Consider the following 236,349-nt stretch of genomic DNA (forward strand, 5'->3'; position numbering starts at 1 on the left):
TCTGTTAAAATATCTTATTATTAAAATCTACCGGATTTATTTCATTCATCACCGGGGGGGGGGGGGGGGGGATCGATGCCGATTCCATTAGATACTCCCGGCCATCCAGGAGGGGATTCAACCCGACTCGCCACTGATGTTAACCCTGGCTGAGAATCGAACTCGCGTGCTCGAACCGGCGAAGGATGCGAGGATGGTGCGATGGGAAACCGCGTGCGTTGCCGCAGTGGGGGAGCGGTGTCACAGCCGCTAGCACACTGTGAAACACCGCCACCCGAGTTCGATTCCCGCTCACGGCCAACACCATTGCCGATTAGCTTGACCAGTCTTGGGGTCGATTCAACCTCAGGTGAGACACCTTGTGCGGTGTGTAAAGATCGCCACTGGGGAGACAAAGGCGGCCGGGCGTGGTGCCGGCCCAACTACACCTTCTCAGTCTGTGCGGCGTGCCGGCCGGAATTCATAGGTCCTCACTCACGGCACTTGCCCCAACAGTCTGTTAAGGCTAGACGGGGGGATTTTTGTTTTTGTATTCACAGCTCACGTGCAGGTGATCCTCACCTGCTTTCACAAGTCACCATTGAGCACCCCCCCCCACACCCTGCAGGCTGTCACTTCGTTTACACGTAAATCCTAACATGGGCTGCGGTGATTGATTTAACACTGCCCTAAATTGTATGGAAAACACTCTAATAAAACGTGACTGCCATTGACCTAATTACAAGCTGCTGCTGCTGCTGCTGCACTTGCTAATAATTACAATGCCGTAATTAGCCTTGCAGTTATAACCCTGCACCGATTGCCCGGCCACCTGTAGCTCCCCGACACAATCGCCCTCTTTGTTTTCAGCATCGCCACTTACGGCTTCTATGACTTCATATCACACCACTCGCCTCTGTGGCCCTACACCACCATTCCCCCATCTCCAATCCAGACTTCATAGCCTCTCTGCCACCATTGGCCCATCTTCAATCCAGACATAATCAGCCTTCCTTCATTCTCTTTGGATCTTTCGGTAAAGTCACGTAGGTATAAAAAAAGCACGACGTTTCGATCGCAACACAAGCAACCATCGTCAGGTGTGACGGTTGCTTGTGTTGCGATCGTGACTTTACCGGAAGAAGCAAAGAGTATGGATTCCCGCAAGTCACGAAAGCTTCAAATCAAGATTACTTTATTCTATAGGTGATCACTTTTTAATCTTCTGCTGCCTTTATTGATCAGCAACTGTCTAATCCTGACTCCGTGCACGGCCCCAGTTTCTTCCCCCAGTTCATATCCAAACTCAAGACTTGGCGATGTTGTCACCCCATGAGGTTAAATCTGATCCCACCGGCAGCACATATAAGGTGTAGGCGCAGCCCTGAAATTGCTCACTCACAGCACTGCTGGTGGAAGGACCTCCACCACACGAAGCTGCTATTTTCGTCCGCTTCATTTCAGTTGAAGGCTATCGGAAAATTGTCTTTAATTCAGTTTGAAATGGCATAATTGTGGGCGCTTTAATTAAAATGTTCGGTTTGCCATTCCACAATTTTGGTGCCACGTGCCCATTGAGTAATTCACGAGTGAGGCTGTAAGCCATCACAACCTCGCTGCTCGTGTCAGTCTCTCTTCTCTATTCAAATAGCGCTTGAGAAGTCATTTAAATGTATGAGAGCTGACTAAATATTATTTCATCAACACAGATATGCATATTCATGTATAATTTGTGCGTGTGTTTACGTATAAGCAAACACACGACATTTATAGCCACAGTATACGCGTGTGTGCAGATATGTTCATGAGTACGTACATGTGTGGGGATGAACACAATGTGTGTCGGTCTACTGTGTTCATACTCGTAAGCACATGACAGGCGCCATGGTAGCGATATGTCAGCTACCTCGTCTGGTATATAGGAGGCGTGGGTTCGATCCCGACCCTGACGCCTGCTGCTGTATATTTGGAGTTTGCATGTTTTTCCCGCGGTCGCGTGGATTTTTCTCCGTGTCCTCCGGTTTTTCACCCCACGTTTAGAAACATGCATTTGGAATATTTTGCGGCTATACATTTCCACGTGATAAGCCACTTCGTTTTTTTGAAAAAAGTGCTAATTGGGCCTTACCTGGTGAAATACAAAATATATAGTTTAGTGTATAGTGTGGGGTTCACACGCTGCCTTACAATCCCAACACCACGACCACCAGCCGCAACAAAACCTGCCACCATTCGGTTCACTCCAGTTGTGGTCGTGAGCTTAATCCCCAGTTGGGGGTCAACACAATCCATCATCAATAGAGGGTTGATAGAACAGTGCCACTTTGTGGGAAGCCAACGGTGAGTGATTGATGTAAGGAGATATTTGTCCTGAGAGATAAATATCGCCGGTGTCATGGGTTAGCACACTGCGATCGAGAGGTTACCGGTTCGATCTCCCAACGTGGCAGTTCAGTTTTCAGTTTCAGTTTCATATTATTTGCTATAGCCCTGTGAGCCATTCGGCTCTTGAATCGGGTGCAACCGCAACAAACAAAAAAACAAAAACATGAACAAGAAAACATCTTAAAGTGACTATGCGCATTTCTTACATTTCTCCACGTGTGACTACCGAGCAGTAGACACAGCTCAGCCAGGGGTAGGCTCCCAAAATAACAAGAGCCGCAATCCACGTGGATACGATCCTTTACTAAATGCCGACACGAAGCAGCAGTCCTTAAAGAGCCATGCGCAGCCTCCGCAGCTGCAGGTTGCCGACCCCTGAGCTCAGCAGCTGCTCGGCAAGTCACGTGTGGGGTGGGGGGTAGAGTGTGGGTACTCCGACTTCTTCCTGGATGTCTGACCACTGTGGAAGAGTAGGCCGAATACCTTCTGAGAGGGGAACTTTTGACGCCCCTCGAGTGGAGGATCTTCCGCCAGCAGTGGCCTGAGCGAGAAATTTCGGGGTTGCACCTTTGCCTTGTTTTGTTCATGGCTTACGCTTGTTTGCCCAGGAAAGCCTCACTGAGTCTCAAGACACTTTGGCAGGAGGGTCCTGCCAGGTTTTCGCAGCATGGGTCGATGTTTCTGCTGGTGTGTGTAATCCCAGTTGAGTAATTTGCTGATTGATTGTTCAGCATTATGATGTTTGCCAAATACAAGTTATAGTTAAACGTTTGTTTTAGCTTTTAGATGAATCTTTAGTCTCAACCACTGGCTAAGGGCTGTCAAAAGAGTTGAGAAATGCCTGAATCTCATTCTATCATGGGGATACATTGACTGTTTAAGATCAACTGTGGCAGATCCCAAACATATTGTTAGTTTAAGTGTTTTTAACCCACCTAAAGTATGCTCAGTAATTAAAGTACTTTTTGAGTTGTTAACCAATACCATCTCAGAACTATGGTGTGATCCATACTGCTTATTTTGAACATGTGAACCAGGTGTGTAAACTTACTTTGAAGTTGAAACGGTAGCAGTTTCTGCGTAAGCCCATGTGACAGATACACAGACCCCAACCGGCTTGAATCACTTTGCAAAAATAACAATTACTTTACCAGGGGTTTTTCTTTAACACCTTTGCATTTAATAACAAATTGTAGTACAGTACAGTGCCACGTCGCATATCTGACTCGCTGGGGGCTAAGGTAAAGACGCACATGGAAATAGGTTGGAAGTGTTAACATCTGCAGACTGACAGTTACACGATGCACAAACACTGCACAGGGTTTCGAGCGGTTAATCGGTGAAAAGTTCTAAATAGATTTTGCGCTTTAAATGAGCATCGAGGCACAGTGCTCGCATCCTGCTACAGTCCTGAACCAGTGGTGGAAATTCCACATTCCTATGGCAGGGATGCGTTTATCCATAGGACAACCACGGTTGAGTTCCCCATAAAGTCATCCTAATTTTATCGACCACAGAGGGATAATGGGCTGAGTCAACCCCCAACCAGGATATGAACTCGCAACCGTTTGATTGCGAGCTTTACCACTGAGCCACCTGGTCAGATTGGTAAGTTCCAGATGATAATAATAATAATACTTCAATACTTGCACCCACTATGGAACAAAACGTCTCAGCGTGCACTCGCGGTTCTTTTGCACCATCGCACCCTACTAAAGCAAAGTGATGGTTCGATATGTGACAAGGTGGAATTTAATTTTGGTGATATATTCTTTAAGAGTCACTTCTCACGAATGAAAACAACTTTGTTTTCCTCCGAAATTCCTCCAGACAGCAAAGCATCGTACTACCATCATCGTCGTCATTATGTCACATCAAGGGTGGACCTGGGAGATGGTGGCGTGTGGCAAAGGTGCGGCCCTGCAATTGCTTGCTCACGCCACTGCTGCCGAGTGCTGGAATGATAGCACCAAATAAAGCAGGGGTGGCTAACCTGTAACAGACCAAGAATCACAAAGTACCCCGTGAGTTCTGCAAATTAGCCAAGTGTATACATACAAGAGTGTATATATATACTGACAGTTTTCGGCACAGCACGGGAGACATTCGCTATTCTTTGCTACTGTGACAGGACGTTGGTGTAAATGTTTACCCTGAGCTCTCATACTCTGATGGGGCATTGTCTTTGAGTTGTGCGCCTTTTGGCGTCATCTGGTCCAACATGGTGTGAGACTAGGCTCTAAGAAAAGCTGTCTCGGGTGTGGACCAATCAATTTCAAGTACAGTGCACACATTATCAGAGTTGTGTTTTTTTTGCATTCCGACCGCAGGTATTGTGGTCAATGCAAACATGACTCTTTGTAAAAAAAAAGTGTCAGTTTTGTTGCCAGATAGAAGGGTAAAAAACCAATTATCAGGACGTTCTACGTTATGACCCTTCGATAGAGCCGCGTGTGGTGGATTACAGAGCTGCATGCGGAGACGCCAGTTGGCCACTTCTGGAATATAAATATCATCATCACCATCCTCATCATCACCATCACCATCCACATCATTCAGTGCGAGATTCACAGCACAGGTCTCATCAGCACGTGACCTCCAGATCACTTTTGCATACCTGTGTGCTATGAGCCAGTGGCGTGATTTCAATAAATATGCGTTGTGTATCTAACTATTGAATCTAGTAATTAAATTATGAATAAGGAAATAACACAAAGCAGAAAAAAATAAGCTAGTAAATACATGAAAATAATCCCATCGCTTTATCTTATTACTTTATTGCATTACTTTCTCGCACCGTATTTTCTCCCATCACTTTATATCATCACTTTATTTCTCTCTCTCTCGATGCAATTATAAAATAGTTGCGTGACACAGTCGTGTAGATGTGATTCGCGGGTAGCCAAAATCGCGGACAGCGAGCTCGCGAATAACGAGGGAGCACTGCAACATTGAATTCAACAGAGCGGGAGCCAGGAGAAGCCAGGCTGGACCGTCGCAACCTTGAGATCTCATGAACCACGGCTTCTGCACTGGGCCACTGAAACGATAACCAAAATGTTTCACCATTTCGCTCAGCTGAGAAGCCTTTTATTCCCTACGATACCTGGCATTTTCTCAGCCATAATACGGTGGCCTTTGCGGAGCGACGGGGGTAAGGAACGACGCAGCGTTTTACTGCTGTAATATTCCTGTGCGTTTGCCCTCTGAAGGCGTGCTTGGGTTGTGATTCCGAGAAGACATTCATGAACGCTACATTTACCCAGCCAGTGGCCTTTGCCTTCCTCAAAGCTGATTTAATATTTTAAAATATATATTATATTAATAATAACCCCATCTCCTCCCCCCCCCACTCCACATATTGTCTTAATGTATTATTCAGATGGTGTGGAGAATTTTTTTTTTCATTATTGAATTTTTAATATGTGGTGAGGTGCGTATGGCGGATGAAGGGAAAGGGCTTCATAAAGCCGCTTGATCCTCTGCGCCGCGTGCGCCCTTGCGCACACACGTGGCGCCGCACGTGTGAAGCAGCAGAAAGCTGCATCGCTCCCGCAACCGAGGGGGCTTCGGTGGTGCCGGGCTGGTGGTGGGGGGGAGCAAAGAACGGGGGCGGGCGGGCGGGCGAAGTGGCAGCATGGGGCGGTATAAGGGAGCATCTGGGGGAGAGAGAGAGAGGGGGGGAGAGGAAACGAGCAGGAACGTCGAGTAGGGGTTGGAGAGGCAGAGACCGCAGCGAGCGCCCCCCCCCCCCCGCGTCATTTGGCCTCCTGCTCTGCCACCGCCATTATTTAATCAAACGCTCCACCGCCTAATTCTCGCTTTCATGCCCGGGAAAATGTCACACGGCCCTGCGATCAATGGGCCCACGCCCCCCCCCCCCATCGGTGCGAGCGCGCAATTGTATTGACTCTCCGCGCGAAGCGCTGCTGCGGGCCCGCTAACATTTTAAACAAACGCACGGTGCAACGGCGTTTTGACACCAATCAAGACAAAGTGTTTCCCTGTAGCTCACACGAGCATTCGATGGTGGTGCTCATCTTCTCTCCCACCCCCCCCCCCATTGGCAAGGGACTCAAATTCCTTTTGTCACGTGACCGGGGCAGCCCGTACGACGATGGCCTCCGTTGAGTTTCCACAAAAGTGTCGATCGTTTGCATTGATCCGCGGAAGGTGAATCCAAAGGTCGCCGGTTCGATTCGATCTCCCGATGCGGCAGTTTGAAATAATTGGGCACGTTGCTTAAATCTCGCAGCCCCACGGCCTCTGCCCCCCCTCCCCCCTCTCCCCCAGCACTATGAATGTTCAAATGTATATTCTTTGGTTCTTTCGGTAAAGTCACGTAGGTAGAAATAAAATCAAATAAATCACGACTTCTTGGTTCTTTCGGTAAAGTCACGTAGAAGGGAAATAATACAATAATAAAACATAATAAAATAATTCTCACGACGTTTCGGCCACAACGCAAGCAGCCGTCCTCAGGTGAAGAACAGGTCTGTCGGAAAGACAGTGTCTAAATGTTTTATTTTTATTATTTTATTATTTCCCTTCTACGTGACTTTACCGAAAGAACCAGGAAGATGAATCCCTGCAGTCACGAAAGCTTTAAATCGAAATATAAATCACGACGTTTAGATCGCAACACAATCAATCTTCATCAGGTGGGAACAACCACAGCAAGGAAACTGCTGAAGTGAAAAAAATGTGGTCGCCACAATTTGTCCATTGACACGTCGTGTGTGATGGGGTAAAGTGTGGGTACCTCTTCCAAGATATCTGGCCAGCATAGAAGAGTAGGCCAAGGTACCCTCTAGAGGAGCTCTCTAGAGTCGTCTCTCTAGGGGCCGTTCATAAATGACGTCACGCACCTATGGGGGGGGGGTCAGACATTTGTGACGATGTGTGACGAGGGAAGGGGGGTCTGAGAAATGTGACGTCACATCAAAATGCGCAACTTTAAATATAGACAACACGTTCTACTTAATTAAATATACTTTTTAATAAATGTTTTCTCCTACAACATCAGAGTGCAGCGCCACATTAAATACGCACTACAATGACACTAGTTTAAAGCGATTTTAAGCATGTTTTATTTTGGGGGGGGCAGAGCTTTGTGACGTCATATTTGAGGGGGGGGTCTGACTTTTTGTGACGCCGTGTGACTAGGGGGAAGGGGGTCAAAGATCGTCCAAAATGGCGTGACGTCATTTATGGACGGCCCCCTAGTGGAGGCCCATCTGCCAGCAGTGGCATAATCAAGCAATTGGAGGGTTCCACCTTCAGCTTTACCCAGTAAACACTTGGGCCTAGTAAACACTTGATCATGATGGACCGAGTCAGCCTACAACTGTGTGTTGAAACTTCCCGTTGGTGGTCAAGCGCTCTGCCCACGATAACAACAACAACAACAACATTTTCTTTGGGTCTATCATGTAAAGTCAAGTAGATGGTTGAAAGAAAATAACCAAATAACTACGACGTTTCGATCACAACACAAGCGATCGTCATCAGGAGGATGAACCATCTACGTGACTTTACCGAAAGACCCAAAGAATATGAATTCTTGCAGTCACGAAAGCTTTATGTCAACAACAACATTCTTTGTCAAAACAACAGATCGACACACTGATTGGCAAGTGTAAATGTAAATACGTTGAGTCGAACAATTCAGACATCACTGGGATTTATTGCAAATGCGTATTCTTTTACGTTTACAAAATTACAGATTTAATTACGTGCACTTAATTTGCTTTAATATTTAAAATGCTGTACAAAGGTTTACTTTTTCCAGTATTTTAGAATGCCGTATTTCATTAACTTTAATTTCCATGCTGATTTTTATTGTTCAATGAACCTCATAACTAAGTTGTTTCACTACATTGCATGCAATAACATTGTTTGCACGTCAATTGCTATGTATTCAGTGTCTATCGGGTAAGACCGGTTACGTCAAGATAGTTTTCCTTCTTGCTCCAAGATTTCCAAGTCTCCCGTACGATAATTTACACGGTGACCACAAGTAGCGATTGCTTTGTTCTATAGTACATTAACATATATACACGTTTTTTTACCTCAATTCAACACATCAGTGCATCAGGAGTGTGTCTATGCCACTGTTCGTTCACTAATTCTCGGAAGGGGGCCACTATCGCCGATAAGACATCATCGGTGTGAGGGCCACCACACATTTGAAACTACTGGGGGTTTGACAGCACGATGATGATGTTGTCACGTGTTGTGTAATGTCGAGGACCGCACTAAAGGCCACCAGGGGTCGTCAGAGGCCCGCGGGCCTTGCAATGAAGAACACTTCTCTATTCTGTCGCTATTTGTGATGAACAGGCCCCATCATTTTAACAAAGTGCTCTTGCCAATACCATCTGGTAATCCAACAACAATAAGAGCTGCTGATGAGACCCAGAAGGTGGAAACCACTGCAGTGTTTGCTGGCGGAAACAAATGCTACTTGATCATACTGGAAAGCCAAACGTCATGATGGGGTAAAAACAGTTTCATTTACGTGTAAAGACAGCAATGGATGTCCCCTTGTGTATTAAACATGAGCTTGTTCACGGGTAGGGTTAATATTAATAATTGAATTAATTGTTTTCCTCCTGTCCTGTTAAAGCATTTTGAGATAATATAAAACAAACTAAAACGTCCAGAGTAAAACGTGCACACAAGAGGCGAAATCTCAAACTCACTCCATCCCACCCCGCACAGAGAGATAGTCACGAACCTTTTTGCTGTACTTTGCTCACTACATTCACCTCCGAGGCAGCGCTATCTCTCGCGGTGCCCCCGAGAAGCTCAGAATTAACCAAACAAGGCAACAGCTGTAATACCAGCAGCCCTTTTAATTATGTACGCTCATCTTTAGATCAGCACGGATTTGCCATTTATTAACCTTCCCTGTAACTATGGCATCGGCGCGCCGTAATAACAAAGGGCCAACGCTGACGCTAATGCCATAATTCCATTAAAATGTTTTTTTGCCGACCGCAATATTGAACAAGGCATGGCTGGGTTGACATCTGTACGGCTTGACTGACATTATGCTATTATCACGGGTCTAAGGTTTTTTTTTTTCAAGAGGGGATTGGTGTGTCCTTCGTAATTAATGCTTTAAAATTGCCCTTGCGATGTTTAAAGGTGTCAGAGAGGCTTCGTCTCACGCTATGCACGTCCGCGAGCACAGAGCCACGGGCAGTGCAGCAATAACGCTTCGAGCGCTCCCCGACCATATGAACCCAGGGTTGGCTCGGCGATTCAGGGCGTGTGGATTGCTGTAGGCTGCCGGATTACCGGGCTGCCGAATAGCCCGAACGGTTCGCGCCCCTGCCAGCTGGCCACTTTGAATGGGGGGTGGGGGGGTGGGGGAGTCAAATATTCATTGCCCATAGTAATGCGGTCCGGTGTTAGCAAAGTGCTCGCAGCAGTCGCTGCTGGTGAGACAAACTGGATTGGTTACCGCCGCTAGACCGGGGTTAACTCGACTGCAACGCTCGCCTCCGAGACGACAGTCTGTGTTCACAGATCTTCTCAATTCTCGAGCACATTGAAGTTACACGATGCTCGCATCCGATGACCGGCTTCAAGTGGAAATGGGGCCCCTTCCGTTTTCCCTACCCCGTGGGTACAAAGCCTCGGGTTTGTTGTCCACGGAATGTCTATACCCCTTCCCACTATCGCTCGTGCTTTGTCACGGTGGTGAGATGTTATCTGCCTTGCCTGGTATACAGGAGGTCGTGGTTTCGATCCCAACCCCTGGCGCTGGTTGTATGTTTGGAGTTTGCATGCTCTCCCCGTCGTCGAGTAGATTTTTCTCCAGGTCCTCCTATTTTTCCCTCCACATTTAAAATAAAAATGCGTTGATAGTATTTGGCTGTTACACTTTTCCACGTGATAAGCCACTTCGTTGAGCTGCCATTTGTGGCCAGGTCGCTTCTGAAAAAGAGCTATATAGCTCAGTGGGTAAAATAAACAAAAAAATGTGTTTAGTTTTTGGACTGAACTCTTGTTCAATAAAAAAACGTATTAGAAAAAAGTGGAAATGATCACTGAGTCTCAGAATCCTGCAACTCTGGAGCGAGCGAACGGCATTGTGGGGGGGCACCTGTTGCCCCAAAGTTCTGCGAAGGCCCAGTGCCACCACGTGCTCAGGGAAACGAGCGAGGAACAATCCAGGTGCGGTTGCACCCGACTCAAGAGCCGCATGGCTCACAGGGCTATACCTAGTAAATGAAACTTGAAACATGCTGGTCCACAAGTGACATCAGTGGCCCAAATAAAAAATATTATTTAAAAAATGTTGCTGCATTTTTGTACGAGGATATCTCTGTCCTACACTGAGAAGTAAATGTTTTATTGTGTAGCTATATTAGTGGTGGTAAAGATGCTGGGCCCAGACTGGAGTGGTACACAACACTAGGAAATATACTCAAGAAGGTACTTTCATACGTTTTAAAATCAGACGTTTATTACCGAAATAAAGCCCATTGAGCTTAGAAGACAATTTTTCAGATTAACTGTCGCTTTTTCAGGTGCGTGAAAACATGTTGTTTATCTGTTAATAGAAACAAACAAATAAATAAACGAACAATCCAGAGAATTCAGGGAAACAATCATAGAAAATCCAGAGAAATGTGGAGAAGAGGTATACTCGCCGGACTTGGCTTCCAGTGATAAAGCAAATTTGCAAGTGATAATGAAGTGATTTGTACTGTGTGAGAATGGGTTGAGGAGCAACCACAAAGCGTTTCTATATATATAACGTTGGTGTTTGTGCTGATGGGCCCCAATGTTTAAATCCATGGCTCCTGCCTATGACATGTGGCAACATAAGAACATTGGTTTAATCGGACACACTCTATTGGCGAAATCCAAAACGAATGCTGTTACAAAGCAATGAGCCATAAACCCATCGGTCGATGGACTAGAGAACATTGATTTTATGTGGAGAGTGGAAGTTTAGTCCGCCTATTTATTTGCCACTCAAGTTCTCTACACTAGTGCATAATGAATACATGTATATTGTATGTTATTAGTTTAGGCTGCTTGCTGGAGTCTTCAAGATACTGCTGTATAGCCCAACATCATTGATTTTCTGGTAAATAATACACACATTTGGTCAGATCATTGCATGGCCAAACTAAAACAAATCTAATTAGGAATCGTAATTTTTGTCTGAGAAAAGCCTAAGTGTTAAATTCAGAAGGAAAACGCCAGTCAAACAGCCAGCCAGACACTCAGGAAGCCGTATACAGCACATAGAACGTTGGTCCAATGGTTCCAACTCACAGGCAAACATTAGCCCAGCGTTGCATGTTTACTGTGTATAACAGCCAGCAACAGGCCCACGACATTATACTTGATGCAAATAGCAAAGTCAGCCATGCCTCCCAGCCATCCATCCAATCGGTGAGCCAGATTTCGAGCCATTCTTCAATGTGCGCACTCATAGCATCCGAGATCGTGACAGTCAGCTTGCTAGGCAGACAGGCGAGAAGGATATGATTTTCTCCATGGGACTCACCATAAAATAATAAGACGCTACTCTTGAATAAATCAAAATAGCATCGGCTACATTCCTTTAGAGACCCCCTTTTAATGCCGTTCCTTTTTATAGCCCTTTGCATTGATACCCAAGGAATTAAAATAATAGTAATGAAATGATGATGACCCAGGATAACATCGCATGGTTTATTTCATTGGCATTATTGTAAAGTTTGGAGAAAAGCATGCTTGGAATTACATTGAGAGACAGAGACGTGAACACATGGATAAGACAACATACACAGATTAATGACATCATCCAAGCTATTATGCAAAGCAATTGGGTTTGGGCTGGACACATTCCTCATAGGAAGGATGGACGATGGTCAAGAATAATAACTGAGTGACAGCCAAGGAATGGAAGGCATCCAAGAGGACATCAATTGAAGAGAAGCAGCAAACCAAATAATTTATCACAGGATCATGAAAGGTGTCAGCAGCTTGCGGAGGCCTTCATCCAGCAGTGGATTAAGCATGTCTGATGATGATTACTATTTTAATGTCAATTTGTGCTCGTGATATATTTGTGCAGGACAGATGTGTTCCCATCGTCTTTCATGTAACTCTTCAATCTTGTATCAATGAAGTGACTCTATATAAAATAATGATTCCTCTTAGTCTCAAAAGCAGTGAATACTCAATGACAACAGCAATTCTAACCTCACCCTGGTAAAAAAACTGACATCCACACAGATGTTTCTTCATAACACAAGACAAACACTGCATTATGAACTGTGGGTTATAAATAATTGCATTTGTGGCCTCACATAGGAGTAAAACCATTCCCAAACTTGATAGCAACAGATGAACACTGCCCTATATTTCTAGCATTTGTAAGTAAACTGCTAATTTGAGAAATGGGAAAAATCCAGAAAATTCAGCAAATCTGGGACGGGGGGCGGGGTGCATACTCAGTAGACCTCACTCCCTGTTACTTTCACTCGCTTCCACACTTAAACACCATTTGTGGCGAAACCTATCAACTGACTAAATATAAATATATAGTCAGCTAATTGGTGTTACGAACATTTGACGTGAGAAGCAAAAACAAATAGAGTTGGAACGCACGAGGCAGACATAACACGAGGCAAAGTCATTGAGCCATCGTTGGACCAGGTACATTGCATTGGCAGCGTCGGCACAGCAATGCGATGCAGTTTAATCAAGATCGGTCATTGTTTTTCTGTGTGAGGCAATGGACTTTTCGATCACTCCTCGCAAAATCCCCCAATACCTCTGGGTGGATATTGAGCTCTTAGCGAGGCCGCATTCCCTGCCGACGGTGAGCGGTCACCGGGCGAGCTGCGTGCAAGGAAGCTTTCTTGTGAGGGTTGCGGAAAAGCCGGAGTAGGAGACTTGCATTCGCGAGGCAAACACTGCCTCGCGTTCTCCGAATTACCTGGAATGCTGCGCGCATGTTCAACAACAACAAATACACGCAGTCACCTGTCGAGCACACAAGCAGAGTGCATACCTGTGACCTACTCTTCCACCACCACCATTAGCTCACATTGTACCCCCACTGTCGTTGTATCTCACAGCCGTTTCAATACAAAAAAATCGTTCCTTCGAAATTCAAGTTAATTTAGTTTAACCGGGCGAGATAGTCTCATTTGCAAGAGTGACCCGGTACAGATACTGCATAGATCTAGGCAGAGACAAGCAGAGAGATACACATGGACAGACACACGGCAACTCGAGGTACAGAGGCACAGAGAGTCGTGTATAGAGAGACACGGAGATAAACAGAGATCGAGGCTCCAAAATAAGTGTGCGTGAATGAAGGCATCACCGATTTTGATTTAAAGCGTTCGTGACTGCAGGGATTCATATTCTTGGTTCTTTCGGTAAAGTCAAGTAGAAGGGAAATAATAAAATAATTCAAAATATTAAACAATTAAATTCTCACGACGTTTCGACTGCAACACAAGCAATCATCATCATCAGTTGTGAAATCCACACAGGTGTGAAATCCACAGCAAGAAAATTTGAAAATGTTTCTTGCTGTGGATTTCACACCTGACGACGATTGCTTGTGTTGCAGTCGAAACGTCGTGATAATTGTATTGTTTTATATTTTTATTATTTTATTATTTCCCTTCTACGTGACTTCACCGAAAGAACCAATAATATACATCACCGATTGTTTCCACTGTAAGCAGGTAAAGGTACAGCCCTGCAATTGTATTGCCCGTGCCTCTGTTGGCCAGAGGAGCATCCAACGGAGGGAGCTCTAGAGAGCCCATCTGGAGGATATTTGGCCTACTCTTCCACACCGGCGAAACATCTTGGAAGAGGTGGAAGTACCCACGCTTGACCCCACCACACACAACCTACCAAAACGACTGGTCTCTTTAATCGTCACGTGTGGTCTAACATTGCCGCATTCATTTCCGCTATGCATCTGCACCTGCTGTTAAGGTAATAAACATTTGGTTTAATAATTTTTGTACCTCTCTTTCACCATACATGTATCCCAGGTCCCCATTGCCTCGTTAATTTGTTTCAGTGGCCTTCTGTCTGGTTGAGAGGTTACCCACTGTGGAACACTGTGTAGAGATCAATACATAACACCAAATCAAGACGGCAGATCGCCACTGCGCTGGCTTATGATCACAAACAAAAGGTAAACACCGCAAACGCTTTAACGCACAGCATTCTGCAATTAGAACCCAAAACATTTAATTAAAGAAAACAATTATATTTCAGCCCATTCGGGCTGTTGGGTTAGCAATTATGGTACCATAGATGCCAATTAAACAACTCCTCTAGTTTGTATTGGATGCAGTTGTAACCCTGTGATGCAGAGCACTTCTATTTCTTTGCACAGCTCAACTTTGGAGATCGACGATGGCGAGATGAGATCTCCCTCACCTGTTATGCAGGAGGTCGTAGGTTCGATCCCGACCCTGATGCCTGTATATTTGGAGTTTGCATGTTCTCCCCGTGGTCGCGTGGATTTTGCTCCAGGTCCACATTTAGAAACACGCGATTCGAGTATTTGGCTGCATTACATTTCCACGTGATAAGCCACTTTGGTTGTGCTATCATTTGTGGCCAGGTGGCTTCTGAAAAAGAACTTCATAGCTCAGTGAGCCCTTACCTGGTAAAAATTAACCCGTAAAAAATAAGTGTTTTACTATTAATCCTTTATATGCGTGGCATCGGTTTTATTTTATTATTCATTTCTGTTTTTCTTGAGTAAGAGTTTCATTTTTATCACATTGGTATTTTAAATTAAATATGAATTTTTTTTTTCCCTAAAAAGTGGAACATTTTGGGAAAACATTTTCACGAAAATAAATTGTCACGCACAACGAGTCTGTGTGCAAAATGTCAGCTCGATTGGATCACGGGAAGTGGGTTAAAAAACGACCTAATGATTTGCACGGTCGTAAGCGCGCAAGCAAGCAAGCAAGTGAAATATAAAGGATTTAAAAAAGAAAAAGTTGTTAAGTTTAGATCCATTACTTCATCTATTTTCTCAACATCTTATACCCAAACGCAATTTGAAAATCTCATCACCTATAGCCAGCCATCGTTACTACACAAGGTGTCTGCTTTGCATCGCAGGCCTCCAGACCACTGCTTAACAAGTGTGACTTTGTAAATGAATGACTTTATTTGTCTATGTTAATGTCACACGTGACGTTCGGGAATGACTTTAAATAAAAATAGCAGGTTTAAAGGGTAGAGTGTATAATCTTCGTCAACGTGTGTGTAATAGACTTGTATCCAGGAGTGGATTGACAAAGAGGATGCGTTTATCTTTTTGGTTCTTTCGGTAAAGTCATGTAGAAGGGAAGTAATAAAATAATAAAAATAAAACATAATAAAATAATTCTCGCGACGTTTCGGCTTTAGACGCTGTCGCCTCGACAGACCTGGTTTTCACCTGAGGACGGCTGCTTGCGTTGTGCCCGAAACGTCGTGAGAATTATTTTATTGTTTTATTTTTTATTATTTTATTACTTCCCTTCTACGTGACTTTACCGAAAGAACCAAGAAGATGAATCCCTGCAGTCACGAAAGCTTTAAATCGAAAGGATGCGTTTACTTTATAGGGTCGAATATAACCACTGTCACGAAAGCCGTGCTTCACTCTGCACCTTTAAAAAAAAACACAATAAAAAACTTTGCTTCATCGAATTTAGTGCAATTACCACATTTTTACGTTGCAGAGTGGATTTTAGTTTTTTGCCGCAGTGACGCGTGACCAGGTTGGGGACATCAACTCCACTACACATCCAAAAGCCCTGGGCTTACTGCACCCTTGGGTGATCACGGAAGATGTGAGCACTGCTGGCTCGGTGCTCTGACACGGGCATTAGCGTTAGCATTAGCACGATTCCCCTGGGCCACAGGCGGCCTCCTTGAGTGTCACAGAATTCATGAATTTATCAATATCGAGCGGTCAATACGGCAATACAATCGCGCCGCGCGCTCTGCGGTCATTTTAGGCCATTGAAAAATCCAGAAGCTACGTGGCCGCGCGCGTTTTTCTGTCGCCTTTCCAAATTCCAGCCAGCCGTAAAAGAAAAGAAGTTCGAGTTTTTAGCACTCAGCGGTGAAATTTGTTTACAGATAATTAGCGAAAAGCCACGGCGGTGCGAACGAGCGTGTCGCGTAGCACCTGCAAGGGAGGGAGCAGTTTTAGCAACGGCTGGAATAAAACCACTGCCGTGTTTTCCTAACTGGGACCCGATGCGTGTGCGTCAAGAAAGACAAAAAGCAACTCCCACTGTCTCTCAGTGGCGCGGTGGGGACATCTAATGGTGACGCAACGTATTGATATTGGAATCACAGCCTCAGGTTATTGTGGGTATAAAGATACAATGTAATACATATAAATCCTTGGTCAAATCTGTAAGCGGAAAGAAAAGAAACACCATTTGCCTCTGTGGTGCCATAGTGCCATCTAGTGAAGACATAATGAAGTCGTATGGATTTGACCAGCAATCATTTATAGTACTGTACTGTATGACGTTAAGCTTTTACAACCCATATTCTTGGTTCTCTCGGTAAAGTCACGTAGAAAGGAAATAATAAAATAATAATAATAAATAAAACAATAACATTCTCACGACGTTTAGATTGCAACACAAGCAATCATCATCAGGTGTGAAAACCACAGCAAGAACATTTTTGAAAAAAGTGGCTGTGGTTTTCACACCTGATGATGATTGCTTGTGTTGCAATCGAAACGTCGTGATAATTTTATTGTTTTATTTTTATTATTTTCCTTCTACGTGACTTTACCGAAAGAACCAATAATATGAATCCCTCACAAAAGCTTTAAATCGAAATTTGACAACCCAGTCAAGAGCTTGGCAAGATGTGGAGTGAATCTCTGAGGATGTTTCTGACGAGTAAGTCGCAGTGGACAGTTGCTCAGTAGACTTTATCATGACCATAAATTACAGAGAAAATAATACATTTGCACTGTAATCTATATCGAATAAATGCACCTTCATTCCGTAACTAAACGTGAAATATTATCTTTAGTCTTTCAGCCTATGGAGTTTCAATAATAATATATCCCAAACAATGTGTTTAAACACGCAAACTATAGACCGGTTTTAAAATCATCTGGATCTCATTAGTCAGTCGTGTTGAACAAACTCTTCTGGATTGAATCTTGACTTAAAGCTTTCGTGACTACAGGGATTCATATTCTTTGGGTCTTTCGGTAATGTCACGTAGATAGGTTCAAAGAAAATAACAAAATAACTACGTTTCGATCGCAACACAAGCGGTCGTCATCTGGATTGCCAAATGTTATTGGCGATCAGTCCAGCTACAACACAAGGCACTGGTCAATGCAAAAGTTTTTCTGGCTGGAAGGACGTCATATAATCATCCATTGTCTATCCACTGCTGAATGAAGGACTCCCCAGGCCTTCACCATCGGTTATGGTCCTGCAATGCCACAATCGAACCCCCGCCTTCAACACGAACTGTTGTCATTGCTCTTAGCATTAGTCATCCTGCCAAGCTCCTATATAGCTACCAATCTATCACCCGTCTTGTCTACCGGCCATCTTCCCTAAACGGCCGTCCATAAATGACGTCACGCACCTAGGGCGGGGGGGTCAGACATTTGTGACGACTCATACTCTTTGTTTTTTTCGGTAAAATCATGGAAGTAAAAAGTCTAATAAAATACCTACGTGACTTTACCGAAAAAACCAAATAGTATGAGTCCTTGCAGTCACGAAAGCTTCAAAACTAGAATTTGTGACGATGTGTGACATGGGGGGGGGGGGGGGGGTTGAGAAATGTGACGTCACATCAAAATGCGCAACTTCAAATAAATATAGAGAACACGTTCTACTTAATTAAATAGACTTTTTAATGTTTTCTCCTACAACATTAGAGTGCAGCGCCACGTTAAATACGCACTACATTGACAATAGTTTAAAGCGATTTGAAGCATATTCTTGGTTCTTTCGGTAAAGTCGCGTAGAAGGGAAATCATTAAATAACAAAAATAAAACAATAACATTCTCACAAAATTCTCGCAAATTGTTTTATTTTTATTATTTTATTATGTCCCTCCTACGTGACTTTACCGAAAGAACCAAGAATATGAACGTTAACAGAGTTGCTTTTTCGCCATGACGTCACGTCCATCGGGGAGGTCGGTGGGGAGAGTGAGGAGCGCTCCTGCGCTACGAACCCGGCCCGCCCGAGTTCGATTCCCGCTCACGGCCAACACCGGTGACGATTATCTGAGCCGGTCGTGGGCCTCCCTTAGGTCGACTCAGCCGCAAGTGAGGTGTGTTAAACATCGCCACTGGGGAGACAAAGGCGGGCCCGGGCGCGGTGCTGGCCTCGTGCGCCGTGCCCGGCCTTCATTAGGTGCTCGCTCGCAAACACCCCTTGCCCCAACAGTCTCCTCGTGAGCGCGGCGGAGCAAATCTGTTGTTGTCATTTGTTCGTCATCCGCCATCGCATTGGATGATGACGTCACTTTTCGGGCCCCTTGCCCCCCCCCCCGCGCGATGACGTCATCGCGTCAATTCCGCCCGCGCGATGATGTCATCGCGCGGGCGGAAGTGACGCGAGGCGACGTCGCCATGGCCGCTCCGCCGATGCCGCCGCCGTCTTCCTAAAAGGAATTCGCGGCCGTCGCTGTCGTCGTTGTTGTTGTCGCCGATCGCGGCCGTCGCCTCCACGAGGAGATTCGGCGCAACGCGGCTCGATGGCGGCTTCCTCCGTGTGAGCGAGACGCGCTGAGGGGATTTGTGTGTGTGGGGAGGGTGGTGGCATCGCCCGAGGTAAACTCGCTCCGGTGCTACGGCTCGATGTGGTGGTTATTGTTGTGGTACAATAACAATCAGTTACGGGAGCTGCAATTTGTTTAGCTTTACCCGCGCAATTGTTACGGAAATGCCCCCCCCTTGTAACGTTTAAGAGACTAAGTCGGCCGTTGTGTGACTCGTGGATGGACTGATCTCGCACATGGGAACGTGGAATGGCCCATTACTTGCTCGGGACCGCCAATTGAGCGGTCAGCTGTGGTGAATCCAGCACTCCGCTTTGAGTAAAGAAATCCTTGTATTTTGAACGCGAATGCATGTGCCAAGCAGGCAGTGACCGGCGTGGTGAAGTATGGTCAAATGAACGGACCAGCACGGAGTGGGGGGGAGGCCTCAGCCAGCTTTGGATTGAGAAGGTTGCAGCATTTACATTACTGAGAATAGGTTTTTCCCCTTTTATCTGGCAACAAAACAGGTGTTAAGTTGTTAAAACACCAAACTGAAACCTGATAATATTTGCATTGTCTTATATTATCAGAGTATGTTTTTTTTTTTGCATTTTGACCACAATTATTGTGGTTAATGCAGACATGATTCCTTGTGGAAGGTTTCAGTTTGGTGTTTTAACAACTTAACACCTGTTTTGTTGCCAGATAAAAGGGAAAAACCCTATTCTCATATCTTGGTACTGGCAAAGAAGGTCCCTTGATTTACATTACTGTCATTAGTAATTTATATTAAACTATATCAAGAGCGATGTTATTGTGACAGTCAAAAGCAAAATGGTCAAAGTGTTTTTGTGTGCGTCAATGAACGAAAGTGCGGCCCTGAATCGGTGTTGGTAATTCCACATTCCTTTGGCCGAGGCCAGTATATCCATAGCCAATCCATTGCTGACTTGCTCACAGGGTGGTAACAATACTTAACGTTGGTGTCAGGATAATTTCTGCACTTTTACACAAATACTGTACTTAAAACAAAATCACTCCTTAAAAATGTATCGGACCAACATCCCAATGGTGGCAATAGTATGATACCAAAACAATGCTAAATAAAAAATTCAGTTTAGTATTATACAAACTAATTTCATAATGTGTCAAATTGTATATATTGTAATGTAACAGCATTGTAGCATGCATGTTAATACTGTTTTGGTGATAATTAATCTTACACATTCCACGCCTTGTTTTAGTCCTCTACACTGTCCATTGCTTGACCTATGCTTGCCATGCTCCAGCGTCAGATTTCGTCCAAAGTCCGCCACTGTGTGAAGGTTTAAAGGTCATGCCGGTTCCTTTATTTGCACTCGGTAAATATAGAAGCATGCCGCAGAGAAAGATAATAAACAGACTAATATTAAATCTCGACTTAAAGGTTTCGTGACTGCAGGAATTCATACTCTTTAGGTCTTTCGGTAAAGTCACGTAGATAGAAAAATAATAAATAAAAATCACGACGTTTCGATCGCAACACAAGCAATCGTCTTCTGGTGACAAAAATACAGCAGGCGGACTGCTGAGGCAGGAAGAAATATATTCACCTGAAGACGATTGCTTGTGTTGCGAAAGAAACGTCGTGATTTTTTATTATTTCTTTATCTACGTGACTTTACCGAAAGACTAATATTACTCAATCAATACAGTGAAAATGCCAATTTTACTGAAGGTCATTGTGCTTCCCCATTATGCCCTTATGATAATAAAAAAAACACAGTTGCACAGTCAATACCCAACTTCCAAGATCTGTTCTTGCAGTCTTCCTCACCATCATCTTTGGATCTTTCGCTTCATCACCGATCTTCTGCAGGTCCCTGTTTGTAGACCTAGTCGTGTGTGAATGAACATTAGCAGGTGAGGACTCATTATGGGAAGAAGTTTAGATTGCAAGGGAGTCCTTGAATAATGTTTAAGTTCCAAAAAGACATTCGTCCATTCAGGATAGGTTTTCCCTACAGGCTGATGAAATAGTCACGTTTACGTGTGTCAAAACTTTTCGACAATGAAGTAAAGTGTGTATTGGCAGCTTACCTACTTTACCACTGGTTGTGTAAGAGCAACTGTGTCATGAATATACAGTGCAGGTCCTTGTCCTATACACACGAGTAACCTTTAGAACCAGGCTATAGAGCCCATTGAGGCAAACGTCCGTTTTTTAACACTTTTATTTCAATTGGAACCTGAGATAATATTTAGTTTACTCGGAAAACCTTCACTGAATGTCAAACTCCTTTTCAGGAGCTTCCTGTTTGTCCGATTTTTTGAGTACTGTATTTCGTATTGTGTTGAAGGAAACCAAAGTATCCAGACAACCCAGTAATGCTCAGTACTGTACACACAAAAAAACTGCTCAGATACTTGTGATAATGACTACCACATGCACCTCATGCACGTACTTCAAGATGGGTGTTGTACACATGTGATGGCTCCTTGTGTGTGTGATCCGCCAACTCCCACCACCGGGTAATTCGATTTCAGGAATTCTCCACCACTGTCATTTCAAAGGACGTCTTAGCACTTTGCATGGTATAGCTCTCAGATGTGTTTTCGAGTTGTATCGCGTGTTGTTTTGCATGGTGCCAGACGTTTCGCTGCACGTGCTGAGAGCCTTTTCAGGAACTAAAACTTTTTCGGACCATGTACTGGGAGCTTCGTCATGCTAAACAACATTTTGGCACAACCCGAAAACAGATCATAACTATTTAGCACAACGGCGAAAACCTACGCAATAACATCTATCTTGCTACTTGAGTGTGATGATATACACCCCTAATGCATTGAATTGGATGTGAAGCCACTGGATCACATCGGAGAGCTAAAATCGAATCCTCATTTTTTATTTAAAGTTTCCCTCCTAAGGTGTTGATCTTTTGCACTTGTTTGCTACCAGTTCTCTACTTTGTACCCTGAATCGCAGTTGGCTGTGCTCGCGTGGGTACAACAGAGCGTTCATCCCGTCGTTGTTGTTGCCTTGTGTCTCATACCTGTCAACCCCTTGTCACAGTGCCCTAGCCCTACCTTATTATGGACCGATTCAGACCTTCTTGGTCACGCCCGTGCCCTTATAAATCTCAGCGTTCATCCTACAAACTCCCATCATGAGGGAGAAACACAAACAAGTAGACGAAAAAAATGTTGCCTGTATTGAAACGGATGTACGCCGTATGGAGCTGAAAACTCAATTTCCCCGTACAAGAATACGGATAAACCGTATGGGTTGACAGGTATAGTGTCTGTACAGTACCTTTGTGTATTTTACTATGCAGTATTTCAGTTTACGTGTCTGCCTGTGCTTCTTTCAGAATTCAATGTTTCAGTATTTTTCACACATCTTGAGTAATAGCGCTTACCAATTAATGTTAAATGTGCCTTAGGATTTTAAGATTATTTTATAGGAATATCATAGTCCATATCCTAATGGTGTCACTTCACTGCATATACCTTGATTCCAGTGTAGTTCAACTGATGCTTTGTGTCTGCTACTGCATGTATGCTTGTCATTAAGACAAACCTCAGAGCTGCATGACTGTAAATACTAATTTAGTAATCCACTAAAGGCCAGAGTTTATTGGCGATTAGCTACTATAATAACTATATACTCATTTATGGATTTTAACACATCTGTTGTGCTTTTAGCTTTATAATTATTAGTTAATAGGATTATCTGACAGTATGAACCTTTGGCTTTCTAAGAATGGTTTATTTTCTGTTTGTACTGTACTGTTTTGCACTTGACTTTTTTGTTATCTTTGCATTCTTCATGTTTTATTTACTCCAAGTGTCCTGTGCTTTTGTCTAAGACATACATTGTCTCGGTCTGTTCATGTCTGTGCTACTGCTGGTTCGTTAAATGAGTTTGCATTTAACTAACTAGTCTGAAGGTTGACATAAATACATAAAGAGGTAATGTGGGAAGTGTGGGTAGTGGTGGTACAGTATTGTATTAGCCACACTGCCATGGGTTACACTCTTGGACATGCACATAAGTGGTCGTTGCGTCTGAACCAGGTGTGGTGTTTCCCTAGGTTGAATCAGCCTAAAAATGAGTGCCCAATGCAGCGTGTGCATTTTGTTGTCATGTGAAAATAATTAAAAGAGCAATATATCACTCCTCTGTCAATCCACTTCTTGATAAAGGTTTCCCCACACCATGTCGGTTATAGGAGTTGTAGTGCGATACTTCACATAGCTAGTCAGTTTGGTTTGGTGGCTAGGGACCGTTTCAAATATCACTTGGCACTTGATGTTAGCCATGGTTGCTGGGTTCATAGTGCAGTGCGCCAACCACTGCCACAGCTTCACCCATAAAACGAGTCAGGCACTTGCTATATAAATAAACAAATACTGTGAAGACAAAGGTGGGGAGGTGTGGTGCTGGTTCCACACTTTGTCCTTGGCAATGCCAGCCTCAACAGGTGCTCCCTAAGTGTCCTTTCCAACAGAAATCATAGTAAACTGGTAAAACAAAATTATCTTCGTGTGTGCACAAATTTTCTCCATTCTTTTCCATTTCAGGTCAATAGAAAATGTTTTGTAGATAGAAGGCTATTCACTTAAGCTCGAAGAATAGCAACTTCCATTTTTTTATCTCAGTTTATTTGCTTGTGCTTTTGAACGCATCAAATATGAACTAGTGTTGTTGTTGAATTATGTATTATGATGACTAAAAGATGCTTTGATATTTTTTATTCTTGACAGATCAAGGAAGAAAAACTGAAGTGAAAAGAAGCAACTGGGTCTTCGAGAAGAAATCACTGAAAGCCTTTTGAAGATTTACAACCACTGACCTTTTCTGACAAGGCCAAACATGGCATCAGGCTTCAGTGGGAAGGTAAAACCCCATGTAGTTTGCTCTTTACTCAGTAGGTGAACAATGCACACTCTATCATCGGTGCTGATTTTTTCACATGGGCAAAGATTTTTGTAAGATGTTAATCTTCAGTGGAAATTTTTATTCAGCTGCAAAGGTACTGCATGACTCGGGTGAGAGTTGATCCTTGCGATATTGGCATCTCTCCCCAATCAAGTTCTGAGGAGCATCACTTGTTAATATGTGTTTAGTACAGAGTACAGGCGGCAGACCTTGTTTAGCGTCACCCCATAGAACGCTGATTTGTAATATCCCTTTTTGTCCTGGAAAACATTTTAACCAAAAATGTATAATCAAAACATATTAAGCGCTTGCGAGCGAGAATACACAGCAGCAGCGCTGGCCGGGGAAACGTACCCGTCCCCAGCATCTGCTCCACCAACGAGAGAGACGTACGCTGTGAGCCAACCATACTCCACCCCACGCGATTCGATTATCGCGATTCGTGGTCACGATTACATTAAAAAATTATATTTTTTCAACGTTATGATGGTGCGTTTAGCCAGGTGAGAACTCACGAGACCAGGATAAGAGTCTCAGGCTCTGCCGAAAAGAAACATCACCATAGAAATGTTCAGGGCGTCCCTAAGACCCAGATTGGGAGCACAACAGCTCCAACCTCGTCTCTCACCGCTGCCTTGTCGGAGTACAGTATAATGTACTCATGAGTAGAGTATACTCATTGATGTTATAAATGAGGATTTGTATTTATTAAATGTTTACCATCCGTATAATTGTTAGCAATCCTGCTGATACCCCAATGAAGCCCTCATATATTGCTCATACGAAAGAAATAACGCTGTCGGGAACGCATTTTCTTAAATATAACGGTATAATGACCCCTTTTTAGCCCTGACAGTTGTTGAGCACAGGCCCAAAGTCTCAACATTACAAATGACCAGCAACAAAAAGCACTGCCTAAGTTGTAATATACAGATTAGAGATGAGACATTTCTTGAATTGAGTAACAGTTTGGGAAACGAGATGATGGAAGAGGATGTCAAAGTTGAGCAGTCCAAGTGAATAGGCTGGAAGAGAAGTGTTATGACCTGCAGTGTGGTGGTGGAACACAGTGGATTAGACAATATTGTCAGTCTGGTAGAATGAGTCTTCAACATGGGTTGTGGAATCGTTGAGTGAAGTTTATGGAAACAGTAACCATCTGTCACAAAATCAGCCAGAATCCATCCAATGTCATCAGCGTCATAATAGACACTGATCAAGATGAAGAGATCCTTACTGTCATTGTCTTTAATGCCACCACATCTCACAATTTCTTCCCTCTGCCATATCTCACAACTGTTGCAAAGTCAAAATCTGATCACCACAGTCTGCTCCTGCATTATCCCACAATCTGTATGTATGTTGAATTTCTTTTGTACCATACGTAGCCTACCATGCTAATCGGAGGTGCCAACTGTGCGAATCTTGACACACGGGCAACGGAACATTGAGGATAGCAGGGGCAAAATGCCCCCAAACTTTATGACAGTTGACATGTACAACATGCAGTGACTACTGAAAAGCATTCATCGAAATAACTTTCATTCACCCTCGTGTGTGTATATACAATATATACTGCCCCCCCCATTTCCTATTTGCCTCATCTGCCAAGAAAAATGTTCCGTACACGAGTGTGGGGACACTGGCGATACCTTGCTTTGAGCATGTTTGCATTTATTCTCACTTGTGACCACCACTGGCGTGCAGAGAGCGGGGGAGGGCGACGAGAGGCGAGGAAGCGCCAATGCCGGGGATAGCGGTGGCCAAGCATCGCGGGTGGGCCCCGGCAAGAAGCAACTGCCGCCCATCCCCCGGCAGCAACCGTCGGCATCGACACCAAAACCCCTCTCCCCGCCGACCGCGCCGGCCAATGCCTCCAATGGAACGCACGCCGCATACGGGCCCTACTTCCTCGAGTACTCTCTCCTCTCAGAATTGTGAGCAGCTGTCGGCCGTGGACTGGAAGCCATCTTTAAAAACGGATGCCGCCACCACCACCAATGCAGTGGGACATTACGTTTATATCAGTGTTGTTGCTTCTGAGTTAATATGGTGGTTAAAATCTGTTCCTCCAAATGTTAAATGCCTCTCAAAACCGAGCTCTGCTCCAGGGCAGCTTGTCACCATTGCAGGTTTTTTTTATCCTCTCCCTGCATATGGTTCCATAGACCAACATGGGCTGGGTTGCAGTTTAAACTAAACTTTTTATTTTAACAGGTAAGGTCCACTGAGCTATATAGCTCTTTTCAGAAGCGACCTGGCTACACATCATAGCGCAACTAAGTGACTTATGTGGATATTTATAGCAGCCAAATACTCAACACACGTTTAAAAATGTGGAGGGAAAAACAAGGAGGATCCTTAAAAGAAATCCATGTGACCACGGGGAGAACATACAAACTCCAAATATACAGGTGTCAGGGTCGGGATTGAACCCACGATCTCCTGTATACCAGGCGAGGTAGTTAACATCTCTCCACCATGGCAACTATGATGTAGCTGGAACTATATAGCTGGGACTGGCGCTCTCCTTGCTTGTGAGTGCAGTATCGAGACTGGGTTAGTGTCGACACTCTTTGGAGTTCTCACTCTGCACACGTGCGGTGCAGGAATGACACATAAACGAGTGAGAGAGAGAGCCGTGTCCACTCGGACACTGATTACATGTTAAAGGTGCACTAATACCTACGGATAGGGGCACCAATGTACTCATAGCTGTGCATATGGAAACACCAATGTTTTCAACTAGTATTTGTTTTAAAAAATGTAAGCCCCGGATTGCTTTTGCCTACTGAGTTTTTATAAGGGTGTGGTGGTATTATTGTGCGCGTATGGATTAACGGGCTGAGATCATCAAATCTCTTGCGCATGACGACCTCGTATAATTAGCCTCTGGTGGGGTCCCAAGATTCCAGCAGCGCTGTGTCATTACTTTGACATGGCGTATTATTAGTCGTCTGTACCACTGAGCCATCTAGAAAAATGATTTTGATCCTTTAATTACAGTTTAACTGGCACGCATAATTTAATTCCGCGTATAATCAACGTGTGGCTAATCAAGGTTCTGCTCTATTTGCGTTTTACTATGCAGTGCTCTTTTGGTCAGACAGAAGCTCCCTGGAGTATATGTGCAGCCATCGTGCAAGTCTGCCCTCAGTAAGTGGTCCTGGAGCATTGAGCACTCACGTGAAATAGGACTGAATAATGTGATAGAAGCATAATTGTTTTCTTACCGCGTTCCAGTTATCATGCCAATGTGGTATCACACTACCTTATAGGCCAAAGTCCACCACCCATGAAGTTGCTTCTACAGAGGCAGCAGCATCCTTGGCAATCCAATCCCGTGCCCCTTTATTTTATTTAGCGATGCCAAGCTATTCAGGCACATCTTGTCCAGGAAGTGTTTGTTTTCAGGTGCTGATTGGTGGCATTCGTGAAATATTTAGAAGCACAAAGTCTACCTTGGTGTCCAGTTTCAGCCCATGGCAGGAGCGCAACAAGGAATACTCGCAGTCAGATTCTGCTACTGAGAAGCACACAGCAGATAGAACACAACAAAACTTGTTTTCAGGGTACAGAGTCTGATTTCAAGTTTAATAAAGCTATTTTTGGATACATTTTATTACCAGAGGCTCTGTGTCTATAATATAAATTGGTTTGCAATAGAGCTGGAATAATAAAAGTAGTCAAGAGCTGACAGGCTCCTTGAATAGACGCAGGTTATATAAGGGAGGAAAGACAATAGAAGAGATGGAGTTTCATTAGCAACGTGTGCAGAGAAATAGAAATGTTCCATCCTGCACACAGCATGGATGAGAAGCCAGCCACCGTATAGACCGCATTTCTAGAAATCAAAAGGCATGCAGTTTAATGACCTTGCTGGTGGTAGAAGTTTGAATATCGCAGCTTGCATCACATGACTGCGCAGTTTGAATATTGTAATGTGCTCACAGTTGACCTCACAAAGAATATACAATTATTCTACATGGTTGCACTTGATTTGACCAAGCAGTCCCAGTGGAATATGCAACAGAGTCGGAGTGAAATATTTAATCTTTTGCACAGCTCTGAGCCACCTGTTAGTGCTAGATAAAATTATCTCCTTGAAGAATAATAAAATAATCTGGGGAAGCCCGCTAGTGCCTCATTCCAGAGCTCTTTCCGTTAAGGTGCCTTCACTGTCTTCCTGTAAGTAGTTTATGGTGATAGCCTTCATCAGTTCTGTAGTTTCAGTGGAGGCGAGATAACTCAGGCAGGCTCTTAACATCTTGGTTCGAACACCAAGCCAGCATCACTAACATTCTGTATTTGAGAATTCGGTTAAGTAAATTGATGGTCTTAGCTTTGATCAACAATGGATGCATACACACATCAATGTGATTTATTTTTATACCTAATTTAGAATTTTCCTCTTCTAAAACATGAAATGTCCCTTTATATTATTATCATTGTTTGCATATCTACAGGGATGTCAAATTGTCTTCAATGAGAGGGGACTTTTAAATTACTTTAGTCGCAATATTTTGCTGTCTTTTCTTGGATTTTCTGTTTGCACATAGTCACTTTAAGATGTTTTCTTGTTCATGTTTTTGTTTGTTGTTGTTGCACCCGATTCAAGAGCCGAATGGCTCACAGGGCTATACCAAATACATGAAACTGAAAACTGAAATAATATTCTGGGGCTATTTTCACTGATATGAAATCTGACGGTTTACTTTGTGGGAACTCAACATGGGTTGTCCTTTAGACAGACTCACTCCCGCCATAAGAATGTATCATTTCCACCACTGAACCAGCGCTTTATACAGTTGAGCGCCTCCCCACGCTATGTTTCAGTGGAAAACCACTTTTTACATTTGATATCATCACCCGTGATCAATCCACTGCTGAATGACGGAAAAAGTAAGTAGCCATGTTGAGGACATGGGGAGGGATGATGGCCGGTAGTCCAGGCTCGTGATGGAGTGGCAGACAAATCGACAAACACACCCGAGAGAGTACGCCTGTCTCAGAGATGAAGCAATGAAGTCAACACGTGTGCAGGTGCTAAATGGGTTGTTGCCTTGTGGGCCCGAGCAGGATGAAAATGGCGACATTTTATGTCGTTAAAGTGTCTTGCCTGTTCTTAACACATTAACTACATGTCTGATCTGTTTTCACTGCAGCCTGGTTTGGTGTAATCTTCATCCGGCAAGGCCTGTACCAAGACGGCGTGTTTAAATTCACCGTCTACATCCCAGACAATTACCCTGATGGAGACTGCCCTGTGAGTCCCCCATCTCAGTATTGGTTCATTAGAGGGAAACCCCATCCTAAGGACAGAAGGGGCAATGTGACACTCACGGGACACTCATTACTCACCACTCACTTGATACTCACACATATCTTGGACTCACCTAGACACTCACCACACACATGACACACACACACCCTTCACCTGACACTCTTTACTCACCGGATACTCAACTTACCTGACATTCCTGGCCCTTGCCACATACTCGCCACTCACGTGATACTACTCACCTGAAACTCGCATGCGCTGGTTAGACACCGCTCAGCAGTCACCACTCATACACCACACTCATCAGACACTCACCTTAAGCTTTAAGTGAATTTTGCATGGCATGCATCTCCCTTCTCTGGTTCCCCGTTTGCTGTAGAAGTTACAATCTTATAATGGGACCAAGTCTCTTGTTGCCACCACCAAGTACTGCACACCTGAATGTATTCAATTATTTATTAAATCATCAATTAAAATCGATTGTTTTTCACTCACTATGCATGCATTGAACCATGTACGTGAGAATAAATAGTTTACAATTTAGTCACAATGAATGTCCATGTTATGTTTAGGCTAAATGAGAATATGAAACTGCAAGTGAGACAGAGAAATGTCAATAAACCATACAAACCAGAGACTCAAATTAAGAAAACAAATATTTTTTTCTTGGATCGAATCGTGACCTGATGACAACCCATTAAATTGTCGTGGGAATGAATCTTGGCATGCCTGCAAATCAGGCGGTACTATTTTCATCGGCGCTAAGGGAGGAATGGACTAAGCCAGTTTGGACTGGGCCTTGAATTCATAATACATTCTAACATGATTCCTGAGTCATATTGACTGCTTAAGCAAAAAGTATGCTTGCTGTTAACTGGGGAAAACTGGTAAATTATTTTTTAAGACCCTAAAGTAATTTCAGTGCAGACTGTAAGGATTTTAAAACTTCTAACCATTTCCAACTGTACACAACAATTTCTGGCTGGATGGAATGGTTGACGGAATGCCCCAATCCATAATTCCAACAGACTTGGTAAAATGAGTACCATTTTGTGGGAGGACAACAGCAGTTGTCAGATATGTAATGATTCACTCGTACACAATTCCATTTGTGTTCAAGATTTGGGTCCATGATTCGATTCGAGGATCTGTATATATATTTTGCTGTTGTGGCTCATGTGGAATCTTTAGCGGATACAATGTTTTCAGGATCCATGTACAATGTTTACGAATTAATCGTAATATTTCCAATTATGCAAAGCTTTATGAACGAATTTTTTTAATCTCGATAAACAATTCGTCATTGGTATGCATAGCGATAGTCCTGTGGATCGAATGTGAGACTGCTCCCTGTCACGGTGGCTCAGGGCTGCCAAAAGTGGTTAGCACCACCCGACTGGCCATATCAGGGCACAGGCACTTTGATGTGAGTGAGGCTTTGCCTCTGTCTACCTGCGCCGCCTTGGTCTCCCTTCTCACCACTCTGATCTCTGTGCTCTAGAGACTGGTGTTCGACTGGCCAGTCTTTCACCCGGTCATTAACGAAACCACCGGGGAGCTGGATGTCAAAAGGGCTTTCAACAAGTGGAGGTATGTATCTACGCACACAACTATGAACTAGAATACCTGTGTGTGTGTGTATCTACGCACACAACTATGAACTAGAATACGTTTTCATATTCTTTGGGTTTTTCGGTAAAGTCACGTAGATGGTAAAAAGAAAATAACAAAAAACTACGACGTTGCGATCACAACACAAGCGATCTAAACGTAGTTTTTTGTTATTTTCTTTTAACCATCTACGTGACTTTACCGAAAGACCCAAAGAATATGAATTCCTGCAGTCACGAAAGCTTTAAGTCAAGATTCAATCCAGAAGAGTTTGTTCAACACGACTGACTAATGAGATCCAGATGATTTTAAAACCGGTCTATAGTTTGCGTGTTTAAGTCAAAATGTGTTTTATTTCATCAGATAAGGCCCACAGAGCTATACAGCTCTTTTTCAGTCGTGACCTGGCCACAAATGATAGCTCAACGAAGTGGTTTATCATGTGGAAATGTATTGCAGCCAAATATCCTAAGCGCACATTTCTAAATGTGGAGGGGAAAACCAGAGGACCCGGAGAAAAATCCACGAGACCACGGGGAGAACATGCAAACTCCAAATATACAGGCGTCAGGGTCGGGGTCGAACCCACGAGCCCCTGCATACCAAGCGAGGGAGTTCCCGCCACCGCAGCACCGATGTGCATGGCGTTCACGGAAGCTGTGCTATTCTCGTTATTCCCAGCCTGCAATGGAGAATCCTTAAAAACACGTTCCTTCGGAGTGGGCAGGTAGGAACTTGGTTGGACAGCGCGGCGTTCAGGTGGGGGGGGCAGTTGGATGAGTGGGCGTGTTGACCCTTCCCCCCCTTCCCCCCCACCCTCCCCGACATCGTCAACCAATCGCGGCGTAGGTCGGTGGTCGGTGGGGAGGGGCATGGGTGGGCGGAATTCCGGATATGCACGACAGACAAATAATCCCTGGTGGGCAGTGTGGAACCTGTTGTTCCTACCTGTATCAAATTTTATTCCTGGCAGGAATGTGGTTGGGTCCCGACCGAGTCTAGCCCGGCGTGGCATCCAGGCAACAAGCGGTGGATAGACTGTGTGTGGGGCCTTGCTGGCCGCGTGGAATCGCTATTGAAACTTATGGCTGATGCCTCTTTCATTCTTTTGGCAATTCTGGTCGATACCATCCAGATGATATTGACCTATGGAGTATTTAAAGTAAACATATTGGGCGTCTATATTTATTTTTAAATCAGCATTGGGGGGGTACTCATCACCACTGATAGCCCTGAGCTAGTCTTGAAAATGACTAATTTCTATTGTATGGACCATTGGTGCTGCATACAACCACCATCCAGTGAGTGGTATTCGTTTTATTTCCGCTAGAGAGGTCGGTTGAGCCCACACCTGACTGGGGTTCAAACTCTCAAACATGTAATTGTGTACCCATCTCAGGCCTACATAAGACCTTGTTTCAGTAGCTTTCTCTCTTTCTCTCTCACCTGAAGACGGTCGCTTGTGTTGCGATCGAAACGTCGTGATCTATTGATTTTCCATCTACGTGACTTTACCGAAAGAACCAAAGAGAATGGATTCTTGCAGTCACGAAAGCTTCAAAGTAAGATGTAATTGTCAATTGAGTTCATCTATTTACCTATAGTGATATGCCTTATGAATATTAGATTAGCGTTGTAAAATAAATATTTATCACTTTTTAAATGTTTATTTTTTATACTTTTGTCATCAAGTATACAATGTTTGCATTCTATTTGCTTAAATGGCTTCCACCTCAGAATACTATTGTCTCTTTTGCCTTCTCTTACAAATGAGATGTTCCGCTCTCACTCGGTATTAAATTAACCAAAATTAGAATATCCATCTGCCTGGACTGTTGGTTTATTCATGCATCAGCTACATTGGAGTGAATAATCACGTTTACTCTGACAGCGGAATTCATTTCTCCTGTGTGCGTTTGTTTATTTCCCTAACCCCTTTACTCTTTAGGCGTAATCAGAACCACATCTGGCAGGTTATGCTGTACGCCAGGCAAGTCTTCTACAAGATTGAGACATCCAACCCACTCAGCACGGAGGCAGCTCTTCTGTGAGTTCCTGCTCTTCCATATCGTCTCAAACAGCCTCGCTGATGTAACCCCTCGCTCCACTCGTTGTGAGCATCGCTCCTCTGCCCTCCATTGTTGTTGGAGGGCGACTGCCTCCAACTGCCCAGTAGCAGCGTCATTCACGAGCCTCCTCCTAGCACCACCCCCGCCCCTACCCACCACCTCCGATTAGCACGGTTGGCTACGTACGGTGTGAAAGAAGTTCACGGTCAGCTTGTACATATCCCGTTGGCTCCCCTTGCTGCTAACACGCTGAGACAAGCCTGTGAAGAGAATTGCACTTATTGCCGAGTGTCTAGTAATGTGAGTCGGCATTGAGGTTGAGCTCTCTGTGTTTAGCAATCCAGATGTCCAGTATGTGTCGTGTATTCGAATATAGGTAATTGATTGCAATTCTCCATCCCAGGTATGAGAAGGACATTCAGCAGTTCCGGAGCAAGGTTATGGATTCGGTGAAACTATGCAACAGTCACATCTTTGACCCTCCCAAGATTGAAGATGCCTATGCAATACGGTATGACCTCCCGCTTGTCCATTGCTGTTATTTAAAGTCACACACGTTAACCATACTAGAGGTTGTTGAGTTAGATCGCGTGGATATAAATGTGTCATTTAACCTGCCACTAAGGGGTCTGTCTCATCAACAAAACATGCCAATTAGTTACTAGTTCAGCACAACCGGTGTGTTGGAGTGTTAACCTTAAACCTCTTTTTTATATTGGTCGCGAAAGCCTTCATGTTCAACACATTAAGTTAAACCCCTTAAAAAGGCAAAACGAACTGCTAACTATTGACAGTTAATGGAGCGTTCCCAGTATTTTTGGATGATTGTTTTTGAGCCCCAATTTTCGTGGCTTTGTTGCACCCTGGTGAAGAATGGGTGATACTATGATTTACTGTGTAAGACTCATGTTGAGCCTTGGACAAACCTCATCTCGCTTCTCAAACATGCAAGGAGTGGTGCTCCAAATCTATTGGTGGTCCTGAGCCATTGGTTTAAATTCGACATTCCTATGGCAGAGATGAGTGTCTCCTTAGAACAACCCCTGTTGACTTCCCACGTCTTCATGTTGTTAACCGTGGAGGGCTGATTGGCTGAGTCAACTAGCGAACACGCAGCCTCTTAACTCCAGTGGCACTCGGCTGGATCGAAAGTTAACCTTCGACACTCACGGGAATTCTATCATTCTCGGGGTTCAGTATAAATGGTGTCATTTGTTACCCCCTCCATTCACCACACCGGATATCACTGTGCTGTGTTTGCTCTGGCAAATTTTAACGACTCTATTTTTAGTTAAATGTGGTGACTTAATTGTTTTTCACTCGTTAAAGTTGGCAGCTTTTACGTTATTCGGATTTAACAACCAAAAATTTGACCACATGGAAGGATGAATAAAATCTAATTTGTGCCTTATTCAATTGTCTCTTTTATTTAGGTATAGACCAGGTGATTTGGATCAAGAAATACACAAAGAAATTGACCAATTGTTCCAAGCAGGACTGTACTGAATAACAGTGATGTGATCCAACAAAGTTTATTTTTCCCGGGAAAATAAAAAATGTTGATAGTAATATCTTGGGAACATTGTACCAAGCACAATTTGTGCAGTGGACAGGTGATAGTGTATTGAATTGACGCTTGTGTGCCACACGTGTGCCAGTTGTACCTGGGGATGCACAAAGTGTGCATTTTATAGAGGCTTCACAAGAAAGTGAAGCCTCTATAAGAAAGTGAAGCTTTTTAAGTCACGGAAATATCCTTGTGGGCTACGTTTAGGCTTGCAGGCCCACGTTCGACACCCTTTGCTCTTGACAAGCTATCTTGTGAAATGTGTGCTGACAAAGGTGTTTTGCCTTGTTCAGGTTTTCTCCATGGAATCCCCAACTGCATGAAGGTGCCAGAGAAAAGATGTTGTCTCCAAAGGTAAGTCCAGCAGCCCTGTCTGTATTCAGAGATGCCGGATTTTAGCTACCGAATGAGGCTTGCGATTGCGGAGAACTCAAGATGAATGAGTAGTAAACAGGTGGTGTTGTAGCAGATTGCTCAACTCTTTGTCGAGGTTCAACTCAGCCCATCATCCCTTCAGAATTGTTTAATGAACAGTACCACTTTGCGGAAAATGAACGGTGGTCGGTCCTTTGAACAGACTTTTAACTACCACAGCACCTCACGGGCTTTCAATCATAAGGCTCAGGGCTGCCAACATTTGTAACCAACACTTATTTGAGCCCAGATAACTTTGCTTTCATTATGAGCCAGCCCGTTAAAAGTGAGCTTTTCTATGTACAATAATCGCTGTTTTAACACGGTAGATGCGTTCCTGAAAAGTGTCATGTTAAGCGAGGAATTACTGTACTAAATCACATTTGCATAAACTGGGGTTTAAATGTGCCACCTTAGATTGTGAGTCAAACAAATATATTAGATTTAAAAATAAAATACAATGAGTGGTTATAACACCTTACATTTCATCGTCTCAACCTGTAGACCCTTAGCAATGAATGCACATTTAGTGATGAAAGTGTCGTGAAGCTGTAATGTAATTGCATGCACGTGGATGTGCTTGTTTTTTTTTCCTTTGTTGAGTAGAAGCCAGAGGAACCGCACTCGAGAAACGCAGGCTTGTCTTGGGTGAAGCCTGGCACGACGCAGCCTTTCAGCAAAGACGAATCGCCCTTCTGAGACGTGGCACTGAGCGGCCTGCGAGAAATTAAAGAACATTGTCAGCATCAGACGGATTGCACTGCACACTTTGCTCTTTTCAAGTATTCTGCCGAGTCTCCACCAATGACAAAGCAAAACGGCACAGTCTTTAGGAATGCACTGCGTGCTCTGCGTGAATGGCTGGGAAACCTCCACTTTGTATCTTTTCTGCCTTTCCGAGGGTCGCATTTGTTTTTACGATGAAATTCAGCCATTCTTGCATCTTGCAACTAAAAGACCTCTTTTGCAAAATGCATTGGCAAAGGAAACAAACAAACAAAGATCTGCCGAGTGTGTTTGCGAACAAACAATAACATTCATTCCGTCTTAAGAAAGGGCGACTGCCCTTTCCTGTGTTGTTGCTTCTTCTTGCAGTGCCTGCGTGCTTTTCTCTGAAGCCACGCGCACCAATGAGAAGCACGGAATCCACCGCTCTGCTCACGCTCGCACAAGAAAACGCGCGCGCAATGTGCTTTTTTTACGCAAGAATCCAAAAGGACACTTCCAAGCGACTAATGTTGCCGGTTGCTGACGTGGCATTCAATGATAGAGCCTGACATCCTTGACACGTGTTCAACACTGACTATCTTAATGTCAGGACTTCTGCGATCGTCGTCCGAAAACATTTTCTGCGGTCAAACATGACTTCACTGCAGTTGACATTGAGAATCATGACTCATTCCATGGAAAGAAAAATATCGAACCGCTTTGCAGCTCATCCTCTTCCCACCAAAAAAACGCAACGGCTTCATTGTGTTCATCATTTTGATTTATATACAGTAAACTTTATTAACCGCTATTCAGTTGCATGTGTGGGACTATTTATTTGAACCGTGGGTATGGGGTATGTGGTAGAGAATTTCGGTTCGTGGTCAGAAGTTTGTGAATTTACATCCTTTGTCAGGAGTGGATGCTGCCTACAATCCCTCCAGGGTTGATAAAATGAGTACAACTCTGTGGGAAGTCAACAGTGGTATTCCCATACAGAGACCAATCCTTTTAACAAAAATGTATTTCCCTTTGTCAATCCACTGCTGGAATGAAGGCATTCTTATGCTGTGTCACTCGTGGGGATTGTTTGACCCTACTTCGTTCATTATGCTGGTCGGTATGGTTTTGAAGAGCGGGGAACTCGAGGACTGGTTCAGATATCATTTTACTCGTGTCGGCTGTGGCCAGGAATTGAAAGCATGTCATTGGTTTCACAGCCAGAACCACTGCACCACCGCTCCCCTGATCCCTATCGTAGGAATGTGAAATCGGCAGGGGTACTGCCAGTGGAGATTAAGCGCTGCCAAGCCCTCGCGTGAGTTTGTCAGGCTTTACTTATGGATATCGGGGAGCTTTCTGAACAAACAATTGAAACCAATATAGACTGTTCGCATCACGTGATTCCTAAACAAAGCTGGGGAGAATCATCAGCAAATGTCAAACGAAATTGCTCGTTGACAACCCGTCCAAGCTTTGGACGTCGCCTCAAAACCCCATGACGCTGGGTGGGACTTAAATCCTAGAGGATGGGAATTGGACAGGTCATTTCATCAGGCGGTAGGTGGTAGTATAATGGACAATGCAAGGAGTTATAAGAATGAGCTAAAGAGGTGTATTGCCTGTGGGTTTCTATAGTTGTGGAAACAAAGTGTTTGCGGCAGGAGTGATGTCCGCTTGACTATATCCTATAAATAAAATTAAAAGTTAATAAAAGTAATAATTCAAATAATAAATCACGACGTTTCGGAGGCAACACAAGTCTCCGTCATCAGGTGGGACCGTCACAGCTAAAATTACTGCATCAAGTGATTACTGTATCAAGTGATAGCTGTGACGGTCCCACCTGATGACGGAGACTTGTGTTGCCTCCGAAACGTCGTGATTTTTTATTTTATTTCCATTATTTTATTAACTTAATTTTATTTTTTACCTACGTCACTTTACCGAAAAAAATCCTAAGAGTATGAATCCTTGCAGTCACGAAAGCTTCAAATCTAGAATCACTTGACTATATGTCAAAGAGCTGGACTCTGAGCATAGAAATTCGAAAATAGGCTACTGGCATTTGAGTCCGTGTGGAGGATCTTTTTGGATTTCATGTAAATGTTTGGTAAGCGATTGGAAGTTCAGAAAAGCATGTGGCTGGGAAGCATTGTAGAGATTTAAAAAAAGGTGGTCACAGGGTTTAGATAACTCGTGCAGGATGGGGAGAAGGGCACATTGCTGAGACAGCCACAGAGTGGCACCCAAACGTATATGACCAAAGGACGGGAGATACCCAAGACCGTGGGATGCTGTAAGAGCAGAACCTTGGAGGTCTGATGTCGTCTCATAACGGGCAGACGGGGGGGGAGGGCATTGGTGACGTTATAAATGGCACTGTACTTGATCTTCATACGATCTTTTGAGCATTACATTATGAGCTCTGACCAGCCTGTAACCTGGTCAGAACTAATGCCCTGGCGTTGATGTAGCTAAAGTTATGAAACGCCTCCTTCCACTTGCCCTGCTCACTTCCCCCGATGCTCCCTCACTCACCCGTGTCGTCTCACGGCCCACTGCTGTGCGGTCAGCTCTGCTTGATTCAACACATTTGCTTGTTCACACAAAGCCCCTCACACCCACCACCTCCTGGCGGATTAAACATTATTTGGTGACACTGCGTTGGTGGTGGTGTACAGATACGATAAAATCTCGACACAGACGTCACAAACACTGCCTTAAAAGGAAAAAAAACATTGTGAAGGTGGGTCATTGTCTGAAATGCCACCGATATATTTTTTTTCCTTTTTAAGGTGTTATTGATGAGGTGTGTCCTAGTTAATTAGTGCTGTCGAGATAAAACTGCAACATCTGGCTCAATGATAAAGATTGCCCAAAGAGAATACGAGCTTTGCTATGCATTGCGAGAGATGTGTACATGACACGGCACTGCTGTTTACCAGCTTTGCGTAGCTAACCGAGCTGGCTAGCTCAACTGCATTTGTGTTAGCCGGGTGGGACCTCAAAAGACGAGAATGATCGAATTTACAGGAGTGACCTGGATCTCTAAAATGACGTATGTATGGAAGGTTACTTAAAACAAAATTCATTAGTCCGATTACAGATTGCTTGAGGTTTTTTCTAAATCACTTGCTGGTATTTTAAATAATCTAACCTGGACTCTTTTTATGGTAATTGGTGCATGGTAAGTGGCAGTCGTGCGATTACACACAAGGGAGTACTACAGGACTACTGGTATAGTCGGTCTTTGGTAATCTAAATACAATCGTGCTTGTAACAAGTTACACATCGTGACTGCACGACCGCGCATCATGATGTTATGTAAGTGTCTACATTTTTGAAATGCAGTGCGTAGTTGTCACTTGGACACATGATGGCTGGTGGCTGGTTCTCTCTGGACTTTGCCTAAGAGGCAGTTTGTATAATTGTCCACACTTCCATGCCATGTGTGTGTCACATCACTGTGCAAATTGCTCTTGCACACCTAAACCAACAGAATAAAATCCAGTGGCCGTTACGCTGTTAAAGGGCATTTAATCGCTGGACTGAAGGTCAACGTTTTATTGCAGTAAAAAGTTTAAACAAGTACAGAAATGCAGTCTGGTATTTGATTGGGACAATTAAATTTAAGCATTTCGATTTTGGGTAACATGTTAACAGTATTATGGCTGGATGCTCTTAAATCTCGTAAACTCAACCACAAATTGGCCTGTGTACCTACAGACTGATTATAGTTTTCAAGGGCTATGGTTTTTTACCTATTTGAATAACTATTAATGCATGCTAACCATACAGTTTCTGTCAAACTCTTTAAATGTCGTCAGCAGAATCACGGGAAAATGTATGCAATTGTTTTGATTTGGCACGATATGACTTTGCTTTGTTCGATTAAGAGAATTATTTACATTTTTGGCATTGCAGCATCAATGTTTTATAAATAGCACAAATATAGTCTTGCCATGCAGCAGGGGAAACTTGCTTCCAGATACAAATGCTGACAATTGCTGCCTGTGAGCTGTTCAGAGCCTCAAACTAGATGAGTCTTCTAAATAGAATGTGTAGCTGCTCACCCGAGCTATAAATGCGCTGATAGTGCATTGTCTTTGTGCTGTTTGCCTTTTGGCGTTCTCTGGTCTAACGCTTAGGCTCTAAAGAAAGATGTCTGGTGTGGACCAATCCGTTTAAAAGACATTGCATATATTATCAGAGCATGTTTTGTTTTGCATGTTCACCACAAGTACCGTGTGTGGTTAATGCAGACTGGATTCCTTGCAAAAAAAATTCTGTTTGGTGTTTTAATATCTGAACATCTGTTTTATTGCCAGAAAGGGGAAAACCTATTCTCATTATATAATGTGTTTTGCAGACACATTTTGCATCGTGCCACAGCAAAGCATCCACCAGCAGCCTAGGCTATTGGAAGCACAGGTTCAAGCATCGAAATCCTACTGCACACGTGTGCTTTATTGGCTGTGTTGTTGATAATACACAGTAATAACACGTATGCTTTTGTGACCAATATCCATAATAGTTTTTTTGGAGGGTTAGATCGCATACACATTTAAGTGTGTCGTTAAACCTGCCACCACCCGACAGTCAATTAGTAAGGTTTGTCACGTAAACAGAGCATGCCAATTCGTTACTAGTACAGCACACCGGTGTGTTGGAGAGCCCAGCCACATTTACAGTCGGAGTAGGACGTTTCGCCAGTAATTATAAATAGCTTCATCAGACGACAGCCAGATGAACAGTAAACATTGTGCTGGAGTGCTGAAATCAAATCAGTCATCTTTTGAACAATGATGACTTCGATATAAATGTAAATACCACCGGTGTACAATTGACCAGAGCACTATTATTAACATGGATGAAATGTGATTTCATCGCTTGCACACGTTGAATTGTGTTCAGATTGCCAATCAGGCTTGACAGCTATTGTGCACTGGGTCTGTGAAATATATGCACAATTTTAGCAAAGTTGTGCAACACCTACGAACAGCGCAACATGTTTGTATTTACACAAGTGATGTCCACTTTGAATTATGTCGATGTGTACTGTAGTTCAACGTGCCTGGCGGCATTACAGCAACAGTATGTAAAACATGTTCACTCGCAGCGTGCGTACATGCCTGGACATGATGCACCACGCTGGAAAATACACGGCGTGTCTGCAGAGAAGTTAACCAGTTTAAAGTACTTGGTTCCATATTTGCCTAGCAAACATGGGTTTTGCTTTGGGTGAATGTTCTTTTAGCACTTAAAAGTCAAAGTGTCTCCGTACTGAAAGGAGTGTTCGGCGGTGTTCATCTCTGCAGTCTTTAGCCAGGGGTGGAATTTTCACATTCATGTGGTAGTAGGGACAGACTGTGACCAAATTTCCCGGAATGCGCCTGTTATCGTCAGGTCTCCAAAGTTTAGCAGGTTTGAGCGTGGACAGTGCTTCGATGGGTGACCGCAATCTCGGGAATTTTTTTTTTTAACGGGAGGCGTCGTGGGCATTAGAGGGCAGTGCTGCCAAATCCATTGTTCTGCACACCCCACATTCACCCACATTGACCAGCATGTGGAAGTGTGACCCAATATCCCTCGTGATCCACAGCGCGTGGTGAAGGCCTCAGCCAGAAGTGGATAAACAAAAACGGGCTGGGCGTGTACATTGTAGAGACCAGTCTCTTTGTCTCATATCCACTGTTCATTGCAACAAAGAGGTGCTGATTTTACCTGTTGAGAAGGGATGATGGGCTGAGTTGAATCCAGAATGACACGTGGACGAGCAAACTTCCAATTGCGAGTTAGGCTTTCTGCCACAGCACCACCAAAAAGTAGGATAGTCCTAAGAGTGCAGATACATCGTTTTAACCATGAGACCTGCTGATATACACAATCCTCTTTCAAGGGAGACCTGGGGAATTACAGTGAGTTGAGGGAGACCCTTCAAGGTTACAATTTCAACAAATGCATTTGAATACTCATCACCAGGTGTTCCAAAAAGAGATGAACAGACATTAATTTGGGCTTGCAAAAAGTCCCCATTCCCTGAATCCGTATTTGAGCCGAATGTTGGGTAATGTTTAGAAAGCTGCATTGTCAATGTTCACATTTACTTTGGATGCTTGACGCTTTTTTTGTTTATCCGGGAGTTAACTACACAACTGCGTTGAGTGCATCATAGCGAAATTTTGTGGAACTTCGAACAGATAAGCGCTAAAGAAACATGTTCCCCCCGTAGTATACTTGTTGGCAAACCATAATGGATGTTAAAGTTGTCAATGTTTTACTTTGGATTTATAAAAACACGAAGTTAAGACACCGCATGTTGCAAACAACTCAGTTGAGATCTTGAAGTACAGCTTTCATTTTGTATTTATTGTCATTGCAAAAGTGTCATTTTCGATGTTTTGCATTTTAACTTTTTTTGAAGACTGCAAAGCGTCTACTACAAGGGCAGCCCACAAATACATACACTCCGCACAGGCGATGTGTTTTGCAGTAAAACATACACGTTCAAACATGTTGGTGCTGCTCAACTCTGCGAGCGGTACTGTGTCTGTGGTAAAAATGCATCATTCTTTTTAATCTGCACAATGTGGTACCTATTTTATAGGCCAGGATGGATGGTGGGCTAAATTGACTCCCGACTGAGATGTGAATCGAGTGCTGAGCCACAGCCCCAGCTCATTGGCATGCCTTTTTCCATGCTGCTAGCAATGCGGCTTCATTTTATAGTCAACTGTTACGTTATGAAACTTTTACAAAGATTAATGTCGGTGTATTGCTCAGGTCACATTACACATTTCCACATTGTCCCAATGATATTAACTAAATATAGGCATCATCCGTTGGCTACGTAATAGGCAGCAGAGCTCAGTGCAGCAAATTCCATCATTGTACTGTCCTTCTATGCATTCACGTCTATACTCCACACCGTCAGCAATTTGCACAGACCAGCGCGGTGAAGTGTTGTCAGATAACTCCCACGACCCACAAGGGATGGGGAGGCCTTCATCCAACAGGGACTTACAACAGACCGTACGTGTAAATCCTAAGTGACCTTAGGAAAGTGAGTGCAAGATGCTGCGCATACTCGTATGGTTCACAGTATTGGAACCTGGGTTCTCAGGGTGAGCCACATTCCCATGTAGAGCTGCCACTGCCCTTGTTCCATATAACAAAGAAGATAAACACGTGTGTGTCTACTCAGGTGCGTGTGCCTAGTGATACAATCAGTAGCTAGGGGTCTGGCTACGTGACTTGGCAGCAACTAAGTAAGATCTGCAAAGTTGCACTTTAAATGCCAATCTTTGAAAGAGGTAAGACTATCTGTAGACTCTGCACTTGTTAGTGATGAGGATGTTTATCTTCAGTTGAATTTTTTTTAAACAAAGGATCTATTTATTTTGTTGACCAAAACTAGTTTTTCTATTTTATACACATGACTGAATCATTCATTTAAAAAAAAATTTGAATTGTCCAAGTTTAAACCAAATACTCGTGGAAGCTGCCTATGCTCCGACGCAGTCCCGCATAACCGTTTGCAACTGAGAATCCAGTGTAGTTATTCACATCCTTATCCCCTCACCTGAACCGCAGATTAGGATGCTTTTAACTTGACGTTTCTGGTAAACGAGGCCTTCAGTTCACCTTGCTTATAAAAACCAAAACTCGGCCAAGTGACGCTCACCAGTCCTCATTCACCACGGAGTGTCATTGTATGTACCTGGGTTGAACTTCAATCTTGATTTGAAGCTTTCGTGACTGCATAAATCCATACTCTTTGGTTCTTTCGGTAAAGTCACGTAGGTAGAAATAAAACTAAATAAATCAAGACGTTCCGAACGCAACACAAGCGCCCGTCTTCAGGTGAAAATCGCGATAGCCGCAGTGTCCGCTGTTGCGTTCGAAACGTCGTGATTTATTGTTTTATTTCTACCTACGTGACTTTACCGAAAAAACCAAAGATAGTGTTGAACTTCTTTCGCACCAGAGGTGCGGGGGAAGGACAACAGACTGAATACAAAAAGCAGTTCTAAAGAAATTAGTTTTTAATCTAGATTTTAAAGTGCATGGCTCCAGTGGCTTCCTAATACCGGAATGAGGAGCATTCCAGACGGTCGCAGAAGCGCATCTGAACGCTCGCCGGTCCTCATTCACCGCACAATCACTGCGATCCATTCAAATTGGTGGTATTGCATTCGGAGCACTCGACGCGCGATCAAGGTCTTGAGTTCAACATCCTCGTTGAATGGTCAACTGCGGCCGTCATCTTTACGGGCTAGATAAAATAAGTACCACAAACTGAGGATGCACCAGCGGTTGTTGTCTTTTATTATTTAGAAATTGGCCGATGCCCTGAGTGGGTGGAATTTTCACCACCTGACTCAGCACCGCCAAAAGTTGCACATTTGCCCCATGCGCATTTGATTTTCAGTTTCAGTTGTGCAACGAATTTAAAATCACATTTACTTAACCAGAAAAACCGTCACCACATCTCAAGACCCTTTTGTTGAGGATGGTCCTACATTGGGGTGTTTAACCAAGTAATGGTCATTTGCACGTGGAAATAAACCAGTTTTTTTTTTTGGGGGGGGGGATACACATAAGGGGATCATACTCAGATTTACTTTTGGATGTTTTGTTTGTACAATATTTTTGCAGTGGACTTTTTTGTGAATAGTCTGAATTACATTATGATTATTGAAGCTACAAGTCACAATGTTAAACATGAGCAGCGTACACATTTATAACAGCTTGCAGTTTAGGGGTTAAAAGCCATTTTACTTAAATGGTGTATGTCAGTGTGCCACACTTTTCAAGTAAGACTTTAAAAAATCCAGCAATAATGTGATGAGTGGTAAATCTCATAAGTAATAAACATACAACTCGTGAGGACTCGAAACATGCTCTTGCTGTTGATCATTTGTCCATCGCATGAAACAACCAAATCCTATCCATCGGTGTCTGTTAATTCCTCAGGAAGCACGATTACAGGACACGAATTGTTAAAAACTCGGTGAACTTTTACAGGGGACAAATTCTAAACTTCAAAGTTTTGATTCATGACAAAATTAGAGCATTGCTGCTATGTCCGGGAGGTGAGATAATGAATGACGTCGATGTGATTATCGGATCCCGTGCTCCCCCTCTGGACATTGGCACTGCTGCTACAACGCTCAAGTCCAGGCCCAAGACATTAAACTAAATACAATTATTTGTATTTTACCAGGTAAGGACCACTGAGCTATATCATAGCTCTTTCAGAAACGGCCTGGCTATCGCAAATAATAGCTCAACGAAGTGGCTTCATGTAATGCGGACATTTGTAGCAGCCAAATATTCTAAACGCATGTTGATTATAATTGTGGAGGGAGAACCCGGAGAAAAATCCACGCGACCACGGGGAGAGAGACATTCAAACTCCAAATATACAGGCGTCAGGGTTGAGATGGAATCCACGACCTCCTGTATACCAGGCGAGGTAGTTAACATCTCGCCAGCGTTGCGCCCTTCTGATATCATGCCTTCTCATCTCTGCCTGTGATTTGATGCAGTGCATTCTCACCTGTACAATATTGCTATCTCATTATCTTATGCCATCACAGTCTCACTTACCTCTTGCCCTTCACTCCCTCTGAATACTGTATAACCTAGAATCCGGTTTGTGAGCTAACGATGTGTGAATTCCCCACCCCCTTTTGGCACAGCAACGTGAGATAACATTTGTTGTGGTAAAGTACAAATTTTAAATTAACTTATTCACTAGAAGCGATCACATTGCACCATTTTTGTGTCATATGCATGTACATTGCGAGGATCTGGTTATAATAGGCTGCTGAATGATATTATTTGCTAAGATGTTTGAACTTAATTTATTGATGTGATGTGCATTATAAGCAGAGGTGTGCAGTAAACTCATAGTACCTGTACCACTTCATGTCATGTGTTTTAAGGCGCCCAACGTAAAACATATGTTGTAACAGATTGGTCAATATTTACTTTTGGGGAATTATTTTGAGTCCCGTTGAGAGCACACGGCAGATGTCAGTAGGACGCGCTGTCCACTGGAACAAGACGTTCCATCTGTTCTCAACACCAACTCATGAATGAGTCATCGCAAACTGCTTGTTCATTATAGATGCAATACACACACACACGCATGGCAGGCCATACTTATGTACGCGTATGTATTCACGCTGTGACTTGATGAAATCTCTCATTATATTACACATGAAAAGTGGGTCGTCATTCTCCATACGAGTATCGAGTGGTGTTTATCTCTATTGTCATGTGCCGGCAGTGATAAGTTCACATCAACCAAATCTCACCGTTGTTCATCACCGTTTACTTCCCACTAACCATCGACATTTCACCCAGTAACTATATATTTTTTCTTCTTGGTTCTTTCGGTAAAGTCACGTAGAAGGGAAATAATAAAATAATAAAAATAAAACATAATAAGATAATTCTCACGTTTCGGCCACAACGCAAGCAGCCGTCCTCAGATGAAGAGGACGGCTGCTTGCGTTGTGGCCGAAACGTCGTGAGAATTATTTTATTATGTTTTATTTTTATTATTTCCCTTCTACGTGACTTTACCGAAAGAACCAAGAAGATAAATCCCTGGAGTCACGAAAGCTTTAAATCGAAATATATATATTTTTTCCATTTATATTCCAAATTTCTTCTCAAGATGTAACAAAATAAATATATATATCCTTGAACTTTCAATTCAACTCTTACAGCGAGCAGTGGACCACCTTGTGTCACAGAACAGCTGCAATGGGTGAGGTTCATGGGAACAATACCCATGGTAGTAGAGAAAGTGGTACAGATGTGACTGACCGCCTGTAAATGACTGAGTGAATCGGTGAATTGATAGGTACTGTTAAGTGAAACCCTACCTCTGAACGATATTACATCACGCGCAACCATGTTATGCCCCGGGTTGGAAAATCGAAAGCCCCAAGTGAGATGCGAAGTCTGCATACTGCACCGATGTATCCTTGCAAAAAGAAGCGCACGCGTGCTTGAAATAAAGAGAGCACCAGCAAGAGGCAGCCATTGTCACTGCACTGTTTACTTGTAAATATTTGTGGCGTACAGCCCCCGACTGTGCACAGTCATTGTCTATACCAGGTGCGAGCCGCGTACAGCTTGGGGGCTGTTTGTGACTGCGGGAAGGACCCACGAGCACCAGGGGCGGATTAACGCAGGGGCTTCTGTGGCAGAGGTCGCAACCGGGTACCCGATACCCGTACCCTACCCGATACCCGGCTACCCGTACCCGGCCGGGTACGGGTACCCGTTTGCGACCCTGGTGCGGCCGGGTACGGGTACGGGTAGGCCGTGAGTCACTGGTGAGTAACTGTTTGTCACTCATTTCCCAACGTCTTGTCTCTTCTCACAATTCAAGTTCCTAGAATCAACCCACCGCGCCTGTAACATGGCTTCATCCCAGAGGTCGCAATCAGGTACCCGATACCCGTACTCCACCCGTACCCAGCCGGGTACCCGTACCCAGCCGGGTACGGGTAGGGTACGGGTAGGGTACGGGTACGGCCGGGTACGGGTACCCGTTTGCGACCCTGGTGCGGCCGGGTATGGGTACGGGTAAGGAATCAAAACCCGTTTGCGACCTCTGTTCTGTGGGCTGCAGCCCATATCACCAGCTTCATGATGGTCGAATGCCAATACTGCAGGCACTGTGATGAATCCCCAAGGGCAATTTGGTAAAGCCGTATAGCGTCACTGTGTTCCTACACATTATTAGCACGGTTGGCTACGTACGGCGTTAGACATACATAGTCATGCCCCGAATTAAAATGGGTTCGTTCGTTTAAAATTTGATTAAGCTTGACAGTTCCCATATTACATTTTGAAACTCGAACTGAAACAAGGTGAATAACAAAAGGCATCGGGCAAAGGGTGTTAGTAAATCAGTCAATGCAAGGAACTGAATAAAGACAAAGAGTGGCCCCCAAAAACTCTTTAACAGCCCCAGGTCGCTTTCAAACTTAATCCGGCCCTGGGTACGAGAACACCCAGGGAGGGAACAACTCGGCGTGACTGTTAGCTGGGAACACAGGCGACCAAGAGAGACATCACGTTCACGAGCATGGCAGCCTGCGGGGAGCTAGGAGATTCCCAATGCGGCTCTCTTGGAAACGTCTGCCCACCCCTGAATATAAAACATTTTGTTTACTTGTCGCTCGGTTTCCAGGTACCCGCTAAACCTTAACGGTGCCTTCTGAATGTGATGACAAACTGTCTGCATTTGCAGCTAGAACTGTGCCTCCCTGCCAAAAGTTGTCTTTTAGGCTTCCAAGCTTGCGTTTTTTCAGCCTAGAAAGCGGTGTTTTGTTACAATTGTAATTACTGTGCAGGAGTGAAGACGAGATTCTTGCTGCAAATGAAGACATTTCACTTCTTTATACTTGGATGTCATTCATATGCACATTTTGAAAGTACCATTTGTTATTGAAATAACCCTCTTACTGAAGGGTTGAAACCCAAAGCGTGCGTGGTTCAATGTGTGTACACGCAGACACGATACAAAAGATCTCCAGCATAGTCTGGCCAGGTAACTGGGGATTAATGCTGTTGGCAAGCACCGATTTCAGTGGACATTACACACACATGGGGTGGAATCCCACCTGATCCACCCAGAACTAGTGTTCACAAAGTGCCTCACTTTAGTCCAAGTCAACACAGGTACAGATATATCCATATATTGTATCCACATGGCCACAAACGCACATCATTCAGCACACAGCATTATAGCCACCCCTTACAGTATTGTGATTAGCACCATTGTCATTTGTTCAAATGTGTGGTCCAACAAGAGAGGTTATATTTTATAAAGTTTGTGATTAGTTTTTTTGTTGCCTAAATTTATTACAGCATGTTTTTTTTTTACATGGCACTTCTACATGTAATGTATATACACGTCATTGTTCCAGTGTTATCTAAGCAAATTTATTTCGTTACATGTAAAGACTACCCACACAATTACAGTAGAAAGAAAACAAGGCCAAATAAATAAAACAACCACTCCTATATATGGGCACATGGGTGCAGTAATATTAATATTTGACATAGTCAAACTTTACTTGATTTAATGACGATGTTCCCACGTGGAAGATTCGTAAAACTTTGGTGGGTCCCTGCACGTTGTTACGGCGCATACGTCATTTTAGTCGGTGCAATCATATATCCTAGTGCCTGGCCTTAAAACAAAAAGAACAATGCGCACTTGTTTAAAGTACATCGAACCGTTGGAATTGTAGCTTTGCGTGGTCATCAATCAACTCGTCACAGATTCAACGCGGTGTCGTAAAGGGTCGCTCCTTTTTTTTTGCCAGCGTCTCATTACATTTTAAATTCCACAGCGTCGACGTAAAGGAGGAGTAGCATCATCTCGGTGGGCGAAGGAGCCACGCACAATGCAGTGCGTGCGTAGTGCAGGAGAATCTGTCCCGCGCCTTTCGTCGACGGACATCCGTGCGCGGCACTGTCAGCGTCCCCAAATCCAAAGTCCATCCCCGGGGAGAAACGAACATAATTAATTCTGCCCCCCCCCCGCCCAAGTCCGCTTCGTTGACGTCTCTTTGTTTCCCTTGCGCTCTCTTTGCCTGGCCGGTCGCCCTTTGCCCCAGCAGTTTCCAGCGTAAGTCCGTCACTGGAGTCACTGGAGTGAAGGTGTTACCCTCTGTTTGACGCTCAGGGCTCGTTCAGAAAGTTGGAGGGAGAGCAGAACGTGCTTGACTTGTTTCGCACTTTTGCGTGTTTTTCCCGCGTTTAAAGTTTGTCATTGAAGTCATGAAATCTTAAAGAAGATTTACAGCTCGGATGAGGTTCCCAGTCGATGCTGAGCTGCCTCTTGAAACAAAGTTGATGAGTGCATTACAGCATTAACCTGTTGCTCGATCACTGGCACTACTATTAGCAATAATAACATTAATAATAGTAATACCATCACAATAAAGTTAATAAAAAAATATTAGCAGAGCCATTGATGTAAAAATTACGAGCATAAAAAAAACATTTCCTTGACTTTTTAAAACCTAAAAAATAACTGTTCCAAGTATGAAAATATTCACACAATTTGAAAAGCACCCCTGTGGGAGCTGCAATAATAATAAAAAATGTTAATATAAATAACATAAATTGTAAAATAAACATAAAACGAGTAATAAAAGTACATTAACATCACAGCAGTGCAAGTATAAATAAAGTCACTAGCTGATGGAATAATCACTTTGAAATGAATAGCAATTATAAATAAAACTAATAATGAACACGGCAAAGCAAAAATAATAGCAAGAGTGAAACAACGCAAGACAAAAAACATTGCCAGCACAAGTGTTTAGGCAATAATATTGAGCGTAGAAATAATGAAGTCTGGCATGGTGGCAGAGGCCTTTCATCCAGCACTGTGGAGGTGGATCTGATAGATGACACAAGGTTTCTGTACATGAGACACCCAGTCTGCTGGGCTGAGAGGTGACCGATACATGGCAGTACAGCAAGTAGGTGGCTGACATAGAGGTACAACTTTTTGAGTCTCTCCACCTGCGTGGCACTTTGGGTGGCAGGTTCGTGCCAAAAAGGTGCCACGTGTATCTCAAAAATAATTGTATTTCACCTGACACCCTAATTCCCTATCACTTGCTGAAATACTTAATCAAGAATTGTCCAAATATCACAATTGGGACCCTGTGAATTGGAATGCTCGCCACGGTGCCACCAAGACCAATATGACTAAAATAGCATGTCTAAATAACAAAGACAGCTGAAAAAAACATAATAAAAGCACAGTTGTGTGGTAAAAGGGATTGTGGCAATCAAGTTAGTGTCTCCCCACAAAAAACGAGTGTTGGATGATGATGGTGATGATCTCCTTTGGGAGCCAGAGGTGTGAATTTCACATTCCCATGGCAATGACACGTTTATCCTTAGAAACCTCACAGCTGGCTTCCCACAAAGTAGTACTATTTTTTTTTGTTATCATCCCTGGAGGGACGATAGTGATGCGGGTGGGCTGAATCGAGAGCCCCGACCAAGCAAGATATGAAGTCGTGATTTGCCGACTGCGAGTTCAGTGCTCTTCCCACAGGGCCGCGTGGTCGGCGAGTTGGGGCGGCACGAAAGCCCGACGTTTAAAACGGAGCAGCGCAGTCCAGCAAGGCAGCCAATAGGGTGCTGTGAACACCCACGGTGAGACGCAAGCAGAGTTAGTGTTACGAGTCGAGGGTTGGGCTAGCGCTAGTTGACTCGTTTGTAGGGATGTAATGATTCGCCCCCTCACCGATGATGAATGTTGGACAATTAGGGTAATATTTTAATTGCCAATTGTTTGTTTTGCCAGCGTGGTACACGGCAGGGTTTCCATGAACCAATCACACACGAGATATGTTAATCGCAAACAGTGAATTGTTATGCTCACGATTCGGTAAACCTATCCTGAAAATAAGATACTTTAATCGACGAATCAATAAATCGTTATATCCCTATTGTGTTTGAGTTCGAAGGAGAGTTAGCATTGTGGCTAGTGTTTGGTTGATTAGTTAGGGTTAGGAATAGCTCTGGAACACGAGTGCCTGGTTGGCTCGAAAGCTCCGACCCCGAACAGTTTTGCCACTCGCTCCAATGGACTAGCGGGGGGGTGCCTTTTCCCCTCCGTTCGCTCTCCACTCCCGCGGCTCACAGCGCGCGCGGTCGGTCAGCATGCTCACGACAGGTCCCTCTCCTCCTTGACTTCCATGCCGTCGTCATGGGGGTCCCCGTGCTGCTCCTCGTCGCCGTAGCCATGGGCGCCGTCCGGGTCGTCGTCGCACAGCTCCGAAGGGTCGTCGCTGAGCGGGAACGAGATGACGCCGTGCTGGTCGATGACGGGGCCCGGCGGCAGCGTGTCGTCCAGGCACACCAGATGCGGCGCCAGGCGGTAGGCCTCGTGCGACGCGGCACGCTCCGACGGCGGGCCCAGCACGCGGTTGGGCTTGGCGCCGTGACGTGACGCCGCGTCCAGCCGCCGACAAAGGTCGGTGAGCGCCGGCGTGCGGAAGCGAGGGGGCCGCGCCACCCACACGCCGGGCTCCACGGCGCTGTCCTCCTCGTCCGACATGAGCTCCTCCGTCACGCCGGCCCACAGCTGCTGGTCCTCCGGTGGGAACAGCTTCACCGTTGACGTGCGGTTTCCGAAGAGCTGTGAGTTCCCCACACAAGCGGCAAAGACAGTGATAGAAATTTAGCGCAAGTGGGGTGATGCTTTAATAAAAGTTAAAAGAAGCCATGTTCTATTCAGTGCTAGACGAAGATCTCCCCAAGCCGTCGCCATCTCTCAGTCTCGTGATACGGCAATCTAGCTCCTGCACATGAGCTCATTTAATCGCCCCATCTTCATGGTGGATGTACTCTCATGTTATCTCCTTTGGCCGCTACTCTGACGTTAGTCTGGACCAATAGTCATCCTGTCTTACGCAAGCCCGCTTGTTTTTCTTCACGGTCAATATGAAGTCTCTAACTTGCAATTTTTTCTGAGGTCCTCTTCCTGCCTAATTCCAAAGATGTACCTCTCCATTCGTCTTTTCACACTTTTCACATTTTGTTCCACACTTAACTGCCAGGTTACCAAACAAAACTAAAACTACTCTGTCGGTATTTTTACGTAACACTTTTTGGTAATGTTGTCGCTTTTTAATTACCACACCCACTGAAGGTGGCTAACTTCATCTGCCACATCACCTGTGAATGGCGTGATGGAAGCATGCACTTGCTAAGAAAAAGAGTCTCTATGGCCGACCCGTTATTACAGTACAGTAATTGTTTAGCCAGGTAAGAACTCACGAGACCAGGATAAGAGTCTCAGGCTTCACCTAAAAGAAACCTCACCACAGAAATTTAGACTGAGGGCATCATTAAGATCGCAGAGGTCCTGGAGCTTCTCTCTGAGAGTGACCCGGATTGGAAGCAGAGCAGCTCATCCAACCTCGTCTCCCACCGCTGCCATGTAGGAGTACAATAGAATACACTCGTGACCATAGTGCATAATACTTACTGATGTTATTCTAATACACTGTTTAAGTTATAAAATGTTCACCATCTGAATTATTGGCTAAATTACCAATCCCCCAATGAAGTCGTCCTATATTGCTCATACGAAAGACATAACGCTGTCAGGAACACATCCCCATATATACAATGTTATAATGACCCCTTTTAACGCTGATTCGATTAGCACTCACTTCCCCAGGAACGCATCTTGAGCGCTAAGCAAGGGGTCTCACTGTGTTAGTATTATTGCCAATGTCTGTTGTCTATGAAGGCCAGCAAAGGATGCAAGGCTGTCGTGCGGCAAGAACCCCCCTGCCTCCAGCATGTGTCTGCTTATCACTGCTGTTGAAGAAAACAAAGAAATAAGATAATGCACAGCACACGCTGCTCCTTTCAGGTCAATGTGACCTGGGGAGGCCAATGCAAGGCACGCACTGTGCATGCTTCAGTTCGCACTGGTGTGCAGACACAGGTCAGCAGGGTTTTTAGCACACTGTGTCAACAACACAGCAACTTGTCCCAACCATGAACAACAAACGTTACAGACATATCTGGCATATTTGACATATTACAAAAAAAACCCTCCTTTTCATCTTGGGCAGACTGGCTGTGTCTATTGCTATGAGCGAAGAACTTTTAAGATCGGCACTTGCACATGGTGGAGTGGTGTGACCAACACCACAAACGCCATCCGCCCTCGGTCTGGAACATGTCGGTGATGACATATCACAGCGGACACTAACGTTGTGATGAGTCATCCTAGCAAAGGATGGCTTTGATTAGGAGAACAATTCCCACGACTGTATTTGTGTGACCTAGAAATGAACCTAGATGGATGGCGATAGCAGCATATCATGCTAACCAGTGAAACACACACACACAAAGTCATACAAGTACATAAAACACAATTAACATTTTGACAGTTCATCCACTACACTTGTTACGTGCCTAGCACTGTACACATTACTGGAATTGCAACACTCGGATTCAGACGCTGGATGTGAGCCAGGATATTTCTTGTTGACACAGTCACCTATTGAGCAGGTGTGCCCTTGTGAAAGTCACAACCGAAAAAAATGTAAGTCCTTCTGAGTCTGAAAGAGAAGTGCACAGATGCCAAGCTGCAACACTTATTAACCTGACACGCAAACACAATGGAGAGTGTATACACACATACAGAGATCCACAGCTTAGTCTTACAGGCTGTTATCAAGCATGAAGAAATAATGGCATGGAAATATTTGACCACGAAGTTGAGTCTTCAACCATGGTAATTTAATCTCCGGACGTTTCAAAAGCCAATCATGCGACCTTGAAATCCTGCCAGTTCCATGCGCCAGTACGCAGGGTTAACTGGTCAGGTGTTCCTGATAATGCCCATGCTGATGTAGTACATGGCCATGAACTGAGTCACCGTAACCATACAACGGTTCAATAACCACAACACCACAGTGGTTATTGCTAGTGTTCCAGTGACCTAACAAGCAATAGGGGGTGCTAACTTATGTTGGTCACGCTTAGCCATTGGTGGAAATGCCACATTCCTATGAAAGGGACCAAATTTAACCCACTTTCCAATGTGGTATCGACTGCAAACTTGGTATACTTATGTCATACTGATGACAATACTATATTCTATCATGAAAAATACTAAATATATATTTTTAAACATTGTTTTATATGTTATGTTTCGGCTTGAGTCTAATTGTCCACGGTCAACTAACTTTGGCTGTAATTACCCACGGTCCCTTACGTTATGTCCCACGCTTTTATTTTTAGTCAGTTACAATAACAGTATATTAAACATATATACTTTTAAGTACATTTCATAAAAGCGTGTTTTTTAAAAAGTTTTTTTTTATATATATTATTCCAGGTCAAATCGCTGTTCACTTCCTACCAAGTTGTGCAGCCTCACCACGTGATGCTCATGTTGGATGAACCAAGGATTGACAATGGATGGCGATGATGAGACCTAATTGAGCCTTACTGGGATTTTAACTGAAACTATATTAGTGGCACTTCTACTCAACCAACAGCTGAGCCATATCCCAGCCATGCACTGTGCTTCGTTGTTTATTAGCCTCAACGTACCCACCAATAGGAAACAATTAACTTTCCGTCACATTCACTGACAAGGCATTATTACTACAAAATCCAAAATAAAGGCAGATGAGCCATACATGCAGCACACATCTGCAATTATTGTATTACCTGTTTGTATTGCAAAGTGCTTTGGATTTAAGCATTCAAGAAATGAAAATCCTCACGCTTTATTATTGTAATGCAGTTTGCAGTGGTTGTCCAACAAAAGGACACTGTATAAACATGAAATATAATTCCGCTATGTACACAACATCTGCGAGCCAAGGCGGGCGCGGAACCCGTCTGCCCCGTTTTCGCGCACACAATGCCTGGGGGCTCTCCTACCCGATATCGCCGGCTTCTCAGCTTCTTCTCCTCCCTTTCCCGCAGGCTCCGGTCCGGGTTTTGGGAGTTGCGGTACTCGCGCCTCTTGGTCAAGAAGTACGACACGCATGCACCTGTCGGATTTCAAGGCACGCAAACGGTTAAATAGGGTTTCTCACGCGTCGATGTGACTGCACCTCGCACACGCGTAGCTGAACGTGGCACCGAAGTCTAACCGATGAAACCGCGCGAGAAATCAAGTGCCCCATTGTGTTACTTTCGGGTTGCTCGTAGTCAATACACCTCGAGTAAGAGGTGCATTTTTAACTCAAACGGCAATCATTTAAGAACAACTCAATTAGGTCGCATATCAGGTGGCAGCTCAATCGCAACTTCACACGTGCCGAATGTTCTCTTCAAATACTTGCCGGTATCTGACTAAAATACCTCTCTTCTCCTCTCATCTCACTCTAGTCCCCTCATGCCCTAAACTCCCACAAGCAAGCCCTCCCCTGTCTTTACACCCAGTCAACCTCCTCTTAATGGGAGATCGCTACTGCTCTGCTGCCCCTCTTGTCTGAAACTCCATCCCCTCAGCTATCTAGAGTTTACATTGCCACTCATATTTAAATCCAGGTGTTGGATTCTCCTCTTTCCCCTCCACTAAGAATTTCCTGCCTTCCTCCATGTTTTCTATGCAGGCCCGGACTGGCCATAGGGCAGTCAGGGCAAACGCCCGTGGGCCGGTTCATTCCGAGGGCCGGTCTGTGTGGGGAAATTGCAAATGTGATCAGAGTAAAGAAAATATGATTTCTAATTTATTTAAACATTTTATTATCTGGAATGTGTACGCTTCATTGCTTATTTACACTCTCAGTTGGCATTACGTCCCCATATTCGGCAGCCCCAAAGATTCTTCCTCACCGGCCCATTTGTTTTTTGGACCCAGTCCCAAATGGGCCAATGAGATCGCACGCCAAAATCACGCTAATACGTCACATCGCAAACCTAGCTACTTCAAGAGCCCGAATTTGCGCTGGTGTGTTTACAAATGCCTGGACCCATTATTAGTCCGAGTCTGTCACTGCTTCTATGGCCATTATTACCAAACAATAACCATTTTCTTCTTTCTGTTTTCTACTTCCATACATGCTCTCTCATTTACCCCTTTCGATAGAGTTTCTGCCGACACATCCGCTATAAATCTAGTTAAACTGTCGAGTCTTGGGATGAGGTTGAATTTAAACTCTTTACTAATTAAAACGGCATACAAACACGTCTCATAACACTGCCAAACAGAACTTAATTTAAATCGCTCGGCTCACGGAAGCCAGAAAAGAGTACTATCAACCATCTCGGCTTTCCAGCTTCAGTAACCGATGTATGCCATCAGTGAACACTACGCCTCACCTTTCAACTCCTTCTCCGTGTAGTGTTGGTCTGCCAGCTCTTCCCGTAGTCTCTCCAGCAAGTACCGCATCACAGTGATGTTCCAGCCAGACTTGAGTCTGCAGCACACAACAGCACACACAACAGCACACGACAGCCTCGATTGCAGTCCTTGCTCGTGTTGCACCAGCAGCAGGGTTTTTATGCAGCGGTCCTGACTAAATATTTCTAACACTCGTGGCTGCAGAGAAATTAAGCAAGAAAAAATAAAAACGTGAAAAATGGAATTTAATTTAAAAAACTAGACGTGTTTTACACTTATTAGTTGTGACACTTGCGAGCTGCATCTGGCTACCCCTAGGACTTAATTGAGAAATTGTGAACGAGATTAGTTGACGAGTTATGGGTGTTCCACTGTAGCAATACGAGGAAACTGGTTACGTGAATGAAACAGGTACATCAGTTGTTGCATCTGAATGCCATGGAGAATGGCTGAATATCTGGTGCATCTTAACTCCTTACTGCTCTTCTTTATAAGGGGAAACTACTCCAATGACACTGCACTCTGTCCGAGAAGAGTGGCTGGTGATTCCGACATAGGCCAAAAGTTTTTAGTAATAATTTAAATTACGGGGAATGCAGTAATGTAAGGTGAACACCGTGCAATAATAAAACCATTCAACGCATGCACACCAGTCAATGTGTGTGTGCCTGCTCACTGTTTAAGCACACATTGTTGACTTTTAAATGCTATTATAACATCTAGCAATGTATGTTTATATCAGATATTTATCCAGCGACACAGGAATTTGTAAGACACTTAATCATGAAAATTATGCTTGGGATTGTATACTAATTCCTTGGTATATAATGTTGTGGACCTAAGACTTAAAATATCTGGCCAAACAGCACCGTTGGTACAGTGTGTCTCTTTTTAAAATAGGTTGCAAGTTTCAATTCCAATTGAAGGTAATCTCAGTCCTTCATACCTTCCAGAGTAAAACAATTGTATTATCACTTTGTGGAACCCCAACTGTGGTCATCCACGAACCCAGCCCCCCCTTACATATGGACGTGCGCGCCTGTAATCCAGCACCCTGGAGGCAAGGATTGATCGAACACACAAGGTTGTCAAACTTTCAAACATGCTGGAATGCAAGGTGGCCTGAAAATGGCAGTAGAGCAATAGAGTTGTGAGCCAAGCTGTGATCGCTGTCCACTCATATACTTGGAAGTTTTCTTCCTCCGGTTTTCCTCCCATACAAAAAAAACTTCCCTTAACGAAATTGTTCACATTAAATGTTGCCTACAACTTTGATAAAGCAACAATGCAATTTGATGCAAGTTTGCGGCTCATAACAGCACATCAATTTTCATAACAATAAAAAGGTGTATAGCTTGCTCGCTTAAGGAATACAGGTGCACATGCAGAACTGCAAAGACTGGTCATCTTAGTGCCACCCCAATGAGCAATGAGTAATCGGGAGGGTCTGTATTTGCATGTGTAAACATACAACTCAAGCCCAGTATTAGTGCTAATCCTTGTCATTATGAGAGTGATTTACTGTGCTCAGCTTCGGGAAGTATCACTATACCTTAAGGAAAATGAATTCCCAAAACCAAATTATTCTTTATCTTGTAGATACAGACCTGGTTGTGTGTCCCATTCTGTCTCGCATGGAATTAACGTTCCGATAATGTATGTATGTTGAACTTCTTTCTCCACCGTACTTAGCCAACTGAGCTAATCGGAGCTAAACACATAAATGAGAAGACTCGATTGTAAATTGACCTTCCAGGCCATGCTATCACCTGGCTCCAGTGGCTAAATGCAGTGACACTTTATGAAAAAGCAAAGCAGTCACGCTCACGTGATGTTATTAGAGTGTTAAGTCAACACTTATGAAAGTCACTTTCGAAACTTTGTTTTACATTACCAAAGCCTTCAACCTCTATAGGTCAGACAGCCTGGAACACACAGGTACTGCTTTTTCGTGGTTGCTTCTTCACGGCATATGAATACACCCCTTTGCAGTCCATTGCTTGATGGAAGATTTCTTCACGCTGTGCGAGTCTTTGGGATTTTACAACCATACTTCACCACGGTGGTCAGTGGGGGTTGGTGAAGGTGGAGAGTCGATGTGGAGAGCGTAGAGGTACTGCACCCACCACATAGCCCAGTGGCCTATAACACCTATTATGCATGGCGGTGACCAATCCAAGCGCTACCCGGGGTCAAGACAAGACACCTTGTGCGCGTACTTCACATACATCTGTACAATGAGACACGCGTAATTTTAGTACTTTTCTGAATTCGTGTATCCTTTTAGTTGCGACCGCTGGTAAAAACTCACCCTTCAGCCCCGTTAAACCTCCGGTCGTTGCCTTGCTGGTTGTGGATCCGATGAACCAGTTTCTGTGGAACAAACATCAGCAGCAGAGGCACTGCGTGAACATTTACCCAACCAGGTAGAAACGAAAGTCAACACAAAAGTCAAAAACGTTCGCGACTCAAGGAAGCGTGCTGTCGATACCGTCTTCGCCCGCCATTCGATGGATCGAAGAAAAACTCTTTAACTTTTGAATTTTATTTCCTATATAAGAGGCACTGAGACCACCACCGTTTCTAGTGTTGGGTCACTTGAAAAAAAAATTATTCCATGATTATTCATTTCAAGATTTAAAAATTATTATGATTACGTGATTAGTTTTAAAACTGCTTACAAGTTAACACATATTAAGTTGATTTAACATGAAAAGAAATAACACGTCTTTATGGTAAACACTGTTAGAACATTCCCACTTTGTGTTTTTTCATCCTGGATCCTATGTCCTCATTATAAAGTCTCAAAATATATCAGTCTGATAGAATGACAGTCAAGCGAGAGTGCACTGCAATATGTTAACACAGCCTTCTAACGTAATCCATGTGCACTGGATGTGCTGCAGTCCTTGTATGAACTCATTGCTAACAAAATCACTTTACCCCTTTGTCTTGCTGTTGAATTTTTTGTTCAAATTGAACAGTGCTATAAAAATGTATCAGGCCACACGAAGTAAAAAAAAAACATTTAGTACGTGCTGCAGAGTGAGTTATAATATGACACTGTTGTGCAGTGATTATTACACTGCACTAACAACCTGCTGACCCGAGTTAAATTCCTGGCCACGGCTAACATCCTGGGCACCGGCTCACCAACCTGCACTGACCAGCATGGTGAAGTAAGATGAAACAACCCGAATAATCGACCGGACTTGGAAAGGCCTTCGTCCAGCGGTGAATTGATGAAGTGCTGTCGCTGTTCGAGGTTTATTTCGTCACTATCAGTACCGGCTACGTAATTGCAGCATGTATGTACACATAAGCCACTTTGTGAAGTGATCATTTGTGGCGAGGTCGTTTATGAAAAATAAGTTAGTACCTCAGTAGGCTTTATCTGGTAAGTAAAATTTACTTAAGTTTTGTGTATATTTTGAAGTGATTTAATTACCTTTCCTATACTTTGCACCCCTATCGTGTTTTTGTATTGTTTGTTGTTGTAACGTTCTGACTCCTTACTGGAAATCTGTGGAAAAAGAGATTTAGAGTTCATCGGATTCCACCAGTATATTCTGATTGTGTTGAACTTCTTTCGCACCGTACGTAGCCAACCACGGCGCGCCCACTGACCGACACGACGAGGTCCCTCTTCCTCCGCCTTGTGTTGTTGCTGTGCAAGCTGCTGCCGCTGCCCCCGCTGCCCCCGCTGCCCCCGCCCCCGCTGCGCCTGTGCGATCCGAACGAGGACGACGACGAGCCCATGTTTCCGCGTGCCCGCACGCGGCGCGACGTCGACGACGACGAAGACGCCGCCGCCGCCGCCGCCACCGCCGCCGCCACCACCGCCGCCGCCACCTGCGGCAGCGGCGCCGGAGTCGAGGCGGCGGTGGGTGCAGACGTGGGCACGGAAGAGCCGGGCACCGCCGCCGCGGCGGCACCGTGGTGGTGCCCGTGGTGGTGCCCGTGGTGGTGATGGTGGCCGTGCGGCGCCGGCGGCGTCATGGCGTGCGATGCGCCCAGCCCCGCCGCCTCGCCGTCCCAGCTCTCGCCGTAGTCGGCGTAGCAGTGGGCGGCGGCGGAAGCGTCGGCCCCCGGCCCACCGTAGCCCTGCGCCGCCTGGTGGAAGTCGGCCATCGAGTCCACCGAGTGGAAGTCCTTCATGAGGTGGGGCTGCTGAGAGGCATCGGCCGCGTGCGAATCCTTGGCCGCGGTGGAGGTCTCCGGCGAGCTCGAGTAGACGCCGCCCGAGTCTGGACACCCGCACGGCGGCAAGCGGCACGTCAACGCGGGCGGCTGTCCCCGTTGCTGCCGCTCGGCTGCTGCCCTCATTGCCTCAAACCACCACCCGCTCGCTGGTGGTTGGCATTTACAACGTATTTATTCTGCTCGTAAGAGGTTTACGTCCTTATCTTGGTCATCTTTCCACGTTTCTCCCTGCCCAGTGTTTTCATTTTCATCAAAAAACATTTTGTAGTCTTTCCCTCATCACATATATTCTCATACCCCTCACTCACTCCTTACAGAATATAATCTCTTAGGCTTAATAAAAAATAATACCTATATTTCTCAAGCTTAAAAATGTGCATGTCTTCTCAATTTGGACAAAATCTTTAAACATGGTGATACCTGACATTTCATTATATTGTAGAATTTACCATTTAGTGAAACTTCAGTTTCGATAGTTACCCAAGGAATTATCCCAATTAAAAGCACTTTACCATTTTACCATCATTTACAGGTCTAAGTGTGCTGATGCCTTTTCTCATATCTCATATTTAATTAAATTGGAATCAATTCACAGATTTTCTTTTGGTAACCCTCTTCGTTCCAAAATAATGAATATCAATCACCTCTCACCTGGTGAAATAAACAACAAACACTCTTTACACTAACCAATTTAACAAGTCTCTCTTCTCAGACAGCTCTTGTATGTTTACATAAAGAATATCAATCACAATAAGTGTACCAAAATATTAAACGAGCTTACAAAAACCAAGAACACCCAGTTCAGCTCGCAAAAAGTATAAATCTTGAACTCTTGGCAGACTAAATAAGGGAAAGACAATTAAAAACTGGTACAAAACTATAATTCTTGGAATGCTATAGTGGAGTAATGGTGACCATGCTGGAGTTGTCATGCAGAGGTTGCCGGTTTGATCTCCCGGCGTAGCAGTTGAGACGACGGTGAAAGCATTTACACCATTGGAACCTCATTTGCCAGTAAAAAAAATTATAATTGGTTTTTTACCCTTCTATCTGGCAACAAAACTGACACCTTTTTTACAAGGAGTCATGTTTGCATAGACCACAATACCTGCAGTCATAACGCCTTTTGGCGTCATCTGGTCCAACCCATGTGAGACGAGGCTCTAAGGAAAGCTGTCTTGGGTGTGGACCAATCAACTTCAAGGACAGTGCACATTATCAGAGTTACGTTTTTTGTTTGCATTATGACTGCAGGTATTGTGGTCTATGCAAACATGACTCCTTGTAAAAAAAGGTGTCAGTTTTGTTGCCAGATAGAAGGGTAAAAAACCAGTTATCACGACGGTGAAAGTTTCTTAACTCCCTGTTGCTGCCTCTGTCCCGCCGGCAGGAGCAGCGGGTGAATCGCAGTCAATCGGCGGGCCGCTTTTGAAAAGATAAAAATATGGGTACGCCCACCAATTCCAAGATATATCTGGCCAGCGTGGATGAGTAGGCCAAGTACTCTCTGGAGAGGCTCTCTCGAGGTCCCCCCCCCCCTCCTTCCTTTCCACCAGCAGTGGCATGAGCAAGCAATTGCAGAGATGCACCTTTGCCTTTTAGAAAACTATTCTCACCACTCATACTATATCTAACGTGAAGTGTGCGTGCTCGTTGTAACATACACCGATTGTGTGCACACTTAAACAGTCTACAGAAATTTATGTTAACAATAGGAAACTAACCAAAGAGTGGTTTATGGAAAAGTCAAGGGCATCTGGAATGCATTGGCTCTGCGCCCTTGGCTGTCGTACTCCCACGACCATCGGCACATGAGAGCGTCAACAATCATGAGTTCACATGTCCAATGCGTTCCCCTCCGAGTCAAGGAACCTGCAGTAAAAGCATGCCAATTCCCTCCCTTTATTGCGTCCATTAATTTGTGCAGAGCAGGACGGCCGACTGCAAGAGGTCTGCCCATAAATTAATTTTTAAAGTCCCGCCACAGTTTATACTGCTCGTGATTATGCATCCGCCATTGTACGTCTGAATTTGTAAATAAGAGAACTGAACCACCATGCTTGAGAGACCGCACTGCGATGATTAATACAATGAGCGGTTAAACAAAAAATTCAGTAAGAAAATGTGTTGACTGGGTATTGTCCAAATTCATTTAACAATAATATAAATAAGAAAAAGATGTTATTCAATGGTTGTTATTCAACCAAGTTGGAAATTATTTTATTGTAAGAACACACTTACATTTTATGGGTGGTTTTTTTCCGTAAAGCGCACTTGTCAAGTTTGTTTAAAGATTTGCTGAGGGTTTCTGCAGTTGTGCTGTTTTTGGGTTATAACACACACAATACGACGCGGAAAGACATCTGAGAGGAATTCAGTGCAATTTACCTGACCAAATAAATAATTTTAATTTTTTTAGTATTATTATATACTGTATGTGTGTGTGATGAGCTGAAAGGCCATTATGGAATTTTCCTTCGAGATTGCATACACGTTTTACATGCTGTAAATATTAATTCACAGTTGATTTGGGGTTTGTGCCACAGCCCGAATCCCAGAAGTGGAAATAATTCATGTAAATTGTTATTTTTTAAATATATATATTTTATAAACTGTCTCTAAGTAACATATGGTTACATGGGTGAGTAAGATAACACTGGTCAACAAAAAAATTCTGGCCTGGACTTTTGCAGCTGTTTCAGACTAATTTCAGGGTGCTGATTCCAAATCTGATCTCAGATTTGCTCTATCACATCTCTTTTCTATGCTATCGGCATACCCCATTTTCATTGATTTCACCCCAAATTAACTCTGTCACTTATGATTGCAAGTTGTTGCAAGTGAGCGACTGCTTTAGTGTTAAAATATGGTGCTGTATTTTTAGGATAGTGTGTTTATAATATCATTTTATGTAGATATCCACAATTATTCAATATTTTTCTTCTGCAGTTTTTATTGAAAATGCAATATTTAATATCTCAAAAACCTGATGTGATAGACAAAAACTGATGCCAGATTTGGAATCAGCACCCCAAAATTACCTTAAAACCCGTTGTAATACCTAATGCCGGAAAAAGTGTGTTGACCAGTGTAATGAATCTGAATGGGCTATCACCTCTGGTTTAAGGACATAAATCAACAAATCAATACCATATAGGAACCTCTACAAGAGCTATCAGCTATGAGATCTTAGAGCTTCTAGAAACCCTTAATCAAGACAGCCACTCTAGTCAGTTTGGGATGTTTCTTCCCACGATTTTTAGAATTCTCAACATGTCTCTGGCTGTTTTGAATTCTTCACATGTCCGCTAAACTACAATATCATTACATAATCATTCGATTGCCTCCATGTTTTGGGTATTTTCACATAACCTTAATAACCATTGAATACGAGTCTCAGTTTGTGACACATTGAGTCTTACAAATCCTAATATGCTGCAGTTTGGATCTTGAATATTTCCATTGAGCTTTAAAAACATAATTACTTCTTAGTTTGATATCACACCATATGACCACACTATTATCAGACACCGCAAGTGTGTGCATGGCATTAGTGCTTAATATCATGAATTATTAAGTGCCAAGTTGTAGCTTCAAAACGTGAATCACGTTTATAAGGGGATATTTAATTTTCACATATTCAAGATGACCGAAGCATGACAATAAACGGGAATCCAGCGAGAGGAATGGCAATGCTAGTGGACGGTAAGAGAAACATAGTACGACTGAAAACATTACTGATGGAACGGATGAGGAGGAGGCATTAAGAGTGGACAGGGAATAACACAGAAACATCAGCAACAGATGGGAAATGATGACAATTGGCAACAGTGGAAAACTTCTGCGGAAAGTTCGGGGACCCAGTGGCGTCCGTAAAGAGGCTGGACATGAGATTAAAGAAGAGAGATGTTTTAATATAAAAAAACTTATGCTAATAATACTCTTATTCGGTGGACTATTAAAGCAGCATCTGCTCTACTCTGATACTGTGTTTATGTTGGTTAGCCATTTAATTGTAGAGACGTTTTTACGATATGTATTCCTAAAATGTATGCTGGCAGTGAATCTTTGCTGAAGACACAAATAACAATTTTATTACATAATTTATGTTGTCAACCACAGCATAAATTACGCTTCTCTGTCACAATTCACTTTTTCCAATAACAATTGGAACACATTCCCTAACCCTAATGTTAAGTCAGAGTCAAGCATCTCTTCACTCCAATGAACTTGGAAGGTTCTCCCAACCTGTGCTGGCAGCCCGAAACAAGTAGATTCATTTCTACATTCCTATTGTGGGGACCAATCTCTCCACAGGACAACCACTGATGATTTCCTACAAAGTTGATCATCTGACCCCTTCAAATGTGAAAAAATATGAACTCACAACTTTCAGATTGTAAATCGAGTGCATTTGCCACAGCAATACCCAACCAGTGTTAGGAGTTGAATAGTAGTAATTGCACGAGTGAAAGTAAAAATAAAGGGGCGAATGCTAGGGCAAGAGTTTGCGCTAAAATTAATGATGGATTCCTTGGCCAAGGCGAATTTCAAAGAAGAGCCATAACAGCTACTCTCTTGCCAAGTCCAGAAGTCAGTAATGCACCTGGGGAATAATAAATAACAGCAGGAGCAGGAAGATGAATTTTTATTCGTTGGGGGGGGTGGTGTTGGGTGCTGCTCCAAGACTCGGGAAAACCGATGAACACTATGAGAGTTATGTGCATCATGGGAGGTTCTGGGGTGATGGAGGATGGCTCGCGTTTGAATAAAACGGGAAGGGCTGGTGGGTAGGCACCGTAGTGAAATGTGGACTGGGGGTTTGAAAGAAGCATTCCAATCTCTGGTCCTGGGGACACACTGCCAGTGTAAGTCACCGTGATAAAGGTGGGGTCATGAAACAACAGATGACATATCTTGACCACAGCACTGAACCGCCCACCGCCAACTAAAATCATGCAACTGTGCAAACAACGTTACATACTCGAATCAGCTTCAATGTTTTAGGTTAAGTACAATGGCCTTTATGTAGCCAGGGAAACTTTAAAAGGATATATTTTTTAAAAACATATATACTTATCCAGGAAAGGCTTGCATTGAAATATTTGGACAATTTATATGAAGCATGTGGAAGGAATCAAAGTACCCAGAGAAAATACACAAATATGAGAATATAACATGAGACCATAAATGGGTCACAAGCCCTATACAGGATATGTATGTCTATCTCTTGGCAACCTCAGAGCTAGCGATTTTGGAGGCTCAGTAAATCATGAAATAGGTGCGATCCACTAACACTGCCTCCAAATCATGTATATATAGTCCATCCATGGCTATTTAGTTTCATAATTCAGGTTCAGAAATGTCCTGCATTTAAATGTTTGGCCAATTCCTTTCTAGTAAGTATTTTGCATTACTTTTTTAAGGAGCAAAGCCATCATTTAAGTCACAAGTGTGAGCTAAATTACATAGCCATCTTTAACACAGCCAACATTGGACTCTGATTGCATTCCTTATTCAATTGTAAGTGATTAAGAACATGGATAAATAACATACTAAGGATGAAAAATTGGTTGTTTGCAAAGCATTTTGGAACAACTCACCATACCTTACAAGCCTAAGAGAGAGTATGTATACACACTGCAGCCCAATTTTGCCACTAGTCTAGAAGTTTGTACGCCATGTTCAATGTCAACCGTATTGTTAACTATGCACATCATACACTTACGTAATCCCTATTTACAGAGTTTGAAATATTGGTGCCGATCTAAAGAATCATGATTATTGACGTATCACTGCCCTGACACTGCCCTGACACTGCCCTCGACCCAGAAATTATTGTATAACCTTTAACAATGTGAACCGATGCTCATGGTTACATATTTTTTGCAGAAAAACCCACTTTTTGTGTTATTTGTGTCGCAGCAGTTAAATCAGTGACTGATTTCAATCATGAAAACTAGACTCAATCACTGGTTGTTTGGTTCCATAGCTGGCTGATCTATGGACAGTATGACTTCATTAAAATATCTGTCACGATATAAATTTTAGTAAAACAGTGAATTGATCGGTTGAACTTTAAAATTATGAAATATTAATACATTTTCATTTCCACTCTTGATAGATTTTCTGATCCAATGGTGAGATTATGAACAATTAATTTATTTACTCAACAGCTAGTGGGACTCATATCAATCAACAGTTCTAGATTTGAAGCTTTCGTGACTGCAAGGATTCATATTCTTAGGTTTTTTCGGTAAAGTCACGTAGGTAAAAAATTTAAATTAATAAAAGTAAAATAAAACAAAATAAAAAAATCACGACGTTTCGGAAGCAACACAAGCCTCCGTCTTCAGCTGTCGTGGCTGTGACGGTTCCACCTGAAGACGGAGGCTTGTGTTGCTTCCAAAACGTCGTGATTTTTTTTTATTTTGTTTTATTTTACTTTTATGAATTTAATTTTTTTTACCTACGTGACTTTACCGAAAAAACCTAAGAATATCAATCAACAGGTGGTATGGGTCAGGTGGTTGGAGGCAGGTGACAATAGCCACGTAGTATCGTTTAGAATTTTGGATATGGAAGGATTAGGTGGTGGAAATCTAGTGTTTGAGGTCATGTAGCTGGGGTTAGGTGACTGTCGTCATGTGGTAAATACCAAGTGGTATGGGTCAGATTATACTGGTAGGAACCTCCTGGTTACACCAGCCCACGGGATTATTGTGTCCGTCCGTCGTGCAGGGAGGGGCTGGGTGGGGAGGGAGGGGCTGGGTGGGGAGGGGAGGGGAGGATAGGGAGGGGCTGCGTGGGGAGGGTGGGGCTAGGTGGGGAGGGGAGGGTGGAGAGGGGCTGGGTGGGGAGGGTGGGGCTGGGTGGGGGGTGGGAGGAGTGGGGCTGGGTGGGGAGGGGCTGGTCACCCCGTGGTGCCCTTATAAAACTCAACGTTTAACTTACTCACGCCGGCTTGTGCCCGCCCTCACAGTCGGGCATATTTGCTGAATACACCACGCCGCCGTTGACCCTGGCCATTGACCGAGCAACCCAACGTTCCTATCAGCTCCCTCCGCAGGAATGTGTTTAATGTTGAGTGACAGGTTCAAGTGGAATGAGCAAGGTCGGTCGAGTCAGGTGATTTAAGTCACGTTGTTGGAATCAGGTAAAATGAATCAAGTGGCACGAGTCATGTGGTTAAGTTGAGCAGGTTTGAATAATGCGATTGGGTAAGGTGATTTAGGTCACATGACTTATCGCATAGAAGTCAGGTGCGTAGGATAGGTGGTATTGGGTCAAGTGACTGCAGTCATGTCGCAAATTCAAGACGTCATGATCAGGAAGATTACATCCAAGTTTTCATATAATTGTGATCAGGTGGCAAGCGCACAATCTTCTATGGTGTCACATCGAAAGCCTGGGGAGGCGGAGAGAGACAGTGCGCCGTACTTGCGTCCCGGTAGTCGGCCCCATTGGAGTACGCATCGTGCGTCGCCGCACCGCCGTACGCCTGCTGCTTGAGTGCGCGCAGCTCCGCCTGCACCGCCTGCAGGGCTCGCGCATTGGCCCGCTGAGCGAGTGCGGCTGCCTCGGCCAGCGACACGGCGCGGTCCACTCGCTGGTAGATGAGGTGAAGCAGGTGCTCGGGGTTCGACGGCAGGACACCCTGGCCTCTCACGGGCACAGGGGCCGAGTGCTGTTGCTGCTGCTGCTGTTGTGCGCCCGCCGACACGTCTGCCACAGACGGGCCCGTCAGCGGCGTGCGGTCGCCCCCGAGAGCCCCGGCGGCAGAGGAGGAAGGCGTCACGGACTGCGTGGCGTTGAACATGGATGTGCCACCTCCACCGGGCGGAGTGAACACAATGGTTGCACTGAAAGACATCGTTTCCTCCTCGCCCTGCCAAGGGGGGCACAGGGTGACGAGGGAAAAGTCACAGAATGTTTGTTATATTTTAATGGGCAACGTATGCATGTCAATTCACGAGGTGTATCCCTTTATTAATGGGCGAATGAGAGCCCTGCACTGCTTGCTCACACCACTGCTGGCAAACGGGCCTCCACTAGGGGGAGCTTTAGAAAGCCTCTCTTGAGGATATTCCACGCCGACCAGGCATATTGTGAGTAGTGGGAGTAACCCACACTGCATCTCACCACCTGATAATTGACTTTAATCTGGTGTTCCTATGTATTTGTGATTCATCAACACGAGCTCAACACGTGCTCACATGGGCCTTAAATGCAAGTGGGCCGTGGTAAAAAAATCCTAAATCACTTTAATCTTACCACATGTTAAAGCATGTTTAAGCAGTGTATCATAACAGTTTACGTACGTGTAAAATTCATGTCACACAGGTAATTTCTAATATACAGGACAATTGTCCTTAAATATCTAAGAAAGCCTCCTTGAGTCTCAAAACACTACATTTGCAGGTGGGTTCTGCATTGGCACGTTTGGCCAATTCAGTTTTTTTTAAGTGCTTGTGGTGTGTACATCGCTAACAGGTGGCATGTTAACATTGGACAATCCACTGGACATCACCGTTCATTCAAACAACGAGTTACTGGCGTGCTCGACACATGAGGGACGCCGTACAACCACATTAGGTCGGGAACACAGATTGTTGTATCGTAATTCTAGATTTGAAGCTTTCATACTCTTAGGTTTTTTCGGTAAAGTCACGTAGGTAAAAAATAAATAAATATTACAAATATTAAATCATATAAATAAAATAAGAAATATATTTGTTTCTATTATTATTTCTATTAATTAATAAAATTTATTTATTATTATCTATTTATAAAATATTTGAAATTATAATTATTTTATTTATATTATTATTTCTATTATTGGTTCTGATTTATTTTCTTATTTATAACATATTAGATATAATAATAGAAATAATAGAAATAAAAAAAATGCTATTATTATTTCATTATTTATTTATTGTTGTGCCGTGCTCATGAATCTCGGGCGGGTTCCTCGCCGATTGATTGACAGGCGAGTTGTCAGTAATCTGATGTCACTTTCGCCTCACGTCCCTCTTAACGCCACATTTTACCTCACAGTTTCAAAAACACAAACCAGCCTATTGCACAAAACGTTTAAGGGAGGGGGTGGGGAAACAACAGCACAAGCAAATGATGCGTAAGTTTTGTTTATCATTATAGGCGAATGTGCATATTTTCTAGAGTCGTGTTTGCGAAGCGCTCCCCCCCCCATGTGCCGCGCCGTCTCCTGAGTTTATTAGAAAGCGCCTTAACTATTAACACTCTTGCAAGTATATAACAAATACGTTTCGCGTACGTGTTCTCGCACAACAATGAATGTAAACGAATGGAAAAAATGAACCGCGTTTTTTTTTTAATATCGCATTACAAAAACGCGTTTTATTTTGTTGAGCCGATGTTGTTTTGAACGTCGCCGCTTACCGTAGCCTCGCCGCGTTGCGCAATCACCGCGAGGGCTTCCTCAAGCCTCGGGCTCTGATTGGTGTAAAAGCGCGGGAAAGTGTCCTCGCCCCCACCAGGTTCAATCAAACACCCCCTCCCCCCGCAAAGCAATGATCGATCCACTGCTGGATATTTAAGACCGAAACAACATGATTTATCCACAAATCAGGCTAACGCCTGATGATGCTCGTTTCAATTATTGGTACTCAAATTGTAGTAAATGTTGTGGATTCGCTCTCCGACACACCGGTGTGCTGTACTGGAATTGGCCACGTTCCGTTTACGTGACAAATCTTAACTACTAATTGACTGTGGCGGGTTTAACAACACTTTTATTTACGCAATCGAACCCAACAAAAAACACCCCCCCCCCCTCCATCTATTAAGGATAAGGTCTCCGCTTGTCGCAATCTCTCGCGCGTGTGGCCTTCAACCTCGGATGGTGGACGGGCTCGCAAACGTGCGTTCGTGCCACCTTTGGGGCCACGTTACAGCACAATATAGCCACTAACAACCAAATTGCGTAATAGTCCAGACGGTTAAATTTCGATTTAAAGCTTTCGTGACTGCAGGGATTCATCTTCTTGGTTCTTTCGGTAAAGTCACGTAGAAGGGAAATAATAAAATACTGAGGACGGCTGCTTGCGTTGTGGCCGAAACGTGAGAATTATTTTATTATGTTTTATTTTTATTATTTTATTATTTCCCTTCTACGTGACTTTACCGAAAGAACCAAGAAGATGAGTCCAGACGATATTCCGAATTTTTCGATTTGAAGCTTTAGTGACTGCAGGGATTCATATTCTTGGTTCTACGTGATTTTACCGAAGGAACCAAGACGATATTCAGAATGTTCCACGTGGCCCTCTGTGTCTCAATACAACCCCCCAAGCATGAATCTCTCCGTGCTGTGAAAGCCGCTTTGTTAAACGGAGTTTATTATTACTCTTAGGTTTTTTCGGTAAAGTCACGTAGGTAAAAAAAAGAATAATAATAAATGAAAATAACTACATTATTCTTTTATTATTTTACCTACGTGAAAGGATACAAATAAAATAATAATAATAAATGAAAATATCTCAATTATGATTTTATTATTGTTATTCTACCTACGTGAAAGAATAATAAATGAAAATACCTACATGATTATATTATTATTTTACCTACGTGAAAGAATAATACAATTATAATACATGAAAATAACTCATTTATTATTTTATTATTATTCCTTTTTTTCCTGTGACTTTACCGAAAGAACCTACGAGTATGAATCCTTGCAGTCACGAAAGCTTCAAATCTAGAAATGAGTTTATTATTATTATTATTGCACACTTTTCTGCTTTTGTTTCGCTTTATCCGCACACGTCAGTCATAAGTAAACCTACACAAAATGCATCGTCTTCTATGTGCGTTAGATCTACATGTTCCCCGGGCTGTGGTGAACATTCGAAGCTTCCTTAACGATACAATCTTAAACAAATGATGCACCTGCAATTACTCTGTAAATGCTTTCCAACAAACGCGTGTCCTGATCAGCTATTGTGTTGCGATCAATGTCCCATTTGCTACATAGCACATCTCGTATAGCAATACAGCTTTACACTCAAATCATGTTCTTTTATCCTGGATCAACCTCGACGTGAACCCACAACTACCATCATCAGACAGGACGCTTTTCAACCCTATTCGGGAAGCGTTAAGAACACCGCGGTTGTGGTTAAGCACGTTGATTGCAAAACGTTTCAAAATGCAGTACAACTTGAAAGTGTACGTTTTTTGTTATATAAACTTAACGAAGCTTCAAAGTCATCTTTGTAGGATAGAACCGGCACATATTGCCTCGGTGTATGGCTGGCGAGATGAAAGCTACTGGTTAATTTTAGACTTAAAACTTTCGTGAGTGGAGGAATTCATATTCTTGGTTCTTTTTGTAAAGCCACGTAAATAGAAAACTGGTTACTGTTTGCGTGAAGATTTTCATTGATTGACGTCTTGAGAACACTTGGAAATATTTAGTTGACGTGAATATCTTGAGCTCAAATGGCATTACGGTTCATCCAGAGGTTGATAAACGAGTTTAAATCAAATCATGCATTTTATCTTCTTGGTTCTTTCGGTAAAGTCACGTAGAAGGGAAATAATAAAATAAAACATAATAATTATTTCCCTTCTACGTGACTTTACCGAAAGAACCAAGAAGATGAATCCCTGCAGTCACGAATGCTTTAAATCAAATCATGCATTTTAGTTTTAACGCCTCTTAACTACACAACTAATCACGCTACGAAAAGTCCCTTGGGGTTGTTATTGATCCTCTTAATCTCTATACCCACTGGATGTGTCCGATTGCAACAGGATTCTAATCAAAAGCGGTTATTGAAGTGATAAAGGCTTCAGAAAAATGTGATTAAATTATAAACCGTGTAGCAAATCCATACCGATTATACCACATTTCCATCACGCTTATAATCGGGACATCTATATGTACACGTCTTTTGACAAATGAACTAAGGATGCAACTTAAAAGCGGTTAAGTTCGCGAGACTCGAAACCCTGAATTCAGACTCCAGACCACGGCTGACATCAGCGGCAAGTGCCGTCTGAATCGCACCTACCAGCGATAAGTATTGCACATAAGCATCGCCCTACATAAACATAGAAGTACTCTTTGGTTCTTTCGGTAAAGACACGTAGGTAAAAAAAAATAATAGAAGTAATAATAGAAATAAAACTTTTATTTCTATTATTTCGAAATAATAATAGAAATAATAATAGAAAAACATATTATTTCTATTATTTCCAAATAATATCTATTTTTTATTATTATATTATTTCTATTTAAAAAATTTTACCTACGTGACTTTACCGAAAAAACCTAAGAGTATGAATCCTTGCAGTCACGAAAGCTCCAAATCTAGAATTACGGTACAACAATCTGTGTTCACGACCTAATGTGGTACTCTTTGGTTCTTTCGGTAAAGTCACGTAGGTATTAAATTAAATCACCACGTTTCGGGCGCATCACCAGCATCCATCATCAAGTGTGGGGACAACCACAGCAACAAACAATTGCCCAAGTTGATATTTTATAACTACGTGAAAAACTAAAGAGTATGGATCCCTGCAGTCACGAACACTTCAAATATACAGAGACATAAGTGGCCTTGCAGTATGCTTAGTCGATTGAGTTGTGCACCGTACGTTGAACTTCTTTCGCACCGTACGTAGATAATCGGCGGTGCGCTAGAGATATTGGGTTACTTTAAAGCAGCACATTATTCAATCATGTATTGCGCTGGACTGTCCACAACTACTTGAACTTCAACCGTGATGATGGGTACAAACTGAGTAATCATTGGAAAGATGTTATTAACCATGTAAAAAATATTTAACTACGCATATTTGTACCATCTTATTTGACAGGTACTATTCTACTTTAGTGATAGGTTTTTACCCTTTCAACTGGTACAAAAACTGACACCTTTATACAAGGCATCATGTTTACAATAACCACAACACAAGCAGTCAAAATGCAAACAAAAAGAAACAACTCTGATAATGTATGCACTGTCCTTGAAGTTGATTGGTCCACACCCGAGACAGCTTTTCTTAGAGCCTAGTCTCCTTACTTTACCGAGTGTTCACATCCCCAGCGTTTAACAGTACTGCTTTCATCTTCTTGGTTCTTTTGGTAAAGTCACGTAGAATGGAAATAATAAAATAATAACATTAAAATTATATTATTGTATTATTTCCATTCTACGTGACTTTACCGAAAGAACCAAGAAGATGAATCCCTGCAGTCACGAAAGCTTTAAATCGAAATTTAGTACTGCTTTCTTTTGTTTATTATCAGCTAACACCGGCCACAACCTCGAGTCGATGTGCACCAATTGTTCTCTTTTAACCCCGTCCCCCCACCGGTCCATTCCCTAGCCACCACATTCAGATAAGCCCCTCCCCCGTCCACTTGTATATAAGAGCTCGTCTCTTAGATTTTTCCTCACTTGATAAGAGTAAATTTAGCTGTGACGGTCCCACCTGAAGACGGAGACTTGTGTTGCCTCCGAAACGTCGTGATTTATTATTTGATTTCTATTATTATTAATATTATTATTTTTACCTACGTGACTTTACCGAAAAAACCTAAGAGTATGAATCATTGCAGTCACCAAAGCTTCAAATCTAGAATTACTTACACAAGTTGTATGGATGGTGATCCCCTATCCCAAGCTCTATCCAGGCTCAACACTGTTTAAGCTTATGAGGTCTGCTGAGATTGAGTACATTGTTGGTGATTTGCTGATTGTTTTATATAAAGACGGGATTACTGACGCATGTAATTATCTGCGCCGCATCGCATTTACAGTATAATTGTACAGTATAATTGTCCACAACAACAACCTCTGTACTTTTACCGAGTCAAATGTCAGGGGATTGAGACCATTTAAATCATTGCGCAATAACCCGACTCGGTACAAATACCGGCCAAGGCTAAATATCAGTGACGAGTGACATAAATTATTATCTTAACCGGTCAGCTTCACCAATCCGCACCATCGTGGTGAAGTTTGGGTCAAACAACCGTGGAAAGGCCTTCACCCACAACGAGTGAATTTGACAAATATAGCTAAATGGGCGAATCATTCTTTGGCGTAACTGCATATGTCCAGGCCCTGAGTGAAGCATATGAAGGCATTATTATAACGTTCCCATAATGTAAAAAGCCTATGTTAATTTCCACTCTCGTATCGCTTGAAGCAGACGCTGCCAATCCGCGTGCATACGGCTCAGCCGTCTCCGTACACTGGACATTAAACGCGTACAGCAGTGGAGGTCGAGGCTGGGGGGGATAGGGCGGGGCTTCCTCAAAAGTAGGCGACGCCCACCAAGGCAATTACCCAATCATAAACTAGACGAGCGTAGCCAGCCCCTCCCCCCGCCGCACCCACCAATCGCAACTAAAAATAAATTAACGAGATGGCCAATCAGGAGCGGACATCCCTCGGGGCGGCTACGCCCCCCCCCACTCCGTCACACCCCCCCGCCTCACACACCCGGCGATCGCAAGAGTTGCATGCCGCGCATGCGCAGTGCGCGTGATCGCCGCCCCTCGTATACAGAGCACTTCGCGGCCGGCGAGGAAATAATAGTAGCGATATAAATAATGAAAGAGCGCGGCAACGCAACATAAATAATGAAATAATGCGGCGAAATACCACCTCGAGCGCACGCACACCAGACCGGGGGGGGGGGGTTGTGTGAGAGACTCGCAGAGAGAGAGAGCGCGCGCGAGAGAGCGAAGGAGAAGAGACGGTCACACAAGCCCCATACATACGCACGTCAGGCCCCGTAGCCCCCCTCCTCTGTCCGCAGCTTGATGTCGCCCCCCCACCATACGAGACGTTTGGGGGGCTTCCCCCCCCCCTTCCGTCGCTCTCGTCTCGGTTTCTCTCTCGTCCGGTGCCGGCGCAGAGGCGAGAACGTGGAGGCCAAAGTAGAGGAGTTGCGTGCACACGAAAGCGAGCGCGCGCGCGAAAATGGCCGAATGCACGCGCGAGGGCAGTGGCTGAGCGCAGTGTACACAGCGCGTGTGAGCTGTTTGGGGGGCCCTAGGGGGGCGTGCGAGTGGGCGAGCTGACGGGCTTGGCTGGCTAGCTGGCGGGAGGGCCCTCCCGCGTGTGCACACGCGTGGGAGGGTTTTGGTGGCTTTTGCTAACCCGGTGTACGAATCGGTGGGTGTTGTTGTGTGGTGGTTGTTTGTGGTTGATAGACTTTGCTGTGTGTGGGGGGGGGGTTGTGTGGTAGGTTGTACAAGAATGGTACACGTTCGGTTGAAATTTGACGTTGGTTTTTGATGATAGATTAGATATTAGCTTGGCCAGCTTAGTTTAAAGTTGGGGTATTTTAGCGAAAATTTTGTTATACATTTTTAAAATAAGTATTCACATTTGCGGTATGTAAAGTCATTTGATTTTTTCAATTAACATTTGTGGTTTAGACTTTTTTCCATTCAACTTTTATTTATAAACAAAAATTATGAATTCTTAATATTATGTTCCTTCCTCGTTTCATCATGAACGCAATCATTTTTAACAATTTAGCGATTTGTTAATGTTCATGATAAACGTATGTTTTAAAATCAGGATTCAAATTATTTATATGTTTGTAAAACCCATCAAACATGTGCTGTATATTTGTGTATTCGTATTCTTCACGCTGTGGATGACGATTACAAATTTTGTAGTGAACGTCAATTGTAAATAACCAAATTTGACATGTACAGCCATATACACAGCGGAGAAGTTTGCTTATAGTGAGATAAACATGAGTGCCCGAGTACACATGAAACGCCAAACTACCTAATTAATAATACATCACTTTAGTTGTGGCTGGGCGTGTGTTGTCGAATTTGAAAGCGAACATAACAGAAAACGAAATCAATTTTTTAAAAAAGTTTCACTGTATTTGCGAGCGACCGTCGTCCGTCCGCGGTACCTTGGGATCCCCCTGTTTGGTGTGCAAACACGACGTATCGCAATGGGGTGATCTCATCCCATCCCATGCACCACTGCACGTGGCTTTGCGTGTGCATTCCACGCACAGTCATTCGCCCCATGCCACTCGCACGCTTACCTGCTGTTTGCGTTGTGCTTTGGTGTATTGGTGGTGGCGTTATTAGTGTGCAATCAGCGACGGTGGTATATTGGTGGTGTATATGTCCATAATATCAGTTCAGCCAAAATGCATAGTTTTGTCCCGTGACCTGTCTTCGAGCTTTCCTCGCTACCCACGTGGCCTCGAAGTGCACCTAGCCTGGCACAAGCGCTGTGGTGACGTCACTGAGTGGCGAAAGGCGGCTATTCTGTGTGTACATACGGGAAGATGGCATGGTTAGAGATTCAATGCTGGTCAGTTTCACAATTTCGACATTTCAGACACTTTAGAAACGTGGATAAATATTCGTACTTGTTGAATCACAAAGCGGCTTTTTACTTGTCACGCAATTACGTGTCAAGCGAGCAGGAATGTAATTAAAATAGAAATATAATTGCCTAATGATGAAATGTCCTTTTACTTGGGTATACCATGCCAACCAATTACCACTGTAATTAATGCCGATTAAAATAATGTGTTCTCACCTTGCTCGATAAGAGTTGGACTTATCAGACCAGTGGTGAATACAAGGAGGGGGGGGGGGCACGGGGCCATCAGCCAACAGTGGATGGGGCATGGCTGATGATGATTATGATTATAAGGTTGAGTATTAAGTAGAACAGCAAACAAAATAAGTGCTGGAAGTGCGAACTGCACTGTAATATGTGGGTAATAAAGGTTTTTGGGTTAGATCGCGTAAGTATAAATGTGTCGTAACCCTCCACCACCCGACACAGCCAATGAGTAAGGGATTTGTCACGTAAACAACACGCGCCAGTTAGTTACCAGTATAGTGTAGTGTACTACTTCAGCCCACCGGTGTGTTGGAGAGTAAATCCACAACATTTACAATTTGAGTACGACGTTTCGCTGGTAATTACATCCAGCATCATCGGGCGATTTGCCAGAATAGTGAAGCCTTCCACGAAGTTCCGGTCTTAAATAGAGCAAGACGAGAGAAATACAAATAATTCTAACCGCTCTCACAGATACAGGCTTAGTGCGGCCTGGAAGCGTTTTCTTAAGTAATTGTAAGATGAGCTCAAGAGAACAGCAGACCCCACATGAGTGGTGCAAACGCGTGTAAGAAGAAGAAGACGTCTTTCAATTACAATCCCTTAACAGAGGAAACACATACTCATTCAATGGATACTAATCTATTATATAATTACAATAACCCGCCTCTGATATCTGCACCTTGATGGGTTCCAGTGGCGGCTCCTGCAAAATCTCTCAGGGGGGGCAAATGTCTGGATGATTGATAAGGATAAGGTCCACCCATGCAATGGATAAATTAACAGCTTAAGCATGTAAAGGCAACTTCACTTTAATATTAATGAAAAATAAAGTGACTCTTACAATACATCTTGTTTGTTTCTATACTCACTATTAAAACAAACCACTCAAGTTTATTTTATTAAAGATTCCACTAGGTGGCGACAAATTATATTGTTGGATGAAACGTGCTTACGTATGAAGACGTAAGCACGTATGATGACGTAAGCACGTTAGGGCGAGCCCTCCCGGAAGCCATAGAGAATGCATTGCAGCGCCCCCGTTCGAAAAAAAACATCCTTGAATATAAGTCTATGGGAACACTCGGGGCGATTCTCAGCTGGAGGGAAATCGCCCAAAAAGAGGCGGTACTCCACAGAACGTAGCATGACGCTGATTGGACTATATCCAGAGGCACAGTGACGGCTAGCGTGACTCTGTGGTTGAATGACATTGGTGGTGCGTCGCCCAATCGCCCTAATGAAGAAACCGCCCCTGATGGGTTCAGTGATGCCGTCGTTTTGCTCTTTTCTAAGAGCGGAAGCAGGTGGCAGATCGCCCGAAGATGCTGGATGTAATTACCAGCGAAACGTCGTACTACTCAAATTGTAAATGTTGTGGATTTACTCTCCAACACACCAGTGGGCTGAAATAGTAAACTAATTGGCGCGTTTTGTTTACGTGATAACTACCTTACTGATTGGCTGTGTCGGGTTGTGGAGGGTTACGACACATTTATACTTACGCGGTCTAACCCAAAAACATATATTATGAATTATATTGGTCGCGAAAGCCTACGTGTTTAACTGAATATGTAGGTCACTGACGATTATGCACCATTAAGTGGCGTAATAATGACAGGAAAACATCGTCAGCGATCGGTGATGTAAAGGAGCGTCTAATTCACAAGCCCATGTTCACATTATAATCCGTTATCCGGTTTTATATACAGGTATTATATACACATTGGCTACCTTAGAATATTCATCGTAAGCATCAGCCGCAATGGGTGTCCAAGGCTAATAGTTGGCCAAAAGCTGTTTTACAGAGCAGTGATGCACTGTCTTGAAATCTTTCCTGTATTCAGATACGATTTAGATTATAATTGTTAAAGAATTGTACATTTCGATTTAAAGCTTTTGTGACTGCAGGGATTCATCTTCTTGGTTCTTTCGGTAAAGTCACGTAGAAGGGAAGTAATAAAAAAATATTTTATTATGTTTTATTTGTATTATTTTATTACTTCCCTTCTACGTGACTTTACCGAAATATCCAAAGAAGATGAATGGTACATTCCTCCGTGTTTATTTTACAAAGCAGACTTGATACGCAAATGGTGTCCGGGAAAAATACTGACTAAAATGTCGAAACCGCAATGCCACGCAACATCGATGTGTGGAGCCGTGGGTGTAACATGGTGGTGCAACGTGCCAGGAAGATGCCCACAAGTTCGAACTTCAACCAAGGCGAACGTTAGTGGCGAGTAACATGGGAACGAGTTGCGGACAACCTCTTCATTAAATTCGCGCCGACCAGCGTGGTGAAGTATGGTAAAAAAAAATACTTCCCAAGACCAACATGGCACTGGGAGGCCTTCATCCAACAATGGTTATAACCGGTTGAGAAAAAAACAGCGAATTTTATTTGCTGTTAATACACATTGTGTTATTTATTTATCATTTTATTAATGGTTCCTAACCACTCATTCCTATTTTTGGACATTCATCGGTGCCATTTCTGAAAAATCTAAATTGTCACCGTACAAGTATTACATTTAAAGTACGTAGTTATATAAATAACATCTTGATTAAAAATTGCTGTATTTATAAGATAAATATATCTGAACATTTCAGTTGACTGGCCTTCTTTGGGAAATACACGTTTCATCTAAATAGCATGCAACCATACTTAACTCTTCTGGTGTGTGCGGGTTGATGAAGTGGGTGGCAGGGCTGGCGAGATCAGTTCGGTCATCACTTGCCACTGATGTTAGATGTGGTGAAGAATCAAACTCAGGTTGTCTAGTTCCGAGTGCAATACACGAGCCCCTAAATCACTGCTCTAATATCACATCTACATGGCATACATTCCCACGGGTTTATAGTTTTCGCATTAAATATTTTCACAACCATTTCACCACCAAAACGACTACTTCATTGGGCTCTGCCTGGGGTCGATTAAATTATGTAGTAAGTCATTAGCGGATAGCCCTTCTCATTGTGAAGTGGAATTCCCACCACGAACATACGACCACCAAACAAAGACAAGCCTTTCCCAACGCTCACTTAAACAGGAATACACTTTGACTTGACCCTCGACTCCATATTCACGATGCAATTAACTCTGGAACGCATCGATGTGTCTCAATTTTTCTCAGGATGGTCCTTTTTTTTTGCTGGTTAATGTTTCGAGGCGAGGTTTTGTAAAAACACGATATGAACCTTATGGCGGGACCCCGGGGTCCCGAATAAACGGAAGTAAAAATCGTAATTAATGTATATTTGGCGACTCCGTCCCACCGCGCACATAAACGCCGCGACCCGCCTGGCGTAGACCATTCTGTTGTCGTGTTGTGTCCAAGCGCAGCAGCGAGGACGAATGCGCAGAAGAGCTGAACAAGCGAATGCACTCCATGCTTGGGTATGGGCAGGATCATAAGTGTTATCTAAAGCTGCTCAAACTCCCTACACGACTTAGGTCCTTTATTTGTCATAACTGTATGCATAATACGGTGAAACTGCTCTCTTCATTATTATTTGTGACCTACCAATGTCTGCAGCCAGGATCAATTGATGACAATCCTATTACCTGCAGATATTTAACAGATGATATGTGTTGCACCGTTAATTCATCCTGTTTGATAATACTTCTCTTGTCCGTATGAATCTGTGCAGATAGTTTGTTTTGCGGTAAAGCCATAGTCCCTACATACCGCTCGTATCAATGCGGATAAGAGGAGCGCGACCCACTACTCTGTAGAGTAACATTGGTAGAAATGTTTGTTACAATATCAACAGCGCATTGAAAAAACGTACACATTTTGTACTGTTTACAAAGTGTGTTCACAAATCCACACTGAGAAACACGATGATTGGCAGAGGGGTGTAAATTATTTTTTCGATAGTGTATTTAAATCAAGGTACTGCAGGTAAGTAGTTTTCAGTTTTAAAGGCATAGTTTAACGAGACAACGCTTGCCACCATCCTTCAAATCCATTGGTGAAAAAGAGCTAAGTTTTTTCTTCTTGGTTCTTTCGGTAAAGTCACGTAGAATGGAAATGATAAAATAATGAAAATTAAACATTAAATCATTCTCACGACGTTTTATTTTTATTACTTTATTATTTCCATTCTACGTGACTTTACCGAAAGAACCAAGAAGATGAATCCCGGCAGTCACGAAAGCTTTAAATCGAAATAAAAGCTACGTTTTTGTTTACATTATAATATAATGTTTATGCGAGATCCAGAGGCTTATGGGACCAACGGGGTCCCACCATAAGGTTCGATTATGTCCGTGGACTCGAGGATTGCTTGCAGTTCGAGTGACACCTGCTGTTCGGTCAGAGTTCCGAGCAAGAGGCCCCCAGTGGGTGAGCTCTGTATGCGTAACTCCAGTCATTCATAACATCATCTCTCCAAGTAAAAAACAAATATGGTATCACTTGGTGGGGGAGTTTACAGTAGTTATGACTACACATATACTATCCCTTGCCACATCCAGTTGAAGGCTTTTGTCGGCAATGGTAAAAAAAACAGTTGCAGTCTCAGCTCCTCCCAATTGCAATTGGAATCTGCACCGCAATACTCGGCAATTATCGCCCCCTACTGTGTAAACTTGGCAAGACCCTTCTGAAAATTGAGTCGAGTCGTCAGTGAGGCTTTCCTGGGTAAACAAGTGCAATAAAAAATATATATTGTGAAAAATATATTGTAAAAAAATACACTCACGACCAGATGTTTATAGGTAAGATGATCACAGGTGATTATGCTTAACATTTTTTACCCCCGTGTATATATATTCTTGGGTCTTTCGGTAAAGTCACGTCGTTTTTTAATTTTCTTTGAACCTATCTACGTGACTTTACCGAAAGACCCAAGAATATGAATTCCTGCAGTCACGAAAGCTTTAAGTCAAGATTTAACCCCCTCGTGTATAATTTCAATAAGGCCATTAGGGGCATTCAACCCCGACGTGTTTACACGTGGTGAAAAAAACGTTCCACCTACTCTTTGTTTTTTTTCGGTAAAGTCAAGTAGGTAAAAAATAAAATAAAACAACTAAATTAAATCACGACGTTTCGGAGGCAACACAAGCTTCCGTCTTCAGGTGGAACCGTTACAGCCAAAGTCGCTGTAGTAAGTCACTTACTGAAGACGGAAGCTTGTGTTGCCCCCGAAACGTCGTGATTTAATTTAGTTTTATTTTATTTTCTACCTACATGACTTTACCGAAAAAACCAAAGAGTATGAATCCTTGCAGTCACGAAAGCTTCAAATCTAGAACGTTCCACCTGTCGCAGTGTTCGGTCTCACGGAGTGAGCGACCGAGCAAAGAGCGACTGGCGCGCATTACGTAGTCGACGCGAGGCTAGATGGGGCGACTCTGCCACATTGGAGCCGACTCCACTGCGAGGTCACAAAATGCAGCCGTGACCCGCGGGGGGAGGGGGGGAAGTCGATCGCTCGAGAGAGGCAATGGAGCGGGTTGGTCAGAGAGGTCATTGTCTCGTCCGTCATGTGACGCCGCTGCACTTGCAACAAATAACACCGACACAACTGATCAGATTTTGATTTAAAGCTTTCGTGACTGCAGGGATTCATATTCTTGGTTCTTTCGGTAAAGTCACGTAGAAGGGAAATAATGAAATAATATAAGTATAAAACAATAAAAATTCTCACGACGTTTCAACTGCAACACAATCAATCATCATCAGGTGTGACATCCACAGCAATAGTTTTTATTTATTTATATTCTTTTATTATTTCCCTTCTACGTGACTTTACCGAAAGAACTAAGAATACAACTAATCGGGTTAGCTGATAACACTGTGGCCTTGAATACACGTGTACATTACAGGACGCAGGTGACGTTTCGAGCAATAACCCTTCTTCATAGCTCATGCACTACATTCGTTGATTTTAAATGATTCTCAAACTCGCGATACTCGGGTAGATACGTGGCTGTGAGAATGATGTGCAAATTATATGGTTACGTCTCGTTTAGGTGAGTCGATTAAGAGAGGTATCATAGACATAAATAACGAGATGAATGCAAGCGAGACGCCAAAAACGTGGATGAGTCAATGCGAAACCGATATGTGCGTGGGTTACATTGGCCGGAATGAATTAAGTAAATGGCACCTTTGACTACATCACGCGGAATGTGCCCAATATCGTCAAATATCAGAAGTTCAGCTCCATTGAGCCTGCATTGTATTTGCATGGCCAACCATCCGTCTGTACAACAGGTGGTAAAGGATGATAGCGGAGGAGGCTACGCTCTCAGGAGCAGAGAGCAGTGCAGAAAAACACATTGTTGTACTCTACTATGCTCTAACCTCTATGCCCTCCGCATTCACTGACTTGCGTGGTTCCACCCAAGTCATGACCGGCACGGCGTGGCGAGGCCCTCTAAACCCTAAACTCGAACCACCAGAGGGAGCTCAGACACTGAGAGTGGCTATTGCCAAGCGCGTGGTGTGGAGAAGCCTCCTGCACAACGCGCACGACCCGCGTGGGATGGGGGCCCACAGAGAGCGGGGAACAGATCGGCACACAGACAATACCTATCTCTCAAATGTCTGTCTCTACACATGCAAATAGAACGCTTAAACAGGGCAGCCACTGGATTCGAACCGTGAACCTCTGCAACAAGCGGCGAACGCTGTCCCCACTGGGCCTGCACCAGGTGTGATGGCCGTGCGCCTGCAATCCAAAGGCATGCAGACAGGGTTGGTGGGTCGCCCAGGGATGGAGCCATCAATTGCGTGAGAGCCCTATTTGCTGGGTAACGAGGGCCCTGCGTGGGATAGTACAACAAACAGGATTCTGATGGAGTTTAAATGAGAAATCCTCATATGTGTGGGTTTGCTGTATTGATTGTTTTTAATTCTTACTCTCAGAAGAAGAAATCGTGAAATGTAAAAGCATAAAGGTAAAGCTCTGCAGTTGCCTGCTCACGATATATACGTCATAGTCCCCAGTATGCTCATGGCACGCTCTTTTGTGCAGCGTCTTGAGATGAGGTGGCATTTAAATGGCATACAAATCCAGATTTATGCACGTTGAAATTTAGATTTAAAACAGTCTGCCTCAGCAGTAGACCATGCTTTCCCTCCTGATGATGGACGCTTGTGTTGCGCCCGAAACGTCGTGATTTATTTTATTTTATACCTACGTGACTTTACCGAAAGAACCAAAGAGTATGGATTCCTGCAGTCACTAAAGCTTCAAATCAAGATTAGATTGAAAATTCAATTCTGTGGAACTGCTTTTTGCGTTTATTTTGTTGTCCCTCCCCCCCCTCGCACATCCGATTAACACGTTTAGCCACGTACGGTGCGAAATAAGTTCAACATACATACTGTCTTGTATTTTGTTGCTTGTGGGGCTTTCTCCTGGTAAAGTACTCAGTTTATCCTAACACGAAAAACAGTTACTCGTGGGATTGGCCAAACATTCCAACTTTCTGGGTAACGTTAAGGACATTATATTATTGTGATTATCCGTTACTCATTTTAATTTTCACAACGTATTTTTTTTCCTGATAAAAGAATAATGAATTCACAATTTGTTCTGAGAATAGCGATTGTAACCATTCAATTAGTGGTTTGCAAGACGGCACGGTGAGTATATGACGTCATCGTTTTCCGACAGCATGTGCGGTATGAGCTTTGTAGACTGTAAAAATTTAAAGGAATAGACCGATTGCAGGCTCGCGTTCAATAAACTGAAAAAAATATCATGCTTAAGCAATCTTAAGTACATTAGAGCACACACAATGTAAACAACAATTGCGAATTTAGAGCCAACAGACATCGCGATAATCATATTATGGGCATGTATATTAGCATGAAACATGATACCATGGCAGCCGAACCGATGAATTTCCACAAAGCGGTACTCATGTGATCCTTGCTGGATGCGTGATTGGCTGCGTTAACACCCGACCGGGGTTTGAACTCAACGTTTCAATTGAGTGGCGTTTACTGCCACAGCGCAACTCGACATTTATAATGTAAACGTTAATAAATAAATAACCACCACTAGAATATTTAAAGATTCATTGTCAGAATTTTGCATTATGTAACAAGTCTAAAACACTACCCGAACAGAATTTTGGTTAAAGTTTTATGGGAAACTTAAAAAATCAGTTTCAGACTGTCAAAAAAATGAATTCACGATTTGATTTTGCTGGGCAAAACAGGCCCTTCACTTATTTTGGTTTTCTCTCTTGCTCATTTATAATGCAGCAGCTTTATTATCACAGTCTCACACAGCCTCAAGGTTTTTTTTTCTGAAGGTTCCTGCCAATGTTATAGTTGGGATGTTTGGCCAATGCCTGTAACCAGGGCCGTCACTCCGTCACTCGGGAGAGGGCCCGAGGAAAATCTTACCGTGCCCCCCCCCCCCCCCACCATCGCTTTCAAACTAAACCGTAGGTATTACATCTGACACCGTGATTTCGAAGCATACCCCCACCCCCGCCCAAGCAAGGGGCCCGGGGCGGTCGCCCCGATCCGCCGTATGCTCGGGACGGCTCTGCCAATTACATATTTTTTTGTGGGGGGGAGCGGTTAGATATGGGAGGAAACTGGAGAACTGGGAAGAAGCCATGCATGATAGGGGAAGAACGTACAACTCCACGGAGAAAGGCGCCCTAATGAGGAATCAAACCCAGGTGCTTCTTGCTGTGGGACACAAGTGTTACCACTGCGCCAGCCTGCCACCCAAACAACAGAGATACCTCGCAGGCTTTGACGGGTGTCGGTTACATGCGAGGTTGCACTGCTACGCACAATTGCAAGCACACTGTGGCAGCTCGCACGCAATAGGGGCGGCACTGAAGAAGACACTTTAGCCGGATGGGAGGCGGGTATTCGCACAATAACAACGTCTATGTGAAGTCTGTGGCCGCCCCTGCAGAAACCCACAGCCTCTCCCTCCACGTGCGGTGGCCTCAACAAAAGAGGCAATCATCACTATCTCCGACCGTCATCGTAATCACCATCGGCCATCAATCATCAATCGTCTGTTGAATGAAGGCCTCCCAGGCCGTCACCAGCTCTCACGATCCTGCGATGCAACCAAACATGCAGCACCTGCACACGAGCTCACTTCATGCCTCCATCTCCCCGGTCGACGTACTCTCAGATGCGTTCCATTCCTCGAATGCAAATGCGTTGTTATTATTCTGGATCTCCAATCGGCAACACATTTATTGTGAACATTTAACATGAAAAAAAGAGTAAAAAAAACAAGCTTTTCTGTGCACACACACACCTTTATTTGCACTCAAAAGTAGAAAATACATTATTTTGACCCCGGAATTAATATAATTTTATGTGCTCAATTAAAGTGGGTGCCTTGCATAAAGAAAATTATACATACCGAAAGGGAGCCACCCATTTTTTATTGAGCACATCAACATTTGATTAATTCCGGGGTCAAAATAATGTATTTTCGACTTTTGAGTGCAAATAAAGGTGTGTGTGTGCATTGAAAATCTTGTTTGTTTATTACCTAATACTATGATAATTGTTTTTTTACCCTTTTATCTGGCAACAAAACTGACACCTTTTTTACAAGGAGTCATGATTGCGTAGACCACAATACCTGCATTCGTAATGCAAACAAAAAACATAACTCTGATAATGTACGCACTATCCTTGAAATTGATTGGTCCACACCCGAGACAGCTTTCCTTAGAAAGCTGTCTCGGGTGTGCCTTTTGGCGTCATCTGGTCCAACACCATGTGAGACTAAGCTCTAAGGAAAGCTGTCTCGGGTGTGGACCAATCAACTTCAAGGACAGTGCGTACATTATCAGAGTTATGTTTTTTGTTTGCATTACGACTGCAGGTATTGTGGTCTATGCAAACATGACTCCTTGTAAAAAAGGTGTCAGTTTTGTTGCCAGATAAAAGGGTAAAAAAACAATTATCATATTTTCTACTGGCAAATGAGGTTCCAATAGTACCTAATACTAGTTTCATCATCATCATCAGCCCTCATTACTTTGATATTGCATTGTCTTTGAGCTGTATGCCTTTTGGCGTCCTCTGGTCGAGCACCAATTGGGTCGAGGCTCAAAAGAAAACCGTCCCTCGGTGTGGACCAATCAGTTTCAAGGACAATGCATATAATATTATCATAGTGTGTTTTTTGTTTGCATTTGACTGCAAGTATTGTGGTTAATGCAGACATGAATCCTTGTAAAAAGGTTTCAGTTTTGTTGCCAGAAAAAAGGGGAAAACCCCTATTATTATAATACTAGTTTGTTGTGTACTTGTTGCGCTCGCACTCAGGAAGGAGGGGGCAGCTACAGCGTCCGCTCCGGCGCCATGACGAGCGGCGATTTGAGCGCGCCCCTTGCATTGGTCATGGGCTGCCCTGCAACAGCCGGCAGCGAATGCACCAGGCGTGTGTCGTCGCAGGTGTGGGCGCGACCATTCGTGATTTTTAAAACAAGTAAACCCGTAAAAGCAAAGTTTTTCACTATAAATCCTTTATATGCGTGGCATCGGGGCGGCTAGAGTCCTCTCGTCCTCTGGCAGCATTAAACAATTGGTAATTAAATATTTAAAAAAAATTCCCTAAACAGTGTCAAATTTTGGACAAAAAATTTCACGAAAATGCATTGTCACGCACAACGAGTCTGTGTGCAAAATGTCAGCTCGATTGGATCACGGAAAGTGGGTTAAAAAAACGACCTAAAGATTTGCACGGTCCTAAGCAAGCAAGCGAACTTAATATAAAGGATTTAAAAAGGTGGGGGTGGGTGGCAGAGGTCGCAACCGGGTACCCAATACCGGTACCCTACCCGATACCCGGCTACCCGTACCCGGCCGGGTACGGATATGGGTAGCCGTTTGCGACCCTGGTGCGGCCGGGTACGGGTAGGCTGTGAGTCACTGGTGAGTAACCGTTTGTCACTCATTTCGGGTACGGTACAGGTACGGGTAGGGAACGGGAACCCGTACCCGGCCGGGTACGGGTACCCATTTGTGACCCTGGTGCGGCCGGGTACGGGTACGGGTAAGGAATCAAAACCCGTTTGCGACCTCTGGTGGGGGGGTAAAATGTACTGTTATTAATTAAATGTACGATTATTTACTACTTAAATGTACGGTGAATAATTATTTACATTTAGCTAAAAATGCGAATAGGACCACAAGGGGCGGGACCTGGACTGGTGTTGTTTTTTTTTATGAAATCTTGAATTGGCATGCGAGGCAGCGAGTCTGTGTCGAAGATTTCAGCTTGTTAGGCTTCGAAGATCCGAAGATATTAAGCGTCATAGATTCCAAAGAATACAAACAGACAACACAGCAAGTTCAATAAAAGTGTGTAATTAAAGTGCGTAAAAATAATCAAAAGTGTGTATTAATAAAGTGTGTCAAAATAACGCAACATACCGGAGCAATGTGAATGCCGCCACGGTGCAATGGTTCTTCGCACTCTGCACTTGCAATCTATAGTTCGCTGATTCAATCTGCCGGCACGGCACTTGAATCAATGGAAGCTCTGCCCGTCCACCCAGCAGTATAAATAGGCACACCACAGTCCATCGCGAGGTTGCATGTGGTGGGGTAAAGTGTGGGCACTCTCATTCCCACCCCTTCAAAGCCATCTGGCAAGCGTAGAAGAGTGGCCCGAAATACTCTCTAGAGGGGCTATCTCGAGCTTAAGCGTACATTTGAACCACATTCTAATTCGACTAAATTGTGTACATAATTAGGGATTTGACATTCGGCCGAATAGTAAAAAGTGCTTTACAGTCACCTGTGACCTAACGTGCGTTTTCATGCGCATCAAGCAAGTGGTCTTGACCTCGATACAACTCGTGCACGCAAAAACAAACTCATTCAATTTGGCATTTCACTAATTTGGCTTGATACAACTCTCAGCTTTGCAGGGGAACAAAATGTGTGACCCTGGTGTAGATACAGAGGCGTCATATTGAAGTGACTTCAGCGGTAGTTCTGTGATGGTATCTTCCATGGCTGTTCTCTGTCAGAAACTGGTATACACTGCAAGTTGCAAAAAAAAAAATCTAATGGAAATTTCCATTTCTCGTGGCACGATGCTGATAACAAAATCGTAATATAACCAGGAAGGACAAATTGCAGTCGTCCCCGTAAACAGAACAAACAATTGGCGATATTCATCTCCCGTGACCAGTGGTGAATATTTCACATTGCCATGGCAAAATCAGGAATCTTCATACAATGGCCGCCGTTGCAGTCCTACAAAGTGGCACAGTTGGATAAATATTGTTCAGTAAACAGTCGATGTGTTTCTGTTCCACAGGAGCATTATTCTGAGTGATAACTTTGAATACCAAATTGATAATCACCGCATTCTTCTTTACGACAGTGTAACAAATGCAGGTTGAACACAATAAATTGCTGTGTTCACGAACAAGTCTGCCACCTCTTATCGGTGCAAAATAAAATCAGCCACAAAAAAACAATTGTAAAACACGTATCCATTTTATTGCACTGGAAATTGTGATTGGCGTATTTAATGTGCCCTCTCCGGCTGGCTCTTGACAGGTGTCACGGCCGTTAATGTATCTGTTTCACGGAATTGAATGTCTCACGTGGAATGCGCCCCTTTGCACGCTAAGGTGGCCCTCCGTCTCAGCGGAGGTTGAGGACAGGAGGAGGGAGTGAAGGCGGTTCGGTATGCCCCCCTCCTAAGACCACAGGAATCCAGAGCGCGAGCGTGTATGCTGGGTTCGAGCCTCGGAGGTGTGCGCTGTCCTTAACAATAGCACTGATTAGGATCACGTTCCCACGCTCGCGTGCGTGTGCATGCGTTGGGGACCTCACCCTAAGGCTTACTAGACAAGCCTCAAGAGATCTGTTCATAAGTCAGCGTCGTGGCGTGTGCACGCGCGTGCAGAATGTGCGTCCATATTTACATCGATGCTTAGGATTGCAATTTTCAGCCCAGTGGTAGCGTTAAGAGATTTCCGTACAAATTCAAAGCAAGAGCTGGCTGGCATTAAAGCGTAGTTGCGTTTTTATAATTAATATTCATCGGGCTTGTTTCGCCACAATATATGAGTGCATCATCTTCTGGGCTTTCGTGATCAATTGACTGAACGGTGGCGAGATGTTGAATGCATTGCCTGGTATACTGGAGGTCGTGGGTTAAATTAGGCCTTGGTAAGGTAAGGTAATTTACCCTTTTTACGGGGTAAAAGGGTAAAGGTAAAGGTGTCGGCATGCCAAGGGGTAAGGTAAAGGGTATGGTAAAGGTAGCTCGGAAGAATTACCCGGTAAGGTAAGGGTAGCGCGAAGTATTACCCGGTAAATACGGTACCTTGTTTACCACTAAAAGCTCCGTGGCGCAGTCCGTGGCCTCCATTTAATGAGTAATATTTTAAAAAACACTTTTTTTTAAACACGCTTTTATGAAATGTACGAGTAATGGCAGAACTCCACGACTCCAAGAAGTGGCCCCGAAGCTTGCCATAATTTGTGGGACCGTGGTGATTTACAGCCAACGTCAGTTGACTGTGGACAATTAGACCCAAGCCGAAACATAACATGTAAAAAAAGAATGTTTAAAAATATATATTTTTATGTTTTGATGATAGAATATAGTGTTGTCATCAGTATGACATAAGTATACCAAGTTTGCAGACGATACCACATTGGAAAGTGGGTTAAAATTGAGTTTCAATATTTGATGACACAACGACAACAACGACAACAACGACAACAACAACAGACAGAGTGAGTTTAAAAAAAGCGTGTAACATTGGAATCATCGAGAGTATTCTATATGATTAAAGCGCTCTACCTAGCATTTACCGTTAAAAACCTTTTTCATGTGTAGTACCCCAGTTATTACCCTGTAATCGGGTAATTTGTATGGGGTAAGGGTACAAGGTAGGGTAAAGGTAGGCTCGTTGCTTTTTACCTTTTACCTTACCTGCTAAAGGGTAAAAGGTAGGGTAGAGTGATTGTATTGTGGTTGTTTGTACATTTTAACTTTTACCTTACCTTGCCGAGGCCTAGGTTCAATCCCGTCCCTGACGCCTGCTGTATATTTGGAGTTTGAATGTCTCTCTCCCTGTGGTCGCGTGGAATATTCTCTGGGTCCTCCCTGTTTTTTTCCCTCAACATTTATAAACATGAGTTTAGAGTATTTGGCTGCAATACATTTCCACCTGATACACCACTTGATTAAGCTAATCATTTGTGGCCAGGTGGTTTCTGTAAAAGCTCAGTGGACCTTACCTGCTAAAATAAAATAACAAGTTTATTTTTTGTTTACTATGTTACAGCAGTTTAATTTAAGCAGAAAAACTCTGCATTGGCTTAAACATTCCGAATCTCACCGGCAGTGTGGCATTTTCATTATATCGGGCAAACTGTGTCAAGTGAAAGACACGTGGCCTAGCGACAGCCGTTCTCTGCCATGATTATTACTGTGGCTGTAAAAACACAACAGTGGACGTCAAAGATCCCCTTATGTCATACGCAACAGGAGACAGTCGTGTGCTGGCGTCAGAGTCCAAATCTGCCAATTATGAAAATGAACTGCAAATTAGACTGTGTATTGCAATCATCGCCCCCTTCTGGCAGACCAATGCTCCAGGTCACTGTTGGAAATTCCATTATCCTGGCCCTCTTTGAATGTAGTCACCTGGTTAAACAAAATCAGCTTGGATTTGAAGTTAAATTTTATCTCATCTCTGAACCAGTGGTGCACTACCATTGGGCCATGACACGAGCCCAATCTCGATGAAAATATTCCCTGAAATCGATATCATTTGCGCAAAATTGCAGATAACATGTTTCGAATCAAGTCCTCTTATTCATGAAAGTACGCAAAACAGACTCTCCTGTTATTCACAATTATCGCTCTGGCGAAGTGGCCAGGGATTCTCAGCTGACGCGAGCAACCCTCTTGAACTGTTTACGTGCAACATCTCGTCTAATGCAAGCTCCTAGTATTTGTACAGCATCTTGAGACGTCACATTGAGAGGGTGGGGGGGGGTGTTATTAAGTACACATTGTATTGTGCTGGATTAATCTATCAGTAAAATTATGGATGGCGGGGATCTGTTATTGCTTCACTCAATTGTGGTTTTCCACTTGGGCTGGGTCTGGTTTCCTGGTTTCTCAAATGTGGAAATTCACAGATAACAGTGCCAATCTGCAGATGGGAAAAAAATAAAGTGTAACTGCTGAACACAGACCCACAACTTCAACGGGCATCAACAAACAGAACTATCAAATGTGTAACAGATAAGCGTTAACACACCTCTTGAGTTGAGCAAGGCTATTATGAGAAGGGTCTTGAAAAGCCAAATGCTATCTTTAAACCATAATCTGACACTGTATATCCAATAAAAACAAAGGTAATTTTGCAAATGGTACAAGAAGCTCTATACACAAGATCACTGCCACGTGTGAATGGAGAGCATGGCGGGAGGGGGGGGAGGAGCCAGATCACAGCCAGCTGTTGCGGAGAAGAGGGCGGGGGGCGCTCTGGCCAATCAAGGAAGCGCTCTGCAGCACTCAACCAATCTGGAACGAGCCACGACCCTCAGTAGGCGTGGCTATGAAAATAGGCGTGGTATATGGGCAGCACTACAGGGGAAGTATGGCGTCGCTAATATGAGCGTGGTCTAAAAATAGCGGAGGGGCGGGGCTTGATGAGGAGTGAGGCGGGGTCTGCGCGGGTAGGTGTGGCGACGAGAGGTCATCTACATAATTGTGGGAGGAGCTTGAGCAGGCGTGGGCGGAGCTTTTATAACGGTGGGTGTGGCTTGTGTGAGCAGAGGTAGTGGGCGGGGGCAAGTGCGGCGTGGTGGGGGGGGCGGTGGGCGTGGCGTGTGAGAATGGGGCGTGGCGGTAAGGGGACGTGTCGGTAAGGGGGCGTGGCCGTTGGGTGAGTGGGCGGGGCGGTGGGAACAGCTGCTGGGACCGCGCGCGCGCTGTCGTGAGTCGCGTGCGAGTTGGCGCGCGCTGCGCAGCTCCGATGTCGACGTGTCGCGTGCACGGCAATAATCAGAGATGAGAGAGCGAGAGAGAAACCTGCAGTTGCTGTGGCTTTTCTTCTAATTAAACACGAGGCGTCTATTACGGCAGCGCTTTTGTGTTGCTGCGCTTTGCAAGTGGTTGTTTGCAGGTCCGATGGGCTTAGCTCTCGGTGAATTACATTAGAAGCAAAGGAGTCAAAACGATTGTTGGAGGGAGTGTATCTGCTACTACTGCCTCTGCTGCTGCTGCTCCACGTGGTGTTGTGTTGGCGTGAATGGCCGCACCTCGGAGCATTAGGAATACGATCTCCGTGAAGCCTGGACACAAGAATCCGGGGAGGGAGGGAGGGTGGGGGTGGAGTGGGTGATCTGCCTTCGTGGAGGAGGTGAGTGAGTAAAGCGAGAGCTTTTAACGGAAAACTGGATGTAAGATACCTGAATAAGTGGTCGATTGTACCCAAGGAGTAATGTCTTTTCATGGGATATTTCCAGGGGTAACCCCTCCCCACTACTACCCCCTCGTGCCCCGTCGCTGCACCCCCCCCCCCATACACTCCCCCGGGAAATATTTTCCGGAGCTCAACCCAGGACAGCTCCGTCTTGAAGTTAAGCCCTCATCACCGTGTGCTGTGTCTAACCTCCACTCTACTCTACGTCGTTGTGCGGTGGGGGGGTGGTGGGCACGTTTGGAAGTCACGCGCGAGTTGTCCATGGTGGTGGGATCTCCGGAGCAAAAACCAATCATCGGCCATGATCATTCCACCTCTGGACGGATGCCTCCCGCGAGGCCCTGGCCGTCACTGACGGTCGCCCTGCGTGTGATGGGGGGGAGGAGGTGGTTTTTTTTAAAACAATTCCATCGCAAAAGCCTCGCTAGCGATCTGATGTCAACGCTCCATCTCCACGCTCGTTCCCTCCCCTATTGCCCATCGTCCCTTCTTCATCTTCCAGCGACTTGTCCTGCCTGCCCAAGCCCATGTGTCCGATCGGTTCGAACGAGGCTCCACGCACAGAGAGATGTGTTTGTATTGTAATGCGGTGTCTTGAGTGCCTTCTAACTGCGACGGATGTCTCGGTCCGGACAGGTTTGCGTGCTATTTAAATGCGGGCCAGCACCACAAGCCAGCGTGGTCACATTTATTTGTTCAGACGCTTACGATGTAGAACCTCTGGATGCGACCCCTATCCCTGCAGCGTGCCAGAATTGACCAGCGTGGTTGATGTATGCGGTCAATTAACCCCCACGAACTGCACCGCGCCTGGCAGTGGATTGTACATAGAGCTACATACAGGGTGACCCACGTAATGATGATACCGCACTGAATTCTAATGGGCCTCCTCTCAACAGGTGATTGAGTACAGGAAAACCCTTGCCCAACGCGGCTTTCTCGAACGCGTGGTTTTTTGGCTATACGCGGTTTAGCCTAAATGGGGGTTTTCCCGGTGCACGGGGAGTGATGTTTCAGCTCTCGAGATGATCATCTCCGCGTCGAAAAGTAGTGACGAGAGAGAGAGAGCGCTGCTGCATCCGTCGTCGGGTGTGTCTGACTGAAATCGACCGGGAGAACGATGTATCATTATTGACCGCGTGCGTCTCTTGTTGTCTTCGTGTGACAATGTAACGCCACACTCACTGCGCACGGCGACGCAACGCAAACGTTCACGCATTGCCGCGGTGTGCGCCTCTTGACTTCTTACTCTCGTCGAGGTCGTCAGTTCAGACAGACGCCTACAAGGCGAATCATCATCGACACGCGCGCAACGGCACAACGAACGCGAATTTTCATATTGCCGCGTGCAGCTAGCCCCAGTGCCGCATTATCCCAGTAGCACAAGCAGCTTTATGTTTAGTAGCTGCACGTGCAGTGGCAACACGTGCAGTAGCTACATGTGCAGTTGCTACACGTGCAGTGGCTACATATGTAAGTAGCTACACGTGCAGTGGCTACACGTGCAGTGGCTACGGGCCCCGCACTTTCAAGGGCCCCGCGCTAAATGCTTTCAAGCTATCAATTCCGGTTCAGTGATTCTGCACTTGCTCGATTGCTATAGTACTATACTGCCTTCAACTTTTACGAACGGCTGGGTGTTTATGGTTAGCGATTTGTCGTATTATCTGGCTGTATAGCAAATGAAAAAATACAATCATTTTACTATGCAAGTAAAAAAATTGTCTTTTAATATATATCTGTTTTTCGGGCACCTTTATAACACACTAGCCAAGGACGGGTATATTTCAGTAAATCTGAAACTTGCAAGCGAAAAGCAGACCGCGACGTGATATTCATTGCATCAATTTGTGTGCAATTTATAAGGGCGCGGTGACATCCCTTGTTCATCATGACGTCCTTTTTACTTCTATGTCTCAACAGCGTTACGGAGATCGCGTGACGTGAGGGTTCTGCCTTTGTAGTGAGGGTTGTGAGTTGACGCTGAGGAGGGGGGAGGAGGCGCCTCGCCCCCCCCCCCATGTGTAGTGACGTCAGCTGCTAATTATTATTAATGGGGGGGGGTGTCCATTTGGAGGACGTCACCTGTTAATGGTTATTAATGAGGGGGGTTCTCAATGCGGAGTTACGTCACCAACTCATGATTATTAATGAGGGAGGCTTGGCGACGTGGAGTAACGTCACGCGCGGGACACACAGACATTCTTGGTTCATTATAGTAGTAAATGCTACAGGCCCCGCACTATCTTAATAAGGCACTGTGTAGTTCTCCAGTCGTGAAACAAAGAGGGTGGGGTGGGTGATTCTTTCGGACTCGGGAACGCAACCCTAATTTCCCCACGAGGCCTGTTATTTGTCCAACGCGGTTTTGCCCAACACGGCATTTTCCAGGAAGCGAACCCTCCGCGTTCGGAGAGGTGTTTGCCTGTGCTGCAGTGCAACAGCGGTGTCTGCGTACCTACAGAGGAGCACGTTCATGAAAAGTAAGAGTAGTTTTAACACATCCCATAAGGCGCACGGCCTACTGGGAGTACGTAATCTTGAGCAACATTGGTTCAAAACAAAACTCCGGACCGGTTTTGACATTCAGTGGCTCATCTGGTGAATTGCCAGATTTGTATAGTCAAGGATCGTCTTCTGTTTGATGTGGGTCCTAGTTAGACACACATCTATGGGCTATATAATTCAGCAAACAATCGGCGTGCTTGTGGTAAATATAACCAACAATAGATCAGCAGACGGTATGCCACCTTCATAAATTATATCTGGACCCAAGGCTGTAATTATAATATATATTTGGGGGGACATATCCCCTCCAATATCCAAATATGCTCAAAATGCCCCCCCCCAATATATTGTTATTAAATGTATTTCTGTTTATATGATTGTGGTTATGGTTGTACTTTATTAATCCCTAATCTCTGCCATTAAATACAATGAAACAAGAAAAGGTAAAAAATAATAAACAGAGCAATGTAATACAATACACTATTAGACATTATTGTTAAAAATAAATAAAAAGTCCATCCTATGTGTTAGTGAATTAAAATATTTTAGGCAGGAAATGGCAGGAAATTCGTTTTCAAATTGAGATTTTTTTTGGGGGGGGGGGGACACCCCAGACCCCCTGGAAGATTTGGTCCCCCCCAATGTTGACTCCATGGCTATGGCCTTGGGTGGATCGGTGGAAGATGTACGAAGGCTTTGGAATATGGTTCTGATTCATCCATGCGTTCTCCATTATCTTTTTGGCCGGGTATCTGTTAGCGTATCGCCATGTGTTATTACACAAATAGACGTAGAGAGTTTTGTGCGTTTGTTGGTGTGACGTTACTTGCCCTGCGTGACCCTGAAAGACTCCGGTGAAATCGGGTTCTGATTGAACCCCAGTAATGCTATAGCAGGGAGCCATTAAATTGACACCTATAATAATTATTATAATTATCGATCCCAACCGTCATACAGGCTGCACGCAACGCGTTTGGGAACATTTTGGTGTTCATATCGTACCACGTGCAGTGCTGATAGACGGGATTCGAATATTATTGTACAGCACGCAGCGGTACACAAACACAGAAGCCATGTAGAGCCATGAACGGACTGTTTCTATGAAGTTCTGTTAGCAAAAACCTATTAAGATCGACACCACGCCGGGCCACCTTTGTCTCCCCCCCCCACCCCGTGCTGATGCTTGTTACACACCGCAACAGGTACTACTCATGTGAGGTCGAGTCGACCTAGGGGAGGCCCAGGACCGGTTCGAATTTTCGTCACCGATGTTGGCCGTGAGTGGGAATCGGAACTCTCATCACGTGGGGGGGAGGGGGGGGTTCCTAGCCGAGTGCGCGCTGACCACTGCGCCACCGCTCCTCGAAGCGGAACATCAACACACACACACGTGCGTGTGCACCCGTGTGTGTGTGCGCGTGTTTACGTTGCTGGTCGCATAACACGATTACAGTTCTGCGTCTGTTTATCCAACAGCGTTTCATTTGTACCATGTCGTACTCATTAGCCTACGGTATTGTGAACTTGCTCGGGGGGCAGGACACGTCGCTCGCGAACGAGGGATGACCGCCGCCAGCGGTCCGGAATAAGGGGTCGTCCATAAATGACGTCACGCACCTAGGGGGGGGGGGTCAGACATTTGTGACGAGGGGTGGGGAGAAATGTGACGTCACATCAAAATGCGCAACTTTAAATAAATATAGACAACACGTTCTATTTAATAAAATATTACTTTTTAATAAATGTTTTCTCCTACAACATCAGAGTGCAGTGCCGCATTAAATACGCACTACAATGACAATAGTTTATAGCGAATTGAAGCATGTTTCATTTTTGGGGGGGGGGGGGGGTGGCAGAGCTTTGTGACGTCATTTGAGGGGGGGTCTGACTTTTTGTGACGCCGTGTGACGACGGGGGGGGGGGGTTCAAAAATCGTCCAAAATCGCGTGACGTCATTTATGGACGGCCCCTAAATGACCGAAACGCGTCCGCTATGGAGCACGTCCCTCGAGGAGATTGAGCCATGGAATCAGCTCGTCGTGCAGGTGCTGGGTGGGGATTATTACATCGCAGGACCCTTGCAGATACCCACGGTTTTTTTGTTTCGGGGGGGGGGGGGCGCGGGCAAGTGGGGGGTCTTCATCTAGCAGTGGATTGACCATGGCCGATGATGATAATAAAGACGGCAAGTTGTGAGGAACAGCGGGTAGAGTGGTGGTGCGGTGGTTCGTGCACTGCGGCGCGCTAAGAACCCGACCGAGTTCGATTCCCAGCCACGGCCCACGTCGGTGGAGAGTGACACCTGAAGAGGCTTCTTGGCCCATACCTCCCTTGACAGAGGGCCGCACTGACCGGCGTGGCGAAGTATGGTCAAATTGAACACAGCGGACCCCACGCAGTGTAATACTCTGATTGATGCTCCTGCTGTTGTGGAGTGACTCATGCAGCCAGCTATGGCTGCAGGGTTTTGGTAGTACATGTTGTTTTTTGCCATTTATTGTGAAAATTCCGTCACAGTTCCTATGATCACTGTTTCATTGCTTTCATGGCTTTATTTTGGTGATTTCGAAAAGTGTATTGGTTTAGCCATGTTTGTTTGTTGTAGTACAGAGTTAGACTGATGGCCTTAATCTAAGTTGTCTTGTGGTTGTTGTTGGTTGTTTGACTTGCATCCCACTGGGATTTTTGCACACAGCGTTGGTGTACGGTGATTTTTTTCTGCAATATTTTGCTGTCTTTTCTTGGATTTTCTGTTTGCACCTAGTCACATAGTCACTTTAAGATGTTTTTTGTTCATGTTTTTGTTTTTTGTTTGTTGCGGTTGCACCCGATTCAAGAGCCGAATGGCTCACAGGGCTACACCTAATAAATGAACTTAAACTTGAAAGGGCGGCTGTCATCCAGCAGTGGATGAGAGGACTACAAAACTATAAACGATTTACAGTGCTGCCAATCGATTCTAGAAAAACGTATGTACAGTGTATAGTATTTATCTCGTGATTTTTTTTTCTCTTTGACCATCTCATTTGTATTGCATAGGGTTCTCATACCTCTGTCAACCCCTTATCTCAGTGCCCTGCCTTATTACAGATCAAGTCAGCCTTATTGGTCACCCCGTGCCCTTGTAAATCTCAACGTTCATCCTACAAAGTACCATAATCACAAGGGAGAAACACAAACACTTCGTAGTGAAACGGCTGTACGCCGTATGGATCTGAAAACTCAATTTTCCTACACAAGAATTACGGGGTAAACCGTATGGGTTGACAGGTATGCTACTATACACTATTATACACTACACTACTATACACTACACTACTATACAATTCAGACCGTATTGGTCACCCTGCGTGCCCTTATAAATCTCAACGTTCATCCCACAACGTCCCATCACAAGGGAGAAACACAAACACACAGACACATTTTATTTGTTTTGCCCGTATTGAAACGGCTGTACGCCGTATGGACCTGAAAACTCAATTTATCTGGACCAAAATGCTGTGTGAACCGTATGGGTTGGCAGGTATGGGTTCATTGTGTCTCATTTTGTAAAAGTTTGGGTCACTCCGTGAGTCTAAATGGCAAAATTGTTATACAGGGTGTTTGAAAAATATGGACCTAATTTCAGAGATATAGCGATTTCAAATCGGGTCCATCTCTTTGAAACACCCTGTACTTCTTTCTCTGTCTCTCTCGCTCTGTGTGCCCCGTGTCCCTACTTAAAGACGTGGGCGATCATGGCTTTGCTTTAGCAATCTCCGGTGACCGCTGCCTTGTTGTGTTGTGGTGCTACGGACCACAACTCTGCAATTCGATGCGCCCAGTTTGCATCCAAATGTTCAAATTCCTTCTTGTACCCTGCCCATTGTCTGCAGTCAAAACACATTCATAGTTACTCTATAGTTTTCTTGGAACGTGTCCAGTCGATTTGACGTTGCCAAACCTCTAATTATTATGTATGGATGTTCTTGTTGTTGTTATGTGCCCTGCTGATATCGATACTAACGCATTTACGTCACTTGTGTCTGTCCCTAAAATGTTTTAACATCTCTCACCAAAAAAAAACCCACACGCACATTTATGTTTCTACAAGTTTCCTTCGAAGGGTCTTTGTAATTGTTATCCTTTACTGTCCGTCATAAATCTACTACTGCGTGAAGGCTTTTCCACACCCGTGTCGGTCATGGGGGTTGTGAGACCATACTTCACCACTTTGGTCAGCGCGGGGTTGAGTGAAGCGTTGCAAGACCGGTTCCGATATCCCTCGACGTACCGCTGACGTTAGCCGTGACCGGTACTCGAACTCATACCACTCACTGCTGGTGTGCGTTTAGGTCATGAAATATGAGTGAAAGTTAAACACGTGACCATTTTGGCGGGGGGGGGATAATTTGTTATATTTTAAAATAAATACTTTAGAGCTTTGGACAGTGTTTGTTTGTGTAATGTGTCATCATAACGCTGTGACAACCCGATAACGCTTTGTGAGTTTGTGCAGTCATGAGCTGCAAGATACAACTCGGGAAATTCTATCAATCAAACCCATTTTGAATGTGGGGGGGGGGGGGCAAACTTGTACGTGTTATGCTCTTAGTGCAAGGACATGCCGCGTTTCTGTTTTTACTTTAACATAATTAACGAAACTATGCGTCTCTCCATGCCACAGTGTTCTCGCAAGGAATATCTGCTGTGTGGAGTATCGGCCTGGGTACTGTATCGTGACTACGGTACCCTATACTGTCATGTTCTGTGTTTACTCCAACGCTGAACGTTGAATCTCTCCAGCAAATAAACTCAAAAGTTTGGCGTGTGAAAAAAAAAACCCACTTCACGATTGCCATCGTCTTGTTATCACGTCGGCGTCATCATCATCATCCTCATCTCTTTACATCTATCTATTCATCTATTCTCCTCCCTATCACCTCGATCTCGCCCTCGTGGTCGTGTGCGTCATCAGCTGGTGTGAGTCCCAGTGCAGGTGGACGCGTGTTTTGTGCAGGTGTGCATACCTGGGACGGATTCATATGAGCTCATGGCTGTCCGATGCACGCACATGCCCACCAATACACACACACATATGCTCACCAATACACACACACATATGCTCACCAATACACACGCACGTTGGTTGGAAATGTTATTAGCGAGTACTTCTGATGTATGTATGTTGAACTTCTGTCGCACCGTACATGGCCAACCATGCTAATCAAATTTCGGCATGGGACACGTGAGGGTGGGTGGGTGGTCAACACCACGCTCGGCTGCCTTTGTCTCCCCAGTGCTGATGTTTACACACCGCACTGGTTGCTCACTTAAGGCTGAGTCGATCTTGTGGTCTAACCACTGTGCAGTCACCACCCCACTTCACACACACCACACATGACACACACACACATGACACACACATACTGCCCATCACACACATGCAAACATACATACGCAATAACATTATGAGACTTTCTTGAATAAATACGTTATCACAGTCGATTATTTTGATTGTAGCAATGAGTGATTCTCGCACTTGATGTTTGGTCTGTTGTATCGCGGCATGGAGCAATCGCCCCACGCTATCGCATGTCCACTCCACCGCCGTTGTGAATGACAACACAATTTTACGTACGAATAATTTGTCAAAAAAAATAAGGTTCAAAATCAGAGTTCAAAGATAGTCACAGCCACCACATCGCTTCCTTCTAATAGATGCAGCAGCTGTGGCAAAAGTGACACGGGACCTTCAATGTCCATTCTAAACATTTTCCAGCTCTGGGTCTGAGATATCAACCTCGGTCACTGCTCCACGGGTGCCACTCCAGCACCTTTCTACTGGGCATCTGTGAAAACATAGCTTCATAGCTCATCGGATTGCTCCAGTGTAAAATACATATTCTGATTCTGACCTTCCTTGGCAACCTGGCTCTTCCATCCTGAGCTAGTGCCCTTTGCAACCCCGCTATACCGAAGATACCCACAGGGCCCGTATGGAGTACAAAAGGAGAAGGAGGAAGAACTATGATCCCTCAGGACCCATCCCAGATCAGACCTATACTTGCAGCCGTTGTGGCAGGATCTGCTTGTCCCGCATAGGCCTCGTCAGCCACCAGCGTGCCTGCAGAAGACGTGGATGTCCTTCCTAGATCTTCGTTCGCGAAGCCAAGCCATGAAACTCTTGCCATGTTCGACTCCGATCCTCCCAAGTCATTGGCTCACGCCGTACTATACGATAATAACATTCACATCAACGTACGTGTGTGCGTGTGTCCGTAGAGCAGCGGCGAGAGGCTCCTTTCTCATTGCTTCATGAAAGTGTTACTCTCTGAACTGGAGAGTACGAACGGATTTGATTCCGACCACAAACCAATGTATTGTTAACGCTGAAGTTCACCCCTTTATGCGTATACTCTTTGTTATTCAACATCGGCCTTTATTTACGCATTTGTTAACAGCGAATTACCCTGTAGGTAGATAAAACGGGTCAAGGTGCAGCCCTGTAATTGCTGGCTCATGGCCACTGCTTGCAGAAGGACCTCTGCTCTACGGAGCTCTAGACAGGCCCTCCGAGAGGTTATTTTGGCCTTACACTACCTCGCTGGCCAAACATCTTGCAAGAGGTTGGAGTACCCACACTTTATACCCCACCACACGCAAACTGCTGACAGCCTAACTGCGGTGGTACCCACTCACTCTGCTGAGTGGAGAAAGAAGCAGGGGGGGGGTAAGAAACGTGCGCGTTGGGATCTGCGGGTGAAATGCGGCTTTCAAAAATTTAAATTGTTGTTTCGACTGCCTCGCCGGGGAGATTTAAACATCGCACCACGGCAGCATCCCTGTGCCAAGTACCTTGATGAAGTTGTGTCCTGTATACAGCATATATCTTACACATCGGTGAGATGTTTAACAGGGGTGTTGCCGGGGCGTGCGTGCTTCCTTATTCAGTATAAAATGCATTTTTACGTGGAGGGAAAAAAAATGGTAAAAAGCTCGGCTAAATGAGGTAAATCTGTGTACGAGGCACATTCGAGAGGAAAACAACGTCGATGGAATGTTCGGTCGGTGCCAACTTGGGCCACCGAGGAGCACTCCAAGGCCCCTGTCTCCCTCACTCGGTGGCTGGTGCGTGGTGGTCTCACCCATGCAGGCACCGTCCAGGCTCAAACCCTGCTTGGCTTGCGAGGTGTGACGAGATCGGGCACACGAGGTGATTTGGTCTACAGGCTGCTTTTGCAGGATGCACCGTGTCAGTTTCTTCAACCTGTGACTGTGTGTGTGTGTGCCTTGCCCATGTCACGTGGCTCTTCAGTGATGGTGAATTAAATGGAATGAGAGAATTCCTTATCCTTTCCTCCCCCCCCCAGAAGAAAACAGAACCATTAACCTTTGGGATGTTTAACAAGGTGCGGCCGCCGAGAAGGATACGGTAAAAAAAAACATCCCTGGCCTCTCGTTCTCGTGCGAGTTGCCCTTTGAGGGAAAGTGCTCGATTGCCCGAGTGGAAGGTCGCGAGTCCATATTCCGGTCGTTTTTGTTGACTCATTCTCGTCATACCTCGATAAAATAAGTACCACTTCAGGGGAAGTCAATAGCGGCTGTCCTCCGGATGAAGTGGCCCCTGACATGGGAACGTGGAGCGGTGCCGCGACGGTTAGCGCGCACCGATGCCAAGTACCCGGCCGCCCGAGTTTGATTTCCCCGCCACAGCTGCGTGGCGAAGTATGGTCAAAACAACCCCCGTGACTGGCACAAACACGAGGAATCCTTCCTTCCAGCAGTGTATTGACAAAGGGTCTGCGTGCGCACTTTTTCACGCGAGCGAGTAATCGACCAGATGAGTACGCGCACAGCGGGCACGTGGGCTCGCGCACACAGTGGCCCGTTATGTTTTGGGGGAATTTTCAGCTGAATAACGGTCGTCATTGTGGCACTCGAGTAGAAAAAAATGTTCCCCAGTGAATTTCCGAAATCACCCGGGAGAAGGAAAACATTTGAATGTGGGCGTTCTTCGCGAAATGGAAAATGGTGTACTCGCCAGCGCTAAGAAGGCAAGGCCTCCTGCCACCAATGGGAGCGTCGGGGTCAAAGGGGACTATTTTAAGACGATCGATGTGGCAGATCTCACCCTCGTCCTCCCGCTTCCCGGGGGCGCAGCGATGGTGACGAATTGGCACATGGTGCGTCACCACCATCACCAACATCACCGATGAAAAATCACCACAATCGCCACCATTAACTACAATATCATTAACACGAACAACATTAGAGACAAAGACAAAGATCCACCGTATAGCCTTAACAGACTGTTTGGGCAAGTGCCATTAGCGAGCACCTATGAAGGCCGGCGTGGCACACAAGGGGGTGGGTGGCCAGCACCACGCCCGACCGCCTTTGTCTCCCCAATGACGATGTTTACACACTGCACCAGGTACTCATTCGAGGCTGAGCCGACCTAGTGGAGGCCCAGGACCGGTTCAGATAATCGTCACTGGTGGTGGCCATGAGCGGGAATCGAACTCGGATCGCTGGGTTCGTAGCGCAGCGCGCTAACCACTACACTACCACCACTCCCCATTCAACATCAAAGACAAAGATCCCACATTTAACTTTAACAGACTGTTGGGGAAACAACATCACCACCCTCATCATCAGCACCACCATCACCAATATCACCACCCTCATCACGAGCACCACTATCACCAACGTCACACGCTCATTACCAGCACCACCATCACCATCGAAATCACAATCACCATTATCATCTCTAATACCACTTGCCACCTTTTCCCACCATCCTCAACATAACCAATGCCACTATCACCACCATCTCATAAAGTAAAGTTGTCAATAATTAGCTGCAATGTTCTCTACACCATTATCGAATTAAATGAGTGCTTTTCCCAAAGTTTTATTCGAGTAATTACGACACGGCATTGATCCGATATCATGATTTAAACTATGTTTTTTTTTCTAACTAATGGCGTGTGCATTACAGGCGTTATAGCGTGTACACTTGTAACGGTTATAAAGACGTGGCAAGCTCTTATTGCGTGTACTGCAGTTGAAAATGTGAAGTATGGTCACAAGGTTTTTTTTTGGTGAAACTGATTTAAAGATTTTTTTTTCGATTTAAAGCTTTCGTGACTGTAGGGATTTATCTTCTTGGTTCTTTCAGTAAAGTCACGTAGAATGGAAATAATTAAATAACAAAAATAAACCAATAAAATAATTCTCACGACGTTTCGGCCACAACGCAAGCAGCCGTCCTCAGGTGAAGAACAGGTCTGTCAGACAGACGCCTGTAATGCACACGCCATTTGTTAGATTATTTCCATTCTACGTGACTTTACCGAAAGAACCAAGAAGATGATTTCAAGATAATCGTGGGGTAAAACGTGTGGGGGGTAACGCTAACCTCAAGGACATCCGGGCAGCATGGAAGAGTAGACCAACAATACCCCCTTGAAAGGGGTTCCCTTGGGCTCCCCTTGAATCGAGGGAGGGCTGTCTCCCAGCAGTGGGGTGCGGAAGCAATTGCAGGACTGCACCTTTAGCTTCTGCATTGTGTGTAAAATCGTGAATACCCTGGGGGAGGCGTCTGCATTGTATTTACACAATCACGCCAACCTTGACTTTGCACAATGGATGTGTATTTTTTTTAAGCTCGCGTGAGTATAGATGGGACAGGCGTTTGCACTCGGATCAGGCGTACATTTTGCAGTGTTTTTTTTTTGTGTTCGACCAGTGTGCCGTGGTCGACTGGTTTTTCTCCAGGGCGAGTCCCGAGTAGTGGCTCGGCTTTTTAGACTGAATTCTTGTTCACGTCGGATCATCATCACGAGCGCTATCGTGGAGCCTCATGCCTGTCACGGATAGAGAGACGAACAGAGACACTGCATAAACACTTTAAACCCGGCGATGGATAAACAAACGGTGACAGGAATTTAAAATCGGATATCAGGAAGAAAGGTCCCCTAAAGAAAAACTCCGTACCGAGAGCCATGCGAATCGCTGAGAATCGCTGAATACTATTTAAATTACCAATACTAACAATACTGCTAATACTGTTCGCGTGCATTTAGGGCAGGCGGTTATATGCATGACTGCCACGTACTTGCGGTTTCCCTAGACCAGAGACAATATTAACTTTGGCCGAACAAATGCAATAGAGGTTTGAGCCCAAGATGAGGAAGAGATCAGGAGACATTGCACTGGCAGATTGCATGCGCAGCAAACCATTCCCCGTGAAACGGCGGCACTTGTGTTTCTTTTTCCTCCCTCCGGTTGAGAGGAGAACATGCGTGTCCCTTTTCAAAGAGGCCTCCACAGTGGCCTGACTGATCCGTACGTCACCGCGTCAAATCACGAGTCCACTGCAAGTAAAGCATGCAGAGTTGGCTTGGGTTTCTGTTGCGATGAAGATTGATGACATTTCCGTTTTCACATTCATCCGTCAAAGCACTTTCAAACTGTGCGTACAGTCCGGTACAGTCTGCTCTAGGTGAGGATTCTACCGCGGCGCGATGGTTCCCGCGCCCGACTCGCGACCCGGAGGTCGCCGGTTGGATTCGATCTCCCGGTGCGGCGGGTGACAAGAGTGCCGGGCGACTTCGATTTAAAGCTTTCGTGACTGCAGGGATTCATCTTCTTGGTTCTTTCGGTAACGTCACGTAGAAGGGAAATAATAAAATATTCGGACGCTGTCTTTCCGACAGCCCTGTTCTTCACCTGAGGACGGCTGCTTGCGTTGTGGCCGAAACGTCGTGAGAATTGTATTTTATTATGTTTTATTTTTATTATTTTATTATTTCCCTTCTACGTGACTTTACCGAAAGAACCAAGAAGATGAGTGCCGGGTGAGTTTATCAAATCCCTGAGCCAGGCTGCCTCTGTTCAGCCAGCAGCGCAAACAGGCGCCGTCACCTGTTATTCAAGTGACAGGTCACGTGTCATGGGGGTCAGGTGAACCTGTCGGATGTAGCGGCACTCTGACCTTACCCCCCCCACCCCCTCCGTGATATCTCTTAAGCGGTGCGTGAGTGAGTGTTACTTCACCAAGTCGCACGGTGTGAACCCAGCCTTAATTGGTATGCTGGCTGCCCGTTTGGCAGGCTGATTAGCTATGTATTCTGTTCACGAGTCGGCTTGCATCTTGGCTGTTGTAACATACATCTCGCTTATTTGGCCTGTGTAAGCTGTCCTTGTTGTTTGCTTGATAATGTGCAGGTTGTCTGACTGGCTGCGTGGCCTTCGTTTTATAACTTTTTTTCTGTAACAGGATAGCTGGGAAAATAAAGCATTTGACTCTGCCAGTTTCCATTGCCTTGAACGTTACTTGGTATTCCTGATATCTTGGCAACAATAGCCAGCCCGAAAGTGCAGCCAACAAGCACCCAGTGAAATGGCGTGATGCTAGACTGAACAACAGCTACCGCTGTCTTCACTGGTCGGCGGGCAGAGGACTGTGTGGCAGGAGCAGCTCGTGCTGTGTGCTGTACGTTGTACACCAGCTGCGGTGGCTCATACCAGTGATCCAATGCATTTGGAGGACAAAGATTGGTGGATAACTTATCGATCGGGTTAATGCCAGTTATTTACCCGGAGAAGCCTCTCTGAGTCTTAATATTTTCTCAGGAGAGTCCTGCTGGGTTGCGCAGGAGGGGTGACGATTGCCACGCGTTTTTCTAAATTCAGTAATTCGCTTTGTGACTTTTTTTAAATTTGGACAATTTGGACTGTGACGTTGGCAGCACACACGCGGCTAATTATCTTTTTGAACAGCATCGCGAGATCCTGAACATCCGCTGCGCAGCAGATGGCGCGTGATGTTTTACGGTTAATACGCCCTGCAGTATTTACCGGGGCGGCCGCAGGGCTTTGAGCCACAAACTTCTACGGCCGCTCTACCGCTCGGCCTGTCGTGAACGTACGCCGTGTTGTAAATGATCCCAAAGGCCAAAAATTCCGATATAACCTCACGTATTAATATCGCTTCATGACATGAGGGCTCGCCACATCGCTTAATCTCCATTTGTGGTCCCGAGCCATTGCGTGGAAATTCCACATTTGTATATGGCTGGAAGCAATCCTGTGGGGACACCCAACACTGACTTGCCACATTGGTGTGCAGATTAATGACTGTGCCTCCCTGCGAGGGCATGTACCATACTCGCTTAATTCGACAAATACCTCAGAATCAATTCCACACGTGTTCCAATTTTTCGCTGTTATACGATCATTCCTTCGTGGTCCGGGGGAAAGTTTTTTGACTCCGGCTCACAGCAGGTGTTTTTATTTTTTTAAACACAGTTGCTGAGCACAGGCCAGCAACTGTGACCCAAAACGTCAAGTGGCCAGCAACACACGGCAGGCAATATCAAAGTTATAAAAGATTTAGAGTCAACACGTTTCTTGAATTGGGCAAGGTTATTACAAGCCCTTGGTAAAAAAAGAGACGGTGGAGGGAGGAGGGAATTCCAAAGTGGAGCAGTGGTGAGTGAGTGAGAAAGTGGGTGAGCGAGTGACTGTTATTGTGACCTGCAGTGTGGTGAGTGGGTGAGCGAATGGGTGAGTAGGTGTGTTCTTGTGACCTGCAGTGTGGTGAGTGGGTGAGCGAATGGGTTAGTGGGTGTGTGGTCTTGTGACCTGCAGTGGGGTGAGCGAATGGGTGAGTGGGTGTGTGTTCTTGTTACCTGCAGTGTGGTGAGTGGGTGAGCGAATGGGTGAGTGGGTCTTTGTTATTGTGACCTGCAGTGTGGTGAGTGGGTGGGCGAATGGGTGAGTGGGAGTGTGTTCTTGTGACTCTGCAGTGTGGTGAGTGGGTGAGCGAATGGGTGAGTGGGTGTGTGTTCTTGTGTCCTGCAGTGTGGTGAGTGGGTGAGCGAATGGATGAGTGGGTGTTTGTTATTGTGACCTGCAGTGTGGTGAGTGGGTGAGCGAATGGGTGAGTGGGTGTGTGTTCTTGTGACCTGCAGTGTGGTGAGTGGGTGAGTGGGTGTGTGTTCTTGTGATCTGCAGTGTGGTGAGTGGGTGAGCGAATGGGTGAGTGGGTGTGTGTTCTTGTGAACTGCAGTGTGTGGAGTGGGTGAGTGAATGGGTGAGTGGGTGTGTGTTCTTGTGACCTGCAGTGTGGTGAGTGGGTGAGTGGGTGTGTGTTCTTGTGACCTGCAGTGTGGTGAGTGGGTGAGCGAATGGGTGAGTGGGTGTGTGTTCTTGTGAACTGCAGTGTGTGGAGTGGGTGAGCGAATGGGTGAGTGGGTGTGTGTCCTTGTAACCTGCAGTGTGATGAGTGGGTGAGCGAATGGGTGAGTGGGTGTGTGTTCTTGTGACCTGCAGTGTGTGGAGTGGGTGAGCGAATGGGTGAGTGGGTGTGTGTCCTTGTAACCTGCAGTGTGATGAGTGGGTGAGCGAATGGGTGAGTGGGTGTGTGTTCTTGTGACCTGCAGTGTGTGGAGTGGGTGAGCGAATGGGTGAGTGGGTGTGTGTTCTTGTGACCTGCAGTGTGTGGAGTGGATGAGCGAATGTGTGAGTGGGTGTTTGTGTGTGTCTGCGATTAGCGCGCCGGCATCATAGTCCAAATTAGACACTGTAGATTGATTTAGATAGATTTGATTTGTTTCGGCAGACAGGGCCCAAAGAGCTGCTGGAATCTTATTTCATGGGCGTCCTGTGATGGTACAGATGTTATACAGCACAGATGTTGGTGACAAAATGGGGGCGCGATACGCACGGCGCCGAGTATCGGTACGCGTGCCTCACACGTCACAGCGAAAGGAAACTGGTCGACAACGCCAACAACAAACAACAACAACAAAACGACTACGCCGTTTTATGAACAACAATAAAAGGAACGAAAAAATGGCATTTCACAAAGGCAAAACACAATCAGTGACCGAGAACCCTAAGTATGATCCAGAAAATTTCCTGAAAACGACTCGATTGGGATTACGCAGAACAGTCTCCTACTTTGAATGCCCTCCTGAAAAGAAAGAGTGCCGAGCATCTGTGAGGCTTTGCTCGGTAAACGGCGTGATTGTACTTAGAACAGTGGTCATATAAGCGTCGTCGTAATGCAATGCTTTCTGAGCGCTGTGGGGGACGGCCTTGAGACAGTGGTGATGTCTCATCGCCTGATTGGGTTTAATTTCCCTGGTCCCCCCCCCACCCTTAACACACACACACGGCCTCTTAAAAAATGCATCCGCCAGATTCGTACGATGAAATTACTGCGCGAATTCAAAAGCGAACTGCTCCGAGGGTTCTTTGATTAATTTGATTCAAACAGCACTCGTGATGAAGGCATAATCAGTTCTGGCTTTACGATGTCGAGGCACATCTCTTTCTCTCAACGGGACAGGGCTATGACCATGCAAGCTCTGCAGCACTTCGCAGACATTAACCGCTGCTTGCTTGAGCCACGGCGACCAACGCGCTGCCATCGCGGGACATATCCGAGCCAGAGCCAGCGTCACCCCCCTACCTGCAAACACCAGTGACTCAAGCTACTCAATTCGGATTACACCCGACGCATGTACGTTGTACGTGTGCATGTTGAACTTCTTTCGCACCGTACGTAGCCGCAACCATGCTAATCGGAGGTGCGGGGAAGGGATCGCAAAGTAATGATGTAAATAAGCAGTCGGTATAATAATTAATATGATATCTCCTTCATAAATCTTGTCTCGTGTGCATCGCGTAGAGAGGATCGCGCTGCGCGTGGCCCGGGAGCATGAGCCGCGAGCAGCAGCAGCAGCCCAAGACCGCGGGCGCCCGGCGCTGCCTGGGAGGAGGAGGAGGAGGGGGGGGGATGGTGCCCCCCTGGCGCGCAGCCTGGGAGCTGCTGAGCTGCGTGACGCGGCTGCGCGACCCGCGGAGGAAACGGGCAGCGGCCGGGGGGGAGCGTGCCGACCGCGCCGTGGCGCCGCGCTTGCCGGAGGTGGCCGCGCCGCTGGAAGCACCTGCCGGTGAGCGGTTTCACGGCGGCTTCTTCGCGGCTTCACGGAGGCTTCCGCGCCGCATTTTGGGGGCAGTAGCTCCCCGGCTGGGCGATGGGATAATTTGCCGCTCGAAGCCGGTGGGGTGGGGGGTGTCTGCGGTTGGAGCGCGGCAGCCGCCCCCCCTCCCCCCCTTCATCTCGCTCGGCTCCTCGTGACGGGCACTCCGATCCAGCAGCGGAGGCCCCTTGGACGTCGCTCGTCACCTTTGCTGCCCCCACAATGCAGTGCTCCGCCGCCCGGCCGTCCGTGCTGTCGACTCCCTGGCCCTGTCTTCCTCTCCTCTCCTGCCTACGACTGAGACTGCCTCTTGTCTGCCTCTTGTCTACGATATGCGTACTATATATATGTGTATATATATATACATATATATCTTTATATGTATCTCACCTTCTGCTTGGCAATGTGCACGTCACGCTGTTTTAGTCCGGCGACTTAAGAGCCACTTGTGTCTAGACGCTGTATAAATCCACATGCTTTGGATGTTGTAACTGTGCCCCCTTCAAAAAGGATCTTAAGGATTAAGATTCCTGCTTTGGAAATTGTTTCACGGAGGCTCAACAATTAAATTAGCCGAGGTGGCTGCAGGACAGGAAAAAGCTAAAAGCTGAGCCCAGGGTTTTAAAAAGGGACCTCCGAGCGCTTTCAGTGGCGTGCAAAGTCACTGGAAGCAATTTGTGCGGTCACAAAACGGATTTCGTTTTGGAGCAGAAAACGTTACATTTCCCACCAAAGTGCTCTGCTTTTGTCCAAGCTCGGATTGAAATAATAAAAAAATCTAAATACTACACATGTAGTATTTCCTGAGACAGAAATAATGGGCATTCTACATTTGCACAGTCTTTCATTTTATTTTCAAACAATGGAACGTGTTTATTCAGCCACACTCAGAGAAAAACATGCAACCCTAAACACCAAGAAAGTCTCATGGTCTAGATGCACCGTGGTTTGCGTGCTGCGCCATGAACGCGCACACCAGAGTTCAATGTCCGACGCTCGTGTCCCCCCCCGCCCCCCCCCCCCCCATCAGACGCCAGCACCGTTGCCGGTGAGGCTGCGCCGTCGGCGTCGGATCGTCCCTCGGGCACCGGTAGCCCCCACGCTCCCCGGCGGGCCTCACGGCCCCAGGGGAAGACGTCCCCCGCAGCGTCGCGCTCTGCCACCCCTCCCAGTGCCGCCGCCGTGGCCGCCGTGGCCGCGGCTCACCCCAGCGCCACCAGCAAGGGCTGCTCGAGCGGTGAGAATAGCTGCTGCTGCTGTTGTTGTGCAAGAGCAGATGCAGGGCTCCATGGTGGTGGCGCCCGTCGTGCCTCACGACTAGAAGCACCTCGTTACGATTCCTGACTCGGGAACCTTCCTGGGTGGAGTTTGTATGTCCTGCACCCTCCCCCCGCCGCCCACCCCGTTCTGCATGGGCCTTCTCTCTGGGTTCTACGGTTACCTCCCATAGTAAGCAAAACAAAACAAAGTAGCCGGTATTGACCCAAATATCCCAAAACTGGAAAATTACTTGATTGGGATGACACGGCTGTAACCTCGTCCCCGATGAAGAAAACGGGGCAGAGTCAGGATCTTTATTTAGAAGCTCCTTTTTCACAGATGTGCGGTATGGGCACGAGGTCAGCAAATTACAGCAACAGAAAACTTTTTCGGGGAGAGCAAAACTCTCACCCCGAAAAATAGCATCGACATCGAGTGAGGTTCTCCCGGGTGAACAGGCGTAATCATTGTAATTGTAATACTAATAATAGTTGCGGGGAATGTTCAATCGGACCGGCTCAATACAAGGACCTCGGTGAGATGCCCCCCAGTGTGATGCCTCCTGGTGCGATGGGAAGGCGCCGCCGTGCATCGTGGGAATCTTTCAGCACGATTTAGCATTTCTTCAACGACTCGTTACATTACGTACAGTTGTTATCGCTCAAGGCTGTGCGCTAATCGCATTTCCTAGAAAAATGTGCTGCAGGGTGCTTCTCAAGCACTGGGTGATAATTTGCGTGCATAATTAAAAAAACCCCACGGTATTGTTTTCAAATGATTTCCCCAACATTACAGTGTTAATTACCAGCGCTGTGGAGTAATGGTTACCATACTGGACTTGCAATCCAGTCGTCACTGGCTCGACTCAAACTCGTGGCGTGGCAGTTGTAACAATACGTTTCTTAAATCCCCCGTGCCACCGCCGTTCATCCAGCAGCATCAATGGGTTCGCCACGTCTGAATGCATGGAAGAGTAGGCCAAGTGCACGCTCGAAGGGCTTCCGAGAGCTCCCTCTTGTGGATGCTATCCTGCCATCAGTGTCGTGAGCAGGCAGTTTCATTGCTGCACCTTTACCTTTTGTTTCAAGATTATTTACCCATAAGAATAGATTTTCCCCTTTTTTTGGCAACAAAACAGGTGTTAAGATGTTAAATCACCAAACTGAAACGTTTTGCAAGGAATCATGTCTGCATTAACCACAGATGCTTGTGAAAATACAAACAAAAAACACACGCTCTGACAGTATATGCATTGTCTTTGAAACTGATTGGTCCACACCAGACAGCTTTCTTTAGAGGACGCCAAAAAGCCTTTTGGCGTCCTCTGGTCTAACACTGTTTGAGATTAGGCTCTAAAAAAAGCTGTCTCCGGTGTGGACCAATCAGTTTCAAAGACAATGCATATACTGTCAGAGCATGTTTTTTTGTTTGTATTTTCACCACAAGTGTATGTGGTTAATGCAGACATGATTCCTTGCAAAAGGTTTCTGTTTGGTGATTTAACATCTTAACACCTGTTTTGTTGCCAGAAAAAAGGGGAAAACCTATTCTTATATTTTGACACTGGCAAAGGAGGTCCCATGATTATTTACCATAACTATATTATTTCTTGCCAGAGATGGGCATCTTTGCTATGAGCTCAGAACAGAGGCATGTTTAATGGTATTTATTATTTTTTGTATTCAGGCATAGATTTAAATTTTACAATATTTATTGTAAAAATAATGTACAGATCTTTGTCAGTCCACAGATGGATGAAGGCCTCCCCATGTTGTATCAGTCATGGGGACTTTTTAACAATACGTCGCGATGCTGGTCAGTGCAGGTTGGATGTGGGGCCCAGTGAAGATTTCACTCGCCACTGATGTTACCTCTGGCCAGAAAACTCAGGTGGCGAGGGTCACAGTGCAGGGTGCTCACTAAATGTGCCACTATTCCCCCGTGAATTACAACTGAACTACGGAGGCAACGTCTTAATAATTTTGCATGGTGGGTAAATACGTGAATTATGGTTGTCATTCACAACCTTTATTTTTTTTAGACATGTTTGGTAATTTTGCATGTGAATATGGGCTCCTTGTAACTCCACTCCGTATTGCAGAACACGCACAGTGCACGAGCTATCCTTTATGCATAATTTAAAGAAAGTAACGTGAAATTTTCATTGTCAAAGAAACCAGGCCGTACTCTTTGGTTTTTTCGGTAAAGTCACGTAGGTTAAAAAGAAAACAAATACATTTAACCACGACGTTTCGGAGGCAACACAAGCCTCCATCTTAAAACATTCTATTACCTATGTAACTTTACCGAGTATGTATCCTTGCAGTCACGAAAGCTTCAAATCTAGAATTAAAACCAGGTCATGCTGGAGGTGCTGTGCCCATTGATCTTCACAAAAACGCAAGCGGACTCATAGTAGTGGGGATAGAGCGTTGCCCCCTCGCGCACCTGGGTTTTTCTCCTGGTGGTCCGCTTTCCTCCCGCACGTATAAACACTCGCCGTTGATTGCCTGAAAGCGAGTCCTACGACTCGATGGGGCTTCGCTGGACGAACGAGAGCGCGCGTTATTTTACCCGCGTCGTCACCAACAACAACGCGGGTGCTTTCCCGCCCCGTCTCCCCCGCCAGCCCCGGAGCGGCAGAGCGACGACCCGTCCGCGCGGCCCTCCGGCCTCTCGCGCCTCCTGGCGAGAGCCCTGCGCGCCCGCCGCGGGGCCCGGCCCGGGGAGCGTCCAGCCGGCGAGGTGCCGGTCGCCGCTCCGTGCCGGCACGCGGCCGCGGGCTGCTCGCACGACGCCGCCTCGCATGCCGAGCGGCGAGCGCACGAGCGGAGCTGCGACTTCCGCCCTGGCGCATGCCCCTGCCCCGGGGCCACGTGCCCGTGGCGAGGCCCCGTCAAGGACGTGAAGGCCCACCTGCAGGCCGCTCACGACACCATCGGCACCCTGCAGGTAGGTCGGGCGGCAGCGGCACTCAGGAGTCTGCGTGCTCGTCTCGTTCCGCGCAAAGTGTGGCTCGTTGTTTATGATGATGATCCTCGGTTCGGGTTGGTGAGACTTCGATTTGGAGCTCTGTCGAAGGGCAATTGACCGAAAAGGATCCTCCTAAAAACTCGCCGTGAGACTCACGCGAGGATGTTGCTGATAGGTGAATAAAAACCGTGACGGCACAACGGCGAGAGTGAGCAGTCGTACGATCGCGGAAAGAATTCCTCGCAGTGTGTTTCCGGGTCGTACCCCCCCCTCCCCCCCCATGCCGTTCGACATATTGTCCGACGTTTCGCTTCACGTCCTGGGAGCTTCTTCGGGGGAGCGAAACGTCGGACATCGTGCCGAACAACATGCGGTATGACCTGAAAACAAAACGGAGAGCCGTGCAGCAACACAACAGCGGAAACCTGCGCAGCGGCGTCAAGGGAGAGCGGGTCCCGGTGTAGTGGAAAATGCTGCCGTGCCTTTCCTTACCACCAGTACGTGCTGTGCTTCCTCAGCGCGGATCTCAGGGGCAGTTAATTGGGAACAGGTGAACATTTGCTGCTCGCTGCCAAGTCACTCGGCTCAATGTAATTTCCTGCGTGCGAGCGGAGAAACGTGTTTTCGCACGGCGGGTGACACATGCCATCAGCAATTGTAGTTGCAGTCTACCGGTGTAGGCATTTGTTAAATAAATGAACAACATCACTTTACGGCCAACAGAGTGAAGGATGTGCCCTGATGTATTTACCGTCTACCGCCACTCGCCTGCGCAAGGAGGGATGTGCGGAGCGTCGCTACCGGATGTTACCGAGGTGGCTGGGTGGATCGGAGAGAGCCAAATAGTCGATTCTAGATTTGAAGCTTTCGTGACTGCAAGGATTCATACTCTTAGTTCTTTCGGTAAAGTCACATAGGTAAAAAATGAAATTAAAATTGATAAAAATAAAACAATAAAATTACGACGTTTCGGAGGCAACACAAGCTTCCGTCTTCAGGTGAAACTGTCACAGCAAAATATCTGTATCAAGTGAAGAGAAGTCCCAAGAGGCACGACCTTATATACTGGCTGGCTTATCTACTTCTGCCATCTACATTACAAAGGCTCAGTTCCAGCAGCAGTACTGACCATCTCACAACTCTTCCTCTCCCGCGGCCCATCTTGGCTTCTCCCCCCTTAACCAGTATATAAGGTCGTGCCTCTTGGGACTTCTCTTCACTTGATACAGATATTTTGCTGTGACAGTTTCACCTGAAGACGGAAGCTTGTGTTGCCTCCGAAACGTCGTGATTTTCTTGTTTTATTTTTATTAATATTAATTTAATTTTTTACCTACGTGACTTTACCGAAAGAGGTCCTGGGTTGGGATCCGGGTTTCAGCCGATTGTGGTTGAACCATTTTCTCAAGCGTAGCAGCGAATCGATGGCCTCAGTGTGCCGACTGCACACACACCGCAATCAAACTATTAGACTGCTTTTATTTTACCAGGTAAGGGCACACTGAGCTATTTTTCAGAAGTGTCCTGGCTATCACAAATGATCGCCCAACGAAGTTGCCTATCGTGGGGAAATTTATAGCAGCCAAATACTTGAAACGCATGTTTCTAAATGTGGAGGAAACCGGAGGACCTGGAGAAAAATCCACGCGACCACGGGGAGAACAGGGTCAGGATCGAACCTACGACCTCCTGTATAACATTCACAAAGCAGGTTGCGAGTTCAAAAATCCTAGTTCAGGCTCGACACAGCCGATTATCCCTTCAAGGTCAATAAATTGAGTCGCACTTTGTGTAAAATTATCAGTGGCTATTCCTGTGAAGAAGAGGCCTTCCCCATCAAGAGAGTGTGGATTTCTGCTGCATTTACGAGTTGAGCGAGCGACACTTTAATCTGAAACATGCAGTCGCCATGTCTCAAAATAGGAGTCTTGTTATTGAGCGTATGTGTGTGTGCATGCGGCTGTGTGTGGGGGAGTGGTGGCGCAGTGGGTAGCGCGTTCCAACCCCGTTCACGGCGGTAGTGTAGCGGTTGGCGCGCTGCGCTACGAACCCGGCGATCCGGGTTCAATTCCTTCTCGCGGCTGTCAATTAGTGGCGATCATCTGAACCGGCCCTGGGAATCCCCGAGGTCGACTCAGCCTTAAATGAGTATCAGGTGTGGTGTGTAAACATTGCCACTTGGGAGACACAGGCGGCCGGGCGTGGTGCTAACCACCTACCCCCTCGTGTTCCTTGTCGGCCTTCATAGGTGCTCACTTAACAGCACTTGCCCCAACAGTCTGTTGAGGCTATACGGAGGATCTTTGTTTTTTCGGTGGAGAGCGGTGGCACAATGGATAGCACATTCGATTTCCGCTCACAGCCCACATCAGTGGTGAATATCTGAACCGGTTCTGGGTTTCCCTTAGGTAGACTCGGCATTAAACGAGTACGTGGTGCGATGCATGTGAACAAAAACGCGACCAGGCGTGGTGCTGGCCACACCACCCCCTCGTGTGCCGTGCCGGCCTTCTTTAGGTGCACGCAAACATAACTTGCCCCAACGGTCTTTAAAGGCTACGTGGGGGACCTTTGTCGTTGTGTGGAACGGTGGCACAGTACTGCACTATGCCATACATCTGGGTTTCATCCACCACCAAGGATAATGTCAGCGGTGTGCTAACATCTGAACGTGCCTTGGGTTATTTCTAGGTCAACTCCGCCTTAAATTCTTGTCTGGTGTGGCGTGTAAATATCAGCAATGGGAAGACAAAGGTGGTTAGGCATGGAGCTGGCCACACTTCCTCATCATGTGCTTGCCAGCTTGAATAGGTGCTCACTAAAACACACACCGACAGTGTACGTATCTATATGGGGGTTCTTTGTATTTTGCGCATGGATATACACGAATAGACCAACTCGAAAGTTACAAACGTTGGGAATGTACAGCGCAGTATCTTGGCAAATGTTCTCTATCGCGCTTGTCTTGAAATTGGGCTCAATTTGTAGCAGAATTGTGCAATCAGGAAAATGTACAATGTGCAGCAATCGTTGCGGAGGATGGCGTGTGTTGCTATTTTGAGGTGATACGAAAATATTCTGTAGAAATCGCGGAGAGCTTCGTACTCCTTGTTACATTCCGCATCATGTGCAGTTAACAACATTCACTCTGGCGCTTGGGACTTAGACCCAATATCGTAACAATTACGGCTACTCCAACCGTAGTGATTTTAAGATCCGGACAATTCTTACGGCCGTCATGAGAGCGGAACGACAGCCACGAGAAGCTACGCGGTCTCACTTTGACGCCTATGCTTGCCCACGTTGCGCACGGGAAACTCCTCTTCACCTGTATCTTCTCGACCAGGGGGAAAACATCATGTTCCTGGCAAGTGGCGTGGACCTGCCTGGCAGCGCCAGCTGGGCGATGATGCAATCCTGCCTGGGGCAGGTGTTCCTCTTGGTGCTGGAGAAGGAGCCGGCGTGGGGAGCGCAAGCCGAGTTGAGGAGCGAACCGGGCAAGGACCCGAGGGCGAAAGCGGACGAACGGCAGCGCGGCCAGGCACGTGACGCCCCGGCCCCCGGGCATCCCCTACGACGGCGGGAAGTGGCCTCTCCGAGGGAACAGGGATTCGTCCGGCCCCAGGGCCGAGGAGCGTCGTCGTGGCAGGAAGCGGCCGCCCCCCCCGGACGCCCGGAAGTCGGTCCCGTCCCACCGCCCGACGGGAGGGACGTCGCCCATCCCGGGGTCCGGCGGGACGGCGGGCGGGACGGCGGGCGGGTCGGCCCAGCTCCCAGACCCTACGGAGCGCCGGCCTCTGGCGACCGGACAGGCACGCCGCCCGCGCCACCCCGCGCGGGGGCCGCTCCGCGCGTCTGCACCGGCGTGTCGCTGGGGCCCGGCGGGTGCGGCCACGCCCCGTGCCAGCAGCACTTCCTGGCCGCCGTGGCGCTGATCGGCAGCCCCGAGCAAGCCGAGGCCTTCAGCTACCGGCTCGAGCTGAAGGCGGAGGGGGCGCGGAGGCAGCGGCTCTGCTGGGAGGCGCCGGTGCGCTCGGTGTGGGACGACAGCGCGTCGCCCGCGCTCGCCAAAGGCGGCGACTGCCTGACCTTCGGCGCCAGCTTGGCGTGCGTGTTCACCGCCGAGCACAGCCTGGCCATCGGCGTCCGAATCACCAAGCGTTGAGCGGGCGATCACCAAGCGTTGAGCGGGCAATCACCAAGCGTTGAGCGGGCAATCACCAAGCGTTGAGCGGGCAATCACCAAGCGTTGAGCGGGCGATCACCAAGCGTTGAGCGGGCAGCGTTGAGCGGGTGTTCACCAAGCGTTGAGCGGGCAATCACCAAGCGTTGAGCGGGCGATCACCAAGCGTTGAGCGGGCAGCGTTGAGCGGGTGTTCACCAAGCATTGAGCGGGCGATCACCAAGCGTTGAGCGGGCGATCACCAAGCGTTGAGCGGGCGATCACCAAGCGTTGAGCGGGCAATCACCAAGCGTTGAGCGGGCAATCACCAAGCGTTGAGCGGGCGATCACCAAGCGTTGAGCGGGCAATCACCAAGCGTTGAGCGGGCAATCACCAAGCGTTGAGCGGGCGATCACCAAGCGTTGAGCGGGCATTCGCCAGCGTCGAGCTCCCGTAACAGCAGCACGGAACTGCCGGACGACGTGGTTGCATCCGCGTAAGCACTTGCGTACAAGCACTGACCGGGAGTTGACTTCTTAACGCTGCCCTCGTCATCAGCCACGACCGATTCACGGCTGGATTAAGGCCGTCACCCTCCCACGATCCTCGGGTGTCATACAACACTCGGCACCCGCGCACGAGCAGATTTTGTTACTCCGTCTCCGCGGTGAACGTCCTCTCGTATGCACAACATTGCCTTGTGTGACAGGATAAAACATAAAACAGACTCATGTTTTTTGGGTTATCACCCCTCTCGAGGGCAGAAGAGGGCACGGACGTTAACTGACCTTTAGCTGGAGATCAAACATTTTGGTGTGGTGCTTCGAAAAGCCAGCAGTGTTTGCAAGGCCTCCACACTGTAGCGTGTGATTTCTAATCGCACGCCAGTCATCTATTCTGTCGTCATCGCACGCCGTCTCTTTTTCTGGTATCATGGAAATTTTACCGACGTGGGTCGCGGGGTTATTTCTATCGGAACGTTAAATCAACGGTCGCATAACAATGATGGGAAGATCTGCTCAATTGTAATGATGGAAAATCCTCACAATTTTTCCCCAGTGTAAGTATTATTTTTTGCATGAATGATTTACATTCCAAATGCGTCCGATGTTTTCCCCCTCGTAAATATTGGAACGCTTTGACCAAATACTTTGTTTAAAGATTTCTCCGTGCTCATGTAAGCGGTGGTGCGAAATGTAAATAATTAAAATGAAGGCCGAACTCACGCAGTGCTCATCGCATGATGCCAGGGGAGGGTTACAATATCAGCTTACGCACAGTGGCAGGCACACATCATCGCCCCGCCGTGAAATATCACGCCTCTGTCCTCTTTAAGACTTCAACAGCGGTGTGGTCATCATCATCAGCAGCAGCTGCTATGGTCTAGCCACTGCTAGACGATCTCCCCATCCCTCACAGCTCGGTGATACCATGTGACCTCGTGCACATGAAATTATCTCATTGCTGCAACTCTCTGCGGTGGCTCTCATCCCGTCCTCACTTGGAATTCATTCTGCCTCCAGTCTTGCCCATCGGCCATCATCCCTTACCGTGTGATGAGTCATGCCCAATCCCAGCTACTTTTAACCAATCGATATGATGTCTGTGATGTGCATCGCTCACCTGACCCATCTGTCTCTCAGTGTAATGCCAACTTTTGTTCAGTGTTCATGGTCAGCGGTCATGCTCCTCACCCTCACCCATGCACTTATTGAAAACTCTCCTCCTACAGGCACATTGGTGGTGTGCCGCTGTTCGTTGCAGAACTTTTGCTGCCAATAGGGGAAGCTTGCAACCAGTCTTGTACGTGTCTCTCAATCGTGAGAAATGAACATTCCACAAGGATCGACGTGATATGTGGATAATTATCTGCGTGACTGAATGTTATTTTTCCAGACAGCAACTTGTCCGCTCCACCCATTACAATGCATGCGGAGTCAATTGCCAGCTCATGATTTATAGTTTACGTGAACAAGGTTGTAATTGTTGACAAAAGGGCGGGCCCGACATGTACTCGATACGACTGCACAGGTAAAGGCGCAGCCCTGCAAGTGCTTTGCGTATGCCACTGCTTGTGGATGGACCTCCACTGGCCAAGTTACCCACACCTTACCCCACCGCACACGACCTGGCGCTCGACTAACCGCGGTGCACCCACGGTTAGTAGCTCGCCAGTCAGTCGAACGGGGGGGGGTGGGGTTAAGAAACATTCACATCGTTTCACAACTGTCGCACCGGGAGGCTGAATTGAACGGGCGACCTCGGGGATTGCACGTTCATCGTGCGAACTGCTACACCGCTGTGGCAGCGTCCGTCCGTACTCGAGCACGGCACGCTATGTGTCACCCGTCCGTTTAACCGCAGCTTCATTGCTTTAACAGCGGCGGCGCGGCTGCTGCTGCTGCTTCTCAGCAGAGCTCACCTTGCAAGTGTTGTTCGAGGACGACGATCGGATTGCTGATAATGGTCTTCGAATCGCATTCGGTGGCATCTGCTGAAGGGGGTGGATAATGTCGTCACCATCGCCTCCCCAGCTCGAAATGCATCGCACACGCACGGCGCTGTGGTGTGAGCCTTACAAGCAGCGTGGCAGTAGTAAAATGGCGAGAACCATTTAATTATTACAGTAAATATTATGGCCAGCCTCAACGAGTAGATGATGTGATTGACAATTATCCAGCCATTATGGTGCATCTCTGTAATATAAATGGATCTCTGCTCCCAGCCGCCTCATCGCCCCCGCACTATAATGAGATTCAAATAATTTGTTGAGTGCTCCATTGAATAATTAGTTTAATTATTGTACGCACTCCCTCTGTTTTGGTATAATTTCTGTTCAATATGCGAACTGTAATAAATGTACTTTTACCTGATCACGTATTTGCATGGTCGTTGCTTATACATTCAACATTGCTCGTTCCTACATGGAAGAATGAAAGCTTCCGCAAGCGAAGATTTTTTTTTATCTTTTCCGTTGACCAGTATTTGCTTAGAAAGATGGAAAGCAAACATGTATTATCTCCTGCAGCCGTTGGTTTTTCCCCCCTACCCATTGCTATGAGACTACCTTGAAATTATTCACCTTCAAATTAATTTAAGGGTCAGTGGAAGGCCAACAAGACTTCTATTTCAGAGGTGGGTCCAAAGGTCGGGGAGCGGTGATTTCCCACCCCCCATTGAGACCCTGAAGATTGGTATTTGTATCGATATACCAGAGAAAATACAACCCATGTATTATTATTAATGTAGGGGGCCCTATTTGTAAAATGTTACATTTTATGACTGCCCCAACCGCCTTGGTGAAGCTTCTGGAACGGCGTCTAATGCTTTATATTATCGTACGGGCATCCTCGATGTGCGAAACAAAATGCGTTCACTGAAAAGTTGTCCATAAAAGCGACGTTCTGAAACACCGTATCTTAGCTCTCCCCCCTTTCTCTCTCTCTCTCAATTCACTTCCATTGCGCGATAGCCGCTGGCGTGTGACGCGGACAGGCCGTGGATGGATTGTCCGCCTGGGCGGTCAGTGTGTGTCGCCTAAATTGCAGCACCTTTTGAAGAGAGTTGCGTTTGAAGATGAAGTTAAATTTCTCACCTGTGGTTTTAAGCGCCATAAGCAAACCACGGCTTCCTTTGATGAGGTGCCGCACACGGAGATTTGCAATGATTGTAATACAAAAAAAGGTCGGAAAACAGCAACGTGTGTTACTTCAACTCAAACGAAGCCATTCATCTGTAATTATAGTAATTATCGGTGATGTATATATACTCGTAGTAAGCCACATTTATTCCACGTGTTAAAAAAACATCAAGGTTCTGAATGACCGTAATCCATATTAACACCTTTTATTATACCTTCAACCAGCCCAGGTGGCACACGTAAAGACAAAGATCCCCTGTACAGCCTAACCAACTGTTGGGGCAAGTGCTGATCTACGTTATAGCGAGGAGTACTTATGAACTCCGGCACAGTGAACAAGAGGGGATAGTGCGGCTAGCACCACGCATTTGTCTCTCCACTGCTGATGTATTTACACACCGCAATAGGTAGATTTGAAGCTTTCGTGACTGCAAGGATTCATACTCTTAAGTTTTTTCGGTAAAGTCACGTAGGTAAAAAAATAATAATAAATGAAAATAACTCAATTAAATCACGACGTTTTGGAGGCAACACTTGATACAGTAAATTTAGCTATGACGATCCCACCTGAAGACGGAGACTTGTGTTGCCTCCGAAACGTCGTGATTTAATTGAGTTATTTTCCTTTTTTGTCCTTTTTTTTCCTACTTGACTTTACCGAAAAAACCTAAGAGTATACCGCAATAGGTAATCATTTCGGGCTTTTATCTCACCGGAACGTTTCTGCAGTAATTCAAAGTGGTTGGAGGGGGTGGTAATGAATGTGTGCTTAGGGCCCCAATGGGCCAACGACACCACTCACATTTCTCGCCTGTTTTTGCAAGAGGTTGTTGCTGCTAGAATCGTGTTTCCTCTTGGAATTCTGAGGCCTGGAGAAATACGACTTCTTATTATGAGTCAGTGACGGATCCACGGGAAGAGAGAGAGGGGAGGAGGGGGGATATGCACCAGAGGAAATATGTTATTATGCTGGTAGGAACTTCCTGGTTACACCAGCCCACAGTGGTTTATTGTGTCCGTCGTGCAGGGAGGGGCTGGGTGGGGAGGGAGGTGGAGAGTGGGGAGGGGCTGGGTGGGGAGGGTGGGGCTGGGTGGGGAGGGGAGGGGCTAGGTGGGGAGGGGCTGGGTGGGGAGGGGAGGGTGGGGAGGGGCTGGGTGGGGAGGGGCTGGGTGGGGAGGGTGGGGAGGGGCTGCGAGGGGAGGGTGGGGAGGGGCTGGGTGGGGAGGGGCTGGTCACCCCGTGGTGCCCTTATAAAACTCAACGTTTCACCTACTCACGCCGGCTTGTGCCCGCCCTCACAGTCGGGCATATTTGCGGAATACACCACGCCGCCGTTGACCCTGGCCATTGACCGAGCAAGACAACGTTCCTACCAGCTCCCTCCGCAAGAATGTGTTTAATGTAGGGACCAATTGAAAATGTAGAAATTTGAGGACACCCAAACCTTCCCCTTGGTAAAGTTGTACCGTATCTAGCTCACTCTGGAAGTATCACGCTGCTGATGGCTGGTTTATCTGCTGCAGGGAATCACGAAACCATGACTCGCGTTGTTAGCGATGATGTTATTTTCACTGTTTGCTGATAATGCACGAGACTCGCCCTGGTCCCCTTGAGTTAAACAACATCTGGTTAAACTAAATAAACTTTTAGATCTACATTATATTTACCAGCAGCATTACTTTATCGCACACCAAATAGGATGTATTTGTTTTGCATTCCTTTTCTGTTGAGACACGTACATAACTGACGCAGATATTTAGTGTGTTTAAATACCCATGAAGTTCCGACTGCAGCGAACCAAGATGTTCTTAACGTTAGAAGAGGGATCATTCGAGAGACGCACATTGTCTGCCCTCTACTGACATGTATGTGCATAGCAACCTGCCGTTCGCGCATATGCAAGGCACGTGGAGAAAACGTATGGCATGATGTGTTCCTAAGTTTGATTTGTTTTAATACAGGTAGGAACAACAGGTTCCACACTGCCCACCAGGGATTATTTGTCTGTCTGTCGTGCATTTGGGGAGGGGAGGGTGGGAGGGTTGGGGCTGGGAGGAAAGGGGAGGGTGGGGAGGGGTTGGGTGGGGAAGGTGGGGAGGGGCTGGGTGGGGAGGGTGGGGAGGGGCTGAGTGGGGAGGGTGGGGAGGGGCTGGGTGGGGAGGGTGGGGCTGGGGGGGGGGCTGGTCACCCCGTGGTGTCCTTATAAAACTCAACGTTTAACCTACACACTACACTATACACGACACGATACACTACACTTATACAGGTAGGAACAACAAGTTCCACACTGCCCACCAGGGATTATTTGTCTGTCTGTCGTGCATATTTGTCTGTCGTGCACGAAGGCGCTGTCCAACCAAGTCCCTACCTGCCCACTCAGAAGGAACGTGTTATATTTAGGTTTCATTTGCAGAAAAAAATTAGTATATCCTAAAATATTGGCAACATATGAATAAATAGGTTTTTAATACGTTTGTTAAAGCTATTGCCGAAAATGAAATGCGTGTAACTGCTACTCAAACGGCAAGAAGACCGTGCGACCTTTATCTGCGTGTTGTCAGTGCCCGCCAGACCCGGACCAATCGATCGCACGCACTATCCAACCAGAGTTGGACATCCTGTCCGGGATGTGAAAGAGCTGCGTCTTCCACAGGCACAATCAGAATCAGCAGTATCATGACATGTGTTTATACTGGAAGAATCCGAAGAGCTATGAAGCTTCTTCTTGGTTCTTTCGGTAAAGTCACGTCGAAGGAAAATAATAAAATAAAACATAATAAAATAATTCTCACGACGTTTCGGCCACAACGCAAGCAGCCGTCTTCAGGTGGAGACATAGTCTGTCTACTTGACAGAGTCTGTCTAGACAGAGTCTGTCTACTTGACAGACCTGTTCTCCACCTGAAGACGGCTGCTTGCGTTGTGGCCGAAACGTCGTGAGAATTATTTTATTATGTTTTATTTGTATTATTTTATTATTTTACTTCTACGTGACTTTACCGAAAGAACCAAGAAGATGAATCCCTGCAGTCACGAAAGCTTGAAATCAAAAGCTATGAAGCTCTTTTTTCACAGATGTCCACTGCTTTTTTTCGCAAGCAGTGGAACATCCACAACATCTTGAGATGCAATATGGTACTGTACTTATATGTTTGGTAATTGAACATGTTTAATTCCTCTGGATTTTATAATTTAATGTTGTCGAGAATTGAGGATACATTAAATTACATTTTTAATAGGTTGCCCATAATTGAGAATATGCTAAATAGGTTTATGAAATATATTCTAAATGAAACATATACTGGACGGTATATATATAGTATATATAAAAATAAAACATAGCAACAGATATCATGCCATACATATAGCTATGATGGTGTTGCATCCTCTAGTGTATATCGAGGCCCTTTGAGTTCCCATCTGTCTCCATGTGTGCCATATCGCAAGCACATCTTGCAAAAGCACAGCACCTCCGATTAGCACCATTGGCTACGTGCGGTGCGAAAGAAGTTCAACATACAGCACTGTACATATCAATAACAAATCAACTCACAACATTCGCGAGCCCCAATTGAATACGGGCTCGGTAACAGCCTGGATTCGAACCCAAAACTCAGTGGTTGGGGTTAGACCTCTCGCTACTGTGAGCCCTGAGCAGAGGTCGCAACCGGGTATCCGATACCCGTACCATACCCGATACCCGGCTACCCGTACCCAGCCGGGTACGGGTACCCGTTTGCGACCCTGGTGCGGCCGGGTACGGGTACGGGTAGGCCGTGAGTCACTGGTGAGTAACTGTTTGTCACTCATTTCCCAACGTCTTGTCTCTTCTCACAATTCAAGTTCCTAGAATCAACCCACCCGCGCCTGCAACATGGCTTCATCCCAGAGGTCGTAATCAGGTACCCGATACCCGTACCCTACCCGTACCCGGCCGGGTACGGGTAGGGTACGGGTACGGCCGGGTACGGGTACCCGTTTGCGACCCTGGTGCGGCCGGGTACGGGTAAGGAATCAAAACCCGTTTGCGACCTCTGGTCCTGAGCCACCCAACCGCCTCAGTCAATTACGCTTCAGAAGCAGTCAGTTTGAGATTACATTTATGTAGGATTTGGCCTGCCGTTGAATGTTAAAATGTATTCGCAAGAGCATGGGAGGAATTGTCCGTTGAAAACTAACAGCCCTAAGTCGTAACTCTGCACATCAAACGGCGCTGTGGGCAATATCCTCAGCTGCTGCCAAAACATCTGCACTCTCTGGGGCTCTTATTTCAAAGCGAAGGTTTTGACGGATTACGGTGAACAAAATGAGCTGCCTCGGACCATCAAATCTGCTGGGATTTGCACAATTTTGTTGTTTTATTCCTCTGCCAGATTGGTTGGCGAGGTTATTACGATCGTGTTACGGTCTCCCTCTCTCTCTCTCTGGCGGTTCAATTGATCTTTCCAGCTCCGTTATGAGCTCTCCGTACTGAGCTATTCACACAAGCTGGTGTGCTTCTCTGCATAAGGAGACTTGCAACTTCATTTGCGTAATCATTCGCAACGTGTTTACATTGATATGAAATGTTTCCTAACAATGATCTCGGTCCCTTTCTTATCATCAGAGCTGAATTTCTCACGGGATGCTTTCCAGGCCGCTGGTAGACTGGAGTTTTGAAATGTTTGACCTAGATTATCTCTTGAGGTGGAGCATCTCATTTACAAGGGTGACCAGCCAGAACCAAAGCGAGGGGAATACTGGATGTTGTGTGCCGGTGTGGACATATTTTATAGGTTGCCTACCAAGCCAGACGGAGCTGAAATCAAGCCCTGCTTATCAGTACTCAACTCTATCAAATGTCGTACTGTAAGCATATGGTATTGTGCTATGCGGCATAGATTACGACTATGATATTGGTGATGTGTTTGGGAAGGTGAGCGACGAGGAAGATGGAGTTGGGATGAGGTTAGGGTGAGGTGCAGTACGGTGTAGTAACTTTGTCAGAATCGGAAATTGGAACCGAGGCTCTTCTAGCTGGGAGGCACAAGTGTTACCACTACGCCACCAGTGGCCTACAGAGACTCATCTCTTGCGCTCCCCGTGGTGGCAGTGCTGCGGTGTCACCACGGCTCATTTACAAAAGGGCACGTGGTGGCAGTGCTGTGGACGATTTGGGCTGAGATCACAGCGTTTATGTTCATTTTCGTTTCTTCGGAAAGCCGATACAGGTCTGGCCACCCGATGCGTGGACGGTAACGCGATCGCGGCTCGCCGCAGACAATCGCGGTTCTGACCCGGCAGGTTGCCCTGGTCAATAAAAAAGGTGTATTAACCATATTCTTAGGTTTTTTCGGTAAAGTCACGTAGGTAAAAACATTAAAAAGTAAAATAAAATAAAAATAAAAATCACGACGTTTCGGAGGCAACACAAGCTTCCGTCTTCAGGTGGTACCGTCACAGCCACGACAGCTGTATCAAGTAAATGAGATATTGCAGGAGTTACCACTGCGTCTATATAAACACGTTAAAGACACCATGACGCCATTCGATACCGGTAGGCCAAACATTACTTCCTTGGGAATTACACGTAGCAACTACGACAGCCTGTGTCTGTGGAACAGCATCTTCGTGATAGCCCGCGCTATAAGAATGGCGTGAGCACCACATGTACTAAATCAATATTATTCAAACATAAGCACTTACAATTATTCCCCCGTGATCTTACATGTGAATGTTTAACTCTGGTCAATAGGTTCCTCAGGTCTCGACTTATAAGGTTGTGCATTCCTGTATTAATCTATTTGTATGTTGAACTTCTTTCGCACCGTACGTAGCCAAACGTGCTAATTGGAGATGTGGGGAGAGGACAACAAACTAAACACAAAATCAGTTTCAAAGAAATGAGTTTTCAATCTATATTTAAAAAGTACATAGCTTCAGTAGCTTCCTAAGATCGAGGAAATGCAGTTAAGTATTGTGATATTATTGAGTGTTGATTAAATTCCCTGGTTGCTAATTACACATACGTTTTATTAAAATGTCGTAATTATATCCTAAACTAATTCGTTATTATCTGTACGTCAGACACCACCTCCCCTCCAATTGCCCGGCTTCGAGAGGTGTTCCTGCACGCGTAGTGGCCGTATTTGATTCGCTCAACGTTCAAAATCCAGACAAACGCCAATGTCCAACAATGACGGCCCTTTTCTCATTAGGAGGCTATTTCTGCTGCCCTCACTCCGTGCGCTCGTTAGTCACGCGACTGTCACTCAGATTACTCAAGCCGGCACGCACGGGCTCGTCATCTCTGAGCGACAACACCAGATGCGACTGAGCAATCACTGGGTGGGGAGGGGGGTCACATTCCGTGAAGTCCAAGTCCACCGGACCAGAAACGAATCTTTTTTTTAGATGGTGATGAAAATTGGATGTGAGACGTGCTCCACTCCAAAAGACGCATCAGCCCAAAACACATCTCCAGAGGTTAGCAATGTGAACCATAGGATTTTTTTTCAGGCGAACAAGAATCCCCACGGGAATGAAAATGGAATTTTTTTTTTAAGTGGCCGAGATGCTATGCGGTGTACAATTATAGATTATAATTGCTACTCTGTCACGCATTGCTCTCGCTATCCAAGATTACTTGGTTCACGAACATCTAAGTTCTGCTGGATGTCGTAATAGGCATCGTGGAATGAAATTCAGTGCCCTGTAATAAGATGTCACCCATTCGACGGTGGCATTTTCAGCTGCCGTGTGACAAACACAGTTTTGCTCTCGGTGTAAAAACACCGTGCCTTCTATAAGGCAGGGGGGGAGGTGTGGCGCAGCGGTTATCACACTGCCCAATGAGCCCGGTCACCTGAGTTTGATTCCCGGCTAGGGAAAAAAACCAAATCACTTGCAATGTGCCCAATGGTGTCAAATCTTGGAGGTTAATCAGGTGTTGAGCCTGGTGAGTGCACGTATGTGTGACAACGATCCACAAATCGGTTTGTCATCGGGCCTCTGTGGCTACGTGATCGGCAACAGAGGGCAGTGCAGCACCATGCAGTGTTGTACCGTATTCATGAACTCCCATACCTTCACCAGTCAGCCATGGGCACATGGTCAACGTCGCATCCAGCAGAGGACTGACGAAGGGCTGGTGCAGCAATTGTTTCCCATGAGCCAAGTAACGTCACGATGACTGACTTTGAAATATCGTTCATTGTACTCATGTTTATGTTAAGATTAGCTTTTCTAGCCAATAATGTACCCAGGAAACATGGAACGTTGGCCCAATGGTTCCAACCACATGCCAACATTCACCCAACGTTGCATGTTCACTGGGTAGAGAAATGGATTCCAGCACAACATCTCAATATCATAGACATGACCCATTAATTAATCTCATTCACTGTGCCTAAAACTCATTTGTTTTTAGAAAAACAAATTAAGGACGTTTAATTATCTGTTAGTTTCTGGACGAGGGCCCGATCTTGTCGCAGATTTGAACCTGGACATCGCTTGGGTAGTCGACCAGCAAACTGTAAAGCAGACGTTGTAAGCTGCACCCGTTGACAGCAGAGGGCAGTACAGCAACAATGATTGGTGTGAAAAGGACGTCATCCAGCAGTGGATTGACAAAGGGCTGCACACGTACGGAGATGTGCAAATACTGTATTTGTTGCGGTCTTGAACAGAATACCATATTTTTAAAGTAAGCATCAATATCTTTATCTGTAAAATGTATTTCCAAAGACCAAACTTTTGTTACTGTAATTAAAGGCATGCACTTATGCATAAAAATGAAACCCATCACAGTTTTTTTATTAGTACTGGACGGAAATGCGTCTAAATCCTCCACACTTAGTGAAACTATTACTCACAACAGTGTAATAGATACAGCTGCAGGCAACGGTAATTGGTTAAAATGGGCAAAATGGGCAGGGCCGTCCCAAGACGGAATGCGGGGCCCGGGCCAAATCCCACTGTGGGTATCCCCGACGCCTGCAAAACGAAGCAGACGTGTTCCATCTGACATCGTGACGTCGAAGCGCGTGCCCCCCCCCCCCCCCGAAGCGCGAAGCCCCCCAAAGCGCGGGGCCCGGGGCGGTCGCCCCAATTCGCCGTAGGTGATCACCATGAGCTATACAGATGTATCAGTCGGTGGGCTACTGCTGCTGCCAGGATTGCGTGGTGGTCAACAAAGGCCGTGTGTTGTACTGCACTTCTATGATCCGTGCCTTTTGCCAACCGGTACGGACCAGCGTGGTTGAAGTGTGGTCCTATGGCTAATCAAATGTCACGCAATCATGGAACACGGTGTGTGCAGCGTGATCCATTTATAGATACCACACTGAATTCTAATGTCAACATATTCGTCAATAGCACTGTGGCCTGGAAAGGGAAAATATAAAATAGGCGACGTCTTGTGCAATGATCCTTCTTCATTGCATATCATGGTTGTCCGGTTTTTGTTGTTGTTTTTGGTTGTGCATCACTGCCAAATAATTAGTTTCATTTGTTATTGACCAGAAAATGTTTAAAAATTATTGTCGTGGGGTATCTATAAATGGATCGCCCTGCGTACCAGTCGACTTACATTTCCATGAAAATTAACACAAGGGGCCGTCCATAAATGACATCTCGCACCTTGGGGGGGGGGGTCAGACATTTGTGACGATGTGTGACGAGGGGGGGAGGTGAGAAATATGACGTCACATCAAAATGCGCAACTTTAAATAAATCTAGAATTGTTATAACAACACAAATTTATATAACAACACTCCTACAACATCAGAGTGCAGCGCCACATTAAACACGCACTACAATGACAATAGTTAAAAGCGATTTGAAGCATATTTTAATTTATATTTGGGGGGGGGCAGAGCTTTGTGACGTCATATTTGAGGGGGGGGTCGGACTTTTTATGACGCCGTGTATCGAGGGGTGGCGAGTCAAAAATCGTCCAAAATCGCGTGACGTCATTTATGGACGGCCCCTTATCAGGAAAACAATGGATAACGAAGACGTTTAAACATTGGTAATAGGTTAGCTACGTATACCCGATTGTTATAATGTAAATATTTTGAAAAAAACAAGAATAGGTTTTACCCTTTCTGGCAATAAAACAAATCTAGAATAAAACAGTTGTTAAGATGTTCAAACATCAAACAGAAACCTTTTGCAAGGAACCATGCCTGCATTAACCACACGTATGTGAACATGCAAACAATCATGCCCTTATAATAATACATGATGCATTGCCCCATGTTGTAGCTGCTCACCCCGAGCTTTAACGGCTCTGATAGGTGCATGGTCTTTGTACTGGTCGCCTTTTGCCATTGTTCTCTACTCTGACACTGGTAGTGAGACTAGCCCTAAAGAAGGCTCTCTGGTGTAGGACAATCAGTTTCAAAGACCATGGATCATATACAAGGTGCTTCAAAAACATGTTAACACTTTTTATGGGACTGTGGTTTTTAATGGGAAAAAAAAAATACACTGTAACCTTCTTGATTTGAAGCTTTCGTGACTGCAGGAATCCATACTCTTTGGTTCTTTCGGTAGAAAAATAATCGATCACGACGTTTCGATCGCAACACACGCAATCGTCATCAGGTGAGACAACAACAACAGCAAGAAAACTGCTGAAGTAGTGTAACATGATAACACATGGAATGTTAACCGCTTCAAAAAGTCAAATAGTCTCCCACTTGTTCGCCATCGTTGTCAACGCGTGCCTGGGATCTTCTCCAGGTGGTCTCCAGAGCTCGGAGGCACAACATTTATTGTGGTTATTATTGCAAATTCTCAGAAGTGTTCACATTTTTTGAAACACCGTGCGTTAACAGATGATGTTTTGTTTGCATGTTCACCACAAGCACCGTGAGTGGTTAATGCAGACTTGGTTCCTTGCAAAAGGTTTCTGTTTGGTGTGTGGACATCTTTAACAACTGTTTTATTGCCAGAAATGGTAAGAACTATTCTTATTTTTTCATACTTTTATACTGGCAAAAAGGTCCCATTTTGTACATAGTTTGTCGAGCAATTCAGCACAGTACATTCTTCAAGAAAAAAATCGCAACACTAATCGCGATACGATATGTTGCGAAAAAAGGACGATACGAATATCGTGGGCATCATATCGTAAGCGCGTGGCTCTATCGTAGTTACCGAAATGGCCAGAGAAGGGTGGGGTAGTGGGGGAGGGGGTAAGGAGGGGGTAGGGTGGTAAGGGGGGAGAGTAGTGGGGGGGGGAGAGTAGTGGGGGGGGAGAGTAGTGGGGGGGGGGAAGAGTAGTGGGGGGGGAAGAGTAGTGGGGGGGGAGAGAGTAGTGTGGGGGGGGAGAGTAGTGTGGGGGGGAGAGTAGTGTGGGGGGGGGAGAGTAGTGGGGGGGAGAGTAGTGGGGGAGGGAGAGTAGTGGGGGGGGAGAGTAGTGTGGGGGGGAGAGTAGTGTGGGGGGGGAAGAGTAGTGTGGGGGGGGAAGAGTAGTGGGGGGGGGGGGGAGAGTAGTGGGGGGGGAGAGTAGTGGGGGGGGGAGAGTAGTGGGGGGGGGAAGAGTAGTGGGGGGGGAAGAGTAGTGGGGGGGGAGAGAGTAGTGTGGGGGGGGAGAGTAGTGTGGGGGGGAGAGTAGTGTGGGGGGGGGAGAGTAGTGGGGGGGGAGAGTAGTGGGGGGGGGAGAGTAGTGGGGGGGGGAGAGTAGTGTGGGGGGGAGAGTAGTGGGGGGGGAGAGTAGTGTGGGGGGGAGAGTAGTGGAGGGGGGGAGAGTAGTGGGGGGGGAAAGTAGTGGGGTGGGGGGGAGAGTAGCGAAGGAAAACCTCTGATCTGGCAACAGCCGCGTGGCGGCCATGTCCCTGGAATCCGCAGTCCGCTTCGGGCCCCACGCGTGGAGGAGGCGGAAGCGCGCGCGGACCCCCATCAAGGTGCGCCCGGCCCAGCCTCCCGCCGCGACTTCTCCCCGCAACGCTCCCCTACAACCACCCCCTCCCCCCCCTCAGAGGCTGTCTTTTAGCCGGCAACAACAGGTGAGTTCATGTCGTCGTCATCCTGAGTCCCGGCGTGGTTGTTTTGTGTGTTGTGCGGTAACGGGTTTTTTTTTTGGGGGGGTGGGGTGCCGATTCACCCCGGCCCGTGTGAGGTGAGTCGAGCCCAGGTGAGATTTCAGGCAAGACCGAGGCTGCCCCCACTCCCCGGAGCGGAGCTAGGCCGCGGCGCAAACCGCTAACAAAGTTGATGGGGTCGAGACGGAGGCGAAGCGAACGGCAGCAGCGGTAGATTTTTGCGCTGCCGTGGGCCATTCGCCTTGGGACAGTGGGTTGAGTTTGAAGGGGGGGCGATGCGTAAGAGCAGCCAGCGGGTGGCGTGAGATTAGTTCGTGGCGGCGTGTGAGAGATGCGGGGTGATGGGTGGGTCGGTGGGTGAGTGAGTGAGGCAAGGGGATTTGCTTTGTTCGCGGTAAGTAAAAGTCCGCCGTGGAATAACGAGATCGTCAACAGCGGCGAGGCTCGAATGCGTGAGAATAATTGGAAGTTTGCGGAACAAGGTGGTTGAGTGAGAGCGCGAGATAGTTGGAGGGGATTTATAACTTCGCTAAGCGACACGCCATCGCACGGGACTGCGTGCGCATTGCATCCCGTGTACACAAATTGGTGTTTGGTGTGTCTGTGACGGAATCTAATTATATTGGCGGAGTGTTTTGTTGTTGCACGGTTCTATGAACATTGCGCTAAATTTCGATTTAAAGCTTTCGTGACTGCAGGGATTCATCTTCTTGGTTCTTTCGGTAAAGTCACGTAGAAGGGAAATAATAAAATAATAAAAATAAAACATAATAAAATAATTCTAACGACGTTTCGGCCACAACGCAAGCAGCCGTCCTCAGGTGAAGAACAGGTCAGTCGGAAAGACAGCGTCTAAATGACGCTGTCAAGGACGGCTGCTTTGCGTTGTGGCCGAAACGTCGTGAGAATTATTTTATTGTTTTATTTTTTTATTACTTTCCTTTTACGTGACTTTACCGAAAGAACCAAGAATATTGCGCTAAATCTTATGAGTGTTCAAGTCTGCTAGCTCCGAGTTGATGGAGAAAGAAACCCCCATCTCCCTCCCCAACATTTTCAAGTTTTGTGATTTTGGTGAAAGCAGCCCTAAAAGTCTGGGTCCAGTAAGTTGAAACGCAGTAAATAATGCGCTGAGTTGAGCCGTGGGCCACACGAGACCCCCGAAGTTTATCGGAGTCTGTCTGAGCTGAGAGTACTCCTGATGGCATGGCATCCCAGGAATCTTAAGCATTGGGCTGAGCCCTGAGCTGCGTTACAGACAAGTACAGTAATGTTTGAGAATGATTCTGGCTAAGGGGTAGAGATATTGCTTTGCATATGACCTTATAATACATTAATTTCGCTTGACCTTGGGTTGTTTGTCAGCTATGGCCACCGAAAGCTTAGACATGTCGAGGCGCTATCCTGGTTAACTTGAGATGTATGTATGGTTAGGCACTGAACCCCACGAACCTTAAAGATAATTGTCATTCTGGCTAAACCTCAGACGTTTTTAATTTGATCGATTATTGGACTAATTATGCCGAGGAATCGCACTAAAACCCGAGATATTTAGATATGGCAGAAATTTTATTTTATAACTACGTTAGTCAACATCGTAACCTAAGTGTGCCTTGGTAAGGTTTTAAGATACTTGGGTCAGTTATGTTGAAACCTACAAATGCTGACTTTGAATGAAGTTGCAATCAAATAAACAAATAGCCCTTGTAGGCAATTCTTAAATGTGTTAAAAGTTATACTCGTTGGTTCTTTCGGTAAAGTCACGTAGGTATAAAAATAAATAGATCTCGATTGTTTCGGGCGCAACACAAGCGTCCGTCATCAGGTGGTATTTGATACCTACGTGACTTTACTGAAATAACCAAAGAGTATGGATTCCTGCAGTCATGAAAGCTTCAAATCAAGAATGTGCTAAAAGTTATTATGGTACATTGATCCCTTAAATCTCACAGAATGCTGAGTTTGGTAGTTGTCAGATTAAACAGGAACGACAGATGATACATTTTCAATTACCATCGTACACAATTTGGTCAGTGTAGATTGTAAATGTTGTACCAATTGAACTTCAGTACTGTCAGGTTGTGTGTATGTAGGAATGTGTGGCATCAGTTTGAGTATTCCTGTGAAGCAAAAGAACCCTACGGGCAGTTAGCAGTGAGTACAATCACTACAGACAGGGTAAGAACAGATTACTTATGCCTTAGAGGTGTTTGGATATTTGCCTAAAACAAGTTGACGTTCCAGTCCATTAATGTGAGGGGCTGCATGCTATCTTAATCCTTTGTGAAATGTAATTTTTTTTTCCTTGTTAAGAACCTCTGAGCCTCTGGCCGTGAAGGCTCTTGCGATGCCATAAGTATTTAATGGCTGCCTTGATGTGATTTTTTTTGAGTCCGCATTCATTAATGCTGATATAGAAAGATGCTTTTGCTGTTGTCCCACGGAGAAATGTCGTAAATTACTTTCTCATTGTCATCAACGGCCATAATCTGTCCACTGCTGGTTGGCCTGCGAACGCTGTTGCCATTCCTCATGCGCTTGCCATGTCGCAAGTGATCTCGTTCATGCACATGAGCCAATCCCATCACTCACATGTCCACGCATGTTGTTGTTGTCTTGGGTGTGTTCTTTCATTTGGCTGCCTTTGCATCACCAGTTTTGTGCAGACGTTCCTCCTTCTACCAAGTCCACTTTCTTATATATTTTTTTTATTAACCGTCGGTACTAAGAGGACGTCCACCTCGGAGATGAAGCGGTAAAATTAGCTCGTGGTGCAGGTGCTGGATGGATTGTTGCATCGCAGGATCATGAGAAATGACAACAGCTTAGATAGGCAGTGGACCAGGATTGATTAAGGTTGATAATGGAATATTCATGAGTTAAATAATTAATAGATACTTAACCGCAGTGGAATTTGTTAATGATTATCTTGTATATGTTCTTTGCTTATTTTTACATTTTTAAATACTTTCAAATATGCATGAGGAATGTGCATAGGTCTTGTCGTGAGATATGCTTTATTTCATAAAGGGGGTTAACGTGATCATACAATGTGTGCAGTTCCTATAGACAGGGTAAGCCCAATAAGTGCCCCATATAGACCCTTTTATTCACAATTACATTTATAACTAGTTTATTTTGGGTGAGGTCGTGTCAGTATAATGTACATGTATATTGATATAGTTAACAATATAGTAAAACATTGACGTAATTATGATGCTTAATATTTGTCGTGAAAGCCTACGAATAAATAAGGACCCTGTAATCTTAAGATCCTAAAAATAACAATGTTTTAGTTGAAAGTGGAAGAATATAATTTTTTTTATGTTTCAGTTGTTGCTTCACTTTAAAGAAACACATGTTTTGCTTATTACACTAGATATTCCATGTGTGTTTATCTCAAATATATAAAATCTTTGCATCGAAACTTACAATTGATTAGTCAGCATATGCAAGCATAAAAGTGGTCTTGCGGCCTCAGCTGCCACACAAAGCATGCTTTTAATTCAGACTGTACAGTATATTAATTACCAGAACTGGTGCAACCATTGCAGAGATGAATGTGATGTATTAAGCCTGAATCAGAATTGACTTTTGCCATTTTATGCATAAACACGAATTTACCCTCATGCGGTGAAGAATAATGTTCGCAAGATGACTTTAGATTTTTTTTAATTCAAAAATTCTCTGAGTCAATCTTGCAATTCTTCTTTGTGTAATTCCCATGTTAAAATCTCATTTCGTGTACGGTCCATGACTGAGCATCTGTGTGAATACAGCAGCACTGTGGGGAGCGGTGGTGTAGCGGTTTGCGCGCTGCGGTACGAACCTGGCGACCCGAGTTTGATTCCCGCTCACGGCCAACACCAGTGAAGGTTATCCGGTCCTGGTCTTCCCCTAGGTCACGTCAGCCTCAAATGAGGACCTGGTGCGGTGTGTAAAACATCCCCACTAGGGAGACAAAGGCGGCCGGGCGTGGTGTTGGCCACACACCTCCTCGTGTGCCGTACCTGCCTTCATAGGTGCTCGCTAACAGATCTTGCCCCAGCAATCCGTTCAGGCTATATGGGGGATCTATGTCGTTGTACAGCACTGTGAAAGGCTATATAGTCTGAAATGCTGCATGGGAATGTTTTTGTTTGTTGCGTATATACTGTTTATAAGTTAGTGAGCGTTCGTTTATTTGGTATTTCCTGTGATATGAGTAGTGGATCCATTGGTAGTCCTGGTATGGTCAGCGATTTGAGTAGTTGTCCCATTAGTCTGTGTGGTATCTCGGGTAGTTGAGGGGTTTCCAATGGTAGTCCCAAAGTTCCAGTGGTACGAGTGGCAGTCCTGGTCCCGGTAAGCCAAATGGTAGTCCCAATGGTCCCGAGTGTTCAAATTGTTATCGCATTGGGTCCCCTGTTGGGCTTAAAGGGTGGCCAGGCTGCGTGCAATAGATTATGTATATCCAATCGTTATACACAGTGAAACTAAGTGTATAGCCTACAATACACATTGGGTAGCCATGTATTTACGTGGCAATTCTCTACCGGTCTGCTTTTATCAACTCCGATAATCAGCGGTATCACCATTCAAACGTATTTGACAGGCGGTGACCAAATATTTATTGGCCATACAATTCAATAAAGATTCACATTGGCCAGCCAGGGCCCCATGGGCTCCCCCTTATTGTTTGAATGCCACAGTTGGCTCTGCCCAGTTATTGTTTATTACTGTCACACTTGTTGACTCAAAAAAGCCTGTCTCACTGAGTTTCATGACTCGTATTCAGGAGGGTCCTGCCAAGTGGTTGTCCTACAGACATATACGCACCCCTCTCATAGAAATGTGGAATTTTCACCACTAGCTCAGGGCATTAAACAGATGCACCACCTCAATGCTCATTTGAGCAGGAAGTCACTTTCCCGTGATGTTTGGCTCGTTAATTAGTACTGTACTCTAAGGATATTTTCGTTTTTGTATGCGGTTATTTTACTAGTCATGCATTGCTCATTACGAAATGTGTTTAGGTCGTGGATGCAATGCTTTGTTTGAAATGTCTACGTTAAAGGTATTGTGTGCCATTGCTTTCGGTGTGCCACTGCATATTTGCTTTAAGAAGGCTTTGTGAGATAGTGCTGTCGCCGAAAAAATGTAAGAAGTCTTCTTATTCTTTCGAATGGCTGATGTAGATACAGAGCAACAACTGCAATTTCGCATTCGGGTGGTCAAGCCGGATAACCGCGTCAGGAGGAGCGGAGTGTATGGCTCTGGAGTCTCCTTCGTATTGTGGAACGGAGCAATGTTGAACGGTCTGTTTTGGATGACCACAGTCCTACACACTGGAGAGTTTTTAATTTTCCATTTGTGCATCAGGTATCCGCATCTGCCATGGTTTGTGCAGTGGATGCAGTTTCAGGTGGACCATGTTTTGGTCTTCCGCGAAGCTCACAGGATTTTTTGCGTTAGGTCTTTCACATTGAGAAGTTAAAAATAATAATAATAACAAACAAGCATGACTAGATTGTAAAAGAAACTGCACCAAAGCCACTACAATTTATGTTAATTACTGGTTTGGTGGCGGGTGAGCGCAGTAAGTGTGCACAAGTGAATCGACACTTCAAGTTCTGTTGATTCTGGTATGGTTCTTCGAACACGACAGCAACACGTACCATCTATAAATACGAGCCTCAAGACATTGGTTATATGTGAAAGTTATGTGCAGACCGTAATGTTAAGTTATGCAGTGTTGTCAAAGGCTACTACTACTGTGTGCTTCTCTACTCAGTTCAGTTTCGGTTTATTTTGAAGTACCCTGTGAGCCAATAAGCTTGTAAATCGTGTTTCATCAACAAAAACAACACCACCGCTTGTCTGACACTCAATAAGTCAAATAATTGAATAATAAACAATAACAGATGAGAGAAATTTAAAAATAGCTAGCAAATCATAATCCCAATAGAAAACAAATATGTAAAAGGAAAAATTAAGTTCAATGTAGATTATCATCGGTAGGTCATTGGCTAGAGCGGTGACGGTGGTCAATGTTGGCTGTGAATTTTTCATTGCGTGCCGGGCTTGGCATTGACCACTTGCTTACAACTGTACGCTGCTTCTCTGACTCGGCAAAGGTTTTCCCGAATATGAAAGCAAGGTGTCAGCATTACTGGAATATGCACTCCATGGTACGTGTTGAAAGGAATGCCTTCGGGGCCATTGTGTGTCGGGCCCGTACGTGTTTGGGAGGTGTTGGCAGGCCATTTCATTGCCGGGCAACAAGTTTAACAACTCTGGGTTTGGGCTGAAACTTGTTTTTAATCGTGAAGCTCAGACTACATTTTCACAAGGGAACTACACACAACCTTTGCCATTTCACACTGTATTGTCTGGTTTAACTTAGCGCCACGAATAAGGAAGTATCATGAAAAACTAATGTCACTCTTTTGGGGGTGAATATACCGTGCTACGCATCGTAGAAACTTCTCTTTATTCACAGCTAGTATATATGTTTATCGTGTTTTCTACAGAAACTCCAAGTTGGTCGAGAAATAGTTGAATTAATTATTTTTGTAAATTAAGGCAAAAGTGACTCTTATTCAAATATAACACTCTTCATGGCATTATGTCCAAGACATTACATTATACTTTTAGTAGTGTTTTGCCTATGTGGCATTTAATATGCTGGGTTTAGTAGCACATTTAGGAGCTGGCAGTATGAGCAATTGAGTTCAGGACCAGTTTGTGTGGATTTTTGAGTTATCCTCTTGTATGCGTGGGTTTTCCCGAGGATCTTTAGTTTTTACCCACTTGCAACATACTGAGGACACTCTTGAAAAGGTCATATGTAGTAATGTTTTCTGATTAAAAACAGAAGTACTATATTGTATATCATAAGAATGACTTAATATTGCTCACTGCTTTCAACATAACCGAAGCAATGTGTCTGTGTTGACCCTTTATTGACATTAACAAATGTCAACTCCCCCCTGAGAAATGAATAATAATGCACGTGCATGGGTACAAAGAAAAACAAAGATCCCCGTTTCGCCTTAACAGACTGTTGGGACAAGTGCTGTTAGCGAGCACCTATGAAGGCCAGAACGGCACACGTGGGGGTGGGTGGCCAACACCACGCCCGACCGCCTTTGTCTCCCTCGTGGCAATGTTTACACATTGCACAAGGTACTTATTTGAGGCTGAGTCGACCTAGGAGAGGCCCAGGACCGGTTCAGATAATCGCCACTGGTGTTGGCCGTGAGCGGGAATCGGAACCCGGGTCGCCAGGTTCGCAGCGCAGCGTGCTAACCGCTACACTAGCGCTCCCATACGCACACTTACACAATGTATGATGAACTTTCGCACCCTATGTAGCCAACCGCGCTCATCGGACGCAAGCACACATATGCAGAAACATGCAGAAAGGCGCATACATTAAACATTAACGCACACGTTTGAAAACAAACCCCACAGTCGTGCACACACCCACAAATATACATGAACATAGACCTCCTACACGATTATACCCATAAACATAAGGAGACATGGTGAGGCATGGCGAGAAATATGTATGGGGAGATAGATATATGGGGAAAGATACACTGAGAGAGAAACCTACTGAGAGTCACAAGAAGAGAGGGTATCTTGGAGACAGACTATGGGGAGAGATATGGGCAGAGAGTGATGTCGACAGTGACATGTGGAGAGGGCAATAGACTTTGGGAGAGAAATATGGAGAGCCATGAGGAAGGACGGCCTGCATATTGAAGGAGGATGTGGAAGCGGTGTGATGTGAAATGAGGTCTCGAAAGGTCAGCATCTCCATGCAATTTAGACAGTCACAAGAGTCATCGGTGCAGGTTCGTGGGCAGTGCAGATTTTTTTTTAACGGAATAAATTCGTCATGGAAAATAATATACCAATAATAATATGCCCCCTCACCCCCTTCCTGGATTGCCAGAAACATTGGCACTTTTTTTTAAGAAACTTATTTAGTGGTTATATGGTGCAACTGTAAACGTTTTGTTGTAAAGAAAGATTGTTCGACCTGTTGAATTCTGCCTACACCTAACACTTTGCAGAATGCATCCACTCTTGCCCAGAAACCAAACAGGATTGCGCTTGGATAGTTATTGGATGCATGCCAGGCTGTTATAGGCATTTTTCGGGGTCGTGCTACATTGTGGCCAGCATGGGGCTTTGCTTGTGCCAGTGGCATTTGATTAATGTCTCATTTATGTAGATTTCCTAACTTATTTACTGCATGGGTTTTATTTTAACGTGCGCTTTTCACTTAAGTAGTTTTCCTTTCACGTATGTCTTCATGCCGAAGCAAAAATTAGAAACGCTCAAGTAACAAAACTATTTTTTTTGGAACCTCTCTGCAGACTTTGAAATAAAACACGCGACGGCGGGGTTGTTCCACATGAAATGAGCACCACCTCTGCCATGACCCTCTGTGAATTTAATTAAATTTGGGAAGGATTTAAGCTGAGGCCGGGGAAATCCTTTCACTCAAAACGACATCTGTTGTGGTCAGTTATTTTGTGTAGTACAACGGCGAATTGAACGAAGGTTAAAACAGACACTTTTCATGAAATAGCCGTAATGTGTTATCCTGCAACAACTGACATAATTCACTTTTAGACAGTTGATCCTGCTGTAATTTATAATCTTTGGTAATTGTACATTAAAATTATATTAGACCGGTGGTTACAAGTTACATGAGACGTAAGGTTTTTACATTGCTTGGGATCAGAACTCAGGTGGCTCGCGTGAGACTGAGACATTGTTGAGATGGACTAATGCAGATAGATGTGGGGGAGATGTGTGTGGGCGACATAAAGGTGAGCTGGTGAGATACAGGTGGTTGGGGAGAGACTCGATGAGAGGTGCAGGTGAAATAAGGCGGTGGTGAGGGTACGTTGAGTTTGCCTCACAATAATTTATAATCCACGGCCGACATAGTACATTATAATAGTAACAAGAGTGCAGTGTGTTGAATTCGGGACAATAGTGTTATTTTTTGTTATTTTGTTTCCTGCTTTATGTAGTTTGTATTTCATGGCTATATATCACACCAGAGTTGAATGCAAAGCAGACATTTGGTGCATCCTAGGTAAGTAGAAGTTATATTCTCTGTATATTTCCTTTAGCCCAGAGTATTACTTAACAGATTTTGAGGATGGCCATTTCTTTAACCATTTTACCATCGGCATGTTCCATTGTAAGGGAGATGTATGTACCTATGTTTAATGTCTTTCTTCGTGGAAATGTGCATCTCGTCTGTGGCGCCTGCGCTTGCCAGACAACTCGTGGTGTACTTTTGAGTACACTTCACTGGGAGCAATGTCGGGATGTAGTTTTTGTATGGCGATGTGTCCCTGAGGAGTACAGTTAGCCTTTCCTGTGCACTTGTCAAAGTACAGCCATGAAAGGGAAGGAAATTATGCTCAGCCAAGAGTGGTTGAATTGCTTCCTTTTCAACCATTTTGACAAATCGTAATTTTTACTTGCCACAATGGCATGTATAGTTGTATTTCAGCGAAGTGGCCTGTGCTACACTAAATAAATACGTATAATTAGCGGTAATTTTAAGGTTTAAATCAGCTCTTGGAGATAAATCTGCATGGGCAGAGATGAAATACTCGGGCCAGTGCAGTGTCTCAGACATAGTAATTGGCCTTCATGCACCTATCATTGAAAATGTCTTGAATGCTCTGCTTATGGTTGCATACCAAGCCTTTCCTTACCATCAGACAAACATTGACAAAATGTGAAGTAATCAGAGGACAGAAAGGACAAACGTTGATGACCACATAATTAACATTCCTGGACTCGGTGTGTCTACGCTAGATCCACAAAGGTTTTGAATTGTAGGAGAAAACGTGAATGTAAAACCAATTTTAGTTTTTTGTTTTTTATTTCTCATTCTGTCTCATGCAGACTCACTTGCCCCATTGTTCTCAACTCAACGTTTGCATATGTTTTCATAATATTAGCATTCATTGTACCGTACATCGTTGCTTTCTGCGTATGAAAAATAAAAATAGGTTTTACCCTTTCTGGCAATTAAACAGGCGTTACATGTTCAAACACCGAAATAGATACCCTTTTGCAAGGAATCAAGTCTGCATTAACCACACGTAATTGTGGTGAACGTGCAAACAAAACATGCTCTGATAATATATGCATTGTCTATTAAACTGATTGGACTACACTAGGGGACAGCTTTCTTTATGACCTAGTCTCACCAGTGTCAGAGCAGAGAACACCAAAAGGCGAATATGACAAAGCCAATGCACGTATTGGAGCGTTTATAGCTTGTGGCGCTATCTGCATTGACAATTTTACAAATGTGTGAGCGGTGGCACATTGGTTAACACACTTCGCCTGTGCGCTCTCCCATCTGAGTTCACTTCCCGGTCACAGCTAACGTCAGTATTGATTGATATTCAACACTTGTTCCTCGCAATAAAAAGGACTTGGGTTCGATTCTGGAATTGGGTGCCTTTCTGCGTGACGTTTGTATGTACGTTCCTCAGTTCTGTGGCTTCCACCCATTGCAAAAATGACACACAATGTTACTGGTATTGGCCAAACATCCCAATGCTGAAAATGACCTAAAAAGACTCATATTGGTATGGCACGTGGCAACATTGCCCCCAACTGCAAAAACTTGGCAGGACCCACCTAATAACGACATGGGACTCAATTTGGCTTTTATGGGTAAACAAGAATAATAATAGCAACAAACAGGGACTCCTCTACTTACGAACGAGTTAGGTTCCAGTGGTCTGTTCATAAGTCGATTTGTTCGTAAGTCCAACTTTACTCCTGTCGAGTACAAACATGTTGTACGGAATGTGCACTAAATACGGGGAATGGCTTTAGAAGTGATATCATCTCCTATAGATATAGATGCCAGTGGTTCTTCATGTTCTGCAGATGTAGATGCCACCACCGTGACGGAAAGTTAGGGGGCTGAGAAGTAATGAGGCATTATTGCATTGGGAAGACAAAGGGGGGGGGGTTGGCGAGGGGCTGGAGCCAGGAGAAAGAAGGGGGCCACCGCGATCGAATCCCCCGCACCACCGACGACTTCTGAAACGTCCTTGCAGTGTAGCAGCGGAGTCCCAGCCGGGTCCGTGACGAAGAAGAACGCGCAGCCTCGGCCCGGCTCACTTGCCTAACTTGCCCAGACAACCATTGGTACCTCATTTGCCAGTAAAAAATATGATAATTGTTTTTTTACCCTGTTATCTGGCAACAAAACTGACACCTCTTTTTTTATTGTCCAGACAAGTCCATGAACGTGGGGGTAGATTAGATTTGTAATTGTGGACTTTTTGTTGCCAAATTTATGCTGGTGGACTGCTTTATTTAAACTCATACGACTGAGATTGAGTGAGTGCACAAATGTATAGTTTATTTTAAAAAAAAGCCTGTCCCCTCTAAGTTTAAATCCCAAATGCACGGGTTGCATTTTTAATTTGCATAAAGACATTTCTGTTCGGGATTCTCAAACTGACCAGTACACTACAACCTTGTGTCGGGGATTGCCTCACAACAATTACATAAAAGAACTCCATCCAAAGTCACTTCAATAGGCCTCTTTGACATGAGGCAGCATGTGCTGTCATGTGCCGCCGAACAGTGTTCCTCACATGGCAATAAAACCAATATACGTAACCCTCGGACCTGGAACCTGGCAAAATAAGGTACAATGCAAATGTAATCCGATTTTCATTTTTTGTACAGTAATTGGTTACCAGGCTGATGCTGTAACCTAACCTACACTTGAGATCCCAACGTAAGCATGTGTGGCTGTCTGGATTCAATGCCAAATTCGTCTGCAATGGTATCAGCTTCCTGAGGCACCCGGTTACCTCTGAAATGCGCGGTTTCTTCATTCGCTTCGCGTCTTCCTCTGTTGCTAACCTTTCTCCCCCCCCCTCCACCCCACTCGTTTCTCTCTTTGCAGTGTGAAAAGGACCATCTGGCTCCAAAAATTGCCTGAGAGCATAAACTTTTTTTGGCGAGACAACCATTCCCTATTTCAGCCAGCTCGTGGAGGGAGAGTAACGGGGAGGGAAAAGAAGGAGGGGGGGGGGAGTTTGCGGGGAAAGAAAAACGAGGGCAGAGTGAGGCGGGACACGCAGACGCAGCTGGCCATTCAAACAAAGCTCGGAATTTTGATGGTGTGTGCGAAGACAAGGAGGGGAGAGAAAGGGCAGTCTCAGCAGACCCATCCTTGGGGGTGCAACAACGCCGAGGCGAGTCGGTGGCTTGGGAGAGAGCGTGGGGAGAGGCCCGGGGAACGATGCCGCCTCCTCAAGACATCGTAAAGGTGGCCATTGAGAGGCCGGGTGCCTTTGCGCAGCTCATCGAGTTGGACCAGGTGAGCGCTCCCTCACTCTCCCTTGTGCAAACCCACGTCTAGCGCACTCGCCACAGTCTTTATCTTGCAGGATGTTCATGGAATCATTATCAATGGTGCGGTTGCGTACGAGCCTGCTGGTGTTTTTCTGAGCGCATATATTGCCCCCCCCACCCCACATGTATACTTTGAAATGTTTTCGTGTTCATGCATGACGATGTTTGCGAGTGTCGGGAGTGAGTACACGTGCGCACGCTTTGGCCAGTATCCCCACCTTCCCCTGTGCGTGCTGAGACCAGTGCACCTGTGTGCAAGCCTTGAGAGAAGTGTAATTTTTGCGTTATACTGAGATTGTGTGGCTGAATAATGTTGGCCTGTGGTTCGTCGTCTGTTGTCGGTTACTGCCAAAGAAAAGGACGGCTGATTGCACATCGACAAATACAGGACTGTTCATTTATTTTTTCCCACAGTAAAACAAATTAAATATGTGGCATCGAATAAAAAGCAGCGATGGGGAAAAATGAACTGCTTATAAAATATTGATAACAGATGAACAAACAGCAATGGAATGGAAACCAAGGGATGGATAAACGTATTGAAGAAACAGCCAAAGGGGATTTGAACGAGTAAAGCCAGGACACATGCAAGCATGAGATGTGAAGTGGTGGTACTGTGGCTAGCACGCTGCGCTATGATGACTTGAGTTTGATTCCTAGCCATGGCTATCGTAAGTAGTGAATTATATATTAGCCGGGCGGTGGTGATGCATGCTCATGGTCCAGCATAGTGGAGGTGAGAATTGGTGGATCACACAAATGTTGTGAACTACCTTTCAATAGACGTAGAAGTGCCATACCCCGGCTTTCCAGGAGAAGACAGTACAACAAAGTGTGGACTCATCTCCATCTGTCTTATCTATAAGGGACTGAGCGATGTCTCACACTCGTAGGTTATTTTCTGGATGCTCTGGTTTCCTTCTGCATGTAAAAACACTCAACAATTGGCTGAAAACAACTTAATATATAGAGGACCACAGAGCTTGGGCATTTGTTGGCACCAGCTCACTGCGTGGCTGCATTTCTCGCTTTGTCTCTGGTTCCTTATCGCATCTCTAAGTCGTTATCTCGTTTGGAGAGCGAGCAAACACTGCAGCACGTTGCAAAGTTACATTTTTTGTTATATTAGAACCAGTCCTGTCCCCCCCCTACTATTCACCAACATGGACTGACCAACGTGGTGAGGTATGGTTAAAATGGTTAAAGAAAACCCACACTCATGTGGCATGGCCTTTATCCAATGGTGGATTGAGATTGGCTGGATTAAAATTTTTATTACACAATGTTCCTATTGGTAATGGATAATTAATTACCAATGACAGCCATAGTTTACTCCTATCTCATCCTATTTACAGAATGGCCTTTGAGGACATTTAGAGAGTGCTAATGGGAAACATTACAGCCCACAAATTGGGTGAAAACCCACCATCTGTGTTGTATAAATGCAGTTGCGTTTGAAACTTTGAAGCATCTGGGTCCATCATGAAACTGACATTTCAGCTGTTGCTTGTTTCCGAAGCACCATTGAAGGATTCGTTCATATCACATTTCATAATTGTCAAATTTGTCATGCTCTCACCCCTGAGCGAAAGTGATGCAGGTCACTGCTTGTCTTGTTGCATGTGCTGTTCCTCTGGGGTATTGTATCAGTCTATACCTTTATATAGATTTGCTGTAGAGAATCGCAAGGAGAGGAAATTATGCAACCACTCACTGTGAAATGTTTCAATGTTGTTGCCAAACAAATGCAATCATTCCCTTGAAAGAAATCATAATAGTAATCAGTGCTTCAGTATGCCTGGTTTCTTGAGATACTCAATAGCCCACATTTCCAGTGATTTCCTTAAATAATTTATATTGATTCACATAAGACACGTGTTTTCACAGGAGTTGAAATTATGGCCTTTTATAAAATTCGAATAGTATTTTTAAAGCGTCTGCATGCAAATGCATCTCGAGATTCTGTTTAAGAGTAGCACATTCAAATTAGGAAGAGAGCTAATGGATGGGTGAGAGGAGCTAATGGACATTGGGGCAATGGAGAGGTAGTCGGTCATCAACGGAGGGGAAAAAGAGGTAGACTTGAGCCAGGCCTTGAAGGAGGTACGCATGGGGGATAGTTTCGTGATGGCAGACGAGAATGAGCAATGTTTAATTGAGTGGCGGATAACTGGGATTTGACAGGGAGGCCTTGGTTGATGGAGTGAATATGGATAGATCTAGATGAGATGGTGGAGGTCAGTGATAGTAATGCCACGTAATGTTGTGCTGGTGATTTTACACCATTATGTAACTCCAACAACAGCTTCTGGTGTTTACTGCTGGTATATGTTCATTTCTTAATTTGTGGTGTTTACTTCTTGCAGAAAAAGCCTCTTTCTGCAGTGATCAAGGACATCTGCTACGGGTAAGCAGTTCTGACATTTAAAAAATGATGTATATTGTGTCGTCATGTTTGATATATATTTGCCTTCTAAAGTAGCTTTGCGGACTTAGTGGAGCACTGCGGAGGTACACTGTTTAGAGGGTGCTCTGTATTCTATGCGAAATGGAAAAGTTTGAACATAGTTTTTTTTGTTAAAAGCTTTTCCAGAATAAGAAATGTCACTTGGTTTAATATGAATTATGTACACTATAAAAACCCCATGCTGGCACAATTGGATAGCTCAGAAGAAGAATTGTATATATACCCACGTCAAAGTTAATGGTTTGGAATTCTGCATTAGCTGGATAACTTGGTATTGAGCGCAGTTACTAATGACCTAACTTGTAGTAGTATGGCATTGTATTATATAACAGGGTTCTTAAGAAATGAAATTGGATTTGTTAATACTGGCAACCCACATTTCCTTTGGACATGTTCGTCCATCTGCCGTTACCAGCCAGCCAACAAAACTTGTCATTTTTTATAGTGCGCTGTCCCTCCCCACCTTTCTCTTGCCTTCAAGCATGCCTGGAAGACAGTGTTGAGGCTCACTGAGGCTTTCCTGGATAAATAAAAGATGATTATTTTAAGTTTGTGTGACAGATCTTAAATTATTTGCCGACAGAAAGGCACTTCCGCTGTGTTGTTGCGTTGGAGTTGAGAGGCATTTTCCACTGTGCTCAATCCCGTCCAATGACGCAACAGCTGGTGCAGGTGGAGACGCGTTCTCCGGGTAAATACGCATGTGGCTGTGGAAAAAAGAACGGTGCGTGTCAGGGATATGTTCTCATTATTCAGATGAATATGGATGATCACTTTTTTTTTTACTTATAGAATGTTTAATACTGTACATCACGTCCGTGCTTTTCGTTATGTTACGTGGCATCGGGTAACATCACTTTTGTTAGCATGAAGACACATAATTATCACGTGATGTAAATGTTCTGAAAATCCACATTTTTTAAGTAACAACCCGTTCTTTGCATCACGTGCATGACTATAAGGGTGCCTGATACAGCATTCTTTCTCTCGTCTAATGCTCCGTTGCAAGGTTGTTATCTGTCACGAGTTATTGCATTGCGATCTTATTATTTCACGCAGATGGAATATAAGCGACTCCGAAAACTACGCTCTGCATTATACAGATGGGAACCAGATGTACATTACTGAACAGGTAATGCCGGTGATCCCGGCCCATGCATTAAATGGAACTCCAGTGGCTCCCTATCGGCCTCTTTGTCCCTGGAGCCACTGTGCGCTGGGTTCTCCTGTCTGACCTTCCGGTCCCTTCTTTCATGGCGAGGGCTGTTTCCTGTAGAAGGCACTGTGGCCAGCTGTTTTCCATTTTGCAGAACAAATATTGAGAAAGTTATTAAATAAATAACCGTTGCCCACATAGCCACTGCGCCACTCCGCAACCCCATATTTTCCTGGTGTTCATAAGTTGTACAAGTAATGCTTGCACTGTATTGGGCTTGTGTAGAGTAGCTTGTACTGTATCCTGTCCTGTGTTACTCTTCAGCAGAGATTAGATATACCTTACAAAGCACTGCTTTGTAAGGTATATCTAAGCAAAATGATAAGGGAATACAATTAAAGTACTTTACTGTTTAATATAGCTTCCATTTATCTCTACTATTCGTGCTAATGCAACTGCAGAACTGAGTAATGAAACAAAGATGGACAGATGAATATGCGGGCAAACTTAAAATAGCAACGAGATGAGGGAGCATTAATGACTTTTTAAAGAAAAGATCAAGAGATCACACAGCGTAGATTGTTTGTGAGATTGTTGTTAATTATGTGTGGCTGGCTGGCTGCGGGATGTGGAGCATGGCAGATTTCAACTCTCTCTTTACATTTCAGTGCATAAAATAACAATCTTTGAAGAGCCACGTTTTCTGGAAGTAATTTATTCTTATTTGTTTGTGATTTGGTGCAGAATCGAAACGAAATAAAGAATGGAGCCATCCTGAAGTTGACAGACTCGGCAGTAAGTTTGATTATTTTGTGAGTAGAATAATTAATCTGAAATTAAGTATGTTGTTTTACTTGGAACATATCTAAGATGTATTTGTTTTACTTGGTTATTATATATTTTTTTCTGTGAACATTTAAAAATGCTTTGATGATTTGTGCGAAGATTTTTGTGCAGTGTAAGGGAAATGTACGTGCAGTTGCGCATGCAAATGTTCCGATAGCTACCAATGGTGCACGTTTATACTATTGGCAGATCGCGCACGGTGGGGTAAAGTGTGGGTACTCCCAACTCTTCAAAGACGTCTGCCTGGAATGGCAGCATAAGCTGAATACCGCTTTAGAATCAGAATATTTATACTGGAGGAATCTGACGAGCTATAAAGCTGTTTTTTGCAGATTTTTTGAGAGTGGCGTGAGCGAGTAATTGCAGGGCTTTACCTCTGTCATTGGTGTGTATTATGCTTTGACCCATGTACAAGCACTTTTTAAATCAAAGACAGCACTGGCTTCTGCCCAGGCTTTTGATTCTTTATTGTCACCACCCAGGCAGCCTCAATGGGATGGTTGGGCTCGTAATCCAGTGAATTCCTTACATTTACTTGTAGAGCTTGCATGTACTGCACTCAGTACATTTACGCAGACCCACACACACAACTCCTTTACAATCTCTTCATGGGCACAGAACCAAATAGACATGTGCTTTCTGTGTTTCTCATACAAATGCATTTCCTGCAGGTGCCATATGCTGTTTGATGTGTCCGCGGCTGTATGTTTGTACCTTAATTGTATGCGTACCTCTAAGCACATGTATTTTATTGTTTTCCTGGTGATTGTCTTTTATGCTACGCGTGCATTTACCTTGTCATTCTTGAGCTCACTTGTGTGCCTACCAACGTGATTAACTTGTGTGTGTGTTGTGTGCGCGCTTGCGTTTGTCGACACTTCCTGCTTAACGTTTCTCGCCAACTTTCGCGGCGCCTACCGGTGCGCTTGTCTTACGGTGTGTTTGTGCTTTCGCCCGTGCAGTCTAAAACCGCTCAGCTGCTGGTGGAACGGATCCGATCAACCCGGCCGGACGACCGACTGGACGCACTTAAGACGTTGGCCCGCCTCTCTGTGGACGTCACCTTTGCCTCTGAGTTCATCAAGCTGGACGGGATCGGACTGTTGACGCGCAGCGTGGAAACTGGCACCACCGAGTACGTCGCGACCCCAAACCCCTCTGTGCTGCTTCGCGGAACCATTTTGGTCGTCTTTGGCAAGCAAAACCGTTCTCAGTCCTGCCAAGGAGGTTTGGTAGTTGTGCCAAGGACCCACGGGTTAGATTTAGTATATAGTTTTGTGGCTTTAACTGCGACTTTTGAACTTGACACGTAGGTCGTCACAGCCAAGGGATAGGCCATGTAATGATCAAATATGTGTCTAAGTTGCCCCGCCATCTGTCCATAGCTGAACAAATTAATTGTATGCACCAATTAGTATTGATTCTGTTCACTAGAAAGTTTAAGAACAATCCTCACAACCAAACTGACTGATGGTTGCTGACTGATTGTTCCTATTAATGTTTTAGTAGGCAGTAGTAAAGCCTAGTTCATTAATCTTGGATGTCCTGTGTTACTATCTTAGCTTAATTTCTGAGAAAATCTGTTCCCAGTAACAATGTCATGTCCTTCTCTTTAAAAAAAGGCCTTGCAGAAACATATAAACAAGGAAGTGGGTGTTGAGACAGGATACTGTGCTTAAAATATAACGTTTGCCTTGATAACAGAGATATATATTTCCGAGTTATCAAGGTCAGGATGTACTTTCAAGCAAAGAACCTTGGTGAAATGAGAGGGTGGAACACCTCCAACACATACAAGTCATGTGTTTCCAGCTTTCCTTCCGATGCATGCGTCTCTCTCGCGTGTACTGACGAGCATTTCTGAGTCTGCAGTCGACGCAAAGGGAAGTGAAAGTAAAGGCCGTATTCCCCATTTTGTTGTTCCTTGTGGTCAGCAGGATCACCCAATTAGTCATTTCCAGGAAACCTTTATCGAGTGTAATTTCTAAATATATAGGCTGTAAAATTTTGACAACTTTCGTGACTGCGGGAATTCATATTCTTTGGTTCTTTCGGTAAAATCACGTAGATAGAATAATAATAATAATAAATAAATAAAGTGAATAGAAATGATAAAAAAAAACTTATGTAGACTGTAGCCTGGTTCTTAATCTGAGTGTACTGGCAGTCTATAATGTAGACTGTAGCCTGGTTATTCTGTTTGGTTAGTGAACTGGCAGTCTATAATGTAGACTGTAGCCTGGTTCTTAACCTGAGTGAGCATACTGGCAGTCTATAATGTCGACTTATTCTTGATATCTTTCGGTAATAAAAAAAACCCACGACGTTTCGATCACAACACAAGCAGTCGTCTTCAGGAGGAAAGAGGGGGAAGGTCACCAAACCGTTTATAAAGGTTTCAAAAATGGGCGTGGCACAAGCCCTGGTGCACATATGCCCCGCCCACTTCGTTGCAACGCCGGAGCGCTTGTGCCACGCCCATTTTTGAAACCTTTTTAAACGGTTGCCTTCGGTGACCTTCCCCCCCTTTCCTCCTGATGACGATCGCTTGTGATCAAAACGTCGTGGGTTTTTTTATTACCGAAAGAACCAAGAATAAGTCGACATTATAGACTGCCAGTATGCTCACTTAGTTTAATAACCGTTGCTACAGGCTACATTATAGACTGCCAATACGCTCACCAAGCTTAAAAACCAGGCTACAGTCTACATTATAGACTGCTAGTACACTCAACGAGGTTAAGAACCAGGCTACAGTCTACATTATAGACTGCCAATACGCTCACCGAGGTTAAGAACCAGGCTACAGTCTACATTATAGACTGCCAATACGCTCACCGAGGTTAAGAACCAGGCTACAGTCTACATTATAGACTGCCAATACGCTCACCGAGGTTAAGAACCAGGCTACAGTCTACATTATAGACTGCCAATACGCTCACCATGCTTAAAAACCAGGCTACAGTCTACATTATAGACTGCCAGTACACTCACTCCGATAAAGAACCAGGCTACAGTCTACATTAGTGTTCTTTTAGTTTTCAAATACATTTTTATTGATTTATTTTTAATAATAATTTTTCTATCTACGTGACTTTACCGAAAGAACCAAATAATATATATATGGGTATATATTTAATTAAATGTCATCACCAAACTTTGTGAACATTTGCACCTAATTCGATTTAAATTTGTGAACAAGGCTGAAGAGCCAATGGGGCTCTGGTAGATTAAAAGTACAATACATGCAATGTGGATTTACAAAGCATCTAAATGTAACGTCATTTCAAGACGCTATACAGAAAGATTTGAAATATTTACTTTAGAGGGAGCAGTCCGTTATAGCCAGAGGGATAAAGGGAGGCCTTGAGCCTGGACTTGTACAAGGGCAGCCCGGACACCTTTCTAACAACAAAAAAACAAGATTCATAATTAACCTCGCCATGTATTCAAAGACAATGGTCTTTCGTCGTATATAGAGAGGTGGACTCTTATGGTTGGAGGTCATACTTTTTTTTATACTTTACTACCATGACATTGTTGAAGACTGTTGACGTTTTACTTTTAAATATTCATATTCTTGGGTTTTTTCGGTAAAGTCACGTAAGTTAAAAATTTAAATTAATAAAAGTAAAATAAAAATAAAATAAAAATCACGACGTTTCGGAGGCAACACAAGCTTCTGTCTTCAGGTGGAACCGTCACAGCACGCTTGCTGTATCAAGTAAATGAGAAATTCCAAGAGATCCGACCTTGTATATATACTGGTTGAGGGAGGAGGAGCCAAAGTTTTACTTTTAAGTTATTTTCATTGACGCATATTGAGTATCATGCACATACTCAAACCGTCAAAGTTGGATGTATAAATTGGTTTAAAGAATATATCCATGCTCCTTGCGAGCCACGTTCGGTGCAGTCTGTACATATACCGCACCTCCGATGAGCACGGTTGGCTACGTACGGTGCGAAAGCAGTTCAACTATACGTACATAGGTCAGTGGATTACCAGGCGATTATTATTGGGGAAAGAATGGTGGTTCTTGCATTAAAAAATGTGTTGATGCTTGTTTCTCACTGCAGTGTTGGGGAGAACCTGGCCTATACCCTGTCTGCATTTGTGGAATTGATGGATCACAGCATTATGTCCTGGGAATCCTTCACCCAGGGACCATTTGTTAAAAAGGTAAGGTATCCTTGGTCAATATTCTGACCACTATAAATATGTTGCGGGTGTTAGAACAACACCGAGTCTTTGGGGTATTTTTTTTAGCAATGAGTAAATACGCCTTTTTGAGAAGGCTTTTGATTGTTAATGCAGTCCTAGTTAATTGTATTTTACACAGTTGTGTTTAAAAAAAATCTATAATTATAAACATTACTTGGACACAAATACTGCTCAAATGTCAAGAGGCCCTTTAGAAATCAATTGATCCAATGTGATGAACAAGACGCATGAGCGCGTTTGCTTTTTCTCCCGTTTATATTTAAATTTTGCTGTCAACATCGTGTCATTTGCATTCAGAGCTAGCAGTGAATGGTGTCTTTTTCACCTTGCGTCTGGCAAGTACCCCAGAAGATGATGTCCGTGATGTAAAAATGTATATCCACACAAGGTTAATTACGACCGTCTTTGTATGCTCCGCAAAAAAGTGTCGCACCGCAATCAACAGACTCCGTTTTTTTAAACCTGATTTTGTTATCGAAATACTAATATACAAATATGTACGTAATGCAAAAAACTGAACGCATTCATGCCTTTAAGGAGTTTATAGTAGTTTATCTTTTCGACCTTGAACCTTTTTCATAGCACATAAAGGAGGGCCATTGCCAAAAGAAGCAATGTTACCCAAAACATTACCTAATAATATACCTTTCCTTTTAAGGCGGTGTTATTGATGAATGCTGTTGAGTTTTTTTTGTTATTAGTGCTTGTGCACTGCTGCCAAAAAAGTATCACCAAATATGTCCATATATATATAACCAGGCTTGCGGTAGGTTGTGGATGGAATCATTTTGAAGTTCTTACCTTCTGGTGGTGCACTGTACGCTTGTGTTGATTCAGCTGTTCGAGGCGCAATGATGCGCCGCGTGTTTGGCTGCGGGAGATTGGTTGGACGTGCGTGGCTGTGTGAAAGAACGCGGGGTGTGCTCAGCTGTCGTATAACGCCACTGTGTTTGTAGGAAAGCGCAGTAGTGGTGCTGCGTTGCTTCGTTCACAAGGAGGAAATCTGTGAGCTTTGCGAGTCTCTCGTGAGGTGTTCTAGTGTGGCTTCGAGAATGATAGACCGTTTGTTCAGCTGCAGATAGACGACGAGTTTTTGGTCCATGGGAAGCAATGTGGAATTCTGTCTTACTATTACATTGTATAACAATAATATCCTTCGAAAGGAATGCCTTAATACCTTTCATAAGTGTGCTGCTCTGCGAATGTTTGAACGATTACTTTTTTAAGAAATGGAACGCCGAGAGAAACCCAACGCATAAGAGCGGGAAACACTCAAACGCTACACAAATTGAGCAGCAGTCTTAACTACTAATCTGCCTATTGCAGTCCCTCTTGTAGCCCAGAGGGTAAGGCGCATCATTCACATTATGGTACCTGCTCAATGGACAAGCCCCTATGTCACTAGCTGTGGTTTACAGGTGTGCACCACAGTGCCCAGCTGGGAACGGCTTTAAGAGGTGACGTGTCTCATTTTAATGGGTGCTCACAAAGGGGTTCACAAATACAGATATAGCGGAGAATTAGACTTACACGGCTGCCCGTGGTGTAACGGTGAGCATGCTGGACTTAAATTCCCGCCTCCATCCCTCCAGCAGTATAGACAAATTAATGCTCTGCTGTCTATCGGTAGGCCGTGTGTGGTGGGTTAAAGTGTGGGTATTCCCATCACTTCCACGATTCACATCACCAGAAATTGGGATCGAAAACAATCCCCGGTCCTTGAGATGTACTCAGTTTCTCTGGCCTCGGCACTCGCCAAAATGTATGCCGTTCAGTCTCATTGCGCTCTCTTGCTTGCAGCACTTGTCCCTGTGGTCTATTAGGCTAAACAGACCCGTGTGTCGTTGCATGCTCTTCGTGATGCCACGCCAGGTGGTGAACTTCGCTACCCGGTCGACAGCGGACGCCACCGTGCTGCAGCGCTCGCTCGCGATCCTGGAGAGCATGATTCAGAGTGGGAACGCGCTGTCCTTGCACGTGGCCTCCGAGATCTCCATCCAGCAGCTGCAGCCACATCTCTCCGTGTGCGTACGCGCCCAAGCATGCACACACCCCCCCCCACCCTCCAATCCCTTCACATCTCGTCTCCTCTACTATGTGAGGCATGGTATCAAGTAATGCATGCGGATAAGCTGGAATTTTTTTTTATGTATGACATTGGTTACGTGTGTGGGTACTCGTCGTTACTTAATTGCTCGAGAAAATTGACGTTGTTCGTGCTGAGCGTGGAGTTCGCAACCCCGCAGAGTCTGGAAGACGCACCGATGCAACCTTAGAGTGATTTCAAGCATCCAAGCATCAATCCTTTCCTCGAACAGGTCCAGACGAATTGCTGGACATAGCATTTCCTCCATGATGTAGTTCGATTAGCTTTTGCAGATAGAGGTAGGGTGAATTGGGTTCTCAGATAGTCAAAACTACACGCGAAAAATGTTCAGGTAAACAATTATTATTAAAACATAGTCATATACTGCTTTCATATGTAACTTAATGCACTATATTTCATCTTTATATGTTTTAGCAACAGTTTAATGGGTACAAATTATATGAGGTCAGAGGTCAGCTCAGCTCAGCGTCTCTCCAGGGACAAAAAAAATCCATTCTGTTTTGTGGAAAGTAACCGGTGGATTTCCTATGGAGAGAATGACTGACTGCCCTCCCCGTGTGCACTGTGGAATGTCCACTGCTGCCAAAAAGAGATTATCACAACACAATACTCCGTTCTCTGTATGGTAAGTCCTCGCTTTAACGCATGTTACAACGCATTTTCGCTCCAACGCTGTTCTTCTGTGGGAGATGACTTTTCGCGCAATGCGGAACGCGCGCCCTTATAACGCGGTTTCTGAGCGGCCCGATCACAATATGAGACATGATAAAGTACGTGGCGGCGTACCCTCATCTCAGTTCTCTGTCCCACAATGGGATGACTGGAGGCTGATCTTAAAGTGCAAATGTGATTCAAATTATCATTGTTTTTTTTTACTTATGCACTGTAATGTATACAGTAATTCTTCGCTTAACACGCCACGTTTTAGGAAGACATGTATTGTGTTACATGAGGAATTACTGCACTTAAATGTAAAGCGTTCATCTGTATGGGTTAACGATTTTACCCATACTAAGCAGCGAGGTGGAGAATGTGGGTAACAAAGTTTAATTGTTTAGCTGTACAGGTCAAAATACAGCTGTCAGTTAATCATCATCACAGGCCATGCTCAATTCATTGTTGATTGCAATCTCTTCTTACATGATCTATTATCTTCTACAATAATTTTATTCATGTTATGATTAAATCATTAAATGATCAAAACCCATTCTAACGCTTAAAATACATGCATACATTTCTGTGCCTGAGTATTTTTTATTATTATATATTTCATGTAATTGGGTTGGGTCAACCTTAAAGCCACCTAATTATTGTATACACTTTCCAGAATTATAATTGTGTTGCATAAAATATCGACCCCGATCTTGACAATGAATGATCACATCACATTGGGGGGTGAATATTTACAGCCAACAGTCACTCCTTCTCTGCTCTGTTCGCACGCCTTTTTACACACTCTCTCCTTTGCAATAACAGTTTATAAGTCTTGTTCATTGGGCATTACGTTGAGTACGTAAATGATAACATCCAAGCACTGTTATTTACTGAACCCTCCTGGGCTGGTATGCTGCAGTGAGTTGGGGTTATAGAGCAGCCTGTAGCAGGTTTGCACCACAGTCTGGTGACCTTATCTTATATTTATATTCTGCCTTTGTCCAATGCGCTTCGCAAGGGTTACGAGTGGTACAATTAGGCTTGGCTAAAAGTGATATGGTGAATAGGGATGGGGTATGGGGAAGGAGGTTAGTGGGTATGGGAATTTCGGGGGTACCTAGGGATGGAGGGACAGATGGGTCAGGGAGAAGAGGTGGGTATCTTGAGAGAGGAGCTGGAACTAGACAGGGAGGGTGCTTGCTTAATGTGGAGGGGAAGTTCGTTCCAGTTCAGGGGGGGGGGGCAAGTAGGGAAACGGAGCAGAAACGGGATTGTGCACAAGGAGAGGGGGGAACCGTTCGGAGTAGTGGGAGAGATTGAGAGTGGAACCGGCGGCAGGGGACATAATTCGAGACAAGGGAAGCGAGGTACGGTGGGGCAAAGCCATAAAGAGACCTGAGACTTGTGTTGGCTGTAGATCACTCGCAGAGAATGCCTCCCTCCTCCCCGCGCGTTGCCACCTCCCCTAAGCTGTCGCTGAGCTCTGTGATTTAATGTGAGAGGGCATAAGCAAACTATGCTGAGCTCGCATGAATTATAAGTTGCCCTGAAGCCAGCGATGGGGAGGTCCGTTATAAATTATGTACGGTAGTTATAAATTGTGCGGTGAAATTCAGAAGTAATGCAAAAGAAGCTCATCAAAACGTTTAATGGTTTTGGGTTTTATTTGTGGATAATGAGTAAGTGTGATGTAGGGTGTATAATCGGAAGGGTTTTTTTTCTCAAAATACAGTGATGCTGTAGTTATTAATACTATCGTTCACAACACTGCATTATGCCTGATAGGATGAATTGTCAGTATTTTTATGATTTTTTTAGGCAGTTGTAAGCCCTTATAGTTAATGTTTGTATTTTCTTGTAATGGAGATCAGTTTATAGAATCGTGGTTGGTCAAGTCTCTATCTGTCTGGGTAATTAATTATTACGAAAAAGACATATCGACTATAATAAACTACAAATATCGATTTTCATGATGTGTGACTTTTGCAGACTATAAAAAGCCATTTGATTCAATGGAAACTAACCACCCAAGCACTCGAAAACTAAGGCCTTGACAAAAATCTATAGAAATGATAAAAACCATTTATGAAGATGGAAAAGCCGCACGAATTGCATAAATAAAGACACAAAATACAAATAGGACGAAGAGTCGAGCGAGGAGATGCGCTCTCACCAAGCCTATTCACAGCAACATAAGGGAGGAATTTTCTAAAAATTGGATTGGAGATATCAAAGCAATAAAGTTCAGCGATAAATGAGAATCCACTTCTGGTTGCTGTTGACGTGAGTCCTCAGGAAATGATTACAGAATTTCACGAATAAAGAAGGCTGCAGAGTAGTGGGTAAAGATAAACATGAGCAAAACATGTGTTTGTGTACACGCAAAATAATTGTTGGAGGGACACAACTGGGAAACACAACAGATTGTACACACATATATATATGTGTCTCTGGGACAATTACAGAAGGACCAGGATCATAATGACGAAATAAAGAGGTGAGATAGAGCAGGATTGGCCACTTTTGGAAAATATTTTTTTAATGAAAGTAAGCGTACTAATGTGCCTAAAGAAGGCAATTTAATGCCAGTGCAATATCAAAACTGTTCCCAAGATAAAAAAAAATATGTTTAATCTCCTGAATGCAGACACTGAATGTGAACTTCACGACAATTTGCTAAATCCGGGGTAATTCAAGCTTGAATGCATTGAAGTGGCTTTCCCATGAAAAAAATTATGCCAACATTGCTACTTTTTATCTTTTTGCAGAATGTAATTTTAGAAATACGTTGATTTCAATATTTCAACATTTTTGGCTTCTCTCTGACACTTTTGTTCAAATCTATTCTCAGTTATTTTGATTAATGTATCCTTTGTGTTCACACAATTTCCTGAGAGTGCTCTAACTCACATACACGCCGTCTTTGCTCATCTTTTGTAACTCTCCTAACATTGCCATTGCTGCCACTTGAGGTTTTATCACACAAAAGTGGTTATTGGTCCTCCCTTGCAGCACTTTATTGAAAACGAAAAGAGGCTGGCTGGCTGGCTGGTTCGGGGAGCTTACTCCGTGTCAGGGCTGAGCCAGTGTACAGCTGATATCCAGGGTTCGAAACCAGGCAGCCATCCACATTAAATATAGCGAGTTGGGACTCTCAGCCTAGATGTCAATGGCTGCACAGCAACGTCATTGCATTCGTTAATTTTTCACTCACTGTTGGTTTGATTGACACGTTTTGGACGCTCGTTGTAAGTTAGAAGTTCTCGGGCGTGGATAGAGAGGCTTATTTTACTAAGTTCAGAAGTAAATATAAACGTTTTCTCTGCTGGCAGTCGAAGCCCTACCTGTGGTCCACCACGCCACCAGCCCCCTCAAAAGCAAAACATTTGTTCATAAGCAAATTTGCGTTCATGGTAAATGTATGTAAAGCTGAAAATACTCACTTTCAGTATGCATACAATTTCAGTTTTTTTGAAGGGTTTGTCTCTTACTGCACTAGTATCGCTATCCCTTGCATGAGTTCCGATTCCCTGTCAAGGCTAACATTGGCAAGTGATATCTGTTGAACCGATCGTGTTTCCCTGCCTTCACTAGCCTGCACTGAACAGCAGGGTGAAGAAAAATCAACCCCCGTGACAGAGACTGCACGGGGAAGTCTTCATCCATCCGTGGATTGACAAAGTAATACATCGTTTTAATAATTATTAAATATTTCAATGTATTTGTGTGTTGCAGGTCTAATCAGGAAATTCAGATATACACAATCGCTGTCATCAATGCCCTCTTCATGAAGGCGACTGCGGACAAGAAAGTGGTAAGTTAAATAAATATGACTTATCAAAGTGTAATTTGTAGGATTATGTTGTGGCAGTAGCCAATAAACACACGTTTGGACGACAGATTGAGCCCAACCTTTCAGGGACGTTCAAGATTGCACCATGTTGTTCACAATAGTTTGCCATTGTGTGCCAGTGACTTGTGTGAAATTAGACTTCTGCTTTGACAGTCGAGCACCCTGAAGAGTAGATAGCCAGCTGATCTTAAGCTTCTGCCCTCTAGCCTCATTGCCACACAAATGCCCTTTTGTGTCAAAAGCCCAAGCTCTTGCCTGCGAGGTGCACTCCAGTGCATGGCCCTGTGCAGAGATGTGCCCCCACGGCCTCCCAAGCCTCCGCATGTCTCTGATATCTGCCGATGAGTAATGCACCGGGCTGCTTTGAAAGCGCGTGGCACAATGCGAAATGTGTGCTGGGCCTCTGCGCAGAGCACAAGGGGCGGTCGTGTTGAGCTGGGCAGATGTTGCACACTCGCTCCCTTTGTTCGATCAAGTCTGTGTCGCGGCGGCTGGCTATGGCCAGTGTTGACATCAAGCCGAACGGGTGGGCGGGCTCTTTTTACATTTCCCTCCCAAGGTAAACTTTTAAGCGCTTGATTGATGTGCAAGTGGCAAGACAATTTTGTGTCAATATTTTGCAAGCGAGAGAGAAGGCCAAATCACTGCACTTTCCAGAGGAAATTGCCTTCCGCCAGCACACGCATCAGGGACTTGAGTTCGGTAATTTTGTGTTGTGAAATAGGCCTGAATAAGCATGAACCTATTCCGTGACTGGCCTCTATTGCCTTCGGTGGCCCTGCATGTGGGGTATCGCACAAGGCGATCTCCGCGCGGATCCTCCCAATCACATTTGCAAGTCACTCAAAATAGAGGCTTGCACCATAAAGTTCAGACAACAAGGAATAGGATTGTAAGCCTCGGTTAATTGCATATGCCTTACTTTTTTATACACTAGATCACCGATTATATCCGGCAGCTTCAAGTGCCGGATTTTTTTCTAAATGCCAGATAATCACATCATTATTAAAAATTGCTTATTTATGCACATTCCTGCAAAACATAAAACTGTATCTGTTGCGTGTATAGTTTTTTTAATGTTGTAAATGTATTTACTGTATGAAATTGGCATTAATAAACATGCAAAGAGACACAAATATATATCCTAGTGTAAGAAGTTACTGTATTTACTGTACCATACTTAGCACTCTAATCTCGAAGACTTATGCGTGGGGTGATGTACGTCGTACTCCGCTCTTGTTTCAACATGATTGAGTTTGACGATCGCCGGACTGGTTACATCCTTTGGAACGGTTTTAGCGGTTTCGCCGGATTGGCCTGGGACTCCTGGATAATGTTGGAAGCAGCCGGATAATTGCGCGCTGGATAATCTATGATCAACTGTATATTTACGTATATTTATGTACATTACAACATTTTCAAGTTTCAACTTCAGTGAACTTATTTTGTTAAATTAGCTTCTTGCTGTCTCTTGTTTGGTTAATACACAAATTACCCCCTGATCCAGAGATTAATTACAAACTTACAAATGAATAAGAGTTATGGTGAGGGTTTAGTTTTTAGTGTTAAAACACGAAACAGCGCTGGGGATCATGTATAACAGATAAGATTAGTTCTTTTACTGCAAATAATGTCATAAAAACGCGTCTTATCAGCAGTTTTTTTCATTTGTAATGTAGTTTCTTGATTTCGACACGATAAGAATAGCTAGAAATCATGTTGTCTATGAGATATTTACACATTTCTGCATATTCGATGCGGCCCAAGGGAAAGAAAGGCATAAAAGTCATACAGGATTACCACCTACAAAATAGCCCTGCACATTAAGCAAACGTATAATAGACTTAACTAACATTTAATGATATTTTTTTCATTTTACCAGTAATCTTGACTTGTGCATAACCAATACATTTGCATTGTCAGTGGTGTAAACTTGAACGCTTTTAATGCCCAATTCCCCATTGGATGTGATCTTTAGTGGTTACGAATGAGGCACGTGAACGGAGAAGTGCACTCATCACTGCAGTGGGAATTGCTCTGTTGAGCGAACCTAGCGGCACGTAGTAGTCCGTCAGCCTAACCTTGGAGGAACACTTCAGCTGTATTGAGGGGCATGTTGTACCCTTGGCACATGGTATAACTGCCCCCCCCCCCCGCACAGAATCTCCAGGAATGCACCGTTGTTTTGAGTGTTCTCCTTGGCTTGCTACACTGAGTGCATTTTGACCAATGGCATCACCATTTGAACCCAGGAGACATGCCGACTGCCTTTCAAAACAAACCACCTCATTGTGCTAGTTTATATTGCTGATGTGTTTGACTTTTTCCCATGCTGGGCATTCCCATGGGAAAAGAAACCTCAGCTTCTTTGGCCCAGCTGCGAAACATGACCAGCAGAGTGGGAGTTATGGGAAATGTCCCAGTGAAGAGGCGGTATGAATTTTTTGACCACTGTTATATGTTCCTCTGCTGCCTTTCCTGTAAGTGGCTCAGAGTTACTACTAATACTTAACTTTCTGTGAATACCGAATAAGTAAAGAAAGGTTGACGTTCATATAAATGTGTTGCAACGATGTTTTTATTTCTACGGCAGTAACAATATCTTTTTTGTTACCACCACACAAACGGTTTTTTTGGAGGATTGGAAGTTTTACCGGGACTGAAAATTCCCTTGAGAAATGTAATCGTATTTATGGTATATTCATCGAAAACCTTATTGATATTGGAAGAGAGTATTTGTTGACTGACCTCATTTTAATAGTTTACCTTGTCTGCCAGCAATACACTCCAGATTTGCTGCCTATGAGTGGAATTGATCAAGAATCGGGCAGCAGCGCATTTGAACTTTTGCGTTTTGTTACGAGTACCAAACCTAAGGAAAATAATTTAAAGATCCAAAGCGGAAATCTATCTCTTTTTTTTTGCTGACAGAAAATATATTGAATAGTGTGTTGGTAAAGTTGGGCTGTGAATATACATGGTGTACAACATTTGCGTGTTTATATGTCCATTTAGTTACATAAATTAGAATCCTGTATTAATTCACTTTTGCAGAGATGCAATTAATTTTCGTGATTCAGTCAAGATTTGATTTAAGGATCCATTCATTTTCATCTCGTTTTTACCATCTCGTTTGTATTGTTCCTGATTTTTTTTCATCAGTTTCGTTCGTGTACATTTGTGTTCTCTTTTATGATAAATGTGAGTTTCACATATGATATGCATAGATGGCAAATAACAATTTCTCTCGCGCACACATCCTGCAGTCTGTAATGCAGTACAGCATATAGACTGGAGGTATGCAGTGCGCATACCAGGCACTGAAATGTGACCAAGCACGTTCGTGCCAGACTCCTCCAGTTATAAGTAAATATTCTGATTCTGGATCCCATGCACTGCGAGCGCATGTAAAGTCAATGCGATGCGCTGGAGAGGTGCCCGCATTGACCCAGGTGGAAACGGCTTTCTCAAGATAGCGGGCCCATTCCGTGCACTTTGGTTGCACACCGGCAGCTTCCTTCTCTGCTCTGGAATGTTGTTATATGTGAGCTGTCACAGCCCAGGCAACGCCGCTCTTGAATAAACGCGAAGACTAATAGGTATTTGTGTCTACAATAAACTGTGAAGTGAGATGGTTTACTTAAAACAGCTGGTCACTATTTACTGAAAGCCGTTAGTGTTAAATAGCCTGACTAATGCGTCTTGGGTAAATCGGCAACTTTATTGCCATCAGGATTTATGCTTGAATTTGCTGTGCAGAGAAAATGATGTGAAGAGAAATATATGAAAATGCTAAATATAAATTGATCTGCACAATAGATGCAAGTGTTTATATCCACCCCTGTTCATTGTAGTGCATGTGAGATAATTGGGCTAATACAAAGCATAGCTGAATATTTTTGCGTCCTGTAAAAACACTTATTTCAAGTAAAATTTTGCTCTAAAACTAGACGGAGGTGTGATTTGGTGTTGGTAAAGCAGAGTGGTAGGTTTCATAGCGGTTTGTGTAGGATTTTTTGTATATTTCTTGGAAACAAGTGAAGTGTCCTTGAATGGACAGATGGTTGGATGCACGGACATATTTCCCAAGGGCCAGTAATTGGTACCTATGGGTTTCTTTAAAAACACGCCAGCCTGAAGTAGGAGCTGCATGAATGCTTGCACCTAGACTCCTAGAGTCACTGTCTGCAGATGGGATGTGAACGATATTCGAGTTAGAGGGGCACTGTGATAGTTTTTAGTGAACAGTGAACATGGATATGTCAGTGTAGTTATAGTTGTGATGTTTAAGGGGCTGAAAGGAAGCTGCCAATGTCTCATCATGAAAATATCATCTTTCATTGACCCGGTAGTTAGAAAAACAATACGGTAAGGATTTTCAAGTGGCAACTTGACGTGGAGACTCGTGTTCACCATGTAACTGGGACATCGTAGAATACTATACCTGGTGAGTTGTGAATTAGGCTATGACACTACCCATGCCTGCGTGTGTGTTATGGGTAGCCTAATGACCACTTGAACTGCCCTGCATGGTCTCGCGAGGATAATTTGTTTAACCAAGGTCTGTAGAGGAAGAGAACACTTGGGGAGATATCCTACAGCGGTTAACCAAATTGGGATTCCCATGAAGTAACAGCGGAATGCAAGCGACCTGTCCTGCTGTTATAATGCAGAAGTTAGCGAAGCTGTACATCCAGCCATATTTACATGGAGCAATGGGCCACCCATGGGGATTCAGCTGTAGTGTTAACTTGGGGTTGGTTAGGGCACAATCCATGACAAGAGAGACCCAGCGTCTACCCCGTGCTAGGAGAGGGGTTGTCTGCAGAATTCCCAGCAGAGCTGATAAGCCGTGGGCATGAGCAAAACTCAGATGTAGTCTCTGCCTCAGACTTAACAAATCCGAGGAAGCACTCCAGAGAGGAAATGCGCAGTCCTCATCCTCGGTCAAATTTGTTATCTTTTTGGAACGTGAGATTGCACAGGGCACCGCAGAGGTCATGGGAAGCACCCCGTAAATGCAGGAAGGGTTTCCTCAGTTTGTTGTCAACATTAGGGATGTGTGCAGTGTTTACCAAGAATTGCATCCATCTGCAATGCATGGGAATCACCCATCCGAGCACTGTTCAGGCCCAAGCTGCTTTAGTTTCCAGGTCTGGTGAGATCGGGAGCATTGCAAATCCAAAGCAAAATGTAATTCCCACTTGCACGTTTGACCGTCGTCACTGTTGCTTTAAAATATTGACGCTAAAGTTCCCGTGCGCCCCGACGTTGTCTCCCTGCTCAAACGTGCGTTGGGTGGTGCTCACTTCCATTGGGAGCTGTGAGCCGGTGGTGAACTTCCACATTCCCCGCACGGGCACCAGTTTCTCCGAAGAGGCAACCTCTGTTTTGACCTCTCACAGAGCGGTGCTTGTGTTTAGGCCCCACGGAGGAGAGGATGATGGGCTTTGCCCAGCTTTGTTGGTTGACTTTGGTGCGAACGCCACGTGTCTATGAATCTGACCAGTTTCACTTTAAAACAACGAGTGCTGCAATCCCACAAAATAGTACGCGTGTTATAATTCCAGAGGGAATAAGATTCAACTAAACCCTCGCTACGATTTAAGGTTTCCACCTTAAAACTGAGCCTACCACCATTTCCGTGAACTGTCGTGGCTTTTAAAGATGCATGCCTTCGTTAAAGTAACCCAAAGTTTGTTTATTGAATTGTAAATGTCACAAATACAATTGTTTTACATTACGCTAAACCACATTGGGTGGGTGATATGAAAGTATTGCATTGTCTTGAACAAATTATGTATGAACCACCAATATGCTCTCATCCCACATGAGTTTGTTGTTGGTAACACCAATGTCTTTTTCATTCGCAGCAAATATTTAATTACTTTCAGAAGACTCTGAGACCCACGATTCTCAATGTAAGTAGACATGTTTAACTCCTGTTTTTATATAAAATCCTGGTTTTGTAATCTTCAAGCCTCGTTGTATGTGAATGTGGGCGTTAAGATGCCGAGCGGCGACCGGCATAACAAGTTCGATTCCCACTCACGGCCAACACCAGTGACGATTATCTGAACTGGTCCTGGGCCTCCCATATGTCTACTCAGCCTTAAATGAGTACCTGGTGGAGTGTGTATGTATGTTGAGCTTCTTTCGCACCGTATGTAGCCAACCGTGCTAATTGGAGGGGCAGGAACATTTCTAAGCATTGCCACTGGGGAGATGAAGGCAGCCAGGTGTGATGTTGGCCATCCACCCCCTCCTGTGCCATGCCGGCTTTCATAGGTTCTCGCTAACTGTGCTTGCCCCAAAAATCTGTTAAGGCTATAAGGGGGATCTTTGTCTTTTTTTGTCTAAGATGCCAAACATCATGTGAGCCGCATCACAACGCTTGTTGACCAATTGTTCTTGGGGAAAAAAAAGCACACTGCCACAGCAGTTTAAGAAGATTGTTGCTCCAAGACACAAATGCAGTCACTTCCTTGTATTTTTGGCAGGAACCTGCGCTGACCTCCCTTTAAAAGTGCCGAGTGGCACGCACGTTGAAAGCATTCTTCTTGGCATGTGCATTAAACTTTCATGAAACGCCCGGTAAGTGCCGCGTGTTGGCTGCGAGCATCGATCACATCGTGTGTTTATGTGCTGAACGCAGACCGTGATCCGCAGCAACCGGTCCATCGGCGCGGATATGGCGCACCAGCTGTACGTGCTGCAGACCCTCTCGCTAAACCTGTTGGAGGATCGCATGATGACCAAGCTGGACCCGCAGGACCAGGTCTCGCCCCGCCAGTCCCCCCCCCCCGCTCCAGCCGACCCACGCGCACCCCCTCGCACACGGCTCCCTGCATCTCCCCCCCCGTTGGCTCTCGACACGCACACTAGCCGCGGTGCTGAACAAGCCAGTCGGAGTCGAGGGCACACGTAAAGCAGAGCTCCGTTCTGTGGCTCCACCTGCAAATTATTTGATGAAAATTTAGTGCAGAGAGCTACTGGTTTTTCGCACCAATGTCCAGCGTCAGTGTTGGCCGTCTGGGTCTAATCAGCAAAATCAGGCTTATTAAACAAATGCTGTTGGATCACCAGATATTATTGGCAAGAGCACTCCACTGGGACTGTAACGCCATCTCGCCCCACATCACCTGATTGGTTGAAGTCACTGGAATTGATTTCTGGTGGATCTGCAGTCTGCTCCAAATCTAGTCGGTGAGGACAGCCTTAGCATAAATCGTCAAATTCATATCGTCTGTGTATTTATTTGCTAGGGATCCACTGAAAGGTATAACTTCATCAAATAGATTTTGAATCTTGCTTTGTTATCTGCTTTGAAAAATACATTTTCTGAAGTAGCACCGTTGGCTACGTACGTTGTGCAAGAAGTTCAACATACATGCATGGGAACATGCAGTTTAATCCTGTGCTTTAAATCAAACTGTGCGATGTACGCATGAATAACTTAAATGTATTGACAAATAATGCATAATCTTATGACTGATGCATGAAGGTTGAACAGTGTGACTTAATAGACTCCCTGTGGAGTCTTTGGGTTCAGCCAAAGCGCCCAAAGGCTCAAGCTTGCCAAGCTGACGATGCAACCGGTCACATTCTGAGAGCAGCGAAAGTTCTTGAGTCCCTAATGCACAGGCGGCGTGTTGATAGCCGCATAGAGCAAAATTGTTCCCCCTTAATTACATGTGGTAATGGTTACCCTTCTTAGGTAATCGCTGAATGTAATACCTCTGTCTATTCAACGTTCCCTTTCCAAAAGCAGTTGAAACTCACGAAGTGTTGGCAGGACTGTAGATGGAACTTGCAGCAATGGGGACCCCTAGTGGCCTTCACTCTATCATGGTGATATACACCACATTGAGACGGGTACATTGAATATACAGCCAGCACTCTTTTATGAAATGACATTGCTTTTCGGTTAAATTGTAGCATTCTTTCACGAAACAAACAGGAATGTGAATGTCCTATTGTATTGAAATATTTTGCTTTAAATAAACCGAGCTCGGTGAATACACACCCATAACAAGATCTTTACGAGCAGGGCAGTACCAAATTACACTAAAGGTCGATTTCAGAGAAGATCTGGGTTACGAAAATAAATTGAAAGCAGGTATCGCACAACGGTGCAACTGCAAAGCACGAAGATATCAATTGCCGTAAATAATTATTGATTTTTTTACTCTTTAAAGTGAAACAATGTTAACACATACTCTTTGGTTCTTTCGGTAAAGTCACTTAGGTATAAAATAAATTGTTGTGATTTAATTTATTTTATTTTATGCCTACGTGACTTTACCGAAAGAACCAAAGAGTATGGATCCCTGCAGTCACGAAAACTTCAAATGTTAAAACAGTTGAACGACGTTACAAACAAGTGAAAGTAAAAAAATTAGTTGTAAAGAAATTATAAAATTTTGGCATTTAGATTGCCCAAACGATGAATCCCATATGAAACCATTGAGAGTTTAGGTTTCTATCAAATACGATAGAGATGCTTGATTGTTCGAACCTCGTGACGCACCACGGGCGAATGTGCATCTCAGAATCTTGTATTAACTCTCGGTACATGACCTAGGAATCTTGTGGAGTGTTGTTAAGTTGTGAGTGTGAATATATATGTGTGTGTGTCTATATATGGTGTAAGTAAACCAGTTTAAGTTGATGGTGATTCCTTAAGAAACACTTTTAAGAATACACCTAGGCCAATGTATGTCTCTCTGTACTGATAGTGGAGGTAGTCAGTTTTAATAAAACGGTAAAAATGAACAATATATACACATATTTTTACTTGGATCTATCATGTGCAAATTACAAAACTGATTACGCTCCAGAAAAGGTAGTTAGTTTTGTCAGTGTCTTGGTTTGCGCAGTTTAAACGGTTACTTGAAAGAAAATGGGCCATTACCTAACTCCATAAGGAGACAACTCATGTTGCTGTTTTGTTTGTCCAGGTGCAACGGGATCTGCTGATGGAGCTGCGTAAGATCGCCTTCGACGGCGATGTGGATCAGACGAACAACAGTGGCTCCATCGACAAGAGGAAGTCCATGTTTACACACGATTACAAGAAGCTGGGCTTCTTGGTAAGTGCCGCTTATAGCCACGAGTCACAAGCCGGCGTTCCTCCGTGCTCGAACGATGTGACTCATGTCTCCCATGATGCGCTGAGCCAGTGGTAGAGATTCTACATGAGCTCGATGACAGCTGTGGGAAAGTAGACATGCTCTCTGTGCAAGCACTTCCTTGTAAACCACCATAATAACTACTCGCACAGTCATTTACGAATCACCACAATAACTACTCGCAGACTCCTTTCCGAACCACCACAATGACTGCTCATAGACTCCTTCATTAAACTTCACATGTAATCCAGAAAGACTCGGATATTAGCCACCACAGTTCGTACAGAAACAAGCTACTTAATAAACCTGCGCACTCTACTCCACAAACCCACTGCATTTTAAAGGACCACAACATTCGCAGCAGGAATCATTATAAATACAATGGGATGGCTTCAGCCTCCACCACTTGTCTGATAATTATCATAAGCTGGCATTGTTAGCATATGAGTTATTTGCATTTGGTAATGGGGAATTAATTGCACATGCCAAAAAAAAAATTATTTGGAATGTGCAATGGGAGTGAGTCTTTTCATCAACTGACTATTGAAGACACTTGTTGTGGTTTATTCAAGTAAAGTAATTTCCCTTGAAATATTAGGGGTGTCCTCGGACTTCCAGTGACATGGGGGTCTTCCGCAGCATGTTTCCCGGCTCCGCATTGTATAATTAATAACGTCATTAACATCCATATTCTCTTTCCAACGTTTTTGTTTATTTTTCATTCATGTTATTAATATTTAAATTCATTGGCCATTAGTTACCTTGAGATACAGCTCATTCTTATTTTGTATTTGTTTTTGCTACTTCCATTTGGACTGTCTCTCTGACCTCGTGCACCATTTGCGACTTCTGAATGTTACATTTTGTCCTTCTGCAATGACGCAAAGCGGTCAGTCTAGTCGACCCGTGCTTCGACGCGGGTGGAGGAGTCGCCGAGCAGAGTTGACGGGAGCTGTCACTGTGGTCGTTAGTAGCCGTAGAAGAGTGATAAGGAGGTGACTGCCCGCCGGCGAGCGAGTGACTGGAGGCAGTCGGTGGCTGCTGGATCGTCAGTCGCCCTCTCACTGCTGCCCTACGTTGAATTATATCTGGTGCAAGGAGGCAGGAACTGTGTGCTCTATCTCCCCACACGGGACAACGATTTTTCCAACCGGGGCGAATGTGTGCGTCGTGTGGAAACGATCACCGGACGCAAATCGTGTTGTTTGCCGCTCTCCTTCCCCTGCAGAACAGTGTGAACCCTGCGCTGGACTTCACAGGCACCCCCCCTGGCATCCTGGCGCTGGACTGCATGCTCTACTTTGCCAAGCAGCACCAGGACTCCTACATCAGAGTGAGTCCAGCTGTGAACATAGCCATTGCTTCGAGGGAGAGGGGGGGGGTGTACTGTTCGTAAGATTGAGCTGCACAGATTGCGGGTATTCTGCATGTTAACTACGCTTTTGAAGAATGTAAATATATTTTGCATCTAAGTCATTGGATACGCCATGTCTTCCATTGTTTTTGCTTTGTGAATTTCTGAGTCTTAGAGACATGCGCCGCTGTTCTGTTATCATTCTTGTTTTTTCTTTTCCGCTGTTATGCAAACCGCGTTTGCCATCGCATCTGCATCACATCTGGAGACTTAAGAAACATCCGCTCAGAACTCTCACTATGAGCAGTATAGCTCATTGTGGCAGAGAATGGCCTAAAAAATTACATCATATGACTACTTCCCCGGACCCATACATTGACTTATTATCCAACAATGGATGTGGCATACCTTTTAAATGTCCTACAAATAGCCTTAGTGTTAGGCACTTGGAAATTTGTTTAATTTTTGTAATCTTAATGATGATATGTGTTTTTTAGAAAGCTTGATGGGTGTCTGACATTCCCTCATTAAATCCCATAACGTGTTCTACAGCACGCATATAAGAATCCGAGCTTAGTGTGTCTGTCGCGACATCGCTGGATGTCGCTGTGTGTGTGGACAGCCTGGCAAAGGCACGCCACACAATAATGTACCGTCAGCACGGGCTGACAGCAACTAGTGGCACCCTGCGCTGGGTGCAATGCCGGCCCTAGAGGATGGGGTGCTGGGGGGATGCTGGCTACAGGAACCGGTTTCCTAGGGGCCATGGCACTGGTTGACCCCGGAGGACACGTGATCGGGGGCGCCTGCCCGGGGACCCCAAAAAGGGGGGCTGGGGGGACAACGTGTCCAGGAGAGACCCTCCTCGATGGTTCAAGAAGGGGGTCGTGGCTCGGGTAGGAGCGAGCCCCGCCACGGGGGATAAAAGCCGGTCTCCCAGTGGGACCAGCTGTTGTTGTGATCCTGAAGAATCTACGTGCTATCCTCCGCCTGAAGACAAGAGCAACACGGGACCTGGACCCAGGCTGGAGTCCGTCCGTCGTAGCTCCTCCCAGTAAAGTTAGCGTAGTTAGCCCGGTGGACCACCACCGTAGGTTAACATCTGGTAAAGGGGCAGTTACCCCTTTGTGTTTATCGTGTTGGTTAAATAAATGTGTTGCCTCTCAACCGTACATCTTAGTGTCCGTTTGAGCCCACTACATATCTATTAAAGCCGTGATGAAGTCGGGTGCATCCTAGCTTGTGCGTTGTTCTTTCTGCGCTTGTGAGAGTCCCTCCATGAACAGGCGTTTGTCCTCGAGGTGGCCAGATGGCTCAGAGGTCAGAGTGCCGAGCTGGCATTGCTGAGATCCCTGGTTTGAATTTAGGCTGCCGCCTGTGAATTCGTGATGTTAGCCAGGTCACCGATGACTGAAAAAAAAAGATTTAAAAAAAATGTTCTGCGTTTAAATTGCCTAAATTGCCGCACTAATAATGAAAAAGATTGCTCTGACTGTCATGTGACGGCCATCACTTTAAGGGTTGGTGGGAAAATGCTGACCCCTATTTGTGTGCAACAGAGGCCACTTGAAGGGATCTCAGCAGTCGCATTGTGATATCTGATTCCTTTTTCTGTTCTTTAACATAACGGGTTTCACAGAACCATCCCATAATATGCCACAGATAGTAAATCATGATAAAGTTGGGGAATAAGATTGAACATCTTCATAGTAGAGAGCATTGGTGTGGTGGCAACGGTGTCTTCGGCAACGTTGAAATCTTGATCTCGAAGATGAAAAGAAAAAGAAAGAAAGAAAAAAGGAAATGTTGCGTTTCTCCCACTGCGAGTGCTCGTGACCGTGCACTCTGTTGAAAACGTCGCCGCGTCTCTGTGCCGTCTGCCCGCGGAGCAGCTGGTGCTGGAAAACAGCTGCCGCGAGGACCGCCACGAGTGCCCGTTTGGCCGCAGCAGCATCGAGCTCACGCGCATCATGTGCGAGATCATGCGCATCCGCGAGCCCCGTGAGTACAGCGCGTCGCGCGTCGCGTACGGAGGTTCGTGCGTCAGTGTAGGAGCGTGCAGTCCTGTCCATGCGAGAGAGCGAGTGGTAATATAATAACCGTGTAGACGCGAGTGCGTTTAACCACCAGACATGGTTAAAACGTTCACATATGCCATCATGACTTTCAGATGTCCCTGTTCCGTACACTAAGTTCCATCGACCAACATTTCATGGCTGGATCATTGATGTGAAGGGCTGAAAAGTACCCTGATGCCAGCCGGCCGACAGTGACCATGATTGCCATTGAAATATATTACTTAGGAATTGGCCATATGATTAAATGGCGAAACTCTATAAAATTCCAATATTTCTGTGCAGGACCCGCCGGGCAGGCTCTGTGTGACCTGGCTTCCACACAGTTCCGCAGTTCTACCACTCCCAATTTCCCACCAAAAGTTGTTTCGGATTCTAAAAATGGCATTGCGCTTCCACTGCAGAAAATAAAAGCATCTCCCATCTGTCTCTACCTCTCAATGTGTGTTCATGCACACTGACCTTCTGATAGTCACTCCATCGATTCCTTCATACTTTCCCGTATGTTTTGTTGTCCAAACGTATATTTTTAAGGCAACGGACATCACAAAACCCATTGCATCTACAGCATTGTAGGATGCTTTTGGCATGAATGACGCTATGCAAAATTAAAGTATTATTCTAATCTTGCTGCATGTAATTGGTTTAAGGTGAATTATTTATGTCATAATATTCATGAATTTAAACTAGGAAAACTTCACGATAACCAGCCGAGGCAGAAATAATTCGTTTTTGTGAGGTCTGGGGCTGTGGTTGTCGCCGTCACAGTTTTGTTCTGCCGTATATCAAATATTCATGATTATTTACTCCTATTTGAGGCAGAGCATTGCAACATTTTTGTGTGGCATCTCCCCGGGTGAACGTAAAGTCTCTTTGGGCTATGGCTATCATTGGTCTATAATTTACCACAACTGCATGAAATATTAAGCTGGCGCTCTGTACAGCTTCCTCGGGCACTTTTTACGTTTAACTAAATTTACAGCCAGAAAATCGAGCACCTCCTCAAATCGCCTTCACTTTTCTGTCACTTGGCACTGACATTTAGATGACTGTGCCTGGAAAGAGCGACTCATGCACATCCCCATATAAAATACTTAACAGAATGTGTCCGCGGTGATTCCTTCTTTCCTTAATTACCGCTTGTGCATTATTTAACAGCAATTCGGTAACCACAGCCTAGATTAACGTGTCACCCCAGTAGTTGGTTTACTGCAAATGCATTTTAAGCTATCTGGAGCCGTTATACTTTAGGCAGCAGCGTTGCTTTGAGCATTCCTCAGGCTTGGCATGCTTAAAGTGGGCTTTCCTATTTAGGATGTGAATTTTGGAGCCTTCACTGCTATCGCTATATAAATCATATAATTATAAGCAGAACATAAATTTGGCCCAGAAGAGCATTTGAACGTGATAAATGTGCATTGCCTGATTGATGGAGAGTGTGTTCGTCCATTAATTGTGTTCTCTTGGGAGCTGGTCGCACAGTGTCTCGGTTCAGAGTGCTGAGCTTGGCACCACTGAAAACCTGGGTTCAAATCCAGGCACATACCCCGAAAGACACTGGGTTCTCAAGTTTGAGAACGTTTGTTCTCTCATCTCTTATTCATTGCCACCTCCTTTCCATTAAAGCTGCCCCAACATTCATCTTAATAATGACTGTTTTTGACAAACCCTTTTTTGATTTATTATTTTCGGAAGAAACAATAATAGTGCTTTATCAACAAACCTGCATTTTTGTTACACAGGTCTCGGCTGAATACAAGAGGTGGAGTCTCAATTGGCTCTCATCATGCCACGCTTAAATAGAATTACACACAAAAACCAGAATGCCAATTTTGTCCAATATTCATCCCTTGAACAGCACCGTGAAGTCCTAGCATTATAAACACCTTCACAGGACTTACAGGCCTAAGTCTGCACACATGCTGGCGTATGTCCATTCAAGTCTACGCTCGATGCAGCTAAGAGATACTTGCCTAACTCTACATGTGCAGCCCTTTTGTCAATCCACTGCTGGATGAGGACCTCCCCATGCCGTGCGAGTCGTGGGGGTATTTGACCATACGTCACCACGCTGATCAGTGGCAGTTGGTGATGGCAGGACCATAGAAGTACGGTACAACGATACGTTTTGCTGCACTACTCTGTTGCCCACAGCATAGCCTCCACAGCACCCTATAACACCTTTTTATGACTGTCAGTTGCCCAACCAAGCATCATCCAGGCTGAACCATGTCTTAGCTTCTGAGATGTTACAAGGATCTAATGCATTCCAGGTAATTTGGTCAAAGACTAGCCCTTGTGTAAATCTACATATGCATCTTGGGGTTGACTCAGCAATTCTTCTGGGGTAGATGAAACAAATTCCTCCTTGTTGGAAGCCAACAGCGATGACCCCGACGAATAGTCTCGCTCCCGACACAGCGATCTGGAATGTCCATCACTGGCTCCAGGGGTGCTCGTTTAAGTGGGAAGTGAATTTTATCGACTCTTAGTTGGCTTTATCACGTCGAGATGTTTTGTGATTTTTGTTGATTTATTGGGCAACAAACTCGGCATAAAAAGAATGGCGATGTGCACTGGCTTTATGAGCATGGTTTCCACGGTGTTCTTATTTGTCCTGCGGGCCTGACATCAAACCAACGACCTGGAGCTACTCAAGGAGCCATTACCATGGACGCTCGAAGGGCACATTTAGCGCCGCACGATATCATAGATGTGGGAGAAACCAGAGTAGCCAGAGAACGCCCACGCGTGCGAGAGAGTGAGCGAGCGAGGGGTGAGCACTCATTCTCTGTACAAATGGAAATTAATCCGCTTGCTGTACTGCCATGTCCTGGCCTCCATAGTGCTAATTACAGGTGCATGTGCCACCTTGCCCAACTCTCGTGACCTCTACTTCACCTGGTGGGTTATGTGCTCCCTGGACGTGGTTCTGATGGGGTTGTTACGGGGTTATGATGTTGTTGTGGTAAAGAGTGGTTGTTTTTTTCCATAGCAGTGTGTGTCTCCCATTGCAGCATCGGAGACGGGCCAGGATTACTACCCCATGTACTTCACACACGACAACGCCTTCCAGGAGCTGTTCTGCGTGTGCGTGCAACTGCTCAACAAGACGTGGAAAGAGATGCGCGCCACCTTCGAAGATTTCGACAAGGTCAGACCGTCGTGCCGACTGCATTCATGCTTTAGTCTCAACTACATGGCCACTTATAAAAGTAGCAAAGCTTACAACACACCACAAATATGTTTGCAGTATCTGCTTCCTTGGGCCACCCTCAAACGCAAAGGGCAGCGCTGCTCGGCGAGAAATCAAACGCTTTGTTTCTTGACGTGTCGTAAAATTACAAACAGCAGCCACTCCATCACGGTGGTCTCTTTCATTGGCCGTCGAACCTTCCCGCGATGCCCTCCCTCCCTCAGCCCACGTGCACATTTTAAGTCACTGTTATTTCTCTAAGTAGCGATTTTTCGGTATGTTTGTGTGTATGTGTAGTAACACCTGACACGGTAGTCTTCAGTAACAGGAGTATTTATTTCTTCCAGCACGAGACACGGTCTTAAAAGATTCCCTTTATTCCAAGCGTCCCGAACTCCCTCGCTTCCCCTTTTTACATCCCTCAAGCCCCTTGACCTGCTTTCCCTCGAGCCAAATCACCTTCTACTTTTCCCAACGGATTCCACCTGTTCACCCTGTCAATCATCCTCCGTTTCCCGCTTTTTCCATTTGCATGTCTCCTCCAATCTCTTCAATTCCCTGCCTATAACCAATCCCCTTTCAGTCTCGTTAAGTACCAATCAGAAGACTTGTTTTACTTCCTAACTCTCCGTGGCATGCATGCCTCATCCATAACGTCGGGTGATTGAATCACTACATATGTGTGCTGAACTTCTTTTGCACCGTGCGTAGCCGACCTTGCTAATCGGAGCTGCGGGCAAAGGACAACAAGTTCTCTGATGCACGTGTTCCCACTTTCTGTCGAGTACTGCAATTCGATGCGTGCGTCCCCGTACGTTTCGTTTTTGCGCTAATTTTCACCTTTTGTTCCATTTTCTTTGTCAATATTCATATTTCCAATCCTTGTGTCCTCTTCCAGGCACAACGGTTTGTTGCTTTTCGTTATAAAATGTAATTTTCCAAAAGCACTACAACCTGCTCTCGCTCACACCCACTGGGAATCGTCAATCACGACAACACACCTTATTGATGAAGTGTTGACCTTTGCAATATTGACATCAATTCAATCAGTAAATGGTGATAATGTGATTGCTTACCAGGGCCTTTCGGTGACAGAAGGGGATTTCCAGGATTTGCAACAAGCACGTGACTCTCGACAAGCTGTCCGTACATGTCTGTAACAATGCAGGGGTGAACATGGATTAATTGCTAATATTCTTAACCAGAAAGAATCATCCACCCATCCTTGTGAAGAAGAAAGTTATTGATGAGTATATACACACGTATCTTTTATTTGTAACCGGAATCATTAAAACTTTTAATACTTTGAGGACAAAAAACTAAAACATTTATGGAAACAGTTTTAAGGCAGTTTGGACGAGTAGGCCAAACTAGCCTGAATTCCGATGCTTCTCAACCGATGTGCCGCGCCACGGTCACAAGTGCGCCGTGGTATTTTCGGAATTCAAGGAAAGGAAAGAAGCTTGCTGTTTGCGAGCCGGGACAGACTGACTCCACTCCAGTGAGTTTAACACGATCTGGCCCCCACCCCGACCCTCTCATCCTCCTTGGTTGCGCGTGTGCCACTTGGGCAAAAAAAGTTGCACCCTGCAAGTTCTTGCACATGCCACTGCTGGCAGAAGGGCCCTCAGCTCTAGAGGGCACTACGAGTTGAGGGTATTTGGCCTACTCTTCCATATGTTTGACGAGGCGGGAGTACCCACACCTTACCCCGCCACACGTGACCTGCCGATTCTCGAACTGTTAATGTACCCATATAATACTGCCTGGTGGAATCAAACCAGTCCGGCATGCAAAACGATTAAAACGCGGCAGCATTCCAAATACAAATAAATTACCAAACAGACAAACGGACAAATAATCCAGAAACGTAGATTTACATTATTTGTTACACGTGTTGCAAATATCACGCAAGCTCAAGACTGTGCCTTGGAATAAAAAAGTTTGAGTGAGCGGCCCTCACTGAAGTTTGTTTTTATAGTGGGGGAGGCCGTTCTGTTAGCAGTGGCGTCACTAAACCATTGCAGGGTTGCACCTTTGACTCGGCATCAGTAAAATTAATGGGATAAACCCTTTTGAAAAAGGCACTCTGAGTTTGATTAGAGATGGAATATAATCTCCATTATTAAATAAAATGGCAATTTAGGATCACGATTCCATTTACAAAGCAATGTTATTTTACAAATTTACCAACCAAAACAGTGCATATCCATCATATAATTAGAACACCAATAATGAAAAAAACAACATTTGTGTGCAGTCTATGACTAAGCCGACGTTTATAAAACACCAAACTTTGGTAAAACTCCAGATAATTGTTTTAAATTCCAGAAGAAAGTTGTCTGCAAATAGCTTCACGAATTACATGCCGGCTCTCTAAGCGTGCACAGCCAATGGGGTATTTCCATTAGCAGTGGAATTCATTTCAATCTTCCCCACAGATTTAAATCCACTGAGAGTTCTTAAAACAATTGCAGGTTATTTTGGGTGGAAGAGTGGCGTTATCGATGCTATTATGCTAGAAAATGGAATTACTGCAAAGCAAGGTTAGTCTTCACGGACGGGTGCCTGAGATTATTGTGTGTGCAGGCTGCCTGATAAGCTCAATAAAGCAGCTCAGTCATGTACAAAATATTCAAAGCAACCTTGACATGACCACCAGACTCCCATCCGTCTATAAATCTCACCTCAGACAGGTCCTGGTTATTAGTGCCTTGGCAGCAGTGTGTGTGTGCACACACACGATCCTTCAGTACTGACAGATAGTTGTGACCTCTAGTGTTCAAAATTGGTTGGCATTTTGAAAGAAAAAAAATCATATTGAAGTCAATTTATGTCGGCCAATAAATTCAGCACATGAGCAGTAAATGCAGTGTCAATGTCGTAAAATATTTCCTCGATTGTGCCCGTGCAGTGAGCAGGCTGCAGAGTTGTGGGTCTCTGCACTTAATTCAAGCCAGCGAACCTAGCTCCACGCAGTTTAATTAAAAAGTTTCCAAAGTTTTCTTTGTCGTTTCCTCTATAACATTTAATCTCGTTTCACGCCTGGATGTTTGGCCATTGATTTAATAGCTGTGATAGTCAGCATATTAATATGGTAATTGCCAGTGTATTATCTGCTATAATTAATTACAAGTTTTGGCAATTTCTCTGTGAAGTCAAAAGTGTCCTCTGGGATCAGTGCCTCCTTAGATGTAGAGGCAAAAGGGCAGACTGGGTACATACGTCTGGGAATACATGTTTAGAATGTCGCCTTTTATTCCAACATCTGTGGAGCGTTTACATGTTCGTTAGCGTTAAGGTCAATTGTCTTCTCGCTCAAATGAGAATTGCGATGATGCTCACCTCTCTTGGTGGCCCCGGTGCGAGTGGTCAAATCCCAGCATTCCCATGGGGAGCTCCAGTCTCTCTCCACGTATCGACCGCTGTTGACTTTCCACAGTAGGGGTACGTGTTTGGTTAACCCTTAAAGGTTGATGTTGAGCTGGTTAATCCCCTAGCCAACCTACTTTTTACCCCCCATCCCCTTAACCTCTTGAGTCCCACACATTTCCAGTCCTGTAGTTGTGAAAAGCACATTGGCAGGCCAGAGGGAAAACGCTAGGCTCTTATGAGTTGCATAGCGTAAAAAGGAAGTATTTAACTTGTATGCCCGTCGTGTTTCTTGGTTTGTACCGCATTAAAACTGCCACCACTTGTGTGTTGCATTCCTAAGAGCGATTCGTGGCCCACTTGGGCCAATTCACGAACCGAGCACGTGGCCTGAGCTCGGATTCTCGGGGGGCAGCCTGCGAGCTGTACGTATGTACGTTAAACTTTCTTCGCACCGAACATGGCCAACCGCGCCAATCGGACGAGAGCTGTACCCATTCTGGGTACCCCCCCATTAACCTTAGCTCCCTGCTTGGGGCCCTACCCCACCTTCAGCCGGGCTGCCATCGGAAACGGTCTTGATGCCACGGGGTCAAACGTGGAATAAATGCGTCCTGTTTGTCTGAAATCAAGACAAGATAGACGGGGTCCTTCTGTGGGAATGTGGAATTGTTAACTGACCAGTGGCACAGGGTTGCCAATGGTGATGAATCCTGCCCAATTGCTCAAATGACCATGGAGACACTGGCCTTTTTTTACTTAAATATAAGCTCCAACTGGTACGTACTGCAGTTGCATGGAGACACCGTTGCTGTTGTCCCGTGCCATGGGTACCGTTTGCACTGTGGCTTTATAGACGCATACCCTGTTGAAAAGGTCGCTGCAAACTTTAATTTCAGTGGTGACGTAGTCTCAGAACACTGCGAGTGCCCTTCTCTTCAACCCGGTGTTTGCCGAAAGAAATCTAAATGTTTGTACTCTGTGGTACATTTTCAGCCAATGGCATCATTGTACATTTCGTTCATTGGTTAATATATTGGAATTGCGCTTTTCTCAATCCACTTGTAAATGCTGTAGTTGTTTATCAGCCATTCCATAGCTGTTTATAATATTTCCATACATTTTCATTCCACTGACAGATAAAGGCCTCCCTCACACTATATTGGTCGTGAATAAACGTTTCTCTCTTTCGTCACACCGGTCGTTGTGTAGGTTGGTGAAGGAGTTCTGGGCCAGAACGGATTCAGCAATCCCTCACTACTAATGTTAGCTATAACTAGGAATCACAATCTGGTCCCCAGGTTCATAGCAGTGTGCTAATCACTCTGCCACTGCTTTGACCCAAGACATTAGCTAAACAGTATGAAATCAAAATGTGTGCAAATATGCTCGCTGGTGACTATGAAATGTCAGGGTTCACCCTCCCACTCGAAGACCCCACCTCCTTTGTAGCGACCGACTCAATCGAAGAAACTGCTTCGCAGCACACACATGGGGCCAACTCTTGGGGTGACTCTGCCTGCACACCTGCATAGCACCGTCGAGCTGTGATTGTCCGAGCTGTATGGACAGGGCCATTGAGAAATTTCGAACGCTGTGCCAACTTGCCAAACACCCGGAATAAATCGGGCAGCCGTGCAGTGGGGAGAGGATCAATCGGCTGCTGCTTGGCCACATCCAACTTGCTCGCATTGCCTTTGCTGATTGGATACGTGGGAAGAGGAGCATTTTGATGAATGGATCAGGATGTCATCATGGCGGACGCTATTTGAAGTCATTGCACCCCACTAACGCTTTCAACCCTCCCCATCGGATCCTGTAGCTGCTGCAGCCAGCCAGCCAATCGCTTACAGAACCGGCCATTAAATGATTCTCTCTTCGTGAGACAGCTCTCCTGTTAGGGAGTCGTAGAGGACACGTTCCGTTTGAGAGAAGACGCGGCTGCTGCGTGTGAATGAATGAGCAGTCGGTCATTGGTTGCACGTGCCGGGGTTGGGGGTGCGGGGGAAGAGCGCCCCGTGGGTCGGGGCGTTGGGCGTCCCCCTTTTAAAGGCTCGCGCAGCTTCACCGTGCCGCCCTGGCGAGACTGCAGCACCTCCACAGGGTGGCCAGTGCAGTGGAGGAATCGCGAAACCGCTTGTTGTTGTCTTTAGTTTTTTGTCCTTACCCCCCCACACCTCTGATTAGCACGGTTGGCTACGTGCGGTGTGAAAGAAGTTCAACATACATACGTGCGTACGTATCTGTGCTTTTGCTTTGCTTTCCCTGGGATGGGAATTGAGAGTGGTGCTGTATTAACTTATTGTAAATCGTTAATTTACACAATATTCGCGATTGCTGCAGCTAAAGAGTGCGTGAACCGGCGGTGTGTACGTATTTATTTACGGGTTTGATATACGTTGCATGAATGCATGGTACCTTGAACGTTTTAGATTTAAGATGTTTGTGTACGTGTTATCACACGTTTGCTAAGAACGTGTCAATCGACATCCTGGACACTCTTGCAAATGAGACGTTCCATCTCACCAATTTTTCCTTGTGAAATGTTTTTTTTAATAAGCGAAATAAAATTAATAATTGTCAACCGGTCAAAATCACACTCGGTAGATTGCTGTCAGGATGGCAATGTCTGTTGTTATTTTCTCTCTGATGCGCATGCTGATGCTTATTGAGTAGAAACATTTGGCGTGCGGCAAAATGTCACGCTTGGAGGCGCACGCTTGCCGGTTTGAGGCCCTTATAACACTTATGTGTGATGGGCTTCTTAAAGACCTGCGTTGACTACCACCTCACCACAATGCCAATTCACGGAAAGACTCGCCTTTTGCGTTACGCCTGCCAGCTCATCTGTTTCTTCTGGCAGTTTCAGAATCTGGCTGTAAACCTCGTGTTGTGTGCGATGCAGATGTATGTATGTTGAACTTCTTTCGCACCGTACGTAGCCAACCTTGCTAATCAGAGGTGCGGATAATATATGGTGTGCGTTTATTTTATTCAGGGGACATTAATATACTTTGATTCCTCGCAATTTTCACAGGATTACAATATTAGCATTTTTTATATACAGCGTGTTTCTTATACATTGTACATCAGGTTATTGAATGTAGTGTTAAGTAGGATTCATTTAATCATAGAAATGGTATAATAACAGTCATTTCTTACAGCTCTTTGTCAATCCACTGCTGGAGGAAGACATCCCCAGGTGGCCCAGTGGTAGAGCAAGCTGTGCTCAATCGGAGCGTTATGAGTTCAAATCCTGCTTGGGAGTGGACTCAGCCCATCATCCCACTGGATAGATAAAATAAGTACCACATTGTGGGAAAGTCAACCGTGATTGTGCAATGGATGTAGATGTGTGGAGTTTCCGCCACTGGCTCAGGGCTGTAACCAGGAGTTGAACACGGCCACCAATGCTCGTTTGAGCAGGAAATCACTCCGACCTTGACTCTTGGCTTGGCACGCAATGAGCGAGACGATAATGTCGCTGTGGCAGAGTGCTCAGCTGACAGTGGAAAGATTCAAAATCAAATACCTGTTGGGGTTCTACTCCAACCCATCATCCCTCCAGGGCCAATAAAATTACTACCACTTAGTGTGAAGACCGCACTGGTTATCCTGTAGAGAAACTGTCCCTTTGGGAATGTCGAATTCCTTCCACTGGCTCAGAGCATCTAACACAGATGAGTATCAACACATATCCTCGTTTGAACGTGGTATACGCGTCGCGTTTCTGTTTGTTTCACTGATGGCTATTACTGTCTTGCTTTGTTTATTATCTAGATAACTATCAACTGGATAGAATTGACATATTTTCTTTGCCGGCATTTGCCATGGCACATTGGACTCAATAAATCCTTTTGATCCCCTGGTCTGTCCTCACATGACACCACCTACGGTAATTGCTTCAACAAAGTACGAGGTGCGTCGTGAATTTTAAACATTCCCTTGTGATCGGTGGCTCCAACAGAGAACGTGGCGTTTGTGTGATACCGCAGGGGTGCACATAGCATCGTTTAATACGTCACGTTTGATTCTGAAACGACCCTAGGGGCCAGCCGTCTAAGTTTAAATCACGTTCTTCTAATGCACACCATACAATCAAGCATGGCAGCAACGCAAAGGTTTTTTAATTTCATGCGTAAAAATGTTTATAAACATAATTTCAACGCCATGACCTCTTCTGTACAATTAAGCACTCATTTTTTAAATATGATAAAGTTTGCAACTTATACCTTTTGCATTCAGTCATGCACTTAAGAGGTGTAATTGTGATGAATACAGTAGTAAACATATGTAAACAATAAAACAATAACAGATATGTCACTTAGACCAACAGATGCCCTCGTGCAAATTGTCAAAGTGCCGCTGTGATCCAGACGTCGCCGGTTCAATATCCTGGCGCTGCGGTCGAAACGATGGCGTCGTTTAACCTCCCATCCCTCTGCACCGAGCAGAATAAATAGTCGATCGGTGGGTCGCGTGTGTTGGGATATTAAGTGTGGTTACTCTCACCTCTGGCGCGGATGGCGGAGTAGGCCATGATACCATCTCGAGCTGCTCTTTAGAACTTCCTCTGGTGGAGGTCCTTCCCCCGTCAGTGGAGTGAGCAAGGCTGGTTGAAGTGCTCCAGTAGTCATCTGTTGACCCATTAAAGTCCCGCTGGTTTAGCAGGTTCCTCCCTTGGGATGTTTCAAGTGGTGTTTTTTCGAGTGAGGTATGAAACCAGAGAGTACACATCTATTTCTCGTGGAGAAATTATAAGGCTCCATCTCTCCACCAACTCTGCCTCCAAATTCTGGGTTGCAGGCACATAGCATCCACAGCAAACTGTGCTTGTTCTATTGTCATTGTATTATATTGTATTGTCATTGTGAACATAATAATTGTCCTTTCATTCCTGTTCCACAACCGTACATAATGAGTTATTTTATACGGTACTGCGTTCTGCGCTGAACAGGGTCCCATCGTGAAGATGGAGTGCCCTTGCCAGTAGCATTTCACGAGCCAGTCGTGTTTTGAAAGCTTGACTCTGCTGACTTAAGACACAAGCTTGACTGTCAATGAGACCCATAACGTCAACACCAGTCCAGCGTTTTTCTTGCCGAAACAAATGCTGCTGAATAACATGACCCAGTCAAATAAATAGGTCGATCGACCGCAATATTTTATAAGGAGGGATGATGGAAAGTGTGATTTATTACCCATAATGCTCCACAACTGCACGTGATAAGGTTGTATACAGTGCATGGGGATGTTCTTTGAGTAGTTTTTATTGGAATCTGCACTCTTGATAGATTGCACAGATTTTATATGGATATTACTGCTTTTTTCCCACGTGTAAAACCCATCGCTGCTTTCCTGGATCAATACATAATATCACTCTTTTATTGTTATGTGCAAAAGCTCTGGTCATTGCCTAAGTTTCAGCTTTTCACTTTTGGTTCATCTTTTAATGTGTATATTGCCTGCTCGTGCGTTTTTAAACATTGTGTGTGGTCTGCCATCACTTCCTAACATTGTGTGTGGTCTGCCATCACTTCCTAATTATGGCAGCTGTAGATGTACTGCATGGGAGTCGCGGTATACATTATCTTCTATTTTTGCGTATGATAGCAGCAGTTTGTGTTGGCGCTAAATATCAATATCGAGGTCTGATAGCCACGAGAGGGCTTCAGGAGGGAGTTTGTGTAGCTTGGCTGTTCCTCGTCCTCTGTTGGAGGAGTGCAGACAACACTGGTTCACTATACTGTCCATAAATTTTGATTTAAAGCTTTCGTGACTGCAGGGATTCATATTCTTGGTTCTTTCGGTAAAGTCACGTAGAAGGGAAATAAAAAAATAATAGAAATATAAAACAATAAAAATTCTCACGACGTTTCGACTGCAACACAAGCAATCATCATCAGGTGTGAAATCCACAGCAAGAAAATAAAAAAAGGGGATTTCACACCTGATGACGATTGCTTGTGTTGCAGTGGAAACGTCGTGAGAATTTTTATTGTTTTATATGTCTATTATTTTATTATTTCCCTTCTACGTGACTTTACTGAAAGAACCAAGAATTTACTGTCCATAGTTTGGGTTGCATGGCCACGATCACACTACTGTTGCTTGTTTTTAATTCTTCATTTATGAAGGAGATGTGCACATCGGCCTGGTGATGTTCTGATGCAGTTGATCATTCCACCCGTGTCTTCGAGGAATATCAAAGCCACGAGGTGCGATGTTTGGGCCTCACATGAGGTGTTTAATCTGGATTCGATCAGACATGATAATGAAGACGACATGTGTGTGTATCATCCCTGTGTAGGTGCTGCAGGTGGTGCGTGAACAGATTGTGCGGTGTCTCCTAAACAAACCCAACTCCATGGACCAGTTTCGCCTTCACCTCCATAACTTGGGCTACGCGGAGATCCTCAAGATCCGCCAGTCGGAGCGCATGAACCAGGAGGAGGGCGACTTCAAGGCCGCACCCATCATGTGAGGGCTCGCCCGCGTGCTCTTTTACACGCGGACGAACTAAAGCGCAAAGCGTTGAGGGGCGTGCTCGCTCCCACGCCGGAGCCGAGTTCCACTGTCCCTGTTCATGAAAACCTCGGTCCCTTAAGGTCCGTCGGTCGGTGGGTGTAAGCGTTATTTAACGTAAGCGATGAAACGGAAGCAGTCCATGTTTGTTTATGTATTTACACGGTTGGATACCTAGACGAAGGCGTCCCAGCAGCATTTAGCATTGCCTGTCATTTGGTAATTCGTGTTACAGTTACCACATTACTTGTATAACACCCCTCCCCATCACTGGAGAGGGGTATGTTTGGAGTAATAGCGAAGCACATAGGTGCTCACAGACATTACTTGTCCCAGTAGTCTGTTATGTTATGTATAGATGTTGAACTTCTTTCACACCATACGTAGCCAATCGTGCTAAAGGGGATCACTGTCTTGGTGTGTGGGGTAATAATGCAGTGCGTTGCCGACTTTACTTCCCGTTCGATTCCCACTCATGGCCAATATCCATGACAACTATCTGAACCAGTCCTGGGCCTCCCCTAGGTCGACTGAGCCTCAAATGAGTACCTGGTGCAGCGTGTAAAAACATTGCCACTGAGGAGACAGGCGGCCTTGTGTGGCGCTGGCCACCCCACCCTCTCGTGTGTCGTTCCGTCCTTCATAGGTGCTGCTCGCTAACGGCACTTGCTCCAACAGTCTGTTCTTTATGTGTGTGTGTGTACGTGGGTGTGCCTGCACGCGTGCTCCGACAGAGAGCTGCGCGAGAAGATCCTGCCCGAGGTGCTGGAGCTCATCAAGCAGCAGCGCCTCAACCGACTGTGCGAGGGCACCACCTTCCGCAAGATCGGCAAGAACAGGCGCCAAGGTTCGATTCCCGCTTCGCCTCCGCGGTCTCGCGGCCGCGTTCACCCAGAGCCGCTGCCACGCGGCCTCGCTCGCCGCCGGCCCTGAAAGGCGCTCGGTCTCGGCGCATCGCATCCCCAGCAGCCTTGCAGGGTTGAGCCGGCGTAGCGCTTGGGATGGGCGGCCGCCGTGCCTAACGGCGTGCGACAGGCTGCAGGACTAAATTGGCGGACGGCGGAATGCAGTGCGGCAACGTCCATTGTTGTACCGTGTTGTGTTCCCGCATCTGTGCTCCCCACCTTCACCGGCCTGCTCTGACCAGCATGGTGAAGCATGTGGGGCGCCTCTCATCCAGCAGTGGATTTCCACAGTGCTGTACGTGTACATTGTGGTAATAGTGTATCGCGGTGGTGACCATGCACGTGACCTGTACTCCGGCACTGTGGAGGCGGTGAGGTTTCGTGGATCACACGCATCACGTGTTGTATAACTCTCTTCCCGTGGGTATCAAGATGCCATGCTTTGGCTTTCCAGGGGAAGGTGGTACAATAAGAGGATTATTCTTCATCTATTCCCATCTGTGGCTTTTCTCCATGTGCTCTAGTTTCCTCACACACGTATACTCATTACTTGACCGATAACACCTTAATATATATAAGGCCATAGAGCTCGGGGGGGATTTTGGTGTCAGCTCACCGCCTGGTTGCCTTCCCGCTTGTCTGTGGTTCCCTGCACCGCCGAGTCGTTACGTCTCTACGAGAGCGAGTGAAGACTGTGCACGTTACAGGTCTTAAATGTTTATCACGCGATTATTGATTTCCCTTGCGCCATCTAGCGCTGTTGCTGAACGCGCCCGACGATCCAATTGAACTCAATAACACTTGAGTGGTGCTTTCTCCAGCAGACAAGCTGTGGTACTGCCGGCTGTCGCCCAACCACAAGGTACTGCACTACGCGGACGTCGAGGAGGGCTCCAAAGCGCCGGCGATCGAGGCCCTACAGGAGAAGCGTAAGGCAGCAGCACACACACACACAAGTCATCGCGAAGTGCGCACAGTGCGGCCTTGCTTAGCCAGTGCGCAGGCAACAAGTCGACAAGGTTTCCCACTCGTATGAGCATGGCACCGCACTATTTTGAAGCCTGAGCCAATTCAGATCGGAGTTCTCAAGTAAGTGTGTATGTGTGTGTGTTGAACTTCTTTCGCGCACCGTACCCAAGCCAAACAGTGCTAATGGAAGATGCGGGAAAATCACAGGTTCGGGTTGAGTTGACAGCGTTAACCTGGTCACGAATGACTGCAAATAAAAAAAGATGATACTAGTCTGGCATTTGCTGTATTGTGTGCCACCGTCAATTCCCACTGCGTTCTGCGTTTGTATTTGCACGCTCGCACAGTTCACCGATGCGTTTTTGGGTCGTACCGCGTGCTGTTTCGGCACGACGTCCGACGTTTCACTCCACCTGCTGGGAACCTTTTCCTGAAACTGAATTCAAAGCTATTGAGCGGGGGCGGCTGCGAGAACCGACGCTGGGGTTCCCTCCCGCCGTGCCGTGTATCGCCGTCACCCGTCCTTACTCTCCCCTCCTTGTGTTCCGCCTCCACCCGCCAGTGCCGATAGCGGACATCAAGATGGTGGTGACGGGAAAGGACTGCCCACACATGAAGGAAGTTCGCAAGAGCAAGGTGCCGTGCTTGTGCTCTCCACACGACCCGCGTATGCGTTAACAGAGCGGTAATCGGCAGCGCTGCCAGGCTGAACGTCGAATTTATATGGGTCGTTAAAATAATGAGCTCGAATTGCTGCGGAGACATGCGGTTGATCACCGCTTGCCTTGAGCGAAACACGCGCCGCGTTTTTCCTTTTTGAACGACACACCACGACCTCGTAATCTACTCTATATCAAGCCGAGTTCACTTCAAGTGACCGGTTATATTGACACGAAATCACCACTGTCACCACAATTTATTCACTCTTCTTGCGTGGCGCATAATTGTCCTGTGACCGATGGGTGCAATGTGGCATTAGAGGACCGGCGCGCCAGCTTTCCCCGCCGCCTGACACGGCGATGCTGAATCTTAGTGTCCAAGTCGGCTCACTAGCTCGGGTGCTTGCAGTGATGGATAAATGTTGCGTGTGGGCCGTTTTCAAGTGGTGGGCCTCGTGTGGTCACGAGCCGACGGTCCGTGGCCCCGTGGTCTCCCCCCCCACCACCCGTGTTTTGATGGTCTGCGTAACGAGCTGCACGTGGTTTTGTAGAGACGTTTTGTTATTGCCATCAAATATCGACTGTGCGATGTAGTCACTGCGGCATTGTTAACGACGACGCATCGCTGCGGCTTGGATGTTGGGATGTGGTGGGTGGGCGGCTCGCAGGATGTGATGGACCTGGCCTTTTCCATTCTCTACGATCCCGACGACGCTTTGAACTTCATCGCCAAGAGCCCGGATGAGGTGAGTCAGGACACGCGCACCAACGCGAACAGTTGTGTCAGCCTGTTGCATTGTGGATGCGTGTTCGTATTGTTTTGTTGTCGACGATCAAGGTGTGTGAATATGATAATATGTCGTAGTGTGCAAATAAACGTGTGCCTCTGCACATGCATGCTTGTATGAAAGCATCGACACTCGCATGATCGTTCATATGGCAATGTCTTTAACTGCGTACATTTTTATTATTATTGTTGGTGATTCAGGATTATTTTCCTAATGGAGAGGTTAGCCCTGCCTATGTACGTGTAAAGCCCCTTTGTCAATCCACCGCTGGATGAGGTTCTGCACGCGCCGTGCAGGTCATGGAGGTCACTTGTCTGCACTGCTTCCCGCACCGCTCAGCGCGGTTTGGGGAAGGGAACATAAATACGGCAGCATCGAAGTACAGCACAACGATGTGTTTCGCTTAATTTCCCCCTGCTCCTCAACGTAGCCCTGTCGCTCGCTCAGCCCTCTCCGTAGGAATAAGAGACCTTACCACCAATGTATCCGAGCCACCAACTGAGCTGAGCACCACTCTGGGCTCATTCACGTAGGGAGGCGCCGAACTTTTTGTTCGTCTACTCAACCGTGGCTTTGTGTGGATTGCCACCGCCTCGCGCGGCGCCTGGCAGCGTTTGTAAGCGTTGGCCGTCACCCGTGTGCGACGACAGTACTGCGTGTGGACGGACGGGCTCAACGCGTTGCTGGGCCGCGAGATGGTGAGCAAAGCGACGTGCAGCGACCTGGAGGTGTTGCTCAACATGGAGATGAAGCTGCGGCTGCTGGACCTCGAGAACATCCAAATTCCCGAGACGGCGCCCGTCGTGCCCGTCCCGCCCAGCAACTACGACTTCACCTACGACTTCAGCTGAACGCCGAACTCTCTCGCCTCGAACCACAACGTCGGCTGATCGCTGACCTCTCGCATCACCTACGGCTTCAGCTCCGACTTCAGTTGAGTGCCGATCTTTCAGCACATCCCGAGCGAGCACAGCCCGGACCCCGCACAGCCCACGCGCGGCCAATCGTGATGCCGCTGACCAAGCCGTGGCCCTCGGCTCTGTCTGCCACAGCCACACCACCTCCTAAAACCTGGATCGCAGTGCCAGTGCTAACCCAGTGTTGGACAAATCAGGTCTAATCTTTTAGTCCTTGGGACCATGCCTTACCTTACCCAAGTCTAACTTAAAGGAGGTTGCAACCCAACAAAAAAACTGCAGTTATTTTGTTTATACGTATGTATGCCTTGTGTCCTAAAGGTGCGTTAATAAGGATTTAGTTTCGTGCTAATGCGACTTTCGGATGCACTGCCACACAACGCCTTGTGTTGACATCACTGGGGTGTGGTTGCATTAAACCACGAATGCCTCATGGAGGACCGAGTGTCTCGACACTCGGTCCTCCATGAGGTATTCGTGATCCACGTACGCTTCTCCTGAGTGTATTACCGCTAGTTCTAGAATGTTACATCCAGAACAGGACATAGAAATGGCTCCACCCAATCTGGGTTTAGAATATCTTGAAGGCCGAGGCACTAAATCCAAACCCATTTGGCCAAACGAGGAGATGGGGCGGGGGGGGCAAGTTTTGTGCTGCAACTGCTGGTTCTGACCTTCACTCCATGTGAAGGGCGGAGCTGTTCGCAGCTCTTCAGCTCCCTTACCCCACACTCGTAAAGCATGGGAGAGCGATGATTTCAAGATCAGTCTGAACCTGTTTCATTGGCATTGTACATAGTATGAGATACATTGTCTCATTCTTGGGCAGCCTAAACCTTTAAGCTAGTTGATAAGATGCTCATGAATTGCTTATTATCGGCAAGGAAAAGCCTTCAAAGTACCGTTTGGTATTTTATCTCCATATCACTGTGAAAGTGCAATTATGCCTCACCAATGGGTGCGTGCATCCACATATCAATACTTGTGGCTTGATCGGTCAGCAATCATGCTGAGGTTAAGTAATAATTAATCAAAGTAATGCAAACGTGAACACGTACATTTTGACTGGCTTATTATCATTAGGTATACATTACCTGATGGATACCAGCTTGTCAAAACAGTACTGTTATATTAAGTTTTTAACTCCTTAAATGAATTTAAAAAACATTTCACTGCACCCGTATTTGAAATTAAACTGCATGGACATGATTTTTATGTCTTACAAAAGAAGATTATGCCTCCATCGTATTTAACTGCATGTTAAATCAGATACAGACACACGTGGCAATTAGCCATTGGTCTTGCGTGTCCCTGGCATTTGTAGCAACGTATTAAACCTGCATAACAGGTGTTAAAGGCTACAGCTATACACGGTGAGAATCAGAGGGCAATGCATATAATTTTTTTTTGTCAAACTTGCTGTATTCGCATCTGTATGTATGTATGAAAGAGTTTGTGCTTTTGATGTTCTGCACTTGTTATGCACATGCTGTGCACTCAAACATACTCTTTTGCACAGGAATGGCAGATGGTAGATGGCAGCAGACCTTTAAGCATAGACTCCAGGGTTCATGGCTGGCGTTGTCGGACCAATGACAACGCGAGAGTGAGACTACGAGGTGGGCCTGTGGCTGCGGCGTCCGCGGTCATCTCGGTCATGCAACCCACGGCACCGACAGGTTCGGTACCGTGACCTCCTATCAGCGAGCCTTCGATGCTTCACGTGGCCTCCACCTAGCCTGGCACAAGCGCCGTGGTGATGTCACCGCCGCTTCGTGGGGAATGGCGGCTGGTTTTCTTGCGCCATTTGCACTCGGGCCTACCGTGGAGCTGCTCCAGCCTTTAGAGGCTGAGATTCACCGGCTGGTGGATGCTGGTTGTTCTTAATTGGACTCTCGATGCAGGAGAGATTCCAGTTTACAATTGGTTTTGTAAATCTGATTATAATGAGGTACGGTGGAACATTTTAATCTCGGAATTCCGTAACACTCCTTTCATGTATTTTTTTTAATGGGATGATGATTTTTCCTAAAAGAGCCATGCTGCAAAACATGGATGATTGCACATGGGCTGTGGACCAGCAGCCTCGGGTTTTCTTCTGTAAAAAAAACTACATTGGTAAAACATCTTGCCTTTCCATTATTGATTCACATAATTAATTTCTCTTTAGAGCTTATGCACGATAATCATAACCGGTGGCAAAATATGAAATCAGCCTGTGACCTAGGGCTCTCGCCTCTCTCGCATACCAAATTTTCGGCATATTTCTTAGTCAGCCATGTCTCGGTACAAATCAATCCCAGGCACACGAACACACATGCCAATTTTACAGACTGCCTTGTCAAACTCGGGACAGGTGGCTGTCTTGTGAGATACTCGCGGCAGGTCGAGGGCTTGCGTTGCAGACCACAGAACTCCATAAATTATGAGCTGGCTTGCGATGATAATAATAATTATTGTAGGCTGTCAGAAATCTCTTTTCTGTGGGGTGGACTCTTTCTTTATCAGTGATGGCTGGGCCCTGGCTCGATATCTAGGAGTAGCACCTGCCTGAGCTCAAGTGTATGTTCCCTCTTCTTGGTTCTTTCGGTAAAATCACGTAAAATGGAAATAATAAAATAATAAAACTAAACCATAATCAAATAAAATAATTTACAGAATTATTCTATTATTTTATTTTATTATGTTTTATTTTTATTATTTTATTATTTCCCTTCTACGTGACTTTACCGAAAGAACCAAGAAGATGAATCCCTGCAGTCACGAAAGCTTTAAATCGAAATGTATGTTCCCTGTTGCCACTGCTTATAATCTGCTGCATACAGAATGCCGTGTATATAGGCATAGCCTCTGAACGTTATCTTAAGTGTGTGCTTTCAGCTAGGAAAGTTGTGTGGGTGTATTAGGGCATTGCTTTTTCACAGTTTGCTACACTGGCATTTCCGCTGTTAAGTTTGGCCGACAAATGTGTAGATTCCTGTCGTAAATGCAAATACAAGTGCTGCAAAATTGTGTCAGCGAGCTTGTAACAGCAAATCAGTTTAATACGTAGGCTTTCGCGACCAATATTATCCATGATAGAGATTTTTGGGTTAGATCGTGTAAATATCAATGTGTCGTTCATCCTGCTAATTGTAAATGTGGGTTTACTCTCCAACACACGAGAGTGCTGTACAAGCAACGAATTGGCATGTTGTGTTCACGTGACAAACCTTACTTATTGACTGTGTCAAGTGATGGCGGGTTTAACCACACATTTCTATTCATGCGATCTAACCCAAAAACCTATTACGGATTAGCAAAGCAAGCTCAAATGAAACAGGTACTGAATCGTTATCATACCGGTAGTGTAACGGGTGAGAGCGTGACTCGCACACAGCAGTGATATCAATGCAAGTGGCACTATATGGGGGGCGCAGTTGGATTATGAGGTTGCCTACTCTCACTTCGCACCGGGCTTGTGTGACGTGCAAAGCGCACTGTTGTGGTTGGAACGTGTCCTGCTGTGGATGACCACATTTTGCGAAGTTTCGTGAATATATATAACATTCTGTTCGACTTGTGAGTTCACCGAACGGGGCTATATGCCACTGTGACGATAATGACAATATTAATTATTGAGAAATTATTGTTTTAATTTAAATATAACTGATGCAATCTATGGTGTGACACAAGCCAGTGGCTAGTTGTTCCGAGGGTCAGTGTTCTCCGTGACTGCTGCAGCACATAGTTGTCTGCTCCACGTGTTTTGTTCAGAGCAGGGGTTCTCAATGATTTTGTGTTTTTATGCCCCCCCCCCACCACCAGTAAAGACTACTAGCCTCCTGCGCCGCACCCCACCCAGGGTACTAACGGCACAATACACACAGAGCTTACGTACCCCCACGCCTCTAGTCTGCGAGCCATTCGCGAGGCATTTGTTTTGCGTCGTGTGTTCAGTGTGTTTTGTGGTCCCAACGCCGGTATCCATGCCGCAGCCTGTGCCCAACCCGGAGGTTGAGAACCGCCGGTTTAGACCAATCCACGAATGAAATAGTTTGCTCACGAGGAGCCCATGAAATGGTTTGCGTTTGTCATACGACACAATTGTCGTCTTCCTCTTTAAAGCTGCTGTATTTCTTTTGAGTGGAAAGCACAATTCTGGGTGTGGTTTTGTGCGATTAATTGTAAGAACTGTGTCACTCATTTCAATTTTCAAAACGTGACCCGACTCTTTAAAAACATTTTTGCTCGAGAATTGTGCTTGTAGTTGGCAATTTTACCATTTGGGTTTCCAAAAATGTAAGATGTAATTTTAATGTTTTTCAATGTAAGCTACAAACTGTTGTTGTTTGACAATTTAGAGGTGCAAGGGTGTTGCGTTTTCACGCACCTAGTGCCAGTTTTTCCTATTTAAAAAAATGGCATTGGAAATTGAAACGGTTTTTTAATTTTACTTGGATCATACAGAATACTCGTGTAAGTTGTGAGTGATTTATGTTGTACTCTGCAGCTGTTCACCCGATTACAATGCGTGTGATGCTGCAGCGAAAACCTCCAGAATCACATCTTGTCATGGGAGTCGGTTCTAATACTTGTATATTCATGTCACAGGGATTTCCTTCTCAAATGAGCCCTGAGCCAGTGGGGGGGGGGGGGGTATTCCATTGGTGGCCAGCGTGGCTATCCATAGGACAGCCACTTTGTAATTCCTCACAGAGTGGTACTTGTTTTATCTGCCCGGTGGGATGATGGGCCGAGTCAACTCCCAACCAGGATTTTATGTCGGAGCCTTCCGATTGCGATTCGCTCGCTCTACCGTTGAGCCACCCAGCCAAACAACCGAGCTCAACGTGAGTGATGCTGCAGTGTTAGGAACCAAGTCCCCATTACTCATGTATACTGTAATGGTATCACTGCAATGCCTGTATTGACTTTGATATCCAGCCGCTGAACTTACTCTTGCAGTGATGATCACCAGAACAAATGTTGCATTTGTTAGGTTTTTATTTTCCAACAATATCGCAAGTTTAGATACTTATAAAGGTTTTAATGTAAAAAGGGTGATGTTTGGGAGTAACTGGGTATATATAAATGTTTGTTGGGATCTGGGTTTACTCGAACAATAATAATAACATGTTTTCTCCATTTCAACTCTTGTATCGGACCATAGAATGATCCAAATTTGATCAACATTCTAATGTTACTTCCTAAAATCTTGCACTGTGCCCCTGGGAAATGCCACCTATGGATTTTGTTTAGCCTGCAAAGTCTTTGCGTGCTCTTTATCTTTTAAAGATTTTTTAAAATTCTGGAAACTGCTGAACTGAAATATACATTTTAAATATGTTGCCAAGTGGAAAGATGCGCTGAAATGTTCCGCTGCCGATAACGTTGTTGCGATTACACAAATGTGTCGGTGTCAGCTTTTTTGTTGTTATTTTTGGCAGAGGAAGTTCCAATGTCACCCGTTGCCAGCAATGTGACATCACCGAAGTGGTGAAACTTTTTGGCCAATTCGTCTTGATGTAAATCTGGCCCTTTACCATTTATTCACAAAGCATTGTTCGTGTACAAGTACCATCATTCGTACTGACTGCAACCATTTTCTGCACTGATTTTTAAAACACCATTCAAGGTGTCACCGACGTTGCACGTCTTTACTCGTCTATGTACCGTATTTTTTTAACCAAATTTGAAGTTGCAGTCAACTTTCAACGATGCATTTCAATCATCGTAAAAATCTGTCCTTTTTGCTCGCGTCACATCCATCCATTAATTCTTGTGAGAATCGATTATTTACAATTGTTGCACATTACATGCTAAAGTCACATTTAGGCTAATGGAGTGCACAAAACATCCAAGAAATAACAAAAAAAGTCCGTTCTTGAATTAAGCTGTGACCCTTAATCATGACGATTTGTTACACCGCTAGTAGGCGGTAGGGGCATCACGTTACACGAATGGCGAACACGCTCGCCAGTGCCCCTGCAGTGTCCGTCTGCATCAAGTCCATCGCAGTCTGGGAGTTTGCCCCGTACGGTGGAGTGCCACGTACGGCTAGTCTTGGATTTATAGAACTGCTCTGCCTTGGGACCACCATTAAGACCATTAATCTATGGGTCAGCACCAATATGTGAGCCAATGTATTATCTCCGTTACAACAGCATCACGTGCACACCAGTGGTGCTGCTTGGGGATGTTAATAGTGACTGAGAATCCTCTACGTGTTCTGACTTCCCAACTCTGCCATCCCCCTGATAAATTTGCATTTAATGTTCATGCTTTACGCCAATACAACGATTTCCATTTTCCCAACCGAGTTTCCGGAGAACATGCAGCAATGAAAGTGTCTACATTTTTATCCTAAAATCTTGCATGCAATGTGTCGTTGGAAAAACACTGCATTTGCATGAGCGCACGCCTTTCTTTTTTTATTCTTCTGCCAAATTTCAAATATTGCCACTCTATGTGCAACCCAATGTGTTATCAATGTACAGAGCATCCCATTGTATTGTCAATAATAGTGACGTTAATTAAAATGCGTGTTTCAATGGAACATAAGCAATATTAATACTGTATAATTTTGGTGATGATGATGGTGATAATTTTGCTGGTCTGCCAAACATCGGTGTCCCGAAACACTTTATTGTTATGCTGCCAATGCTTTTGTAGATGTAGGATAAACTAGCGTTCAATTATTTAAATGCCCAGAAATAATTAATTCACCTGTCCTTTTTGCAAGTGAAGAGCCTGGTGTGTGCTGCGGGAAGCTGTGCTTGGGCTGGAGATGTCAACCCAGAGTGGTCCTGCCTCCCCACGTATTGCTCTGTGTGTCCGCGCCGTGCTGTTTGAGTCTCCTGGTGTTGGCAACAATAACGAGAGACTGCTTGCCATGTCGCGTCACGTGACCCGCATTACGCTCTGCCGATGTTAAACCGGTCGTCGTGTCCTAAGGGAACATCCGGCGCTGTTGGCTGTGGTGGCACACATCCTGTGTGATCTAGTGTTGCTGAGGTGAGGTTGGAGAATTGGAGATGTATAGTTTTTCTGAGCCTGCCTTACCCTCCGGACTGCAAGGGTGGACAGATGATGGCAGCATGGAAAATAAGTTCCTGAACTTGTGCAGAGTTTTAGAGTTGTCTCTTTGTCGGCGTGGGTTGTCTCTTGGTTTCTTATCACTTGTAAAAATGATGTCAGTTTCACGATTTTTTGTGCCATTTACACAAATAATGTTTAAAACAGTGAATCACAATGAACAAAGTGAAGTATATGATGTATAAATGAACTACTGTGCTTTTTAAAGAGCCCCATTCGAATTGTAAATAGTTTGGACGTAATTTTTTTGACGAGTTATAAACATCAGATTATCTGCTGAATCTGTAAGACACATTTTGTGATGTTGCTTGCATAGTTTGCATGATGGTAGAAGCAAAAAAACGTTCTGAAAATTTGACCTTAATCACTTGGTCTTTTGACTCTAATTAGTGAATGTTAATTTGGTGCAAGTGAGGGGGGGGGGGTATCAGTCTGTGCCGTACACACTTGAATATATTTTTCTTTATACGGTGCATTGTTCACCACGAAATAAAACAAGTACACCCGTGATACTGCACCTTTTATGAAACCTGGAATAATGCACGTGTGTAACTGTACGGTACAACAATTGTTTTTGTTTAAGTATCCACGCTTATAGGGTGTTATTGAGGCCACAATTACCTGTCGAGACAAGGAATATACATATTCAACAGCTTCTTGGCTCTGAGAAAAGAGAATCGTTTATCTTTAATAAATGAGAAAATAAAATGTCAGCTGTCGATGAAAACTGTACGGTTATATTTAATGGTGGCTTTGCTTCTGCGGGCGGTTTGTACATCCCGTCCATTAAGGGATTCTGCTTGAGTACCCAAGATTTGCTTTCATAACTCAAGACTATTAAAGCTTGCACTTTCTTTCTTTCTTAGCCATTTTAATAATTTAACGTTTTTTCCATTTCAATCGTTTGTTTGACACGTGAAGGTATTGTCCGATTTTCATTTGGCAAACATCGTTTTTGAGCCTAATTTAATTGAATCTAGGTTTGAAGTTTTCGTGACTCAAAAGCAAAATGGTATCATTAGTCCATCAACAGGGGAAAACAACCTTTCGCTAAGCTGGAAAGCAGTCCCGTTCTGTATTTTAAAATTATAACATTACATATGAAATACTGTCATTCATTTGAGTTATACTTAATTTCTGCATGACTTCAATTTCCTATTGTTTGAAAATGTGAAATGTTGAAAGTCATTGGGTGCCCATCAGCATATGCGGTTCCGCTTAAAGCAAGGTCTGATAAGTATGTTGCATCTGCTGTTCCGGTACAGGCTGTGTGCGTCACTGCGATGCTGCAGGGTGGAAGGGATATTATCGCTTGCGTGCTTGAAGCCTCCACTGCTGCGTTGCTTTAGGTGCAGCTTGTTATGGAATCACACGTTACCTTAAACCCACAATTTCAGTGCAAGGTAATTTGTAAAATAAATTGTGAACAATGAAACATTTGGTTGCTGTTGTGTGTTTGGTTCATTGTATTTTTTGTTACCATGCATAGGCCAAGAAAACCATCCCATGGAAGTGTGAGAATCTGGAGTATTGTGCACCCTCGAATAAATTGAACGCAATGTGTTCTTAGATTGTGCAGTAGTGATGTTGCTATACTAGTTGATGATGCTCTGAAGCCACCATGGGGCTGCAGCCATCGCCCTCCATTGTCCAGCAGCTCCTCCAGCTGTTGCACCCACGGTGGCCGCGGTGGGGCCCTTCCGATCTGCACCGTGCTCGATGGGGGTTGGCTGGGTATGGCATGCCACTTGGTCGCCTCCTGACGTGGCCGCAGAGAGAGGCGGCGTCGTCTGCGTGCGATGGTGTCGCATGACGTCTCCGGCTCTCGTGTTGTGAGATTGCTTAATCTTTCATGAAGTTGTACCCCACCGCACCCCCGAGTGTCCGGTGATGGCACCTCTCGTCTGGAGTCGTCTCCCAATCGTTACGTTCATCTGAACATCTGGCAAATGTAGCATTTTCTGAAAATTCTGCTTGGATAATTAAAAATAATGCCTTGGGTATTTTAAGAAAACATAATTTGACCGTATCAACAATCAAAATCCAATACAACACACATTTTTCAAGTTGCTACACAGAGCAATTGAGAAAAAAATGATTACCCATGAATACGAATGCATATGAAAGTGTTCAAAGCGGGAGCAGACAAGCAAGGTGGCTTGTGGGTAGAGGACACCGCTGGTCCACATTCCCAGTGGAGTAGCACGTTGGTGGTGGCCCATTGCCGACAAGACCCAAAGCAGATAGCGCACCGGTGGGGAACAGCAGCGGCTGTTGGAGTGAAAACCGTGGACCCTAAAGCCGACACGCTCTCCCGCAACCACCTAAACCGCCAGCTTGTGCTAAACAGGGATTGTTCATCCTGACAAAAAGTGTGCTGGGGGCATGTTAACTACCTCGCCTGGTATACAGGAGGTCGTGGGATCGATCCCGACTCCAACGCCTGTATATTTGGAGTTTGCATGTTATCCCCGTTGTCACGTGGATTTTTTTTGCAGGTCCTCTGGTTTTTCCCTCCACATTTAGAAACACGCGTTTAAGAGTATTTGACTGATGTAAATTCCCACATGGTAAACCTCTTGATTGTGGCTATCGCTTGTGGCCAGCTCGCTTCTGAAAAATAACCTATATAGCTCCGTGGATCTTACCTGGTAAAATAGAAAAAAATAGTTCATTGTTTATTGTTGGACTAAAAGAGCACGTGACAATAGATACAACCTCCATCACAAGTTACATTGGATATTTTAATAAGCAATCTTGAGGTAAAATATATTGCACGTCACATTCGCAGCAAATGACGGCAGAAATAATATGATAAAAATTATTACAATCTTCATCAACTAAATTTAATGGCAATAAAACAATGCAATTGAACCTTATGGTGGAACCCCGGGGTTCCATAAGCCTCCGGCTCTCACATAAACTGCGTTGCGACGTCATTTAATGTCTGTTGAAGGCGACCGACACGGCAATCGATTCCTCTCGACGAGCTCTACACGATGCGCTAATCAAAGTTTTAAAGTTTTGTTTCTTCTGCGCATTCGTCCTCGCTGCTGCGCTTGGACATGACATCAGAATGATCCGCGCCAGGCGAGTCGCGGCGTTTATGTGCGCGGTGGGGACGGAGTCGCCAAAAATAAATTAGTTAATTACAATTTTGACTTCCATTTATTCGGGACCCCGGGGTCCCGCCATAAGGTTCAATTGACGATCAACTTCCTCCAAATCATCTTGATGTATTTTAGCAGCATAAATGAAGCATTTGTGCTTGGAAATCCATGCTCATTCATAATAACTTACACAAAGGCGTATACACAGCTGACACAAGTACGACTGCTAACCACCGAGTGTGCACTCTTAACAGCGTTGTCTTATATTCTTAGGTTTTTTCGGTAAAGTCACGTAGCTAAAAAATTAATAAAAGTAAAATAAAAATAAAATAAAAATCACGACGTTTCGGAGGCAGCACAAGCTTCCGTCTTCAGGTGGAACCGTCACAGCACGCTTGCTGTATCAAGTTCCACCTGAAGACGGAAGCTTGTGTTGCCTCCGAAACGTCGTGAACTTTATTTTATTTTTTATTTTACTTTTATTAATTTAAATTTTTTTTACCTACGTGACTTTACCGAAAAAACCAAAGAATATTAATCCTTGCAGTCACGAAAGCTTCAAATCTAGCGTTGTCTTATTTCTGCGTTCGCTACCATGGGTGTGGAACAACAACAACAACGTTCAGGGAAGCATCATCCCGTCTGGAATGCGCTGTATATGTTCACGGTTAAGTGTCAACTGGCTTCTACTTCACTGTCCACTGAGAGTCTAGTTGGGCAGGGGGTGGGGGGGGGATTATTGTTTTCTGCCCCCCACTGCCAGTGAGATTGTACAATAGTCATATATAGTATTACACAAACACAAACATCGCCCACTGAGTAAGGCACATACATCACACGTGCCTGCATAGCATAGTGGCATAACACAATCTGAATTAGGTTTATTCCGCAAATAATTTATCCTTAACCCTGCGCGAAAACATGCGTGTGAATGTGTATATGTGGGGAGTGGTGGTGGAGCGGTTAGCGCGCTGCGCTTTGAACCCAGCGACCCAGGTTCGATTCCTGCTCATGGTCAACACCAGTGGCGATTATCTGAACCGGTCCTGGGCCTCCCCTAGATCGACTCGGCCTCAAATGAGTACCTGGTGCAGTGTGTAAAAACATCGTCACTGGGGAGACAAAGGCGGTCGGGCGTGGAGCTGGTCACCCACCCCTTCGTGTGCCATTCTGCCCTTCATAGGTGCTCGCTGACAGCACTTGCCCCAACAGTCTGTTAAGGCTATACGGGCATCTTTGTTATTTGTGTGTACAAGTGCCACGCGGTTACCCGTGTGCTTTACAACAATCAGTGTCTTTGTCTATAAATATGGTTAGGACATTTACCAATGTACGGGGTGATCCATTTACAGACACCCCAATAAAACAAGAGGCAGAATTACGAAGGTAAAAATAACTGAATGCGTAGCAATAGTCGTTTAGACCACCGACTCAAACAATTGACAAAATATTACCATTCCAACACTTTTGAGCTAGTCATCTGGATAACGCTTGGAGCGTTTGTACGTGCAACGCACACCTCTGTGCTTTATTGAATACATTTATTTACAGCCTACATTAATATTTTTCGTGGTGGGTTTTTCTTGTCGTTTACATATTTGAATTACATTGTGAGCTGTCGAATGGCACTGCACACTCAAAGTAATTACAGTGCATTCTGCTGAGCTTTTCGTTGCAGTGCACTTATGTGCTCCCAGCCTTCACCAACATGCACTGACCAGCGTGGTGAAGTATGGTCAAATAACCCCAAAAACCCGCACTGTGTGGCAAGGCCCTCATCCAGCAGTGGACTGAAAAAGGGTCGCCACGTGATTATGATTATATTATGCCGTCCTTGAAAAACATCCTTGGCGTCTGAGGTTGCTCGGGAAAACTTTGAACCTGAACCGATGTGGCCGCAGAGCTGCAACATCATCGGCAGGATTGATGGGGCACACGCCATGTGATCTACGTCATCACAATATGAACACCGAACTCGTGCATAGTTGGAACAATAATTGTGACCCGCATAGTGAATAAGATGCCCACACAATTACAATTCAACCTACCCTCATAGGTCAAGGGACAATTAAATTAACCGAGAATCTCACATACTCGAGCAAAGTTTTTGGTGCCTTGTGTTTAACATTCAGACAAGAAGGCGGATGCCAGAAAAATCAGCCCTTGCTGGACTCGAAGGGTTGTACATCCGTAAATAAATGTCTTTACCGCTATGAATAGTTTACATTTTTTTTCAATGCGTTAAAGGAAGACGCGACCTATAAATAAACATTGTGTGATTGTTTTTATTATTATTAATGAATTAAAACTACGTTTATCAGTGGCAAAGCAGCACTTTACAAGTGCTCGTGTAAAATTAATTTCAGGTCACCTTGGGGCCCTCACCCAATTGGCTCCTTGAACCTTCCCGCTGCGCGTCATGATGCAGCTGCAGCACGGGGTCTTCCATCTCGTCGTTAACGTTACGGCCATCAAAAAGCAGCAACGTCACCATAGTATGCCGTGTCACATGACCATGACGTCCAGTTCCTTCTTCTCACGAGTGAAGCTTTACACTCGTGACACGGCCTCGGTGTACATCTACAACATAATAAATTAAACTTTTCTTTGCGTCTTCCTTCAAGCTCATTCAAGTTACTTATTTATTCACAAGGGGTAGATAAAATCGCACTGATAAACCACAGCAGACCCTCCTCGTCATCTGCTCCAGGCTCATTTATCAGACGAGTTGTACAAAGCTAAGCCTCGTTTCCTCACCGGGGCGAGGGTCTGTGCCCACAGTCGTCATTGGTCATACTCCGAAGGTATGCTGCGCACGAAGTAACGATGATGATCACCGTTTCAAACAATGCTCGGCTCCAATGTGTGCCCGTGTTCACCAAACGACACTGGACGGTGGGAAGGGAGGGGGAAGCGTGTCTATTACAGAAGTGCCGCTTGGTCCTGGAAATGAGTGAGCCGTAGCCCGCCAGCTCACCCCGCCAGCTCACCCCGAGACCGCACCGGCCCACCCCGTCACCCGCGATCAGAGGGCGAAGGCGAGGTCCTGCCCATTGGCGCTCCGCATGTGCACGTCGCCCAGCTCCGGCAGCGTGGCCTGCAGCCGCTCGACGGCCTCCAGCGTGACGCGGCCGCACCGCGACACGTCCAACGAACGCAGCCACGGGCAGCTCGCGGCCAGGGCGTCCAGGACGCTGCGGGGGGCAGGGGGGGGGGGCACACGCACCGGCGCGATTCGTCGCACTTATTCCAACAGCGATGCTACCGCGGTGCGACGGTGAAGCACGGTGGGCTGGATACAACTCCTGAGTGGCTCCGGTGAGATTTGGATGAAGCAATACGTCCTAGATTGTCGACTGAACCGAAATTGCTTGAAGCTGCTAAGTGCAATGTCAGAGTCTGCAATACACAATGTAAGCCATGTTTCATAGTTGGAGACAGTCTGGGAAATGTATAATTTAAAGGCATGAAACCTTGGCCTGACGTTCCATATATTACGATTAAAAAAACCTTTACAGTTAGTGAAAATTTGACTGTATAGGCATCATTCTGTACTAGACACCCACCACAGTTCAAGGCGATGAGGCGAGCTGTCGAAGCAGTACTGAAAGTAGGTTGTTGTTGACTTATTTGCGTGGAGGTTTGAATGTTAGCCTCTCCTTTGACTTGGTTTTAAGAGGTAATTTCCTTTCACCCCACATGGAAACACTCAATTAGTTACATGTTTCAAGTCAAATCCTCTTATATATTTGTCTTGAGACTCCCAGACACTTGAATTCACTAACAATAGCATGATTACAAGCTTCGGTAATGCCGCAGTGGATCTGGCCGTGTGGTGCTACAGAAAAGCGTTCAACTCGGAATCGGGAAGATGCGAATTCAAATCTCGTTTGGGGGTTGACCGCTAATCATTTAACCACAGATAAAAATGGTACCACTTTGTGGGAAGTGAGGGGCTAGTCCAAGGGGTCGGCAACCAAAACAACAAGAGCCATTTTTTTCAAATTCAGTCAAAAACTCAATATTTCAAGAGCCGCACGGCATGTGAATATGAGATCGTCCATAATAAATAACGTCACAAAACAGTCCTTAGTCGGCAGCCTTAGCAGGTCGCCGACCCCCGGACTCGCCTCTGCAACCGGATTGTAGCGTTGCTCGATTGTGCAGTGGCAAAGAAATACGAGCCGGCCCGGAGGCACGGGTTAACCCTGGAAGCTCCTGTGAACGCGCGGGTTAACCCTGGAAGCTCGTGTGAACGCGCGGGTTAACCCTGGAAGCTCGTGTGAACGCGCGGGTTAACCCTGGAAACTCCTGTGAACACGTGGGTTAACCCTGGAAACTCCTGTGAACGCGCGGGTTAACCCTGGAAACTCCTGTGAACGCGCGGGTTAACCCTGGAAACTCCTGTGAACGCGCGGGTTAACCCTGGAAACTCCTGTGAACGCGCGGGTTAACCTTGGAAGCTCGTGTGAATGCGCGGGTTAACCCTGGAAGCTCGTGTGAACGTGCGGGTTAACCCTGGAAGCTCCTGTGAATGCGCGGGTTAACCCTGGAAACTCCTGTGAATGCGTGGGTTAACCCTGGAAACTCCTGTGAACACGTGGGTTAACCCTGGAAACTCCTGTGAACGCGCGGGTTAACCTTGGAAGCTCGTGTGAATGCGCGGGTTAACCCTGGAAGCTCGTGTGAACGTGCGGGTTAACCCTGGAAGCTCCTGTGAATGCGCGGGTTAACCCTGGAAACTCCTGTGAACGCGCGGGTTAACCCTGGAAGCTCCTGTGAATGCGCGGGTTAACCCTGGAAGCTCGTGTGAATGCGCAGGTTAACCCTGAAAGCTCCTGTGAACGCGTGGGTTAACCCTGGAAGCTCGTGTGAACGCGCGGGTTAACCCTGGAAGCTCCTGTGAACGCGCGGGTTAACCCTGAAAGCTCCTGTGAACGCGTGGGTTTACCCTGGAAGCTCGTGTGAATGCGCGGGTTAACCCTGGAAGCTCCTGTGAACGCGTGGGTTAACCCTGGAAGCTCCTGTGAATGCGCGGGTTAACCCTGGAAGCTCGTGTGAACGCGCGGGTTAACCCTGGAAGCTCCTGTGAACGCGCGGGTTAACCCTGGAAGCTCGTGTGAACGCGCGGGTTAACCCTGGAAGCTCCTGTGAACGCGCGGGTTAACCCTGCAAGCTCGTGTGAACGCGCGGGTTAACCCTGCAAGCTAGTGTGAACGCGCGGGTTAACCCTGGAAGCTCCTGTGAATGCGCGGGTTAACCCTGGAAACTCCTGTGAACACGTGGGTTAACCCTGGAAACTCCTGTGAACACGCGGGTTAACCTTGGAAGCTCGTGTGAATGCGCGGGTTAACCCTGGAAGCTCGTGTGAACGTGCGGGTTAACCCTGGAAGCTCCTGTGAATGCGCGGGTTAACCCTGGAAACTCCTGTGAACGCGCGGGTTAACCCTGGAAGCTCCTGTGAATGCGCGGGTTAACCCTGGAAGCTCGTGTGAATGCGCAGGTTAACCCTGAAAGCTCCTGTGAACGCGTGGGTTAACCCTGGAAGCTCGTGTGAATGCGCGGGTTAACCCTGGAAGCTCCTGTGAACGCGCGGGTTAACCCTGAAAGCTCCTGTGAACGCGTGGGTTTACCCTGGAAGCTCGTGTGAATGCGCGGGTTAACCCTGGAAGCTCCTGTGAACGCGTGGGTTAACCCTGGAAGCTCCTGTGAATGCGCGGGTTAACCCTGGAAGCTCGTGTGAACACGCGGGTTAACCCTGGAAGCTCCTGTGAACGCGCGGGTTAACCCTGGAAGCTCGTGTGAACGCGCGGGTTAACCCTGGAAGCTCCTGTGAACGCGCGGGTTAACCCTGCAAGCTCGTGTGAACGCGCGGGTTAACCCTGGAAGCTCGTGTGAACGCGCGGGTTAACCCTCGAAGCTCGTGTGAACACGCGGGTTAACCCTGGAAGCTCGTGTGAACACGCGGAATAACCCTGCAAGCTCGTGTGAACACGCGGGTTAACCCTGGAAGCTCGTGTGAACACGCGGGTTAACCCTGCAAGCTCGTGTGAACGCGCGGGTTAACCCTGCAAGCTCGTGTGAACGTGCGGGTTAACCCTGCAAGCTCATGTGAACGCGCGGGTTAACCCTGCAAGCTCGTGTGAACGCGCGGGTTAACCCTGGAAGCTCGTGTGAACGTGCGGGTTAACTCTGGAAGCTCCTGTGAATGCGCGGGTTAACCCTGGAAACTCCTGTGAACGCGCGGGTTAACCCTGGAAGCTCCTGTGAATGCGCGGGTTAACCCTGGAAGCTCGTGTGAACGCGCAGGTTAACCCTGAAAGCTCCTGTGAACGCGTGGGTTAACCCTGGAAGCTCGTGTGAACGCGCGGGTTAACCCTGGAAGCTCCTGTGAACGCGCGGGTTAACCCTGAAAGCTCCTGTGAACACGTGGGTTTACCCTGGAAGCTCGTGTGAACGCGCGGGTTAACCCTGGAAGCTCCTGTGAACGCGTGGGTTAACCCTGGAAGCTCCTGTGAACGCGCGGGTTAACCCTGGAAGCTCGTGTGAACGCGCGGGTTAACCCTGGAAGCTCCTGTGAACGCGCGGATTAACCCTGCAAGCTCGTGTGAACGCGCGGGTTAACCCTGCAAGCTCGTGTGAACGCGCGGGTTAACCCTGCAAGCTCGTGTGAACGCGCGGGTTAACCCTGCAAGCTAGTGTGAACGCGCGGGTTAACCCTGCAAGCTCGTGTGAACGCGCGGGTTAACCCTGGAAGCTCGTGTGAACGTGCGGGTTAACCCTGCAAGCTCATGTGAACGCGCGGGTTAACCCTGCAAGCTCGTGTGAACGCGCGGGTTAACCCTGAAAGCTCCTGTGAACGCGTGGGTTTACCCTGGAAGCTCGTGTGAATGCGCGGGTTAACCCTGGAAGCTCCTGTGAACGCGTGGGTTAACCCTGGAAGCTCCTGTGAATGCGCGGGTTAACCCTGGAAGCTCGTGTGAACGCGCGGGTTAACCCTGGAAGCTCCTGTGAACGCGCGGGTTAACCCTGGAAGCTCGTGTGAACGCGCGGGTTAACCCTGGAAGCTCCTGTGAACGCGCGGGTTAACCCTGCAAGCTCGTGTGAACGCGCGGGTTAACCCTGGAAGCTCGTGTGAACGCGCGGGTTAACCCTCGAAGCTCGTGTGAACACGCGGGTTAACCCTGGAAGCTCGTGTGAACACGCGGAATAACCCTGCAAGCTCGTGTGAACACGCGGGTTAACCCTGGAAGCTCGTGTGAACACGCGGGTTAACCCTGCAAGCTCGTGTGAACGCGCGGGTTAACCCTGCAAGCTCGTGTGAACGTGCGGGTTAACCCTGCAAGCTCATGTGAACGCGCGGGTTAACCCTGCAAGCTCGTGTGAACGCGCGGGTTAACCCTGGAAGCTCGTGTGAACGTGCGGGTTAACTCTGGAAGCTCCTGTGAATGCGCGGGTTAACCCTGGAAACTCCTGTGAACGCGCGGGTTAACCCTGGAAGCTCCTGTGAATGCGCGGGTTAACCCTGGAAGCTCGTGTGAACGCGCAGGTTAACCCTGAAAGCTCCTGTGAACGCGTGGGTTAACCCTGGAAGCTCGTGTGAACGCGCGGGTTAACCCTGGAAGCTCCTGTGAACGCGCGGGTTAACCCTGAAAGCTCCTGTGAACACGTGGGTTTACCCTGGAAGCTCGTGTGAACGCGCGGGTTAACCCTGGAAGCTCCTGTGAACGCGTGGGTTAACCCTGGAAGCTCCTGTGAACGCGCGGGTTAACCCTGGAAGCTCGTGTGAACGCGCGGGTTAACCCTGGAAGCTCCTGTGAACGCGCGGATTAACCCTGCAAGCTCGTGTGAACGCGCGGGTTAACCCTGCAAGCTCGTGTGAACGCGCGGGTTAACCCTGCAAGCTCGTGTGAACGCGCGGGTTAACCCTGCAAGCTAGTGTGAACGCGCGGGTTAACCCTGCAAGCTCGTGTGAACGCGCGGGTTAACCCTGGAAGCTCGTGTGAACGTGCGGGTTAACCCTGGAAGCTCCTGTGTATGCGCGGGTGCGGAGTCGTGAGGATACCTGTCGGAGAGCTGCTCGCAGCAGGACAGGTCGAGGTGACGCAGCCGGCGGAGCAGCGGGGCGGCCGCCGCCAGGCCCCCGTCGCTCAGGCGGTAGCAGCCGGCGAGCGACAGGCGCTCGAGGGAGGGGCAGCCGCGGCTCAGCGCGAGCAGCGCCGCGTCGGACAGCTCGCACAGGTGGGACACGTGCAGGCAGCGCAGCTCTGGGAACCGCAGCACCTGCGCACGCCCCCGCCACACACGCCACGCGTGTCACCAGCGCAGTTGCGCCCGCGCTCAACTCATCTGGTCCAACACCATGTGAGACTAGGCTCTAAGGAAAGCTGTCTCGGGTGTGGACCAATCAATTTCAAGGACAGTGCAAATATTATCAGAGTTATGTTTTTTGTTTGCATTATGGCTGTAGGTATTGTGGTCTATGCAAACATGACTCCTTGTAAAAGATAGACGGGTAAAAAACAATTGTCGGGCCCAAACTTGTTTCAATAAACTATTTTTTTTATTTTACAAGGTTAAGGACCGCTGAGCTCTATGGCTCTTTTTCAGAAGCAACCCGGCTACCACAAATGACAGCTCAATTAAGTGGCTTGTCACGTGGAAATGTATAGCAACTAAATACTCTAAACGCACGTTTAGAGGTATGTATGTTGAATTATTTCGCACCGTACGTAGCCAACCGTGCTAATCGGAGGTGCGGGGGAAGTACAAACAAGTGTGCAGGGAAAAACCGGAGCTACCCGGAGAAAAATCCACACGATCGAACCCACGACCTGCTGCATACCAGACGAGGGAGAGTTAACATCTCGCCACCGTGGCAGAATCAAGATGAAGATCAAGGTTGCCGCCACGGCAAAAGCCGTGGATTGCCTGCCGCCACACCGCGAAATGCAAACCAACAACGAGCTACGTTTTGTTGTAGCTACGCGTGGAGGCGATGCGCTGCGGTCTGTGCAACCTCGGTTTGAAGCTTTCTTCACGAATGACGCGGAGTGCCAACGACATCACTCCCACACATTGTAATTAGGCATGTGAAGAAAGTTCACCTCCTAATCCGGGAATGTGGTGAATTTTAAAGTCCCCGTTCGGGGTAAAGAATCAAATATGATTAAATGCAGTGTCGTTTAATCTTTTTTTTCTGCCACGTTTATAATCTTAGCACCAAAAGGTATATTCACATGATTTGTATATTCAACTATCAATTCTTATTCGCACCATTTGATGCACGTATCACGAATGCACCGTTCATTTGTGGTGGAATAAATCAAGGAAGCGTTACGTTGCAGTTTTAACACAGCACCCATGTGGCGATGACGTGAGGCCACGTGATGATGGAGCACCTGAAGGTAATGTTAAACGATTTTTTTTTCTCATTACCTGAGCTTCACACTTACCAGCCTAGCTACATATCTACAAGAGACACCTGTAAACAAGAGAAGCCTGTCTCTTGTTTGGTGGTCATCTGTTTCGGCTTGTCATAGAAGTGGCCAAACAAGGTCAGGCAACCCGCCTGATGTCAAGCTCTCTTCATTTGATCAGCAAGTCTTCCCCTCTTTCACAGAAAGCAAAGCTCACGTTGCAACGCGTCGTGCTGACCGAGTGACTGCAATCGTGGACTGCACGAGCTGCTGGAGAGAAGCCCGTCACTCTATCCCGTCGCCCGCCGAGTTGACGACGCCGCCGCCACCACCGTCGTCGTCGCTCGCGGGTTAACGCGTTGGCCGGCGACGACGGTCGCCCCAAATTTGACCCCGGGTCGATCACAACCTTCGGTCTGCGGGGCGGCGAGTCGCTCACCTGCGTGAGGCTGGCGTCCGTGAGCCGGAAGCAGTTGGCGAGGTCGAGTTCGGCGAGCTGGGAGAGGGCGCTCAGCCGGGGCCCCACCTCGCCCGCCTCCACCTCCGCCGGCGACGGCGGCGCCAAATCTTCCGGCCACACGGGCGGCGGGGAGAAGAAGCCGATGTTGCCAAACGAGCGGCTGAACTTGGGCCCGGACGAACTCTGCCAACGGTCACACGCACGGGGCGGCGCTCATCAGCCGACGGTGACCGGTGCCAGTGCTGACCGAGGATAAACAAAAGGCAAAGATCCCCCGTACAGCCTACATGGGCTGTTGGGGCAAGTGGTTTTAGCAAGCAGCTATGATGGCCGGCACGGTACACGAGGGTGTGGGTAACCAGCACTGCGCCCGGCCATCTTCGTCTCCCCGGTGGCGATGTATACACACCACATCAGGTACTCATTTGAGGCAGAGTCAACCTAGGGGAGACCCAGAACCGGTTCAGATAATCGTCACTGGTGGCCGTGAGCGGGAATCGAACTCGGTTCGACAGGTTCAAAGCGCAGTGCCCGAACCGCTACACTACCACTCCCCACACCCGCTAGATAGAGGGGCTGATACGGATGGTACAAGGGCCTATGGAAAAAAAGCCATCGGATTGATCTAGAAGGCAATAAGCGACCTTAATGAAGCTGTATTGTGTTGGTACTTGGTTCCCGTGAAGTGTGACGTGAATTTTAAGAAAAGTTTTGTCTCGCACCTCGAGCCGCTCGTACGCAGCGCACGTAGCGCACGCTGATCACAACTAAACCACTTTTTGAGAAGCTAAAAGAGGTTGTCCTATAGACAGAGTGATCTCATATAGTAATAGGAATCTTACTCGTGTAATACAGTGGCTTGGGTCAACCAACAGATGAGCTTCGCCCAACACTCATTCAAACAGGAAAGACACCACCTTTGGACCAATTCACGTGGTGTAGAATCTCACTTTTCATTTGATTTTACAAAAACAAGCGGACGCATCTATTATGGAAACTATGGGAAATTACTCATGGAAGTGCAACATTTCACTGATTTACGAATGTGGCACTTTGATCTTTGACATAAACAGCAGCAGCAGTGGATATGCATGTATGTTGAACTTCTTTTTGCACCGTAAGTAGCCAACCGTGCTAATGGGAGATGGGGGGGGAAACAACAACCTCAACACAAAAAAATCTGTTCTTAAAGAAATGAGTTTTCAATCTCGAGTGCCAGTCCACAGTGCGAGAGGGCTACCGTGTGGCTGCTGGGCAACAACGGCTGTAAGCAGGGCTTCTCTATGCCCAGCAGGCCCCAGTCGGTGAGCTCGCGGCACCAGGCAAGACGAAGCACCCGCAGGGTGGCCAGGCTCGTGCTGATGGCGCGCACGCTGGCGTCCGTGACGGCCACGCACGACGAGAGGTCCAGCTCCCGCAGAGACGCACCCAGCGCAACCGCCAGTGACACCACGCTCGAGGCCTGCGTGCGGGACACACGGTGGCACGTGACATGCACGCAGGACACACGGTGGCCCGTGAGATACACACGGGAATGGACATGGGACGCACAGGATACAAGGGACAAACTACGCAGATGCTTGCACTAAACCCCACTCTCACATTGAAAGCTGTTTTGAAGTTTTTGAAATTAGATTTCAATTTGCCAACATTTGCAATCCTACGACACGTACATGTGCACAACAATGCATCTGAAGACATTGTAAATGAAGACAGACTTGGATGACTTGTACAATTTTCAGTGCTGAGGGAATGCCATGATGGAGTAGAAATAACTAAGTTACTGTGCTTGTGAGAATCAAGACACTTGGACAGGTGAGTATGGCCAATCAGGCAGGGGAAAACAGGAACGCCTTAATGTGGGAGTTATAGAGCAGGATGGGGTGAGGCAGGTAGACAGCTATGATGAGATTCATAACGTAGAGACAGCAGCAGACGGGGACCAACCTGCCACTCAAGTGGAGGGAGACCGTGTGATTTGACAGGGGACATAGTTGCTGGAGCAGAGGGCATAACGGGGGACAACTAGATTCAGCAAAGCCTTTAGCACTCAAAATGGATTTTAAGGTCGCATCTCTGTAGCACGGTTGGCTACGTACGGTCCAAAATAAGTTCAACATGCATACATACGAAGAAGAGGACATCGTGAACGGTGTCGTACTGTGATATTGCAGTAGCGCAGGCTCAGCTCCTGCAGCGGCGCGAACGCCATTCCTTGTTCTCCTTCAACCTCTGCCCTGAGCGGAGGCCTTTCCCCCGCCATCACGCTCGCTCCGTCCCGATTGCAGCTGCCTTTGTCCCACAGGCCCTTGCCCGTCAGCTGGTGGCACTCCGGCACGGAGAGGGCTGTGAGGCAAGGCAGGCAGGCCAGGCTGGACAGGCCCGCGTCTGTCAGGTGGCGTAGGTGGCCCATCCCGAGACGACGGAGGCCAGGAAGGCCCAGCGACACGGCCAGGGCCGCTTTGTCCGTGAGCAGCACGCACCCGCTCATGTCCAGCACCTCAAGGAACGGCTGAGCAGTTACAATGGCCTGCAGAGACACGCATGTGCACCGAGAAACTGACTCGGGCCTAAAGTCCCGGTTTTTGCCAGGATTAGCCTGTTCTTGAGGTGACGTGCCTTAATGAAGTCTAATTGAGTATTTGGTGTAAAATAAATTGTAAAATATATGCTAGTGCTCATTTTATGGAACTTGGAGCAGGTCAAACACTGACCAGCTTTTGAAATTGCATCATTCCACCTGCGAGCCATACTCTTAAAATTGTGCAGCTAAGATTTGGAAGGCCCAGGCATCAGGCTACGACGAAGGTAGGTATTTAGACAGGGAGCCCTATTTCTTGATTTGCACAAGGGGCCATGCAAACCACGCTACGCCATTGGTTGGCAACACTGCCAGGAAATTTAATTCGCATGACTGTAATGCAGCAGCTGTGCTCAAGCCATCATTGAGATGTTTGCCCGTCGGATACAAAAACAACAGCAGCAGCGCCGGTTTTGCTGTTGTTGTTGCACCGGTCACAACTGTGGCCATGCCTGCCTCTCTCGTGCCGGCCACGAGCCAATCCAAGCACGAGCGCTGACCCCCACCACCACGCCCTCAGCAACGCCACTGTCGATTACGGCAGACTACCAGGAAGATAAGTGTGACGTTGGCTTCTTGAGAAAGGCTTGGGCTCGAAGGAAATGGCTAACCTGCACCGCGGCGTCCGAGAGATCCTTGCAGTCACGCAGGAGAAAGGAGGTGAGACGCAGCCCAGGGACGCTGACGATGGCGCGAGCTGTCTGCATCGTGAGCCCCAGGCCACTCAGGTCCAGGCCGGTGAGGGTGTCTGCGTGCTGCTGCAGGAACGACAGCAGGTTCCGCAGCAACAGCATGGCAGTAGAGTCTTGCGGCCTGCCACTTGGAACAGCGTCCTTTTTTCCTGCAATGCAGTAAGGGTGCTGTGATGTTATTGTTCCCGATGCAATAAAAGGTGCAGCCCTGCATTACTTGCTCATGCCACTGCTGGCAGAAGGGCCTTCACGAGAGGAAGCTCTAGAGAGCTCCTCTGGAGTGTATTTGGCCTACTCTTCCATGCTAGCCAGACTTCTCGGAAGATGTGGGAGGACCCACACTTTACTCCACCACACACAACCTGCTGATTGACCAACTGTGGTGTGTCCGTTTATACTTCTGGGTCCACTGAGGCTGGAGGATTAATAAACTTGCATTGTTTCAACTGGTGCTCCAGGTAATTGATTGAACCGGTGTGCAAATCAGAACATCAAGAAAGCATCCTGATATGATACGATATGTTCTCTGAAGAAGCTCCCAAAACCTGGAGTGAGACATTAGACCTAATGGTGCAGAACAAAGCAGTACAACCCAAAAACGCACCAGAGAGCTAGATGACCGTTTAGGTTGGTAAGCACAAAAAAGGTGCCCGTTTTCTCCGCAGTTCGATCATTCTTCTCATGGCACCTCTCACCATTGTGGCTGCTGTAGGGGTAGAAATCGAAGGTCATGTGGCACCCGGCGAGTGACAGGTGGCTCAGGTGCGGCGTGAGCGACACCAGGCGGTTGAACGTGCTGTCTGAGAGGTAGCGGAGCCCGGCGAGGGACAGCCGCTGCAGGTTCCGTAGACCCGGGCGGGCGAGCTCGCACTCCTCGGGGCGGCCCAACAGCATGCCCGGCATGAAGAGGCCATCGCAGCCCGTGAGGTCGAGGGAAAGCAGCCGCGGGCAGTGCTGCAGCACGGCCGGCAAGACCGCCTCCTGCAGCGCCGCTCCACGCAGCGCCAGCTGCTCCAGCGAAGGGCCCAGGCGGCGGGCGGCGAGCTCGAGTGCCTGTTGGGTGGTGGGATTCCTTGGCGTGATATTCGATGTTTTGCTCCACCTGCTGAGAGCTTCTTCTGAAACTGAGTAGGCCATATGTACCGGCGTCACGGTCCAAATTTGCCAAATGTGCGCTCCGAGTCTCCGTGTATTAAGGAGGGAATGCGGGACTCACTACTTCCACATTTCGCCCTAAAGTGCATTTTACCTGTTTTTGTCTTTTAATTTGTTATTTCAATTTTTAGTACCGCCTTGAGTAGGGGTGATATTTCATTTCAAATAAAACCTTAAACCTTTAAACATTTTATAAGCTCCCCACTACTTACTCAACCTGGAGCCACATAGCAATTGCGGCCCCCTACTACGAAACCACTGCAGACTTAAGCCCGTGAAACATACCGCCTTCGCATTAGCTTCGGGGCGATGAGAATGGCGTGACTACAAATGTACCCGAGATGGTTAGCCAGCAGCCGTGGCGGGCGGCATCACCTGCCGGGCGGCGTGCGATCCGTCCGTGCAGGTGAGCACCGCGCTTATGCTGGCGCGCGACGGCACGCCGCTCGCGCTCCACGCATCGGCCCAGCCCAGTTCGCCACCGCACCCCACCGCCAGGTTGTACAACACATCCTTCTGGGGTAGAAGGGAGCGACGGGGAAGGAAAGGATTAATTAATCGAGTAAAATGTGTTCTCGTGCTCATGGTACATGCCGTTGATTAGTGTGTCAGTAATTTGTCATCAAAGAAATGTATACAAAATAATGTGGTTAGTCGTCGTGATGACATCTCATCCGACAACCGTAGATGACATCCCTGCCCATATGCAAAACAAATATATTGGCCATCCTGATAAAAAAATATCTGTACAGCTTTCTGCAATATTTTACTGTCTTTTTTTGGATTTTCTGTTTGCACATAGTCACTTTAAGATGTTTTCTTGTTCGTGTTTTTGTTTTTTGTTTGTTGCGGTTGCATCCGATTCAAGAGCTGAATGGCTCGCAGGGCTATACCTAATAAATGTACTCGAACTTGAAATAACACATTATACTCAGTGTAAATGTGTATCTCTGTTAATGCAACTTTTGCAATTGCTGGGGGTTTGAACGATATATTGTACACAGACATAAGTAAATGTACAGCCCTTTTATAAATCCACTGGTGGATAAGTGTTTCTCCACACTACGCAGATCGTGGGGGTTATTTGGCCAAACATCATCATGCTGGGCAGTGAGAGATGGTGAAGGCAGTGAGAGATGGTGAAGGCAGTGAGAGATGGTGAAGGCAGTGAGAGATGGTGAAGGCAGTGAGAGATGGTGAAGGCAGTGAGAGACAGTGAAGGCAGTGAGAGATGGTGAAGGCAGTGAGAGATGGTGAAGGCAGTGAGAGATGAAGACAGTGAGAGATGGTGAAGGCCGTGAGAGATGGTGAAGGCAGTGAGAGATGGTGAAGGCAGTGAGAGATGGTGAAGGCAGTGCGCATAGAGCATAAAATTGCAACAATACAATTGATTTTGCTGAAATGGTATCTGCTCCCCATCACAAAGCCTGGATAGCCAAGCAAAATCCACTCTCAGTGCTACTCAGCTTCTGAGATTTTGACGAGATCGGGAGCATTCTGTGTGATTGGTCATCGGCGTGGGGCGGATCGTTACATGTCTACAAAAGACAGTAATTGTACAACAGCAAACTGAGTCTTCACCCATCAGTGTGGGCCCTAGTGGCTCAGTGTGAGATGGTACCTGTAGCGTGTGGTCCAAGGAGGACTGGTACCAAGCCTTGTTCACCAGCGATGCCTCTCGCCTCTCCGCCACCGACAGAAGGCTCATGATCCGAGTTATCACCTGTGAGAGTTGTACATCATGCAATTCACAATGTACATTATGGTGGCAGGAACTGAATTGTACCGAGATCTGCTTCCGGTATTGTATTGAAATGTATTACAGTAAAATGCGCAGTTTTTCGAGGCCTAGGTTGTCGGAGAAATACTGAGCGTCAAGGTTTGTGTAAGATACAAACTTCATACATGTAAGCGTGTGACCCTAAGGGGAGACTGGTCCTCATACCAAAGTGTGTTTCGTAAACATCACTGTGTACACAACATAGGGATAATCTACTACGTAATGGTTTACACCAAGCATGGGCATCAGGGTTCTTGTAAGCAACTTGTGTAGAGACAAGGGTTGCAATGAAGGGTCATTGCCCGAAATTGTAAAATATATTTAAAACATATATTATACATTTTGATTTAAAGCTTTCGTGACTGCAGGGATTCATATTCTTGGTTCTTTCGGTAAAGTCACGTAGAAGGGAAATAATAAAAATATAAAACAATAAAATTCTCACGACGTTTCGATTGCTACACAAGCAATCATCATCAGGTGTGAAAACCACAGCAAGAAAATGTTATTGTTTCCCTTCTACGTGACTTTACCGAAAGAACCAATAACATCTATTATGTATTTTGAGACAGTGTTATTGACAAATGTGTTGGGTATTTTTGCTATTTGTGGTTGAGCACCACTGCCAACGCAGTATCACCAACTAATTAGTTTAAGGGGAGAATAAGTTTAATAGAGGTGGCACAGTGGTGCACACACTGTGCCGTGAAGCTGGCAGTGTTGCCACCTTTCCCACAGACCAACCCAAGGCATGTCTCAGTCGGTCTAGGTCTCATGCCTGTCAACCCACACGGTTTACCCGTAGCCTTGTCCAGGGAAATTGAGTTTTCAGGTCCATATGGTGTACAGTCGTTTCAATACGAGCAATTTTGTTTGTCTATTTGTTTGTGTTTCTCCCTTGTGATGGGACTTTGTAGGATGAACGTTGAGATTTATAAGGGCACAGGGTGACCAATAAGGTCTGACTTTGTCTGAAATAAGGTAGGGGGTGCTGATCAGGGGTTGACAGGTATGAGGTCTATCAAAACTGTCTAGTACAGTATATTGTAAAACATAATTGCAAGCCACTACCACCAGATCTCAGTTGAAATCTATCCCTGCCACCCAAACATAGATGCCAATTCATAATAGAGGGGTTTTTTTGGGTTAGATCACGTAAATATATAAATGTGTCGTTAAAACCCGCCACCACCCGACACAGCCAACTAGTAAGGGTTGTCACGTAAATGTTGTGACATTTAAATGTTGTAGCTTGGCTCTCCAGCACACCGGTGTGCTGTACTAGTGACGAATTGGCATGTTCTGTTTACGTGACAACCCTTACTAGTTGGCTGTGTCGGGTGGTGGCGGGTTTTAACGACACATTTATATATTTACGCAATCTAACCCCAAAAAAACTCCTTTATTATGGTTGATATTGGTCGCGAAAGCCTACATGTATATAGATTCCAATTCCCAAACTGCCTGGATCAAACCCGGACAGGTGGCAACCCTAGAACCCCATCATCTGAGTTTGATTCCTGGCCATGGCAAACACCAGTGACAAGTGACATCTGAACCATTTGTGGACCCCCGCATCACCAACTCGCACTGATCAGCTTGCGATATTGTCAAACAACGGCCACAACCGACATGGCGTGGAGGAGGCCTTCATGCAGCGGAAACAGTTTCGAGGCGGTGAAAATGTCGCAAGTGTGCACATCCTTGCAGCAACGGCTTCGCGTGCTTTTGGATGAGTTTCTGCGGCCGTCTGGAATGATCTTCCTTCCGATGTTAGGAAGCCACCGGAGCTCTCCACTTTTAAATCTCGATTGAAAACTAATTTCTTTAAAACTGCTTTTTGTGTTTAGTTCGTTGTCCTTCCCTCGCACATCCGATTTGCACGGCTGTCTACGTACGGTGCGAAAGAAGTTCAACATAAATTTGTATTTAAAGCTTTCGTGACTGCAGGGATTCATATGCTTGGTTCTTTCGGTAAAGTCACGTGACTTTACCGAAAGAACCAAGAATATGAGTTCAACATACAGATATACACTTACATCAAGCCCAGCGGTCTTTCAATCAGTCACTGGGCTCCCCCCCCCCTCCACGTCACCAGGGCAATAAAAACCTTCCTGTTTACACATGTCACGTGTAAGAAGGCCACCTGTGCATACCCCAGTGATTCTTACTCGACACCCTTTGCTCCTTCACCTGATGGTTGGTGGAACCAGAGCTGTTGGCGAGTGGGGGCAGCGGTTTAAGATCAATGTCCATTTGGGGAAAATAGAAATGTGGCAATATGTCACTGCGCTGGTCAGTTCGAGTTGGTAAGCACACCTGCCCAAAATGTGATAACTACTTAGAGTGATAATGCGATTAGGGTTCACTATAGCAACCTACTACCACGATTGCATCACAATGGTCTTCATAATATTGGGCAAAAACATATATACTGTATATAGTACTTTACGAAAGAAGTCTTGTCGAGATCTGACAGTCAAATGCAAAAGGAAGTGTGACACTATTAACTACAATGACTGGTTCTCTTAAACATCTTAAGTATGTTCCCTCAGTTTGTTGCTAAACAGTCATGTACAGTAACAGCCGGTAAGGACTGGGTAGAAAAAAGCACGAAAAAGTTCCTTTGAAGTCAAAATACACCTCTAAAGATAACGACAAACGCCTCTACAAGTTTCCAAAGGCTGCATTATCCCCTTATGAAACCCTCAAATCCGCAAGACCTTCATGTGTAATCTGCTAACACGTGCACAATTTTAATTAACAATTCGATGCAAAATGTTTTCGCTGTATTGTATAAGCAAATGTTGTACTGTACGCATTTTTGCAAAAACTGATGACATCACATGCTAGTTTCACTGTTTTTCATGGACGATTTAATCCAAAATACAACCGACGTTTCGAGCAATGACCCTATTCCCATCACAATTCATCTGGTCGTTTGGCCTGGATGTGAGAGCTCAGCAGATGAAGGGCTTTAAATCGCCGCTCAACAAGCATTAGATGCCGCCCAACGTGAAGACTGAGTTCGTGATAGAAATTCCACATTCCTATGGCAAGGAAAGGTATCTCCCGAGGGCAACTTCTGACTGATAACTTACCTCCACCGAAAACAGTGGATAGCGCAATATCGTCAGGTTCTACTATTACGATTTGCTTTTTACGTACCGTTCACGCTGCCCAATGGGACATACACAATTGGCTAACGTTTCAGGAAAAGCCCCTTCTTCAGGGTGGAGAACGAGCAGAGAGAATTGACTTGACTGTGGTACAGGAGTCGGGCACTGAGCTACATTTGCTGCAGTGCCGTGGGAGAAAAAAAAACACAGAGGAAGATTTGAAGGTGACATCAACCAGTTTAGATTTAAAGCTATCGTGACTGCAGGGATTCATATTCTTGGTTCTTTCGGTAAAGTCACGTAGAAGGGAAACAATAAAATAATAAAAATAAAACATAATAAAATGAAATTCTCACGACGTTTCGGCCACAACGCAAACAGCCGTCATCAGGTGACTTTACCGAAAGAACCAAGAATATGACATCAACCAGTTTCAAATTGACGTGAATGGTCTTCCCCATTGGCAAACATTATCAAAAGAACATAAAAAAAACATAAATACATACACATTCCCACATCGGTTAAGACTCACAAGATGTATAAAATCCTGACAAGATAGACTGCATAAATGTCTGGTGCAGCAATGTTAATGCTACTTTACCTCGACGGGAAGATCAGGGCTTGACATCTCCAGGTGAAGACGCTGCACCCCAGGTGCGGCAGCTGTCTATGTCACAATCATTTAGTCACTCACCACCCACTCATTCATCCAACACAACCCTCCCACTCCGCTCCTTCACCCCAACCACTTACTCATTCACCCCCCACCCACCGACTCGCACATTCTTCAACAACAACAGCAACACAACCGGCGACGTCAACACGGGGCTTTGTGCCAGGCTCGGTGCACCCTGAGGCCGTCACGTGAAGTGTGGAGGGGACTCGCTGCTGCTGCTGCTGGCAGGACGAGGTCCCGGGAAGAGACACCCTGGGACGGTGTCAACATGACAGCGTGACCGAGACGACTTGACTGACTTGACAGGTTCAACCCCGCTCGCTCGCTCACTCACCCACTCACCCACCCACTCACCCACCCACTGACTCACTCACCCACTCACTCACTCACCCACTCACTCACACACTCACTCACACACTCACTCACCCACCCACTCAACCACTCACTCACCCACTCACTCACCCACCCACTCACTCACCCACTCACTCACTCACTCACCCACCCACTTACTCATCCACCCACCCACCCACCCACTCACTCACACACTCACTCACCCACCCACCCACTCACTCACTCACTCACCCACCCACCCACTCACCCACCCACTCACCCACCCACCCACTCACTCACCCACTCACCCACTCACTCACTCACCCACCCACGCACTCCCCCACCCACCCACTCACACACTCACTCACCCACCCACCCACTCACACACCCACTCACTCACTCACCCACCCACCCACTGACTCACTTACCCACTCAATCACCCACCCACCCACTCACTTACCCACTCACTCACTTATCCACCCACTGACTCACTCACTCACCCACTCACTCACCCACCCACCCACTGACTCACTCACCCACCCACTCACCCACTGACTCACCCACTCACCCAACCACTGACTCACTCACTCGCTCACTCACCCACCCTCCCTCAAAGGAGAGGCACCGTGCTGCTGCTTCTGTGCGCACTGCGTGGTTGGGTGGTGGTGGTGGTGGCAGGGGGGCAGGAGGAGGAGGAGGAAGCCTCTCGCCCGCCCAGACGCTGTTCCGCTGCCCGGCCCCTCCTCAGCCGCCATGCTGCGTAGGGAGCAATGAACTCGGCCCCAGTAAACCATTCTACGGTGCTTAAGCTACGTTTAGTTTCACCAGGAGAGGTAATGTAGCTCAGCGAAGCTGGCATTAGTAAACTGCACCGTGCAAGACTACGTTGAATGTTAGCAGGTTAAAGGCCCGCTGAGTCAATGCGGCTCCTTTTTCAGAAGCGATCCCCGACCACAAATGTGTCAGGCTCAACGAAGTGGCTTATCACGTAGCAGCCAAATACTATCAAACGCATGTTGATTAGGGGCCGTCCATAAATGACGTCACGCACCTTGGTGGGGGGGGATTCAGACATTTGTGACGATGTGTGACGAGGGGGTGGATTTGAGAAATGTGACGTCACATCAAAATGCGCAACTTTAAATAAATACAGACAACACATTCTACTTAATTAAATAGACTTTTTAATAAATGTTTGCTCCTACAACATCAGAGTGCAGCGCCACATTAAATACGCACTACAATGACAATAGTTTAAAGCGATTTGAAGCAAGTTTTATTTTGGGGGGGAGGGGCAGAGCTTTGTGACGTCATATTTGAGGGGGGGTCTGACTTTTTGTGACGCCGTGTGACGAAGGGGGGGGGGGTCAAAAATCGTCCAAAATCGCGTGACGTCATTTATGGACGGCCCCACAGTTCTCATTGAGTATTGAACGTACCCCACTTTGCTGATCACACTGAGAATGTGAACCGCGTGTCAATGTTTTTGCGCGTGTCGAGTTCGCACCAAAGTTCCTTTGAGATCACCGCACCAAGCAAGTGGGGTTGATTGGACATGGTGGTCCAGTTGTCTTGTGACCCACATTTAATTCCCTAAAACTTAGTAAATATTTTTTTAAAGTAAGGTTTATGTAAAACAGAAATGAATATGCAAAGGAACAGAAATGAATATCTAAATCAGGGGTGTGGAACTTTTTTTCTGCCAAGGGCCATTTGGATATTTATAACATCATTCGCGGGCCAAACCAAATGATCAACTTAAAAATCAGCCCGTTATATTTGGTCAAACATGTAATTAATTCACCCCTAATGCGATGGCTGGAACTGCTTCTCTTTGGCGAGGCGTGTGATGTTAGCTGGTATTGATGATGTTGCTACTCGCAACTGCTTTTCCAGGTTTGCTCCTAGATTTATTGAATTTCGAGTCCCGCCTGCGGTTGCCTTGGCAGGGCCACACCAAATGATTTCGCGGACCTTACACGGCCCGCGGGTCGGACGTTCCCCACCCCTGATCTAAATGAACAAAAATGTTAGTGGCGAATTAATTGGGAGGGGGGGGGTCACAAGAAATATGGACCACGCTTAATGTACATCAGTCGTGTGCCTCGAAGCAGAACATCGCTGGTTTTGATCTTCCACGAAGCTCATGGTGCACCCTAAACCGCATCCACCGCTCAAACCATGGCGGTAGATGCGGATACCTGATGCAGAGTTGGAAAATTAAATCCTCTCTGAGTAGTCTTAGTTTTTTCGGTAAAGTCACGTAGGTAAAAAATTAAATTAAAATTAATAAAAATAATAATAATTTTAATTTCATTTTTTACCTACGTGACTTTACCGAAAAAACCTGAGAGTATGAATCCTTGCAGTCACGAAAGCTTCAAATCTAGAACCTCTCTGAGTCGTGTGGGTCATACCCAGAGCAGACTGTACCAACAACGTTTAACCACGACGAAACTGCAACTCCGACGCGGTTATCCCGCTCGGCCACCTCGCGTGTGAGATCACACTGTGGAATACATCTTTTTTTCATCCTGGGTAGTGTTATTTCCTAATTGCCAATGCCTCAGTACACAAATTGGCTGTTATTCCCCCACAAACTTTGTTTTTGTGACCAGGACAGTGATATTTAGAAATGTACGTATTTTCAATGAGAAAACGGGCGAATTTGTGTCTTTTCGTTCACATATAGTCAGAGAAAACAACATATTAATCAAAATCAACATGTGTGTATTGTACTAAAGTAAGATAAAAAAAAAGACGACAAAAGATTTAGACATCAAGGCGCACTACCACAGGCGGGAATGGCCACAGCGGAACGAGTTCTCTGTGGGGAGGAACAATCTCGAAAAACGTACTCACTTTTAAATATTTTGTCGTAATTTTTGTATTACTTTAGTATAAATACATGTTCATTTTTATTCATGTGTTTTTTTCCTATGGCTTCATGTGAACGAAAAGACACAAATTCGCCCGTTTTCTCATTGAAAATAGGTAAATTTCAAAATATCATTCACTGTCCTGGTCACAAAAGTTTGTGGGGAATAACAGCCACTTTCTGTACTTATGAGGCATAAGCAATTAGTAAATAACACTTACTACCCAGGAACAAGAATTGTGTTACATCGTGTTAATGTAGTTGCCGCTCTGCATCCCTCCACCCTCCGTCAACCGTACGAAAGAACGAACGAGACGAATGCGACGTTGACTCTGCGTCTTTATCATTACTCATTATCATTTATACATTGAATAAGTCATAGTTTAAAAAAACTTTTTTTAAACACGCTTTTAATGAAATGTACTGTACTAGTAATAGCAAAAAATGTTTAAAAATATATATATTTTTAAAATGTTTAATGATAGAATATAGCAGAGGTGGGACAAAGTCATTGTTATGCAAGTCCAAGTCGAGTCGCAAGTCATCAAATTCATGACTCGAGTCTGACTCGAGTCCAAGTCACATGACTCGAGTCCACATCTCATAGGTGGGACAAAGTCATTGTTATGCAAGTCCAAGTCGAGTCGCAAGTCATCAAATTCATGACTCGAGTCTGACTCGAGTCCAAGTCACATGACTCGAGTCCACATCTCATAGGTGGGACAAAGTCATTGTTATGCAAGTCCAAGTCGAGTCGCAAGTCATCAAATTCATGACTCGAGTCTGACTCGAGTCCAAGTCACATGACTCGAGTCCACACCTCTGGAATATAGTATTGTCATCAGCATGACATAAGTATACCAAGTTTGCAGTCGATACCACATTGGGAAGTGGGTTAAAATTGAGTTACAAGATTTGAGGATACGACAACAGACAGAGTGAGTTCAATTAAAAGCGTGTAATAATAAAAAGCGTGTAAATAACAAAAAGTGTGTAAAGTCACGTAGAAGGGAAATTAAAAATAAAATATGATGTTTATTTTTATTATTTAATTATTTCCCTTCTACGTGACTTTATCGAAAGAACCAAGAAGATGAATCCCTGCAGTCACGAAATATTTAAATCGAAATTCAAAAAGCGTGTAAATAACAAAAAGCGTGTAAATAACAAAACGCGTGTAAATATTAATAATAAAAAGCGTGTAAATAATAATAATAAAAAGTGTGTAAGTGGACAGAGGAAGGGAAACTCCCTCTGAGCTGGCAACGACCTCCACCGCTGCCCCGGCCCCACTTCCGGTCTCGTCCATGTTGTTGTCGCTGTCACGCCGCGTGAGTTATTCCGCCTCGCGTCACTGCGTTCGCTCTCTCCTCTCTCTCTCTCCCTTCTCTCCCCTCTCTCTCTCTGTCTGCCAGCTCCCCGCGGTGTTTGCGCTCGAGGTTCTCATTCGATTCCTCGCTCTCTCACGTCTCTCCCCCCCCCTAACGCTGTTCACGTCGCTGCTTCACCAGTTGACACCCACCGGGTCACAGCGGCCGTGCAGTCCACGACGGCCGCGCGTCTTTGTCTTTGTGGGGTCGACGCGATTCACAAGCTCGCGGCCAACACCACCAAGTTGACCAACACCACGAGCCGGTCCGCCGACTCGGCACCGGGAGAGACAAAGGCGGCCCGGGCGTTGTGTGCCGTGCCGGCCTTCGGAGGTGTTTGCTCGCATCCCACTGGGATTTTTTTTGCACACAGTGTTGGTGTACAATGCACAATATTTTGCTGTCTTTTCTTGGATTTTTTGTTTGCACATAGTTACTTTAAGATGTTTTCTTGTTCAAGAGCCGAATGGCTCACAGGGCTATACCTAATACATGAACTTGAAACTTGAACTTGACAACTACCTGGCCCCCAACCCCCCACCAATTTTTTTTTAAGGATCTTTGTGTCATCATCGTCAGCCATGGTCAATCCTCTGCTGGATGAAGACACGCTACTAGAATACGATGGGTACATAGGCAAGGTTATGGTGCCAGCCGTGGCAGGGGGGGGGGTCAAAGCGCAGTTTGTGACCCGCTGGGGGTCACCGCTCCCTCCTATTATTCAGGACACGCAGTGAAGTTGAAACTGGCTCCGCACACAGCAATTTAACGTGCCCATCAAGTGGATCTGGGCTGACAGGGAGATATTATAATACTCTGAATGTTTTTCGGTAAAGTCACGTAGGTAAAAAATAAAAATAATAGAAATAATAATAGATATAAAAGAATAAAGCAAACGTGATTTTTTATTTTATTTTACCTACGTGACTTTGCCGAAACAAACTAAGAGCATGAATCCTTGCAGTCACGAAAGCTTCAAATCTAGGGAGATATTAGTGCTGCCCTGTGAGTCGTGAGATGGCATGGGTGTCTCCCTTTTCAAAAGAGTGCTGATTGCCAGCCCACGGCTTTCCTGGTGGCTGTCTAATGCGTTTTGATCGCCCCCGTCATAGTAATGTGGAATTTCAGGGAACTGCCTCAGGCGATGTGCACCTTTTCCAAATTCAGGATGGATAATGTCACCTTTATTGTAACACCCACTAATGCACTTTTATAACAACGTGTGCATACAGTTACCTTCTGGCTTTTTGAGACAACTATGGACACTGGCAACAGCTTGGGGAGGGCCTTCATCTAACAGTGGATTCATCATCGCTGATGATTGTGGCGATTGACACAGTCACCATTGTGAATGGCTCCTTTACTGTACGGCAAATGGGTTTCACTGCGTGGTGTTTTGGTAGAATTTGAGCCCCTCCGTTAACACTCTTGACAGATGTACGCGTGCAAAGATCCTGCAGTTGTCAGTAACTCAATACAGCATCATTTATACATGAAAGTACATACATCATGATCGACTCAGGCCTCTCTCCATGCTGCTGCAATTCCTCACAGGTCTACATCCCTGTCAACCCCTTATCAGTGCCCCTATCTTATTACAGAGCAATGCAGACCTCATTGGTCACCCCGTGCCCTTATACATCTCAAAGTTCATCCTATAAAGTCCCGTCACAAGGGAGAAACACAAACAAATAGACAAAAAAACATGTTTTGCCCGTATTTAAACGGCTGTATGCCCTATGGACCTGAAAACTCAATTTCCCTGTAGAAGAAGACGGGTAAACCGTATGGGGTGACAGCTATGGGTCTACTGCATTGCTACAATCCATCTCACTCCTCTAATACATGAGCTGATTTCATTGCTTCATCACCAACCATGGTGGTCATCCTCTGGGACACGTGACCTCTTTTGGCTGTCATTCCATCACCAGTCTTACCTTGCTAAGGCCCACAATTTTTTCTTGACAGTCAATACAATCTCTGATTTTTGTTGGTTCATGAATCGTTGTCCTACTTTTGCCGGTCGTAATTCCGATTACGCATCTCTTCTTGTTTGCTCACTTTTCAGATATTTCCCCCCCTTTGTGAGTGTCCATGTTTGTTTATCACATCATAGTTGTAAATATGTACTGATTAAAACATATGTTGAAGGAAATTAGATTTGGTGCAATGTTTTCAGTCGTGCCCCGTCACTTTTCAACGTTGCCTTGAGACGCGTGATTGGAGCGTTGTATGCACGCAATTACTTAGGCTGCATGCGAATACGAACACGAATACTGTACGTATGTGGGAAAATAGCACATAAAGCAGCTGTATGATACTTAGGGCACTTGATTCTTGAGCATCTGAGAACCACACTAATAACCCTAAGACTCTTAGGATTCTTTGTTACAGCCCATGGGTTATGAAGCCAGAATAAAGTAGCCTTTTGCCTCTTTTCCACAGCATATTTAGTGCTGCATAGCAGCTGGTGGGAAGATAATTACAGCAATATACCTTGTTGTTGCAACTACAGTGCTTTGTGTTCAATACCTACAAGCACACGATAATGTCAACAAGACCATTCATAATGTGTAGTCAAGGGATGATGGAAGCTTGCTGACTGAACCGGTGCATCCAGCTTGTGCCACTTTATACAAGTGTAACTAAATGTGTCCCCATGTCTGTACGTGTTTGTCTATTGCTCAAACAGCACGGCATATGAATCGATGGCAGAGTACTCGGTGGCAGATGCACAGTCCCTCCTAACGCTGAGTGCAGCCTTCTTGGAGCCCGTGCCAGTCACCATCTCCATGCCTATGAGAATGACCAAGCAGTTTCCCGTGCCACTGGAGCCAGCCAGCCACCACACCCCACCCTGCCCCGGTGATGTGCCCTGCTCGGAGGAAGAGGTGGAGGAGAACGATGGGGTAGAGGTACACCTGGAAATGGTATCGTCCTCGGATCAGCTGGATCCCAAGTCGCACTTCAACTTCCATGACGTCCTGCACTTCTTGCAAATGTCAGAGTTCCCGGAGCATATCTTGCACAACAAGAACAAGAAGAGGGCCCTGCGCAAGTGTGCCAACAAGTTTGTGTTGGAAGGTATGTGCCTGCTGGTCAGTGGACAGTTGTTACCAAGGCAATGTTAAGCCATGGGACATTTTTACAGTGTTTTGATCTCTCGACCGAGCAGTGCCATTTCGTTGAAACAACCTGCCTGCATGCTGCTGGGGATTACAGGCTTGTGCCACCACATCAGAAAACAATCTGGAGCGAGAAATACAAATTACCCTAACAGAAATGGAGTAAGAAAAATTTGAGTAAAAATCGTCATGATTTTAAAAAGTCAGCCTGGCAGAATGTACTGCATTCTTCTTAGGTTGGTCTAAAACATTATACACGTTCCTTATAAAGGGGGTGGGTGCAGCCCTGCAACTTCTTGCTCATGCCACTGCAGGCACAAGGATCTCAATGGGGACTGGTGTGAAGTGGGGGCCAAGATTGGTTCAGCTATCACTTGCCGCTGATTTTAGCCATGGCCAGGGATCCAACATGGATGTTCACTGTGTTCAAACCAATAATCGCCACGGCTGTACCACTGCTCCACCCCAGTATTGCTTGAAGGTACTTTAATATTTTACTTTAGTCTTGATCATACAACTAATAGGGACAATCTAAAGAGTCATACAAAATTGTAGCCTTTCAAGGTTTTAATCTTTCTTGATACAGTACTGCGTTTCAACTTCTTCAGTCAGATCAATGAGGTTGATAAATATTCGTGATATTTTAAACATGTAGCTTGCGCATACCCACATATTTAGAAAGCCACTATAGTCACAGCTTTCACATTCCACTTGTAAATCTTTTTTAACCAATTGCACACAAGCAATGTGGACTCCTGCATTAGCCCCACGGAGTTGAATAGTCTCAGTCACCGATGACTGCCCAAAAAACCTTAATATTACATTTGGCTTCCAATTTGGTTCCACAAATGTGATGTGGATTTAAAATGTAGTTTTGACTGTTGTGCACGGGACATTACTCTCGGTGACACAACCGGCGTAAAAGTGCTGCCACCTACTGTATGGACCTGAGGTCACTCAGAGGTAGCTTTGTGATGTACAATCCCATGGGCCATTCATTAACATGAAGGGTCACACTGCTTTGTTAGAGATATGCGAATGAACATACTTCCTCTCAAATGGGTGAAAAAGATGGCACAGTTGGAATAACATTTGGGAAATAGACAAAAATATATAAGGGTACACTTGAAAGCGGGGCACCCTGCTAGGTTTGCATGCAGCCTTTACTCATAGTTGCTGTCTGCCATGGCTGTCTGCTTATGGCTGCTGTCTGCCACGGCCAGGGAAGGTGTTGTACTACGTGGGGCGAAAGAGGGAGCGGCGGCGGATGGTGGTGATGGACGAGGATGAGAAGAGAAACATCTTGATGAGTGTGCATGGTGCAGGCCACTTTGGTCAGAAGAAAACCATTCTGAAGCTGGAGGCGGACTACTACTGGCTGGGCATGATCAGTGACGTCAAAAATCTGGTGCGTGTCATGCGGGGAGGTGGATGTGTGGTGGCACGGGTAAATAAAAATATGCTAATTGCTGTACAGAGAAAACGAGTGTTTAGTGTCTCAATAGCCATTGGAAACTGGTTACTGAATCTGTACTGGATCTCCCTTTGGTCAGTCCACCTAAAATGAGTGACTTGAGTGGAGTGTCAACATCAGTCATGGATACAGGATGTGTTGTTGTTTTCACCGAAAGTAGTCGATGCTAACAGCAGTTGGTTGATAAGTGCCAGATCAGTGCTGTGCCAGCTAAGCCCTTTGACCTTTAAACCGCCCATCCAGCTCGCCAGTGAACCCTCATTTCAAGCAATTGAGGCTATTGCGATCAGCTGTAAACCAAGCTCTGCATGTTCGTGTGCATTAAAGTTTGTGTGCAGTTAGCGCACACCTCATCTACTGTGAGCTCGTCGCTTGATAGCTGCAGAATAATATATTATGAATGTATTGTAAATTATGTTCACCTCAGCAGTATCCTATTTACATATTAAAATCATGTAAAAATTAACCTCTGTTTAATTGTAGCAAGATGGTGGCTTTAATTTGTTTGCTTGTGTATATATGTGCCATGGCTAAAGTCCATTGCAGGTGATATCTTAAACTGACTTGGCCTTAAATGACTATCTGGAATTGTGTATCAACAGCACTGAAGAGGCAAACTTAATTGTGTGCTGTGGCTGGGCTTCGTGAGTGCTCGCCAAGAGCACATGCTCACACGATCGGCAAGGCTAAGCTGCGTGCGTGGGACACGGCAGATCGCGTCCTGCGAGGTTTGCCGCAACAAGGGCAGCCGACGGGTGGCAACGCCCTCTATGAAGCTGCTCAAGGCGTCGGGTCCCTGGGAGGTGCTGGGCCTCGACGTGCTCGGCCCGCTGCCCGTCACGAGCCGTGCCAATCGATACCTGCTGCTGCTCATCGACTACTTCAGCAAGTGGGCCGAGGCCGTGCCCCTCATCGAGAAGTCTCAGGAGCACGTGGCGTCTGCGCTGGCTGTCGTCTTCTGCAGGTGAAGGAAACCTGCTGTCATGACGAAAAGGTTTTGCCTGCATTAAGTGACTGCGCACATTCGTCTTTACACATGGCACGTGACACATGGACACATTTGTGTTATATAATCGCTCCTGTGTAGTGCATTGGTGAAGGTTGTTAGAGGCGCAGCCCTGCAATTTATTGTTCTCGCCACTGCTGGTAGACGGGCCTTCACTCGAAGAAGCTTTAGAGACATTGGATCTCTTCCATGCTGGCCAGATATCTTGGAAGTGATGGTAATATCCACACTTTACCCCACCACACATGACCTGCCTATCCACTAACCGTGGTGCACCCATTCATACAGAGGCGAGTGGATTTAAAAAGCTTGTCCATTGTTTCAACTCGTGACCTCTGGTCTACAAGTCCAGTATGCTCACCATTGCACCGTGGCAAAATGATAATTTGTTGGTCTCTGACCTAATCACCTGGAATATCGCTGATCTCATAAGATCTCAGAAGCTAAGCGGGGCTGTGCCTGGACATTGCGTGGATGTGCCACCATCATCCATAACTGGTCTTATAAGCTGCAAGATTACATGGTGGAAAACAGATGGCAGTGTGGCAAAATCCATTACATGTCTGATGATATCGCAATGAGATTTGATTTAAAAATATGGACTGGTGGCACTGTGGCAGAATGCTTGACTCGCAGTTGAAGAGTCGCAAACTCAATTCCAAATTTGGGGCTGACTTATCGCATCATTGCTCTAGTGTCCATACAATACGTGTCATATTGTAGGTCGTCAGCAGTTACATGATTTCCAGTTCACTTATTGAAATAATTGCTGTTAAGTTAAAAAACTTTTTCAGATGGATACAAAATCACTATGTACCATCTTGAAAAAAACGGATCCCTACTCAATAGCCGGACAAATATTTACATCTCTTTATTTCAAATAAGTGCATTCTGGATGCATTTATTGAGACACTTGAGAAACAAATCTCTACATATTTAGTAATTGTTCATACTTTTAACTGGAAACCCGGTGGACGATAATTATGCAATGGAGAGATTGGCCCTAACATAGGAATGTGGAATTTTCACCACTGGTTGCAGACCCCCAAGGAAGATGAGCACTGTCCTTGGCTTTTTTATGAGGACCTGTTCTCATTTGAACTTACGTTGTTATTTTTTTAACAGTATACAACAGTCTAAAATGTTAACTGTAAATGTATGAATCCAGCTGAATATACACCTGGCTAAAACACATTCCTGCAGAGGGAGCTGGTAGGAACGGTGGGTTGCTCGGTCAATGGCCAGGGTCAACGGCGGTGTGGTGTATTCCGCAAATATGCCCGACTGTGAGGGCGGGCACAAGCCGGCGTGAGTAGGTTAAACGTTGAGTTTTATAAGGGCACCACGGGGTGACCAGCCCCTCCACACCCAGCCCCACCCCTCCCACCCCCCACCCAGCCCCACCCTCCCCACCCAGCCCATCCCTACCCTCCCCACCCAGCCCCTCCCCACACAGCCCCACCCAGCCCCAGCCCCTCCCCTCCCCACCCAGCCCCTCCCTGCACGACGGACGGACGGACAGACACAATAATCCCCTGTGGGCTGGTGTAACCAGGAGGTTCCTACCAGTATAAGTGTTGTCAATAAACAAAGCAGTTTATTGCAGCCACCACTTCAGGTGTGGTGCTGCTATACCCCAGGCACTGGAATAACTGCTGCTCTCTTACAGGTATGGCTTTCCCAGGAAGGTGTTCTCATCCTTAGGAAAGGAATTTGTCACTCAGGTAAATAAAGTAATGTTTTCCCCATTAAAAATTCACTACTGCGGAAACTTTAAATATCTGCATAGGGTAGATACATCTTGTGTGTGTGTGAAGCTGTTTGCCTTGTGATAATCTCTTGCCATGTCGTGTATGTCCTTTTAAATACAACGTAAGAAGTGGTGCATTTCACACACACTGCAAAAGTATTGGTCCACGATTAGACACTGTTATATAGGGACACCTACTGACATACTCATATGTTTGCCATTAGTGTCTGCAGCAGCCATTGCCATACATTCACATACACGACAATTGGTACTGAGCCACCACTGCTGATATCCTAGGTTTGAATTTCAGCAACCATCCATAATTAACCCAGGTTCTCTAGTATAGTGAGTTGATGGTCAGCCCTGGTCGTGACTATACAAAAAAAAACGTCTTTCAAATACATATACAGTATATTGGATTCTATTTCTTGAAAATTGTAAAAAAAAATATTGCCACTTCAGTAGTACTCTGAGCAGAGCATATCAACGGTGTTCCCCTTGTGTGGGTTAAGAGGCCTATTGAAGAAATTCAAGAAGTACTGTGGTTGTCAGATGTCGTGTTTCATGGCTGGTTTTAACACAAGGTGGTGCACTACTATGCAAGCATTTTGTTTGTAACTGTCTTTGTCTCATGACCTGACGTTGATGGCACAAATTTCTTGCAATTATGAAAAATACAAAAATTTCAGCCCTTTTATTAAACCACTGCTGAATGATGAAGGTCTGCCATGTTCGTGGTTATGGGGGTGTTTGACCATGGTACGGAGTAGGAAGGACACCCAGGACCAGTTCCGATATATCTGGCCACAGTTGTTTGACACGACAGGGAATTGAACTCAGGTCATTGGATTTATACCACACCGCTCTACCTAAATGATGTAGAACTTGGAGGAAATCCCTTCCCACTCGTCTCACGCTGCTACTAGTCAATCTCACGCCACCAGCTGGTTCAGTTGCATGCCTTGTCCATCGCCACACTTGATAACACTAGTGATGTGTGGGACAGGCACTACAACCCAATATTCTATTTTAAAGCAATGTCTAATAATTTTGGTAATGTAATTGGGGATAACAGAAAAAGTAACTAAAGCGAAATATCTGGCCAAATTGACCCGACTTTTATCAGTGTCGCCAGCGCAGAGGTTTTACTCCTAGACCAAATGATTGTTTATTATTCGGCTATTTCTTTTATGGTTTTCTATATATGTAGAAGTAAATGTACCAATGCCTTATTTCCTCTTCTGGCTGATTGAAGGGGATCATTGTCCTTTTTAAATGTTTTTGAAAATCTGGAAGATTTTCTTTCCACCAAAGTACATTTTTCATTCGCGCTAGAGAATCATATTCACCATCTCTGGCAGCACGCCCTCTCAGCCTTGCACTCCATGCCCTACATACGCGTGCTTTTTCACTGTCATCGACGAGTAACCCCATATCCAAACCGATATCTCCTTGTGTGAGGTTAACGGATGCCTTGGCGGCCGATTCTCGATGTGTGGCGGAGTGGTGACGTCACATCCGTGGGCCAGCGGGCTGCACAAGGCGACAAACCAGGCGCTCAAGGGCTGTGTGAACCTGGTGGCCAGCCAGCACCCATCCGACTGGGAGAGCCGCGTGGAGCAGAGCTTGTTTGAGTACCGCGTTGGAAAGCACAGCACCACGCAGTACTCGCCGTTTTACCTCATGTTCGGCCGGGAGGCTCGACTGCCCGCACAGGTCGGCGCTGTGCACTTCTTTTTTTGGTTACTCTTACAAACACAAAAAATTGTTACCTGCTGAGATCGATGTGTTAAGGTACAAGTTTATTCTGATTAACCAGGTGAGAAATCGGTAGATCTGGATAGTCTCATTTGCAAGAGTGATTTGGGGCATGAGTGGGTGATGGTTGATGCCTATAATGATTCCAATTGAGCCATTTGATCCGCTGCTTGGTCTCCTTTTGTTGACCCGTTTCCTCAATTAATACTTTTACTGTACTGTCTATTTGTCGCCCATCACTGTTCTTTTCCATTCTCGTTTCTCTTTCCTCTGCCGTGCTTTTCCTGCCTTAGCGACACGATACATTATTTGGTTTCCTGCCTTAGACCACAACTGGGTTCTTCTACTAATCCTATCGTTCCTAACGGACGTGGCGATCCTTTGTATCCTGGTTCTGTCTTTCTACGTTGGCAGTGTTGAAAATATAAACAAGGGTTACATGGATGATTCCTTGAGATTGAACATCTCATTTGCAAGGGTGTCCAAAATGACACATACATAGCAAACAATGACACGTATCTCATGCCGTTGAGAATTTCTTATGACCGGGTGTCCCAGCTCCTAGCT

General features: G+C 45.6%; 5 protein-coding genes across 9 annotated transcripts; 3 read left to right on the forward strand and 2 right to left on the reverse strand.

Annotated features, from left to right (window-relative positions):
- Positions 1-18,969: 18,969 nt before the first annotated feature.
- AKTIP (AKT interacting protein) lies at positions 18,970-36,515 on the forward strand. Of its 3 annotated transcripts, none has more exons than XM_078868637.1 (10): positions 18,970-19,199; positions 23,876-24,008; positions 25,758-25,987; positions 27,142-27,206; positions 29,216-29,316; positions 30,833-30,921; positions 32,891-32,989; positions 33,415-33,522; positions 34,872-34,932; positions 35,599-36,515. In XM_078868637.1, the coding sequence occupies exons 2-10, from the start codon at positions 23,985-23,987 to the stop codon at positions 35,689-35,691; spliced, it is 870 nt and encodes a 289-aa protein (XP_078724763.1). In that variant the 5' UTR covers positions 18,970-19,199; positions 23,876-23,984; the 3' UTR covers positions 35,692-36,515. The 3 variants fall into 3 exon arrangements, with proteins under 3 accessions (XP_078724763.1, XP_078724764.1, XP_078724765.1); XM_078868638.1 differs by having other exon boundaries at positions 18,970-19,140; XM_078868639.1 differs by lacking the exon at positions 18,970-19,199 and adding an exon at positions 22,279-22,401.
- Positions 36,516-48,418: 11,903 nt separating this feature from the next.
- C26H14orf93 (chromosome 26 C14orf93 homolog) lies at positions 48,419-74,939 on the reverse strand. Its single transcript, XM_078868902.1, has 8 exons — positions 74,901-74,939; positions 68,240-68,687; positions 60,305-60,843; positions 60,224-60,274; positions 58,908-58,969; positions 56,575-56,672; positions 55,186-55,298; positions 48,419-51,907 (listed from the first exon to the last, which is right to left on the reverse strand). The coding sequence occupies exons 1-8, from the start codon at positions 74,937-74,939 to the stop codon at positions 51,434-51,436; spliced, it is 1,824 nt and encodes a 607-aa protein (XP_078725028.1). The 3' UTR covers positions 48,419-51,433.
- An 18,427-nt stretch (positions 74,940-93,366) lies between these two features.
- Positions 93,367-122,602, forward strand: LOC144942025 (uncharacterized). The gene is made up of 5 exons (XM_078868640.1): positions 93,367-93,787; positions 111,045-111,309; positions 112,370-112,576; positions 115,229-115,551; positions 118,919-122,602. Exons 2-5 carry the CDS (start codon positions 111,075-111,077, stop codon positions 119,735-119,737), a joined length of 1,584 nt encoding a protein of 527 aa, XP_078724766.1. The 5' UTR covers positions 93,367-93,787; positions 111,045-111,074; the 3' UTR covers positions 119,738-122,602.
- An 11,542-nt stretch (positions 122,603-134,144) lies between these two features.
- On the forward strand, positions 134,145-200,530 carry LOC144942027 (engulfment and cell motility protein 1-like). Of its 3 annotated transcripts, none has more exons than XM_078868641.1 (21): positions 134,145-134,370; positions 146,372-146,788; positions 149,190-149,230; positions 150,350-150,422; positions 151,191-151,241; positions 152,255-152,427; positions 155,373-155,475; positions 157,390-157,541; positions 162,014-162,092; positions 168,005-168,052; positions 168,787-168,909; positions 171,092-171,223; positions 172,491-172,595; positions 174,509-174,617; positions 177,709-177,845; positions 187,570-187,739; positions 188,519-188,631; positions 189,511-189,618; positions 190,221-190,294; positions 190,986-191,063; positions 191,756-200,530. In XM_078868641.1, exons 2-21 carry the CDS (start codon positions 146,711-146,713, stop codon positions 191,954-191,956), a joined length of 2,148 nt encoding a protein of 715 aa, XP_078724767.1. In that variant the 5' UTR covers positions 134,145-134,370; positions 146,372-146,710; the 3' UTR covers positions 191,957-200,530. The 3 variants fall into 3 exon arrangements, with proteins under 3 accessions (XP_078724767.1, XP_078724769.1, XP_078724768.1); XM_078868643.1 differs by having other exon boundaries at positions 189,514-189,618; XM_078868642.1 differs by lacking the exon at positions 134,145-134,370 and adding an exon at positions 134,756-134,800.
- A 2,114-nt stretch (positions 200,531-202,644) lies between these two features.
- LOC144942028 (uncharacterized) lies at positions 202,645-222,158 on the reverse strand. Its single transcript, XM_078868644.1, has 10 exons — positions 222,017-222,158; positions 218,138-218,239; positions 216,892-217,032; positions 216,057-216,414; positions 215,281-215,510; positions 214,250-214,618; positions 213,329-213,550; positions 212,068-212,271; positions 210,275-210,492; positions 202,645-205,403 (listed from the first exon to the last, which is right to left on the reverse strand). The coding sequence occupies exons 1-10, from the start codon at positions 222,041-222,043 to the stop codon at positions 205,235-205,237; spliced, it is 2,040 nt and encodes a 679-aa protein (XP_078724770.1). The 5' UTR covers positions 222,044-222,158; the 3' UTR covers positions 202,645-205,234.
- Positions 222,159-236,349: the final 14,191 nt, after the last annotated feature.

This window comes from Lampetra fluviatilis, chromosome 26 (assembly GCF_964198595.1).
Source record: "Lampetra fluviatilis chromosome 26, kcLamFluv1.1, whole genome shotgun sequence".
NCBI lineage: Eukaryota > Metazoa > Chordata > Hyperoartia > Petromyzontiformes > Petromyzontidae > Lampetra > Lampetra fluviatilis.

Coding starts and splice junctions, on each gene's coding strand:
- AKTIP (XM_078868637.1), top strand. CDS start 23,985: ATGGCATCAGGCTTCAGTGGGAAG. Junction 25,988..27,141: donor TACTCTCTCCTCTCAGAATT/GTGAGCAGCTGT, acceptor TTTACTATGCAG/TGCTCTTTTGGTCAGACAGA. Junction 34,933..35,598: donor AAAAGATGTTGTCTCCAAAG/GTAAGTCCAGCA, acceptor TTTGTTGAGTAG/AAGCCAGAGGAACCGCACTC.
- C26H14orf93 (XM_078868902.1), bottom strand. CDS start 74,939: ATGCCTTCATATGCTTCACTCAGGGCCTGGACATATGCA. Junction 58,970..60,223: donor AGAGGGACCTCGTCGTGTCG/GTCAGTGGGCGC, acceptor TTTGTTCCACAG/AAACTGGTTCATCGGATCCA. Junction 51,908..55,185: donor TGAGAAGCCGGCGATATCGG/GTAGGAGAGCCC, acceptor GGGAACTCACAG/CTCTTCGGAAACCGCACGTC.
- LOC144942025 (XM_078868640.1), top strand. CDS start 111,075: ATGAGCCGCGAGCAGCAGCAGCAGCCCAAGACCGCGGGCGCCCGGCGC. Junction 112,577..115,228: donor CAGCAAGGGCTGCTCGAGCG/GTGAGAATAGCT, acceptor CTCCCCCGCCAG/CCCCGGAGCGGCAGAGCGAC. Junction 115,552..118,918: donor ACACCATCGGCACCCTGCAG/GTAGGTCGGGCG, acceptor CTTCTCGACCAG/GGGGAAAACATCATGTTCCT.
- LOC144942027 (XM_078868641.1), top strand. CDS start 146,711: ATGCCGCCTCCTCAAGACATCGTAAAGGTGGCCATTGAGAGGCCGGGT. Junction 151,242..152,254: donor TGAAGTTGACAGACTCGGCA/GTAAGTTTGATT, acceptor TCGCCCGTGCAG/TCTAAAACCGCTCAGCTGCT. Junction 187,740..188,518: donor TTCAAGGCCGCACCCATCAT/GTGAGGGCTCGC, acceptor GTGCTCCGACAG/AGAGCTGCGCGAGAAGATCC.
- LOC144942028 (XM_078868644.1), bottom strand. CDS start 222,043: ATGTCAAGCCCTGATCTTCCCGTCGAG. Junction 216,415..216,891: donor GATCGCACGCCGCCCGGCAG/GTGATGCCGCCC, acceptor ACCACCCAACAG/GCACTCGAGCTCGCCGCCCG. Junction 213,551..214,249: donor TGCGCTACTGCAATATCACA/GTACGACACCGT, acceptor TCCCGCACGCAG/GCCTCGAGCGTGGTGTCACT.